The following is a 288,358-nucleotide window of genomic DNA, read 5'->3' on the forward strand; positions in this document are numbered from 1 at the left end:
GCCAAATTCGCAGTTTGTCTGGAAATTTCTTCATACTCATTCAGACCATTTTCCACTGAGTTCAAAGAATGAATCCATTTACATTCTCTTAGATTCAAGGCCCTTGTTAGATCACCTCCACGGGAGTTATAGTTAACTTTCTCGATCACCGTCCATCACAAAGAGTCAATGGAATGGTCCAGTGCAGTAAAATGTTCACCTAGCGGTGCACCCTATGTTCTGCACCTAATACGACTGTAATGTTGCAAAACCCATACCTTCACCTTCTGTTTTGTCTGTCCCACATATAACAAATCGCAAGGACATTTAATGATGTAAATTACATTGCTACTTTTGCAATTCGTATGCTCTTTCAAAGTCACAGAAACATTTCGATAGTTAAACATTTTCATCTCCATACATTGTGAACACGACTTACAAAATCCACATTTGAAAAGACCCCCAATCCTTGGTAAATTTAACATGGATACCAGAGAGGGTTTTGTGGGTTCTGTTAACAGAGAACTAACCACCCAGTCCTTGATATTTTTACACCTCTTAAATGCATACATAGGTAAATCATCGGTTTCAAGAGCATCCAAAATCATATTCCAGTGCTGATTAATGATCTTTTAATTTTTGAACTTCTTGTACAAAAAGTAGTAACACAAATCAGCATATTAGTCTCATTCTCAGCCTTCTGTCTAGGAAACAAAAGGTTTTCTCGATGACAAAACCATGCTCTTTTTCTTGCTTTTCTACATAGACTCTTTGGGTATCCACGTGTTATCAAACGATTTATCAAATCATCCGACTCCAAATAATAATCCTGCTTACGGGAACAATTCCTCAGAATACAGAGGAATTGACAGTAAGGTAAATTATCACGCAAATTTTGTGGGTGGTGATATTAATATTTATTGATTGGTTTGTGTTTGGTGAATTTTAGATTGCATGGAATTAATGAGTGACTCGCTATATGATGAGATATTGAGAAATAGAAATTGGTAAGTAGGTTACTTTACGGGTATGCTTTGTAGTCTGAAGGATATGAATATGATAGATTGGGTTGATGTGTGATGTTTAATATGGTTTTAAGCGGTTGATTGTTGCAGATTCAATCTCCTGACAAGTAGACAAGTAAAAAAGTGACGGCGTCAGATGATGGAATAAGGTACGTTTGATTAAGGACGGTAGATAGCACAGGTGTTTAGGGTATAAGTTATGGTTTTTTGATTGAATCTTTTGGTGATGTTTTAGGGACTCCCATCAGCTAGTCCTGAAGAAGACCCACTATGGAGCAGTGACTGGGCCCAAGATATTGAGGGGTCGAAACGTCGACGTACATGTTATAGTTCGGATTGGTTTCTGCATAGGATTTTTATGGAGGACTTAAAGGAAGAGATTTAGACTTTTTTGAGGATCTGGAATGGAGTCAGTGCAGTAAAAAAAGAACCAACCGACTGTTTTTAATATTCTTTGTATAGGTTCTATTTGAATATTTATTATTGTTTTTTCTGTCATTTAACACGAGCACTCTTTTCTACACGATCTGTCCTTCGTTTTTTTTGTTTATTAGATGGGATGTTTCTATAGGACGAATATATAAAGATGGTTTTTAGATGTATTTGTAGATGAATTAATATATTTATATGAATAAATAGTTTCTTTATTTTCACCTATGTTGTTCTATGATGTATAAATAATTGCTTGGTTTTCCCCTTTGGGCATTGTTGTATTTAATGATTAGTCTTCACCCAGCCCTCTGGGTTTTTGGGTTACCCTCAGTGGTTTATAAGTAACTATAAACAAGTAAACAAGTCTGCCATCTTAGAAGAGTTAAATAATTAAATAGGCTAAGACAGAGCAAGCTGAGTAGGTTAAAAGTCACTCGGTGACGGGGGCACGAGACTGCGAGACAGAGGCTAAGCTAACTCCTGTTATCCCATTAAAATAGACTAGGATTCACTACAGTGGTGATGGTGGTGGTGGCTGTTGATGCAGTGCATGCAGGTGTGAGAGCGGATGTGACTGTGAGGGAGGAGGAGGGGGGAGACAGTGGAGGCAGTGGATGTTGTTGTGTGTGCAACTGTCTGTTGTTTGTGTCTGTGCTCATGGCCTGAAGTGTGCTGCCTGTGTTTGTCTGTGCCACTCTTGTGTAATGTTTTGTGTGCATGCTTGTCTGTATGCGTGCATGGGATGGGTTGGGGTGGAGGAGACTGGGACTGGGAAGTGTTAGTTGGAGGGGTGACGGTAGGAACAGGGATGATGGCTGCCATCAGAGAGGAGGCCAGAGCCTGAAACGATCTCTGTTGGGCCGCCAATCCACCGTGGATGCCCTCCAGGAATGCACTGCATTGCTGCATCTTGGATGCCAGGCCCCTGGATGACATTCACAATGGTTGACTGCCCTACAGAGATGGATCTCAGGATGTCAATAGCCTCCTCACTGAGGGCAGCAGGGCTGACTTGGGCAGGGCCTGAGGTGCCTGGGGAGAAGGAGATGCCCACCCTCCTGGGTGAGCGGGCAACTCGGTGAGGGGCTACTGGGATGACAGTGCTGAGACGCAGGGTGGCAGCTGTACCTGTAGCTGGGGTGGTCCCAGAGGTGTCCGCCACCACTAGGGAGCTTCCATTGGAAAAGGAATCAGAGTCAGTGTTGTCACCTCCTGTCTCCGCCGTGGTGCTCCCCTCGCCCTCCGTCCCACTGGTTCCCTCAACGTCGGTGGACTCTGTCCCTGGATCCTGTGGGATGCCGCTCCTTCTGTCACCGGTGCCCCTGCTCCTTCGCCAGATGGTGCTAATGCACACATGGACAGGATGACAGAAAACAAAGGGGAGGGAAAGAGAAAGGGAGCACGGGGTCAATTACAGCACCAACACCACAAATGGCATACACATTACTGTCACACACAGGGATCAGGGTTGAGTACCATGCATCACACTGGCATTCCACTGGCTAGGTACCACAGCAAGATGAGAGCCAAACACCGCCAACTGCACCCCTCCTGGGACCCCCTAAGCACTGTCTGACATGGAATGCACCCTAGCTAGGTTACCAGATTTTGCAATACACCTATTACCCTTGAGCTGGATCATGCTGCAATGTCTGATCTAAGGGGCACCCACTAACTGACACCCACCACCAGAAACCTTTGCCACCTACCAATTATAGTTGTAACGCTCACTGTACTCAACTCCTTGTGGCTGCTGTGATGCCCTCAAGCGCCCATCCAGCTCTGGGTAGGCCACTGCCAGTATGCAGGCCATCAGGGGGGATCAGGTTCCGACAGGCACCCAGCCCTCGCTGGGAGGCCCTCCCCAACTGGGCCTCTGCGGACTTCGGGACCCGGCATCTCAGATCCTCCTACCTTTACCTACAGTGGGTGCTCTGTCTGCTGTAGACCCCCAGGGTCCGCACATCCTTAGCGATCTGATGAGTGCTGACCTGCAGAGGTAATACAGACAGGAGGACACCATTACACATACAATCAAGCCTGTCAAACATTTGGCCCACAATTCCTATTTCCATCTCCATTGGCACACACATCACCCGTCGCCCACCATGTATACTACCACCAGACATACCGCACCCCCAAATGACACTATGCTTGCACACTCATCTCCATGTAACCTTGTCACATGCATCGTGCCCATGGTGTACTCACCTGTTGGTCTCGAGGCCCATACAGCTGTCCATACTGGGTTAGGACCGCATCCACCAAGCGATCGAACTCCTCAGAAGTGAAGGCAGGGGCCCTTTCCCTGGTCACATGGGCAATGGCAGGATCCAGACACAGATCACAGCAGAACACGCAGTGTAGGTGTTGTCCTGTGGAAAATCAGGAATCAAGTGAGGTCATAGATAGAAAATGGCGGTCACGTTCGAAGCGATGTACACCGTAACTGCTGTCGGTGATCCTCATTGGCCACTGTACTCCATAGAGCCTCATATTAGCCAATGAGGAATAGCACGGCGGTGCAAGACCGCCTTCGGCCATGACGCCCAACATCGGCGGAGTTACCTCACTTCCACCTGTCCCTACATACGGGACAGGCGTTCGCCATTTTATGGTGGTGGATAACATTCAGATAAACAAGAACTGCGTCATTGCTATGATTTGCACATACATTGCCATTCTCATAGTGCCAACACATTAATGCACAATGTACACTTTGGTGGGGGTTCCATTGTTCAAATTGTGACACCCTACTCACTCTTGTGTCCCTTAGATACCTACCACTGCGGATGAATAGGAGGAGGAGACAAGACCCCGTGTACAGACCCCTTGTGGACTTGGCTACACTGGAGGACAGGCACATAATACTGACCTATAGACTGGACAGTGCCACAATCACAGAGCTGTGTGCACAATTGGACCCTGATCTGATATCAGCTATCCGTCATCCCACTGGGATCCCCCTTATCTGTGCTCCATTTCCTGGCAACTAGTTCTTACCAAGTGACAGTGGGCTTGGCAGCAGGAATGTCACAGCCAATGTTGTCAATCATGCTGACAAGGGTTTTGTCTGCCTTGGTCAGACACATGTGCAGCTATATTTCTTTCCCCCAGGTCGAAGATTTGGCCACTGTGAAGGTAGGATTCTATGCAATGGGACATATACCTAATATTATTGGGGCGACTGATGGAACACATATAGCGTTTGTCCCCCCCCACCCCCGCCACAACAAGCAAGTGTTCAGGAATCAGAAGAGTTTTCACTCACTCAGTGTGCAAATGGTGTGCCTGGCTGGCCAGTACATCTCCCACGTAACAGCCAAATTTCCTGGGTCAGTGGATGACGCCCTCATCCTGAGGAACAGCAGCATCCCAAATGTGATGGCACAACTACAGAGGCACAGGGTGTGGCTAATAGGTGAGCCTGAGTCCCCACCCAATGTATGTCACTGTACGCCTTCAGGAGTTAACCCCATACCATTGTGTAAGGCTAATGTTTGTCCCTCAGTACTTGCAGATGATTCTGGCTACCCAAACCTATTGCGGCTCCTGACCCCTGTGAGCAATAGCAGGACAGGGGCTGAGAATCGGTATAATGATACACATGGGCAAACCAGAAGAATTATTCAAAGGACCTTCGGTCTCCTGAAGGCCAGGCTCAGATGCCTCCATCTGACAGGTGGATCCCTGTGCTACTCACTCGAGAAGGTCTGCCAGATAGTAGTAGCATGCTGCATGTTGCACAACCTGGCCCTCAGACGACATGTGCCTTATTTGCAGGAGAAGGAGATTGGAAATGCCCCTGTAGCAGCAGTGGACCCTGAGGACAGTGAGGATGAGGAGGCAGAGGATGAGGATGTGGACAACAGAACATCAGTTATAGGTCAATACTTCCAATGACACACAGTTGAGACAGTGTAAATGACCATTCCTCTGACTATTGATGTTTTCTGTGTGGCTGTAGCAGGACGGCATTCACTTCCTTTGCATCTCAACTGACTGTTACCTATTCTAATTTTGCAGATGTTGGTGTTATTACCACTGTGTACTTATGTGATGACTACAGACCTCTACAGGTCTTCATTTGTATGCTATCACAGTGTTCAGATCATTTGCACTAGATGTGACTGTTTCCATAATTGCACATTTTCATAACATAAAACACTATCACTCATGTTGTGTTCAAGGGTGTTTATTGTAGTGCAAATTATAGACGGTAAGGTGCAATGGAATGGGGTGATGGTAGAGGTAAGTCCAGGGCATTGGTCCAGTCTGTTTGTAGCACAGGTCCAGTGTCCAAGGGGCCATAGGAAGGGGAGCAAAAGGAGTTCAGAGTGGACAAGGTGACAGAGTGAGACACAAGGGGGACTAATTTCCTGGCGGTGGTCTTGGTATTGGCAAGTGTCTCTGCCTTCTGTCTGGGTCGCAGGGAACGTTTGCAGGGTAGTTCACCTTCTGCAGGGGGTGGGGTGCTGGTGTCCTATGGGTCATGTGGCAGGGCCTCCTGTCCACTAGCTGCAGCAGAAGTGGGGGGCTGGTCAGTAGACTGGCTAGTGGTAGGGGCCCGCTGTTGTGCAGTCCATTCCCTCATGATGTTGGCCATATCTGCCAGCACCCCTGCTATGGAGACCATGATGGTGTTGAGGGCCTGCAAATCTTCCCTGATCTCCTGACGGAGTACCTTCTGCAGCCGCTTGTTCTCCTTCATGTTGGTAAGGATCTGACCCATCTTGCCCTGGGATTGTTGGTAAGCCCCCAGGACATTAGTGAGTGTCTCCAGGAAAGCCGGTTCCCCGGGCCTGTCCTTCCCCTGGCGCACAGCTGTCCTCCCAGTGTCGCTGTCCCCCTGTGCCTGTGTCCCCTAAACGGTGTGCCCACTGCCACTGACCCCAGGACCCTGATTGTCTTGGCTGTGAGGTGTGAACTGAGGTCCCTGTACAGGTGGGTACACTGCTAATTGACATGTCCTGGGGACAGAGGTGTGGGGATATTGGGTGGATGCTGTGGTGTTGGATACTGAGGGGGGAGGCTCTGTGGTGGACTGGGAGTGGGCTCGGGTGGCCGACTGACCAGTGGTCCCTGATGGGCCAGGAAGTTCATACTAATCCAGATGTCCAGAGTTACTGTCTTTACTGGGGGCATCTTCTATTGGGGGACTGGATAGCCGTGGCACCTCCTCGCCGCTGGGATTGGCTGGGACACCTGCGGGTTGTAAGTGTTGTATTATGCTTTATGTCGTGACATATTCTACATCCCTAGCTTCTAAAATATCTTTGCTGTTGCCATGCCACCTTTGTTGATGTATGGTGATGTATTGTGTGATTGTTAGTTCTCCATGCTGTGCATGCATTGGTGGTGGGTGTACATGCAGGGCTGGGAGGGCTGTACATGCAGTGGTTTTGGCATGCAGGGCTTGGAAATGGGGTTAGTCAAATGTGTAGGTGCACTGTGTGGGATGGAGTGGGGTGATGGGAGTCAGGGTGAGGAGGTGAGATGGCATGCAGGTATGGGGGGGGGGGTAATAGGTGGTAAATATTGACCCACCAGTGTCCAGTCCTCTGCTACTCCAGTGAGTCCCTCAGGATTCAGTATTGCCAAGACTTGCTCCTCCTATGCTGTCAGCTGTGGGGGAGAAGGTGAGGGTCCACCGCCAGTCCTCTGGATAGTGAGCTGGTGCCTTGCTGCCATGGAATGTACCTTCCCCTGTAGGTCGTTCCACCTCTTCCTGATGTCGTTCCTTGTTCTTGGGTGCTGTCCCACGGCGTTCACCTGGTCCACAATTCTCCGCCATAGATCCAGATTCCTTGCAATGGATATTTGCTGTACCTGTGCTCCAAACAGCTGTGGCTCTACCCAGACTATTTCCTCCACCATGACCCGCAACTCCTCATCTGTGAAACAGGGGTGCCTTTGTGGGGACATGGGTGTCGTTGTGTGTGTTGTGGAGAGAGTATTGAATAATGTGGTGGGGTGTGGGGTGACGGATGGATGGGTGTTGTGTCTGTGATTTGCATGTCTATCGCATGGCTATTTGTCATGTTCATAAAGGGTTGTGGGTAATGTGGGTGTGTGTTTTATAGTGCTGTGGGTGGGTGTATTAGTGTCAGGTGTGTGTTTTTGGTATTGGCCAATGTTGTATTGTATTGTATTTGGGTGGCCATGCTGACCCTGCCAGTGTATACCCCAATGGTTTACCTCCGTTGAATGTCCGCCATGGTGATTCGTCATATGGTGGAGGGTGTTTTGTTGGCGTGACGGTATGGGTGTTCCTACTGACACTTTACGACTTACCTTTGGTCTGGCGGATATGTGTTTGTGGCAGTATTCTGTCGGTTTAGTGTGTGATAATATGGCGAACAGATGTTCGCCTCAGTGACAGTATGTTGGCGGCCGTCACCGCGGTGGCAAGCAGGATTTATCGCCAGTGTCATAATGAGGACCTATATTTGATTATTGCTTTGCTCACAAATAAAGGGACTTAAAGAAGACAGTGGTATCTTAAAGCCACTTTGCATTTTTGTTTTTTGTTTTTGATTTTTGAATTTGGATTTTTTGTCTGGAATCATGGAGTTGAATAGAAATAGAGGTAGTAACTGCAAATACATATGCATAGGTTTAGTATTAGTGACAAAATATGATTACATTAATGCTCATTGGATTGAGTTTACCCATAGCAAATGATTCAGAGAAAGTTACACCCGCAAGTGCCCTGAAATTAGCATATTCCATTGCAAATCAGAATCCCCTGCATAAAGATGAGAAATATTTACACATTGATGGTTCTAGAGGTGATCTATCTGCAGATGCGTATTAGAGACTTCTTTATGAGTACGTAGACACCATGGAAGCTAGAGATTACTACATTTGTGCACAGTTGCCTTCATCAGTAAGGGAAGGAAACACATATTATAGTTCACCCCAGCCTATGGAATTTCTTGAAGTTTTTTATTTACTTTGTTATATCAGCAGGATTATTATCAATACTTCTATTCAAATTAAGACATAGGGGGTCATTCCGACCCCGGCGGGCGGCGGCCGCCGCCCGCCGGGCAGAGACCACCAGAAGACCGCACCGCGGTCAAATGACCGCGGCGGTCATTCTGACTTTCCCGCTGGGCGGGCGGGCGGGCGACCGCCAAAAGGCCGCCCAGCGGGAAAGCCCCAGCAACGATGAAGCGGGCTCCGAATGGAGCCGGCGGAGTTGCTGGTGTGCGACGGGTGCAGTGGCACCCGTCGCGATTTTCAGTGTCTTCTAGGCAGACACTGAAAATCATTATGGGGCCCTGTTAGGGGGCCCCTGCACTGCCCATGCCTGTGGCATGGGCAGTGCAGGGGCCCCCAGGGGCCCCACGACACCCGTTCCCGCCATCCTGTTCCTGGCGGTTTTTACCGCCAGGACCAGGATGGTGGGAAGGGGGTCGGAATCCCCATGGCGGTGCTGCGAGCAGCGCCGCCATGGAGGATTCTTTGGGGAAGGGGTAAACCGGCGGGAAACCGCCGGTTGCCCTTTTCTGACCGCGGCTTTACCGCTGCGGTCAGAATTGCCCATGAAGCACCGCCAGCCTGTTGGCGGTGCTTCCGCGGCACTCTGCCCTGTGGCGGTTTTCAACCGCCAGGGTCAGAATGACCGCCCTAGTGTTTTCAGTTTTCCCCATCATGAAGCATTTGTGCAATATTGCAAAGATGAAAAACATTGACACAGTGGGAGGTTTCTTTGAACCGACGTTCACATTTGGAACAGTTTATGCTCATAATAACATTTTGACTACATTCTTAGCCCAGTAGAAAAGGAGTTTATTGGACAAGTTGAGGACAGGAGAATAGCTATGAAATCTAAAATAGGAAAGGGAATAGTTTTACAAAATTGGAAAAAGGACAAACACATTTAGTGGCTGGAAATCAAGGATTCCTGGCCTTAGATTGGCAACATATAGGGAACTTAGGTGTATATAGACGTAGATCAAAGACTGGCACACGTTTTGTAGGAACTAATTGATGTAAACGTGTTTTTGTTTAAGAGTGTTTGGACCTTCACGCTAAATGGACAGGATCCCGCCATTTCAGCTGTTGATATTATGTGTGGAAAAAAACACCTATTACAAGCTGCTGAAAGGCCGGTATGGTACCTGGGAGTAGTTTTTCCAAAGGTACAACATGTGAACCATGTTAATGATTCATTCTGGGGTGAGACATCAAACTCCAGAGACAAAAGAGGAGCTAATGCTTCAGAGATTGTAGGTGCCATTTTGGTGCAATAATTCCATCAGTTGGTGTGATCTTGAATGACATCAAGATTAGAAAGCTGTCAACAATAGTAGATAAGTTATCTACTGACACCGCAGGTGCCATTTTGTTAATGGACACAGAAATGGTTGCTATGAGATCAATGGTTTTGCAAAATCACCTACCTTGTGTTACACAAATGCCTCACAAAAGAAGGCAGAGTTTGCAAAATGTTACATGTGCAACAATGTAGCAGTTACATACCTGACAACCGTAAAGAGATAAGAAAATACATTGCAGACATGACTGACCTGAAAAAGGCCCAGAAAGAGTTAATAGCAAAAAGTGCTTATGAAGCCATTGGTAATGTTTTTTCAGCCATTGGAAAGTGTTTTGGAAATTTGGGAGGAGGAATTTGGGAACCATTTTGAGATCCATGTTGATAATAGCTTTGTGGGCCGTTGTTGCATTTGGTCTGTGCAAAATGCTGAAAGAAAAGAGAGCAAAGAATAGACAGGGAAGGGCGGAGATTGAAATGGAGACTAGGAGAAGTATATATTAGTGTAACCTTAAGCGGTTAGAGGACTATAGAAGGCCTTATCCGAATAAGCCTCTGAAATTTTGAGCTGTCTCATTAAAATGTGAGTTGGAATCTTTTGTGATGGCCAGATTCACCATCAAAGGGAGGACTGATATATTGATAATTTAGTGATGTCCCTCATGCCACAGAAGTCATCCATATGTGACACTAAATAGCCATAGCGGGATATACTGGCCATTAAAGGCCTGCTCCAGCGTTAAAGAACCAAGCCGAAGGCTAGGGCCTTTAACAAGGAAGTGCAGCTTTAATTGCTGTAATAGCCCAGTTACGAAGGGCTGTAAGGCCATTAGACCATTCCCCTACTAGAAGGTAGCATGTTCTAATAATTAAAACAAAGGCTTCATGGAGCCCAATGGAATTGAAATCCCCGCGGGCTCTCTGAGGCCTTGGTTCACAGCTGTTGCTGTGAGCAAAGAACATTGGAATTCCAAGGCTCGGGGCTTCTACCAGCCATTAGAATCCCAGAGCACTCCATTGTATCCAATGGAGCGCCCAACATTCCAATGTTCCAGTGTCCCTGTTCCCCTGTGCCTGTGTCCCCTGAACGGTGTGCCTACTGCCACTGACCCCAGGTCCCTGATCGTCTTGGGGGTGAGGTGTGGACTGAGGTCCCTGTACAGGTGGGCACACTGCTGATTGACATGTCCTAGGGACAGAGGTGTGGGGACGTTTAGTAGGTGTTGGTGTGTTGGATACTGATGGGGGAGGCTCTGTGGTGGACTGTGAGTGGGCTGGGGTGGCCGACTTACAAGTGGTCCCTGATGTGCCACGTAGTTCATACAGATCCTGAAGTCCAGAGTTACTGTCATCACTGGGGGGGTCTTCTGTTGGGGGACTGGATAGTCGTGGCACCTCCTTTCCGCTGACATTGGCTGGGATACCTTTGGGGATGTAAGTGATGTATTATGTTTCATGCCTGTAACATATTGTACATCCCTAGCTTCCCCTCTATCATTGCTGTTGCCTTGCCACCTTTGTTTGTGTATGGTGATGTATTGTGTGATTGTTAGTTCGCCATGCTGTGCATGCTTTTGTGATGGGTGTACATGCAGGGCTGGGGGGGCTGTACATGCATTGGTATGGCATGCAGGGGTTGGCATTGGGGTTAGTCATATGTGTAGGTGCACTGTGTGGGATGTAGTGGAGTGATGGGAGTCAGGGTGAGGCGGTGAAATGGCATGCAGGTACGGGGCGTGATAAGTAGTAAATATTGACTCACCAGTGTCCAGTCCTCCGGCTACTCCAGTGAGTCCATCAGGATGCAGGATTGCCAAGACTTGTTCCTCCCATGCTGTGAGCTGTGGGCGAGGAGGTGGGGGTCCACTGCCAGTCAACTGAATGGCGAGCTGGTGCCTTGCTGCCACGGAACGTACCTTCACTGGTAAGTCATTCCACCTCTTCCTGATGTCGTCCCTTGTTCTTCTATGCTGTCGCACGGCGTTCACCCTATCCACGATCCTCCACCATAGCTCCATGTTCCTGGCAATGGATATTTGCTGTACCAGTCTCCAAACAGCTGTGGCTCTGCCCTATTTCCTCCACCATGACCTGCAACTGCTCATCGGTAAAACGGGTGGGGAAATGGGTGTTGTGTGGTATGTGTTGTGCAGAGGGTGTTGAGTAATGTGGTGGGGTGTGGGATGTGGGATGCGTGACGGATGAACAGGTGTTTGTGGTGTGTGTGTGTGTAGTTGTCTCAGTGATTTTTGTGTCTGTCTTGTGGCAATTTTTGGTGTTCATAAAGGGTTTTGGGTAATGTGGGTGAGTATTTTATAGTGCTGTGGGTGGGTGTGTGTTGTGTGTGTATGAATGTCAGGTGTGTGATTTTCGTTTTGGCCAATGTTGTGTTGTTTTGTATTTGGGTGGCCATTCTGAGCGTGCTGATGTGTACTGCCAATGGTTTACCGCCATTGAATGTCCGCGGTGGTGATTTGTGGGTCATAATGTGGTGGGCGTTGTTTTGTTGCCGTAATGGTATGGGTGTTTGTACCTGTTGAGTTACCCTCAGGTTCCAGCTCCTCCTGGACTGTCAGAGTTTCAGGAGTAGGTTTCCCATGCCCCATGCTTTCTAGGCTCGAGGCCCTCTTGACTTCCTTCTCGGGCTGCTATTGACTTTGTTGTCAGGGACACACACTAAGGCATGAATGTGCTCTAGATAGTGTGCCCAATATTATTACTGGACAGAAAATCCATGGGCATGGCTGAACTCACAGCTATCCATAACAAACCTGAGATCCCCCCCATTCAAAGGGAGCCAGAGTGATGGGATAGTGGTTCTGTGGTTGTCTGCTACTACAAGTTGGTGGAATACAATAGGGATTACCTGCCAAAGAACACCAGATGACACCTAACATTAGTCATTCTGGCTCTTCTGTCTCTTAGAGCCTACACCCGCTGTCCACTGATGGTGACCCACTGCCTATACACTGAAGTATTGTCAGGCATGGGGACCTTTGGCACCATCTCTTTGTCACCCAGTGATCCTGGGGTAACCTTTGCATTACCCCCAAAGTTAAGGAGACAATGTCCTTCCCATCCGCCTCACTAGCCAACCCCGGTGTCTGGCTATCAGTGGGGGGCTCTGCCCACTTAAAACATTTGGCATTGCCTTTGATCAGCCTATACCTGTAGCAGTCACCGCATTTGGAGGAGAATTTCCCTGAGGATTTCTTTGCACGAAAACCACTCTCCTCTAGTCAGGTTGGGACTTCACCCTGAAAACTGGTTTGAGGACCAATGCAAAAATGTCTTGGTTTTTATTTTTGGCCCCCCTCTATTTCTTCTAGTGGGGACCTGGTCAAATCTTTTCGTGATCCTGCCCCAGATACCTTCTTGTGAACCCAGGTGCTGGGCCAGCAGTCCCCCTCCTTGGCAAGCTCCCTGAGGATAGTGAGCTCGCTATCTATTAGGTGTTGGTGCAGCTCTGGAAAAGAACTGCTGAACACATACGTTCTGACAACCAAACTGTACAGCCCACTCACATAACTGCCCCTCACCCAACCATCCAGTGCCTTTCAGAAGTAATCCACATAATTTACCCTGGGCTGAAGTGTCAGCTTCTGGCTGTCCCTGAACTTCAGCCTATATTTCTCAGGGGGTGAGGCCTTACTTCCTTTAAGTACTTCCTTCATGAGGGGATACCTGATCATGTCCGTGTTAGACCTGGCACCCTTGGCGTGGTTTCCTCCAGACTTTTTGCCTCTGTCTCCTGTATTTTTGACTGTGTGCTGGATATAGTTTTTGTTGGTTTCAGTACTCTGAGCACTTTACCACTGCTGATCAGTGCTACAGTGCATGTGCTGCCTGTGTAAATTGTGATTATGATTGGTTATCCCTGATTGGCATATCTGATCTACTAGTAAGTCCATAGTATAGTGCACTATGTGTGCCCTGGGTATGTAACTCAAATGCTACTAGTGGGCCTGCAGCACTGATTGTGCCAACCAAATGAGTAGCCCTGTAAACATGTCTCAGACCTGCCATTGCAGTGTCTGTGTGTGCAGTTTTAAACTGCCATGTTGACCTGGCAAGTGCACCCACTTGCCAGGCCCAAACCTTCCCTTTTAGTACCTGTGAGGCACCCCTAAGGTAGGCCTAAGGTAGCCCTATGGGCAGGGTACAGTGTAGTTCAAAGGTAGGACATGTACTAGTGTGTTTTACATGTCCTGATAGTAAAATACTGCCAAATTTGTTTTTCACTATTGCAAGGCCTATCCTTCACATAGGTTAACGTGGAGATTGCCTTGAAATAGCTCTTAAGTGTAATTTCCCACTGGGAGCCAATAGACATATGGAGTTTGGGGTCTCTGAACACACAATTTAAAAATACATCTTTTAGTGAAGGTGCTTTTTAAATTGCATGTTTGAAAATGCCACTTTTAGACAGTGGGCATTTTTTTGCTTAACCATTCAGAGCCTGTCTGGCTCTGAAATGCACGTCTGGGTCAGGATGACAATTGGGCTGGTTGTGAATTCACTCTAGTCAGTCACACAAAGGGAGCGGAGGTGTGCCCTGCATATCTACATGGGTCTTCATGGGCTAAACTGGTGGGAGGAGCTGACGCCTGCACCTGAAAAGGGCTGTGCCTATCCTTACACAATGAGGTCTCCAACCCCTTAGAGTGTGTCTGGGACCAAGGCAAGAAAGGCAGTGTCATGTGCACTACAAAGACTTTCCTTTGAAGTTTGCCTACTTCAAAGCCAGGAATGAGTATAAATATTGGACCCAAAACCCCCGATTTTTAGAACACTTCTGGTTCAAGAGGAGACTTTGCCACGGAGAAGAACTGAAGAGCTGTGAGGAAGAGTACTGTCCCTTTGCTGTGTGTGCTTTGCTGGGTTGGCCTGCAGTTGCTACTTCTGCTTTGGAGAGGACTGAGTCTGGACTTTGCTGTGCATCCTATTTGTGAAGTTTCTCCAAGGGTTTGGACTGAGCTTGCCTCTTGTTAAGAAGTCTCAGGGACAGCAAAGACTTCACCTACCAGCCTCTTTGTTCTCATGCTGAAGACCCTGACTCGCCAGGTGGTGCCAAATCCAGTTCTTGGGCCATTGAGAGTGAAAGCTGGCATAAAACCAAGAAGAACCAGGCATATCGACTCCGGAAGACTCCAGAACTTGTGCTGCTACCCGACTCCACACCTCTGCCTGCACCCGAAGCCATGGTCCTTGCTGAAGAGTGCAACAACCGCAACCGAAGCTGCAGTCCAGGCACCGCAGGCCCGACAACTCCACAGTGCCTCTGAAGTCATGTGACATTGTGAGTCCTGAGTGCCATGTCACTGACACCGTGACCCCCGACTCCGCAGTGGTGCCTGTGGGCCCGTGGTGTGACCGTGGCCGAGTGAAGTTGCCTCATCGCAGCTTGAGCTACTGGACTCTGCCTCACCTTATGACGCTGTGATAGCACCAGTTGGAGCTGTTGTGTTTCTGAGTGCCTTTATTGGGATTTAATCTTTTAAAAATGCATTTCTTTGCTTGTGTATGGTGGATTTTTGTCGTTTTGGTCTTGTTTTACTTAGATAAATATTGGCTATGTTTCTAAACTGGTGTGGTGTTTCTCTGTAATGTTTTCACTGTGTTACTGTGTGTGTGCATAACAAACACTTTACACATTGCCTCTGAGATAAGGCTGACTGCCCGTGCCAAACTACCAAGGGGGTGAGCAGGTGTCATTTATATTTGGAAGCTAGACCCGTCTAGCGACAAAATATTGGAGTTCCCATTCTGAACACAAAGCTAACCCCCTAGTGCCATATTTACCTCCTGGCGCAGAAACGACGTGCAAGGCCGCTTAGCACCATTATTTAACACCTGGGTCAGACCAGGCATTAGCGTGTAGGTAGGCCCATTTCCAAAGCTAAACACCATGGAGTAGGCACAAAGATGCCCACCCCAAGCCCCAGCAACACCACCACCCACATCACATGGACACTAGAGGAGGAGGGAGCCCATTCCAGATAAGTTGCAGGTAAGTGTTTGTGTATGTGTGTGTTGTGCCATTGAGGGTCCCTTACATGGGGCCCCCTGCCTGGCATTGGGTATTTTGGGCTTGCCCAGGGGACACACGTCCCCTGTGGTGGGCACTGAGGTAGTGGGCATGACTCCTGTCTAAACTTACACAGGAGTAATTTTTTTGCTGCTTGTGAGTCAGAAAATGACGCTAGGCTGATTAGCGGCAGAATTTTTTCTGCTAACCAGCCTAACGTCATTTCTGACCCACTAGCACTATTCCCTCTAACGCCATCCCCCCACGGCTAGCATTTTTTTTTTTCACGCTAGCCATTCCTTAGCGCCATAGTGTGCCAATAGTTAAATATGGCAAATGGCTGGCGTTATGGAATAGCGTTAGCTCGCGCTAAATAAAATGACGCACAACTGCGTTAGCGCAGTTGTGCACCATTTTACATAAATATGACCCTTGGTTCCATAAAATGGTGCCAGACAGTAGTCTGCAGTCTGGTCTCAATACACCTCCTTCCTCATCTTCTTTCCTTATTTTATCCCAGACATCAACCTAAAAAAGGGCTTGAATTTCCACTCTGCTTCCTCAGCTTTCCAGATAAAGCATCACTTAGCACGCCAGGCATTGTTTAGGTTGAAGGAGTACAGGTTGTAGCCGCTAACAGCCTCAAGCAGCAGAAATCCCTCTTGGTCCAGAGAATTATGGATCACTGGCATCAGCCTGGGCTCTGCTAACCGCTTGGCCACTAGTTGCGCCTCATGGTTTCTGCTACCACCTAATAGCCTCAATTCTTCATTATGGCAGATGGCATTTGTCTTAGAGGGTAAGTAACTCGCAGAGAAGCTTGGATGGCACATTTGAGCATCACCCTGACATTAGCAGACAATATGCAGCACTCCGCTTCAACGCATCTGGGTCTGACTCGAAGCCTTTAACTATACATTCTCTGTGCTGTTGCCAGAGGGTTTTTGTGTCCCCAGCGTTCCAGCGAATTAGAGGTTTCTCTTCTGCAGGGAGCTTGCCAGCGTTTGTCTCTCGTGCTTCTTTATTCCTTGTATCAGGGCTCTGTTCAGTGCTTACGAGACATGCATCTGTGATCTACTGGAGCAAAAATGCTGCCTGCACATCTACTCGCAAATATTATTAACTCCCTGTGATATATATACTGGAATTAGGCAGTTGTGTTGAAGTGCGTTTTTTGTAGCGATTGCCATCAAAGAATCTTCAGAGAATGAAAAAAAAGTGTTAAACAATACTTTACAATAATTGAAAGCATGAAATGGCAGATTTGAGTATTATCTGAATTACAAAGCGAACACAAGACGAATAAAGAGATTCTGATGATAAAAGACTGAGTTAAAGAAAGAAAAGGACAGCCACCCTTGACCTTCAAGCGAATAAAAGACAAGGTTAAAGAAATAAAAAAAGACACTCACCCTTGATCTTCAAGTTTTAAAATACTATTTCGCAGCACGGATTTGTGTCACACTGCTGATTCACCTGAGCGTTCGGGTCACCCAGAGGTCAAGATGGATCTAAGCTGTCCCGGAGAAGAGTCAGGTGGCTAGCTTCATGTGATCCTCCTTATGTTTTCCCATCAGTGGCCATTTCACTTTTACTCTGTGATTGAAATTAAGCCACCTCACTTTGCCAATCACCGTTCTAAACATTGGTACAGGAGCCTAGGCCTTTTCAATAAACTGCTTCTTATTTTATGGCTTGCTGGACTCCTGGTGTTCTTACTGCGTCTAAGCAAGACAACTGTGCTTCCCCTTACAGAAGGCCTTAAGTTAGAGCAGCATATCTAGTAAGTTCAACAGAGATGGCCTCAGAACACCTGCTGGGCTTGCTTTCGGTGAGCTGATATGGACACGAACACACTGAGAACAATATTTACTCCAAACCTCGCTTCTTTTTAAAACGTCTCAAATACTTTGTGGCTTACCTATAGATTAATCCCAGAAAGCCAAGAATCCGTGAGTGATTTTCGACACTCTCCATACGCGTTATCTTCAAATTAATGCAAGGTCTGTGGCATCAATATGCAACTCTTCATGCCCTGCAAACCACCCCGCTTCTGAAAACTACCAAAACAGGTGAATCTCACCTGATGTTTTATATAGGATGCCTAGCCCTTTGCAAAGTTACCTTCACCAGCCTGCCATGGGAACTCTACAAACTATACAAACGTTGACATCAGGCTGCCAGGATGTGCTTAAAAACGTGGAGTCGCAAGTGTGTCAAACCAGCCCTGAAAAAGCTTCATTGGCTTCAGGAAGAGTGAGGTCAGTTCAAGGCACTATGGCCCAGGCACAAAACCAGCCCAATTGTAAGTTCACTTTTCAGGAGCAAATCCCTCTGACTGTCTCAAAAGGTCAACAAACACCAATGAGCTTTAGTTATTGCCATTCGATGGTGGCCTGGTCCACGTGGGGAAAATCCAGCATGGAGAGTTCTGTCCTGGGTCTGGATACCATGGAAAGTGTAGAAACACCCGCAAGCTCAAGATTTCGTGGGTATTCACAAATGTTTCAATGGCTTCCCCCTGCCCTCGAAATTGTCTGTGATTTACTCCTGCCAAGGGTAGGAATATATTCCTCGTACATGGTGAGAATGGGAAGGGAACATATCTAAAATATGTGGATGTGTGAGGAAAGGGTTTTCTCCACGGGTAAAACTTTTTACTGAGAGAAAAAAGAAGTGCAATTACATGTATGTAATACCATATGCAAATGTACAATTGTCCTCTACAAACAATTACATATGCAGATAGCGGTTGTGTGATCATAATTTGCAGCACATAAAACAAGACTAAACTTGGAAACTTGCACATTTTGTAGGTTTCCTGGAGAACTTTTGTGCACATTTGAGAATTTCTGGTATTGTCAATGGGCACTTTTACAAGGTATTAAACCCAGACATGCAAATTTACAGATATCTTTGAGAATCAGACCCTCCGTCTTTTTCATATGGGCCAAAGTACTAAGGCTTCGCGTTCCTACAGAAGTTGGCATTCTATTACAGGTGTTTTTGGGTCCATGTGTGTTTTTGCACGCGTGAATGTGTGTGAGCGCATTCATCCGTGCAAGCGTGGTTGGGTGTAGTTTGTTGGAAGTTGCTGTTATGTAGGTAAGGCAAGTCATTTATAACGAGGTTGGAGTTAGCTCTGGCTAAGCAGGCTTAGAGCATAATTATGATATCTACACTTGCCATAGAAATTAGTTTAAAAATAAGAAGAAAAGCAAAAACTGAGTCACGTTTAACAGCCTGTAGCAAATTCTACAATTGAAAGTAAACTTCCTGCGCTCTGTGTTTTGAGCACCTGGTCAGGGGGATTTCGATTGAATACAAAGGGATAGAATCAAAAAGGTTTAACATCCCTGTCAGAATGTGTCAGAGGTAAAGTGGGATGATAGCTGTCTTGTAAATCCTTGATTTCTGCACCTGCAGCCGCTGGCAGATAGCACACAGCATGCCAATTACACCAATCAATCGCACAAGTGGCCTCAGAAGCTCCTTCAGCTGTGTGGCTCACACAACAAAGTCATGGCTCTAAGCCCCTGATTATGAATTGTGGTTTCTCAATTCTACCCTGTGTGGCAACCTTTTATTCAGGGCCTAAGAAAGATGCTGCGCCAATAAGTATTGATACTCCTCCACACAGGTGTATGAGACGGGTTCACTTTGAACTTCAAGCCACTTGCTCATGCGGTCCATCCTGGTTCTTCTCATTCATCTGCATCACACAGAGCAGACAGTGAGAGTTAAATACCCATGTGGGCTGATCAAAACGTGATGGACTGCTACCCAAGTCAATGGCTGAAGGTTTTGGAGTAAAACAATCCAAGGGCTGAAGAAGGCCATTAGAGCAGTATGGTATACAACATGGTCGCCATGAATGTTGTAAGAGCTATACACGTCAAACCTATAAATTGTGCATCTAGACTGTAAGATCCGGGCATTTAACAGCAGAGTGTTTTCCAAAACATCGACAAAGGCACAGAATGGTCAGGCATGCACACTTTACTGTTGGATCGCGAACAGCGAAGTGTGGGCATTATTTAAATCTCTCCAAATGAGGCAAAGCACATTTCTACCAATCCCAGTGAGAGGGATAAGCAACTGCTCACTTTTGTCCTACCTTTTGAAATTCAGTGACCAAGAAATTGACAGACTCCCTTAAAAAGAAAAAAACTTAAATCGCTCTTAGAGAACCAGTGATACTAACGACATTAATGTAACATTAGATAATTCATTTTCCAGTTTCCTTGATTGCTTGTTTTTTTTATCATGGGGTGGATTATTGCAGGAACAGGCCTATATACACCTACCCACCACCAGCAAGGCTGAGACCACTTTACCCATAATTAAATAGACAGGCCTAGTGATTAATTTGTAAACAAAAAAATAAAATGGGATGCAGATGTCCAAACAGTCCAGCCCCTCCAGTGAGATAAAGACACAGAAAGTGTAGGGGTGTGTAAGAAAAAGGAATGAGCTGGGATCAAGGCTAGGATTCCGTCCACAGCACTGATAGTGGACTCCAAGAAAAACTTTGGCCCCCTAAGCTTATTTGAACTCTATATAAATTCCATGGTTACATTTCCCAGGCACAAAAGAACCTATCATAAATATTCGTTCAATTATTTCTTTTATTAACCTTAGTTTCATTAGTCTAACGTTTGTAATCAAAGCATAGAAGAAAGCAACAAATTATCGCCATGCAGCAAATTGATTTCAATTTGTAAAATGCAAATTACTGTACTAAATTAGATTTCGTTTTTTAATCAGTTCTAAAATTACCTTCGGATGTGGAAATTTGTGTGCATAATCTTATCGAAGAAGATGACAGGGAAACAAATATATGTACTGGGGTAGGGCGAAATAGTCACTGACATTGAGACGAAGAAGAACAAAAATGTACTGTAAGGCTGGAGGACAAAGACATTGGAATAATGGAATAAAGAGGGATGGGGAGCGTGACAGGATAATGTAAGCAAAGCTTCTGCGATGGGGAGACCTCAACACACGGGCACAGGAGCACAAGGACACTGGCACAGCAACAGACATAAAAGAACTGTGGGCAGATACACTACACACAGAATATGCTGCAAACAAGAAGCTGTGAGGAGTTTCTCACTTCCAGTATTTCTGCCTTGAAGGTAAGGAAAATAGGGTCACCTGCACATGGCGGAACCTAAAACTAGTGACCATGCCCACAGCTTGCAATGATTAGCCATACGCTTTGCACTCTGTGTACTGTGAGCATGAATACGCACAAGACGTGGTCAAAACTATGCATGACCTGTGCTCAGTAGCACCTGGCATGGCTGCAGATCAAGCCTTTTGAATTCTATGTGCATGGACCCTGGGAATTGGGTATGGACAAGGATCACACCATTCTGTTTAAATTCTGTAAGGCTCCAACACATGCCATGTCCTGCGGCTTTGCAGATATAGGCACTGGGCACAGAACATGGCAGCAGGCCATGCTTTGTGAGATCTGGGGGCATGGTCTACAAGTATTGCCAGATTATGCCATATGCACTAGATGCAAAGCTTTACTGCAGACCTTTCGGATGGGGAAAGGTGCTTACAATGGATTTGAGGAGGTAAAAAGTGTCATGCACAATGGGTTGTGATACCAGAATAAAAGGACATCTGTGGAAATTACTTTAGAAGGGTCACCCTATGGTCACCCTATATTGTGACTGCACTCTGTCACCATTTCATGTGAGGTTAGGTCAGCAAACGGGTTCCCGATTGCAGAACCGGATGTGGCTCTGCCACTGAGAAGACCTCCACAGCACTCTCAATAAGTTAAGATGGCAAGAGACGGTAAAGAGAGGAGGTGGAACACTCAAGATTTTATGACAATTCTCTGTTTATCTCCCAACAACAAATAGAGCTGAATGTTGTCCTCAACCTGGGTGCCCGAGATATGTTTGCACGTAGAACAGAAGGCTCCTTAAAACGGCTCTGGGAAAAGGAGTCGAACACTATTAGGATTCAACTAGCAGTATACTTTGTTCCTCCCACTTTGCCCCTCATCACCCACTCTTTCACCATCTCTCCTTTTTGCACAGTGATGAGTCAGGGCAAGACATCAACTGACCCTCCTCCAGCCTGCGCTGCCTCAGACACCTCCCATCGCATGCTGATTGGCCAAAACAAGGCATTCTTGTACATCCAGGCAGCATGGGTGCAAGTCACAGCTTTTTTTTAGTAAGAAAAAAAATACACTTGTACTCTCAGCAGTTGATTGTTATTTTCTTCTATTTCAATATGTCCTCATGCCCTACACTTTCATACCATATTTTCCTTTCATGTGTGCGCAAGGGTACTTGGCATCCACTTATATTATTATAATCTTTAAAAAGTTTTTTATCTTAACCATTTTGTTTTGATAATGACTGCTATTGTTTAATTCATTAGTTTGTTGCATTACACTTGTTTTCCGTCCTTCTTACCCTACACTGTCTTTTAATAGGTGTTCTCCATTATAGCAATAAATCAGAGTGAGGTCCTCCCCGCTCACCAATCTCCTTCAGATTACTCTTCATGCCACCTGGCCATACCCAAACACAGCTCTGCCTAGCAGGTAAGAACCATGGCCATCTGGGCCAGTTTGGGACGGACTGGACCCTGGGCACAGTGTCACTTCTTGTCATGGATACTGTTTCCAGTTCTGGGCTTTCATGTAACAACCTAATATATTCCTGGGATCAGTAGTCTTGGTTTGTTTTCACTGAGCAAATAGACCAACGCATCTGATCACTATGATTTGCAAGATAGAAGTCCAGACTGGAAACAGTGCTCAAGAATGCATGGAGGAAGGTGGTCACCCAAACCCAGCGTTCAGACCAGCAAGTCAAATTTTGAATTTCAGCAGCTCTACCCTTGGTCAGGTTTGCTTCAAGATCCAGTGTCCAAAATGTACCTGACCAACGTCTGTGCATTTGGCGTCATGACTTCAGGAATGAAGAGGCTATCTTATTATGCTACTTATCCCCTTGTTACTGCTGTTGGGGAACACAAGGCAGCAGGCAACATACATGCACATTCAATAATGGAGCATGGTTTTGAAATTTCTGAACAATTTTAAGTACTTTGGTCAAAGGAGGAGGTGGCTAAATATAAAATGGACAAGGATGTTGGTGGCGGTGACAATAGAATAAGTGTTTAGATCCTGGAGAAGACATTCTCTGACACATGACACAATGAGGGTCGCCAACAGAACAGAGGAGAGCATTTACTGATTGGGTTATGGAAATACACAATATCAGGTGAAAAGAGGAGGGCAAAGGGGCTTTTGAGGTGGAACGGATAAAGAATTTAAGAGCAGTATGAAATCCCTGTGGCACATTTGGGACCTGAATGAATGGATTTGCACAACCTATATTGAAAAACTGATAGAAAGTGAGTCTAATGGAAGTTCTTGAAGACCCATGCTGATTAGGCAATCATTTGGTTTTTGTTGGGCCTTAAAGTTAACCTACACATGTGTAGGGGAAAAGGAGTCATTCCAGTTTCTCCCATGCCTACTGGGTTTGGAGTCAAATCATTCCACCTTTATTCTAATGGATAAGCTATTTACTCTTTCCATTACGACTAATGCTGAAGGAACAGCCTATACACAAAGCACTGAACTACTGATCGGGCAAGGCTTGTACATTCATAGCACCTAACCATTACTTTTACAATACCCGTACATTCAAAGCACTGAACCACAACACGTGCATGTCTCTCATCAGGGATGGCCCGGTCAGCTCACTTGTTGTTCTGGCCAGACCAGATGCACATTGGGTGCAAATTTACTACTTGTTAGAATTTCCAAACATTTGCAGCAGCAGGCTTGGAAAGCTGCATCAGTCTTAGGATTCTAGGCATACTACTCGCAATCAAAAATCCGAAAGGTGATAGGGCTAATTCTTAAAAATATTCTAACCACTGGCAATCACTTGGGGCAATATTCCAAACCACCTCTTTTGGCCCACTGTGCCACCCTAGACCAAGGCCCACCTAATGAAAATGAATACTGACCGTTTTCCTCATGAAACAGTACATCATAAGTTTTGGTGATCTCACATCCCCCCACCCTGCAGTCCATTGTTTTTTTATTTGCAAAATTTGAGATTCACAACGCCCTCCCATGAATCTCACTTACTTATGGTAACAGCTTCACAGCACAAGACCTCAACCAATTGACACCCCCAGGCGGCGGAAGTCCGGCATTACTTCACTTAACTCTATCAGCAGTCATTCTAGCTCTGACACCTCAGTCAATTAACTCTCATCCTTCATATGTTGCTTTATTCTCTCACAGATGCTCCATAATATTGTGGAAGTGTCCAACACATTTCCTCATGTGCCAGCTTGCCTATCTTCTAACTCTGAGCTGTATTTCAACATTTCTCTTTTAAGGTGTATTTTATTGAGTGTAAATAAGACCAAGCGTGACGCTATTTAAATATGTAATTACAAGATATTTCAAATGTCAGCACACATTCTCATCCAGATACGTGGAACAAAAGGTTAATGAAAGTAGTGCCTCCTTTATTCATTGCTTGTCCAAGGCACTATAAAGGAGAACATTTGCAAGCAAGAACAAAAAGAAAATAAAAAATGGGGAAGGAGGTCAGGATATCAAATATAAAAGGATGCCCAGCAAGGAGGAAAGCTCGGCAATTATCTCATCGTTTTAATGGTGTGCTGCCAGAAAGTTCATTAAGTCACCTCAATGGTGCACTGGAGGAGAACATCTAAAGTCTTGCTGACTAGGGGTCACTTGTCCTTTTCTAGATAGAGAGATGGTTGTAAAGGTGGTTTTGTGTAATTTTCATACTTCCGTCTGCCTACATCCGTGTGATCATTCACTAATTTTAGCTGAATGGCTTGTATTTATGTGTGCGTCTGTTTTTGAAGTACAGAAAGGCATAAATCGAAAAATATATTCCTCCAAAATAATCCACAGGTTAAGTGTTTTTCCTTTCTGTTGTAAAAGAGCAGAGATAATTGCGCTGATTCCACTCCACAGAGGGCATCTTTCTGGTCTCCTAGTGTATGCTTTCCAGACGGTGATGATTACAGAAAGGTCTATCTGTCCTGGAATTTGGGTGGCATAGTAACCTGGGTGGTATCAGTTCCATTTGTCCCATCTCCTTTACGCTCTCTTTGTATTGAGTACTCATGGAGACAGCTTTAAATTTCCAGAGGTAAGTTATAGATTTATTTGTGATACCCACTAATATTGTTAAGATATACTTCTCCTTGTGCGTGGCAGTACCCTTTTTCCTGATCCTGAACACCAATAGGAATGGTTCTTTGAGAGATTCAAGCCAATGATAATTGAAGTTAAACAAAGCAAGAAACTATGGTGTTCTTCACCCATTAACCTTAAGAATAACTTTATTTTTAAGACATCTTGCAGCAAACAAGAAAAAAGTATGATAAAGACTCTTTGAGATTAAAAAAGTGTATTTAATTAACATGCAGGACTGTTTCACCTTAGCAAATAAGAGTATATCAATACTCTGAGAAGTTTTTTTTTTTTAAGTGATAGTTTCCATACATTAATTTAGAAGCATTCAGGCTTCCCACCACGCTGGCAGCAATACCAATAATAAACTAAGAAGCAAGTCAGTTGATGTTCACTCCTTTGGGTGGCCAGGTCTGATTTTATACATGACCAATATTATAGTTTATTAAATCGAACACAGGAAAGGGTTTTGTGCAGCACACATTCTTAAGTCATATAGTTTGAGGTCACCTCATGAGTGATAATGAAGAAAAAGGAGGGAACGTGAAAGAAAACAATTGCCTAGGTCAAGTTTGGAAGCCAGGATTGATTCCAGGTTTTCCGATTTAACATTGTGGAATTCAGCAACTAGACGCACATGCTTCGCTTCCCATACATCCATCTTACATCCCTCTACCCTCAGCCAACCCCTCCCCTTGACCACCACTCTCCTGGCATCAATGCAGCCCTAGGTCACAACACAGCCCAAACTCTGTCCCCCTGGGAAAATGTTTGCGAGTACCCTTGATCTATACGGTCCGATTTCTCTGCGAGCAGTGCTTGAAATGGAAAAATTAAAGTGCAGGTACTCTGTTCCAGCGTACCTGCTTATTTTTCGAGAAGTGCCGGTACTCTCCAATTAAAAGTATTACGTTTTTCTTGAGATGTGCCGGTACTCTCCCTCTCAAAATAAAAAAGTGGCGGTACTCAGCACCGGACAGTACCGGCCCATTTAAAGCACTGTCTGCTAGTCCATAAATTATGACTATGCGTGCCATGTTGTCTGCAATCTTTCCAATAACGGCTTCTGTATTTACCAATTTGAAATAAATAATAAGTGCATGGGCCCACTTTTTTTATGAGACCACAGAGGGTTCGGACAGCTGCTGAATGCAGAGTTGTTGAAAACTAAGGTTGCCTTGATGCCAGCTCGAGCCTCTTACATACAGCAGGATACCATACTCTACTTTCTCTTTATCTAACTCTTAAAGTGCTTTTTCATTTCTGCTTTCTACCCTTGTCACGGTTTTAATATCTCTCTCTTGCTCTCGCAAAAAAATTAATGATTTAAAATAAGTTCTGGTCCCCAAAAGCCACTGCCGGTGTTCACCAACTGCAAAAAACAGTACTGCCCTTCCGGGTTGATTAGTCTTTCCTTTTACACACAATTAAACCAGCTTAACGGGTGTAAAGCCTTAAAAAATACGTTATTTTTTAATGTTCAATTAAACACACCACGATAAAGTACTTCTGCATTCAGTTAGCACTTTCTTATGCCTGACAGCGCTACACGCAGCTCAAACCAGACAGTGGCCATGTACCTGAACCCACGCACGTTGAAAACAATTTTCCGCGCGCAACCTTCCGGGTGACGCATGGAGAGTTTTGGGCAAGAGGCCTTGTCTGGCACGCGCACAGGTCCTCGGGAGCCGGGTGAAGAGGGCCGCCTACTTCAGCGCTGTTTACTTCCTCCGGCTTCAGCGATAGCGCCGAGTCCCACGAGGTCTGTCAGGCAATTTATGGAGAACGGCACTTATTGACTAAAAATAAATTGAAATTCAAATCCGGCCTCTCCGAGGCCACAGACAATGGACGAAATCCTGATTTTGCCGTTTACAAGCCAAGTTTCTGGCCCCCACTCTGTACTCGTCGCATCCATTGCCTTAATCAGAAAAGCAGGCTCCATTTTCATTACATTCCCTTAGCGCTCCATGCCGCGCACGGATGCTTCATGCAGAAGCGCAAATTGCAGAATAGGAAGGTGTTGATAACAGTATTTCAGCTCGACTGGATGCGGCCATGTAAAATTGCCTATATAATAACAGCAGGGTTTCTGCCGGGGGGTTCCAAATGTCACCATAGAACGCAGGAGTAATGCTTAATGTCACTCATACGCCTGTGATGGAAAATATCCCTTTGTGGAAACCGATATACAACTTTACATTATACATAGTGATGCAGATTTTCTTCCGTAGACTCCCAACCATTCCCCAATGACAGGGAAGTTAAGCGATGAAGAGGTGGTATGCAGCAGCGCCAAACAATATTACCTTGCAGGTGCCCCCACACATACACAATACACCTGGCAACCTGGCACCATCGACCACCTGCCTCAGGGAGAATGTCCCACCTCTCTCCACATATAAAAAACATACCTCACCCTCCTGCTACCATCCCTCTTCCTCAAGTGCTTGCTGCTCTCACTTTGTCCAAAATCAGAACTAAGCACAGCCACCCCCAACAGTGTAACCACTCTGAGTGCGCGCGTGCTTCTCCTGCTTTCTTCAGGGCTCTAAAGTCCCTGGGGAGGTGACGGGAGGTCACGTGGTGTTTCATCTCCTTCATTTTTGATGTATGCAGACGGAGGTGTAGCAGGTGCTTAGAAGTGGGTGGCACTGTTGCAGCACCCCGTTACTCAGTTCTGAGGAGACCAAGTGGAGGATGGAGTACATTGTGGCAGCCACTGCTGTCGTCACCTACTTCCATTTGGTCTGAGGACACTCATGGACTTTTGGAGCCTGCTGAAGTACCCGTGACCTCACAGCATGTTGTGTGTTTTTATCATAAGTTGCACATTTCAGTGGCTTGTTGCAATTGGGCCAGAACCATAACACAGTGTATTTCATTGTTTTTTTATGAAGTACTTTCTTTCCGATCCGAGTGTCATGACTAAATCACATCAACTCTTCTGTAAGACTGAAAAAGGGTGAACATTTTAGAAAACAATGAGTTAGAAACTGAGTACTGCAGTAGCAAGAGCACACAACACAGTTGCCCTACATATCCTCACTTCCTGAATCATGTGAGGACTTCCAGGTCATTATTGGTAACACTAGTATTTAGATGAGGCATCTCCAACCTCATCAGTAGTCAGATCTACTTCTGACCAGTGAAAAACATTGTCAACTACTGAAGGCCAAGCAACTCATATGTTGTTACTAGATACCTCCACGGCCAGCCTCATTGAGTTTAGGCCTAAAAAAACATAGCGCCACATACCTATGATTTAAACAAAATACTTGGACTTTGGGCACTATGACAGGAGTGCCATGATTGTCAGTGACAGCATGGTCTGTGGGGATGTATGAACATGTGTGTGCATGGATGGAATATATGTGTCTGGGTGACTGATAGAAATTGTTTAAATAAAATCAGAATGAGGGCAACCTGATGCAGCTTTTGAGACCTCACCAGAGAGGTCCTTGAAAAGTGAAAAAAATACTCTCTGTTCTTCTGGATGGTAGATATGGGACACCCAGAGATATTGAGCAGGTCAAGGATAGCGAAAACTCATTAAAAATGCAGTCCTTCATGGAATCACTGCAGCTATTCAACCTTGAGATACCTCCTGATATCTCTGTGTTATTCTGTTCACCTGGGTTACAAAAGGTCATTGTGGCTTCTTAGCATCCAATCTCCATGACAACTTCCAAGGCAAGTTTTCACTCAGGTGTAACGTGTACTGTTCTTTATCTTCATCAAGGGCACAGTTTCGTGTTCTGTGTACAATTCAGTGACTTCAAATTACACCTAGGCAATGTGGTGCCCTCTGAGGAAAGAGTTTGTCTCCAAACAAGCTCCTCTAAAGGAACTCTCTAAATTGGTGCAGCAGAGTCAGAGTCTTATCCTGTGTCATGCACACACCTGGTCCCAACCACGGAGACAGCCTGGAGCTGATGCTGGACTTCCACTCCCTCTCAGGAAGACACAATATCCATAGAAGATACATCTAAATCTCTTAGCTTCCAGAGGGGAAGGGGGTGAAGAGACAAAATAAGAAAAATAAACTTGCAGTACTGTATCTGCTCGGCGATGGTACTACTCTACTTAACAGGATGTGTTGCTCCTGGGACCTTCTGGATATGAAAAGGTGTACGTTTATGGGACCAGCATCTTTAATTTTGTGAGACGCAATACACTGGGAATAACAAGAAGAGGCAATTAACATCAATACCCTTAGCATGCCCCTACATAATTTACGATGCCATGCTCAATAACCAACACTTACAGATTTCTTCAAAATCATAAGAGCAGAATAATCAGATTCTTGGATGAGAATCTTCTAAGACCCTTGAGGAAGAATTTGAAATATTGATTGTAGACTCAGAAACTCCTGGGGTTAAGTTGGAACAAAGACTGGAGTTACTGGCACTCCCAGTGTTACACTCAATACATGGAATGGCGTTAGGGCCACTCCCAAGGCATACTAGAAACAAGGTTACACTTGGAAAATAGGTTGACGTTTAAGGTATGCTAGAAACGAGGTTATAATCAGAACAAGATTACACTCAAAACAAGATATGGTGTTACTGACATTCCCAAGGTATGCTAAAAACAAGATTACACTTGGTACTTGAGTATGGAGATACTGGCACTCCCAAGGTACATAGGTTGGAGTTACAGACACTCCCTTGGTATGATAGAAACAAGGTTAGACTAGGTACATAGGTTTAGATTTACTAACACTCCCAAGGTATGATAGAAACAAGCAGTCGTGGCTCGCCATGGTTACAGGGGGTGGGGCGGCATGCAGGGGCGTAAAGGGGGGTTGAATATTAATAAACTTCAAAACATACATACAAAGAAAACTTACCTCCACTCTGCTCTGTGCCGCCACTCCTCCGTCTGCTCAGCAGACAGGCCGAGGCTCCCAGCCTGCCTTGCGGTCAATCCTGACGCTGCACAGAGCAGAGTTCGGATTGCATGGAAGCATCCAGCCAGGGCGCTCCAAGGCAGCCTGGGAGCTTGTGCCTGCTCTCTCCAGCCTGGCAACACAGTGCCGGGCTGGAGAGAGCACAGCATGCCTGAGACAGCCAGCCAAACATACATGTGCACTGAGGGGAGTGCTCTGTGCCCTCCCCTCCATGGTTGTCATACCTAATGCCCCACCCCTTTTTATTATTGTTTTGTAGTAAAAGGTTTGCAGCTGCTGCTGCCGGCGGGGGGAGCCGCCACACACTTGGTACATAGATTTGGAGTTACTGACACTCCCAAGTTTACACTCGGTATATAGGTTGAGGTTTCAAGGTTCATACAGAATTCAGTCTCTAATCCATGAGTAACACAGTTCAAGTGCCAGAAGGCAGGGTTCACAGGAAGAACAGGCAAGGAGAGCTGAAGGAAAATTACAGAGAAGGAACAAGAGACGAGCCTAAAGTCTTTGAGAATCTGGCCTGCTTTTACTTCCATCAAACGATTAGTGCACACTTACCTGAAGGGAAGGTACTTAGCCTTGACTAATACTTTACTGGAATCCAAAAACAGCAGGAGGCTTGGTGCAAGACGATCAAAAGGAGGCAGATCGCAATTCCTGGAGGAAGACACTAAAAGTATTGCTGAAGCCGGGATCATGGAATTATCAGTAAGGCTGGGAAGACTGGAGCACTGGGAGTTCCAGGTGACTCAGAAGATGAGTGCAGGTATGAAGCTTGTGCCGGACTGGAGCGCTGAAAGATCGGGGCGACCCAGGAGATGAGTGCAGGGACGAACCTTGCACTGGGCAGGAAAGCAGGAAGATCCAGGCGACTCAGGAGGTGAATGCAGGGATGTTGTTTACGCAGGACGGATACAAGGCCAAGCCTGGATGTAAGTTCTGAGGGGTTATTTATACAGGAAGCCAAGAGTGTTCCAGAAAGGCACGTGCCCCACGTGGATGCGTGGAATATTCAAATGCACCTGGGGAAGATCACATGTTACATACAACAGATATGAGCACTTGCACATGGCAGGTGCAAACGGTACAATAGAACCCCAAGTGCATGATGGTACAATTCAATGGTTCACAGTGGAAATGTAACTCTCCTAACTAGAAACATGATATCTGCATGTGCACAATAGACCAAACTTGCATCGCAACAGCACAGGAAGGTCACATTGTTCAGGCTTCCTGGGGGGGTGGGAAGTCATGGAGTACTCAAGACGGAAAGGCACCATGAGGGAAAGAATGAAGTGAGCCCGGTGAGTAATATCCATCGCACATAGGGCACAAGATGGAGTCGTGACATCCTAAAGTACAGATGAATGTAGGTCCCTTGGTCCAGAGGACCAGTAATTATTAAACACCACAACAAACTGACTTACAGCTAAAAAAAATCATATCTCTGGTTCCCTTATCGGATTGTGACAGTTTTTGTGCCGTTGGTCAGACGCCTACGAATGGACTGCCCCTCCCACTAAGCGTCGGGCATCATCGCACGCAAGGCTTTGTCATCAGTTTTAGCACACTACATAGGACGATAGGAGTGAACAATGCTTTCCGAATTGTGCAAATCTCTCTTTCTGAGCTACTGAAACCCTCCCTAGCACTCTGAGGCCACTAAATATGATGTTTAGCAGCATTTACAAAAGCCCTAAGTAAAAGTCAAAACAAATAACCTTTTCTAATGTTTGCTAAATAGGTTTGTGAATTATTTTAATATTTAGTTCTTCATTTTAGATTTGGTGTCATGCTGCTTAAGCAATTAACACACATTTCTCTGGGTGAAAACCTGCTGCTTTATATGCTTGATACCAGGGGTTAGGCGCAGGTTTTCTAATTGAAACAGCGTATTGGCCTAGCAAGAAACTGGATTACTATCTTGGTTAGAACCTTGCCACAAATTAACATTCGAGAATCTCATACCACCCATTTCTAAATGAGGACCTGGTGTCATGAATGTGATCAGACCTGAGCTCCCGAGTTCACCACAATGTGTGATCTTATGCAAATCAAATTACTTCCCTGCACTGTGGTTTCCTATCATTAGCCTGATTGCACTGATGATATCACAGAACACAGACAACTTTCAAACTAAAGAAGTACAAATTTTAAACATATTGAAGCAAAGCAAAAAAACTGCACCGTATTGCATGTATGAGTTGAAGAAATTGCCTCCACGATGAAAACATCGGTGTGACAGCAGCAGCCCTTCCATGTACAGTCATTGTTTACCAGGGTGAAAAGAAAACCATTTTCTTTTCTTTACCCTGGATTTATTAGCTATGGCCTCCTGACACCAGCATCAATAATCTCCATCTTCCTCAAGCGTTCAGCGATTGTCTTCTAGCTTAAGTATTAAATAGGGGCATCTATACTCTTCTGCCTACGGTTCTAATTTTATATTCACAAATGCGTCCATTACTTCCCGTTAATGGCATTCCTCCTCGTCCTACTCCCTCGCCTTCTTTAACAACCAATGAGGCTCGCTTGCCTCACCCAGACCCCTTCCCTCTCTTTTTAAAAGAGCCCCCCGCCTCCACCGACTCCTGTACAGAAACAAGCCAACAGAAACTCAGTTGTCCTGTACCGGGAGGGAGGGAGGGAACTATGAGGAAGGTGAGGGAGTAGGACTAGGAGTAATGCCATTAACGGTAAGTAATGGATGCATTACCTCCCGTCCCACCCTTGCCTTCTTTAACAACCAATGAGATATAGCAAGAGAAACAGGAGACAGACAACTGAGTTGCAATGTACAAAAAACCATATTTCATCACAACCAGGTCATACACAGAGAAACCTCTATTCCGTCATAGAGGACAAAACCCAGTGCCCTAAAACTGCGTCAAAACACCCCAATTCAGCAATATGGTAGTGTTTCACAAAAGTGGACGGAGACGCCCAAGTAGCGGCTCTACAAATCACCACCGAAGTGCCCTGCAACTCAGCCACAGTTGCAGCCCTACCCCACGTAGAACGTCCTTGAATCCCAGCAGGAGGCACCAACCCTTTCAAATCATAGGCCAATAGTACCATCGACCGGATCCAGCGACTCAGGGAAGCCGGAGGGAGGCTTCTCTCCTCTCCTAGCAGGACCAAAATTCACAAAGAAAGAATCCCCTCTACGGAATGCAGTGGCAGCCTTCAAATAACACAACGAGGCCCGTCGCACATCCAAAGCATGTAATCTGATCTCCTCTTCTGAGGAAGGATCAGGACAAAAAGCAGGAAGAATCATCTCTTGTCTACCATGAAAAGCCAAATTAACCTTAGGTACAAAAGAGGGAACAGTAACCAGCACAACACGGTCAGGAAAAAAGAAAAAGGAAAAGAGCAGGATAATGCATCCAACTCCCCCAAACACCCGGCCGAAGTAATAGCCACCAAAAAACAAGTTTTTAGCGTCAAATGTTTTAAATCAATGTCCCACAAAGGTTTGAAAGGAGGGTCCATCAAGACATCTAACACCAACTGCAGATTCCAGCCAGGGAAAGAACGCACCGGTCTTGGAAATAAATTCACCAGACCCTGAAAAAATTTGGGCATCAAATGACCATCATCTTCCAGATTCCGCCAGGGTCCCCGAAAAGCTTGGATCGCCACCCATTGAACACGTAGCGTAGCTACCAACAATCCCATATGTGCCCTATCCTGCAAAAACTGCATGATCACAACAGAGAAGCAACCGTAGGGTCAATATGCTGTCGCAAACACCACAAGGAAAAAACCTTCTGCTGACGTCCATAGGAAAGCAACATGGATTTACGCCTAGCAGCCTGCAAAGTCACAGCCAAAGGACCAGGAACTCCCAGTCCAGTCCAACCCTGACGTTCAACCTCCAAGCCGTCAAGAGCAGTCTCTGCAAGGATCCCCGGGAGAGACAAGGAAACACCAGCGGAGAGGGATGGAGAGGAAGAACCCACTCCTTCCTGAAGGACAACCACTGAAGCAGAGGAAACCAATTTGCATGCGGCCACCGGGGAGCGATCAAATTCACCTGAGCCCCCACCTGCTGTACCCTGACAAAGGATCGGATCAACTGAAAAGGAGGAAACGCATAAAGAAGACCCTGTGGCCACGGACACGTCAGACCGTCCACTGCCCATGGCTGAGGACACCAATACTGGGAGCAGAACATCCCCACCTTCGTATTTTCCAGAGATGCAAACAAGTCCACAACCGGACAACCCCATTTCCACACCAGATAACGGAATAGAGACCCCGAGGGAGAACTCCCGGGAGGAAGGAATGACCCTGCTCAATTGATCTGCCAGAACATTGTCCGACCCCTGAATGTACGTGGCCCGAAGAAACAGAACCGAATGCTGGGCCCACAAAAAAATCGTCCCAGCAATTAGATTCAGACAGCGGGATCTGGTCCTTTCCTGCCTGTTGATATAAGAGTTGGCCACCAAGTTATCCGTCTGTACCAACACCGCCTCCCCTTGCAAGAGCGCTTGAAAATGCGCTAGCCGGACCGCAGTCAACTTCCTCCAATTCGAGGACCTCTTTGATTCTCTCAGAGACCAAAACCCCTGAACCTGCCCCAACCCCAGCCACGCCCCCCACCCCGAGAGACTGGCATCGGTTGTTAACACCACAGGCATTGGAGGAGACAAAGGAACTCCAATCTGTAGAGAAGCCGGCACCATCCACCAACCCAACTCCTGGCGAATGAAATCCGACACAGGAATGCGAGTCCGCAGAGTGCACGGATCTGGAGACCATCGGGATAGTAACCAATTTACCAGACAAGGAAGATGAAACCTCGCCCAAGGAACCAAGAAGATCACTGAAGCCAAGTGACCCTGTAGCCGTAACCCCTGAAGCGCCCTGGGAGCCACTTGAGACAGCACAGCTGTCACCTGAGCCTGAAGACCCTTCCATCTCCTGTCTGACACAGTCACCAACCACTGCAGAGTCAGAAATCAAGCTCGATAAACACCAGGTCCTGGGAAGGCACCAAATCTGATTCCCCCCAATTGATTAAGAAACCGTGACCCTGTAGTACCCCCAAGACCCTTTCTACATGAAACCTCATGAAATCTGAATCTGGAGCCTGAATCAATAGATCGTCCAGGTAAGGATGTACAAACACCCCTTCCCCATGCAGAAGTGTCACAAGAGGAGCCAGCACTTTCGTGAAGACCCTGGGAGCTCACTTCAGGCCAAAGGGAAGAACACAAAACTGAAAATGGTCCAGACCTATTGCAAAGCACAGAAACCTTTGAGAAGACACTGTGACAGGCACGTGGAGGTAAGCATCCTGAAGATCCAGAGACCCCAAAAAATCCCCTGGCAATATGAGAGGAAGAATATCCTGAATGGACAACATCCGGAAGTGCACACTCTTGATCCAAGAAAACACCCATTTGAGATTCAAGACAGTACGGAAACCCCCTGTCAGTTTTGGAACAAGGAACAGAACAGAATAAGTCTCCTTTCCCCATTACTCCACTGGAACCCTGCAAATGGCCCCTTTTGACAGCAAAGATTTGACTCCCTCCACCAAAGCCTCCCGCCTGCCTTCTTCCACAGGTAAAGGAGTCGGACGAACCCCAGTGTCTGGAGGAACAAGATCGAACTCTATGGAGTATCCATTTTCTACAGTGTTCAGGACCCACTGATCGATGACATCCTTTCTCCAATCGGACAGAAAATGTCTAAGCCTTCCTCCCACTGGCCATTCTCCAAAACCTTGATTGTCAGGAACCCTCACCAAAGGAACTGACCTCTTAGGAGAAAACCTAGGCTGAAACTGACAGTTCCTGGAAGAAGAGGACCGAGGAACAAACTTTTGGAAGGACCTGGAGTGCGACTTCCACCCTTTGCCAGATGTGGAGCTTCCTTTATAAGGTAACGCATGCTTGCGGTCATTAAAGGCTTTAGAAATCATTGCAGGCAATTGATCCCCAAACAGAGCCTGACCCTCAAAAGGAAGTCTTAGGAGCGCTGCTTTATCCCCAAGAGACCTGTGTGCCCCAATCACGGCCCCAGAAGCCATAGCTGAAGAGCAGATGATATCCGAAGATAAATCTGTTCCTGCTGTTCCTAAGGTAGGCCCTAGGTAGCCCTATGGGCAGGGTGCTGTGTAGGTAAAAGGTAGGACATGTGCCTTCATTGTATGGCATGTCCTCGAAGTGCAAACGGCCTATTTGGTTTCACACTGCTGTGAGTGTTGCTCCTCTCATAGGTTTGCATTAGGAATTCCATTATATGTGTCTAAATGGTAATTTCTGATCTGTGAGGAGTAGCGTGGGCATGTTTGGTATTGGAATGGTAGTGAGAAATCCTGCTTATTGGTGGGGGTTAATTTGTTATTACTAGTGTGGAAATGTAACTTTCAGATTGTAGGCATTTCACTGTGCTTATGCCTCTTGTGCTTTGCAGCCTGACTCCAATCCATGTCTAGGGTAGAGTGACAGCTGGGCTTTGTGCATACTTTCCAGAAAGCCATCACACAGGTAGGGTGGCGGTGTAACAGGATTACATCTGTATACTGCATGGTCTTCCTGGGAAGGTAGAGAGGGAGACGGGCACACTTACATTTCTTCAAAGGCTGTGTCCTGTCCTCACACAAAGGGCTTGTTTAGCCCTACTGATGTCTGCAGCAAGGGCTGGGTTTGGAAGTGGGGGGTGAGGTGCAGTTGTCAGGTTCTTTTGAAGTGACCAAAGACATTTTGAGTATAAGTAAAGAGGTTGTACTCCATGTTTTTAGACACTGCGTGGACTTGTAATCAGATGCTGCTGGTTCTGCACACTGCCGGAAAGAACTGTGATGTTGTTGGGAGGAACACTCACTGGACTGACTTGTTGTTGTGCTGACCTGTGGCCTTCTGAGCCGCAAGAAGGACTCCCATTTTGGCCTACAAGGACCCTGATGTGCTGGTCTGCTGCTTGTCCTCTAACCTTGTGTTCCCTAGTTGTCTCCAGAGGCCAGGTGGTGATCCCCCCCCCACCCTCTGTTCCTTGCTTCTAGCACAGAGTAAAGCACTTTGCAGGGCTGGAGATTGCCTAGTGTGGTGCAGGCTAGATGCTCCCCCCTGAGGGCTTACCAGTGCGTGCTTTGTTTCCCTCCTCGTCCCGGCCGGTGCGAGGTCAGGAGTCCAGGAAGCAAGTGGTGAGTCGCTCCTGTTTCTCCCTTGGGGCCGCATGCCCTTCCACTAGTAAATCGTTCACCCACTGGGAGTGGCCAGGGAGGAAGAAGTACAGTGCACCGCTGGCAGCGACCACCAAGCGTGAGCTTGCTCTCTTCAGTGCCCCCGTGATACAAGCAGGCACCTCCATAGGTGTTGGCAGCCCTGGATTTCGTGCACCTTGTCGGGTGTGGATGACGTGGGGAGGTGGGTCTGGGAAGCGAGGGAGCTCTCCAGTGTAATGGAGTCCCCCGTGTTGGTCTTTCTGAGCACAGAGTGCAGGAAGGAACTCCATGCACATGTTTGTGCGCTAGCAGGCAGAAGAGCCACACCCTTGAGGACCAGCCTCTCATGGCTTGCCGGGCTTGTCTTAAGACTGTTCCCTCAGTTGAGGACCACCCAGGATCCCAAGCTGCCTCAGGAAGCAGGAGAGAGTGGCTGCAGGGTTGTGCATCCAGACCGAGGGAGGCCTCCCTTGACAACTTGAAGCCGCCCCAGTGGGTTCCTTTACTTATTCGCCCGAGGACCTAATGAGTTCTCCCCACCTATGAGGGAGGTGCGGTTGCCCTTCTCCCCCCATGTTGGTAGAGTGATGATGTATCCTTGACGTGGCTCGCAGGATGGGAGGGAATCTGGAATGAAGGCCCGTTCCTGATGAGCCCTACTCAGTACCGCAATTTTGGTGATAGGAGCACAGGAGCTCCTGACCCCAATTTAATGGGCTATGATCCACCACGCTGTGATCTTTGATTAGGAGGTATTTCTAGGGGTGATTGCCTTAGGTTCTGCAGTCTCCTGTGGTGTTTTATACCCTCAGTACTTATGCTGTATTTTATGCTCTGATGGATTATATCGTTTTGCCTTGCTATGATAACAAATGTATTTCAGGATTTGCCTGGTTGGCAAAGTAATTACGGATTTATGTCATTTTGGTCAATGGTTTATATGCAATACAGTTTATTTTTATAGAATCTGGTGTAAAGTCTCTTTTGTTGTGTATTTGTTGTGTCATTAGTGTGTGTGGGTGATGCAAACACTTTACACATTGCCTCTGGGATAAGCCTGATTGCTCTGGCCAAATGTCTTATCCAGGTGACTGGTTGACACCTGTTCGGTATAAGTCAATAAGGACGCTCAATGAAGGACAACACGCCAATTATAAATACAATTTAGCTTTACTAGAATTGCAGGTAAATGTAGGCATTAAGCACATTAACAATAGTAGAATAAGAATAGCAATGAAAAGCATCTATTTGTATATAAGTACACTACAAAGAGCATCTATGCATATATATATAAGCAAAGAGTTAATTGACAGTTATAAGTTTTGATTAACTGTATACCAAATGCATCACACTACGATGTTCAGGAAGCAAAATATAAGTGAGATGGATACTTCTGATAAGCTTTGATTTACTGCACACCAAAATGCATGTTTCAATTACTGCAGCAGGCTCTCACTACGATGTTCAGGAGGCAAAATATAAACGAACTGAATACTTCAGATAAGCTTTGATTTACTGCATACCAAAATGCATGTTTCAGTTACTGTAGCACATGGGTACTCGCAAACATTTCTCCAGGGGCCACAAAATACTGTCTGTGGCATACCCGAGGGCCAGACTGATGCCAGCAGGCTGAGAGTCGGGTGATGAAAGCTGGGCATAGGAAGTGGGTGGGGGGCGAAGCAGATACATGGTATGAATAACAAACTGTGAGAGAAAAGGAGATACTCATCTGGTAGCTGAATTGCAAAATGTGATACTAGAAAACTAGGCATCAGTCCCTGCTTCCTCATTTGACCAAACTGTGTGATCCTAGGCAATTGGTTGATGTCATTTGCCTCCTTTGACTTCAATACCATGTGAGAGCCCCTTGAAATGCACAGGCTTAGGATGTGTGCTAAACAAAAAATGATCTTGTGTTTTATTTAATAAACTATGATGTTGTTCCAATTCTATAACAACCAAGGATACACACAAGGTGCACCTGACAAATTACTTGCCTCTGGGTTCACTGATGGCATTGTTTTCAGAATGGGGAGGGTCTGGATGTTTCCAAGATCGTGTCTGAAAATATTACTTCTATTAAATGCCTCTCAATGCAGTGCTATAATCTGAGCTAGTAAGGTAAAATGCTCCTGTATTTTAATAAAATGCACTTTTTTGAAGTTTGCAGACAGTTTATCACATTTTTACTTTTAGTGCAAGATACTAAACTGCAAAAAGTACAAAACTAAACGTGTTCCTACAAATAAGTTGTCTAGGCCACTTAATGTGTAAATAAAGTATGCCCGTTTCTGAATTTGTCTGCTTTGTCAAGTGAACCGCAGGCAAGTGCTGCTGTTCACCAGGGGGCCACAATTAGAGGCCAGGAGGGCTGCATGCGGCCCCAGGGCCGTACTTTGAGTATCCATGCTGTAGCAGGTTCACACTACGAGGTTTAGAAAGCAAAATTTAAACGAGCTGAATACTTCAGGTTATAAACACAGTGCAAGCATAATAATCAGTCATAATAATAGAGCAGAGAAACAAAGGCCTTTCATCCTTGTGTGGAACTTAACTTAGTCCACGAAATGCTGGGAAGCCCTCTACCGCCTGCTTGGACCTCTCTCTCCCTCAAGCATCACGGTCAGCAAAACAGGGAGGCAGCGCTGGGCCATGGCAGCTTTCACAACTCCATCTGCGAGCTTCAAATCCCTCACCCACACTTCAGTGCTTAAATAACTCGAAACTTGGATTCTATCTCATTCTGGCATTTTCTAGCTATGTTATCAGTACTTGGCTGCTCTGCCCTTCTCCAACCTTTGTTTTCATTCCATCTTCTCCCTGTACTCTTGTTCTCAAGGTTGAGACGGAGTCTTCTACACAAACAAGCTTGAAAATAATATCATGAACTTTTCCACGTTGTTTGGGGGGGGGGGGTTTCAACAGGCATCACACTCATCTACACTGCTCAAGCTAATTAACCCTTCGCGTCACAATGTCTTCCGCACCTTTCCCTATACTGATCACCAAAGTTACCAAGGGGGCGAGCAGGGGTTATCTTAGGTGTGTAGCTCCCTTACCCTGACCAATGTGATGGTTCCTGCCTGGCTTAGGTGCCTACCCTAGCCAACCAAGAACCCCGTTTCTAACACACTAGAAATAGGAATGCGACGGCCAGATTCTGATTCACCGGATGCTGGTATGTGTGGGATACCACAGGAATAGTGAGTCCCAAACATCGCAGAGTCCAAATTTGATGGCCTAAATAATAACAACAAAGATATTTCATTTGTAGGTATATCGGTAAGGATTTAATAATCTTAACTCCACCTCTATATACTTTGAAGATATTTACTTCTTTAGGGTATGTCAATGTAGAAGTATGAGTACTAAGAGCCAGATGTAGCTATTTTCTTGTCGCAAGCAGCCCGATTCGGAGAATCAGCCCGTTTGAAACAAGAAAAAAGCATTTTGGTATCTACAAACCCAATTTTGTGATTCTGTGAACTATTTGCCGAATCGCAAAATAGGTTTGTGAGTCACTATTAAGAAAGGGTGTGCTAAGGGCGTCCATTCCTAATAGTGAGTTGCTATGGAAGGTATGATTGTTTTAATATTGTGAATGAGGTCGCAAAACAATCACAGTTACCACCAATTTCAAATTGATGGTAACCCATTCACAAAGGGGAAGGCCCCTTCCCCTTTGTGAATGTGGGCACCAACATTTGTTCAAAGCAGGCCTACTCTGAAAAAATGGAAAGGAAACTTTCAATTTTTTTTAAAAAATGCATCGAAAATGGGCTGCATTTAAATTAAAAGTTGCTTTAATTTAAGCCTCAGCAGGCCATCATCTCTGTGAGTGCAGCCATTCCCAAATGGGTTGCAAAGTGCGACCTGCCTCCTGAATATTATTGAGGCAGGTCCCTTGCAATCCATTCAGGAGTCACAAACAGTGTCTGAGACACTGTTGTACATCAGGTTTTACGCCTCGCAAATTGCAAGTCGCTAAATCTCGAAATTTGCGAGTCATAAAACCTAATCCACGTAATCTGACCCTTAAGTTTATACTTACCTATATGCACCTTCATATTTAGGTCACAGTATATTAGCACCTCTACCCTCTGCACCTCAAGTCCTCCCAGGCCCCTGTCATGGTGGTGCTCAGCCTACACAGGGTAGTGGAAACAGACAGCTGCAGCCCACAGCTCCCTTTCACCTGAGCCCTAAGAAGTCCAAGCAACAGGTGGTGGGTAACCAAGACCTGCAGTTTCATCATGGCTGGAACCAGCAGCTCGTCTTATCTCCAGTTTTGGCCTGCATGAACTTCTTTCATTAATTGCGACTAAAGCACACTGTCCTGCTGGTACTGCCACCATGAAAAATCTAAGCCAGAAGGAAAGGATGCATTAGGTAAGAAATCACCACTGTGGTGCATCAACTATGTTGGGAAGGTACGAACAAAGTGAGGTAAGGGCAGTGATATTAATGGTTTGCGCGAATGGGTCCTGAGGGTATGGGTATGAGTGTGCAATACAGACTCAGTATACTGTGCTATGCCAATGTCCACTGCAGCAAAATTCACAGCAGAAGAGCCCAGCTTATGAATAGATTGCTAATGTGAGGTTTCTTGTAACATCCTTCTACATGACAGTTCCTTCTATCGCAAAAGCAGTACCTTTCCTGTTGTGATTCTAATGTGCCACTGCGCTAAAATAATTAGAGACACTATGGGGTCTAAGGCAAATAAATTCCTCAGGGAACATTGACCTCAGAGACGTATTTCTATATTTTACATATATTTCATATTGCAATAAACCATGATGTGATTATATTGGTAATAAAATATAATCAATGAAGTTCTGCTGTTTGATGGCAATGTTGCTGGAGATCATATGTAACCTCCGTAAATCCTTTTCCTAACAAACTAGAAATCTGGAGATCGTTTTCAATTCAGACCTCAACTCAACCACAGAAATCAACACAGTTATCAAGTAAAGTAACTATTGTAGTGTTCTACCCAGCCCAGGTACTCGTAAATGAAACTTCACACATGGAGCTATGTCTTACACATCTTTATTCCTCCGCGTGTAGCTGTGACCTCAACATTTTAAACATGAAATCTATTCACCACACCGAACACTTACTTCACAGTTCTACGGAGTCCATCGGGAACCAACAAGGTTCCATCATTGCTAACTCACAAGACAAAACATCTCCCCCTTATTAAGTAAAAAGATCCATATTTTCTGTTTTACATATACACATTATAACTCCTATGAGTCTTTGTGAAGCTTTAAGGAAATGCTCAGATCATGTCTTTTAAGACTTTGGGGAACAAAGAGTAGCGCCCATGACTGGCACTGATGATGTGGGAACAGAAACAGTCAAAGGGCTCTCTTTAGGTTCACCCAAACCAGCCTCATCTCTGATAACAGAAACTGATGAATGACAAGGCAAATGCTTGAACTGCAAAGAGGTTTGTGCAGTAGACATTCTAGGATGGTGGGCAGTCACCATATGCCCCTTTCTGGTCACAACCTCAAATGGTTTTGCATCAAAAGGAGTATCAGATTTCCGTTTCATCTGTTGTCACACCACTAATCGATCTCCTTTGTGGAAAACAATATTTTTGGCTCGTTTACGCTTGTCAGCATACATCTTCACCTTTACCTTGCACCACAAGTCTTTTTGATGACGTTCACTATGTGTTACAGATCGCTGGTTGTTCCATTGGGGTATCTTCCTCGCCATGGCTCTTCCAAACATCAAGGTGGCAGGACCTTTACCTGTTGTAAGGCGTAGATCAGGGATCTTGAAGAGCAGCATGTAGAACGGATTTCAGGCTGAGTTTCTACAACTTAGCTCACTGGACAGTATTTTTAAGTGTGCTCATAAAAGTTTGACAATGCTGTTTGCTTGGGGTCAAGAGGGTGTGCTCTTCTAATGCTTCACATTTAGATTATTAAGAAAATCTCAAAATTCTCTACTGTTGAAAGGTGGATCATTGTCAAGACCTTAAAATTGATGGAACTCCCCACACTTTTTTCTAAATAATTGATGAGAGATCTCCTACTAAAGGAAAACAGACGTATTCTTCAATAATCACCATCATGTGATATCCATTGTCAAGTGCACCAAATAAATCAACAGCTATTCTTTCCCAGACATGTTTAAGTACATCTGACATATTCAAGGTATGTTGGGTGGTTTTAGAAGATAAGCAATTGCAGAAATGACATGCTTTTAATTCTTTTTTGTCAAGATGAGGAAACTAAACTTGATCTTGAAGAGCTTATTTATTGGCAGCAATTCCACAGTGTCCTTCATGACCTATTTCAATTATTGTTGTCACAAACTCTGTGCTATGACAGTTCTCAAACCTCATAAAACAATACCTTCTTGAGTCATGGACAGTTCATCGCTGATATTTTTTAATTTCTGATACAAAAGAGGTATGTGTGAGAGGTTGAGGTTGCTGTTCCAGGATAGATGTGCAATAATGCCTTTCAATATCAACAGGTCACTGTCTTTGCTTGTTGCAGTAATAATTTGTTCCAAAGAAATAGCGGCAATAGTATTAGACTTTACAATGAAATTAATGTAGGCTTCATCCACTTTGGAACGGGTACCTTGACACTGAAGTGGCACTCGTGAAAAGTAGTCAGCAAGGTTTTGTTCTGTCCCTGGTCGGTGCACAATAGTATAGTCATATTCCTATAGTTGCAAATCCCAACATTCAATTCTAGGAGACATCTTGGCCTTTAATTTGTCAAAGACGATGAGCAATGCTTAGTGATCCATTACTAGAATCAAAGGCTTTCATGCAAGAAAACATGGAAATGTTCACGAGCCCAAACCACTGCTAAGCTTTAATTCTCAGGTTGCGAATAAGTTGTTTGGTTGTGACACTCTTCTGCTGGCATAGGCTAAAATATGCCTTCGAGCACTTGGGTGTCAATTATGTTGAGCAAGAATGGCCCTAACCCAACTGCCTGCCATCAACAACAACCTCTATATGCAACTTCGGATCAAAGGAGGCCATTTCAGTTGTGTTCTCAAAGCATGCTTGATTTTCTTAAAACTTTGTTTGCATTCAAGTGACCAGTGAAATAAAGCATTATTCTACGCTACGTCTCTCAAGGGAACGCTGACTGTGGCAAAGTCACGAATATATCGGGAACAGTAACTGGCCATGCCAAGAAATAACCGTAACATGGTAGTATCTTGTATTGGCTTGGCATTTGACAAAGTTTGTACTTTAGCTTGATCTGGAGTCATTCCTCCATCAAAGAAAATATGTCCAAAAAATGTAAGCTTTGTTTTGTGGAACTCACACTTCTCCACATTCAAGGTTAAACCTGCATCAGCAAGTGATCTACAAACACGTGTCAGAGCTTTATCATGTTCTTTTTGTGTAGCCTCAAAGATTAATACATCCTCACTGTAATTGGAAAGCATTTGTTGCAGGCTGTGTTATGCGTCAAATGACATCTTGGAAAATTTCTGCAGCTGACGATACACCAAAACTTAATTTTTTATACCCAAACACCCCAATGTGAGTAAAAAAGCTAGTAATGTACCTGCAATCTTCTTCAAGTTCCAATCAATTAAACCCTTTGTATCAGGACAAGAGAATAATTTGGCACCATTTACCTGGGTGATCATGTCAGCGTGTGTGGACCTGGATGTTATTCTCTTTCATTTGTCTTGTTAGGTTGGCACATATCAACGCAAATACGTACAGCTCTTTCACTGCCCTATTGCGTACTACCACTGTGGGCGAAAACCATGGAGTTGGACCAGTGGATCGCTCAATTATATCATACTTTAGTAATGTTTCAAGCTCTTTCTCAACAGCTTCTTGTAGATGAAATGTGATTCATCTATATCTTTAAACAACAGGATGGACACCCTCATAATATGCAGTTTCATAGTCTTGTTTTCTTAATCCATGAAACAACAATGGGAATTGATTTACTATTTCATGATGACATTCATATTAGAGTTCACAGGTATCAGTCCCATATCAGTAGCAGTATTGAAACTGAGTAAACAGTCACTAGAGGCAGTAATTTAAGTTCATGAATAGGTGCTTGGGCCTTAGTCTTCTTGTGTCTCAGGGTTGCTGCAAATGAACCTTGAGTCTTTAATGGCATCAATGCAGCCCAGATGTATACTTTAGTTCTGGACTGTGTGAGACAGGGTAATGAAGATAGCTCATTGTATTTCTCCTCATGCATAATGTTTATCGATGCACCACTGTCAATATTAAAAGGTATTGATCAACCGCTTTCATTTGAATCATATTCTTTTTTGCATGCGGCCAGATTGACATGTGCACATTTTCCTGAGGTAAACATTGTCATCGTACATTCGTCTTTCTCAGTGTCACATGACAAGAAAATTGAAGCACTCTTGGAAAAATATTTAGATGATGATCTACTTCGTTAGTGTTGATTTGCCTCAGCTGATATTACTGCTTGGCCTTGTGGTCATGACTAGAATATCGCTTCTGGAACGTTTAGTTGGCAATTTTGTTTTCTCAGCGTGCCACACTTAGGGGAATATTTATGGCATTTTGACACAAGACAGCACAGCAAGTCACCTTGCTGCACTGCCCCGTGCCAAAGAGAAAGGACAGGAATGCGCCGTAACTAAGCAATACAGTGTATTCCTCTCTTTTCCCTCTGAGCTGGCGCCCGTTTGAAAGCCTAGCGCCAAAACAGGCACCCTTGCACCATGTTATAAGTGTGTCTGCATTGCATGCAGGGTTGTTTTGTGCAGGAATGGGCACCTTCCTGCACAAAAACAATCCTCAGAGGCTTTTTCCTCTTTCTATGTGTGGTGCAGAATGCAGTGCACATAGAAAGAGTAAATAAAGAGGAGAAATAAAGTTACTTATCCTCGTTGCACCTTTGCTGGAGAGGCATAAGGTTTTGGTGCATCAAGGGTTTACAAGTTCTTGTAAAATTGGGAACACCCAAGCAACACCCATGGAAATGCCATCCCGGCACAGATTAATGTAATGCAGCGATTTGGGCTGCGTTACATTGCACAAGATTTATGAAGCCACGCAGGGACGCGCAAGGCAGCCTTGCGTGGCTTCATAAATCTCATTTGAGGTTTGCGGACCTCTTGCCCACGTTGCATCATGCAAGAGCGATGCAAACCAGGCCACAAATATGGCCCTTTTTTTAGCTTTGCCTTGCAGACTGTTACAAAATAGTTGTCTTTCACCCCAGCCTTTGCATACTTGTCCAATGGCAGGAAATTTACTTTGGTGTGAAAATGGAAGCCCGCATCTGAAGCACAACTTCTTTTTCTTTGGAGCCATCACTTTGCATTCTTTGTATCCTTGAATTTCTGCTTGCTTTCCATGTTCATGATTGACTCCCTTTTGGCACTTTCAGCCTCCGTGTCTGCAGCTTGTCATTCAGCACATTCCTCTGCTCTGGCAGCCATGAGTACTTGCTCCAAAATAAGGTTTTCTCTCAGCATTCGTCCTCTGAAGGAATCTGACAAACATCTGTTGATAACTCAGAGACGTATAGCTTCTTCATCATTGAATATATTGAACTTACAGTGTTTGATGAGTGTATCAAGTCTCTCAACAAATGTGTTAATTGTTTTCACAGACTTCTGTCTTTCCTGACTGAAAATAAATATTTTGTAATCAACATTAGGCATTGAATTGTACTTGAGATTTAAAGCTTCTTTGATTTGTTGGTATGTAACGTCATCAATTCACTGCAATTTCACCGGTAAGATTTTTGAGGGTTTTGACAATCTTTTTTTCATCTGTTTCTTCTAGGATATCAATGAAATCATCAAAAGTTCCTATCCAGGCAGTCCAGCTACCGCCAATATTTTGCTTTTTAGTGGTATCAAAAGGAGGAGGTGGTTTTAAAAAGGAAGCAGCATTATACCATTTGTGGAAATTACTGATGTTGAGAACAGAGTTCTTGCAGTACCATTTGCAGTGAGCTAGGTTCTGCTTCATCTGACCCATCTCTAATGCCCTGTGACATGCCGGCATCAGGGTGGTCACTACCACTCTCTGGCTGTGTGGCACCTTCTTCTTTTCTCATGGCCAGGGCGGCTTTTCAACTTCTTGATGACTTCTTGCATTTTCTCTTTCTATTCCTTGATAAATTCTGCCCTAAGGGTGTCATTGATATGTTTCTTTCTGAAATGTTTAGTAGGGAAGGCTTTCCCAAGTCCCTGCTTACAGATAATGGAGTACAATTCATGTCCAAGAAAATAATGTCATTTTTGAAGGAGAAAGGTGTAATTCATAGAAGATTTACATTATGCCACCCAGAGTCAAATATTATGGTGGAGGTCTTGTGCCATGCCTGGGCACAGGAAGTGAGGGGGGGATTGTCTTTGGTTTAGTCTGAGGGACGATCTGGCAGAGTAGCTGTGGGTTTTGTCTCTCCGGTAAAACGTTTGAAGAATTATGGAGGTGAGTTTGGATGGGTTGATGCCTATTTATTTGGCATGTGTGTTGTTGGATTTGTGCTGCTGACGGACTGACCATGGTCGACATATATATGTCGTCCTATATAAAGTCTACAATAAAAATGCCCGTAGGTGTTAAAAATAGGTAAGCTACACTCAATGGACAATATTTATGTCAGACAATATTTCTGTATATGAAACTCTGAACTACAGCCATCCATTGTATTAAAAGCTTGCCGTCCTGCCCTGAGTGATCCCAGCTGTAGGGTATCGAGCATCCTGATATTTTGTACCCAGCACACATAACAATCATGTGTGCATGATGACGTCTATGACTTCACCATGGTTCTGGACCAAGAGGTGAGCTCTGTGGTCTTGATGAGAATACCACAAATGCACTCTAGTAAACATGGGACTATTGTCCATGTCATAGGTCGTATGCATTAAATGGTGTTGCAATGTGTCATTTTATTCTTTGATAAAACCAACCAAAGCTTTTTTTTGGTTTAGGGATAACTGTGGTGCATGTAGGCTGTACGCATGTAAAGATCCAATTAAATGCAACTTTGAGACCTAAACTGACTTCTCAGCATGCATGGTGGGTGGGTGTGATATTTGTGACTTGTAGCAGGACTCCATACTACTAGTAAGTTTGTGGCTGCAGAGACTAGTTTCATTTTGGAAACCCTTGGTCAATCTTAGTGATAGTGGCTGAGGTATAGCCTCTGCAGACACTGGAGGTGTATAAAAGATTGTGTTACTGGCGGAACCCTTCTCAATCAGCAACCATAATTCTTCTCAGGGTGAAGTCACACGCAACCCTAAATTAACCTGTGCTCACCCCGCAGGTAGGTAGCATGGTACAAATCAGTCTGGGTTAACTCAGAAGCAATGTGTAAAGTGTTTGTGCAACGCTACAAACAGCAACACAGAGAAAACACACCACAAAAGGAGACAACCCCTGATTTAGAAAAATTGAGTATTTTTGAATAAATAAAACACAAAAAACAACACAAACCCAGTCAGAAGGACCAGTGGTATGCAGGTTTAAATATTTTAGTAAAAATCACAAAGCGTCAACTGTGGATATCTGGTTGCGCCGGACATGCACAAAGTGACAAGTTCAAGCCAACAGTGTTGGAGCGCGGCCAGCTACGGAGACCAAGTTAGGTCCGCTTAACAGAGTACCTTAAATCCTGGTTTGCTCAGCTTTGCAAGAGTCCATGTTGAAGATGCATAGTGCAGCTGAAGCAGTGCATTAGTTCCAAGATGCGGCAAGGCTGCGATGCGGGAGACTACATCACTGTTTAGGATACCATAGATGGCGCTTGCAATGTGAATTCCAGCGTCGTGGACGCATCATGCATTGGAGTGTTGCAACAGTTCAGAGGAGCTGTGAGACTGCGATGTGGACTCCAGCACCATAGTTGCCTTCAGTGAGGGATGTGAGGGTGTGTGCTGAGGATGCGTCACGGAGCGGTGATTCTGATGAGGTGACAGGCTGCGATTCGGGTCTGTATAGCAGTTCCAACCCAATGCAGTAACGGTAATGCATCGGTTTGCTCTGGGTTGCGCCATGCAGCAGAAAATATGTGTCAGTTCCGCTGGATGCACAGTCACTGGAAGAACACCTTAGGCCCAATTCCAAGGGCCATGAACTGGGATGGTACCACTTGACAGACTAGACTCACAGGTGGCAGAGTCCAGGTCCTGGGTTCAGGATTGTTGGAACCTTCTGCCCCTGTGGCTCCAGTCAGGAGGCCAGCCAACTAGCCCTTGGATTAACTTTGGGGTCCTAGATTCAACAGATGCAGGTTCAGTCCTTCTCACCCCGGGCAGGAGGGCAGAAAGTCAGCACAGCAAAACAGCAGTCCTTCAGAGCAACGGCCCAGCAAAGAGGCAGTTCTTGGAACAGCACAGCAATCCTTCTTCTTGGCAGAGTATCCACATGTCCAGACGTGAACTGAAGAGGTGGTGTCTGAGGTCCAAAATGTATAAATGGTTTCCTTCCTCAGGAAGATGGGAGAAACTTCTAGAATTCCCTTTGAAGTCCACTGGCATCGAGCTTTCCCTGTCCTGGCTCTAGACTGTGTGGAGGCAGGACACAGCCTATTCAAGTGTAAGTAGGGCTGTGCCCAGCTCCGCTCTCTCATCCTGCCAGTGATGGCCCATACAGACACACCTAAGTTCTCTATTGTGTTCAGCTGTCTAAGAGGAATACACAAAGCCCAAATGTCAGCTACAGCCAGGAATTTGACCAAGGTACAGGCTACAGATGTTAAATGGCCAATTTAGGATTTTTAATTACAATTCCAAAGGCACCGAACATGAACTGGTTACTTGTTCCCATTTGGAAATTACAGCTAATTAAATGTAATAAGGTAGCTCTAATGTTATACTATGAGAGAGGTAGGCCTTGCAGTAGTGAAAAACAAATAAAGAGTTTTTCACTACCGGGAACTGTAAAACCTAAGGTTAAATGTCCTATTTTTTAAATACATTGGACACTACCCTGTGGGCTGTTTAGTGCCTATCCTTGTGGTGACTTATATGTATTAAAAAATCTAAGTTTAAGCCTGGCAAAAGCTTTAATTTTTCAGGTTGAAATGGCAGTTTAAAACTGCACACACATGCTGCAATAGCAAGACTGGGCCATGCTTAAAGGGCTACTTAAATGAGTGGCATACTTTTCCACTGCTTCAGGCCCACTTGTAGAATTTAATATACAGGCCCTTGGTCCAGTTAGTACTACTTTACTTGTGACTTAGAAGTAAAGTAAATGCGCCAGACGGGGATAAGCCAATGTCAACATGTTTTAAGGAGTGGGCACATGCTCTTTAGCACTGGTAAGCAGTGGAAAAATGTAGAGTCCTAAGGCCAGCAAAAAACGAGGTGAGCAAAAATGGAGGGTCAGGCAGTGAGTTTTGGGGAACACCACCCTAAGGCTGACAGGTTCAACAAGGTGTATTGCTTATACTAAAGATCTTGAGTCTTTAGCATCAGACCACGAACTGTGGAAAAATGAAGACTGCTTAGTTATTCAGTAGTGACCTCCTAGCAAGGTTCTGATGATTATCTCTTCCTGAGCATCGCCCTTTGGGATGAAAATGGGAAAGGAAATTGGAGGAGATTCACCAAAGGCTGTTATGGGGACTGAATCTTCTATACAGGGCCAATTGTGATCTGTTAAGAAAGGAGTGAGGATTACCTCTTCCGATCAATACCCTTTGGGTTGATAGTGGACTAGGGGATGTGAGGAAAGTCACCAGATTATGCTGTACCCAGTTTGTGGCCAGTCCAGAAAATGCAAACACTTCAAAAGTGTAAGTGGTGTTGACACAAGTCTGGATAGGGTCTCTTGGCCTCCTACGAATTTTTCCAAACATGCCAAGTGAGTTGAAAAATCTTACCATTCTAGTGTCAGACTGCGCAGCCCCAACATGCCTGTGGTCTGCCAGAGGCCAAAGACCCGGTGTTGACTTTGCTATGACATTGGCCACTCTTTCCGCACTGTTGGGAAGGTTCTTATCACCAATGCACCTTCAGGTGCTGCCGGACCATCCTGCCCCCACCCAAATCCCGCATACACACCAATGCCAACAGTCAGAGGACGAGGAGGGGACCCCTAGTCTGCAGTATTGGGAGTCGGATCAGGACTGCTTACCCATGCTTTGGATACCAGCCATGACACACTTGTGTATTTCAAGAGCCAGATCCACCAGGTGACATAAGGTGCATGGTCTTGAACATTAACTATGTCTCCCTTTGCTAAAACTTCAGAGGGTTAATTAACCAAGTGGGATTGACTCATGATAAAGAACCATAGCAATGAAAAGTACATGGGTTATCCTATGGGTCACAGGACTAGAAAGTTGCTTGCCCTATTTTACAGTGAACTCACCCTGTGCCAGATTGATGCCTGGATGTTTCTGTGTGTTTAGAAACCAATAGCACCTGCCTTAGAACTATATCGTGTGTTAATGTTTCCTGTGTGTAGCATTACATTTCGGTGTGTGACTAAAGCCCTTCTCATTTTAAAATAGAAACCACTGGGCTGGACAGTAGTTATTGCATCTGCTGATTGACTGCTTGAGATCTGAGTCTCTAACCCCCACACTACCTCCCTGAGTAGCTCTGGACTCCTCACACCCGCAACCCTGAAAGTCAAGTGCAGAAAGAGTGTACTTTGCACCCAGTTTGCAAAGTCATAGTATGTGAGGCTCTGGAGTATCAGAGGTAAAAGGTCTCAAGGCCCAAGCTTGAACTCCAGGTACCCCATGGCCTCTGAATGGGTCCTGATAATCCCTGAACCTAGAATACTCTCAGTGCTCACCACGTAGCCATCCTTATCTCTGGTCATGTTGACAACAGGAATTCCCATGTTGTCTTCCCTGGCCCTCACACCTCTTTGTAGTTGTTTCATACATGTGCATGCAGTAGAAAGAGCATGGGAGTCCACAGGAATCCCCACCCATCAGGGGACGCTCCTAGATTCCCCCTGCCTGTCTGCATGCTTGGTAGGCGGAAGGTACTAGGGAACGATCCCCAGGAATTTTCTGTGACCACATGTGGAAAAGCTATGGTTATCATGGGTTCTGAGTTGGCGAAACATCCGCCAGCAAACAAGATTTTGGCAAAGGAATGCCAGGAATTCCGCTTTCATCATAGATGCTGGCTCAACCCAGGGAAGGTAATCCATGCTATTACCATTATGTCTGCCAGTCTTAAGACTTGTAAAATCATGGAAAGCTGTAGCTAGAATAGAAAAGAACAATAGGGTCCCAATTACAAAAATGTGGACTTCCATGCTGGGATTAGGGATATCGGCCAGAATCATCGCATGGAAATTCGGCAATTTCAAGTTTGCCCCATAGAATGAAGAGTAACTGTGCAGACCAGGGGTTTCCAGATATTTCACCCTTGATTCCCTGTTTCATAGGGTTTAATGAAGACAATTACCACCTGTTTTGCGCAGGTGGTAAATATCTGTGAGGGCTCCTGCGTGGGGTGGGTGAGGGATCGAAGAGGGCAGAAGGGGAGGGAGTGTGGCGGGGTCCATTTTGCTTGGCAGTTTTGAGCACTGCATCCCCCCCTGATCCGTGGCGGAGGGAGATGGGTTCGCCCTGCAGTGCAGGCCCATTGCAAAGCAATTGTACTATTCAGAATTTCTGGCCTGTAAGATAGAGTCCACTATTTATGGACCTGTGAATTCTGCCCTGCACGCGATACTCATATGTAAGGGGGGGCATATAGGGCCCCTGCACACAGGATTCCAAGGGGATGATAATATTAATAATAATTATTATAAATCGCTTCGCTTCTGGGGTATATGTAAGCGCTATATATGTTATTGACCAAATCAATGGGGCTGCAAGGGTCACTCGCACGCACGCTCACTCAATCTTCAAAACTGTATAGCCGAGGGTGGAAGCTAGTGCAACGAAATATTGTTCGAATTACTGCATCCGTCCGCTGCAGACTCGGAGAGGCGATTAGGGGGGCAATTCGGGGATGAAAGTTAGTGTCCCTAGGGCGGCAGCTCAGCGCCTCGAGATCCTCGGTTTCTAAGGCACATCGAACTTGCTGCCGAGGATCTCACACCGCACCGCTTTCTTTGAGGCGGGGTGGAAGGATCTTACACGGTCTGGTAGGGCGGCATCTGTACTCGGATGAGGGATACTTTGCATTCTTTCAGGTGGTACCTAGCTAGTGGTGTTCAGAAGCTGCAGAGAACGGGGCCAGGGCACCCACGCCTGCTCTCCACACCTCATATCAGACTGGCACTGCGTGGATGCACACAGAAGCGTGGGGCATCCTTCCTGCGCCGGTGCTCGGAGGCACCCTGCTGTTGCAGTGGGTGGTATCCATCTACGGCCGGGGGAGGAGGGGAGACAAGGAGCGAGAGGAGGAGGAGGACGTGTGGGCTGGCTCTGTGTACCTCTGCTGCACTCAGATGCAGAAGGGTCTCTGGTGCAGCTGACTGGTCGCCTCCGGAAGAGGACACGGGCTGCAGGGAGCGGGGTATGAGATGGGAGATGCAGGGGTGGTCCAGGGTGCCCGGGTGAGGAGGAGGAGGAGGCCGCAGAGGGATCTCTGGCCCTGAACTCCTCATCCTGCCAGAGGGGCTGCTTCCAGCAGCCAAGAGGTAAGAGGGGAGAAACCTGTTGGCAACGAAGATGGGGGCGGGGGGGCGCGATGGGGGCTCTTTGTCTCTTTCATACAGTTATGCGGATACCAAAGAAGGGGGGGATGTACAAATATAAACTCGAGAAAAAAAGGAATATGAAGTCAGAAAGGATCATAAATGGAATAAAGGAATTAAATTGCATCTTGGTGTTGAAAAATGGCAACGCTGGCAGCAGCGTTCTCACGGAAAGCACGTCAATCAACAACCACAAACTGACACTGAATATGCAAGAAAAACAATTAGAAAGAATGTGTTTATTCATAATTGTCGAAAAAAGACTTGTGAAATTGTAACTCTATGCACTTTGACATGCCAGACCCCGAAGAGGAGGAAGCGTGACTTGGTGATGCCAAGGTTTGCCTTTTCATAACCGAGATTTAGCCGACGTGGGTTTCCATTTATATCCATATTCTTTCTTAATTATTGTGCACATGTAATTAGAGAAGAGCTTTCGCTTCAGGTTTATATTGTGTCTCTGGCGCCACCTCCTGGTAGTCTCACTATATAACACCGGCGCACTGTTCGACGTCAGTTGTTTGGAATTATCGAATTTACAACTAGCGGGACATTATCAAAATAAGGATTGACAAAGCCAATACATCAGGCTTTAAAGCATCCACAAACGTACACATACTAGTTATCCCTGCGTCGCTATCCAACGTGAGTCTTTCTGTGCTTTTTGTGTCCATCCACTACTTTTTTTTCAAGCTTGCACTGCTGTAAGACAAGGTTAGGAAATGAAGAACAGCGTACTAGGCTTGATTAATAGAAAACTCTGGTATTTGTCACTGATTAAGGTTTCCGGATTGGGCTCAATGATTTTAGGGTTTGCGGGTATTTCTGGTGATGCATACATCCTTGAGTCTGTTCTGATAAGAAGCTCTTTTTTAATTTTTTTGGACATAATAGGATCAAGTAGAAAATATGTCCGATTTTGATACTGAGAAGCAAATTCAATATGGGAGAGTTGCAATGTGTAGCTGTTGGGTATCAGTGCAGGATAACATGTGGTACTAAGATGTGACATAAGGTGTAAAATGTCTGCATCAGCATAACCTGCCATTTAGTTGATGGCACTCTGAGGTGCAAAATCACCCTTGGTGTACCATCAGCATGAGTGGGGAAAATCTCTCAGATGCTTTGCAGAATTTGCAGGCAGTGCGCATTACGAGAGGGCTGGACGGGCCCCTCTGTAGCACTCTGCTCCCTTGAAGGAACCAAGTGCTATATAATAACATGCTTTCCGCCAGACTGTCTGGCGGGAACATTGTAGTACGCTTGGGTTGGGGGTGGGTGGGGGGGTTCCACAGACATGTTGGTGGCATCCTCCCTGCACGTTTGGCTGTCCCGTGGAGGGGCCACCAAACTCGTAATGAGGGGCTAAATCTATTTTAATAGACCCAGTGAATATATGTCCAATTGTTTTCCTATATAAGGTCATTTCAACATAGAGTCTATGAAACAGTAATCTATGATTTCTAAACTGGGCTGAGAATTTTCCAGGCTAAGGGCCTGAACACCATATGAGGATTTCTGTTGAAGAAACAGGCCATTAGATGCGTAGATAAGAAAATATTGGCGTTCAGCTGTGATGCAGAAGATATATGTTGCAGGCTCATCTCTAACTGCCTTATTCTAATGGCTCCACTAGAGTGAAACACATGCTAAGGGAAGGCATTATGAATATGGTGACAATAACAGTAGATGCTTTGTAAGAATAGGAGCAATCAAAGCTTATCTTTCTGAAGAAACTAACTTTGTATAGAACGTTGACCTCCCAGTGTCAAACATTTCTTCTATGAACATTTGAAAAGACACTTGAAATGAATGCATTTGCAAGAGATTGCTTGGTTTAGTGTACAGTGAAGAATACATATATATTTTACTTGCAAGACTGCCGAAGCTGTTAGCATTATACGATGCATGCTGAAATGTATATGAAGAGAATATTTTAAGCCTTGCAGCATCAAAACAGGAGAGTATGTTATGATGTGAGCATTAATGGAGGAACCTGCTTAAAATGATACTATACTATACTATATATCTATATACATATCTATATATCCATAAGTATACCTATCTGTCTATCTACAACAGTGAAAACAGACTTGAATACACATAGAATGTCATAGGGGGTCATTTTGACCTCAGCGGTCTTTTTGGAAGACCGCCGAGGGAACGCCGTGCGGAAGACCGCCAGTGGTGGCGGTTTTCCGCTCGGCCTATTATGACCGTTGGCAGCTCTCCGTCCTTTTACGGACAGAGAGCCGCCAACAGCCATACTGGCGGGAGGCGGGGAAGTGGAGGTTGCTCCACCTCCACCGCCACGCCAACAGAACACCGCCCAGCGAATCACGTCCTGTGATTCGCCGTGGCAGTGTTCTGTTGGCGGTGTGGTGTCGGCGGAGCTGCCCCCATGGCTCCCGTCCCCTCCCGGAGGATCGTCGGGCCAGGTAAGTCGATCGTCCGTGAGGGGGGGGGTGTTGTGTGGGTGCATGGGGGTGTGCGTATGTAGAGGGGGTGTGTGAGTGTGTGTATGCTTGCGGGGGTGTTGTGTGTATGGGAATGAGTGCGTGTATGTCTGTGGGTATGTCCGTATGGATGTGTGCGTGTATGTTTGAATGTGGGTGTGCGTGCCTGACTGTGTGTGTGGATGTAGGCATGTATGTCGGCGTGTGTGCGTGTAAGTGTGTAGGTGGTGCCTGCGTGCGTGTCGTGTGGGTATGGGTGATGTGATGTTGGGGGTCGGGAGGGGGGCCCTGCCACCTTTGGGGGGTGGCAGGGGTGGTGGGGGTGTAGGGGAGGGAGTCGGGGTGGGGGAGACCCCTATCAGTGCCAGGGAAGGAATTCCCTGGCACTGATAGTGCTTACCGCCATGGATTTCATGGCGGGTCAAACCGCTGGAAATCCACGGCAGTAAGCCGGGTCCAAATACCGCCGGCGGTCTAATGACGCCGCCGGGCTGGAGACCCAGGTCTCCAGCCCAGCGGTCGTCTCCGCCCTGGCGGGCGGAACGGAGAACCGGCGGATGACCATGGCGGTAATCGCCATGGTCATAATTACACAACGTAAGACCACCAGGGTTGTAATGACCCCCATAGTCTTTTCTTCTCACATCGATCCATACTATTTACAAGCATATGATCCCTATGTGATATTAGTCAAAGATAGAGGACTAAATGCATGTATATAAAATATCGTTTAAAGAAAATTGGACACAATATTAATAAATACATTCAGGTTAAACATCCAAGTTAGTGGTTGTCCTCTGTGTTTGTTACTATCACAGCCCATAAGTCATCATAAGTAACAAGAGGAGTATGATCCTTTGTGTTCCGAAACAAAACTGCATATAGGGTAGGTGCTGGTCATTAATGTTTATTGGTATTATCATGGCAATCACATAATGAATGCATAAGACAATCACAATTTACTATTATCCTATATGCGTTTTCTTCGGATGTGTGCATGTGTGGTTCTTAAAACTATTCAATATTAAAATTACTCTTATCCCAGGACACTGATATGATACAAATCTAACAATAGTGTACCTGGAGTGTGGGCTTTTTCTTGCTGAAGGATTGTGTATATTTATGAGTGAAACATGTTGCATTCATATTTGACACATAAATACAGAGATGAAGATGGCCTCTGCCTCCTGATGTTGCTGGACCTCTAACTGCCTGTGACACAGCCTACTCTCCCTCACTCACATGCACCCTCGAGTCGTGAATGAGATTCAATGGCGATGTCCTTCTCTGATTCTTTTCCTACCTTTCCAACCAGCACCAATATGTTCACATGGGCATCTCCAGAACTGGTATTCAAGCCCTGGTACTCTTGTGTCTTGATAGTAGTAATGGCATACTTCATGGCCCCTAGACTCCTTATTGGCACTTCTTGGGGTATCCTATACATTGCAAGAAATATGATCACGTCATCAACATCCTAATAGAGCTCCATTGGCCCCCCCTTGCCGATCCACACCATCTTCAAAGCCATCACAACCAGCATCCACCATTTATCTAGCAGAGACGATCACCACCTCTGATGGTTCTCAGACCGGCCCACCCACAGCGAGGACACCATCAGATTGCAGATGTTGAATAAAAGAAAACAAGATAAAATAACTTTTCATCTATGCACCCATAATCAGGAACAACAACCCACTATCCATCAGGTTCACCACAACACTGCTCTAATGCAGGAAAGAGTTGAAAATCTCTTTAAAGAACATTACATCACAATGTATTAACCATCCACAACTCAGCTTACTTTCCTATTAAATGCTGACTTTAAACTTGCCTGCGACCGTATACAGCCCTCCACTGCCTTTTGGCTAGACTATAGAAATTTCGTGTGTGCGTGTGTGTATATATATATATATATATATATATATATATATATATATATATATATACTTTCACTGAAAAAACAAAAGGTTCAAGTAAAGTTATATTTAGGTGAATATGTCAGCGACAACATTAATGTTTTGAACTAAAGAAACAAAGAAATTAATCAGTTATAGTTAGCAGAGCTTGCACCCCTGCCATGCACTGCCTATGACCACACTTAATACATCACTCATGACATTTTTATGGAATCATATATGACATCACTGATGACATCACTGATGACGTGGCCCCCGCTTGACAGATCAACCCAAAACTTTTCATGCACAAACTAGTCAAAAAGTAGCACATTTTTGGAAAGTGTTGTGGATATTTGTCAAATGGTGCCAAAGTTGTTAGCAATTCTATGGAACAGCTGGCCAAGCAATAACTACCCAGTGGCGACCACCACTGGGTAATATACTAGCACAGTGGTGGTTGCCACTGTGTACTTATATTATAGGTAGGTTAGAGTTTCCATAGGAAGGGCATTTTTTGTTTCACTAATAACTTTAGTGCAGTTTGACAGATCTTCTGGAAACTTTCCAAACAAAAAAATTCACCCACCTTAGCTCCTTCCGAAAGAGTTTTCGTGTGATCCTTTGAGCAGGGACCAAGAAAAGAGGGGGAGGTAGGAGGAAAATGTTAGAACGTTACTCCGAAATTTTGCTTTTCATTATTTGTTGTAAATCTATTCAGCTGTTGTTGTAACCCATTCAGCTGTTTTTGAGAAATTCATGTTTAAAGAGTGCTCTGGGTAGTCATGAAGGTGTTAAGAAGACAGTGACATATGAACTGCGCTCGGTGTCCAGATGTGCTCTGACTGACCATTTTACGAGGGGCTAGTCAATCCTGATTGGCTGGCCACAACCTGAATATTATGCTGTGGCGGGCATTACTGAACTCATGGGCAAGGTGCCTGCATCCCCAAAATGAACCCATGGTGATTATGGAGTGGGGGAACCAAAAGGAACCCCACTTACCTGCTGGCCACAACATGGGTAGAGGATGTGGTGTAACGGCCAGAGCTGCAGACTTTTGAGCTGGGGAACAACATGGACAACATATTGTGGCAGAAAGTACAGGATTCTGGAACATGGTTCCCACTGAAATGCATTGTAGTGAATGCCAGGTTTTGAGGATCACAAAAAGAATACATATAAAGTGTGCTAACAGATTTTAGCCACAATGTAAATCATTTGTTTGTGGTACCATTCTAATTTTATGAAATGTGGTGTGTTCTGACCCTCTGCTGGGATTTGATGGACTATGATTGGAAGGAAACAGTTTTCTTTAATGACTTTCTCAAAGAGGTTATGGAAGGTGCTCCCAATGCTAACATTTGAGCACATTTGATATAAGTTTACACTATCTCCATCCATCATGTGAGAACAAAGTCTGATATTCTAAGTAAAACATGTACTTTCAATAGGAACAGCAGTCTGTCAATGAATTCCCTAATGCTGTACTGCAGCTTCCCACAGTGTTCCAATGAATGAGAGTGTTAACATTCCGTATTCATGATAAAACTGTTGCATACTTGAAGCAATTTTTAGGGAATCAAAGTTTAAAACTTAAAGCATTCCAATGAGAAATTAACAAAAAGAGGTTGGTTGTTTTGGTATAGAAATGATGGTTAGCTCTCCAGAAAGTTAAAATGAGGACAATTCATATTTCTCAACTATGTTTCTTATCTATGTCAGTAAAACATTCTGACATGCATACTGAAAAAACATACCCCAGATATGCCAGATATGCCAGAAGTAGCCTGTCAGTAAATTCCCATGTGATCAACTGGATCAACTGCTGCTTTAATACAAAGTTCAAATGAGCAACTAGACTGCTAACAATTTGTATTTATGACAGAAGAGTGGCACATCTGAATTCCATCTTGATGGAATCAAAGCTGTAATACTAAAAGCATTTCTTGCAGATTATAATTCGGTAAATGAAAAAAACTGAAGGGTTTTCTTTTTATCATAGAAATTATATAGTTAGTGCTTTAAAAAACTAAAATTAGGTCACAGTGTTGATGAGTTCTCAATAGTTTCCTCACCTATTTCAGTAAATCATTCTGGCACTCGCAGTCTGTAGAAAACAAATTAGTGAGGAATCTGTGGAGACTACCCAGCATCTTTGCGAGTTTTAGCAGCCACATGCTCTTTTGAGAACATTGTAGATATATACACACAATTCATTTGTGTTTCATTGTTTTTCTAAAAAATACAAGAGTGATTGCTTAGCTGCAGAAATCCAGTGCTCTTAGAAGTAATATAATTAGCATGTAGCATATGTTGTTCTCTGCTTGGGATGAAAGCAACAGCAGATGATCTAAGCCATTCATACCTCAGCAGCTGCCATCCTCTTGCATCCTGTTTATCCCTAGCTTCCACTTTTCATTTTCCCTCCACTCCCTCCTGCATCTTCCTATGACTAATCTCTCCTCTATCTTTCTATTCTGTTACCTTTGAGCTTTTTCCACATACTTTTCAAATCTATTCCCACTTCCTCTCCTCTTTCCCTTGTACTTTTTATTCTCCCTATTTCTCCTCTCTCCTCTTCCTTACTGCATGTATCTCTCAATCCTTTAATTTGCTCTTTCCTGTATCTCTCCTCTCGTCCCTTTACCTTGTAATGTATCACTTTCTCTTGTGCATCTCTTCACTCCCTTCATTCTGCTATCATGTGAATTTGTCCATCCTCCCCTGGATACTTCTACAATGTCCCGTATCTCTACATTACCTCAATCCTTCTATGTATCTCTCCAAACGCTTTTCCTTATCTCCCGCATCTCTCCTGCCATTCATTAACAGCCCAATCCCCAGAATCTTTCCACCCCCTCATTATTTCTTCATTATTTCCTCTATCTCTTTTCTCCCTTGTATCTCCAACTTTCCTCTTGTTTTACAGCTGTATCTCTCCAGCCAAATTAATAAACTCTCCAGTCTTCCTTGCATCTCTCTTTTGTACATTGCAATCTCTCCATTGCCCCCTGCATCTCAGCAGTGGCCGCGGCAAATCTCAAGAGGAAGGGCAGGGGCGGAGGGACGGAGACAGGGGGAATATATATATATTTTTTTTAATGTACCTGTTGCCGTCACTGACGCCTGCCACGTATCTTCTCTGCTCTTCTTCTGGTTTCCCAGCATTCACTGGGACACCAGCACAGGCATCTAGCAATCCTGGTGCTGCTCTCAGGCTAAACCTAGCATGAGAGCAGTGTTAGGATTGGTCTGAGCAGCTTGGACTGCTGCTCAGACCCTGCCCTGGGGTCTGTGCAGTTTCTCCAGCTCGGCTGTGTAGCCCAGCCGGGTTGGAGAAACCTAACTGCGCATGTGAGTTTGGCCAACATGAGACACCTGGCCAAACACACATGCACACTTAGTGCACAGATTCTACTCCTCCCTCTCTTGGCCTAGCCCCAACCCTCCCTGCACCTGCACCTGCTGATGGCTGAGCCAGCAGCTGAAAGATAAAATGATAATAAAATATTGTTTTATCTTTCAGCTCAGGCTTAGCCATGGAGGTGACGCTCCTTCACCATTGCGAAGGAGCCGCCCCTGCTGCATCTTTCCCCGCTCCCCGCTCCCTGCACCTATCGCCTTTCCTTCATTTCCACTTCGCTCTCAATGACTGATGTTTCTGAAACTGGGTCTCAGAATTACAAAATAAAAGGTTGCATGAGGGCAGCAGATGTTTTATTTGAATCTGTGACAGCTCACAAGTATTAGAACTCATAAATTGCTCATTGAGCTTCACAGTGACCCACCTTAGGACACAGACAAAGTAAAAATAATGTCAGAGCCCTCAGGTTTCCCAGGTCCTCAAGTGGCCCATCGGTCCAGGTTTTTGCTTTGCATTTGGGATTTGTCATCCAGTTTACCCCATTATCAGATCAGGGCTATAAGTTCCAGAATTCAAAGCTCAGAACCTTGACTGGATGAGACAGTCAAGCGAGTTTCCCTTTCTCATAATACTAGTGGCCCAAGCTTCCCTCTTACTCAATGTCCCTGTCTCCATGTCACTAGGGCAAAGGTTCCATCTTACAGCTGCGCCAGCACTGAGCTTCCCATTCCCTGACAGCCACGCTACGAACCAGCTTCCCATTCCCTGACAGCCACGCTACGAACCAGCTTCCCATCCCCTGACAGCCACACTATAAACCAGCTTCCCATCCCCTGACAGCCACACTATAAACCAGCTTCCCATCCCCTGACAGCCACGCTACGAACCAGCTTCCCATCCCCTGACAGCCACGCTATAAACCAGCTTCCCATCCCCTGACAGCCACGCTACGAACCAGCTTCCCATTCCCTGACAGCCACACTATAAACCAGCTTCCCATCCTCTGACAGCCACACAATAAACCAGCTTCCCATCCCCTGACAGCCATGCTATAAACCAGCTTCCCATCCCCTGACAACCACGCTATAAACCAGCTTCCCATCCCCTGACAGCCATGCTATAAACCAGCTTCCCATCCCCTGACAGCGACACTATAAACCAGGTTCCCATCCCCTGACAGCCGCACTACGAACCATCCCCTGACAGCCACAATATGAACCAGCTTCCCATCCCCTGACAGCCATACTATCAACCAGCTTCCCATTCCCTGACAGCCACGCTACGAACCAGCTTCCCATTCCCTGACAGCCACGCTACGAACCAGCTTCCCATCCCCTGACAGCCACACTATAAACCAGCTTCCCATCCCCTGACAGCCACGCTATAAACCAGCTTCCCATCCCCTGACAGCCACACTACGAACCATCCCCTGACAGCCACAATATGAACCAGCTTCCCATCCCCTGACAGCCATACTATCAACCAGCTTCCCATCCCCTGACAGCCACGCTATAAACCAGCTTCCCATCCCCTGACAGCCACGCTATAAACCAGCTTCCCATCCCCTGACAGCCACGCTATAAACCAGGTTCCCATCCCCTGACAGCCACGCTATAAACTAGCTTCCCATCCCCTGACAGCCACACTACGAACCATCCCCTGACAGCCACAATATGAACCAGCTTCCCATCCCCTGACAGCCACGCTATAAACCAGCTTCCCATCCCCTGACAGCCACGCTATAAACCAGGTTCCCATCCCCTGACAGCCACGCTATAAACCAGCCTCCCATCCCCTGACAGCCACGCTATAAACCAGCTTCCCATCCCCTGACAGCCACGCTATAAACCAGCTTCCCATCCCCTGACAGCCACGCTATAAACCAGCTTCCCATCCCCTGACAGCCACGCTATAAACCAGCTTCCCATCCCCTGACAGCCACGCTACGAACCATCCCCTGACAGCCACAATATGAACCAGGTTCCCATCCCGACAGCCACGCTATAAACCAGGTTCCCATCCCCTGACAGCAACACTACGAACCATCCCGACAGCCACAATACGAACCAGCTTCCCATCCCCTGACAGCAACACTACAAATCAGCCTCCCATCCCCTGACAGCCACGCTATAAACCAGCTTCATATCCCCTGACAGCCACACTATAAACCAGCTTCTGATCCCCTGACAGCCTCAACCAGCCTCCCATCCCCTGACAGCCACACTATCAACCAGCTTCCCATCCCCTGACAGCCTCAAGCAGCCTCCTATTCCCCGACAGACTGCTATAAACCAGCTTCTCATCCCCTGACAGCCACGTTCTAAACCAGCTTCCCATCCCCTGACAGCCATATTATCAACCAGCTTCCCATCCCCTGACAGCCTCAACCAGCCTCCCATCCCCTGACAGCCACGCTGTAAACCAGCTTCCCATCCCCTGACAGCCACACTACGAACCATCCCCTGACTGCCACACTATAAACCAGCTTCCCATCCCCTGACAACCACACTACGAACCATCCCCTGACAGCCACACTACGAACCAGCCTCCCATCCCCTGACAGCCACACCAAGTCTGAGTGACACCACCTCCGAGATTTATGTTTCCACAGTGACACCACCACCGCTATTCCTCATCTTTTGTCATCAAAACAAGAGCCGGTCTGCACGCTCATAAGCTACTGTTTAAGGCCGAGACTGCGGTCCCCACAGATGTGGGGTAGACTGGGAGAAGGGGAGGGGCCGGGGAAGCTGGGCAGCGAGAGGTGACAGAGAACGGACAGACAGCACGTGGTCAGGGACAGTGAAATGAAGGGCTCGAGACAGAGCCGGCCAAGGACAGAGAAAGGGGCTTGGATTGTACAGCGCAGAGAGTGGGCCAGAGATACAGGTGGGGGCAGATAGCTATAGACTGGTAGATTGGAGAGATAGGTATAGATAGAGGCAAACTGATAGAAGGGTATAGCAGGATTGATACACAGACTTATATAGAGATACGTAGGCAAACATAGAGGCAGATAGGAATATCACGGTATAAACAGAACATAGACAGGTGTAAGCAGATACACATTTATAGGAATAGATAGAAATAGATAGGTAAAAAGGTTTCGCCTAGTAGGAAGTTATAGGGAGGTGAAGAGAGACAGAAAGATGCGAAAGGCAGGCGTAGATAGATAGCTACAGTGTAGATGAATAGGTTTAAATACAAATGCATAAATATGTAAGGATAGATATGTATAGATTGATAGGTATGTATACACAGATATAAAGAGATTGTTTACATGTGAACTGAAAAACGTCACTCACTGTGCTATGTTTCTAGCTATTATTAGGTCTGGCGTCAGCCAAGACTTTTTGATTTTACTAAAATGATATGCATAATATAATTACTTACAGAGACTCTCAACCAGCCGTATTCATCCATTGGTCTGTTGCTGTGTCACACATTTTCTCCCCCCCTCTTCAACTTACAGCATGGGTCAGTGGCTCATATATTTGTGTTTTTAGGCCATGCTTTATCATATGCTCTCAAGGATCCCGGCAATAACATTTTACAAAATCTACTGACAAAGCAAAATAAGAATTGACACAGTCGAAAAGTTGGTAGTCCATGTCAGATATTTTGGCCTTACCAATGCTTGTTTTCATGTGGTTTCTATGATCTGGACGCTCCTTGGGTCGCCTTGTTGTTTTAACTGCCCGCTTGCCCCCTACCGCCAGACTCCCCTGCCCAGAGTAAACACAAATCAGCCAGGTCCCAAGCACTCTCAAAACAATTTGTGAAAAAGGCCTGATAAGTATACCGCAGCCCTGCATGAAAGTATGGGATCCCTATCCCTTTGGGCCCTGGTGCAACAGCACCGGTTGCACCACTGATATTAACGCCTCTAAGAAGATGTGCCATTAGTTTTTGTAATAGTACCACCTGTTGCTTACAATATTTTAAACTGCGAAAACTGCAGCAAAGATAAGATATTATTTCGCTGACAGGCTTTTTGAGCCATGGCCCTACACGACAGGCTCTGTAGATTTGTGCCACAGTATCTGTGAGTGGAACACACTTTCTGAACATTGGACTTGTCCAGATCAGGCCCGTAGCCAGAAGTATGTGTTTGGGGGCCTGGCCTCGAGTAATGACCCAACGTTAAAGCTGTGCACTCAAGGTGCATTCTTACCCAAATATTTGTAGAATAAATGCTAAAGTATGGAACGCTTTAAAGCACACAATTATTTGAGGTTCCCTTTTCATTATCGGTGTGATCTAATTGAAGGAAAATTTGGATTTTTTGTTCTAAAGATGTATGTATTAAAGTACATTGATTCTGCTTTCCACAACCCAACATTACATTTGATTTGATTAAAAGTACAGGGGTGTAAAGTTGTACTGTATAGTTAGATGACTTGCACCTTTGTGGATTTTCTAAACTGTTCAAACACTGGGAAATGCATTGCTTTCCAAGCTTAAAAAACATAAAATGAGCTGCCATCTGCTCTGGGCCCTTCCTCCCATGTTTCTTTCTTGAGGTGGTGGATGTTCAGCCTCCACACTCAACACTTTTCTGCTATAGGAAACACTACCTGGGACATTCTGCATCAGGGAATCATCATTCCTGCAAGGCCCTTAGGGCTAAACTTTGGGAAAAGCTAGAAAACGTTATCATTCTTTGTAAATGGTACATTTTCTTAACTTAACCCTAACTTGGGTAACCCCAATTGGGCAAAAATAGGAAACGTCATCTGTTTTGTAAACAGTGAAGTTTCCTAATTTTGCCCAACATTGTCAGTAAAGTATTATTTTTACTCATCACTAATTTAAAATAAATTAACTGGTAGCTTGAACCATATTCATCATGGATTGATTGTTTGGAAAATTAGTGATAAACGGAGTGTTTAACCATTTTAGGGCTTAAACAATTGGTACAACTAAATTGATTATAAATGAATATTACAGGGGAAGCTGGGAAGGTCCGACAATGAAGTTCACTATTAAATGTGACAAAAGGTTGATAGTTCAATAAGATTTGGCCTAAACTACGACGAGATAAAGCTGCATGTTTATTAAGCAGGTTCAGACATTGACATGCACTCAGTGCTTAATTTGTGCTTGTTGTTTCCGGTGCTGAGCACCGGTGCTGAGCACTGGCACTTATTTGTGAGGGCCAGGGCTTATTCTTATGCCTCAAGCATTTGCTGCGAGCAAGAGACACATAAGGGAAAAACGGAAGAAGGAAAATCTAAAAAGCGTCATAAAGGGAGAAAGTAGAAAGTTGCAGGATGAGCTGAAGGGGTAGGGGTGCACGTAAATGGATTGAAGAGGCCCGAGATAGCTTCAGGATTGCTGCCTCTGTATTCAGTGCTGGCAGACTTAATTACAGCAGCCGCGTGTTTAAGAGAAGGGCTTTGAGCACCGGCACCTATTTATTAACAAATTAAGCACTGCATGCACTCCTCTTAGCTACAGGTAGTTTGTGAGAAAGGTGGTGTGCAAAACGTCATCCAGATCATCATAATTAGACTATTATCATTAGGCAAACAGAGTCACCTCTTAAGGATTAAGGAATTACATCTCAAACTAAATGCACACTCATTTCTACATCATAATTCACCTCGGATGCTTTGTCTCTAGGGATATGGTATACCAAACGCCATGGTTTGGCTTCCCTGTCCTCTTCACTTACTCCCAATCTCACACTCTCAGAGCCTCATTTATAAGGCCCATGGTGCAGGGTGGTGCTGCAAGTGTCTTGCTGTGCTACCTGAGCCACCAGGAAAGGGCAGACATGCGCCATATCTACAAGATACTGCGCATTTCTTGCTTCTCCCCCTGCGCTGGTACACAAATTGCACCAATGCAGGCACCACAATGCAAGGGAGCCCTGTGTTTTGGGAATGATTGTTTTTGTGCAGGAAGGGACACCTTCCTGCACAAAAACAATCACAAGAAGTGTTTTCCTCTTTCTACGTGTGCTGCAAAATGCAGCACACGTAGAAAGAAGAAACATTGGGGAGAAATAAAGATATTTCTCCCCATTGCATCACTCTTACGCCACCCCTGAGGTGGCGCAGGAATCTGACACATTCCCAGACTTGTAAATCTGAGAATGCGTCAGATTCCTTTGGGTTCCATGGGTGTTGCATGGGAACACCCCAAGCAACACCCATGGAACGCCCCTTTCACACAGTGTTATGCATGAAGGAGGTCCGTATTTACAAGGCCATTAAAAGCCACGCATGGTGGCTTTGTGTGGCATTGTAAGTATGGGCTGGCACACTGCGCCACCGGAGAGTATAAAAAGGTGATGCACCTGCTGTGCAGTGTGATGCTATGGCATCATAAATTAGGCCCTCAGTGCCATAAAATCTGACTAGTTCAGCCTAATTAACATGCTGTTGGTGAATACCTCTTGCCACACGGTGTGTGAACTCACTGTTTTTTATTGCCATCTTACGCTGTAAAATGCAGCCTTTTATTACTGAAATAGTGGTACCTATATTTTTAATCTTACCAGGGCATTCACTCGCATACTACATGTAATCGTTCGTACTGAAATAGTCAGGCTGGGCTTTGCTTTAACAAATAATGTCTACTTGAAGCAGATGTAAAGTTGGAGAAATGTTTTCGAGTCTCAAAGCATTCCATACATTGCCCTGTACCTCATGCAGCCAATGTGTGGAATAGCACGGACATTGCCTAGGCGTAGGATTTTGTTCTGGGCGGGCACACTTCCAGTACAAACCTGTGCTAGCATCACACACATACCTTTTCATCATGGTGCATACATTGTCTGTGGTGTTAGGCAGCCTGCTTGCACACTAGAGAAGGGGATGAGGGCAGCAGGAGGCGGCTTTAGTAAATATGTCTCTGTGCTGTCTTCCTACCCTGGTGCAACGCAGCACAGCAGCTCTGGCTGCTGCACTGCCCTAAAAGTTAGTAAATCTGCCCACAGACTCCTAGTTTGGGTTCAAAACTGGCTGCAACGGGAAATATATTTTCTTTTCAGTACTGATTATTTTAGCTTTTTTGGCTGCAAGTGTAGAACGGTTAAGTTAGCTGTGTTGAATTATAAGAATGCATTTTAAATTAAAACCAGTGTTAAGCAACCAGAATAAAATCGAAGAGAGGTGTATGATCACAATATCAAAGACTGGCTCTTCTATCATGATAAAGTCCGCAAAGTATGGCATACATGGCCCCTCAACCTTTCCGGCTGGAAAGGGCCCAGCTTAACAACCATTATCCCTGACCAATAGAATTTTAATCTCATTTCACACTCAAATATGATCAGTGGGGTAGCCTGTGGATTATTGGCTCTAGTGTAAGCAATGAAAGTAAGACCACCAAGCCGATAGTCAAATACCACCATAAAAATTACTATTATAATTTACATGTTTTTAAGTTCCTCATTCAACTCACTTCCCTCCTTATCCCCGCCCGCACTCCTCTCATCTCCTTCATCCATGTAATGCTCTGCCCTTTATCCCCTTCCTCTGTCTCTCTCTTCCCCCTCTTCTGTCTCTCATCCTCATCTCCTTCCTCCATTCTTTCCTTATTCCAGGTACCTTTCTCTTCATTTTCCCTTGCCCACTTATCTCCTTTCTCACTCAACCTTAATTCCTTCCCCCATACTGTCACCTTTTCCTGCCCTCCTGGCATGCACTGTGTCTAAAACAATGAGTCAGCTGGTGCAGGTCAGAGTGACCCCCTCCGACCCCTGGGCTCCTGGTGCATTGCACCGGCTGCACCAATGGTAGGTATGTCCCTGAATATAACCCTTTAACCAGGCACTGTTCAACCCCAGAAAAGTTGTTGCTACCACTTAGTTAATCTGGATCCGCTAAAAGTCCGTCATCAGCCACCACAAACTATTGGGACCTCCCTATGGCCTGACCAAAAAGTCCACTCATGGTTAACTAATACTAAAGTGTAAATTAACTTTTCTCACTTATGTCTATTAAGATGACTACATGTGTCACACAAAAAACAAAATTCCTAAAAGAAGAGCCTGCCGGCACAGGCATGGTAAAAACTAGCATTGGACAGAAAGGCAAAGATCACTGCTTTATGATGAACTGTCAACTGTTCAAAACTTTTTGTACCTTGTAAGCTTCCCACTCAAGCCAAATTCTCATGTTCTTGCTGGCTAGGCTGCCTTGGCATGGTCAAAAAAACACCTCATTAAAAAAATCCTTTGGAAAAGGATGGGTGGAAAAACCCCTTAGGTTTCCTTAAGAAGCCTGGCTGTGGCTTGTTTCTGAACTTGCAACTCTTTAAGTGGACAATCTCTTCTGGAGAAGGTACATAAGGCACTTGAAACACGATACCACTAGCTGTCAATGTTCATCCCAGCATCCCTGGGTTTACAAACTCCTTGCACCTACAGCTGCACTTAGAAGGGTGCATCAATTCCACAGCCCTTCATTGCACAGCTGCATGCTTAAGGTGACCAAAGGTCAAGTAGCAGCAATGCGGTGTTACTTTTTGACCTAACCAGGCAAGCTAATCATCTAATGTGACTTTATATCAAAATAGGTCATTCCAAATAAAAGCCCTTCAAAATAAAGGAAGAACAATATTAAGGCAATACTTTTTTTAATTTTAACTAGTGCCTGTATTTCTCTTCATTCTTTCCTTTCCTTGGTGACTGGTGACATCTGAGCCCAACATTATTGGAGCTTTGACAATGATTTTAGCTGCTTCAAGAAGACTTAACAGAAACATTAAGTGACGACGATCAGGTCATGTGCTTCTTTTGGTTTACGTGCTTGCGTTTAAAGGCAAATTAAGGCCCATATTTATAATTTTTTAGCTCCGCATTTGCGCCACTTCTTGACGCAAAAGCGGCGCAAACGTACAAAACAATTGTATTTCGCAAGTTTGCGCCACTTTTGCGTCAAAAAATGACGCAAATGTGGGCCTAAAAAAATATAAATATGGGCCTAAGTTTGTTTAAGTAAACGCATTTCTCACAAAATGCTCTCCCAGCTGCCTCGGTCATTTTTTTTGGGGGGGGGAGGCAAATATTAATATGGACTGGCCCGGCCCTCAAATGCCCCCCTACGGCTACGGCCCTGGTCCAGATTCAAGCTGGTCACTGATGAGAGCGAATGACAAGAGGGGACTTTCTATGTCCCTTTCCTTGGGACACTGAGGGACTTTATATGCGGTGCTTTCCTGTCCAGAGATATCTCAGTTAGGGTGAGTCCGGGTTAGTTTCGCTTCCTTAATAAGTACCAGTGAAAGCCTTGCCTTGTTTACTTGCATCGATTAGCCTCGTAAATCTTTGTAAGTATTCAAGAATCTGATTGAAGAATGTCGTTTAACCTCCTCGGCTTTTCCTGTTAATCTTAAAGTGCCATTTATCCCCAGCCCATGTGACGGTTCTTTAACGGGGTTCATCAAGCCAAAAATAAAACCTCCTGGCAAGCACCCTAACATTACATTCCTCCTTTAGACCGACTACTTCTCCTCTGCCATATTTTTACATATCCTTTGCCCTCCTTGTAAGACTAAAAAAATCCGAACTGTTTATTTAATGAGCCTATCTTAATAACACCTTCTAGTCCGTGCATTTCAGGGGAGAGGAAGGCCACAAAGTGTTCTTCCAAAATATCTCAGGAGATCAATCCTGTGAGTGCATCAGAGATGTCCCTGCTCGGTTTGGCTGGACCCTCTGTGTGTAATAAGCACTTGATAGCATGGCTAGATCCGCTGTAACTTCAATGCACCCGGTGCTTGAATAATAAGGCTGGGCTTGCTGCTAATTCTTTGTACTCACTGGTGCTGGGCCCTCTGTAGGTGTACTACAGTCAGCGTCCGGCCTGTATGTTTGGACCATCTGTTGGTGTGTTTGACCAGGGTCTTTGGATCAGCCTGAGCCCACGGGTGTATAGTAGTTGGTTTCAGTGTGTCCTGTTTGCACTCTATCACAGTGTATTCATCAGAGATTATCCTTGCTGCCAGAGGAGATCACATTAAAGTCTGTGCTTGCATCGTATGTTTGGAATCTTACTTGGTGTAACAGAGCAATCGTCGTTTTATTGAGGAAGCACCCACCTTTAGTGTATCTTTGGAGTCAATAGTGTGATTGCTTTGTTGGGAAATGTTGGCTGAGTATTAAAGGCAGTTTCTCTCTAATGAGAATAGGTCAACTTTTTCAAGCCTATTTTTAGAGTGGTATGTTTTGTTGGTGCCACTTTGTGCAGTCATTGATATTGTGACCAGAATATCAAATTTAAAATGTGGTTGTCGCAGAGTCAATAATAGGAAAGCTACACTTAGCTTTAAAATATTTCAGAATTGATATCCTGGTCATGGTGGGAGCATAAATCGATTTTTAGCCACAATAAAGTGACCTACGAAGATCTAGTGGCTTTTCTTGGTGAAGGAACTGTGACTATCAACCTAACCCACATAAGCGGAAAAAAAATTATTTTATTTTGGTGAGCACATGCATGTCATTGTGTATTCTCTGTCTAATCATCACTATAATGCATGTACCAGTGTTGTCATTTTCCCGAATTGGTGCAAATGACAACTACGGCAAATAAGTTGGTTCAGAAAGTTCAGATTTGGAGATGGTTGCAATTGACCAACCTTATTATTATTCATGAGGTAGGTTGCAAACTGCGAATCACCTTAGATGGAGAACATCACAGTCACAGTGGCCTCCTGGATGTAGCAGAGCACTGTATCTGTGATTGCCTTTCAATAAAGCACACTTTTTGAAATGCAGACTATTTCCTTGAAGGAAACGAGACTGCCTTTAAAAGAAAAAGTTTACTTTTTAAACAGTTTGTTTGAGAGTTGGTCGTGGTCCCATGCACCACTACCTAATACATTCACCAAGGGAAAGGGGTTCAAAAGGTACTCTGTCCTTTTTGCGAATATAATACCCCAAATATTGGGGTCAGTAACCTTTCAATGGTTTACAACTCCTATTTCGGTGCTAAACCACTGATAAATATGGAAAGGAATCACTATAGAAAGGGACACCTACAGAATACCCCTTTCACATAAGCAATGGCTTATGTATTTCGAAAAATATTTTAAGGGTTGGAAAACAGTCACTGACTCCTAAAATGGGTTTAGTACATTGCAAAAAGTTTTTTTTCTGTCTCGAACTCGGAATCAGAGCATTTGCGACTGAAAAGCTGCTTTGTAATTTGGGCCCTATATATCTGATTGATGGAATATCACAGACAGAGCAATATCATTTCCCTATTGTTTGCAAGTCATAGAGCTGAATTCAAGTAAAAAGTTTGTACTTACGTCAACAACTCTATCAGATTGCATAGGTGTAGACGTTTCGGAGTTCATGGAACTGTTTTATTTGCTTCTGGAAAAGTTTAGGGAATTCTTTTTTCTGAAGTGAAAAAAAGGAAGCATATTTTTGCATTAGAAAAGCAAGTGCAAATGAATTTGCTAACTTCCTTTCTTTCACACTGAGAAAATAGTTTTCCTTATGAAAAAACGTTCCAAATGACTGGATTAAGCAAGGGTGGGACCAGATGCAACTATCTTCGCTTGTGACCCCACTCCATCTGGACAGATTCACGCACTCCCATCCTCCAATGGTGCCCCTCGTCTCACATGTATTTCTTTTATGGCACTTTTCATACCAAGCATGTCGAAGCACTTTGCATCTCACACACACATATAATACATAGACTATAAATCATGCAAGTGTTTAAATCAATCTTTGTTAAATGTTATGTAAGAAATCAAGGGACACTAGGGGCCAGATGTAGGAAGCCGTTTGCATGGTGCAAACTGCGAAAATCGCAGTTTGCGCCATGCAAACGGCCTAACGCGATGCACATTCACAAATTGCGAGTCGGTACCGACTCGCAATTTGTGAATGCGACTCGTAAATAGGAAGGGGTGTTCCCTTCCTATTTGCGACTCGCATCGCAATTCAGAATTGCTTTGTGACCGTGAATGCGGTCGCAAAGCAACTCGCAGTTACCACCAGTGTCACACTGGTGGTAACTCATTCACAAAAGGGAAGTGGTCCCCATGGGACCCCTTCCCCTTTGTGAATGTTGCCCAGAATGTTTTTTCAGAGCAGGCAGTGGTCCAATCGACCACTGCCTACACTGAAAAAACGAAACCAAATGGTTTTGGTATTTTTTTCATTTTGCAACTCGTTTTCCTTTAAGGAAAACGGGCTGCAAAATGAAAAAAAAAACTGCTTTATTGAAAAAGCAGTCACAGACATGGAGGTCTGCTGACTTCAGCAGGCCACCATCCCTGTGAGTGCAGGGACTCGCTATGGGGTCGCAAAATGCGACCCACCTCATTAATATTGAGGATGTGGGTCTTTGCGACCCCATAGCGAGTCGCAGACGGTGTCTGAGACACCGTTCTGCATCTGAGATTGCGACTCGGAAATTGCGAGTCGGACAGACTCGCAATTTCCGAGTCGCAATCTCGGAGTTTGCTACATGTGGCCCTAAGCCCCTTATTCCGCCACCCGCCAATGTCTTCCTGCCAACAGGCCACACAGTTGGCCTGAACCCCGCTGGCCCTATTTTGAAATCCCCGCTGGGCTGGCTGTTTCCGTCTGCTGGCCCAGTGGGGAACAGGGCCTTAATATTGCAGCCGGCTCCCAATGGAGCCGGCTGCAATGTGGCGGTGCAGCAGCACCCATCACGCATTCCACTGCCCGTAATTCGGGCAGTGGAATGCGCAATGGGGCTGTGCATGGGGGCCCCTGCACTGACCATGCCAAGTGCATGGGCAGTGCAGGGCCCCCAGGGGCCCCAGAGTCCCCCATTCAGCCAGCTTTACACCTCCTGGTAGATGGGGACTCGCTGCCCTGGCAGATTACAACCGCCGGGACCGCCAGGCTTAATGTAGTCACACATCCGACCGCACCTGTGACCCAGGTGGTCTCATGACCGCCAGGGTCATAATGACTCCCTAGGTGTTGGAGCCCATACTTGTAGGTGTTATGTGTTAAGAGTGCTTGGCCTAGAGAAATGCAAAATATAACAGTGGATATGATCATGTATACTAAGAAGAATGTATCACTACCGAAAAGAAACATTTTTAGCAACCGTAGAAAGATTGAAAAAAGATAATAAGAATCTGAACCCATGCTTTGCAGTTTACATGCAGCTCTTTGATGCGGTTCATAGCTTATTGTGTTATATTAGAAGGACTGTAGCCTCTGAACAGCAAGTAGGAAAACGATCTCTGTGGAAGAGAAAGCTGCAACTCACTGAGTATCTTAAAAAATACAAATCTCTGATAGGTATGTTACAAATTATGTTTTGCTGTGGGCAAATTAACCCTCAATGCTACCGTAAGAAGAGTGAAAGCTGTGACACAGATCTCTTCAGCAAGTACGTGGATCGCCAGAGTTATCTTACCTTTATAGCAGCAGGTGCCTTTGACCCGTAAGATATTTTAAAATCTTTTCCTCAAAATCTGGATCTCTATGCAGGGGCGGCTCCTTCGCAATGGCGAAGGAGCATTGCCACCCTGGCTAAGCCAGACGTTAAAGATAAAACAATATTTCTTTATCATTTTATCTTTCAGCTGCTGGCTCAGCCAGCAGCATGTGAAGGGAGGGCTGGGGCTGTGCCCGGGGAGGGGGTTAGGGGAGGGGGAGGAGGAGAGAGTGCACCTAAGTGCGCATGTGTGTCTGACTGGCCGTCTTAGCCCAGCCAAACACACATGCACACTTAGGTTTCTCCAGCCCAGCTGTGTTACATAGCCGGGCTGGAGAAGCTGCACAGACTCCCATGCAGTGCCCGAGCAGCAGTCCAAGCCTCTCAGGCCAATCCTGACACTGCTTTCATGCTAGGTTTAGCATGAAAGCAGCACCAGGATTGCTGCGGATTCTGTGCTGGTGTCCCAGTGAATGCTGGGACACCAGAGGAAGAGCAGAGGAGCATTGCGGCAGGAGGCGGCGATGGGGAAAGGTGAGTTTTTTAAAATTATTTTTTATCCCCCCCCCTTTCCATCCATCCCTCCCCCGCCCGCCCCTCCTCTCTTTGTGACCCCGTTAAGGAAAGCCAGCAAACACATTGCCTAATAAAGTTTTCTGCCTCAACTAGCATTGGCATACCAATGACCCGTTGGCACTGGGGCATAGTAGTGCAGCTAATTGTGTGTTGGCCTGTTTCAGGGTGTATGTGTTGACCACTGAATTCACTGGTGGTGTTGGGTGGCGAGTTGTCATGTGTGTGACACCATAATCCAGTCTTGCATTTCAAGCTTTGATCCTTCTAAGGTTAATAAAATGAAGGTGTTTATTTTTATTATTAATATTATTATTACTACTACTATTATTATTAACTGTCAAGTTAACTATCCCACAGTGTTCTTCAGTTTCCCAAGCCATGAAGGATGTGGAATCTTCGATATTCCCTGCTCAGGCACTAGAATAGCAGAAAAAAGACGCTGAAAACTACAAGTGTAGACTTAATAGCCTTATGTAATGGCCATGATCAATATACTCCGTGCTTATTCAAAAGGATAATTATTATTTGGTCTGGCTTGACAGCACAACAGTTGACAGACCTGATGTGATCATACTAAAAAAGAGCTTTCAAAGTTATTACAGAAAGGGGCTTTGGTTCATCCCATATGTTGGTGGAAAGGAGTACACTTTTTGAAGTTGTGTGGTTTCTTAAAAAAAAGTGTTTCCCCTCCATGTAGCTGTGATTATTTTGTTTGTTTATCCTGCTCCCTGAGCAAGTAGTAGTATGCCAGCCTAGAAAAGTCTCACTAACTTGGATAAAGTGTCAAGCTTACATTTGGATAGACCTAGAGCTTTCGGGGAACACACGGGACTATAATGATAGATGCATAGATAATTTAAGGTGCTTGTTTTTCACTGGCAGCAGTACAGATGGGAGGCAGTCAGGCATGAGAAATGTACTGTTGTTCTCCAGCACCCACCCCTAGAATCATTACCTTTAGACTTCAGGGTTCCGTTTTTTTGTTTGAGAGCAATATGAGATACCCAGGTCTAAACTAATTGGCTTGGATTTTCAGGTCTGGGCTGACAGCTCAGTTTTCGCCTACTTATTTGATCAACAGAAAAGAGCTTTCAGTGTACTAATGAGAAAGGTGCTTGAGCTCCAGCCACATGTTACCCACCCTGAGTACAGGATTTGATTGGGCTGAATTTGTGTACTTCCACTAAAATGACTGTGTATTGCACTTTTAAACTGTTGCAAAGCTTATATTCAATAAAACAGGACTGAGTTGGTTATGGGGCATATCATGATCATGACTACAGCCCTGATGTTATTATTAAATATTACTAAACAGGCACCTAGGCCTCACTAACTTATTGTTAAAACTATATGTGAAAGTCAATAGGAGCTCAAGGGTCGTTTGTTATTACTCTGTATTAAAGCATACAGGCAGGAATTTTGGTACATGGAATCTCAAAGATTACCTTAGCAGGAAAGGGTTTTGGTGTTGGTTACCCCCTGTGAGAATCCTTGTTAGGCCCTCTTATGAGAAACAGTATTTCACTTAGACAGTTAATTTTCCATACTTTTCTAATTCTATGACTGTGTGACTGAGGGCTGGCTTGTGGAAAAGCTTATGCTCAAACAGTAGGCCCGAGTTGGTTATGGTGCCAACCTATAGGAATAATTAGTGCATTGAGAAACATCATGTCCAGTGCCATAGGCCTGCTCAGCTTATCATAAATATTATGACATAAGCAGATGGTTTGGCTTATATAATGTGAATACCTTTTCTTACAGCCAGTGAGCCTTCAACAGTTGGTTGTTACAGGCTATAGACAAGTATTTTGTTACATGTATGTCACAGGTTGCCGTAGTAGGCAGGGGTTTTGGTGTTGGTTACCTACATGAGCAAACCATGGGGAGAGAATATTTGCAATATGGTAATCCTTAAAGGGGTCTATTAGCTGGGACTTTTAATGGTGAGACAACTGTAATCTTGCACATACTTGTAATATTACTACCTGGTACCTAATGGTTCTCTTGTGGCAAAGCTTGTGTCCAACACAGTAGGTCTAGTTTGATTATGGAGACAATCCACTGATAAAAACATTTGCCCTACTTGTTTGTCATGAAACATCAGCATAAAGGGAGTATGCCTGTCATGTTGATTATGAAAAGTTTGTTAAATTCAATAAGCATTTGAGGGTGGATTATTACTATGATTTAAAGCCTACATATATGCTTTTTTGTTACACAGAACCTCACAGATTACCTTAGTAACCAAGTGTGTTGGTGTTGGTTATTCCCTCTGCACTATGAGAATCATTATTAGGCCATCTTAGGAGAGAGACAGTATTTTGCTTTACAACTGCAATGTTGTATACTGGGTAGTTTTATGACTGTATGCCTGATGACTGCCTTGTGGGAAAGCTTAAGGCCAATAAAGGAGGTCTGAGTGGACTATGGTGGCAAGCCAGTGATAATAAGTAGAGGCCTGTTTGGATCACTAGGAAAAGCTATTTCAGGTGCCATAAGACTGATCTGTTTATTATGCACAGTTACTATAAAGACGGTAGGCTTAGCATATTGATTGTGAAAAGTATATGTGAAGGTCAATAGGCATTTAAGGGTGGATTGATATTTGTCTGTATTAAAGCCTATAGATAGGCCTTTTGTTACATGAAATATCACAGATAACCTTGGTAGGGAAAGATATTGGTGTTGGTTGCAACCTCTGACAAACCCTATAGGTAGAAGATTGGCACTGTCGTAATTCTTGCTAAAATCACTTCTTAGCTATCTGCCAAGATCTTGTAATAAAGAAATAATTAAATAAAACATACATTAATATATATGTATAAATATCTATCTGTATTGGTAAACAGAGAGTCTTTGGGTCAGCTCTGTTCTGCCATTGGTCTATCTGAGTGTCATTTACACTCTGCTTCGATTCATGACAGCGTGCATGGTTTAATCACTATTAGTCACTATCTCTCTTGACTGTGAATTATGGCATTTTTGATCACTTGTGCACACCAACCTGAAAAATGAGTGTGCTTCAGGGTCAGAGTTGATTCCCCTTTCACATTCATTTCTTTGATTTTTTACTTTCTATTTTCATTGTTCTTATGAGGTTACCAGAGATTGGCAGGCAGTGCCTGCTACTCATTTTTTATCTGCAGTGACCAGCATTCCATTTGGCCACTTACGCTAAACCATAAAACTATTATGGAATGCTGTTGTTCATAGGGTATCATTGTTTTACTAATCCAAGATGGCCAGCATGTTGGATCTAAATGTGTCTGCAAAGCTGGAACTTCAAAACAACAAAAGAGCATGTAGATTACCTATGCAAGACGGACATCTGCTGACATAGTTTCATTATTGAATACATATTCCGCTATATTTACATAGTGGTATTTTTTCTTTTTTTCTACTTATATTTTTTTTAATTATCTTTCATTTCTAGTCGCATTTTTTTTTTTTTTTTTGTGGTTGTGTCTAAGATAGAGTGTAAGAATGAGTCACTGCGTGAATGAGTGGGTGCATAAGTGCAAAGATGAGTGACAGAGTGCTTGTATGATGAGTTACTGACTGCCTAAACCCATCAATGACCTAAAAAGCACTTTCATCCATAAGCAAGACCTGTTGGTATTGCCCAGGCTTTTTATTTTACTGAAATGCCAAAACAAATGCCCATAGTGCACTTCTGGTGCAAATGTATGTAAACTTTGCATATGTGCAAAAAATAGAATGATTTCCTTATGTGATATTTTGCTACCTCTGTGATAGAGCTTTCATCAAACAAGGTTTGATATTAACCCCTTGGCAGCCAAGGACGTAACGGTCATGTCCTTGGCTGCAGCGCTCAGGCACCAAGGACGTAACCGTTACGTCCTTGGACCGGCTCATGGGGAGCACTAGCGCTCCCCCCATGAGAGTCACCTCGGTGCCCCCAGTGCAGAGATGGAAGGGGAATCGCTTCCCCTTCCAACCCTGCCCGCCCCGTGGCGTCTGATGACGTCAGCACGCAATCGCGCGCTGACCTCATCAGAAACCTACCTGAAGCATTTCTTCTCCGATCACATGAAGGGGCAGAGAGTGGCATCAAAGGAAAGGAAAGGCCTTTCCTTTCCTTTGATGTCTTTCTCAGCATTTCGGGCATCAGAAATGCCCACTAGACTAATTTAATGAGGGGAGCGGCCCCTTTGGCAAGGGCCACTCCGAAGGGGTGCAATTTATTTTTAGGACATTTGTGCCCGCCTATTATAATTAGGCCAATCTGCCCCAGGGGGGCAGAAACCACTAGACACCAGGAATTATGTTTTTTTTGTTTATTTTATTTTTATTATATGTGGGGAGCGACCCCTTAGGCAAGGGTTGCTCCTCTGGGGGCAAAATTACTTTTAGGCCATTTCTGCCCCCTTTGGGGGGCACATCAGCCTATTTTTATTAGGCCAATCTGCCCTCAAAGGGGGCAGAAACCATTAGACACCAGGAAATTTTTAAAATTTATTTTTACACAAAAGAGGAGCGGCCCTTGGGCAAGGGCCGCTCCCCAGGGGGGGGAATATTTTTATGCCTTTTCTGCCCTCCCTGGGGGAAAATTGGCCTATTATATATAATTAGGCCGGTCTGCCCCCGGGGGGCAGAAACCCCTAGACACCAGGGATATATATATATTTTTGTTTACTTTTTTTTTTTTAATATATGGGGAGCGACCCCTTAGGCAAGAGTCACTCCCCTGGGGGGCAAATCATATTTAGGCCATCTCTAACCCCCTTGGGGACAGATCGGCCTATTTTTCTTAGGCCAATCAGCCCCCAAAAGGGGCAAGAAACCACTAGACACCAGGGATTTTTTATTTTTTGCATCAATTTCACGCAAGGAGAGCGACCCCTTAGGCAAGGGTCATTCCCCTTGGGGGCAAATTCATTTTAGGCCATTTCTGCCCCACTTGGGAAAGATCGGGCAATTTTGATTAGGCCGATCTGCCCCCAAGGGGAGCAGAAACCACTTGCCACCAGGGATTTTTTTTTGCGCCAATTTCACGCAAGGGGAGCAACCCCTTAGGCAAGGGCCGCTCCCGTGGGGGGCAAATTTATTTTAGGCCATTTCTGCTCCCCTTGGGGGCTGATCAGCCTATTTCCATTAGGCTGATCTGCCCCCGGGGGGCAGAAACCACTTAGGCACCAGGGATTGATAGGTGTGTATGTGTGTGTTTTGTTCCGGGGGACAGCCCCTTGGGCAAGGGTCTCTCCCCATGGGGAGATCGGTCTAGTTTTGGAAGGCCCATCTGCCCCAAGGGGGACAGAAAGCCCATCCAGAGAAGATTGTTTTTTTTTCAAAATAAGAGGGTGGGAGCATGGCCATACCCCACCCTAAATAAATGGGGCCAAAGTTGTTCTGCGCACCATTGATCAGATGGGGCAATTACCCCTGATCCACACCCGGGGGGGGGGGGCAGAAAGTCTACTAGATGCCAGGGAATTTAAAAAAAATAGTGTGGGCGTGGCTACCAACCAGTATGGGAATGGTTATGCCCCACCCCAACTGAAGGTGGTAACAGTGTTTCAGCTCTCCCCCGCACACTAAAACTTCTTATCCCATGGCAAGCAAGAGGACATTTGATTATTTTGGGTTTTGGTTTTACATTTGGGTCATGAGAGCTTGGCTAACTCTCAAAATTGTCTCACTTGGAATATTGAGGGTTGCACTTTTTGGACTTTGGGACACTGTCATGTAGAAAACTCCACAAGACCTAGACACATCTGAAAACTAAACATCTGGGTGAGTCCAGGGTGGTGTGCTTCACATGCACCCCGCACCATTTTCTTATCCACAATGCCCTGCAAACCTCCAACTGTGCTGGAAATCACACATTTTTCTACATTTTTGTGATGCAACCTTCCGGAATCTACAGGAATCCACAAAATTCCTACCAACCAGCATTGTCTCATCTATACCGATTAAAATTCTGCCCCACTTGTTAGCCTAAAAATGTTTTTTTTCAAGCTGCCCTTTTGGACCCGCTTTGTTTCCCCCTCAATTTCGACCAGTTTTTTGCTCTTCCCTGTCACAGGCACTTGGCCACCTACACAAGTGAGGTATCATTTTTACCAGGAGACTGAGGGTAACGTTGGGTGGTAGGTGCGGTGATCCCACACAGAAATGTGGGAAAAATAAGATTTTTTTAGCTAACTTGAGGTTTGCTAAGGATTCTGGGGGATCCACGCAAGTCACACCTCCCTGGACTCCCTCGGGTGTCTAGTTTTCAGAAATGTCTGGGTTTGGTAGGCTTACCTAGATGGCTGCTGAGCCCAGGACCAAAAATACAGGTGTCCTCTCCCCCGCAAAACAAGTAGTTTTGTATTTGATCATTTTGATGTGTCCGTGTTGTGTTTTGGGGCATTTCCTGTCGTGGGCGCTAGGCCTACCCACACAAGTGAGGTACCATTTTTATTGGGAGACTTGGGGGAATGCTGTGTGGAAGGAAATTTGTGGCTCCTCTCAGATTCAAGAACTTTCTTTCACCGAAATGTGAGGAAAAAGTATTTTTTGGGCCACATTTTGAGGTTTGCAAAGGATTCTGGGTAACAGAACCTGGTGAGAGCCCCACAAGTCACCCCATCTTGGGTTCCCCTAGGTGTCTAGTTTTCATAAATGCACAGGTCTGGTAGGTTTCCCTAGGTGCCGGCTGAGCTAGAGGCCAAAATCTACAGCTAGGCACTTTGCAAAAACTCAACAGAATTCAATGTAAAAATGTGATGTGTCCATGTTGCATTTCCTGTCGCGAGCATTAGGCCTACCCACACAAGTGAGGTACCATTTTCATTGGGAGACTTAGGGGAACACGGAATAGCAAACCAAGTGTTATTGCCCCTTGTCTTTCTCTACATTTTTTCCTTCCAAATGTAAGACAGTGTGTAAAAAAGATGTCTAAATGCTCTGTAATTCACATGCTAGTATGGGCACCCAGAAATTCAGAGATGTGCAAATAACCACTGCTTCTCAACACCTTATCTTGTGCCCATTTTGGAAATACAAAGGTTTTCTTGATACCTATTTTTCACTCTTTATATTTCAGCAAATGAATTGCTGTATACACGGTATAGAATGAAAACCCATTGCAAGGTGCAGCTCATTTATTGACTCTGGGTACCTACGGTTCTTGATGAACCTACAAGCCCTATATATTCCCGCAACCAGAAGAGTCCAGCAGACGTAATGGTGAATTGCTTTAAAAAATCTGACGTTGCAGGAAAATGTTACAGAATAAAACATGGAGAAAAATTGCTGGTTTTTTTACCTAAATTTCAATATTTTTTTCATTTAAGCTGGTATTTTCTGTAGGAAAACCTTGTAGGATCTACACAAATTACCCCTTGCTGCATTCAGAATGTTGTCTACTTTTCAGAAATGTTTAGCTTTCTGGGATCCAGCATTGGTTTCACACCCATTTCTGTCACTATCTGGAAGGAGACTGAAAGTACAAAAAAAAAGTAAAAATGGGGTATGTCCCAGTAAAATGCCATAATTGTGTTGAAAAATTGGGTTTTCTGATTCAAGTCTGCCTGTTCCTGGAAGCTGGGAAGATGGTGATTTTAGCACCGCAAACCTTTTGTTGATACCATTTTCAGGGGAAAACACAGAAGCCTTCTTCTGCAGCCCTTTTTCCCATTTTTTGAAAAAAATGAAATTTTTGCTGTATTTTGGCTAATTTCTTGGTCTCCTTCAGGGGAACCCACAAACTCTGGGTACCTCTAGAATCCCTAGGATGTTGTTAGAAAAAGGACGCAAATTTGGCCTGGGTAGCTAATGTAGACAAAAGTTATGAGGGGCTAAGCTCGAATTGCCCCAAATAGCAAAAAAAGGCTTGGCACCTGAGGGGGAAAAGGCCTAGCGGCGAAGGTTAAGATCTTTAAACCTGTTACAAGAATATGGAGCAAATGTGTTTTTCCCACTTTGTTCACTGTGCTTAAATAACTAAAAAAACATCAAAAGCATTGTCTCCACTTTTGACATAACAAAGATATGACTAATGAAAAATAACTTTCCTTAGTTTTTTCAATGTGAAAGCATAGATAGTGCAAAACTCACCAAACATTTAAAAACAACAGTACCATAGATAGCTACAACGTTATTGCGCTAAAAAATCAATAAATATATCATTTAGTTTCCAGTGGCTACAAAATCTTTGTCCTACTTTATATCCTGTTGCAAAAGTCTTTATCATCTAATGGAGGAACAAGAATAATGCCAATTAGAATAGTTCAAAATTAAAATTTTAACTAGGGCAACATTTTAGAGACAGACATTTATAGCTAATTCTGCTTATTATGGTGTCTGATTGCGCCCATGGGATGGAAAGGAAGCACAGTGGTGAGTGTGTGCAGGGGATGGGGGGGGCTGAAGGAGATGGGAGACAGACAGTTGTGGAGTGTTGTGGGTAAACGTGATGTCATCTAAGTATAACACTGTTAAAACATTTTACATCTGTCCGTGCTTTGAGGTATCTGTATGTTTTACAAAAAAGATAGCTCACTCGCCCTCGGCTGTAATGGAGTTGCACGTGGAAATCTGTGTTTATGCGCACAATTAGAATTCACAAACGTTTCCTAACAGTGCACCATGAAACCAGTGACTGGCGCAGATTTCCAGGTGTAACCTGGAAACCGTTTTTGAATTCTGAAAATGAGGAACTCTATGTCCATGTGAGAATGTAAATCACTAATTGTCTGTGCATCAGACCCAATATGAGGAGCGGGTGGTGAACAGCTTCACATCTGGAATATTCGGTATTTTTGGATGGTATTACCATGTGTTAAGTTTCGTCGAAACTTTTCAACACTGTCTTTCCAACTGGGGATCCTTGGACCCAACTTCCACGCAGACGATGCATTTATTAGGGGGTATAACACCTCAAGCATCCCACCCACCTCTTCGCCTCAGCTACATCCATAAAGGACTTCTGAAAAATTGTGAGCTTCAAGTGGGAAGGATGGTAGACAGGCACATCGTCGGGAGTATGTGCAGTGTCACTCCACACACATATAAACATAAATGAAAGTTGAGACTGATTAGGAGGGCATTTGTAAACATAGACAGGGATTTAAGCAGAATGAATAATGTAAGGATTCTCTCAAAATGGGTGTATCCTAAGAAGTGTAACTATGATTCCTCTCAAAGAGTGTGGCCTCTGCAATTAGGGGAGTGGCTTAAAGATGAAAACTAAAAGCCTGTGAAGTGCTTCCACAGCATGCCACCCGAATTGTATTTTAGTGTCTCTCTGTGAGAATTTCTGGTAATGTATTCAAATGTATAACACAACAACTGATATACAACGAAACTAAGCCAGAATTACTGGCTTTGCCAGTGGCTGTTGGCTGATTATGATAACTAAGTAAACACAATTCCCTTTACACCACTTTCCCCTGCAGTCTATGTTAGACACTTTCATCCTTTTTCTCCCCACATCTTTCTGAAATCCTCCCTCTGCATATTTTACACTTCATCGCTTTCTATTCAGCACCCTGTTTACACTTGCATGCATGTACTTCCTGGCGTTTTCTTTACTTCACCACCCACAAGAACAAAATACACCCACTCACTTTCAAGCACTTCTACTTTCACCTTCTCAATATTTTGACAACTGTGTTCCTCCTTCAGCAACATTTGCATAGAAGGATCACAATTACAACTGTACACTTGATCATTGCTCTGTGAGCTCCGCAGAGAAGCCAAGGATTTGAAGACCATGTACTCTGAACACCTTTCTGATACACTGGCATGTAATGTGAGAAACTTGCACTGTCTTCTGCTCAATTCCAGAGCTCTCAATCGTAGCCAGTTATAAATAACTAAAGCGTCTCAGTTCACAGAATACACCATACAAGAATAATATACTGCAAGCACAACACCCTAGATAAAGCCAACACATCTAGAGAATGCAGGATTAAATAAAACATGTGAAATGTAAACAGGCACTATATCTCCGTAACAAATTATTCTAACATTTTTACAGTCAGTTTTTAGAAATCTATCAGTGGCTTTGCAAATAAAGTTACAGACACAAATATACGACCCAATAGGGATCCATTTCAATGTCAGTTTTTAGGTCAAAGTCTACCAGACAGAGCAGCTGTCTGGTTGCGAAAATACTTCTTTTGAGAATTCTGAAAGCTTCCTGAGAAAGTTGTCTGCCCTTTGCTTACCATTGACATTGTAGCTCACATTTTCTGGATTGCATTTTGCTGGCTTTATTTGTTTTATGCTAGCCAACATTTCTTCATCCCTGCCGTGGTGCAAAGCTTGTTCACCATTGCTCCTTGTATTCTTCCAAGAGTCCACTCTTCTGTGAAAAGCCCTTTAAATTTTGTTCTTATCATGTCACATTTGCTGTGCGTTCAAACACAGAGGTCAAACGTTAGGTTCTGTCGTCCAAGGGAGGGTCGTGTTTACTTTTCATTCTCTGACTTCAAAGTGAGAGGATATATGTGACAATTTTGCCGGGTCTGTAAAGGAAAACATTTTTATTCTAGCACACAGCAAAATTTAAATGTCTGTAAATGAACTGTTCAAATATTTCTGAATATATCAGAATTAGGAAAGCACAAATGAAACACAGTACACTAGGTGATGCCATTTCCACACATTATTGTTTGTGTGCTGTATAATTTTGTCAGTAAAACTGTATGTGCAAATGTAATGGTCATTTCAATTGACAATGTATTGTCTTAATGCTAGAATGCTACCACACCATGCATGGTGTCACTCCACTCCACTCTGACACTCCACGCTACTACATTTTACTCCACTCTACGCCCCTCCACTCTATGCCCCTCCACTTTGACACTCCACTTTACTCCACTCTACATAACTCTATGCCACTCCACTCTTTCACACTCTACTCCACAAAACTCCACTCCACTCTACAACACTCTACTCCATTCTGTGCCACTACATGCCTCTCTATCCTAAGCCACTTCACTCCACTCTATGCAACTCTGTTCCACTCTACGACTACTCCACTCTACGCGACCACTCTATGACTCAAATTCTCTGTATGCCACTCCACTCTGTGACTCTACGCCACTCTATTCTATGTCACTTTACTCTACATCACTGTACTCTATGCCGCTCTACTCTTTGCAACTCTATGACACTCCACTCTACGGCACGTTATTCCACTCTTTGGCACTGTACTCTACGCCTCTCCACTCTACGCCTCTCGATTCTATGCCCCTCCATTCTACATCCCCACTACGACACTCCAGTCCATGACACTGCACTCCATTCTTCAATACTCTCCTCCACTCTTCACCACTCTACTCCACTCTTTGCCACTCTACTCTTTGGCACTCTGCTCCATTCTTCACCAATCTACTCCTATCTACAACACTCCACTCTATGCCACTCTCTTCTACACCGCCAACTTTTAACTGTGCTGAACAGCAGCCACATTGGTGTACAGCATGGCTAAACACATTTGCAAAGGCAACAGCTCTGTCACAGGCGAGACCTTTTGGGTTTGTCAATGCTTGTTAATTACTGAAGGGTCCAAGACTCAGAGTCCTGTGCATGAGTATACAGCTAGTCATAATGTGTTAGTCAAACATGTGGGGATTAAGTTACAACTTCAGAGCAAATTGTACGTACTGGGATTAATGCAGTGCAGCAATGTAGGCCTCACATACGAATGAGAACTTCCTAAAGAGGCACCAGTAATGTTATAGCACATTGCATGACCACCGCACCAACATTCCATTGTGTTGGCACACTGAAAGCTTGAACAGTGCACAATGCACTCTCATACATGAATCTAGGCAGCTGCAGTCCCCAGCTGATTGCAAATCACTCAAATTCACCCATGAAAAAGAACTGACCTCTAAAGAGCATGTAACTAGGAACACAAGAACACAAAGGCCACTTGTTTGTAGAAACATACTTCAGAATAACAATGCAAGCTTTGCCTTCTAGACATATGTAACTTTCTGCTACCCAGCCAAGCCAGCACCATGCTGGCTCCCATTGAAGGCACTGCAACACATCAAGTACCTATGGCAATTCAACTATATCACTCTGAAAATGAAAGAACGTCATTAATTTACACCCCAGGCCCACATCATCTTCAAGACAAGCTGTATTCCTCACAAAGCCACCAGAAACAAATCCTGTCTCACTTAGCTAGGAAATCCTTAGCAGACAGTGCTATTATTCAAGACATTGAGAAAACAGACAAAATGTGAGAGAAGGAGAACGCTAGAAGGCATGCCTTCTTCGTCTATAATCCCAAAGTATTGAGAAGCCTTCCCGCTAACATTATACCTTCTCCAATGCTGGTGCAGTTCAGAAAGAAGTTGCAGATTCACCTCTCTGTAACATCCTTGAATTGCATCCAGGGGCATCCTCCCTTTTGTTCTGGGCTCCAGTGCTTCCTAGTGAGGTTTGCACCATACACCTATCTAGACATGTCATCATTTATACATGATGACAGATGTGGTACCCACTTTCTTCTTCTTTTGTGAATGTGGTATTTTTTCATATTACCTGTCACAGCATGAAGAGTGACTCTTTTGTCAATGGGAATAGGGTATCACGTACTCAATTATCCAAGACCTATTAGGAAACTTTTTGTGTTATGTGTCTCCATGGTATTTTGACTGCAGCTCCTCATTGGATTCTTTAAGTATTCTGTGGAACCCAAGGAAATGTGAGACAGTAATGTGTGGAGTTCAGATATGCTCTGCACACATGTGTGTTGCTTCTCATGTCATCAACTAGAATAAAGTGTTTCTGCCTTTCCACGTGCATCCAAACACCTTCACCTGTCATTTGTGTGTGGCGTTGGACATTCTGGACCTTCAGTGCAGAGTACAGTGATCATCTATAATCAGTGCATATATGGAAGTGTCCTTCAGGATGTGTGTGAGAGTTGATCATGTGTGATTTGTTTCACCTTAGTATATCTTGTAGTCAGGTGTATCTCGTTCAAGTCTGATTGGCACTGCGCAACAGATGTGCATGAAGGTGCCACCATTTTATTGCAAAAGGGAAGGTGGGTATTTATTTTATTGTGTTATATCTTTGTTTTACTGTACTTTGCTGAATTGTGGCTTGTTTGATGTATTCAGGGCTCTTATTTAGCTGGCTCCAGTTTAGCACTTGCTTCAAGGTGGTGAATGAACTCAGGGTTACATGCCCCTGCTTTTCCGCATGCTATTTTTCCGTATGGAGTAAATGTGCAGACAGTGGTTTCCAAAGATATCTTGGGGCATTCAGAAAGCTTACCTGGGAATGTCTTCTGCCCGTTGCTTACTTTGTGGTTTGTAACTCACATTTTCTGGGTTCCTATTTGCCAGCTTTATTTGCTTTAGGCTGTCCAGCTCGAGTTTGTCCCTCCCATTGCCCAAACCTAGTTTACCGTATTCTTCCACAAACTCACTTTCTGGAAACAGGTGTTTAAATTTTGTTCTTGTCACATTTGCTGCGCATTCAACGAAAGAGGTCAAATGTCAAGCTCTCTCTTCCAAGGGAGCTTGGTGTGAATTTATGTGACAATACTGCTGAGTATTTATCTAAGAGGAGAGGGTGTAAGATTTGTTTTTATAGTTTCAGAATATATCTGAATTAGTACAAATAAAGCACATTTTTTGTATTTCTGAAGTCTGTTTCAAAACACATCAATACACTAGGTGGTGACATTTGCACATATTAAATTTGTGTGCAGTTAAACTGTATTTTGGTGCAAATCTACTCAACTCCTCTCCTCTATAATCTACCCCACTCCACTCCAATCTACCCCACTCCACAACAATGAACCCCACTCCAATATACCTCAATCTACCCCACTCCACTCTACCCAAATCTACCCCACTCCACATCACTCCAATCAAGCCCAGTCCAGTCTACCACACTCCACTCAAATCTACCCCACTCCATTCCAGTCTAACACACTCAACCCCTCTCTAATATACCCCATTCCACCCCAATCTACCCTATTTCAATCTACCCTATCACAATCTACCCAACTCCAATCTGCTCCACACCACTCCAATCTACCCCACTGCACCTCATCCCACTGATATATATACCACCACACTCAACCACAATCTACCCCACTCTAATCTACCCCACTCCACTCTACCACACTGCAGTCTACTCTACCCAAATGTACCCCACTCCACTTCACTCCAATCTACCCCACTACAATCTCCCCCCTACACTCAAATCTACCCCACACCACTCCAATCTAACCCACCCCATCCCATTTCAGCCCACACCACTCCACCTCAAGCTACCTTACTCCAATCTACCCTCCCCGATTTATCCCATGCCAATATAGCACACTCCAATTTATGCCTATCTACGCCACTCCAATCTTCCACAATCCTCCCCACTCCATTCCAATGTACCCTACTCAAATCCACCCAATCTACCCTACTCCATTTCACTCTAATCTACCTCACTCCACTCTTTCTCAATCTAGCTCACTCCACTCCAATCCCGTCTCCACTCCAATCTATCCAACTTCTCTCAATCTCACTCCACACCAATCTATCCCAATGTACCCCACTCCAATCTACCCACTCCAATCTTCCCAATCTACCCCAGTCCACTCTACCCCAATCTACCACACTCCATTCCACTCTACCACAAACCCACCCAAACTTACACCACTCCAGTCCAATTTAACCCAAACTACCCCACTCAATCCCACTCCAATCTACCCTACCCCATTTTTCCCCAAACTACCCTGATCCAATCTTCCCCATCCATTCCACTGCACTCCAATCTACCCCCAACCTACTCCCATCCAATCTACTCCACTCCACTTCTATCCACCCCACTCTACCCCAATCTATCCAACTCCAGCCAACTCCAGTCTACCCCACCCCATCCTAATCTAACCCACACCACTACAATCTACCCAACTCCCCCAATCTACCCCAGTCCAAACTACCCCAATATACCCCACTGAATTTCATTCTACCCTACTATAATCCGCCCAATCTACCACATTCCAATGCGCCCCACTCCACTTTAATCTACCCAACTCGATTCCAGTCTACACTACTCCATTCCAAACTGCCCCAGTCAACGGAATTCCAGTCTTCCCTAATCTACCCCTCTCCACTTCAATCTACACAACAAATCCAACTCCATTCTACCCTGATCTACAATACTTCTATGAGTCCCAATCTACCCCACTTGACCCCAATCTATCCCAGTTCAACCTTTTCCACTCCAATCTACCACGCTATTCTACCCAACCCCAATCTGCCCCAATCGTACCCACTTCACCCCACACCAATCTACTGCAATCCACCCCACTTCATTCTCAAATCTATGCCCACTCTACCTCCACTCAACTCTATGCCAATCTACCCCACTCCACTCCACCCCATGCTACCTCATTCCACTCTACCCCACTCCAATCTACCCCACCCTACTCCATTCCACTAACTTTAGCCATGCTGAACAGCAGCCACATTGATGTACATAACGGCTAAAACACATTGCTAAAGCCAGTAGCCCTCGCGTAGGCGAGACCTTTTTGATTTGCCAAAGCTTGTTTATGACATGCAGTAAATATCAAAATCCATATTTTTCGCTTATGATTTTTATTTCATATAATTAATATTTCATGAAAATGTTACCACCTAATCAAATGGAGTCCGCAGAAGTGCACTATTTTGTGAGTCAAGCAGTAATTACATTACCCCTTGACTCTTAATCGCTGTCTAACTGTTCCCAATAGGACAAACCTGCACCTCAGTCTCGGGAATAAATCCAATGAAAATCAAATTTGTATTGCATGGTACGCATTATGATATCATCTCAAAACACACCAAGAATGGTTGAGGGACTTCCAATAAAATCCTACTTCCTGGCACCTTATAGGGTTTTTGATGATTTGTGGAACATTGTGACTTGGGCACCTCTATCCATCACCATTGACGTCAGTATAGGTTGGTTGATACAGCAAAAGAAAATGAGTCAAATTCTGGTTTAAACTTGATGGAGACCAAGGACTGGGCCTAATTAGGCTATTGAGAAAGAACCTTAGTTTATCCTCTGCCTAAATTATACGTTTACCTGCTGAGGCCCCAGTGGTGAAAGGGGTGGAGGATGAGGGAGTTCGAACAGTGCTGCCTGTCTAAGCTTTTGGCCAAACTCAGACATCAAGGTTGAGTGAGAACCTTCTGTGGGTTGACGGGTGCAAGCCATGGCACTCTGTGACCTCAAAGTGCCCTGACCTAGGTGACTAGCACTCTTGGATGGCCCCATATTTAGTGCCAGAGTCAGTATGTGTTAAGTGTGTTTAGATTCTTTGTAGGTGTCTAATGTATATATAAGGAGAGGCAATGCGTTTAGTTAAAACATAGTTTGTACATATAAAATGGCAGGTTTAGTTATGACTGCAGGATTGAACAGGATTAAGAAGGCATCCGATACACATTAAGGAGGGGACACCTTGTGAAGCATAGTCTACCCTTTATAAACCATTGCCCACTAAAAGTGTTTATGAGCTAGTATATGCTTACTATTTTTTGTCCTTTGTGGGAATAGCAACCTCGTCTTCTGGCTGATAGACTGGTACTGGAAATGTATCCCTCCCAGCAGGTGACTGGTACGGCTGGAAAGATCTGGTCATTTTCTAAGGCAGTAACCCTGCATGTTAGCCTGGTCTGTGTGGGTGTGTGGGAGTCAACACCTGCTTGACCTCAGTGATTCAACTGCAGGTGTTTTCTCGAAGTACCTGCTGGTTAGGTTGACCCAAGTCCAATGGCCAGGATGTAAATTTAAGTGTGGGCGATCAACAGAATGTTAAATATTTAAAACTACGCCATGCCAAAAGCGACCGGAGTGAGGGGGGAGGAGGGCGTCATGCATTATCCGCAGGAGGCCACCCAATCCTTGGACGTAGAGCACAAGTAACAGATTTCCGATGAGCAAGGACCTGGATTCGCTGTGAGATACTTTACCTATGTTGCCCTTCTCTTCGCAGACTGGCCACGCTCTGTCCCAGACAGTAAACAACACACTGTAAATGTTCTTAGAATCATATTCTTCTTCCTCTTTCTGTGGTTTGATTGGAAAATTGCCCCCGGGTACGCAATGTATGCCACTAAAAGCAATCTACCATTAAGCAGTCGTGTTTTAAACAGGGAAAGGCTAGTGAGCGTTGCTCGCAGCGTGGCTTCGACAATCCTTCTTCCCCCAGTTGGATGCTGTCCAGCGGAGCCGCTGGAGCGGCCAGCTTGTTTTCTGAGAGACAGCATAATGTTGTGGTGTTGCGCATTTCTTTATCGCTACGAGCGGGAAAACAGTGTCTGGCCGATTGGCATCAACACAAGTACAAGGAGAAAGTAATTGAACACAGCAACATGAGACAAGTTACAGGAGGAGCCCGACAAGATGGCGAGATACTGAGAAATGGCAAAATGGCTGAAGTTAGCTACAGGAATACAGACGGGGAAATCCTGATCTACTGTGACTTAAAAGATGCTACTCGAGTGAGATGTCCTCTGATCCTCAACAGTTTCTCTCAGACATTATTAACACACGTGTAAGGCATCCAAGGTCACGAGTACTAACCACTCCTTTCTCCATGTTTTGCTAAAGCGATCATTTACACAGCTGTGGCATACTAAACGAGGTATGTTATATTGCGGTGACGAGGTTATAGTCTAATTATACACATATGTTTCTAAATTGCAGTTGGTTACAGTGCCGAAACGAAGCTATGTTTTTGCCCCTCTAGATTGTTTAATTTCAGGTCTCTGCTATTTGCCAGCTTCTCACTTCCTCTCACGAGCCACCACTCGCTGCAGGATTGGTGTTTGTCACTATCAGCAGGGCCGTCCGTCTCCTTCTGTCCTTCCTATTTCCTTCTGATGATGAACATTCATCTCTCTTTGCAACACCTACTCCCAGGGTGGCCAGTGTAGGAGTCCAAGCAAGGGCAGTGAGATTGAGGGATGTCTTCATATGCTTATTCGCTGTATAGGTTGTTCTGGCCAGGAAAGGGATTTGGCCAGGAACCTCTGTTCCCGCCCCTCTCAGCCTGATCCTCTTCTATGCAATCACTCTATGGGCAAATTTATGAGAAAGTGGAGGATAAGTCCCGATGCACAACTTCTCCTCGTCACCCTTGCCCCACCTAACGACACCAAAGCTGTTCTGTATTTAAAATGGGGCAAACCATGGCGGTCGTTACCGTAACAGCGTCAGAATGTTTTGATGCTGTTGTGGAACTTTGCTGCCCTAGCACCAAAAAATGTTGATGCTTGTGCACTAAAGCATAGGGAGGCCCATTGATGTTAATGGGTATGCCATATTAATGCCTGCCTTGAGAAGGCATTAAAAATGATGGAAAAAATGGTGCCGTTAAATATAGTAAATTTCATTGCGCCATTTTTTCGAGCCTCCCTAATTCGAAACGCCCCCCTTGCATAGATTATGCCTGGTGCGGGCATAATGTGGCGCAAGGGGATGCAAAGTGGGCCAATGCATGCATTGCGTTACCTTGTAAATCTGGCGCGGGGGAAAGGCCACCTAAGTGCCGACGTAGGCTAAAAAAATGGCATTATGGCAGCGATAAGGCAGTGCAAGCGGCTTGTAAACATGCCCCTAACTTCCTAAACCAACCTTATTTCCCACAATGATTTATTAACTAATGCTGACTACCATCTCCATTCAACACTGCTTTCTTGGTAAGGATGGCCGCCTCCCCCACAGAGGACACACACAATTCACCTAGTCTTTACTGTTGTCAGTAAATTTACTGTTACCACTGCCTTGTAGACTCCAGAGATATGTAATGAACAAAAAATACCCTGTTGGCTACAGCTCCAGGATTTCGGTCTTCAGTCGGGTTTACTCAGTTGTGATGATATTCGCTAGCTGCTTATCAGGCTTCCGGGGACTGACCTTTTGTTGCTCCTGAGTGGCTCCATACAGAATTTACACTGGCTGCTTACAATGCTTGAACAATTTCTAAACAGTCCTACCCAGCACCGGTGTCTGTCACTCCTGGTTCACTCCATGTAGCATATTTACTAGATACTTAGAAGTGCTTCCAGGGATGGGCTTTGGTGCACATACCTGAACTCTTTATGGTACTCCCTAAAATCTTAAGCTCCAACGAGTCACCCTCTATTGCTCCTGAGTAATTATATATTGTTTTTCCTCTGGTTACAGAACAGTGGTTTAGGTATTTACTCTACTATTGCTCCTGGGTCTCTCCTTTAATTTTATGGGCTGGTTAGCAAGACTTCATTGGTTGCTTAACGGTGCAGTGTAGTGTGACATTGGCTTCAATCCCGCTTGGATTGCTCCATATAGTATATTCTATAGCTTGCTTCACAGGGTGTTCTAGTATTTGTCTTCTGTCACTGATAGTTGACTCCATCTGTATAGTCTAAGAGTCTCCAACCTTTTCTTTAATAGGAGCTAGCTATGTTCACTGAAAATAACCCTGCGCTACAAATATTATTAGCGGTAAAATAGTGACCACATCAAACAAGATCACATTAGTGACCACCATATAAAAGATTACCTGATCGCCTAAGGGCATCTGGCAAGGGTGCCAGCAGTGATGTAAGAAAGGTTACGTCAAATGGGTAATACATAACATATGTTGCAGCAACGCTACTGTCACCAAATTATTAATATTAGTAATGTCTCCCCAGTGCTGCATGATTTATCACCCAAATATTAACTTTAACTATAATTTTGGAAATTCACCCATTGTCCTCCAAACATCAGCCTATGTGTTGGGAAAACAAACACAGTTTTATCTTGAATACACGCTTTACATTTTGGTATACATTATACATTCTAGCAACAGATCCTAAGTTAGAAGACTGGGACTGCAAACAGGAGAGCTACTTTCAGGTAGCAGGAGAGCTTGAGTAGCTCACGAGCTACTTGTTGCAGAGACCTGGTGCTGTGACTAGTTGCTTCAGGTAATGTGCAGAGTGATTTCTTACACTGTATTCGCTGTTGCTTAACAGTGGTTACGGTTGTCGGGCTTTGTCAACACTTGTGTGACACCTTTTAATATATTAACTTGTTGCTCAGTGCTCTTAAATATCCACATGCACCACTTAATTTATTCTAACACTCTGTTCAACAAGTCATACTTATGCACCGCAACGTTGCTGCACCATGTTTAGAGCATGTGTCAAAAGCTCATTCATCATACCCAGCACCTACATATATAGGATAAACTACGTCCAAACCAAGTTTTATCCATGTACTCCGAATGGCGCCCACAAACCTAATGCAAAGGGTAGCACTTCTTGATCTTGTCAGTGGTCTGAAGAGCTATACAAACTTTATATGCAACTGAGCTATATATGCTCCTAGTTGGTTTGGTGCAATGGCTTTTGTCACTATGAATGAAATGACATTTTAACCAATCTTGCCTAGATCTAGCCGAATTTCAGATGAAGGCATCAGAACTATTAGTAAACTGTCACTTGGACACATTTCCCCAGAATATCCCTTTTAGACTTTAACTCTATTATGTTTGCCCAACTTGAAGGGTTATCAATATGAGTGTCTGCTCTCCCCACTCTTTTATTACCAAACCTCAAAAACACAAGAATTCTGTTTGGCCCTGAATTTATTGTCTTCAGTTTTTAATCAAGAAGGTTGTTTATTCTCAAAACATTTTTAATACAATGCTTAATATGTACCAGTGGTGGGACCAGCACTCATTTACACCATCATACTTTGAACCAGAACAGGAAAAAGAACAATAGAAAAGGGGGAAAATAAGGATCAATGTGAGAATATGCTCCTTTTTGAGTGGTCACCCCATTCCCTTCTGAATTTTATTGCTGGTCTTTAGACTCAGCACACTGGGACACTGCTGCCCAGTGCCTAGTGTAAGTGCTCTGATCCTTAAAACATGTATAAATTGGCTTATTCTTGATTGATGTTTTCAACCATTCTTTAAGACCATAGTATATTGTGTGAAAACTATACTCATTCCATGGAAAGCTAAATGTAACCTATGCACTGTGATATATTGTGCCATCCAGTAGTGTGACAAGGAAAACATGTAATCAAGCCTACCATTGTAGCCATTTAAAACTTATTTTCAAACATTAGTAAGTAACTCCCAAGTAGGTCTGTATCCCTCAAAGCAGGGTGCATGATTTGCTGTCCTACGTCGAAAATCAAATTACATATTAAATTCCTAATAATGTATCTCAGTAATGGGACCAGCTAAAAAGTAAATAGAACAACAATTTTAAATAAAAGTTACAATCCAATCCTATTGTGAAGTCAGTTTTTAGTAAATACTAAGGAAAGGTAACTTTTAGAAAATTTTCTGATTGAAACTTAGAAACTTTTTTGAACTTTCCTTCTTTCAGACCATAGCAGAGTCTATTTACTTTGTGTTTCCAACCCACGATCCATTGTGGTTGGTCTTATATTACACCAAGGTACTGGCCTACTGCAACCACTGACCACAATAAGCTCTCTCTGAGCTTCTGGGTGGTATTTTGTCTTAAATCTTCAAAAAAATGACATCTCTGTTTCCAATTGTTGGAATTTTGTTGTTTTGGTGTCATTTTGCTTACTAATTTTGTATCTAATTTTAAAAATTGGAGAAGGATTTTTACTTTGATGTGTCTGTGACTTTTAACTGGTTTGGTACATATAAATGCTTTACGCATTTTCTTTAAACCAAGTCTGTCTGCTCTTTGCTATAGCTGCCAGAGGTTGGGCTCAAGTTTAACTTACAGCAACCTTCAATTGCACCTAACAAGATATTGACTTTGGGGCTCATTACGAGTTTGGTGGTCAGACAAGCTGACCACCAACCTCGCGGGGATGAGGCAGCCACCATCCTGGCTGCCTCAACCTGGCCGTATTACAATGTTCCTACCGGGCTGAACGGCGGGAACATCATATCACGACCTTTCCACTAGTCAGCCTGGTGGAAACAGTGCTATGATATTGGTCTCATTTCCCTTAAGGTAGCTGAGGCCAATACCGTAGCACAACAGCACTCTCGGAATGTGCACTGTCTACAAAGTCCCTGTTGCCCCAGCACTTGCTTTACACTAGCCTTTTCATGGCAGTTAAGTTGTTATGAAAAGGCTGGTGGAAAGGGGACTTGTGATCAACACGGCAGTGCCATAAGCCCTTTGGGAACCATGTTTGTGGTGGGGACAGCGGTCCCCTAGCGATTCGACAGCCAGGGTCATAATGTGGTGGTCAGACCGCCTGGAATGCAGTGGTCTGACTGCCACAGCGAGGCTGGTGGCCTCAAGACCGCCAGCCTCGTAATAAGGTCCTTTATTACTTGTAGTGGACACCAACCCACCCTAATTAATAAATCACTTTCTCTCAAAGAGAAAAACAGGGAAAGATTGACAAAGGGAAATACAAGGATGAAAAAGAACCTTCAAGGGTGAGATTAGCAGACTTCAAGTTGGTGGAAGAAAGGGGCATGGGGTGGAACAAGACTAGGCAGCCTTATTTGGCAACAGGGCTTCCAAGGAAATGTTTTGGTTTGCTCTTTTTTTTAATAAACGGAAACCTCCTTGTACCTAATTAGCACTGTTAGGGCTATCTTGGCAGCAGGATACCAGCATATATTATATTAGCATGGCAGAACTGTTTTGCTCTAGGAATGCTAGTTATTTATCATGCTTGCACTGTTGACGATCCCAGGAACCACACAAACCTTATTGATGGCACACCTAAGAGCTATGGCAGTCAGCACCTTTTACAATTTATTTATTAATTAGTGGTAGTTGATTATTTATTTAATTGTTATTTTTTTGTTCACATTATTAAAGACCTTTTAATTTTGGGCTGTGTGGTTTTATGGATGATTTGGTGGATGATTTTTAAATAAAATATATTTACGTTGACAATATTTGATCAATACATGAATTGTGCTTATTTTTATATTTTTTATTATGTAGATGTTCATATATTTATGAATAATACCAGTGTTTCATAAAAGTTTTTATAAATTATTATTTTATGTACTTTTGGATGGTGTTTTTTGGAATTTGGGCTATATTAGGGGGACTGAGCCATTTTAAAAAATAGTTGCAGTACCATAAAATAAAAAATAAATTTTAACATAACTTAATTTATTACTCTCCTTTTATGTTTATGTATTGTATTTGTGTGGCCTTTGACTCCCATCTCCCAATGTAACCACTTTTTCCAAAAAATGTGAGGCTGGAGTTATAGTAAACTATTACACCCCTCTGCACCTTTGTATGCATTCTGCCCATTACTGTAGAATTTTAGGTCCTATAGTGTATTTGTAGTGTTTTTATTTGTTTATTTATTTGTAATAATTTCATAATTTTTTATTTGAGTTAGATCAACGAATATTACTTTATTCCAAGCGTGTCTCAGGTATCTGAGGATAGTTAATTTAAAATTAAACATTGTTTAAAGTTTAAAAAAAAATGTTATTGCGTTTTTTTTATTTGTATGTGATGTTTTTAATTGTGTTAGTATTTTTAAAATACTTGAAAAATATTTTTTGGTATTGTTTATAATGGAGGAACAAAATTAGAACTTGTTTTATTTTGTTTTAGACATGATTAATATATATTTGTGTATGTAGTTATTTCATCTTTCACATAAACTACAATTGAATTATTTTAGGGTATAATACATTTATTCTAAATTAATTTTAAAATGAACTGTAAATAATCAGTAACGTTTTTATAAAATTATAAATTATAGTTTAATTTTAAGTTAAGAATGTAATGTTTGGGGGGTGTGGCCAAGCAAAATGGCTGGCGGGACGTGCTCCTAGTGAGCTCCAGCCACCCTGGCCCCACCCTGGCATAATTCTGGGGTGCCTGGGATGACAGGTGCCCCCCCTCAGCAAAGGAAGGCACCCTGATTGCATCAGAATGCCATAACCCCGTCTTGGGGCTCTAGATCCCTGCATTTTGGACCGCACCGATGGGCCGGGGAGGAGGTGGTGGCCCAGCTGCCGCATCAGACTTCCTGCACTTTCGCTGATGGGTGCTGGCGGTCGGACGGCTCCTTATAGTGGAGTTATGGGCCAGTCAGCTCCTGGATGTGCACAGCTCTGCCGCTTGGGTCTGAGGCGGCATGCCGGGGAGCTCAAGGAGGGACCTGGCTAGTGCAGTAGCACGCTGTCAGACGCTCCGGGCCGGACCCAGGGCCGGTCCAGAAAGACGGTAAAAAGAAGGGGCCCGGGCAGCAGGCTGAGGACAAGTCTAGTGGGGACCATTAGGAGCAGCCAGAGAGCAGCAGAGTGGATGAGGTATGCCCAGAGGGGGAAGGCTGCGGGTCCCCACGCGGAGAGCTGGTTTGCTGGTGCATGGTCCGGGGCCTGGTCGCGGGCCCTTCAAGTGAAGAAGCACTGGGCTTGTTGTGTGGAGCTTTCTGGGGGCGCCCGGATCCCCTGAGCCCGGGCTGCCTGTGAGGTGGGGGGAGCATGACGGCGGAGTCGGGGGGAGCATGATGGCAGAGTCGGTTGTCCGACCTCGTCTGCCCGACTGGTGCTGTAACTTTGAGGTACTTTTACTCCTTCACTAGGTCACTCGAGGCGATGATACCGCTTGGTTTCTGGCTGGCTACGAGATGGGGTGACACCGGCAGACGGCGACGTCACAGGGGAACACTGCAGAACAATACACTACGCCAGCGCCTCTGCCACAGCGCCAGACTCGATTAGGGGGGCCCGAAGATGTCCTGAGCATGCCTGGGACTGCTAAGGAGCCATCGCGAGCTGAGATTCTAGCAGCTATACAGGGTTCCAGGGTGGCCCTCGAAGGGAAGATAGAAACAGCGGCAGTGGAGGTCAACCTCCTTCGGGCGGACCTGAGGAAGGTCTCTGATAAGGACAAGGTGGCAGAGGGCTCCATTTTGGAGCTGCAGACGGAGGTGGGGGCTCTGTGTAAACAGATGGTACAAGTCAATTCCACGGTCGGAAGGTTGGAGGACGCAGAGGGCAGGTCCCGATGGAATAATATTCATCTGCTTGGGTTCCTGGAACATGCGGAGGGGTCCACGGTGGAAAGCTTTGTGGAGAGTTAGATTAAGGACGTTCTGCAGCCGGTCAGGCTGTTCGCGGTGTTTGTGGTGGAGCGTGCTCACAGGGCTCTGATGGCGCATCCCTGGCTCAGTGCACCGCTGAGGTCTATTATTGCCCGTCTTGAATTATAAAGACAGAGACTGTATCCTGCGGGCGGCCCATGAATTTGACAGGGCTGTCTTCGAGAACTGTAAAATTTCCATCCATCCTGACTATACGAACAAGGTTCAGACCTCTATAAAGGCGTTTCTGGAGGTGAAAGCCAAGCTCCGTGCTATGAACATCAGATATATGTTGTTGTATCCGGCACGCCTGAAGATGCTCTCCGGGGGCAAGTCCCACTTTTTTGAATGTCTGGAGGAGGTTTGGAGATGTCTGGAGATGTGGGACAAAGACACTTCTGGCGTGGTGGTTCATCGTGTTACTGGTGTGGACAGTCCGGACTGGAGGACTCGTGGGGACAGCAAGGTGGAGGGCAGCGCAGGTGGTAGCTATTGATACTGATCATAGAATCGAGATTCAACAAGATGGGACAATGGTGGTGGTGACTCCTTGATTGGCAGATGGATCGAGTGGGGAGCTGGAAAAGAGGGCGGAGAGGATCCCTGCGGATGTTTGACTCTGTTGCTTGTATATCTGGAGACAGTTGCCGCACCCTCTTTTTGAGGGACCTGTGTCTATGTGAGAGGTGCCTTTGCTGCACGGTAGGGGGCCTCGGGATGAAGGTCAAGTTTCCGATGTGGCTCTATTTGAAATTGGACTGTGTATTGTACATGGGGGAGGGGGTCAACAAGATCACTGATTTATGTTGGGTTGGTATTCAGGCACAAGTATATTGAATCTGGGGTGGGGGTGGTTACTCCACAGTTGTGGTAGGACCTAGTAGCTGGGGAGTTGGGGATTAGGCTGTTGTCCTGGCAGCATCTACAATATGGATCTACAGTATGGTTTGATGTGTTTGTTCTACTGTTCATCCGGGGTGGGCAATGGGGAGCTGGGTTATTTGGTGCTTAAGGTTTGCCAATGTTTGAAGTTCACAACAGCAATGCATGTATGTATGGGATAGGTGAAATGGGTACTCACCTTGCCTTCTCACCTTGGAAGGTAGGTGAGGGGTGGAGGATTAGCGGGACGGACAGTAACAAAGCTTTGGTATGGGCCAACAGATTAACATGCTGACATGGAATGTCAGGGAGTTGAAGGGGTACACCACGTGTTAAAGGGTACAATCCTTTCTTAGGAGACATAAGGTTCATATAGCCTGTCTCCAGAAAACACACATGACTGAGAAGGAAATGCAAAAACTAGCCAAGAAATGGCGGGGTCAGATGTTCTCCTCCTTCTCCTCTTACGCAAGGGGTGTGACAATGTGGATGGCCCGAGGGATCCCATTGACCCATGTTTACAGTGAAGTGGATGTGGAGGGGAGACATGTACTCGTACAGGGCAACTTGGATGGGACACCCATCACTATTGTCAACACTTATGCGCCCAATATAGATGATCACTCCTTCTATGATAGTATACCTGAGATTTTTGGGGATGGCGTGGACGCGCCTATTGTATGGGGTGGCGATTACAACTGTATATTGGATGGTGAAAAGGATCGTCTCCTGCCTAGGTTGGGGACTAAACCATTGATAGAGAGATCTCTCGCAGAGGTTATGCGCAATTTAGGGTTATGGGACAGATGGAGGGAACTACACATGGAGGGTAGAGAGTACACCTGTCATTCTAAGACACACAACACGCATAGTCAGCTAGATCGGTTTCTTCTGGGTGGACTGAACTGCTTACAGGTGCTGGATATCAAGCATCTGGGTAGGTTTCTATCTGATCATGCACCAGTGTTGATTCAGCTGCAATGGGGAGCCAGTAATACTAGGTTAACACATATTTACTCATGCCTACGGATTTTCTGACTGATGCGGGGTGTCGTGATAAGGTGGCAGTTGCTATTAAAGGTTATATGGACTTGAATTGGAACACGACGAATTCTGGGACACGGAATGGGAGGCCCTGAAGTGAGATGGGTCTGCATAGGCACCGCTTGTGGGGTACGTAAGCAAATGGAACAATAACTTATGGATGGGAGGATAAGTTCGCGGTTCTGCAGCATCAGACACCAACAACAAGGGAGGCTGAAAGAGAGCAACTTCGGTTGTATAAGACAGCTAACAGCTGCTGGGACACGCTGAACAAGGTAACACTTAGAGCATATAGGCAGTGCTTGCACAGGGAGGGGGATAAATCTGGTAAATTATTGGCGTGGATCCTAAAACGGGAGGTGGAGATGCCCCCCATCTTGCATATTAGGAATGTCAAAGGTGAGACGATTACAACTCGTAAGGATATCCTTCAGGTGTTGATGGAACATCTGCAGAGAGTATCGATGGCTGGTGCCCCAGTCCCAGATGAAGATTTAGGGGAGTTCCTGCAGCGGATGCAGCTTCCGCAGTTGGAACCAGAGAGTATGCAGACTCTGGAGGCTGCGATAACGGTAGAGGAAATGAGTGAAGCGGTGGAAGCATTGACAAAATCTAGGTCTTCGGGGGGTGACAGGTTCCTGGTCAAGATGTACCAAACTTTTTCCCTCCTTCTGCGAGAGAAGTTGTTGGTGGTATTTGAGGAGGCCCAGCAGTGGGGTATATTTCCAGAAACCATAAAACAAGGCATTGTGTGTTTGATGCTTAAGCCTGGGGGGGATCCAGGTGATCCTTCCTCCTATCGCCCACTTACTATGCTGAACAGCGATGTAAAAATCCTGTGCAAGATATTGGCTACTTGGCTTCATGGGGTGATCTAGAGCTTGGTGCATGATGATCAATGCAGTTTTATCCCTGGTCGTAGCACGACCTATAACTTACATCCCTTGGCACATGTGCTGCATGAAACTGAGGGCGAGGAGGAGGAACTGGTGCTAGTGTCATTGGACCTGGAGAAGGCTTTTGAGACAGTGGAGTGGGGCTACATTCAGGCGGAGCTGCGGGCATGGGGTTTGGCCCACACTTTTGTGTGTGGGTGAGACTGCTGTGTACTGCACCCTCCATGTGTGTCCGGGTGGGAGGAGAGCTCTCGGAATCCTGGGAGATTGGCAGGGGAACCAGGCAGGGTTGTCCACTTTCGCCGCTCCTTTTCGCCTTAGCTGTGGAACCACTGGCGATCTGGCTCTGAGAGGAATTGGAACCTCAGGGTATTCTGGTGGGGCAGACTACACACATTGTTTCCCTATATGCAGATGATACGTTGGTGTATCTTCGAGAGCCCAGTGTTTTGGTGCCTTTGTTGCTGCGGCTGTTGGAAGCTTTTGGGGTTGTGCCTGGTCTCCAGTTAAATAGGAAAAAGTAACTTCTGTTTAATTTGGGTTCCCTCTGTGTTGCGCCTCAGGAGGATTTACCGAGGGTGGGGCGCAGGTGGGAGCTTGAAAGCTTCCGGTATCTAGGTATTTGGGTCACTCACACCATGGCGGCGCACGAAAAACACAATGTAGAACGAGTGGTGACTGGCCTTGAACGCTCAGTGTCGTTCTGGAATAGACTACCTCTTTCAGTGATGGGGAGGGCGGCTGTGGCTAAGATGGTGTTCCTGCCACTGTGTCTTTACCTGGTCCAGAACTCTCTGTTTCTGCTATCCGCTCGGCTCTTCAATCGTCTATATAGCTTGTTGATTTCATTGGTGTGGGCTGCACAACGTAGTAGGGTGGCATTATCCGTGCTGCAGAGGAATATGGAAGAGGGAGGATTGGCGATTCCTAATATTAGACTTTATTATTATGCGGCGCACTTACAACATGCCGCTAAGTGGATGACTGAATCTGAAAATTGGGAGAAGAGATTGTTTGCTGGAATGCTGGGTGGGAGGGTGCTGGCGCATTTGAGTCAGCTGTCTCCTACCTGGTCAGAACCTCTGCCTGGATCTGGGAGCAAGCCATTAAGAATGTGCTTTTGCGTGCCCCGTTCGAATGAGAATTGAAGATTTGGGACTTAGCACCCTTTAGGGACATGTGTAATCTAATGTCTATGGAAGGTTGGAGGCTGAAAGGATGTGAATTGGTGGGAGATTTATACTCATCTGTGAGTTTATCTCCTTCCCTGATGCTCAGGACACATTCGGTCTGGGCCCCGCTCAGTTCTTGCAATATATGAAAATGGTGAGTGTGGCCCGGGAGATCTGGTGTGGTTTACTGGTGGCCCCTCCGGCATCGACGTGTTGAGTGGGCTGATTAATTGGGGCGAGAGGACTCATTTGATCACTCGGTTCTATAAAACCCTTCGGGACGATCAGCCAGGTGCAATAAGTGTGGTGCGTAGGGCTTGGAAGCAATGGCGTTGTCGCTGGTGCACACGGTATCATGCAACAGTAGGTTTAAACTATTACACTTCAATTTTGTGCATAGGACATACTTCACACCTGACCGTCTTAATAAGATTGATCGAAGACGAGGAGCTGAGTGTCCCAGGTGTGGTGCTTTCAATGCTTTCTTTCTACACTTAGCTTGGTCCTGCAGGATGGTGCCCCATGTTTTGCGGGAGGTGGTTGGGAGAGTAGAGGAGGTAACAGGACTGGGACTAGAAGAAGCGCCATTGACATGCCTTTTAGGTGTAGTGCAGAGACCGTGGGCAGGAGTATCCATATAAGCTCACACAACTCGCTCTTCTATTAGCCAAGCGCAGGGTGGCCATTGGCTGGATGAGTGCCGGGAACCCTTCCATCCCTTACTGGATTCGAGATTTAATGGAATGGGGTGCGGCTGAAGAACAATATATGCAGATAACGTGCAGGGAGCGGGGGGCACTGACGGATGTGATTGCCTGGGGGGCACTATTGGAATGGTTCACTGGGGTGGAGGGCTTAAGTTCAGAAGGAAGCACTGATGATGATGGCTGATTAAGTAAACTTTGAGTCAATCTGAAAGGTGACGACCAACTGTGGTGAGGTTACGTCCCTGTTATGAATGATAAGTGTAAGGACTGGTTTCGTGTGGATCCTCCCGTGGGGGGGAACAAGTGGGGGGGTTGAGGGAAATTACTGTTGCAGTGGGTGCTATTTATCCCTGTCTTGGATTGTATGTTTACTCTGTCCTCCAGAAATATGACAAAACGATACTCTGATATCTCGCATTGTTTTTAAATAACAGTAATGTTAAATAGAATTAACTGTATGTACTAAAAGTCAATATTTTTTAGCATGGTATTTTGATCACAATTATTTTGTGCTTTACAACAGTAGAATGTATAGTTGATATTTTTTAAGCAACATTTTACCATAATATTTTTATAGTACAATATTTTTGTGGTTGATATTTTTTCATGCATCCATCGTTTACGTGCCTTTGCCAATGAGATAAACAGTTATTCCTAATTTTCTAGTCTTTTGTGTTCAAAAACTCCAAATGTCACCCAGTCATTCACAACAGAATGACGCCTCAACCAAACTGGTGTTTGAGAACCTACAAACTGAGCTTAGTGTATGAAACAATGGACCCATGGCTTTACAATCTGGGATATTTAAAGTTACAAATTATCTTTAGGATGAAAGCATGCAGACCTCCCAGTTGAGGTGTCATATCTTGATTATCCCTGATTTGCTGCATTCCTCAGTGCTACACCACTGCCATGTATACATCCAACCTGTGCATATAGAAAAATTATGGGGGTTATTCTAACTTTGGAGGAGGTGTTAATCCGTCCCAAAAGTGACGGAAAAGTGACGGATTTACCACCAGCCGTATTACGAGTCCATTATATCCTATGGAACTCGTAATACGGCTGGTGGTATATCCGTCACTTTACCGTCACTTTTGGGCCGGATTAACACTCCTCCAAAGTTAGAATAACCCCCTATATGTACTATTTTTTGTCTTGCTATTTTATGCTTTGTTATAGTGTTCAAGGCTAATCTCTGATTAATATTACACAGGTTGAACAGACCTTTAATTGGACTGTTCCAGGGCAAATGAGTCACAAATGCAGCCTCCAGAGACAATCAGATTTCCCAAGTTTGGTGATGTTCTAGACAGTGACCTTGAGCTGGCCTCATTATTACATAATTTTAATATAACACTTAATGTTCACTTTTCCAGAAGACGTGTTTTCTTGGAACTACATGCTGGATATTAGTGAGAGACAGAGAGAGAGAGAGAGACATCTACTTGTCTTAAAGATAACATACTTTTAGAGATTTGTGATACTTGGGTTGGTTTTGTTCTGACCTCAGAGTAGCTGAAAATATTTTAAATAATTTGACTGCTTCGAGTATGAAAACGTCTTCTGCCCATTTTGGCTTCCTGATACTATAGGCTCAGAAGATATGGGCTGTCGTCTGATCACAGAACCCACATAGACTACTAGAACTTCATGAGGAATAATAATGGGCTTGGTCTCTCGTAGTTATTCCTGATGCTTTCACAAGGCTAAGATGCAGATTATTTTTATTACTGAGATGACATCTTCATATAAGTTGGATCTATTGGTTCCAGACAGCATTCTAATTAAACATATTGATAGGCCTCGTGAAACATAGGATTGTGTTGTAATCTGTTATCACAAACCTTTGCACTCTTATCTGTGTGGTATTACACTATCCTCTAGATTTATATAACATTCTGTCTGTTTATTGCTTTCCAATAATCAATATAAGCTTATTTCCCCTTCTCTACTACCACCTGATGTACATATATAATATTGTTGGATTTAAACAATATATATATTAACAGTATTCTAATTCCAAAAAGTCCACAGATACTGCCAACTACTTCCATACTACTTCTGCTTCAGCTTCTACTACTACTAATATTATTAATATGATTATTATTACTATTATTATTATTATCAATAATAATAATAATATCAACAACTTTAACCCTAGTTATCTTTCTGTTGATTTTAATGACAAAAATACCATTATACAAAGCACTGTAAGTAACAAGTTTTACTCTTACGTAACTTTATGACACTCAATCGGAACATGCGTCTAATGTCCAGGTGGTTGATTTTGTTTTTCAAAATGTTTCCATATATAAATATAGTATAATTCCTTAATAATTTCGGATTGATTTCCATATTTCGGGCATCATTATGAGTTGGGCCGTCGGACCGCCTGCACTCCAATACGGTGGTGGGGAGGAGGCCGTCAAGCCAGTGGCGTCACCATCACCGCACTACAATGTTTCTGCCGGGCTGGCCAGCGGAAACAGTGCGACGGCACACTGCACACTCGGAATGTGCAATGTCACTGCACAAAGCACACTCAGAATTCACATTGTCTGCCCTGGCAGACAGTGTGCATTCCAAGTGTGCTCGCAGGGGGGCCTGCACTGGCCGCAACATGGTTGTGTGCAGTGCAGGGGCCCCCGGTGTCTCCAACTCTGCCTTCCTGCCAGTCTTTTCATGGCTGGGACCCCGCCACGAAAAGGCTGGCAGAAAGGAAAGTCGTGATCAGTACAGCAGTGCTGAACTCGGCACCACCGTTGCTGACCACGTCTTTCACTGTCGCCAACCCATCAGGATCTTATAAGCTGGCAATGGTCTCCTGGTGGTCCAAACGCCAGGATCCGAATCTGGCGGGCAGACCACAAGGTATGCGGTGGTAAGACCATCACAGTCCATACTTGTAATCAGGCCCTTAGTCTGCCAGAAATATTGCCCCTAAATTGTACAGCTACAGGTACTTTTTAAAACAATTTGATGAAACATTTTAAACTCACAAAAAATATAACTTTCTTGGGAGATTTATCTCTCAATAAAGGGATTTTAGAAATTCCAATAATGGTTAATTGCCATGATGTTTTTTGAATATTTTTTTCCATGAACTATTCATGACCTCAATAAGAATTACCTCCGACCAACTGACACACTTTCTTCTCTTCTAGACTGCAAAGGAAAGTGTGACAACCAAGCACAGGAAATAAAGAGCCCCGGATGCTGGGAGAAAACTTCAGGAATATTTGTCAGAGATTTCCAAATATCGCAGTCTGCAGTCTGCCTGGCCAGTGGAGTAAATTCTCCCGCTGTCATAGCAGAATGGGTTACAGGCCATCTATGCCCAAATAAGGCCTGTAGAATGGAAAGTGGTACTACAGACCCTGACTGAATCAATTAATGAATGGCATTTATAGAGTGCTTTGATATCATCAAATAGGCTTCCTATCACTAAAAGCATCAGACAGCAAGGACAGTAGAAGAGTTAAGAAGACTGGCTAAGCTGAATTTTGAGCTGTTTTTTAAAGAAGAGGGGGGAAATGATGTTTCTCATGGCAGCCAGCAGAATTTCATAATTTGGATGCCAAATAAAAGACAGCACGGCGGCCAATGAGATTGCATTTGATGATGGGAGGGTGAAGGAAGTTAGCAGTAGGGTAGCAAAAAAATGAGCCAGACATAGAGGAAGAATCTCTTTCAAAGGTAAATAGCTACAAAGTAATGGTAGTCTCAAGTTGTCAAGTACAGCACCAGCCTAGGAAGCCGGTGCAGATGTTTGGAAGCTGCCTCACAAGTTCACTGTGAAGAAGATTTAAGATCAAGAGGAGAGCAGCATTCTGCATAACCTGAAGCCTATTAAAAAAGATAGTTTGGGAGGCATAGGTAAGGAGAATTGTTATAATCAAGGCTGGAAGTTATGATGGTCTCAATGATAATTTTGCAGGAGAGAATAGGAAGATGCGCAATAATCTTAGAAAGAGGAATATGAGTTGGAATTGAAGAGAATGCCCAAGTTCTTGGTGAAGGTAATAGGAGTCAGAGGTAAGGAAAGCTGGGAGGGCCTCCATGTGTATGATCAGCTGATGGTAGAGTAACAAATAACACAACCTACATTTTGTGACATTTTGTTGTTCATCCACGCTGCAGCTTCTGACATGCAAGCTGAGAAATGAACTAACTTGGTTGCAGAAGGTGTTACCTGAGATAGTAACCACCATCAGGATTTCATATGTGTAGTGCATGATATCTAATCCAAAAGATTTGATCAGTGCTGAGAAGTGGGAGATGTAAGTGTTAAATAGAGTAGAGGTTCATGAGGACCCCAAGGGGCAACCCATGTGACTTTGTAGAGTGAGACTGGGAAGGATGAAGTGGGATGCAATGAGTTCTGTCAGAGGGTTTGAGCCATATGAGGGCAGAATTACAGATTCCAAAATCAAAGAGTTATTTGAATAAGAATAGGATGGGAGAATGAGTGAACAGTTACAAAGATGTCTAATAGCCCCCTTGGTCCAGGATGGTTCTGAGGATACCAGTTATGCCAAACAAAAACACAATTTCAGTGCAACGTAAGGCCTGAAAATCAGACTAAGTATCATCCAATAAATTCTTAGCTTCCAGAGAATTAGCTGAGAGTTAATGTGTCAATTTAGCATTAAAGGGTAAACGAGAAATTGAATGGTAGTTAACCAACATTCAGGTGTCGTTGGAAAACATTTTTAATAAAGGAAGCACAATAGCCTATTGAGTTGGATCATGAAGATTTCTTCCCTGCAAGAACAAAGCTAAATTGTTACCTAATTTCTGCAATGTGTAATATTATTGCTAGATGCAACAGTTGTCGTAAGGCTCCTAACAAACATAAATGATTATTTGGTGGAGCTTTTTGCTCCTTTAATTCTAGAGTAGCAGTCTGCCCTGGTGGAGAGCATTGAGGGCACATTATGGCCATTCTTTATATCTTTTTCAGTGCTGGGCTGTAGGATTTTCTCAACAGTCACTCTAGAATTTTGCCTTGGCGCTTACTTCTTTCATGTCATCAGTACACAATGGGCTAAGGAGGCTTTCTTGTAAGGGGTGTGGGTTCTGAGGGATCCAAAGGCATCTAAGACTGATAAAATCCAACCATTATACAAGATAGTTGCATTCTCTGTGTCTCTTGGTGGGTTGGGTGGAATAGCTAGTGAAGCCTTGATGCAATTACTTTGGTTAATTTTAGCCCAAGAGCCCTAATAGGTTTATTACTATGTTTTGTAGTATTTGAAATAGAAGACACTTGTCTACTGCAACGAGAAGGGGACTCCAAAATGGTCGGTCCCAGTTGGGGAAAAGGGCTTTGCCCACTACTGAATTACGATTAGTATTTAGGAAGTTAATGGTATTACCAGCCAAATAGGTAAGGGAGGTGACTCTCTGTCAATGACCTAAAGTATTAAGTGAAATGAGCAGTGATGCTGAATTTGGGTCATGAAGATTTTAAACATGATAACTGAGTTCTCCAAGGACAATGAAGCTGCTCACTTTCAATATGGAAGGAAAATATGAAACTGCAAAAATAGAGACAAAACAGGTTTGGAGCCTCATAAGGAATAACTAAGGGTATCAGTGAAGGGGGAGCGTTGGGCTAATTTTATTTAAGAAGAGTAGGTACACTCCATTCAAGGTTTGGGTGTAATTCAGTAATGAACAGGAAATCACATTTGAAAACAATGGAGATTTCCCCACCTGGCAGTGGTGGCAGCCTTCGCAAGTAATGGACTATTGCAGAAATATTGTGGCTGCTATTTCAGAAACAGAATGTGCACTTGATAATTAGAAAGGGACAAAACATTAAGCAGAAAGCAGTACAAGGCATGAAGAGAGCGATGAATGTCATGCCTGGGAGAAAGTGAAGTGTCAAGCCTATTGATTGGGGGACTGGGTAAGTAGGTAGAAAATCTACAGAACTAACAAGATATGGGTTAAAAGATAAGCTGTGTGGGTGCACAGGGATAAAAATACTGCTTACCTGATTTTTTATTTGTTAGCTGTTCATCGTCTGTATAACATTTAGAAGTCAAAGGGCCAGGTATTGAGACGCTGGTCGCGGATGATCACAGACAAGCTTGCATTTGATTTGCCTTTAGTACACCACCGGTGCATGTTGGTTACCCGGACGCACCATTGTGTTCCAGAAATACCACAAGAGGTTGGGCATGGCTAAGTGCAGCTGAGAAAACTCTAGACCCCTAAACTTGAACATTTAAAAAAACAATCAAAAGAGCAAAGGAAAATCCAAACTGGAGCCCAGATGCTAACGTTCATTAAATGAATAGTGAGAAAGAAAAGAAACATAAAATTAAACTAAGCCCATAATTCCAAAGTAATCAGTGATGTCTGCAGGGCTAGAGGGATGGCAGATGACAAGTGGTTGAGATTAATAAACTATCTTTACCAGGAATCTTTACCAACATACGGTTGCCCAGCAGAACTAGCAAGGGAAAAACTATGAGGAAGCAAGAGAAACTATGGTGGAAAGTTCTTCCGATATTAAGAATCACAACCGGAGTAGCTAATGAATTAATGAATGAGGCTAATATTAATATGAACTGCTAGGGGACTTAAATTAAAGATCTTTCCAAAACTCTGAAAGGTTGCAATAATAATGGTCATCAGCTGGGATCAGGAGGATATTGACAAGAGGGATACTGAAAAGTTATAGCCTTTGTGCAGTTTCAATCAGCAACCCATCGGCTTGAGGATATTGTCTGCCTGTGCCAGATAGGCAGAGAGCCTGTCTGCCTGAGCTGCAAGATCTGTCAGTGGTTTTTCACATGGTGCACTATTGTGCATTTTGGCCTCCTAAGTGAATTGGAGTGGAGTTGTTTTGTTTTGAAATGGTTTGTCTAATTTTTGCCTAGAAGTTCTCAGTTTCGATCCACATCATGCTGATTGGATGCAGAATTCCCAGGGCTCAATCCAAGTCTTATGGTTACACTATGTTTATGGAGCCACTGAGCGATCTAGTGGCTGGATGGTGTATCTGATGAGGAGGAACTTACATAATTGGCAGGTTTCTTGTTGCTACAACAGAGTCACATCCCCACTTAAATAATTTCAGCAGATGTTTAAGACCCTGACAAATGCTAGATAGTTAATGATGATTTGGACATTCAATTGGAGAACATTCCACAAACATCCGACAAGGAAGTCCACAGTATGCTACATCCGAATCAATCCTTTTTGCAACAAGGGACTATCACCAGAGTCTGGGCATGCATTGAAATCTTCTGCAGAAAAAGAGACCAGTACATTATGTTGCTTGAAGAGTAACATAATCTTCAAGCAACATAGAACACCTCGAAATGAATCCTAAAAAGAAGGATGCCACTGCGTGGGGAATCCAGGACTCCATATTCCAGCTACAGACTATGTTCCACTCCTGAGTGAATCAGGAAAACCACCTGAGAGTCAAGACAGTTGTTGCTGTCCATGATCATGGCATCTGCTTTTTTCTTCATTCTTCTTTATTGAGCTATTAGGCATCAAAAATGTAACTCTGAGAAAGCTGTCTCAAACGCACAGAGGCTATGCCTGAGTCCCGATTGAACCTGCTCATAAAGTGGGTGCCATCAGAGCAGAAAACTCTTAGGGCCAGTGTATTATCAGTGACAACTCTCCTTGAGAAGGTGATTTAATAGTTGCATTCTTGGTTGATTTGTTTAGAATATTACATTGAGTAACAGTAACATCTCTGTTTTCCACAGAAGACCTGTTTGGGGTATTCCCACTTGCCAATGTTATAGCAAATTAACACTTTTATGACCTCACCTTTTTCATCCCCCCACCAACGGATCTGCATGAATTGAAAGCGAATTCGAAATGGGCTACGTCTCTGCCAATTTTGTGCTGATCCATCAAACTGTGAAAAAGTTACTAGTAAATCAAAAATATATTTGATCCCTCTGTTCCCTTTAACTTTCCTCCTCAAATAGATCTTCATGAAACCTAAAAATCCTGCTTTGAATATAGCTTGCTAACTGCCTGCCACATTTGATGCACACTCATCAAACAGCACACAGGTTGTAAGCCAGTGAAAAATTTTATTGACCACCATCTTTTAACTCTCCCCATCTGATGGAAACTTGGTAATCAGTAAATTCAGTCAGCTACGCTTTGGCATGACAAACCTAAAGATATGTCTAAGGGGCAAAACGTTATAGGTGAGAAAAAAACATTGTGATTTCCCATTCTATTTACCATAAGAAATGTAGATCTCACCTACAGCGTTAATGGCTGAACAGATTCACATCAAACTTGGTACGAAAGTAGATCTTTATCCAGAAAGGGAGGTAATACTGTTATGGTGTAAGTGTGTTCTCTAGCTTTTAAGATGTTAGTTTTAAAAGATGCAGAGTGGGCCTTAAAGGCTTAATACGTTTGCATATTTGTATTGTTTCAACATGCAAGTCAATCTTGTCAATCACATTTTCAAATTTTAAGACAATGTTATTGGAAGGATTAGGACTGAAATGGTATTTCTGAAACTAGCAAGTTACCATGAGAGGTTGTTGCTGTGCAAAAAAAAATGTTCACAGCCATGGGAAGCCAACCCAAAGGTGACCAACCCCAAGTTACTGGTGAATAGGACCCAGACTATGAAAAATCAAAGGCAATCCTTGGGAAAAGTGCTGTTTTCAGAGCACTACTCTCAGAGAGGGCACTATAGGTAGCCAGCATTCACTTTAAGTGCTGGAATCAATGGCCATTTTATGCCTAACTGACGAGTCGCTTCCAACTCCTGAGTTTCAGGAACTGTAAAAAAGAAAAGCATGAGCAAAGCCAAACACTGAAATAAGTTTATGTTTTTGATTTGAAGACGGGGCTATGCCCAAAAGTCATGCGCACTCTGGCAATAACTGGTGGTTGCACTGGCTTTCCAACTTGCTTACCAGTTTAGAGTTCTGCGCTCTTGTTATTTTGTCCCCTCTTGGATCCTTTGTATACCCTTCCTTTGTTCCCTTGTTGGTTCTTAGTATTTGTCTTTTTACTTTGTCTCTGGAGTGTGACCATCTGCTGTTCGTCGGTAGTCCCCATAGCTGGTCATCCTAAGGAACATTGCCTGTATCCTAATCACTGACCGCTCTCATCTCCATTCCTCCAGCTTAAGATTCAGGTAGGCAGGCTCTATTGCAGGACTGAATTCTACTTGAAAAGCACATCTATGCAATATATTGCTTTGTTGACCTATATCCATTTAATGCTCTGCTTCGGTTCAATATGCAGCACTCTCCAGAGCCAGTTAGAGTCCTTCCAGCACTCTGGGTCATTTCTGATACTGCTTGCAAGAGCAAGCACTCCCATGTTTTCTCTCACCCTTCCCAATTTTTCTCTTCTTTATCTTGTGGGATATTTCATTATTCCATGGCCCCGGAGAGAGTTGGGACAGAAGGGACTCTCGGTGGCTTCACGTCATTGACAACGGCTTGATAGCATGAAAGTAGAACTTTGCTCAGAAAGCATGCTTTAATTGGTTTGATGTAATTCTGTCAATAGTTTTCAAGATGTAACCCCTTTAAAAAGTGGCCAGAATTGAAAGGGTTAACACTTTTGTACATCTCTGCCATTTAAAATTGAGAGTAAAAAAATTGTAACTCCTGTCAATCACACTTGAATTTATTTTACCGAATGCGATTAGCAGGAGAAAGGCAAAGAAATGCTTTTTTTGGCTATCTTGGAATTTACTTTTTTTGTTTTTTTAAATGTTAGTTTCATTCTATGGAAAAAAAGTTCCAGAACCATTGACAGGCACTGTGAGATGCGCTCAATGCAACAGGATTGCTGGTGGGCACACACAGGTGTGGAAAATGCATCCAAATCAGGTTTAAGCTATGAAAAGCACAATGCACGGCCCACCATGTTGCCATTTTGTGGTAATGAAAAAGGTGCCAATTGTGAACTGAAAACTATTATTTTCAGTACAATCTGGGGGTTTCACCACAAATAAAAATAAAAGAGGCAAAAATGTGAAACAAAGTTTCCCATTTAAAAGATAAAAGACTGAGCAGCCAATAAAGATTAAGCGCAGGCTCTTCTAGCACTATGGCCAACATCCATAGTCAAAATCCTATGCAATGCGGGTTGGGAGCATACAGATATTGAGATACCGTACACATATGACTGAGGAACCAATAGTACTAACATATGGGACACGGAAGGTACCGTGAGGTTATAAAATTAGAAGTTTTTATTACAACACATCATGGGGGTCATTCTGACCCTGGCGGCCGGTGACCGCCAGGGTCACCGACCACGGGAGCACCGCCAACAGGCTGGCGGTGCTCCCAAGGGCATTCTGACCGCGGCGGTTCAGCCGCGGTCAGAAAGGATAAACCGGCGGTCTCCCGCCGGTTTACCGCTGCCCCATTGAATCCTCCATGGCGGCGGAGCGCGCTCTGCCGCCATGGGGATTCAGACACCCTCTACCGCCATCCTGTTCATGGCGGGAAACCCGCCATGAACAGGATGGCGGTAGGGGGTGCCGCGGGGCCCCTGGGGGCCCCTGCAGTGCCCATGCCAATGCAATGGCATGGGCACTGCAGGGGCCCCCGTAAGAGGGCCCCACAAAGTATTTCAGTGTCTGCTTTGCAGACACTGAAATACGCGACGGGTGCAACTGCATCCGTCGCACCCCTGCAACTACGCCGGCTCAATTCTGAGCCGGCGTCCACGTTGCAGGGGCATTTCCGCTGGGCCGGCGGGCGCTCTTTTGGAGAGCGCCCGCCGGCCCAGCGGAAATGTTTGAATGGCCACCGCGGTCTTTTGACCGCGGTGCGGTCATTTGTCGGCGGTACCTTGGCGGACGGCCTCTGCCGTCCGACAAGGTCTGAATGACCCCCCATATGTCTAGGAAGTAGGAAACTGAGCCTTGAAAAATGAGGGATAGGTCTAGCGAAACAGGCTTTGGCTGTTATTCTGTACAATATACAAGTGGAAACCATATTATGTTTCGAATACAGATTGACATATACCATCGAAGGATGTCCGAAGATTGTTTTATTTTTTACATATGACTTTGTGCCAGTGATTCTCTACAGTACACAAGTGGAAAACATAAGATGTTTTGAAAATGCTTTTTTTCATTTTTGTCATAGGTATCTTAGAACAAAGCTGTTACTGGTAATATACAATACTATTGCAACACAAAAGGATGATGGACAGAGTGCTGAAACTTTTCAAACACTCACCTCCAGTCACGGATCTGGGTTAAATCCTTGTTCTTTTGCTCACCAGGCCACCCCAGTTTGGACCCAGCCATAAGCAAATCAGTCTTTACCCTGCTTCCCTTGGTAACAGTCCAGTTCGAACAGACAGGCCACGTCCTCCCTGGACCAGAAACAAGCGCACTGGGACTGGTTTCGGGGTATCACCCTTCATCAGGCAGGCTAGCTGGACTGTTCCCATGGGGAGCAGGGTCAAGACTGATTTTCATATGGCTGGGACCAAACTGGGGTGACGTGGCGAGCAAAATAACTATGGATTAAACCCAGATCTGTGACTTTGGGTGAGTGTTTGAAAAGTTACAGCACTCCGTCCATCATGTTTTTGTGATATTAATATATAATACTATCTCTAGTGTTATACATTTGCTTAGTGGAGAATTAGAGATGTTTGCAAATTTCAACATTCTGAATTAATATTTATTTGGCAGGTCATTCTGCGAGCCCCTGTGACTGGACGCTTTGTGATGCAATTTATTAGTACATAGGTCGAATTATCAAATTAAAGACTGGTCGCAAAACTGCGGTGCGCGATTCAGAACCATTTTTTGCAATCAGTCTTTTCATACATGATGCCCCTAGACACATATGCTGCAAATTTTCAGTGTGTTAGCAACAGTTAGGGAAGGAAATCAGGATCTGTATATCCAAATCAAGAAGTTATATTTATATGTTAGCCATATTAAGGCGGTGGACAATATCTTTTAGGCATCTCAGCCCTTAATAATGGGAAACTGCAGGGATATAGTGGCACAGCTGAAAGAAGTTAAAATAGATTTGATACTTCGTGCTAAAATGTATTTATTAATTAATCCGTGCATTTGTATGTAAATCTAGTCACTTATTACCATGTGGTAACGCTATCTTTTTTTCTGTCCAAGTTTGAGGGCACAGTCATTAAAAACCCTTTGTACTATAAATATCTAGAGTAGGGACATGCTATCAGCCCACAGATAACTGTGCAGAAAGATTAATTATTTAAAGGATTTGATACAGGCATATTATATTAATAATGCTTGGTTCCCCAGGGAACACAATGCTATCAGAAATCGTCCCTCAGACACTCTATAATTTATGGCATTTAAAATCTGTATTTTCTGTACAATTATAAAGAAGTGTGTTCCTGTACCTAGTCATTTTCCATGTCTCAGACAAGTAGCACCAGCAAAAGAACTTCATAGCTTGTCCAAAATAAAAGGTGATTGCACACTATGAAACTTTGACATGTTTTGAGCCCATTCTGTACAGCTCTCCAATCTATATACCTAATTATGAGTCTGGCAGTCTCATGACTGCCAGACTCGCAGTGACGGTTGGACTGCTGCACGCCAGGTGGTCTAACCGCCACATTACGACCCTGGTGGTCCGACCGCCAGGGGACCGCCGCCACCACCAGGAACAAGGTTCCCTACCGTGTGGCAGTGGTCGGAGTCGTGGTCCAGTTTTCGCCAGCCTTGTGATGGCAGGGACCCACCATGAAAAAGCTGATGGAAAGGCAGGGAGGGGGCCACAAGGGGGCCCCTGCACTGGCATGCCTATGGCATGGCAGTGAAGGGCCCCCCCATGCCCAGCACCCTCGGAATGCTAATTCTCTGCTACGGCAGAGGGGAGTACCTTCTATGCGACAGCCTTGGCCTCGGCTCCATTAGAAGCCGATCCCAAGGCCTCCACACAGTTTCCACTGGGCTGACTGGCAGAAACCTTGCAATGAGGCTGGGGGGAGAGAGGAATGGCAGCTCCACTGCGGTCTCCTGTCCACAGGAGACATAGGGCCTCATTACAAGGCTGATGGGCCGACTGCCAGCCAGCCAGCCTCAAAATGAGGCCCTAAGCTTGCGTTGTTAGGAGTTACAGGGCTTGTAAATGTCTGGCAGACCTAAAGATGGGATTGGCCATTTTAAAGGGGCAATCCATTGAATGGTGCCATAATAGTGTCTGCATTCCAACCAGCTAACAAAGGGACACCCAAGACCTTTATTAGTAGTGATAATACAATATAATGTAAAAAAAAAAACTAGATTTGTTTTCTTTTCACTTAATGGCTCCTTAAAGTGGTCTTGAGTAGTGCTACAGAATCGTTTAACAAGTTCGGGGGCCATAATATGTTTATGCAAAAGTGTCCACTGATGTAGGGTCTGATCACCAGTCAGGCAAAGTGACTTCCCTCTGTGGGATACCCCTCCGCAGTTGCGGCTCACAGCAATTAGATGGGGTGAGGCGGGGCGGCACAAGGGTGGTGGTGGGGGGAATTAAAATAAAATTAAAAAACATTTTTGAAAAACACTTACCTCCATCACCACCGCACAGCTCCATCCGCTACTCTGCAGACTGCAAGCAAAGACTCCCAGCCTGCTCTGCGGCCAATCCTGATGCTGTTCAAAGCAGCATCAGGATTGGCTGGGAGCGCCCAGCCTGGGTGCTCCCAGGCAGACTGGGAGCCTGTCAGGCTCTCTTCAGCTCAGCAACCATGTTGCTGGGCTGGAGAGAGCCTACTGCGCCTGTGTGTTTGGCTGGCCCGAGACGGCCGACCAAACATACATGCGCAGTGCTCGTCATAGTCTGTGACCCCGCCCCTTTTACCAAAAAACGATAATAACACTGTTTATTATAGTTTTTTGGTAAAAGCTTTGCAGCTGCCACTGCTGGCGGGAGGGGGAGACAAAGCTCCTCCACCCTTATGGAGGAGCCGCCCCTGACTTTCCGCCAGATCAGAAATGTCCTTGTGTTTATGCACCTTGTTTCCCAGGGTACAGGGACACTGGACCCCATTTTATTTGACTAAAATTCCAACTAGTAAATTCACATGACGTTTTGACTGCAACAACAGGAAAGCCTCATCGCCAGACCAATGCCAAGATATTTTTTTGGGCCTGGTCAAAACATTTCTTCCTTTCATTCCTAGCCCCATTTCCCCACCCCTACCCTGCTAAGATGCCTCTACTTCTATTTACAAACTGCGGAGATACTGGCTAGTAAACGTAATTCAAGCCACAGAGAATCTCAACAGGGAATTCGACCAAACTCATATACAGGGCCATAGAAGGGACGTTTGCACACTTTTTTAGAGGAATAACACCGTCTGCAGGACATACATTTTTTACGGAGGGCAGCTTGGACACAGAGGTAGACCGGGGCTAATTGTCTATTTTTTATCTGATGCTCCTGTGTTTGAACACAGACCACTTCTGGAAAAAATTGGCATCCAACTCTATGCTTGCCAACTAGACTGATATAGGTGGTAGGCTGGCACATTTTTTAGCAGTCCTAATGACTATTTTTTTTTTTCGTCTTTCTCTATCGCTTTTTATACGGCTTAGAACCACGTGTGCATTTAAAAATACAAATAAACTAAGCCTAAACTATCACTCGCCCTATACCGTGGCATTCGATAGATTAGGCAAATCCCACAAGAATATTTCCCCGGCTCTAGTCACTTTCCAGTGTATACTGGGAAAGGCAACTGGCAATCTGGATTTTTTCTGCTAGTGAGTGCGGGGGAACTCTTAAACACTGCAAAATCAGTCTTTGAAAATGGTTAGTCGAACTGAAAGTGTTTGGATTCATGGGCATTAAGATGAATGCCAGGTCTCCCCCCCCCCCCACACACTGAGTGCAACACATCTGTTAAACTGTGCCTTAAATCTTGGATTTGAAGATCGCCAGCAGATTGAAGCCCCGAAGTGAGTCAGTGGTGGCCCTTCCATAGCACAGTATCGTCCATTATCTGTAGTCTCTTTGTGAAGTGGGGCCCGAGAATCACCTTAAGAGCCTGACACACTGCAAGTCAAAGCCTGGATCAGTGATCATCGTTTCATTCTTTATGAAAGGGCGTGGGATAGACATTACAAGATTGCATCAGCATCGTGTGGTGACAACAAAGCACCTACTACAAAAGTTTCATTCGTGGTTGTGTGCTCCTGCTGTCTCTCTTCAGGTGCTCCTTGCATTCATGGCTTCTGTCTGGTGGTTATCCACAAGTGAAATTCCAACAGAGTGCAGACCGTGAACTTCCCACCAATTGGAGCAGATTTGAGGATACTAGGGATGCACGCCGGACCACTGGTTGGGCATTTGAATAAGGTGTGTTTCTCTACCTGTTCTTTGATGTTACTCTTACTGATGTGGTGTGGATTGAGTTGAGATAGTCTGTCATTCCACACTGCCTTCAGCTGTGTACTTTGTAGTGGCTTTACTGTAGGAGCTATGGAGGTTTTAAGGTCTACACCTATCTGGAGTTGGAAACTGAATCTGATGCTGCCAATTCTTTTTTTTCATTTTAGGTTAGCAGCAATGGGCTCTGTGAGAGGAGATCGTTACAAGGAGTTCAGTCCAGCTGTAACCCCAGAAGGCAATGTGGTGATGAGCTTTAGCTTTGACAGCTACCAGCTGGAGGAGGAGGAGCTTCAGACAAAAGGGAACCAGACAAAGGGCGTCCTCACCTTCATGGAGCCGGGAGAGAGCTTAGCATCTGACTCCCTCAAGAGGGCCGCAGGAGACCCCCCAGAAACCCGTAAGTGAAGTCCTTGAGAATGGTTAAAATATTTAACAAACAATGGATGCACTAAATTAATGTCAGCATACCACACTGTGTTTAATGGAGGCATCAGTGTGAAGTCAGTTCTAATGATGTAACCAATCAGAATGCAGCGTTCAGTTCAGCTCAGTGCACCTTCATTGATTAAGTTTTAAGTGTCGCTCTTGAAGATTGGATATTTTTTTTAATGTACACCCTTTACTAATTTAGCAATTTCCCATCTGCACCCAATTTCGTTTATGGAAGAGGTTCACTTCAAAGTCAATAAAGATGTTGGGGTGAATTCTGTTAAACTTGTTTTTATGTTGCATGTTTATCCAGAAACCCCATTTTTACCAGACTCTTCATCCAAATATATTTTTAAAAAATATTTCACTATTTCATAAAGTCCATTAAGATTTCAAAATGTTTATAAAAGAAAACATCAGTAAATGTGGTGGAGGAGGGAAAACAGCTGCAACTATACACATAAAGCTATGAAGCACACTAATTCTGGTATCTTGTTTTTTGAGCTTTTGCCAAAGGGCCAGGTTCACTAAAGGACTGCCATTTGAGCTTGCCATTACCTTTGACCCGAGGCCATTTTTATGTCATTAGTAGGAATCTGGCACCCACCTGTGGTCATTTATGGAAGTGCTGGAAGGCAGCTAACAATAGCAGTCTTGTACAAGCAGTCCTGCAAATGGCACCCCAAATCGATTGAAAAATCAAATAAGTGCATACGTTTCCGAGTCAGACGTAGGCTATCCATTCTCATGATACCAATATGGACAATAACAAAGAGATGACACAGGAGACTTGTGTTGGAATCAACTTTATGGTGTCCTATCGTGTTCATTTCCTGTACATATATCTCTGCCTCCATTGTACTGTTTATTTTGTTTTTTTGTCTTGCCACCGAAGAGTTGATTATTGTGAATGTGATGCTATTGGTCTTAAAACCAAGAACTCCAAAGATACTTGAATCAGTGCAAATAGTTTGAAGGAGAATTTGGGCCAGTTTTCTGAGAGGTCTATGACTGTGAAGCATATAGTTAGAGTTTTAGTGACGCAGAAGTCAGAAAATGGTTTGAAATCTGCGAATACAGTACAAGCAGTAAGAAAGCATTAAGCAGTAACAAAATATGTTTTTATTCTACACCAAGCTATTGAGTCATCTTGAATCTCTAAAGATGGGATCTAAAGGTCTGTCACAGAACCCAGAAGCATTTATTCCTTTATTCCATTTTCCCTGATGCACCACAGATCATGATTGTAATCTCGTTTCAGTAAAATGTAAACATGATTCAAACACTTTATGCAGACAAGGCAGATAACTGTGACCCACTGAAAAAATATTCCCTATAAATCCTACACCTGGACACTTAAATATAGCACTCGGAGGCACCATGGTCCATCATCATGAGTGCGAAGTTAACAAACCATCAACAATCCCATAAATATATAACAATTGAATTTGCTGTTATTATATGTCACAGGACTCCCATTATATGCCAGGGTACTTTCGATATACATGTAGAGAAAATGATTATCCAGTGTGCATACTGTACGGCAAGGTTCAGGCAGATCCTTCAAGCAGGTTTCCTATTCCAAGAAGAATTTCCACTCTCCACTACAGAAAAACAGCTGAACGGAATTACATCAAACTTTGCAGGAAAAGAGATCTTTAGATAATTAAGTGCCCTTGCCTGACTTGATGTAAGATGTTCAGTAATTTTCAAGAAGGTAATATTACAAAATGTATTTTAGTAGACCTCCAATTGAGTCATTTTGTCAATTATGCCAGAGCGTTAATCCGCAAATGCTCTATGAGTTAGGGGTCGTGGATCATCCGTAGTCCCAAATTAAAGTAAAAACTAAAATATCGGATTGGTCAAGGTAGCTTTTTATCTCATAATCAGTCTTGGGTACTCAAAAACAACCCCAGGGCCACAGACCCGAAGACTGGTGATTATCAGGCAATGACTTGAAGAAAAATGTTTTGGCACATTACAGGATGTCAATACCCTGATGCCACATACTGAAAAAATAAAATAAAGAACCCATGAAGGGCCTGGGGGAGAATCTCCGGACACCTTGGCTGAGGTGGAGGACATGGGGGCCCTTCCTGGTTGTGAAATTAAAAAAACAATACTAACATTGCTGTGGAGTTTGTGGATCCTGAGTTCGGGTTTACAGTCCCCAGCGGGGGCCAAGATTGGTTATAACTAATCCTAACCATAACTTCACTTTAACCTTGTTTCATACATATCAGCTTAGTATTGGCAAATTATCAATTTCAATGGCAAAACCTTGCTTGAAGACGTCATTTAAGAAAGAACAAAAATGAATCTTTTGCTGCATCTCAATTTGTTGTCAAACTTCTTTCTTAGATTTTTAAATTCAGTAATTTCTTAACTCGTCCTGTCCTTAAAATGAGAAACAGCCATCTCTTTGATCAAAACCTGCTGCAGCCCGACAGCTAAACTCAGTTTTAATCATCAAATCAAAATACTGTTTGAAGAAATTCAAAAGGGACTTTTCGCTTCTACTTATTCTCTACTTAGATAAAGCGTCAGCAGTTTTGCTCTTTTAAAGTGTGTATGCTTGTTTAAAGTAACCACCCACTCTCTGTTTGCTACTTTTATTTACTGCTGTCCTGAATCCCACTAGAATGTCAACCAAGCCGAGAACATCATGTTCTACCTCTGGGTAGTCATCGCAGCTGCATGTGAGTTTTTCAACCTGAGTGCTACACGAATTCTTCAACAGTACGCCTCTTCTTGATGTTTGGTGTAGGGTCCTCGGCAGGTCAATGAAGATGTCTCCCTTTGCTTGCAAAGCATGAGAGCTGCTACCTCCAATGGAAAGCATGGTTTGATGGGGTGTAACAACCATTATCAGGTTGTGGAGACAGAAGCTGTGATACAGGCCATCAGAATAGAGACTTCCAAACTGGGTTTCCTTAGGCTGACCTACTTCTCTCACATCTCCTGAGGGACATCTGATAATTGTAATGCCAATAAAAAACAAAAAGATTATGGGGGTCATTCTGACCCTGGCCGGCGGCGGTAGCCGCCGGCCTGGCTGGGACCGCCAGAAGACCGTCCCGCGGTCAAAAGACCGCGGCGGTCATTCTGTGTTTCCCACTGGGCTGGTGGGTGACTGCCAAAAGGCCGCCCGCCAGCCCAGTGGGAAACACCCTTCCACAAGGAAGCCGGCTCCGAATGGAGCCGGCGGAGTGGAAGGTGTGCGACGGGTGCAGTAGCACCCGTCGCGAATTTCAGTGTCTGCTAAGCAGACACTGAAATTCAAAGTGGGGCCCTCTTACGGGGGCCCCTGCAGTGCCCATGCCATTGGCATGGGCACTGCAGGGGCCCCCAGGGGCCCCACGACACCCCTCACCGCCATCCTGTTCCTGGCGGTCGAAACCGCAAGGAACAGGATGGCGGTGAGGGGGTCGGAATCCCCCATGGCGGCGCAGCAAGCTGCGCCGCCATGGGGGATTCCTCAGGGCAGCGGAAAACCGGCGGGACACCGCCGGTTTTCCGGTTCTGACCGCGGCCATACCGCCGCGGTCAAAATGCCCTCAGGAGCACCGCCAGCCTGTTGGCGGTGCTCCCGCCGACCCCGGCCCCGGCGGTCAAGGACCGCCGGGGTCGGAATGACCCCCTATATGCCTCTAGTGAACAAGAATAAAGGCTGTTTTGGGAGTGTATGGCACTGTGGACCACTGTACAAAGGACCCATTCATCCTCATTAGAGAAACTTGTCTACCTGTGATAACTTGGGTCTCTTTTGAAACGTACATTATTTAAGAGGTGTTTTTATGTACTCCTCATCTTTTATCTCTCTCTCTCTCTTTCTAGCCCTCCCTTTCTCTCTCACACTCTAAGGGGCAGATTTATGAAAAGTGGGGTTGCACCTGGTGCAGCGCCAATTTTCTAGCGCCTCCCCCCCCCCCAACGCCACAATGTGTGCGCCGTATTTAATATATGGTGCACCATGACGGTAGTTAGGAAAGTAGCAACATCATTTTTTATACTAGTTTGGCTCTTTGCAGGATTAGCATAAAAATTGTTGACGCTAATCCTGCAAAGCCCATTGAGGCCCATTGCAAACAATGGTGTGCCTCCTTTTAACGCCAACGCTGAGCAGGCATTAAAAGTGCTGAAAAAATGATGCAAGGAAATCTCCTAGACCTCCCCCTTTGCCTACATTATTCCTGGAACCTGCATAATGAAGCACAAAGGGTTTACAAAGTGGTGCAATGATTTGCACCGCTTTGTAAATTTGGCACAGCGATTTTCGCCTCGTTGGGCCACATTAGAGTAAACAAAATCATGCTAATGTGGTGCAAGGAGGCACCAGGAGCTCTTAAATCTGCCAGTAAGTGTGGGGAGGGAGCATTACTTTAGAGTTAATCATGATGCCCCTGCCCTCATTAACAAGTATTAAGTCCCAAATTACTGGAGGTGGGTTTTATAAGTCTTCAATATCATGATGTTGTCTCGTGTGTTTAAGTAATACACATAGGTATTAAAGCGCAACTAAATAAAAGTAGGTAATATATGTCCAGTGAAATAATATATGTTCAGTACAATAAACTCTCAGAATAAGGGTAAGAAAAGTAGATCTCTGCTGATCTTTGGGTTTTTATTCCTATCTGGCCATCCTAGCACTACCTGCAGAAAAAGCTTAGCACCCCTGATTGTTTGACCAAGTTCTGAACAGTTAATTATGCTCCTTTTTTATAGTGCTGAAATCATATTTGTATTAAGCAAAATCTAGGATGTTACCTTATTATGTTCCCTTGAGCAGTATTTATAGTTCCCTTATCTTTTTGAGGTTTATTTGAGTTTGTCCTCTCCTCTTTTGTATGCTTGAAGTACATATTTATTTTTCAAATAGAATGTCCTCCTAATATATCTGCTGAGATTGCTTTCAGAATATGGCCTTTTCAACACACAAAAGCTGCTTTCATTCTTCATTTAACAAAATTAACCTTTCCAACTTCCACTCCTTTTTCTCAGTAATATGTTATGTTTGAATAAAATACATCTTTTGATAATATTCCTTGTCATAGATGCTATGTCCCTCATTACAGGAGTCTCTGTGTTATCAGAAGGTAAGATCACCAAAGAAAGCACCAATAGCTTGAGGTTTGGTTTTTCCCCAGTACAGTATTACCACCCCATTGTGATTTCTGCAGGTCAGAATAGAGGAAAGTGCAGTAATACTCCATATTTTCCACCGTTGTGAGTTGCAAAACTCAGAATAATTTAACTCTTCTATAATCAAATATCTCCAGGTTTTCCTTGACAAAATTTTAGTTGTGGAAACTGCCATGCCAGTGCCACATTTGGGCACAAGCTGAGATCCCAGTTAAGGTTTTAACTCTTTTTAGTGTCCTTTGGGATTCCCTTTGCCCTTATGATGAGAGTCTATGCATTTTATCTCTGGCCCATATGCTTTTGCTTGATTTCCCTTGCTGCATTAAAGGGACATCTTGTGGCTCATGTAATGGTTGCAATTACTTGCACACAGGCTTTAGCACTGGTGGCATCGGTACGTCAATCTTTTTTGGCTGGGGAATAACATAAGGGTCTAACCCTATGCCTTGCAGCTTACATGCAGCTCACTGATACCAGTTCACCGGTCACTTAGCTGTATTAGGATAGTATCTTATGAACTGCGCGTAACTAAAGGATCTCTATGACATATGCAGAAACCCACTCAGCTATCCACATAAAATATACTTCTGTGATCTGCATATGCACGTTCTTAGAAGCGGGCATATTAACCCTCTGCGCTACCTTAGGATGAGTCGGAATTACCAAGAGACAAAACTTGTCTCTCTCTAGCAGGACCATTGACATTTATTTTGTTGCCTGATAAATGCGTGACACACCAGGAACTCTGTAGTGTGTGCTTTCGAACTAAGGTATTTCTAAACCCAGCGCCCCCCCACCCCCAACGAGTCTGCGCCAGGTGCAGTTGCACCAGTCGCACCGCCCTAGAGACGGCCTTGCTTGCATATTTCAAGACTGCTTGAGATCCTCTGCGTGTTCATTTCCATTGATGTTATAATTGATTTATTTTATTTCACCGAAAATGTGTGCTACAGTTACACACACAAGGTCCACACTGATCCCTTTATCGCACGTCTCCGTTATTTAGTAGTAAGTACCCAGTTTTAGACTATTGTCTAGTCATAGTCATAAGGGAGCTTCAGGTGCATCCAGACAAGTGTCCTGAGACTTGATACTCAATTGAATCCACTTCAATATCTGGTTACATTCATCGAGTCAAATCTGTGAAACCTATTCCAGTCGGGCTCGGAGATGCTTATCCACATTACTGTAGCTACTGTTTCTCATAAGTGCTCTTGTTCTCTTGTTATTCATATTCGTTGACCTTTGTCATGTATTTTTTTAAATTGACTCAGATTCCTGCAAATTTTTGACACAAGCTCATTGAATCATTTATTCAATGATTTTGATATCAGTTTTTTGATTATGAGTCCACTCTCATAAAGGCACCTCCTACAGGGGCAGGCTCACAGGAAGTCAGCAGGGCAAAAGCGATGGGAGAGGGAGCTGGGGAGAACTGTGGCTACCAGGGAGAAGAGCACAGTATTTTAGAGAGCAAAATCCACAGCAGCTAGTGCAGCTGTTAAAATATCACTAATAAAACTGTTCTCCTAAGGGTACTATACTACAAGAAGGAGATTATACACCTGGAATAACACTAAGGGTCTGATTACGAGTTTGGCAGTCTTGAGACTCCAAAACTCGCGGCAGTGGTCAGACTGCTGCACCCCTGGCAGTCCGTCACCCTCAGATTACCATCCTGGCAGTCAGACTGGTCAAAGTTGTGGTCAGCCATGGCAGCGCCGAGTTCGGCACCACGATGCTGATCATGACTTCCCTTTCCATCAGCCTTTTCATGACGAGGTCCCCCTGCCAGCACCCTTGGAATGCGCAATGTCTGTTCCAACAGGCATTTAGAGGGTGCTGTTTGCGACGACCCTGGCCGCCAATGCTGCCGCACTGTTTCTCCTGGGCTGACCGGCAAAAACGTCGTAATATGACATTTCCACCAGTCAGCCCGGTAATCGTAATATGATAGGGAAGGCCGCTGGCTTGACGGCGGCCTCCTCCCCGCAGCTTTGGCGGTCTGACCGTCAAACCGCCAAAGTTGTAATCGGCCCTAAGGGCCTGATTTAGATCCTGGCAGAGGAGTTACTCCATGACAAATGTGACGGATATCTCGTCTGCTGTAATACAATCTCCATAGGCAATAACGGGATCATAATACAGCGGATGGTATATCCGTTACATTTGTGATGGAATATTCCTCTCAGCCTGAATCTAAATCAGGCCCTAAATCTCAGTACTGCTGGTGTGGATCTGGGAGGGACAGGCTTCTTTTTGCTGTAGCCCAGGCACAGTGCTGAATGACATTTTTGCGATGTACAACTGATACTGGTGAGACTCCCAGCTTATATAATTTTCGAGGTCCATGGCAAGTTCACATACCTTCCCAAGGCTGCCAGAGGAAGGATGGTAACAAATCTTTTACTTGGGACAATACCAGTGTTCCTGAGGGAATGGGGAACTTATTGGATTCCTGATCACAAGCAGTGGCTGGATAAGATGTGGGCAGTAATAGGCAAGAAAAAGATCTCCTTGACATTGCGATAAAGAGAAAAAGATTTTGAAGAGTGCTGGGACCCATACCTGGCACTTTTGGCAAACAAATTCAATTAATTTACATACCTCAAATAACTTAAGGAGCAGCGATTGACAGTCCAGCGAGCAAAAGGTTGAACCGGCTGACAAAAATGATAAATCCATGCATGCAAATTCCTAGAGAATGATATATATGGACTCAGTCCGGTCTGAGAGTGGCCTGTGAGAGGGGAGAGAAAGGGTGGGAGGGACTTTTGTGAGCTGTTTTAATTTTTAATATATTTTTTTATTTCCCTGCTGGCAACTAGGATGTAGGTAGGTTTTCTTTTCAGTCCAAATAAAAATAATTGATTTAGAAAGATTGAAACTTAATGCAATTTGAATTGTTTTCTTTCTTCTTCAGAAGTATGCATATGCGGCCACTTGCAATCAAACAATAATAGAGAGACCATAAGTAAATTATGAGACTTTACTACTGATTAATCTTGTACATGATTCAAAGCAGTGACACTTGAGTTCGTACAATCTTAACAAATCCATTTCATTTGTTGCACAGTGGCCATTCTCATCATTCAAAAAGACTATCATTCAATACTGTAAGTAATGTCTGTGAACCTCAGCCTCATTAATCAATATTTCCTGCACGTACTATGTGCTTCCTTTGATTTTTTTTCTTCTCAGTTCTTATTTTGGTCATTTCAATTATAGCACAATGACCCGTGTCATCATTCAAAGGGGCAACATTCATTATTGTCGGTGAGTTGTATATACTGTGGCTCAATCAATGTTTCAAGCTCATATAAAGCACATCACTTAACTTTTTGTTCTCAGTTTCATTTTGATTTCCTCCCATTTGTGTGCCATGTCATTAATTACTTCTTACCGTTAGTTCACTTTCTAGCATTTGTTAACTGCAGAACAGCTGATTGGATTCCATGGAGTCAGGATTTGGCACCCAGGTGCGACTCCTCCGCTATGGCGGAGGAGCGTCGCTCCCCCCTCACCAGCGGCAGCAGCTGCAAACCTTTAACAACAAAAGATAATAAACTATGTTTATTATCGTTTTATTGTTAAAGGGGTGGAGCCATTGGGTGTGACAGGGACAGAGGGGGAGTGCATAGCACTCCCCTCAGTGCACATGTGTGTTTGGCTAGCTGTCACGGGCCGGCCAAATACACGTGCACTGGGCTTTCTCCAACCTGGCACTGTGTTGCCCGGTGGGAGAGAGCAGGCAGAGGCTCCCAGTCTGCCTTGGAGCACCAAGTCAGGGCGCTCTGGCCAGTCCGAACGCTGCTTTCATGCTGCCAGCTGCATGAGAGCAGCGTTCGGATTGGCCGTAGGGCAGGCTCATAGCCAGTGCCTGCAGTGGAGGTTGACAGCGGCGTGGCGGGGAATCAGGTAAGTGTTTTTTTTAAAAACAATCTCTTTTACCCCATCTCCCAAGCCATGAGCCACCACACCCCTTTTCTGAGCCGCGAGCCGCTCCTATTGTTACCTGTTCTCGCTGCTAGTCTTTGAAGCACCACACAGCTTTTCCATGTGATCTCATGGTGTTGGGTTCCGTTTGGTGTTTTTTCATCTAAAATCGTGTGTTTCCCGAGCACCACTCTGGTTTGGTATGGTACAAGCCACTGCTGTGTCTTCCATTGTTACACACCGTGTGTGCAACATTTCAGACATCATTCTTGGAAACTGAAGAAATTATGTTATAACGACCATCGGGGAAGGAGCGGAATTATCAGATTAGATCACAGAAGATCTCTGTAGACGATGGTGTCCAACTGTTAAAAGTAAAGAGACCTCTTGTGAACCTGTTGAAGGAATCTCAACTGTTTAAGGATTGTGTCCCTCTGCCATCCATAGGTGGCATGATTCATTATAGGGCTGCTGCTCACACTTATGGAAAAAACCAGCATTGTGGGCCAGCGCGAGACTGGGAACCCAAAGCAGCCCGGGCACATTTTGTCAGACCAGCCACCATAGGGTGCATAGCGAGTAGGCCTGACCACTACAATGGGGCTTGGGGCAGTGTTCTCCCCCCCAAGAAAATATTGGAAAAATGGCAAAAACTGTGCATTCTGCCACACATTTTTAATTATATGTTAATCTGTATTAGTTTTTAAAGAAACAGTAAATGATGACCCTATAGTGCACCAGGATACAGCAATCTTGATTGGGATCTTCAATGATTCCTTCACCATCACTCTTTAACAATGCCTCTCATCTCTCCAGCCCTCTCTCACATTTATTTCATTTGTTTTATTGCGCCTCACTTACCAGTGTAGGGTGTTGGAAGACTTTACATCACACACATGCAGAGAATGAATTATACGTGTGTACATCAGTGTATATAAAATGTTACAAAAGACAAAGGGGACTACAAGGTGTAGGATTCACATGTCATCCATAATGGCAGGCATTTCTTAAGAGTTCTTGTTATAGGGAAGCATAAACTCTGGATTCAGAAGGTAACACAGTGGTTATGGTTGACTTCACTAATAACAATTTATTTCTGTGCAAACAAACCATTTTTAGCAAAATTCGGATAATCAAAGACTAGGAAAAAACATAACTTTCTAACCTGTACCATGCAATTTGCATGCAGCTGCTTGGTGGCAGCTCATAGCTCACTGTGCTAGATTATGATTGTAACTGATGAACTGCACAGTAACAAAAGGGTCTCTGTGACAAAAGCAGTATCCCACTGAGCATTGCACATAAAATGCTTTTCTGTGATCTGCATGGTATCAAAACTGCGACTGATAAAACTCAGATCTCTCTCCAGCAGGTACATTAATCACCAGGGATATCTTGGCACTTTTTATTGTTGACTGGAAAATGCTGGATATACAAGGAATTCTACAGTGCCTTTAAAATTGCTGCACTGCTACAAAACTAGCCATTCCAGTAACAAAAGCAGCCCCCACCCTTGCAGCTTCCCAGAGAAATGCCTGATGTGGCCTTTCCGCGCTTGATGTGGGCTTCTACCCTGACCACGCAGTAGACCTTTTAGGGGTGGAAAATATTTCCACTCAAGTGGATGGGAACCTCAAGGATCTAGGATAGATGTAATGTGTAAATAATGTAGAGTGAAAGAACTGTTAAAGATGCCTCCTGGTGGACCAGAACATTTTATTAAGGTTCCAAGTGGGTAGGATTTAAACAATGTTAAGGGAATAGTTCAAACCTTATTATGAAGGTTGAGATGTTTCTGTCCTACTGATTGCCCTAAATTAAGTGCCTTAGGATTTCTTCATGACCAACTCTCTCTATTAAATTGCCTCTGTGGATGTATCCTTTATTTTAAAAGAGACATACAACTCTTAACCTAAGGCTCCATATGTCGTATTATGATTTTCAGTGATGTCGGGACCCTAGTTGAAAAATGATGATGCCTTTACACTTGGTATAAGATTGGGATGAGCCTTCTATGTTTCTCTTCCTTCATTTCTGCTAATCTATGGCGTGATCGTTTACACCCAACTGAGGAAGGGCCCTATGAAGAAGCATGCCGCCACTGAGTGGATGAGGGTTGTGTTCTGAAATTATTGCCATCCCTTCAACAGGATCACATGTGCTCCAATTAGTTTTAACCATCCTGGTACTATTGTCTAGAAAATAATTTTATTGACATATTTTTGTGCTGCGTCCGTTAACTCTGTTTTTCACATTATAATCATTTCTGCGTTTGTTCAGGAGGATGGAAGACACATTATGTCCATCTTCTTTAATTTTCACACTGTTCACAGGTAGCTGTTTCATTAGTTTTAAGACACAAAAGTTGTATCTAATACATTATTATGTAATAATATCATAATGTAGTTATGTATTCAGTTTTAGAATGTTTTCTCATGGTGTCATTATTGCTTTCGTAACACCCCTATCTGATTTTATTGTTGGTGTCTCACAACTATTCATGTCTCAAATGTTCACACCATAGGAGGTTTCTTCTGCTTTCTGGTAGCTATGACTGTACGACCATTCCTCCGTGTTATTATTATAAATCCTTATTACTTTTCAAATGCTCACATGTTGTATTAAAACTGTTCAATGTCTGTTGATGTTGAAAATAACTTTTAAGAGATTTAAAAGAAATATGTCATGCTCACTTTGTCGTTAAGACCTTTTGGTCATGCACCCAAAGTATTCCCAACAGGACAGTAATCTTATCCCTGCTTCCCCCTGTGGTTCAACTGTTTCTAGGGCTTAGAGCCTTGTTTAATTAAGATAATGTTTCTATTTGATCCAACGTGGACCTACTTGTGTTTTAATGTTGCTCATCAGTATATTGGGTTTATCTTCAGCAAACCATATTTCATCTTTTCCGGAGGTTTTCCCAGAAAGTTTCTCAATATATCCCATTATATTGCATGTAGCATACTTTTTCAGACATATTATTTCTTCTCCAATAGGCTGTTGGACAGGAGGTCCCTTGATTACATTACCTTAGAGTTTACAATTTAAACACAAGGATGCTACTCTCCGTTGGTTCCTTGTTAAAGTATGTAGCTTTTTTAAAGGATTTGTGACCATTTTGTGATAATGCCTTTGATTGTTTTTTTATGTCTACATGCCATAATCTATTTCTGTGAAAACCATGCACTAAGATCAGGGTCTTTTTCAATCACATTGCAATATATTTTTTATGATTGAGGTATTTTTTTCCTTTGTTTAGACTACTGACTGACATAACTAGGCATTCTACTACTTTTCTGGGTATTTTGGTTTTAAGGAGAAAGTTATAGGAGTTGTGGTTGGCTCTTTCAGTCGATAATATTAGATCTGTGTATACGTTTTGGCAAAATTTACTTAGACATTTTTGTTCTTTTAGAATTGATTTCATACAATTCTGGAAAATCTTCTTATTCTCAGTAATTGTGGTATTAAATGATTTTTTTTTAAACGCTGAGAATGAAAACTTGTAAAATGTAAAATACTTTTTCTATCAGTTTCCTTGAGCTGTATTGTTGTGGACAATCTTTTGTCCTTTAATGTAACCTGGACATCCAAAAAATGTAAAGATTCTTTCCTGATTGCATAGATGATTGTTTCATGTGTGCAACTGAGAGTTTCAGCTCTTTCAGTTACCTGTCATTGTTGATACAAAGTAGGCCCAAGTGTGGTGTAATGATGTATTCAGTGACAACACATCCAATGGACATATCCATGTACTATCCATAGTCTCCACCTCTATCGCCTGTTGCTTGTTCAAAAAAGGTGTGGTATATTCAACATATGCATGGCTTGTTGAGCTCTTTTTTTTAAAGGATCCTACAGTTGAAATAATAGGTCTGTTTTGTTGCTTTCTTGCATATTTACTTTTGGTAACATATATACATCTCAAATTAAAGGTGCTGCGTGTGTTAAAATATGTTTTGGTGTTTTCCGTGATCCAATTTATGGATGAGGCCTTCTCTCTATGATTTTCTGTAGTACAGCTGTAAACTTTTTGGTTGGATCCTTATACGGAGTAAAACGTATGTGATATTATGTACATGAGTTTTGATTAGGTTTTTATAAAAATCTATATCTATTAGAACTACCGGCCCACCTTCTTCCGGCTATTTTTGATAATTGTGTGGCACTTCTTAGCTAGCTTGGGCAAACATGTCAACACTTTATTTGTCAAATTATTGTGTCTCCTTTGTACATTCAAAGACAACTCCCTTAGGTCCTTCCTTATAAAATTCTAAAATGAATCCATCACTTTTTATGTCGTAACAGCTTTAAAGGTGGAACTTGGGGCCAGATGTAGCTAGCCTTGTGCGCCTCGCAAATGGCGAAAAACGCAGTTTGCGAGGCGCAAAAGGCTTGTCGCGATGCACAACCTCAAAGTGCGAGTCGGTACCTCGCAATTTGAGGCTGCGACTCGCAAATAGGAAGGGGTGTTCCCTTCCTATTTGCGACCGCATCGCCATGCTGAGTTGGTTTGTGACTGCGAATGCGGTCGCAAACCAACTCGCAGTTACCATCCACTTGAAGTGGATGGTAACACATTCACAAAAGGGAAGGGGTCCCCCTGGGACCCCTTCCCCTTTGTGAATGCCACAAAAAAAACATTTCAGAGCAGGCAGTGGTCCTATGGACCACTGCCTACTCTGAAATAACCAAAACCAAATGGTTTCGGAATTTTTCTTTTTGCAGCTCGTTTTCCTTTAAGGAAAACAGGCTGCAAAAAGAAAAAAAAAACTGCTTTATTCAAAAAGCAGTCACAGACATGGTGGTCTGCTGTCTCCAGCAGGCCACCATCCCCGCGAGTGCCTAGACTCGCTATGGGGTCGCAAACTGCGACCCACCTCATTAATATTCATGAGGTGGGTCTTTGCGACCCCACAGCGAGTCGCAGAAGGTGTCTGAGACACCTTTCTGCATTACATTTTGCGAGTTGCAAATTGCCAGTCGCTAGTACTCGCAATTTGCAACTCACAAAAATGTATTCTTGCTACATCTGGCCCTTGGTTCCTTATTTGTTGGTGGCAAAAAATAGTAGTGTAAATATTAATTTCTGTAACCAGTAATGTGTCTTTCACTAGCACAAAATAAGTACCATTTTGTAAGGTGTGTTCTCCTTGGACAGTCGTTGTACGTTTGGATAAATTTATTATAAAATGATCATCTTAGATATTAGCTGTCTTCCCTTTTTCTTATCTGGTGGGTCTCTTGAGTTTCTAGTTTGGATTATAAAAATAATGATATTGTTGCTTTACTTGTCCTCTGTTGGTCTGGCTGTTTACCAATGCCGTCCCTTTTTTGTTGACTTAGCTCACCCCTTTCTTTTTCATTTCTTATGAATTTGCTACGATGTCCTATTCGCAACTTGTCACACTTATTATTACTGATGGTTCTCTCCTTGAACTGCTTTCAACACTGCTTGTGATTGTTTGGTTAATATTTATGGGTGTTTTTTCTAATACCATACAATTCTTGTCATGCGTATAAGGTATCTAATTTATAATCTATGATGTGTCTTTAACATTTTTCTAATTTTAAGTGTTTCAATATTTTTTTCTATACCCGTCAATTCTGGTGTTAATAGATTCCTCAATTATTTTTCCAGTGTTCTTTCTTTGGACATAATTGAAATGATCAAAATGATAACTGAAAACAAAAAGGTCAAAAGATGTGCAGAATATAGTTTGGGACATAAAATAACTATGGTATACAGAAACCATTATCAGTAATGAAAGATACTCTTTTTGAATGATGATACTGACCATTATGCAACAACTGAAATGTATCTGTATCTTGCATGATCTCAGTTATCACTGCTTTGAATCATGTGCAACAATAATCAGTAATTAAGCCTAACAATTAAATGAATGAACACTATGGGCCTCTTAATGAGTTCAGCGGACGGTTTAGCCCGTCCGCCGAACTTCCGATGGGGAGGTTACCGGCATAGTGCCTAACTCCCCACCAAGCCCATTAATAGTTTTCCGCTAGCGGGAAACAACCTACAGCAATGTCTCCTACTCATAATCAAGCCGGCGACAATTCTGTAGGATGCGCAGTGCACCTGCACCCTTGCAATGTTCACAGTGAACATTGCGAGGGTGCTGGCCAGTGGGGCCCCTGCACTGCCCATGCCAAGTGCATGGGCAGTACAGGGCCCCCCCTGGGGTCCCCTGCACCTGTTCTCCAGCAGCCATTTCATGGTGGTGCTACCACCATGAAATGGCTGGCGGAGAACAAGGTTGTAATCTCCAGGGCAGCGCTGCTTGTAGAGCTGCCATGGTGGATTAGGGTTGACACCTACTCCCAGACCACAGGGATCCCTGATTGTGGCAGAGCTGGCAGTCCCACAGCAGCCCAACTGCCATGGTTAAAATATGGTGCTGGGACCACCGCATTGGCGGTGCTCCAACTGCCATCCGCAAGTCTGATGGTCTAGTCACCGCCAGACTCATAATGGGGCCCTACGTACTGTTCAATAGTAACAGACCACATATACAAACTACCAATGAAGCACCAAAAAGGTGCAAAACGCATTGAGTTTAAAACTGTATGTGGGAGTGTGTTAATAAGAGGAGAATTCATATCAAAATTCCAGAATAAATGCAATGAGAAACTCAATAATTAGCTTGAAAATGAGTCAATTAGAAAAGCATATAAAAGGTCTATGAATAATGGGTTTACAAGAGAACTATATGAGAATCAATAAGTAGTTTATATGGATGATGTCACCAGATATTCAAGTGGACTAAAGTTACTACAACAGCAATAGACTGCACGTCTGGTTTGGCCTGTGAAGCTACCTCCTTTGTGGTGAGATTGTGGTTCTTTAATTGCCTCCAAAAAGTGTGTTTTTAAAATTAACATTTTAGTGATTTATAGTGTTTCATGTGTGTGGCTGAATAGCTTACCAAATCAAGTGGGTGCAACTTGAGTTTTTTTATATGCAACGTTGCTATGCATGCAGTATATAAGTGAGGTAACTGAGGTAGTGGGTGCTGTGGCGGCTCACAAATAGCCATTCAATGACCTATCAAAATGTGTTGGATTTGTGCTAGGAGGTCTGTCTAATGTTTTATGCATGTAGTTTATGTGTGTTCTATCAAGAAATATAGTAATTTACTCATTTATAATGTATTAACAATATTATCAAGTTTCCATGTAATTGTAGCAGAATCAAGGAACTCATGCATACCATCATTTCTTGGGCACCATGACAAATTAGATAAATAAAGATGCTCTGTGGATGTTCTGTACACATGTTGATGGGGTAAGAGTCATACAGGCAGCAGTACGGGGCAGGGCTTGCGATTACTAAGGGTGTCTTCTGACCAAACTTTTAATTTGTACAAGAGAAGGGTTCAGTCCTTCCTTTTCAGGACTCTGAAACATTAAAGAGTGTCATATATAACAGCAGTTATTTTATGCATACAATTATTTGTATTTCTTTATTATCATTTATTTGTTGTACTCTTCAGTGTAAACCAATGGTCTGGGGGTGTCAGAGCACTGTAGGTAAGTCAATATGTCATAGAAGGTAAATGCAGTAGAAGAAAGAAACACATACAACAAATTTACATTTGTAAATTATACAGATAGACAATACACAGTAGGATCAAACAGAACGCAGTGGACACTGGAAAATGAAAAAGAAACCTCATTGTCCGAATCTAATGAGGTTAATGCATTTTAAGAGAGAGAAGAGAAATGTAACAACATACAGGGTATAAATTCATATCTTCTCTCTCTAAACATGTATTCCTCCAAAATGTAGAATGAAATATGAATTTGCAAGCAAATCTTTTTTAAACCAGTGGGTTTTCTTCTTGTTTTATATTCCAGCTTCAGAAGACCCTTTACCGCAGGATCGGTACCATGGAATATATTTTGCGATGCTTCTAGCTGGAGTGGGATTTCTCCTTCCTTATAACAGCTTTATTACAGATGTAGATTACTTGCATCAGAAGTACCCAGGTAGGTCTCTGTTGAGGAACACACCTTAATCTCCCTGGTGTTAAACTTGATATATTGGGCTCATTTTAACAAAGCATTTCCTGTTGTTTAATGTGTCTTTCTCTTATCTCAGGTGTGACTTACTAATGATTTTACATATTTGATTCACTAAGTATGTTATGTAAGTTGTGCCTGTTCCAGACGTAAGTGTGACTTACGCAATAATATTAAGAGTTAGTTATGCTTACTCACAGCAATAACTCACAAAGGTTATTGTCCATGATTAATCATGTCTTACTTTTATAAATTCCTGACCAAGGCACCTAAATTAGGAGTAAATCAATGCTTCTCATTTTCAGATTAGAGATTCAGAAATAATCACATTCAACCAGGTGTAAGACACAACTACTCATAGAAAAAGCATTGTGGATCAAGTCCATAATTTCCTAGCGTGGCATTCACAACAACCCAGTATACCCAAGCTTCCTTTCTGACAGCACCCAGTCCTTATTTAAAAGTCTAGAGTACAATTAAGTGCTGGGAACATATTTGATTTCTAAAGTAAAACGTTGCCACTCACATATTACATCCTGGCATTTTCTTGTGTCCAGCTGGTAATTCCAAGTCATACAATGGCACTAGTATGCTGACTGACACTCTCTTATTTCAACTTACTTTTACATAACTTGGTACTTCTTTCTCATTGTTTGACATTCCTGTGTCAAAATGTAGAAGGCATGTATATTGGCTCACTATTCCTTTCTCAAAGATTGGTATTCATACACCCTGGTATTAGTATATCACAGCTTGACCGCCGCTTGTCATTCCTTTTTCAGTATCGTACCTAGACTGGTGGTGCCAGGTCACAAATTGACATTTCTTTGCCATAGCATGACCTCCTCTTATTTCATGTTGCTACTCCCACATAACCATTTATTAAATGACTCAACCTGATGTCTTCTTTTCCCACTTTGATGTTGCCTTTGCACAACTTATTTCTTTTTTCAAAGCTGGCTTGCCTACAATAAAAGCTTTGGGCATCCGCACTTTAAGCTTTATTGTTATTTTTGACAGGCCCTTTTCCCAAGTTGTCATCCCTTTGTCTGTGCCTGACCATTCCTTGGTTGTTACATTTTGAAGCTTGACAATCACCTCCCTCAGTGTCACAACTTAGCATTCCTTTGTATGTTCAGTCTCAAATTGTCATCCTTCCACCTTCTCTATTTTCACTTTAATTCCACACTAACTTAGTAAATGCTGTTTCTGCTTTGATATGCCACCTTCATTATGCAATATTACTCATTATCCAGTTGTTTTGAAGCCCTTTCATACTCTACAATCTGTTGGAAATCTGGGAATTCTAGATATATGCCTATGATTTGCATACTGTTTCTTGATATTCACAAAAATCCAAAGGACACACATGAAAGTCCATGCGATGCATAGAGTTGCATGCATACTCCTTATCCTCTGCATACCCACAAGAAAGGGAACATCTTGATGATAAAAATCCATATAGCCAATAATTAAGACAAGACCTATTAACATCTTATTGAGATTGGAGAAAGTTATTAGCTTTGAATATGATTGAACCTAAGAAGAAAGAATTTGCTGAAGATCTATGATAACTTTCAGAAAAAGGTAGCTAGGAAGGAAATGTTCACTAATGAGGACAATGATAAACTGCCTTAGTCCTAAAGTTTCTCCAAATATGTAATTGTCAGGCATCGACTTCAGACAGTTTTCGTTTTTCATATGTATATGTTTGATACAAGAATGAAATCCTATCCATCTCCTCTGTTCGTCTGTCTTTCAGACCATCTTCGACCGTGTGAGCCATCCTTGGTTGGACCTGTTCATTTCAGTAAGCCTCTCTCCCCCATTATGTTACTCCATCAGGTTCTTCAGAAACTCCAGGAAGACAGGGATGTCATGGTGACTTCATTCTAACTTTACTGATTTTGGTTCACCTTCCTATGTAACCTTTCCATTTGGCCTACCTGTATGCTCTCGGCTACTTCTTTTCCATTGCAGTTTCAAACAACTTTTTGAGTAGTCACTGCTTGGCTGCTGCCTGGGAGTAGGGAGTTTGAGCCAAAAAACCTTTAAACCCTGCTTTGTCCCCAAAAGGCGATCCTTTGAATTCAACATTTTAGACCAGGTTTGTAATAAATACATATGTTCTGGGCTGTTCTTTGGTTCCGTAATCACTTTGTTTGTTTCCTTTTATCAATGGAAAACTCTCCTTGTAATATGGAACCTCATTTTTTCAATGGTAGATGGAGAAATACCCTGGCAGGATTATGTTGGTGGTGTATTGCTAAAGCTTCTGCAATAAAGTGCTCCACTGAAACTTGGATTTTTGACCCACTATTGATCAGCTACCACATTACACACCAGCCACATGATCCTAGAGGTGTGCTGTACTGCTTACAGGACAGAACCTCTGGCCTAGTTGTCTCCTTTTTTCATAGTCAGTAGAGGGTATGCTTGCATTTTGAGGCTCTGTTCTCCAGTGGGTTAAACTTCTCCTGCTTCCAGGGGTCATTCCCGTTTTCACTCATGGAATTTGCCTCTGGAGTTGCAGGGCTGCCTCTTTTAAATCTTTGGACAGGATAGATCTTACGTTTCTTACCCCTACCTAGTTTTTGGTTACTATCTCCTTATGCCACAGAATGAGTAAGAATGGTGCATTGTGCAAAGAATCTTTCATCCAATTTTCTTTCAAGTTCTCTGTTTTTCCTTGTAGGCGGGATCCCATCCTTACGATTTTTCTCATGAACCCATCTTGCCTGAGAATGTCTATGTGAAATGGGGTCTCTAGTTGGCAGTAGTTTGACCCTGTCCAAGTAGGTACCATCACTCTTGTCAGGTTAAGGGAGTCATTCAGCTAAGATAAACCCATCTCACCCCCTCGGTAGCTTGGCTTAAGCAGTCAGGCTTATCTCAGAGGCAATGTGTAACGTATTTGTACACACACACACACACACACACTAACACAGTGAAAACACATCAAAAGACCTCCATGGCAGTTTAGAAAAATAGCCAATATTTATCTCAGTAAAACAATAAAACAAGATCAAACATTCGAAAGTAAAGATACACATTTTTAATAGATGAACTGTAGTATAGCGCTCAGAAACAATAGCTCCAACTGGGGCTATTATGACATCTTGAAGAAGTTGTCTCCAACAGTCCAACACCACTCGTGAGTGGGTGCGGGCCAGTCACAGAGTCGCAAGGACCCCAGGTATAGTACCTTTTGAAAATGATGAGCAAACAAAGACTTGGCACGGAGTCCGGGAGGTGAGGTGTCGCTGGAGTTGGTGCTGCGTTGGTTCCTTACTGCTACCGGGAAGGTGAGGTGCTGGTTCCTTACTGCTAGGCAGGAGTGGTGAGACATCAATTCCTTACTGTTGCAGGGGAGGTGATGTGGCATTGGCCATGAGGCATCAGTTCCTTACGACAAGGCGGGGTCGATGGATCCAGTAAGGCAAGATAAGAGGCATTGACTTTGCAGTGTCGTAATCACACCGCGGGGACACAGGTACTGCACGCAGTCGGAGCCTTGTGCTATGGATGTCGGTCACACGGCACTCTGGACTCATTCTGTGGCGTGACTTTGGTGGTGCTGCAGCAGTGTTGGGCCTGTGGCATCAGTCACGGTCGTTGCACTCAGCAGGGACCACGGCTCCGGTGCAGGCAGTGGTGCGGAGTCAGACCGCAGCGCCGGTTCGTTCGGAAGTTGCTCTGAAATCTATGTGCTCGGTTCCTGCTTGGTTGCACCAAAACACACTCCCAAGGGCCTAGAAACCGGATCTGGCACCACTTGAGAAGTCAGGATTCTCAGCAAGAGAGCCCAGGTGCTATCATATGAAGTCTTTGATGTCCCTGAGACTTCTGTACAGGAGGCAAGCTCAGTCCAAGGCCTTGGAGAACCTTTGGAAGCAGGATGTAGAAAGCAAAGCCCATCTCTTTCACTCCCAGTTTACGAGCAGCAGGCCAGCACAGCAAAGCAGCAGGCAGAGTAGCAGTCCCTCAAACAGCATCCAGCTCTTCTTCCCGGCAGGATGTCCTCCGTCCAGAAGATTCTAACTTTGTGGTATCAGAGGTCCAGTACTTATACCCATTTCTGTCTTTAAAGTAGGCAAGTATCAAAGAGAAGTCTCTGTAGCGCCTAAGACCCTGCCTTTCCCTGCCCTGGCCTCAGACACACTCCAGGGGGTTTGAGACTGCTTTGTGCGAGGACAGGCACAACCCTGTTCAGGTGCAAGTGTCAGTTTCTCCCACCTCTCTATCCCAGGAACACCCATCACGGAATGAAGGGTACACCTCAGCTCCTTTTGTGTGACTGTCTAGGGTGAATTCACAAACAGCCCAACTGTATCCCTGACCCAGACTTGTATCCCACAGACAGTCAGAGGCACAGGATGGTTAAGCAAGAAAATGCCCATTTTCTAAATGTGGCATTTTCAAACCTACAACTCAAAAACTAAGTTCACCAAAAGATGTATTTTTAAATTTTGAGTTCTGAGACCCCAAACACCAGATCTCTATCTGCTCCCAATGTTAAATTACACTTAAAAGCTATTTCAAGGCAACCCCTGTGTTACCCTATGGGTGAGACAGGTCTTGCAATACTGAAAATGGAATTTAGCTGTATTTCACTACCAGGACAAGTAAAACACAAAATTAGGTGTCCTACCTTTTAAATACACTGCACCCTGCCCATGGGGCTGCCTGGGGCCTAACTTAGGAGTGACTTACGCGTAGTAGAAGAGAAGGATTGGGTCTGGCAATTGGGTGCACTTGCCAAGTTGAAATGGCAGTTTAAAACTGCCCACACAGACACTGCAGTGGCAGGTCTGAGTCACGTTTGCAGGGCTACTCTTTTGGGTGGCAGAATCAGTGCTGCAGGCCCATTAGTAGCATTTGATTTATAGGCCCTTGGCACACAAAGTGCACTTTACTAGGGACGTACTAGTAAATCAAATATGCCAATCATGGATAAACCAATCACCAATACATTTTAGACAGGGTGCACTTGCACTGTAGCACTGATCAGCAGTGCAAAGTGCCCATAGTCCTAAAGCCAGGAAAAGCGAAATGCAGCACTCAGTCAAAAACAGAAGGTCAGAAGCAAAACGTTTGAGGATACCCCTGCAAAAGGGCCATTTCCAACAATGCCCCACTCCATCCCATAGACATCTAATGTGCTGTCTCCAATTTCTTTTTCTCAAAGTTTAGTCTCTTTTGTCACCTTTCTTCTTTCTGGGCAAGGAAAGAAGGCTTCTGCTTCCATAGTGAGTCATTGGCTTGTCAATCTTGTTACTATTTCAGCTCCAGCCAAGGGACGCTCCATCCATGTATGTCCACCTCTTAGTAGGCATTCAGAGGGGCCTTTGTGATTTATATCTGTAAACCGGCCACCTGGGTGTCTCTGCACACTTTCATATTCCATTTAAGATAGAGGATGTATGGTGATCTCTCAGCTGAGTTTGGATCTCAGGTTTTGACTTCTGTTAGCCATTAATTGCATTTCTGTTTTATTAAAGTCACTGGGTACTGTACTTTTTCCCTGCCTGTGGTCATTGATTTCTTGGTTTGAAACATCCTTGTTAAGTATGGACTGGGATGGGGCAGACAAGAGAGGACATAATGCTAGGTTATTTTCTGGTAATCTTCATTATTTTAAGTTCAAATTTTACATATCACAATCCTGGGTGCCCTCTCTTCCGCACCCTACTTTTTGGGTCGACCACAGAGAGGGCTGGGTCCCTGGTATTCAGGAATATTTGTAGGTGTGGTCCCTATTTAAAGCTCTCAGGAAGAAATGAGGCCTATGTAGGTACTACAGTTAAATGTTTAGTTTTGTTTTGGGTAAAATGGGTAAAACCTGTTTGATGAATGAGGCAAATGTAGGTTCTGATGTAGTATGCTCTCCTTCACAGGATATTTACTAGGACAAGGTCTATGGATCTTTTCGCCCAAAATGTAAGGGTGTGGAGACACCCCATTAAGTCACACAAATGAAACTCCAACCTGAAACAAAGTTCAAGGGGCTTTAGTGCAAATTAATCCTCAGAGTAACATACATGAATCTCAAAACAAGACTATAAAGATACAGAATTATTATAGGCTGCCTAAAACTCTTAAAGAAGTTCAGACAAACAAACATTAAAAACACAAAACACTCAATCATGACAACAAATAAGAACAATACAAAAGTCTGAAAAGAATGAAACGTGAGCTGCCTAGTTCTGTTAGTCACTTAGCTTGTCTAAGCCTACATTCTTTAATTACCTGGACAAGGGGAAAACCTACAAATTAGCAAGTCCATTTTAGCATGTGCTGGGACAAGCATGTGTGGGCAAACGACAAAACCACAAAAAGGGTAAAAAAAGGTGTCAGCATGTCAGAAGCTTGTTCAAGAGCCTTCGTCTTGGGTCAAGGGAAAAATCTTTGTAAGTCTCAGCTGCCATTACCAAGGGGCAAATGGTAGAAAGAAATATACCTCTCAGAGTCCAAGGGGTTCAGCAAGTGATGAAAAGCGAGGAAGATCTCAAGGGAGAATCTGCTCGAAGTTCAGTTGGGTAACATTGTATTAAAGTTCATAGGGCAAGCTGATTCGTCCATTCATCTCTCCATATGACACAAATGGTTAATTGTCCAATGGCAAACAGTCATACGATTGAGACTGCAACATTAGTGAGAATTCTCAGGATCTTCATGTGAACGGTTTCCATCTGTCCTCTTGAATGTGAATTTGTTACAATGGTATACATATGTATTACACAGTTCCAGAATGTTTGATACTCAAGGTTTAGCTAATATGCCTACTATGCATAAACACAATAAAATATCTATTTCCAAGCTAGCTTTTTCATGAGACTGATATCGGAAAGAAAGTTCACGTTAGCAAGAATGACTAAACATTTTCTACGCTGTCATGAAGCAGGGCCTTGCAGGCCTCACATTGGGCCACATTATGAACATGGCTGTCCATACCACCACTGGCACGGTGGTCTGGACCGCCATATTATAAACACAGGGGGGATCGCCACAGGTGGCCCTCCGTCACTGCCAGGCTACAGCCACCAGACAGCCTGACGATGGCGGAGTTCTCTAACTGACAGGGCAGCGCTGTAATTAGCGCTACTCTCCGGATAAAGAACCTGTGTTCCGCCAGCCATTCCCTGGCAGTTTCACCTGCCAGGGAAAGGCTGGCAGAAGGGGTGCTCCAAGGCCCCGATGGGGGTCCCTGCACTGCCTGTGCACTTAGCATAGGCAGTGCAGGGGCCCCTGTGCACAGCCCCGTCGCGCAGGTCGCGCGACGGGTTCTGCTGCACCCGCAGCACTGTGGCTTTGACGACGGCTCCATGTGGAGCCGTCGGCAATGTCCAGGCCCAGCATTCCATTGGGCCGGCGGGCAGAAACACTGTTCCCACCCGCCTGCCCTGCGGAATGTTCTTTATTGGGCCGGCGGGGTCCTCAACAGGCTGGCGGTCTGTGTTCAGACTGCCAGCATGAACACGGCGGGGATTCTCGCCGTGTTCATAATGAGGCCCATAGTCTGATGCAAGTGAATTAAAACAGCACATTCCTTTATGCATTTAATATACATTTAACATCTCTATACCATAAATTCATTAAAAATAAGCTATTAGGCTTGCTCATGTTACAGCAAATTCAAAACGACAAGATTCTGTTAACCCTTTCATGTAACTATAACATATTACTGCATTCTCTACATTTGCATGTTACTTTTAAAACATTTTCTACATGAAATCAAATATTGTTTTAATACAAACTGTTGGTTTACATCACAAACTATAACACAATGACGAATTAATTCTTTGAACATGAAATTTCAACACTATACTACATGGGTTTCTACTGCTGACCTACAGTGAATGCACGTTAATATGGCTTTTCAGTGCACCATGTTACAACTAAACTATTAGGGCCTCATTTACAAGGTTTTAGCGCAGGGCAGCACCGCAAGTAATCTTGCAGCGCTGCCCTGCATCAAAAGAAAAGGGCAGGAATTTGCTGTATCTATGAGAAATGGTGCATTCCTTTCCCCCTGCACTGGAGCACAATGGGCTGCCATGCGCCAATGCAGGCACCAATGCACTATATTGCAAGGGTTTTTTCAAATGTAGGGATGATTGTTTTTTGTGCAGGAAGGTAAACCTTACTGCACAAAAACAATCAATGGAGGCTTTTTCCTCTTTCTATGTGTGCTGCAAAATGCAGCACACATAAAAAGAGGAAAGAATGAGGAGAAATATGCGTCCCTCGGAGGAGTCCCTTGGAAGCGGCGTAGACTTTTGATGCATTCCCATGTTTATGCAATCTCATAAAACGGGAAATGTGTCAAATGCCACAGGTGTTACAGGGGACACCCACATTAACGCCCATGGCACACCTCCCTATCGCAGTGTGAGGTATGGCAGCGACTTGTTCTGCATTGTCTCACTCCCTACCTACAAGGCCATGTAAACTCACGCTGGGTGGCTTTACTTGGCCTTGTATATATGGATCTGCAGTGTTCGCCTACGGATTGTCATAAAAGTGACATTCCAGCAGCGTAGAGGGGCTTGTAAATAAGCCACTCCGTACTTTAATTGACATAATGCAGAAACTGTCCCACATAGATGATCACTGTGACATAAGGTCCAATACTAAAAATTTATTCTATATCACTGAGTAATCACTGTTTCGAAGAAGAACAGAACTGGGAGTAATTAGTTAGTGAATTAAGCATTTATGACTTTTTCTGCTAATAATTCTTGGAGTTCTCGTTTGACTGGCGTCTGGTTGACAGCTGGTTGTCTTAAGTAAGTCTGCAGCTTCTAAATAGCTTCAAATGGTTGCTCAATCTTTCTCCTTGTTATTTTGGTTGAGGGTAAATAGGTAAGCCTTTGCTGCGTTCCGTGTTTTGTCGTATATTAAGATGAACCAATTAAAAGGAAGTTCCAATGGTTTGCTCAATATGTAAATTATAGTCCACTACGTATATGAGATAGTCTACACGTAGTGTGTCATTAGTTTGTGGGTGGTATGCATGCAAATAACTAGAAATCACTCTGCAGGTGTCTTTTTGAGGCAGGGTATCCTACTTTCTGGAGAAATGAAATGAAGAGTGGTTTGTGGCCAGTTATAATGGATTATACATTGTAAATAACCACCCAAGAACCACTTTAATGCTCATCTTATTTAATGTTCATCTTCAACATCTCCATTCTTCAGAAATGGGTAGACCTTTCTTATATCTTACACATGCTTGATCACAGCTCGAGATTAAAAAAAACTCTTTAGAACTCCATAGGATCGAACCCATGGCCTCCTTCATCCTCCCACTGAGGCAAAGGTTGTTTCCTGGAGCTCTCTTTTCTCATATATCCCTACTCTTCAGTCTTCTAACTTCTTTCTTATACTATTAGACTTTCGGCTGAAACTAACTTCCCACACAGAAGAACTGTATTGCTTTGTTCTATTACTGATTTTATTGAGGTTTCTTCCCCTGACAGGGCACCATCCTGACTTTCACGTATATGGCAAGTACTAAATATTTACTAAATATTTACAGTCACAACGTTTGGCTGAGCAGTCATGCTTGCCAAGTCACTTAAGCTGGTAGGAACTCCAGGTGGGCCACACTCCTAGACATATAATAACCATTAGGAATCATCAGGGATTGCTCGTGTTATTCAGGTCTTAGTGAAGTTAGTCTTTGAACATAATCTTTTGAGTGAATAGCCTTCCCGAGTAAATGTTTGCAAAACACATATAATACACTTCTTTTGTGCAATCATGTACATTTGAATAGTCACTTTGATAACAGTAGCTAAGCAAATGGATAATTATATTTTGGCATTCAGTTCTTTCACACTTCACCCATGCAATCTCAAAACCATTGCAAGTGAAGCATGTTGTCTGGCATTTCATCTCGACAGGAGTGGAGGCTAGAGATTTGGCTCTTTTTATGCTTTATCTGACAGGCCTACCGAAAATATTCTGCTTAAAGTGAGTATTATGGTCTGAAACATAGGCAATCATTTTGCACACTACAAATGGAGTCTACCTTTAAGTTATACCTACAATGCCTAGATTGGCATAGAACTATTTCTCTTTAGGTTTGTACTAATTTCCAAGTCATTTCACCTCAATACTAGACGATCTTAGCTGTCGAGCTCGTCCATCTATCCCTGGCCCCTTCAACTTGTCCTAAAACCCCTGGGCGCTCACATGTGCGTATTCCCAATTCAATCAATTACTGTCTGGATAATGTCACAGGGACATCTTAAAGGACCCTTTATGTTTACCATTGACTTCTGCAAAAGCTGCCCTCAAGAACTGCCTTCTCCAGTCAGGAGGCACTTACAGCTACCACCCTCACATTGTCACCATCCTAGAGCAACTGTAATACAGTCATCCTTCGAATAATGAATCTTTTGTGTCTATCTGTACTAATGTGTAACTCTCCTTCGTAACTTCCTTTGACTATCATAGCTGGTTATTATATTCATGTTACTGTTTTATTTTACTGCAATATGATCTGGATACAAAATGGAATAACATATTTAAGACCATTTTCAAAACACCAGTTCTGTTTGTATACATCTCTTCAAGTTACCTTAAATTTAAAAGATTTAATTGTGCTTTGTATTTTTCACATGGGCTACATCAATTTATCCTCCCAGGCACTTCCATCGTCTTTGACATGAGCCTGACCTACATCCTAGTAGCTTTGGTTGCTGTCATTCTGAACAATGCCTTGATGGAGATGCTGAGTCTGCACACTCGAATCACTGTGGGTGAGTTTATGCTTTAGGGTTACTCTTGGACTCACCAGTTTTCTATCTTCACATTGTATCTTTTTTCTTGGGTGTTGAACCCACAAACAGCAAATGTAAGGAGCACCATTTTAGATAGTTCACATTTTGAAAGTTTGGAAATGGAATACCTCTAAATGGTGTAAAACTATAAATGATGTCTCTCAGTTTTTCTGTAATATAACGTTTACTAATTAATTGAATTAAAAGCACATTTTTACAATATGTTCTCTGAAATGAATTTCTAACTTAAAACAAAACCCGGATCAAGCCTTAGGCCTAGATTAGTGTAAATGCCTAATCATTATTGCAAATCTGTACTTTTATATGTGTATGCATTATTCTAATTATGTGTTGTTTAATTCCAGACGCAAAGTAATATGTTATTATGTAACACAAATTGTAATTAATCTATGTTACTTGTTTACTTTCTTTTTAGTTGTTTCACTGACTTTTGCAACTGGTATTGTATCACTGTTCTAAATAAAATGTTTATAAGCTAGATGGTCCATCTCATGTTTGCCATGCTTTAGTCCTTTCTGACCTAGAGATGTCTGGAATAGCACAGTGTAAGGATTAATCAGAAAGTTTCTACCAGCTAACACGGTGAAGGCAAGAAAACCTTTATACTTAAATGTGTTGATAGAAATGCTCATCAATGCTAAATGTGGTCAGTTTGTAGTAAATCGCATATACTGGTGAAGCAGGTAGGCGTTTACAACACACAAAACCGGTTTCCCTCACAACAGTTAGATTACTTGCAAAGCCATAATATCTACCAGAATGGGTCTCTCTTTGAAAGTCAGAATACAGCATTCACTCTTATTTTAATATTCCACCAGCCTTCACACCAAAGGGACCAGGAGTCTATTTTATCTTCACTGACAGTTCTAAAAGTGAATAAGCAATTACTATTCAACACTCATGTGCAGTTGTCCTAGAAGGGGAAGCTTGAGGGATTGCGTTTTATGTGCTTTCAACTGATACAAGAAAGAAAATGTACAGAATTCAATGGGATGTGGATAATTATAAAAGGGGTGTTCAAGGATAAGTGACATGCTCAAAGAGAAAGAACTATTTAAATGTAAATCAGATATACAAAGGAATGTGTGCACTAGCATAACTCACTTAAGAGAATTATATACTTCTGAATTGGGATTATGACTTAAGAACGAATCCCTTGTGGAGAATACTTACGAATGTTCTCCCACAATGAAAAATCAAAGAAAAAGAAAGGTAAGCCAATACAATACATTATTATTTTTGCCTTTGACAGGAATGTGTAATTTGTTTTTGTTTTTTAAGTTTTAAATTTTAGGTTCTGATCACGGTTACTGTTTGGGAAATTGTTAGAATTATGGTTAGAAATACAGTTTTGTGTGGGTTACAATAGTCATAGGGGTAATGTGAGGGTTAGTGAAATGGGAGCGTGAAGGGTATGATAAAGGGTTAGGTTTTGGGGCTTGTAGGGGAAATTATGATTGAGTAGGTGTTTTGTTAGGTCAGGGGGTTGGAAACTGGAGCCTCATTTAGATCAGGATGTTAATGGGACAGCTACCGACAACTGGCAAATTCCACATCCACCTTGCCATTGCCACCCCCAACAACAATAACAAGTGGGAAAGGGGTTGTGTTTCTGATGGCAGAGCAACAGCCTTCTCTGCCATCAGAAACAACCTCACATGCTTTCCTCTGACTGCTAATTTGGCTTCCGAAGGTTTGATCTATGTAGGGTGTGTCTTCCAACAACGTGTTAGGTATTTTCTCTTATCAAGACCCACCATGCAGGACACAGGAGTCCGGGGCATAACAAAAAGGGTAATATCCCCATGTGCTGATAGCAAATTCCCAGCATGTCAGTTTGAGATTGGTACACATTTTCCAACTTTGGAGATTTGGCTTTGGAAGTGGAAAAAATGCCAGCCAATCTACCATACCATACCGCACTGACATGGCAGATCAGGTGACATTGCTTCTTTTTTCTGATACTACTCTTGCCATAACCGCAAGGCCAGTCTGACAAAATAAAAATGCGGACATAGCACGATACTTAAAATATGACTGGCTGGTTGGCAATGAGCTGACAGAGGCAGTGGATCCATTACCACATTTGTTTGGTTACCGACCAACCTGTGCCTAAATGAGGTCCATAGGGTTAATAATTGGGATAAGAATTATGATAGGGTAAGCTTCAGAGTCAAGATCAGGGAGAGGGTCATGCATAGGATAATGGATAGTGTTCAATCAATCAATCAATCAAAGAGACTGATAGAGCGCGCTACTCACCCGTGAGGGTCTCAAGGCGTTAGTGTGAATTAGGTTGGGAACATGTGTTGCAAAACAACATTTCTTTGGAAGAGGACAATGTAGCAGCTGGTTTCTTGTTGGCAATGGAATGCAAGTTAGTAAAGTCATTTTAGGTCTTTCATTTTAAGGAATTCTCTAACATGTTAATTCGTTGCCATGTGTGTTTTAGTCATGATGTAGATCTTGTGGGATCTGTGTAGCACAAATGTAGCTAAGAAACATGGGCGAATTGTGTAATATTTGAGTGTCATGACACTTGTTTGCTGAGGAAAAGACTGAGGAGTGGGTTTTCACACAGCAACTTTCTCTACAATCCCTGTGTTTACCTTCGCTGAACTAGCTCTGGTTGTGGCCTCACCTGATTTTTTTTGATTTTGCATGTGTATTGAGTCTGAGTGAGAATTCAGTGACCATAAACAATTTAAAATCATGACTTGGTAACCGAGCAAGTAACTGTTCTAAGACTATATTGAAATTAACCTGATGAGCTTGACATTGTGCAATTCCTACTCTTCACTCCCCTTCAAATTGATCCTTTGCAGGTTACCTCTTTGCCCTGGGTCCTCTCCTTTTCGTCAGTATCTGTGATGTCTGGTTGGAGCTGTTTTCCAAAAATCAAGCCTATGCCATAAACCTTGTGGCAGTAGGAGTAGTTGCCTTCGGATGCACAGGTAAGTGGAACCCTCCAGTGAAGCAGATCAGAAGAAGAGATGGTGATATTAAGCAGCCGGGAGCTATTATGAGATTAGTGATTGACTTCCATTTTTTGAACACGCTCTGCATGAAACGTCTCACAGAGCATGACTTTGGAAGAGCTGGAAGGGCTGAGACATTTATGTTTCTTGCCATTTGGCTTAACATTCGTATTTTCCTTATTTCATGCAATCATTAACTCCCTGCTTCTTGCTGCCTTCTAGTGATGGTTCAAACCCTTGAGGGCAAAAAGTTGGTCTTGATGGCACAAGAAGGCAGGGTGTTGATGGCAGCAGACGTGGGCCAAAATAACTGGTGTGTCTGCTGCATTTAACACAGTGTCCTTTTTCCTGACTCTCAATCTCTTTTTGATTTTTTTCCTGAGGTGACGTTTTTTAAAACCCTGCTGAATAAACACAGGAATGGCACATATATTTTTTGGGACAAAATTGTTGGCTCACCAGCCTGTCACATCCACAGAGGTCTTTTCCTCTATTCTCCGGAGTGTTTACTTTATTTCGCGATCCCTGCCTACGTACTAGTATTTTTGGCATTCTTTTTAATATCTCAAACTCCCAAAGCAAACATTTGTTTCAGGAAAAACAAACACCCAATATCTCCGACACTCAGGGAGCATTGGACCAATGTTTGTTTTCTCTGCCTGGGTATTCAGTCTGCTGCTACTGGGATTTTGCTTGACTGCAGATTAAGGGATTCTGGTGGCACTGTTGGAGACCTAGCAGTCCCCCCACCTACTCATGGATCGGGTGAATTCCCACAAGGACACATATTTCTGGTAAGAAATCTTGCATAAGAGCTTCTGTGCAGAAACCCTGATTCTCACAGTTATTCATTTTAAGCTGCCAAGGTGGAGTAATTCCACACACAGAAATTACAGAGCGGTGCAGTATCTCAGTTACTGATGCGGTATTTCTGCATCCAGGGTCAGAAGTTGTAACAGTGGCCATGGTTAGAGGTGAGTGATGAGATGCACCATCTAGTCTGTCTTCCTCATCACAGTTGTTAGTAATGCAGATTGGCAGTAAGTAATTTTGATCACCCAGGGCTGGTGAATTGTCTCAATGTCTCTTTTTCCATAAGCAAATAACCCTTTTAAAATGCCACATCTAATTAAGCGTGAAGTTCCAAAATCCTTAATCCTGTGCTATCATTTAATAACTCCTTTCCAATGAGATGTGTTGAGCCTGGATTAGTGTCAAAACAGTATTAAGGGATTAAACAGCTAAGGCGAGCGAATATACTTTTGTTTCCTCTCAGTTGTTGCGGGAAAGTGGGAAAAAGAGGATGGAACACAGAATACATCTATTTAAATGCATTGGGTGGAAGGTGCTTGTGAGACCTTTACAGACTTTCAGCTCTGGTTTGAAACATTTGAATGGACCACAGGCAATTTTCCAACACTTACAGAGATGCACTAGAAGGAAGCCATTTAGCATATCAACTAAGGAGACCTTATTGGGAAGGAAAGAGAGGAGTGTCTACAATAATTAGAAAAAGACCAAAGTTTTGAGGATTAAGAGCTAGATGTACAAACCTATTTTCCGGCCGCAAAGCCTGTGATTGTCAGAATGACAGTCATTGCAATGGCACACTCAGGGCCTGCAAGATATGAAAGGTACCTTGCTAGCAGCTCTCAAAAGGCCTTTGTGAGTCGTTCTAAATTGCAAAGTGGAATTATGTGAAAAGGGCACAGCCTGCCTCTTTGCAAGCCAGAATAACATCAGCCTGATTCACAAAGGTAAACTTACACTTGTGCAGGTTTACTCTTTTTCGGTATTCACCAACTACCATTTAATAGTAACCAGGGTCGGACTGGGACAAGAAAATAGGGCTGGGCACCAAAATAAAAGTTCCCCCCATTGGCAAAGCTTAAAACAAAAATGGTAATATCAAGGAAGACAACAGCAAAAAACAGCCACCCTGACCATAAAAATGACCACAATTGCTAAAAAAAAACCGACCTACACACTAATCAGTCAAACCAGCCCATCGGGCACTGCCTGATTGCCCTATAGGCCAGTTCGACCCTGATATTAACTTTACAGCTGAGGAGACTCCGCAGACGGGGTAGAGAACTCTGCACATAAAAAGGATAGGCCTGTCCTATTTTTTAATGTGCTGAGTTCTCCACCCCAACTGCGGAGTCTCGGCCCTCATAAAGTTACTATTAAATTGTAGTTTGTGAATACTGAAAAAGAATAAACTTACACCAAAGTGTATGTTTACTTTTGTAACTCAGGCTCAAAGTGTCAATTATTTGCTACCAAAATTGTGGCTGCAAGCCAATGAACAGATCCAACAATGTGTGGTGGTCTCTAGTTTACAAAGTTGAAGCTGTCCCATGGGCTCCAGGGAACCATTGCCTGCTCTCCAATGTCATTCCCTGATCATGAGCTATATTTTCTGAAGTGTGCTTGTCCCTCTAAGATAGATGGGACACATATTCACATGTTAGGAATGCAAATGAAGGGATGAATGTCAACTGTCCGAGGCAGGTCTACATTCCTTCCTACGAAGACATTTGCAAGGAGTCGTAAAATGCATAATACCCTAAAATAGTAATGAGTCAGGATGTTTTGCAACATCCTATGAATGTGCTTATTGTAATGTAACTGATCAGTAGATAAGTCATATCACAAAATTAAATCCAGGTAGCAAACGACTCATTGTGCTAAAAACACTGTTTGGTTTGCGACCTGTATTTATTACATCAGGCCCTACGTCCTTTTACTGGATGAAACTATTCAAGGAAACTAAGGGGTATCAATGCCTTGTTTCAATTAATTTGACAATCAAGGGTTTAAATGTGATAGTTGTAATTAACTTTCATCAGTTTTAGATGTTTCTTTTTGTACCTGTTATTGATCATTGTTTATGACTAGGCTTCAGCATTAAGATTAAATGAAAATTTATTTTGGAAATACTAAGACAACATTTTGGTCAAAGGCCATGTGATGTCAAGTGTTGTGCTATCATTCATGTGTCAGTGGAATGTCAAATGAATGCAGCAGGGCAGAGGTTACATTGTGTGCTTGACTAAGGGTCTGATTAAGACTTCAGCGGATGGGATACCCTGTTACATTTGTGAAGGAGTATCCAATCTGCCAAAGTCTAAATCAGACCCTAAAGGCCTCATTACAAGTGTGGCGGTTCTGAGACCACAACACTTGCGTTGATGGTCCCACTGCCGCATTCTGGGCGGTCCCACTGACCAATTCCAACCCTAGCAGTGGACCCACCTGGAGACCGCCGTCCCCGACGGGAACATGGTTCCCGACCTGGTGATGGAGGTCTGAGTTGTACTCAGCCAGGGTGGCGATGAACTCAGCGCCACCTGGCTGATTACAACTCCAGGTGTGCTGGGGGCCACAGGGGGGCCCCTGCACTGCTCATGCCTATGTGCACCCCTGTCAGCTTTGCAGACAGTGCGCATTCTGAGGGTGCTGGTCGGCCCCCCGTGCTAGAGATAGCGCTCAGCTCCTTTATGGGAGCAGAGTGCTATCTCATAGCACTGTTTCTGCCGGTCAGACTGGAGGGAACGTTGTAATATGGCGGGGGTGCCATGGCGGTGGCATCCTCCCCGCGAGTTTGGCGGTCCACCGTTAGGACCGCCAAACTCGTAAGCCTCAGTTGGCTTTAATGTCAGAAAGAATTAACTGGCAGCCAGTTTAGCACAGTTTTGCCTGCTATTAGTCCGCTTTCATAAGTGTTTTATCATGCCTCCTGACGGGCAGGGAAAACCAGAAAAAGCCCTGGGACTTTGGGGTTTGTTTCTCAAAACCACAAATAATACACAGCTGCTACTGTGGCACAGCAGACCACCTAGCAATACATTGTTGCCAAAAGTGCTCTGGCCACATTGGTGGAATCACTTCTATCAGTAATGTCATGCCAAAAAGATGAGGGAATCAAAACATGGTGGCAGGCTTCTTCCGAACTGTCTGAGATGGGGCCGGTCATCCAACTTAAGAAGAGGCCTTTTGTTTTGAAACAAAGGGGGTCATTCCGACCCTGGTGGTAAAAACCGCCAGGGCCGGGGTCCGCGGGAGCACCGCCAACAGGCTGGCGGTGCTCCTTTGGGCATTCTGACCGCGGCGGTACAGCCGCGGCCAGAAACGGAAAGTCGGCAGTGTACCGCCGACTTTCCGCTGCCCATGGGAATCCTCCATGGCGGCGCAGCTTGCTGCGCCGCCATGGGGATTCCGACCCCCTCACCGCCATCCTGTTCCTGGGACCGCCAGGAACAGGATGGTGGTGAGGGGTGTCGTGGGGCCCCTGCACTGGAGGGGCCCCATTAAGAGGGCCCCACTTTGAATTTCAGTGTCTGCTCAGCAGACACTGAAATTCGCGACGGGTGCTACTGCACCCGTCGCACACCTTCCACTCCGCCGGCTCCATTCGGAGCCGGCTTCATTGTGGAAGGGTGTTTCCCACTGGGCTGGCGGGCAGCCTTTTGGCGGTCGCCCGCCAGCCCAGTGGGAAACCCAGAATGACCGCCGCGGTCTTTTGACCGCGGTACGGTCTTCTGGCGGTCCCAGCCAGGCCGGCGGCTACCGCCGCCGGCCGGGGTCAGAATGACCCCCATAGTCCTAGAGCTAGTCAATGCCTAGACTTAGGGGTTTGTTATAAACAATGGTGGGGCTGCTGAAACATATATAAAATGCCAATAACTCAGTGTTCTGCTACAGCTTATTGAGCGCACAAGTACTGTGTCTAACATCAGCAAAGAAAGTAACGATTTCTCCATGTTCTTTCTTTTTTCTGTATCCCTGTCTCTTTAAGTGCAGCAATCCAGTTTCTATGGTTACACCGGGATGCTGCCCAAACGATATACCCAAGGGGTGATGACCGGGGAAAGTAAGTATCACCTCAGTTCCAAAATGCATAGGCGCTGGAAGTAGTTGGCCTGTGGGGGGGGTCACTGCAGCTGCCCCAAAATCACCATGCTGGAGTTCAGAAGGCAAATTAGCAGTAAAGATGCCTATAATTTTGGGTTTTATTGTTAACTGTTTTTATTTGTGTTTATACACATACCATCATCTCCAGCCAACGTTGAGCACATTGGTAGCCATGCAGTACATATTTTATAACAAAAAATATCCCTTCCCTCCCTTCCCTTCCACCCCTAATCAGTCATTATTAAATCAAGGCTTTTTCTCAGTGTAACAGCCAACATAATATATCCCTCCCTATTGGATTGTCCTGGAGCACCAGTACAGGGGCTGCATTAAGCTTAGGTCTTTTGAGTTGGGAGAACTCTAGAGATTTCTGACATGAGACAAATGGCCCTCAGGTGTTTGGGGCATAGGAGTTCCCTATCTTCAGGTGTAAGGATTTGTATGTAGGGGTTCCAGCTGGCCCCTTTGGACTTATGGGTGTTCTCCACTGCCGGAGATATCTTTTCCATAGCTTATATATCTAATGGCTTTCTGTGCCACACCACAAAGTCAGGTGTTGCATTTGTTTACCACATGGACAGCTGAGCCTGTAGTGTCATCTCTACAACCAAAGCCAGATGTTTACCTCCAAGATATTTTGGTGATTTGGAGGACAGAAAGGGTATCCCCTAAAAATGTATTTTGGGGATTTGACTCTCAAAGGTTCTGTTAAAATCAGTGATGACAGCTCCCAAAATATGGATGCTTGTAGAGCATTGTTATTAATGCCCTATCGGCCAGTTCACCATTAAGCCACTTCTCAAGGGTTGTGACTGGGTACAATATGGCTTCTTTCATTGTAGGGTTAAGGCCCAATGGTGGAGTTGCATGTATGTAAATCACTCATTTTCTGGTATCCTGAATTTGTCATTTAGTTCTTCAAAAGAGAGTATTTTTTGGTTTTGGGAGAAGGAGTCCACCAAGAGACCCTTCCTTTCCCTCCAAAAATGGATCCTCAGTCAGGGCAAAGTCCAACTTTATACAAAATTTGTGTCTAGGGAGATGGATATGTTGTAAACGTGGACTCTGTGCCACCTCATCCCATTCCGCCTTGGTTAATCTAGTAGTGGGGAGGAGTAACGGCCCCATCTTCTCTTTGACCTCCGAAGCTAGGGGACCTGCTGAAGATGGGTCGAGGTGATTAATAAGTATACAAAGCACCACTGTTTGGCTGGTTCTTTTTTCCCTCACTCCATAATATATCTGAGCCAGGAGGCCTGAAAATATTACAACGTCCTGTTTTGTTGCCTTTCTGCAATTGCTCACCCACCCTCACTTTTCTCTCTGTCTCACTTCACCTATATTCTAATACTCCAGTTATTTGTCACCATTGACCTCCACTACATTTTTTGCACTTGTCCTTTGCTCCTTCCTACTCCATCAGCACTGTAGTGCTTTGTAACCTGCCAACACCCACCTATACCCTACATACACCTTAATTTCTGTACACCTAGGGATCTAAGTGATCCTGGAAAAATAAAGTGAGCTAGAATGTTCTTCCACATTTAAGACCTTCACCAGAGTGAATATGACATCCTGGGAGTGACATTCTTTTGAAAAAAATGGAAGAAATGATTTGGTGGAAATCAAAGTGCTAGAACATTTTTTCTTAAATGGATTTATCTCCATGTTCACATCCAATTGTCAGTATATTTAATGGCTCAACCCTATGTTGCTTGGTATATTTTATCAATGAATACATTTTGAGTTCTCAGGGAGAAGTGCGAGGGGGACCCGAGCAGGCTGGAGAATGACGACTGGGGGGAAGCTTGCAGACACCCCGGCTTTCAGTTGAAGCTATTTCACAGGGCCTATTGCGCCTGGTTGAGCCTGTTACGAAAGGTGAAGACAAACTCAGACAGCTGCACAAGAGGCTGTTGACAGACAGGCATCCTACTCCACACTGTATGGGATTGTCCATTCCTCCGGGGCTTCTGGGGAGGGGTGAGGAGGCGGCTCAGAGGTCCTAGACTGCACGACTGAACTGATTCCCCCCCAGTTGATAACTCTGGACACATGGAGTGACCAGTCCTAAGACAGATATGCCTTACTCTTCTGTAATACAGCTCTAATGGTTGCTTAGCAGGACATCCTTAGAATGTGAGGGAGCAGAGAGGTCCAGAAACAGAGAAACTGGGAGGCCAAGGTAGATTGTTGCATACGCTATGAAAAAATGGTGTATAAGGAATGTGGATGTCCTAAAAAAATTGATAAATTGTGGGGGTTTTGGAGACAAGCCATGGGGGACACATTCTGAAGAGGAGGAATGACCAGAGACATAGGGGGTGCCTGGGGAATACTTCAGTGGCATTGTTACCACCTTGTTTTTGTGATTTCCAGAGCAGCTACTTCTTGACCAATGGTTTCTTAGTGACTAGAGTGGTCCCATGTGGGAGAAAAACTGTAATCAGCGATGTAATAATGACTCAAGTTTAAAGCTGTACAGTTGCGGTAGGGTGGCCACTTTTCACCCAATTGTAAGAAAATCAATAAAAAGATGTTCAAAAAACAATTAGCGACCTACCCCATTAATGCTCATGAGGAAGGGCAAATTGCAACTCACTACAAATAAGAGTTTTGCGAACTGACTTTTTAGTACAGAGGTTTGTTTTCAAAAATCGAATGGACGTCCCAAAAAGTTGGTCCGCAGTTTGTGACCACTTTTACCAAATCAATTCAGAGTACATCTGGCCCCACAAACTTTGGTTATTAGTGTTTGCCAAGATTAAAAAATAGACCAACGGGGGCATGGCCAACCGCTGAACAAGATGGCGGCTCATTGGCCCTATCCCCTACCATCCATTAATATATCTGTGCCCATGGCAGGGAAACAAGACTACTGCATTCCGCTGACGGCAGACAAGCGGGGCGCCATTTATAGAGATCTAACACACCGCTATGACTCAGCTGCACGGTGGGGCCTACTGTGGAGATGCAAGCTGGGGCCCTCGTTGCCAGCGGCAAGGCCGACTTCAACCTGGCTATGGGTGGTGAAAAGTTCTGTGGCAGGTTTCAGCCCGACAAGCATCAAGACCTGGTCCCTCGCCTGAGTGGCCTCCTCCGGTGGAGCTGCAGGGCCTTGGCACAGATCCTGATTTTGTCACCCAAGGCAGACCGCAGTGAGGCCCTGCGATGCCCTCATTTCCAGCTCTGGGAACCCAGACGGCCTTGGCAAAATAAGGGGTGCTAAAGGCCTGCACACAATAGCTGCACCCCCCGACACTGTGTACTATCTGTGTGGGATAGGCCATGGTAGGAGAGGCACCGCAAGCCTACAATGCTCTGTATTAGCTATGCAAAGATAGGGCCCTCACTCATTGCCTGGTCAGTGGTAAGTAGCAGCTTCATGGACTGCAAGCCTGGAGGCGTCATCGCAGCAGGTGAGTGAGGATCTGCAGCACGATGGAGGGAGGCTCAACCTTAGATGCAGGAACTGTGAGCACTGGGCCCGTCGCTGGAGCAATATAACAGACGATCTGCTTGCCCATGCCTCCCCCTCTACCATACACATGCCAGCACAGCACCTGCCAGCCGTGCAGAGGCAACCAAAAAGACTGCACCCTATATGACCAGCTGGATGGTAGTGTGGGCAAACACCTTTGTTATGAAGGTAGCAACAGAAAGCTCCACATTTAAAAGTGCTACAGTAGACTTCCAATACACATAATTCTCCCACTTTGCGCTGCTTCTGCCTGTCACTGTGCCTTACCATGATCCTTTTTGAGGCCCACTGTGCAAAACACAATAGTCAGCAGTTTGAGATCCTCCCTCTCTCCCCCTTCCCCACTCCACTGACAGGTGGCAATTACCACATTGGTGTTCCCTCTGTCACATCTCTTTGCTCTGACCTCACCTTGTGGTGGTCACCTGTTGAGACCACCGCCACTAACCACCCTGCAGCATAACGGAGGTAGGGGAGCACGTGGTGGTCACCAAACTAAGTTGGACAAATTCATGCAGTCGAAAGACTTCACTGGGGCTCCTGGGACAGAAGAGATGCAACCACCAACAACACCAACTCAACAGGAGGGCGATAATGTGACCCTGAAGGATACCCTGGTGGTGCTGCAAAGAGTTTGGGGGCCCTTGAGACCAAGACTGATTCACTCTCGATGGAGGTTGTGCTAATAAGGGCAGATTTCCAAAACTTAGGGGCCTGAGTGACAGACGCGGAAAAATCCCTCATGACCATCACTGACGATACAACACACTTAAAGAAACAAGTCAAGGCACTTCAGGTACAGCGGAACAGCTGTGAGCAAAACTTGAAGATTCTGAGGGCCACTCCTGCAGAAATAATATACTGTACGCACAGTAGGTGGGTCAGAGAAATCGGAGGGGCTAGCGGTCGTTCTGCTTGTAGAAGATCTTGTTGTGAAACTGCTACAGACGTGAGGACTCTCAAACTACTTCTCAGTAGTCCTGGGCACCAGTCCTAAACAGGGCACCCCTCCACTCCCCATCATAACCTGCATATTCAACTACAGAGACAGTGATGTGATTTTACAAACAGCACGCAGTACCCCACCGGTCAAATTTGAAAATGCCACCATTACCTATTTCCTTGTCTTTACACTTTGTGTGAAGTGAACGTGCTGCAACTTCCTTGATGTCAAGAAGGACCTCAGAGACCTTGAGATTAAATATTCAATGATACATCCAACACAGCTGAGGGTTGTGGCTAATGGGAAAAACACTTCTTTGCCAGTCCGGAGTCTGGATGGGACTGGTTGGACGGTTGGCAGAAGTTGGGAGTGAATCTTCACAACCGATCTCGACGATGCTGGTGGGCAGATCACACCTGCAGAGGGTATTGGGTAATCCACGCGAGAGACATCCCTCACCTCACTGCCAGAAGCCCTCAACTGTACATCAAGATCCACATCCTGGTTCACAAACAGACTGGTTTTACATCAAGATCCACATCCTGGTTCACAAACAGACTGGTTTGAGACCACAGAGTGAAAAGCTGACCTGGTGAATTGTAATGCTTGAAATGAGACTTTTAGTGCATACAATGACCACCAGCTCCTGAAAATTATTGGCTGACCTCAAGCTCCCAACTCTCACTGCTGATGATAGGGAACTCCTAGAAAAAGACATCTCCGAAGAAGGAGTAGTGGGGGCAAAAAGGGAGTAGAGGCCAGGTAAAGCACTGGGTCCTAATGGCATCCCTATGAAGCTATATAAGATCATGGCCTCTAAGCGAGCTCCACACCGGAAAAGAACAAAGACTGGCGTTCATAGTGGTCATACCCAATGAGGGCAAACCAGCGTAAGACTGTGCTTCATGCAGGCCTATCTCCCTTCTCAGTGCTGAAATTTCTTTTTTAGCCAAAGTACTGGTCACGTGACTTATCCCAGTCATTACTACATTGATACACCGCCCAATCTGGTTTTATGTAGGGCCGCAGCACATCGATTAACTTGCAAAGACTCCACAAAGTACTTGGTCAAGCTGGACACAAAACTGAAGGACAATATAGTCCTCTCCCTTGACACCCATGTGACCTCCCTCAACATTTGACATGTGACCTAGCTTGAGGTTCTGAAGCGATTGGGCTTCGGACCTAAATATTTGGTATGGATAGGACTCCTATATACCTCTCTCTTAGCCAAAGTGGTAGTCAATGGAGCAACCTCCAGGATGTTTGATTTCCAGTGTGGCACCTTAAAGTGTGTCCATTCTCCCTGCTATTTTTTGCTCCAGTGTTGGAACTCCTTGAGGCCTGGATCAGAATGGATCCACTGGTCTGAGGCCTACATTGGACTGAGAGTTGGGAGAATAGAATATCGCTCTATGCTTAATATCTCTAACAAACCCACTCCGGACCCTTGATAGAATTATGCAAATTCGGTCTCAGTTTGGACAATACTCCAATTATGCCATTAACTGGACAAACTCTGTGGTCTGTGTCATTAGTAGGAAAACACCAGGGCTGCCTTCGGGATGTGAAACTTGGCTATGTCAGGATAGTTTCTGTTATCTGGGAATCCACATCACCACCCACCTCCCACTTCTATTCCCATAATTTACTTCCTTTCCCAATATGGTTAAAAAAAGATGTTCATCAATGTAGGACCCTGCCGCTGTTGCCTCTGAACAGGGCGTCTCTCTTTAAGTTGATGGCTTTGCCCGTTTTCTTGATGGCCTGCATAATACACCCTTCCCCACACCAGCGACTTACTTCAAAGCGATAAACTTGGAACTCAGGACCCTGTGCTATGGGAGAGCGGGCTGGTGAGATTGCAGTTGTCAAATTGACTAGTGGATGGTGCGACAGGGGTATCGCCCTGGCCTACATCTGAAAATATTATTGAGCAGCCCAATTTACAACCATCATTGCCTGGGTCCTCTCTCTTCCCAAGACGAGCCAGCCTATTGTATAGATAAGATAATCATGCGGAAGGGTGGCTATCCCAGAGCTCTCTATACTAACCCCAGATGCACCAACCTTAGTGGTCCGACGTCAGTTATGGTCAGCTTCTGCCATGCAATGCATCAAGTGCTAGGATGGGATGGGAAGATAATGCAGACCACCCTCCTATGGGAACTGGAGAAACTAAGTATGCTGGGGAACCAACATGGCTCTACCGAGTGGGACATTGTTGGATTTTATAGGATGGGGATTCTTTGGTCACAGGGGAAGGTCCTTCCCTTTGAGGAGTTGCAAAGAGAATTCAGTCTAGTGCTCACTGAAAGCTACCACTACCTTCAAGTGCACCATGCACTTCAGACAGTGCTTCCAAGAGAGACTGACCTTCCAGAGTCCTTACCCCGGAGAATGGGTTACTGGAGGAATACATGCATTGCAAAGCGACATCCCTCACTTACAGGAAATTAGTCATCAATTCTCCAGACCCACTACAAGCCTTAAGGGAACACTGGGAGTGGGATGTGGGGGACATTAAGGATGATTAATGGCTCAAGGTTTTGGCTTCCCCGCGAGAAGTAGCAATTCGATCTGAGTTCCACCTGGTGCAACTGAAAATAGTTCACAGATGCTATCTTACTTGTGTAGTTAAGAGAAAAAATGGGCAGGGCTATTGAAACTAGCTAGCTAAGGCGTATTAGCCAAGAGGGCTCTTTCATGCATATAATATGGGACTGTCCAGAAATACAGAGAAATTGGGTCTCAGTGGTTTCCTGTATTAACAAGGTGGGTGGGAGCAAGAGGGGAGCCTCAGCAAAATGGTGTTTGCTGAACATATGAGATTAAACTGACCTAGGTAGAATGGAAAATATCTGGATGACCTTGGGCCTGGCTGTTGCCAAGCATAACATAGCACTGCTAAGGGGGTATTACAAGAACCGCAACTGAAAGACTGGAAGAATGATATGGACTGGCATATGATGGTAGAGAAGGTCACCTATGGGAGCCGGGGCTGCCTGCAAAAATGGGTCAAAATATGAGGAAGAGGGAATAGTATCAGGTGGAATCTCTGTGCCTGCATCAATCTAAACCCTGCTACAGCGTTGGACCCTGACCAATATGATCTGATTGTGTTAACAGATGGGAGAGGTATGGTGGATGAGTGTTCTCTGCCTGATATGTGATGCTGAGAATACTCGATTGCCACTTGATTTTTCACCGATGGTATGTACTTTCAGTGTGCTGTGTGCACTTGCCTTGTTTTCAATAAAAAGATATAAAAAAAAGAAATAGACCAATGACTCATGAAGAAAACATACATATACACCTCCTTCCATAGGACATTCAGAGTTCTGGAAGTGTAGGGTGCAAAGCACCACATATGTCCTGAAGTCTTTTTGTTATCAAGTTTTCTTTACATCTTAAATGCAGTATAGAGATGTGAAAAGTGAATACGTTAGCTGCAATTTATTGTTTCATATAGTAAATGCTCAAAGATCCCTCATCACATACATCAGACACAATAAAAACTCACCACAATAACTAAAGACAATGAAAGAACAAAAAATATTCAGGAGGAAAACCTCAGATGACCAGGAATCATATGAATACATCCAGACCGCAGAAATACAGTCAAGAAATGCTGATACCATACTATAACCTAAAAAGTAATTTTGTTGGATTGACACACCAACATATACAGTGTATGATACTTTACAGGAAGGGGCATTTAATTATTGGAAACCAACTCTGGTCTATAGTACGAGTAGAATAAAATCATATTCAAGTTGTGGTAAGCTAAAGAGGATGTAGAAAATACTGGAATTATATTGATTACACATTGGCTAAATTACAGATCAGGTAGGGGTGATATATTCTGCTCAATTAGCAAAAATCCTCCACATTCTTAGCCATGTAATCATCAACCCCAAATCAGCAGTCGTTCCCTTTCTTCAATGGTGCTTCAGATACCACTGAGTGTCTGGCCACTGACACTTGTTAAATGGATTTGTTTTCTAGGCACTGCCGGGGTGATCATCTCTCTCAGTCGCATATTCACCAAAATGCTCTTACCTGATGAAAAGGCCAACACCATCATCTTCTTCTTCATCTCTATTGGCATCGAGCTCAAGTGCTTCATCCTCCACCTGCTAGTGAGGCGTACACACTTTGTTCGCTATTACACTGCTCGTGCCCGAGAGGGTGCTCCAGAACCCAGAGGTGCTTCTCGCCATGGAAATGGCTACAGAGTTCATCACGACGCCATTACAGAGGAAGTAAGATTTGTAAGTTTCTATTTTTCTGGGATACAGACATTATGTGCACTTAGGATGTATTAGCCTTTTCTAGCAATGGGCATGCCATCACTGAATACATACTTTAACCACAAGTAGACATTCTGACATGGCAGGTGTGGGAAGCTTACAGGTCAACGTAAATGGGTTCTGCAAAATGCACTATTCATTGGTCATAAGGAACCAAAACTAAAATTACAGAAGATGGATCTTACAGATCATCGTTGGATACTATTCTCTAAATGAGAGACTTGTTTTATTTACCATTTCCAAACAAATCAGTGATTATAAGCAACATTTCTTAATAAGAAATACATATAATTGCGTCATGCTTCACCAAAATATTGAGTTTTCCCTCTTGACCTGTGCCTACAGAGATTGAACAATATCAACTACTCACTTATTGCTAAGGTAAATAGACATGGAGTTTGTTTCGAATACCTAATCTGTACTACCCATTGTAGGCCTACCTTGAAGAAATGTCGGTATGTTGACATTTTGGAGTCAAAATAAGTGCTGATTGATATTATTAACGTTAATGGTCTGACATACAACCACTTGCATTTGTAGTAGCAGAGAAAGGTGACTTTTCACTACAATAAACTTTATGTACAGTTAACACAATTGAATGTTCCAGTCATGCAAACTTGAGACTGGCTAAAGAAGGCTTGATTAGCTGGATTTCTGAAGCAGATGAAGAAAGACTTTGAAATGGAGATACGGCTGTAGATTACGCAGAAATTAAATTAAACAAAGCCAAATTATTGTACTTCAAAGAACCTTAACTCAGTTCCACTACCAAGAAAGTATCGTCAAAGCTTCTAACTAGTATTACGCTAGTCCTAACCCTGATCGAGAAAGAATGTAGAAGAGGACATGTTCATCTTGGACATGCAGAAAAGTTATACACTAGCTGAATTAAAAATGTACAGCGTGTTCCAGAATTCTCTGCTCTAGACCTGGGACCAGCAGGAATATGGACATGATTAACCTACAATCGTACTCATTACTTAAACATGAGCTCTATGATGTCAGTCACAAGGCGTACTACCTACTTTTTATTTCAGGAACAGTTTGTGGTCAGACGTTCTTCAGAACGGCATGCGTGTGCTACCTTCATTTGTGATCCAGTACTCTAATATGTAGTAAAAGACAATGTAGGAGCTCAAAGTTTGTTATGTCAAGAAAGCAATGATGCTGGTCCTCATTTGTCATTTGGTACAATTTTTTATTAGTTTACAGCCAAAATTTGCACACACCTTTCTCTTGTTTAGTTTACATGGGAGATTAAACTAACCATGTCAATGCTCAAATTGGAAAGACATAGGGCCTAATTACGAGTAGGGTGGACCTAAGACCGGAGTATTTGCAGTGGCGGTCTGACAGCCACCATCTTGGCAGGCTGAACACCAGATTACAATACTGGTGGTCAGACCGCCAGTAGACCGCCGCCACTGCTAGGGTCATAGATCCCAACGGGTTGGTGGCAGTGCAAGTCATGGTCAAGCATGGCAGTGCCGATATCGGCACCGCCATGCTGATCACAACTTGCCTTTCCACCAGCCTTTTCATGACAGGGTCACAGTCATAACGAGGCTGGGGTAAAGGCAGGAATGGAGCCACAGGGGGGACCCTGTTCTGCCCAAGACCATGTTGTGGACAGTGCAGGCGTCCACCTGTCAGCACACTCAGAATGCACACTGTCTGCCATGGCAGACAGTGCATATTCAGAGAGTTCTGTCAGTGGAGTGAGAGTCTAAGCCAATGTCACCACACTGTCTGCACCTAACACCTGCGGGGAGTTCATAATACAGGGGCGGGGAGGACGCGAGCTTGGCTGCCGCTTATCTGAGCCCCCCAGGCCATCGTACTGGTGGTGTGGCAGTTGGACCGACGGCCCAGGTCATAAAGAGGCCCTTAATCTCTACACAAATGCCAACACAAGTTTCAAGATTCCCACAGCATTCATGTTTTCTTAAACATCCATAAAGATTAATCAATGAAAAGAAAAAATACAAATTAAAGAGAGAAACATGAAAAAACATCAATGTATTCAGTTGATTGTCATAGTGGCCGCCACCATGTAAAGTAGTGTCCCCACAAAGTGCATTTGAGACTATTTCTCTAGGTACCTGTAACCACGTGAAGTTGACATCCCCTCAAGAACTCTATTTTTAAGAGTAACCAGCTCATAGTAAGTAGTAAGTTAATCTGCAATGAGCTATGAGTATGAGTAGTATGGAAACCATATCCCTAAACAACAAAATATCCATTCAACCTAAGCACTAAATAGTACAATTACTGGGCAACTGGTAAAAATAATTAGTATATCTCTAGATCTACAATCACAAGCATAGAATGACACTTCCAGGTCCATATTGTTAAGATGTATTCCAATTCATTTACATGAATAATTCATCTATATTGAGAACCCTTATATTCATGGGTCTTTAAGATAGAGCTTGCCATGTACATAGGCAGTGACGTACATGCTGTAACTTGTTTCCAGTTCATGAAACGCCTAATCTCATTTTCCTTCAAAGTTCACAACAGTGACTTGTTTACTTTGTGCATAATCAAAGCAAACACAGTTTCCGCATTTAAATAAATCTTTTGGTTTATATGGGAATCAAAGCTGAATCATTTTATCCTTTTCATATAGTCAATTTTCTCATTAGGACTAGGCATACTTTTGTTGCCAAATTTTTCCTGCAGAGTAACTGTGGGTTGGAGCCAATACAAACATTCATCTGAGGGTCAGGTTTAAGTAGGTGCCAATGCCCCACCAATATTTTATAAGAAAGGTCATGAAGAAGTGATGTTTGGAAATGCAAAACTATTATTAGCATTTGTGTTGAGATTAAGCCTTACCAATATAAACATGGATATTGTTGGCGGACTCTACTCGATAAATTAACAGACAGAATAAAGTGTACATAATATGGATATAAACTAATAGAAATTCAAACCAAATAATAAATTGTGAGCAGCATCACTTCATGATTGAAACTGATAGGATGAAGTTAGTTGTGCTATTATCTTTTTTTTGCTCTATAGAGCATTAACCATCCCAGAAGCATAACACTCTGAAGATACACAACCTTAGCAAGAAATGTGTTATGGTTTGAGTTATTCCTTCTGGATGGTCATTGGAACTTGGTATTTATATATGATGGAGTTCTTGAACCTTGAGATGTGGCAGCTGTGAGATGTTTCCCAGCCTCTTAACGGTAGTTTCTGCTGTGTGCCAATAAACACAAGTGCCTTGTGCTGTAGAGTTGTCTTCATTTAAGTGAAGGGGCAACAAACAGCAAAACCCAGTACCAAATGAGATGATCAAACCACAGGCTTTTTGACACAATCCCCCAGGATCTGTAGGCTTACAAAAAAGACCAGCTGTAGTAAAGACTTTTCTTGTCACCCATGATTTATTCAGGTCAATATGGCAAAAATATAAGCTTGACACATTTTGGAGACTTATTCTTCTGGGTCAGAAAATGTATACACCCTATGTAGTTTTAAATCCACCATAGTGCTAAAAAAGCATAAACAATGAAGATGGACTGTGGATGATATACATTGTCATAAGCAGTGCTTAATTTGTGCTTGTTGTTTCCGGTGCTGAGCATCGGCACTTATTTTTGAGGGCCGGGGCTTATTCTTCTGCCTCAAGCATTTGCTGCGAGCAAAAGAGACATATGGGAAAAATGTAGGAAGGGAAAAACAAAAAAGCGTCACAAAGGGAGAGAGCGGAAAGCTGCAGGAATGAGCTGAAGGGGCAGGGAGTGGCTTTATATGGATTGAAGAGGCCCGAGGTGGCTTCAGGATAACGCTGCCTCAGTATTCCATGCTCGCAGATTTAATTGCAGTAGGCGCGTGTTTAGAAGGGGGGCTTTGGGCACTGGCACGTTTTTATTTACAAATTAAGCACTGGTCTTAAGTAAAAGGAAAGATTCAGATCAAGTTGTGGGCCATGAAATAAGCAAATGTGCTTACTATAATCCATGGGAAATGTACAAAACACTATTAAAATATTGGGAGCATTGAATAATTTTTTACCATTAAATTAATTTGTCAATATCAATATAATTCACCAACAAAAAGGGTCTTCTGTTTTCCAATCTAGAAGTGAAGCAATCATTACACAAATTTGATACAGCTCCAGTATCCCACAGAAACACAGTTCCTAAGTAATCAGGTAGAGCTCAACGAACCATGTGAGGTTCCTATATATGGCAAAGTGGGACATCTCATGGTGTATAATTTTTAAAAAGGCACAGTTAAAATGTGCTTATTAAAAGTGAAATATTTCAGGTGAACATGGTGACAACAAAACAGTCAGGCACCAAGTGGGCGAGTACCAGCCTTGCTCAAACAGAAACATCTTCCCCACAGGAAGACCCCATTAATGCTTAAATGCTGAATCATGAAATATTTAGCAGGTGACAAAACCTGAAATTGTTACAACACAAATTATGTAAAACATTAACAAACATAGTCAATCAAGCCCTAGTGGGCAAATTCTTACTTTGCTTCTATTTAATCAAAAGCAACAGTCAACAAAAATCAGAGAACCCACCAAAACAAACTCAAAGGATACAATAGCTCTTTTGCTCTGCTCCATCTGAACTTCACCCCCCCCGAAATCCGAAACAAATTTCAACTTGTTTCACATTCGAAATCCCATAATCCATCCACAGTAAGTAAATACCTATATGAATATACAAAAAAGAAACATTGCTAAAAACAATTAAAAAACAATGGTAACATTATACTCTCTCAGTAAAGGGATCCAGAGACAATGGTCCTCCTGTCACACATTAATGACAGTAAGTCAACAATGACACAATTTTGTGTATAACCTACTTACAGGTACAACCCAGAACCCACCCACCCTGACAGGTCTATCAACCCAGATGTATTTATAACTCCTCATCTAAGTTAAGACCAACTGGATGCTGAATGCCAAAGTCAATGATAAATTAGAATTCTAATCTTCTGAGTTCCTGTGCCCAGTTGCCACCTTTTAGTAGTATTCTGTCAAATGTGTCTAATTTAAGGAGATTTACATTTTTATAATGGTAATGTTTAAAATGACGAACAACAAGGTTCAAGGTATTGCTTATCCTCATTAACTCTGGCCTGCTTATGTTCCATACCTATTTTCTTAGCTTTATGTATCATGCTGCCTATATAGCATTTATTACACGGGCAGCACAGTGCATAAATGCAGAAATCTGAGTTGCATGTAAGGTGTTTCCTTATCTGAAAGGTTCTAGGAACTGATGGAAAATAATAAATTTTTTTGTCTATGTGTCTACAGACCATACAATTGCCCCAAGTAAAAAAGCCATGAATTTTGGAATTAGCTCTCGTGTGTGTCACTAAACTGAGGCTTGAGAGAATCCTGTTATGAGGCGCTTCTCCTAAATGTAAACTTGGGGTGTTCCTCAAGATGTCATGCTAAAATATCATCTGTCTGGAGAACATGCCAATATTTGGAAAAAATATGGTTGAGTTCCTTCGTACTATTATAATATGTTTTAATAAATCTGAGGGACTGTGAATCTGTTTCAGACTTCTTCTTAGGTACTAACAGATCGTTCCTTTTCACTTGGCCTACCCTCACCAGGGCTTTCTCAATAGAGGTTTCACAATATCTTAATTCCAAAAAAATCTACTGGACATAATTTCCACTTACTCTGAAAAGACAGTTCTGAACTACAAATCCTCTTGGCTCTCAGTAGCTCATCAAATTGTGGATACGATTCTGGGAATGATTGTTGCTAGCATGCAGCAGGCTATTCCATGCTATCTTCTTTCTAAACAGACTACTCTCCAATTTGTTTTCATGTACACACAGCTGTAAACCTAAAAACTCAATTCTAGCAGTATCAAGGGGCTAGTGAATCTCAGATTTAATATGTTGTCATTAAGAATGTCCACAAACTCTTGAGCCAATTCCTTGATGCCCTTCCAAATACAAAAATATCATCAAGGTACCGGACACAGAGGACAATGTAGTCATCAAACTGACGGATGTTACTGACTACCTGTTCCTCCCACCAGGCTATGTGTAAGCCCACGTAGCTGGGGGTGAAACAAGTGCCCATTACAGTCCTCTGGGTCTGACGGTAAATCTGTCAAAAATAAAGTATTTGTCAAATACACCCATGTCATGTCTAACAAATTCTATGTGTAAAGAAGGTAGTTAGTCTCCAAATCATGTTGTATGCGTGTGTAAAGAAAACTGACATCTAAACTCATGAGCTGAAAGCAATTCTCCCATGTGATATCATCATAAGGCATAATAAGTCACCAGTGACCTCTCTCTAGCAAGAACATTAATCACACAAGTTATCTTGACATTTTTATTGCTTTCTGAAGCTGGACTCAAAAGGAACCTTTTAGCAGGTGCTTTTAAATCACACATTTCGTAATCTTATTGTTAAACACAGTGCCTCACTGAGGTCAGTGCCACCCCAACACCCAGGTCAGCACCCGGTGCGGCAGCATTGGTCACACCGCCCTAAAGCCCGCCCTGTATATAAATCATAACTATATGTTTATTCATAGTTATATTAAACATTTAAAACAGTATAGATTACATGGCAATCTCCATTTCCTAATGGGCTCTTTAGTTAAACAAGTTATTCTATTTTTTTTTTCTAGTTTTCATTTCTGCAATTACCTAATATAGTAAGGGACCAATAATTCTAGTCATGTAATTTATACGTCGGCACTGAATTGCAGGGGATTAACTGATAATTTCTAATGTGAACCATGTGTGTACATTGAAAATAATAAAGTACACAGCATATTGTCACTGAATGGTTAAATGTTTAGGCAGACTCTCCCAGGGTGGGCATCAAGAAGATGCAGATGATTTTGTGCTAATGTCAAGGACAGGAGTTGGCCTTCAAAAGCTGCTAAACAAATTAGTTTCCTTCACAGATGATGTGGGTTTAGAGAAAAATTCGGGCAAGTCCCATGTGATGGTCCGATTGGATTTGAGGCCATATCATATACATGATGAAAAACTTTCAGGGGTCCAGACTTTCACGTATCTAGGTCTTCGCTTTGACTGTAAAAGTAATTGGTCTCATCTCATTAACGTTAGATGTTTACAATTCATACAAATCATTGAGGCCATTTTTAGATTTTCTGGGAAGCTAGGTTCTAAGCGTCTGGACACTCTGATCGCCATTTATGAGGCATGCTGTTGCTAAACTGTCATTTATGGGGCTGGTGTGTGGGGCTATGGGGATGCCTCAAATTTACAATTAAAAGCAATTTTTTTAGAAGGCTTCTCTCCGTCCCCAATAGTCTTCCAGGTGATCTGTGTCAGAAGGAGCTGGGATTATGTCCTCTGTAAATTTGTTTTAGATTGGCTCCTATTAAGCTATGCTATGGCATGGTGGATGATCTAAACAAGAGACCTCTCTCAATGGCGAGATAATTCATGACTGATTGTTATTAGATCATGCTCGAAGAATTCCATGGCTTAGTGTTTTGAAGGAACATCTTATCACACTGGGCAGACTAGATTGCTTTGGTTGCCCCCAAAAACTTGGTTTCGTTTTCTAGACAACAGCTGAAACAGGATCTACTTGGCCTATTTGCATCGGGTAGAGAGATTGTCATGAATGGGATGGGTATCACCCCCTAGTAACCACAGATGCCATTGAACCATATTTGCAGTACCTAATAGAGCTCCATCAATGGTTTTATCTTCTGAGATTTAGGTTTGGCATTGCTCATTTTTCAGTAGCCTACACAAGCAATGCATACTCTGAGTCAGCACTTGAACTGTGCCCTTGCGCTTCTTGCACTGCTAAGTCCATGCTACATTTTGTATTTTGTGCACTCTATACATGAAACCCAGAAGGAAGTTTTTTAATCAGTTGTTAAAAAGCTGAAGACTGAATATGTGTGCTTGATGGCTTCTAAATTAATTTCTGCTGTTAAACGTAGAGGCTTGGTAGAGAAATAATTGTGGTCGCTTTGTGCATTCTTGCACATGACATGTACTCCTCTTGTCTGCTGTTTTAATGTTTTTAATATATATTCACATATTTTGCACATCTTTGTATGACATTGCACCGATTGTTTTTATTACTATCTTTTTAATGTTGCACTGCATTTATGGTTTTTATACCGAATAAAGATGATTGAACTGAACTGAACTAAAGGTGTAGGCTTGCAGCCTGAATTACTCTTGCTAAGTCTGCTGGGTTGATTCTTACAGCTCTAATAAAAAAGGCGATTTGAATACTGCTCTGCTCGTACAGCTAACAGCTGAATTGAGTTAACACACTGATAGATGTTTTGTTATAGTCTCCAAGGTTATTGAAAGTCCACCCTTAAAAAATAAGGTGGTAAATCAAAACATTTATTTGGCATTTTATTGGCATCTTGGCAGCAACAGAAGCAATTGATCCACGGCAAGGCCGTGGATATTCACGGAATTACCTACTAGCACTGTGGTATCCAACCAAGTGCTGACCTTGTGTGCTAGATGCAGCGTTCAGGGTAGTTTGAAGTTATAGCTGTATAAACGTGTCATGATTGTATTAAGCTTATTTGAAGTGGGTTAATATGTGAAAGGCAGATTAGAAAATATATGATAGAAACAGTCCAGCCCAAACTGCCAGGCTCGTCCCTCATTAATCCAAAACACAAGCTAGCCAAGGCCGGTTCGCCAATGGCACGCTGTGAATTTCCTCCATCACTTTTTATATGCTTCTGTGCAACACCCTAATTGACAAGCATATGCTCAGATGTGAGTCCTGTGCAGACTATGCCACTGCAACAAAACTATAGCCAACGGATGAGTACTAATAAGGGTGAACCCGGTCTTGGGTTGCTTCTGTCTTGGTTCAGGGAGGACTTGGGCTGGCAGGTTAGCTGGACTGTTCCTATTGGAGCAGGGTCAAGACTGATTTGCATATGGCTGGATCCAAACTCAGGTGGCATCGTGTGGGAAACAGGTACTTTGTTGCAGTACCCCCCCTCCCCACTTTTGCCTGGTTTCTAGATGCAACTTGGATTGGAGTGCACTGGGATCCTGCTAACCCGGTTCCCAGTGCCAGTGTTCTTTCCCTAAAAAGTGAAAGGTAATTGGCAACACATTTAGCTGCCACTAGAAGTCCCTAGTAAATTATACTTACCTAGGGCATGGGGTACTAAAAGTAGGCTCCTGAGGGCAGCAGCACTGATTGTGCCACCGTCTAAGGCCATGCATCCAGATGCACCCAGCTCTTCATTGCAGGCTGTGTGACCTGGTGAAATCCTAAAATGCAATCTCGACATGAGACACTGCCTGTGTTCCCTGCCCACTACACATTGCATACAACATAGATAAGTCAACCCTCTAGCAGGCCTTCCAGCCCTAAGACAGAGTGCACTATACTGTATGTGAGGGCATAGCTACAGGAGCAATAAGCCCCCACTGTGTCCTTGCCAAACCTGGGACATAGTGAGTGAACTGAGCAGCCATTTTAAAATGCATGTGTTGGACACTGATCAGTACAAGATTCACAGCAACATGAAGGCCACTCTGAATCTTGGGTTGTTTGGTGTCAAACTACTCAGAATGATAAATCCCCACCGGTGCCAGTAGTGTATTTAATATACAACGTACCCAGGGGTCACCTTAGAGATGCCCGCTGCAAAAGCTAACTACCATGGCATGGTTGTTGACTGGTTCTATCCAGCCTGCTACCACCAGACATCCAATCTACAACCTTGGGGGAAAGATCCATCTCTCTGGATTGTAGAACAATGCCCTTCCTGGGTGGAGGTGCTAACACCCCCTCCCTTAGGCACATGCACTGCCCTAGCAGCGAGCTTCACAGGACTTACTGCCTTTGAAACTCTACCCTCAGGCCTGCTGCTAGCAGCAGATGGACGCTCCCGTTGCAAACTCCAACTTTTAGCGGGAACAACAGCAGTAAAATACACAAAGGGCAGGAGAAGTGGCCCCACCTGTCATGCACCACCTCTAAAGGTATTGCTTGCGAGGTGGACACTCCAGTTTATTTTCCTCCATCTTGGATGGGAGGAAAAAAGCCAGTCAGTTGTAGGGATGTGACCTCTGCCCACCGAAAGTGGTCACTTAGTGGGTGTAGCCACCCTAAGGTAGATGACCCATTGGTCACTACCAGGTTCCCCCTAAGAAGCCCCCTAAATGTATTATTTAGAGGGCATACCTAGACCAGAAAATCAGATTCGAAGGACAAAAAGGAGACCAGCACAAGCAGATCCGAAGCACGAGAACTGTGGACCTGCTGCATTAAAGTAAAGTTGCCAACCTCTGACTGCTGCACACAGGAGCCACCAATCACAGCTGAGGAGCTGCTGGACACCTGGACAACTCTACAGAAACCCCAGAGGACCTTCAGGCTTTGCAAATCACCAGAGAACTCACTCCAGAGTGGAGCTACAACCCAAGGGATCCAACAAGGCAGTGAGGGTCACTTCACTGACCAGCAGCTAGCTCCCGAACTGAACTCTGCAGCTGGACCACTCTGCATCCTGATGACAGTGAGGACAAACCCTGCCAGTGTGCCAAGTTTGGTGGCACTGTGACCTCCAGCGGCCAAACTGTGCCAATACCGGAGGTATTGGTCAGCCCATGTCGGACACAAGAAAAACAGCCCGCCTGGGGCTGAAAAAGAAACAGGAGGAAGCCCCAGTCGCCAGACGGCAGAAGCAACCTGGACCTCCCACTAGAGTGCCCCAATTGTCTTGTGAACGACCCTTGAACCAGCTTACCTCCTGCTCCTGAGGGCATCCTTGCGCACAGCTCCTGGCTCACTGATTCGCTCTGCACCCGGCTGCCCTGCTGTGCCCAAAGGGTCCTCCACCCCTTGAGACCTCAACAATCCAAGGGGTCCTCAAGGATTCACCTTTGAACCTACCCTTCAGTGCTGTTTCCAAGTGGTCCCTCGCAGTGTCCCTGCATCAGATCCAGAGACTGTTTCTTTTGGTCACCCCCTCCAGTTCTAGTTTTGGACACTCTAGTTCTCACCCAGTAATCAGCCTTCCTCCCAAACTCTTGGGGGGAGACTGGCCCCAAATCTACTAGGTACTGGTGCATTCTGTCATGGACACAATTACTCAAAAGGTGTTCTTTCATCATTATATTGTACAGCCCTTCATAATCATGTACCTTGTTGCTTTCTAATCAAGCACCTAGCATTTTTACTGAGAAGGCCATAAATTCTACCTGGGACTGACTGGGAGTTTTGAGTCCCTCTGAACTTTATGCGGTATTCCTCAGTGGTAGATCCAAAGCCCTCAATCAGGGTACCCTTCATGAGGAAAAAGGATTTGAATGCTAAAGTTGCCCTAAGTGGGAAGGTTATGCCCAGGCGTGGGTCCCTTGCTCACTGTGCCACTGGATTCAAGCTAGCCTGGCTGATAAAGGGTGATACCCTGAAACGGTCCCAGGATGTTTGTTTCTGGTCCAGGGAGGACCTGGCTTGGCAGTTCAGGGTGGATTGTTCCCATGTGGAACAGGGTCAAGACTGATTTGCATATGGCTGGGTCCAAACTGGGGTGGCATGGTGAGCAAAAGAACGATGGATTAAACCCAGATCTGTGACTGGGGGTGAGTGTTTGCATTGTTCAGCACTCCGTCCATCATCTTTTTTTGTTGGTAATAGGATTTAACATCTGTTTCACTCACTGTCAGGAGCCTATCCCTGCACTTTCCTGAGAACAATTCCCATCCCATAACAGAGTGCTCCAGTGCTTCTTTTGGACATCTCTCCCAATGATTTATGTCTTTATGAGCCAGGCACCTTGTTATCCTGTTGCCTGGTTGCCAAGACATGTAATACACTCCCACAGAGTGATGATCTTCAGGGTATCAGAATGAGTGTTACAGTTCGTACAGTACTACTAACAGCGTCTTCTCTCTCTCCCTCTCTTACTCACCAACCCCGTGGTCCTTCTACATTTACTACTAAGTAGTAAACTTACATATGTGGGGATCTTTAAATGCAAACGATAGGAGAAGTGGAAATGGAGATTTCCACTCGTTTATTTGTAAAATATACTTTGCAGTAAGCAGGTAGCACTACTGCAGTACTACAAAATGCAGTTTGCAAATCAGGCCCATTTCTTCGCAAAACTGTGCATGAAACACATCATGTGAACACAATTCTTGTTAATTTGTTTATGACCTAATGCTAATATTAAAGTATAATTACCACAGAATACATAGGAACTTATGGGAGCATAAAAGAACTCACAGGGGTAAAACACAAAAGCATTTTCTGTGAATAGGTGTGTCTTACTTCAGTTTTAATAAGTTGTGACTTCAGTCTTAAGTAAGTCATATGTGAGAAGTTTCACGAGTAATATGTGCTTTCTCATGGCAAAATATTTCATAATTGAGAAGTAACTTATTTGAAAGTTTTGTGAGGGATCTTCTCTTTGTCAATCAGGCTAAAGCATTTTTGAACTCGGGCGACAATGTGTTAACAGAACGACCTCAAGATGGTGTCTGCTGGTCATTGATTTGTAAGCATTAACTTAGTTTAAGCTTGGTTTAAGTTTCTTTCCAAAACTACTGTTTATTGCTACATCAGTAGGACTCTTGGGAACAAATATTATAGCAATATTTGTAATTCTTCCTTTTTTGTTGAGTGTTAAAACGTAGTTGTCTTAACAACACATTGATCATCATGCTTAGTTCCGATTAAAACACTGTCTAAGCGTCCCAGCATCACGTTGGTCCGCATAGAACAAGGATGTTAAAATGCACGTGTCTCATTAGCACTTTGACCTGAATGTGAAATGTACAGCATCTCCTCTACAACATAGTTGCCGACTGACGGATAGTAAATGCAAAGCATACACTGGAGTATAGCTTAAGAAAGAAAGACACGTACTGAGGCTCTATTGACTACTTACTTCTGGAAGGGCTCCATGGCCGAGGTGGAATTAGTCACATCACAGCAGTGTCTCTGAAAGATTGAAAGGTCAGGTGATCACATGAAAGGAGCATCATTGGTCATGATGTAAGCTAGAGTTCCTGAAATGACAAAAGGGCAATCGTTCAGCATCCACAAATAGCTGGTTGAGGTAGGTAGAGACAATTTTATGAGGAGACCACCTCTAGAAGGCTGGAATGAATGGGGCAACAGTTAATCTTAGTTAAGACCTGTGCCTTTTGCAGGGAGGTTGGCATGTGGCATACTCAATCCAATATTAAATTAGTCAGTCAGAAAGGCCAGTGGCACTGGTAAGAAACAGTCACATTTTGGGGTGCAAAGTGTGGCAAGGATCCAGTTAGTTAAAGGACAGTGCCTCTAGAGGCGCAGAACAAACAGGATGCAGCCAGTCACAAATTGAGCAAGGAATGCCAAAAATGTGCCTGATTGGGCCAGAAAAAAGTAAAGTTTTTCGGCGAATGTACTTGTGAGTTGGGAAGGCAGTGGCACAGTCAGTCACGTGCCATGCCTTTAATTATTGACAGGGCTGAAGTGGGCCAGTCATGTATTTAAAAACACAGCATCTTTGAAAGAGAGGCCCGTCAGTGCAGATGGTTCTTGCCAGAGATGGGGTACATTCAGTTGCATATTAAGTTAGTGCTTCTGGAAGGCATGAAAGGTGAAGTCAGTCACATAATAGATCAGTGTCACTAGACTGCGAAGCTGTGGCACAGACAGATGTTGACTATGTGCCTTGGAGACAAGGGTGAAAGATGAGTTTCATGCCAGAATGTTAGACCTCTGCATGGTTCTGCACTGAAGGGAGGGGTTGGACCTTTAACAGAGGGGCTGCTGACTCATGAAGCTGCAGTTCTTGAATATCGTGCTACTGGCCGAAAAGTGCTTTAGCCCTCATCAGGGATAGTAGGCACTCTATAAATACAATTACAATTCTTCATCTTGCAGATCCACTGGATCATGTTATCTTGTCACCCCAGTTACACCAAAAATACAGATGCTCCGTTAGCAATATACTTGTTTGTAACAGGCACAAAGATGTTTGTCTTTGCCACCTTTTGGGATCATAAACATATTTGAAGTTCTCTTTTGATTTCCAAACATTTTCTTCAAAAGGCTAGTGTCTAAGGAGTCTCCTAAAGTATGTCAGTATTTGAATGTCTGGGAAAATGTTACCAGTAAAATTATCTGCACTTTTAAGTGTCTTGATGACCAAGTTTCTTAGGAACTTTCTTACTTTCCACAAATATTTTGGTAGTTTAACAGAGACTGGAAAGAATGTGATTCATCAAGGATGAATTTGTTGGGGTTTATTTAGCTATTTGTAAAATTTCTAGAATAAATACCGCAGACGTTTTGGAACAGTGTATATGTGTGTTACTGTATGCGCTCTTCCGGTTTGTAATCCAAATATTCTCTACAAGTGTTTCTCCACATTTCCAGTAACTTTGTTGTAATCTAAAAAGTGTGTACACTGGCAGTGTGTCCAGCGAAGCCACCCTTTATGAGGAGCTGAATGTTGTTTTCCTGACGAGCGTACACAGCAGTGGTGGCTGCCGAAAAACTAAAGTTATGGTGGGGGGACGGTGGGGGGTGTTTGGGGGGGATAACAACAAAAAGTTTTTTAAAAACCTACCTGCTGCTCCCGCTGCCAGCTGCCTCAGTGCTCCTCCCACCTGGCAGTCACTGGGGCACAAAGCACAGGCTCCCAATCCAGATGCTGCTGTCATACTATACCAAGCATGAGAGCAGCGCCGGTATTGGCCTAAGTTGGCTGATCTGATGCTCGCTCAGGCACAGGGGACCTCTGCCAATTCTCCACCCGCTTGATCAACACAGCTGGGTTGGAGAAATGTAACTGTGCATGTCGGTTTGGCTGTCCTAAGATGGCCGGCCAAACCAGCATGTGTACTTTACAGTGTCCACCACTCCTCCTCCCTGCCACGGCCTTGCCCTGTCCCGCTCTAGATTCCATGGCTGTCAGCCAGTGATAATAAAATGATAATAAAATTGTTTTATTTTCACTTTATTTTTCACTGCCAGACTCTGAGAAGGGGGTAAAAGTAAAAGTGTTGAGACCTCTGAGGGGAAGGATACCATTGTGGACGTTATTATAGTATCTTATAAGAAGTACACATTTGTAAATGAAGGGAAAGGATGACTTTTTTGTCAATTTCCACTTTTAAAGATGAGGAATATGTCATATTTTCCCTCAGGCATTCTAGAGTGAACTTTTGAAATGGGGAAATACCCTGTTTCGTGGAAAAATAGCAAAATACTTTTTATCACTTTTTTGGCAATGCTAGATTCCTTCTGCAATGCTTGATGTTGAGTTGGTGGGAAATGCTCTTACTTTAGCAGGTTCGTGCTGTTGTGGAACATTTAGATTACATCTAATTTACTCTTAAAACAGAAGGAATGTATAGAAGTAAGAGTAGCGAACACCAAATTAAGTTAGTCAACTATTCTCAAAACCTTGTGAATCGACTTCATACAGTTCTCAGTGGAACATAAAGCACTCTTAGTTGCTGTACATTGGGCCTCAAAGAGACTGCAATACCCAGAGTGCATGCATTCAGTATTAAAGAGCATCTAATGCACTCTGGGTGAGATGTATGTTTGTCAGGGATCAAGCATTGCCACTCGGTGCATTTCAGGGAACTTTCAATGCATGTTTCAGATCTGACGGCATCTCAGGCGTTGTATTTCAAAATATGGGAAAGCAAAATATTGTGCTGCCGAAATATTGTTTCTAATATATCCAAAATAAATATATTCATCACACAAGTATCAGGAGAGTAAGTGTAAATAGGTAAGAATAGATTCATAAATCCTAGCTCTAAATATAAGTTTCTTGTAGATATACATTCCCAAATTTCCATCCACCCATTCCCAACTCACTTGCTCTCTATTCTTCACCTAAGCCAACATCTTACTCTGTTTTCTCCTGTGCTCATTAACTCTCAACCTACATCTTCAAGCATTGCTAAAGTCAAACTTATGATCACTCTATCTCCCTTCCTCTAATCTTTCTTGGTTCCTTTTCCCAGCATAATTACTCATCATCTCTAACCCTCTCCTCACTTCCACTCAATCTCATGCACATCTCTCTGCACCATCTCATCTGTCAATTGCATATCCCTCTCCCTTCCCTTTAAGTCCAGTAACGTTTTTAATAGGCCCACTAGAGCAACTGAAAGAATGGTGTGATAGAACGTATTCATAGCGTCTGCTACCACACTGGACAGAGCTGCAACATGAGCTTCAGCATGAACTCTAACACAAATAACAACATGATCTCCACTATAAATTATAACACAGGGTAATGAAAGCTAAAACACCCGCCCCTCTCCTCCTAATGGGGTACCAGCTCCCACACCAAAACCACAGATGTATCCTCAATGGACATAGCTATAGGAATGACTACAAAATAACTTGTAAAACGTCTTTGGAAGAAAACATACAACATCAATTATAGAAAGTGAGTCCAAATTACCCTAAGCAATGCAGCCCTGCCTCCTCAGGGCGGTTGAATTCTTGGCAAGTGTGTGCCCACTAATACCAAACAAACTGTGTCGATCAACAATAATGGGGTTACTGCTCTACAAAGACTTGACCTGTCATCAGCTTTTAACACAGTAGTTTACCAATTGTTAGTTCAAAGACTATATGAACTGGGATAACAGCACACTATTCAGTTGGATAAAATGCTTCCTTAGGAACAGGCCCCAAATTACCTCCATGTCACCAATCAATTCTTTATCCCAGTGATTCTTAACCTTTAGACTTCTTTAGACCCCTACTTAATCATTACTGGAACCCAGGTACCCGCTCTGAATCACTACTGGAACCCAGGGACACCCACTGAGTAATTACTGGATGCCCATGACCCCAACATTTTTAATATCTGAACTGCAAAACATGTAATATATGTAAAATACCGAAACAAGTATTCATCAAACAAATATGCAATAATTAAATAGTTTATTTAATTTGCAAATATAAAATAAATCTAAATTTGAATGGAAATGTCGGAGCTCTTCTAAATTCAATTGAAGTCATGCATCGGTCATAATATATCCTGTTTGATGCACTTGCACTGCTCCCATGAATCAATCTTAGGATACTCCTTTAATATTTAGATTCCAATTTCAAATTCCTTCACATTTACAGAAGAGTTTACATTTTTCAACTGTACATTTTGCCTCTTTATTTATATACACCTTATCAATTTGTTAATATTATTTAATTTTCTAAGCAGTCCAGGGCTGCCGAAGTATCCTTTGTGACCTCCAGGGGTCCCCGGACCACAGGTTAAGATCCACTTCTTTATGCTCCTCAAATTCAGGTTGTGTCCCACAAGACTCAACTATAACACTTTTACTCTTCAACATTTATATAGCTCATTTATGACTGTCAGATAATATGACAACTCAAACAACCCTCTTATGTCAACTTTTCAAGAGTCAGAGAATGCATAGAAAGGCATGGAACAATGGAAGCTGGAGAATAACCTCAAACTCAACTCTTTAAAAAAGGCAAGCTCACCATTGTACCATGGCAAACCTATAACCCCATAACCTCTTGGGCCCCAGAAAAATGGGCAGCCACCTATCACGTCAACTGAAGTGAAAAATCTTGTAGTGATTATGTACTCCAACTTCTCTCCAATCCCAAGCCAACATAGAGATTAGAGGCTCATACTATACAATAAGAATACTTCAATGTGTTTACTCGTACCTTTGACTCAGGATTCCGGTATCTCTGGCTCTAATAATATTAAAGCTGGGCTACGTAAATAGATTCTACATTCGGCTGACTAAAAATAAATTGCCAAGCTACAATAAATACAGAATACTGCTGCCAGACAAGTCCTACACCTAAACAGATAGGACCATATCACCCCTACCCTCAAAGCACTACCCTGTTCCCCAGTTTCCAGACAGATATTCTTCATTGGCGTCTGTGTGGCACATCGGGTGATCTACAAGCTGTGGCCTAGCTTCTTACAACTGAAACTTAGACTATATATTTTAGGAAGAAACCTCAGATAAAGACAGCCCTATTCCTGATAATTCCTACATTCCATAAATCATGCTGAAAAAATAGCGACTTCTTGGTACAGCTGTAAAAATGAAGGAACAAACAGCTAAAGAAAATCAGATCTATCAAAGTTCAGGGGCAATCGAGTTCTGCCCCGCAGAACCCAAGCACTGAAGCCTAGTATGCAAAGTGCTTCAGGACTACAACAAGAGGTATGGAAGCGCAATAGAAATTAAATAATAAAATGCATTGCAGGATAAATAGATGTAGAGTTAAGATCAGTAAATCTATACATACCTACACATACTTATCTGCATGATACGGTGGTAGTTGATATTCGTACACAATATTTTGGCAAGGCAATATGAATTACTCAATAGTCTGGTAGAATACAAATATGAGATTGTTCTCACAATGCTCATAGCTCTTGCATCGTGCAGTATTATTTAACTATCTATTTCCAACATGAAAACATATTTTTATTTCCTTTCACAGGAAAATGGAGGGCATGGAGAATCTCCTATGGGCAGCCTAGGGAACGGTATTGACTTAGCAGGTGGTGGAACGTATGTGAGGTTTGACGTTCCAATACCCCAAATTAAAAAGAACTGGCCTAGCTTCAGAGGTAAGATTTTCTATCTCTCCACTGGTGATATGTCATTTTCAACCTTTGGCATCTCTCCATGCTCTCCCTCTTCCAGCTCACAGGGGGAGACTGGAGCATGTTCTGTGACATAGCAAATGTGCCATTTCTGTGGACTTTATTCACCTCACCTTAGAGGGTATGCTCATACTTGTGTCCAATAATTAAAATGTTTCAGAAAAACGAAGACCTTCAAAACTACTTAGTCAGAATCATGGACCAGGAAAAAAAGATGTTTAGTGGTACCTGTTTTACAAACTGTTTTGCATGAAGAATGTATTCATGATAGATTCGTTCTGGCAAGTGTCTCAAGTGAACCTCTGACACATGAAAGTAGTGTGCTATAGAATGCCTCGAGTACAGCATGGAACCATGAATGCAATGTAGAGTAGAGTGCCTCACGTTGCCAAGGAATACGTCGCCTCCAGGAGGGGCCTGGCCCATGTAAGTGGCATGAAGTGCCTCAAGTGGCTGCCTAATCTGTGACTGCGATGAGGAATACAGTAGGCACATCGGTAGAGAAACAACTTATCATACGGTGCTTCATGATAGGTGTTCTGTTCACATCAAGGTAGGTAAATACCACCTTGCAGATTCAATCAGTGCTGGAAGTACTTAGATAAATTAGTAGTGGATTATAGTGGGGATTCAGATGCATCTGAAAAACATCTTAAGGTATATCCAGGGAGTATCCTTTACTTGTTGGGTACCTTAGATATGTTTAATAATAACACGATTCAGGTGTCAGATGAATATCAAGGATTCATCTATCCTGAAAACCTTGATGTGGACAGATTGCCTGTGAGGAAGCATGTCATAATGCTGTTGAAGTAATGCATCCAAAATCGTTTGAATCCCTGCTGGTTTTGCTAAACACTTTTCAGTAAAAAACCCTAGGCATTGCTTGTGTACAGATCTGGTTTACACATCCTCAAAAAGGGACCTAACTAGTAATAGTTGTGTGGTATTCAGTGACTTAAACCGAAGTACACCCTTTGACAGTGGTCTGGTTGGAGTGCCCGAGTGGTGGTCTGACCAAGTGGTATTGTATGGTCACCTGGAGACAAAACACGAACCCCATGGGACAAACGGAATACGGTGTTTAAAGTGGTGGATTGACCAAGAGATTGGTGTGGTTTACTTTGCCTTGGGTGGCTTCCTGACCTAGGAAAATGGCATGTATATAGTGCCTCAGGAAAAGCACAGACCATGTCTGTGGTGTGGTATGAGTGTTTCGAGTGGTGGCCTGACACAGCAAAAAGAGGAGGTTTACAATACCTTGAGTGAACTGATCATCCATGAGAGGGCTCTAATGTGGAGTTAATTTATATATATATTTTGAGGCAGTTCCTTATAAAGTAATTACTAGCCCAGCCTCCTTTTTCAGTACGCATGTACTGTACATTTCTGTACCTCTGCATTTTCCTCGATAATAACCATGGTGCATGCCATTCTAAATCAACATTCTATTTCTCTGCAACTCTACTTATCCTGAAATCGTATTCTAACTTTCATCAAACGGCCAAACCAAATTAGCAAAAATGAAACATCGAGGAAAGTAAATAAGGAAAGACAGAGAAATAAAAAGTGCATGAACAAACAAAGCTTGAGCAGTGGTGAAACAAAAAAATAAGTACAAGCATTGTCCAAGCCAATTGCTCTGGGTTTAATTTGATAAAGCATCAAGCGTAAGCACATTAAAGATAGATAAAATAGAGAAAAGAATGTCTCTATTCAATGTCCCTTACCTTCAACTCAATCCTGCTTTTGTTCCTATGATAAATAGAGGTTAGGTGGCAAAGAAGTTTTCATTCTTCTTTAGAAAGAAAAGAATGGCTATACCTGCCTTGACACCTGACCTTATTTTGCCAGAGAAGTAAATGGAGGACAATATTTTTGGGAAGGGGACCTTCACCTTGGATAGCCATTTAATTCTAGGAAATTAAAACAAGAGAAAAACTTGTCCTGGCAGTACCAATGAGAAGCCACACTGGTAGTTAGACGAGTAGGTGGCCGGTAGAGGAATGAGGTGCACATAAGGGAAAGGGGCGTGGAGGACCAGAAGCAATTGGCAAATAGGACAACAAAGACACACTGGCAAAGGGGAGAGGCTGTAGAGTGCCAGTGGGGATTGGTAGATAGGCCTGTAGTTTTAAAAGAGTACCGCATGTAGATGAATTCAGATACTGCATTAGAGCCAGAATGACATACTTTAACAGCCAATAACAACAGGTGAGAGAGAAATTCTTCTCTTGGATGAACCAAGATGTGATTGGTAAAGATTCAAGCCAAAGAGGACTGAAATAATGAAAGACAAGAGAGAGAGGCAGAGACAGAGCGACAAAGACAGCAGAAGACCTTTAGTATTCCAATCCAAACAAGGTCAAATATACTCCAGCCACCCTCATGGGTATGGCAAGCGAGCCACACGGAACCACTTTGCTGCCCTATTCTTGTATACATTCATCATAAAAGGGTGTCCACAGAAAGATAGATTTTTTATAGATCTATATATATATACATATATATATGTTCGGTGGCATGTGTAGCTGCAGATACACATGCTGTGCACATCCCGCCATCTGGTGTTGGGCTCGGAGTGTTACAAGTTGTTTTTCTTCGAAGAAGTCTTTTCGAGTCACGAGATCGAGGGACTCCTCCCATTTCGGCTCCATTGCGCATGGGCGTCGACTCCATCTTAGATTGTTTTTTTTCCACCATCGGGTTCGGACGTGTTCCTTTTCGCTCCGTGTTTCGGGTCGGAAAGTTAGTTAGAATCTCGGAAAAATTGTCGGTATTGTTTACGTTCGGTATCGGGTTAGTTATAACAGATTGACACCGACTTTTGAAGAGCTCCGGTGGCCCTTCGGGGTTTTTTCGATCCCCCCGTCGGGGCCTGGTCGGCCCGGCCACGTGTCTCTTCAAGGCTGATGGAACGGACCCCATTCCGCTTCTGCCCAAAATGCCATAGCAAGTATCCATATACAGATCAGCATCTGGTCTGTAACTTGTGTCTGTCACCAGAGCACAAGGAGGATACCTGTGAAGCCTGTCGAGCGTTTCGGTCGAGGAAGACATTAAGAGACCGAAGAGCAAGAAGACTGCAGATGGCGTCGGCGCCGACAGGACAAGGGCATTTCCAGGAGGAAGAAGAAAGCTTTTCCATCCATGAATCGGACTCGGACAAGCTCGATCCCGAAGAAACGCCGAAAACCGTGAGTAAGACGTCGAAACATAAAACTCACGAGAAGACAACAAAAGGCCAGGGGACGCCACCGCCAACAGGCCATGGCTTAACCCGAAAAATAGGTGACTGATCATCGGCACCGAAAAAGGGCACGCTGGTGGCGAAGTCATCCGACTCCGGTCGAGATACCGCCACACAGCAATCTCGGGCTCGAGATAGTGGCTCCGAGCAGGTTCGGCACGAGACAGCGGCACCGAAATGAGTCGGCACCGAGAGACCACGACGCCGAAAAAAAAAAAGGTTTCGTCGGAACCGAACAAAGTAGCCGAAAAGGTTTCGATACAGAAACATCCGGCTTCGGAACCGAAATCAAGTTCCTACACAGAGGAACAAGGACTGTCCTCACAAATGAAAAAACATACATTTGGACAGGAATTAGAGGCAATGGAGCTGGACTACACCCAAAGACGGCTCCACATCCAAAAAGAAACGGGAAAGATCAGCACTCTCCCTCCTATTAGGATGAAACGCAAACTTGCCTTCCAGGAGAAAGACAAGCAGCCACAGGCAAAGGTGGCTAAACAAGTAACCCCGCCACCATCTCCACAATGCTCTCCGCAACCATCACCGGTAGCCACTCCACCTATGATGCAATCCCCGACCCACACAGGGATGAGTCAAGATGACCCTGACGCATGGGACCTTTATGATGCACCAGTGTCAGATAATAGTCCTGACTGTTATCCAGCTAGACCGTCGCCACCAGAAGATAGTACAGCCTACGCACAAGTGGTGTCGAGGGCAGCGGCATTTCATAATGTCAGCCTACATGCAGAGCCCATTGAAGACGACTTCCTATTTAATACACTGTCGTCCATACACAGCCAGTACCAGAGTCTTCCCATGCTACCTGGGATGCTCAAACACGCCAAACAAGTGTTTCAGGAGCCTGTAAAAGGAAGGACCATTACTCCAAGAGTGGAGAAAAAATATAAACCGCCACCAACAGACCCCGTGTACATCACACAACAGCTAACACCGGACTCAGTTGTGGTAGGGGCAGCTCGCAAAAGAGCAAACTCACATACTTCAGGAGATGCACCACCTCCAGATAAAGAAAGTCGCAAATTCGACGCAGCAGGCAAAAGGGTGGCGGCACATGCAGCAAACCAGTGGCGTATTGCAAATTCACAGGCTTTGTTGGCCAGATATGATAGGGCTCATTGGGACGAAATGCAACATTTGCCCAAGGAGTTCCACAAAAGAGCACAGCAAGTAGTTGAAGAAGGACAGAGTATCTCCAACAATCAGATACGGTCAGCTATGGATGCTGCAGACACAGCTGCTAGAACTGTCAACACAGCAGTGACAATAAGGAGACATGCATGGCTGCGTGCATCAGGATTTAAACCAGAAATACAGCAAGCTGTGCTCAATATGCCATTTAACAGACAGCAGTTGTTTGGGCCGGAGGTGGACACTGCTATCGAAAATCTTAAGAAGGACACTGACACGGCCAAAGCCATGGGCGCACTCTACTCCCCACAGAGCAGAGGCACATTTAGAAAAACACAGTTTCGAGGGGGGTTTCGAGGGCAAAGCACAGAACCCACGACCTCACAAACAAGGCCCACTTATCAGAGCCAATATCTGCGTGGAAGTTTTCGGGGACAATATAGAGGGGGACAGTTCCAAAAAAATAGAGGAAAGTTCCAAAGTCCCAAAACTCCTCAAAATAAGCAGTGACTTACAAGTCACACATCCCCAACACATAACACCTGTGGGGGGGAGACTAAGCAAGTTTTACAAACATTGGGAGGAAATAACAACAGATACTTGGGTCCTGGCAATTATCCAGCATGGTTATTGCATAGAATTTCTCAAATTCCCTCCAAACGTCCCACCGAAAACACACAATGGGGGTCATTCTGAGTCTGGCGGGCGGCGGAGGCCGCCCGCCAGACTTCCCCCCTCCAAAATACCGCTCCGCGGTCGAAAGACCGCTGAAGGTATTTTGGCTTTTGCACTGGGCTGGCGGGCGACCGCCAAAAGGCCGCCCACCAGCCCAGTGCAAAAAACCCTTCCCACGAGGACGCCGGCTCAGAATTGAGCCGGCGGAGTGGGAAGGTGCGACGGGTGCAGTTGCACCCGTCGCGAATTTCAGTGTCTGCAAAGCAGACACTGAAATTCTTTTTGGGGCCCTCTAACGGGGGCCCCTGCAGTGCCCATGCCATTGGCATGGGCACTGCAGGGGCCCCCAGGGGCCCCGCGACACCCCATACCGCCATCCTGTTCCTGGCGGGAGAACCGCCAGGAACAGGATGGCGGTATGGGGTGTCAGAATCCCCATGGCGGCGCAGCAAGCTGCGCCGCCATGGAGGTTTCAATAGGGCAGCGGAAAACCGGCGGGAGACCGCCGGTTTTCCCTTTCTGACCGCAGCCAAACCGCCGCGGTCAGAATGCCCTGCGGGGCACCGCCAGCCTGTTGGCGGTGCTCCCGCCGACCGGACCGCCGGGGTCAGAATCACCCCCAATATGTCAAAACAACCTATAGATCTTCTAGGACTAGAAGTTCAGGCGTTGCTACAAAAAGAAGCAATAGAATTAGTACCAAACCAACAGAAAGGAACAGGAGTTTACTCTCTGTACTTTCTCATACCCAAAAAAGACAAGAGTCTGAGACCTATATTAGATCTCAGAACATTAAATACCTACATCAAATCAGATCACTTTCACATGGTGACATTACAAAACGTAATCCCACTGCTCAAACAACAAGACTACATGATAACACTAGACCTAAAGGATGCATATTTCCATATACTGATACATCCTTCACACAGAAAGTACTTAAGGTTTGTATTCCAAGGAGTACACTACCAATTCAAGGTGTTGCCGTTCGGAATAACAACTGCGCCAAGAGTTTTTACAAAATGCCTAGCAGTCATAGCTGCACATATCAGAAGGCAGCAAATACATGTGTTCCCGTACCTAGACGATTGGTTAATCAAAACAAACACGCTAGAACGGTGTTCACAACACACAAAGTATGTCATACAAACCCTCCACAAACTAGGTTTCTCAATCAACTACACAAAGTCACACCTTCTGCCACGTCAAACACAGCAATACTTAGGAGCGACAATCAACACAGCAAAAGGGATTGCCACGCCAAGCCCACAAAGGGTTCAGGCATTTCACAATGTAATACAGGCCATGTATCCAAATCAAAAAATACAAGTCAAAAAGGTAATGAAACTCCTAGGCATGATGTCCTCATGCATAGCCATTGTCCCAAACGCAAGGTTGCACATGCGGCCCTTACAACAGTGCCTAGCATCACAGTGGTCACAGGCACAGGGTCAAATTCTAGATCTGGTGTTGGTAGACCGCCAAACATACACCTCGCTTCAATGGTGGAACAGTATAAATTTAAACCAGGGGCGGCCTTTCCAAGACCCAGTGCCACAATACGTAATAACAACAGATGCCTCCATGATAGGGTGGGGAGCACACCTCAATCAGTACAGCATCCAAGGACAACGGGACACTCACCAAAAACACTTTCACATAAATCACTTAGAACTATTGGCAGTATTTCTAGCGCTGAAAGCATTTCAACCCATAATAAGCTACAAACACATCCTTGTCAAAACAGACAACATGACAACGATGTATTACCTAAACAAACAGGGAGGCACACACTCAACACAGTTGTGTCTCCTGGCACAGAAAATATGGCATTGGGCGATTCACAACCACATTCGCCTAATAGCACAATTTATTCCAGGAATTCAGAACCAGCTAGCGGACAATCTTTCTCGGGATCACCAACAGATCCACGAATGGGAGATTCACCCCCAAATACTGAATACTTACTTCCAAAGTTGGGGAACACCACAAATAGATCTATTTGCAACAAAGGAAAACGCAAAATGCCAAAACTTCGCATCCAGGTACCCACAAGATCAGTCTCAGGGCAATGCGTTATGGATGAGTTGGTCAGGAATATTTGCTTACGCTTTTCCCCCTCTCCCACTCCTTCCATATCTAGTAAACAAGCTGAGTCAAAACAAACTCAAACTCATACTAATAGCACCAACATGGGCAAGGCAACCTTGGTACACAACACTACTAGACCTCTCAGTAGTGCCTCATGTCAAGCTACCAAACATACCAGATCTGTTAACGCAACACAAACAACAGATCAGGCACCCAAATCCAGCATTGCTGAATCTAGCAATCTGGCTCCTGAAGTCCTAGAGTTCGGACATTTAGACCTTACACAGGAATGTATGGAGGTCATAAAACAAGCTAGGAAACCTACCACTAGATATTGCTATGCAAATAAGTGGAAAAGATTTGTATATTACTGCCACAACAATCAAATTCAACCCTTACACGCATCTGCCAAAGACATCGTAGGATACTTACATTTGCAAAAATCAAAGCTAGCTTTCTCTTCCATTAAAATACATCTTACAGCAATTTCAGCTTACCTGCAAATTACGCACTCAACTTCTCTATTTAGAATACCAGTCATAAAAGCATTTATGGAAGGTCTAAAGAGAATTATACCACCAAGAACACCACCAGTTCCTTCATGGAACCTTAACATTGTCTTAACACGACTCATGGGTCCACCTTTTGAGCCCATGCACTCTTGTGAAATGCAATACTTAACATGGAAAGTTGCATTTTTAATTGCCATCACATCTTTAAGAAGAGTAAGTGAGATTCAAGCATTTACCATACAAGAACCATTTATTCAGATACACAAGCATAAAGTAGTTCTACGAACAAATCCTAAATTTTTACCAAAAGTCATATCACCGTTCCACTTAAATCAAACTGTAGAATTACCAGTGTTCTTCCCACAGCCAGACTCTGTAGCGGAAAGAGCACTACATACATTGGACATCAAAAGAGCGTTAATGTACTACATTGACAGAACAAAACTAATTCGCAAAACAAAACAATTATTTATTGCTTTCCAAAAACCTCATACAGGAAATCCAATTTCTAAGCAAGGCATTGCTAGATGGATAGTTAAGTGCATTCAAACCTGTTATCTTAAAGCTAAAAGAGAACTGCCTATTACACCAAGGGCACACTCAACTAGAAAGAAAGGTGCTACCATGGCCTTTCTAGGAAATATTCCAATGACAGAAATATGTAAGGCAGCTACATGGTCTACGCCGTATACATTTACCAAACACTACTGTGTAGACGTGCTAACAACACAGCAAGCCACAGTAGGCCAAGCAGTACTACGAACATTGTTTCAGACAACTTCAACTCCTACAGGCTGAACCACCGCTTTTGGGGAGATAACTGCTTACTAGTCTATGCACAGCATGTGTATCTGCAGCTACACATGCCACCTAACGGAAAATGTCACTTACCCAGTGTACATCTGTTCGTGGCATTAGTCGCTGCAGATTCACATGCGCCCACCCGCCTCCCCGGGAGCCTGTAGCCGTTTAGAAGTTGATCTTGAACATCTGTATATTTGTAAATATATATATTACTTTAAACTACATTATGTACATACGTATTCACTCCATTGCGTGGGCACTATTACTAGCATATACAACTCCTACCTCACCCTCTGCGGGGGAAAACAATCTAAGATGGAGTCGACGCCCATGCACAATGGAGCCGAAATGGGAGGAGTCCCTCGATCTCGTGACTCGAAAAGACTTCTTCGAAGAAAAACAACTTGTAACACTCCGAGCCCAACACCAGATGGCGGGATGTGCACAGCATGTGAATCTGCAGCGACTAATGCCACGAACAGATGTACACTGGGTAAGTGACATTTTCCATATATGCCGGACCCCTGACTTGTGGAAGCCAGAGTGGCACCCGGCATAAACAATATGTAGAAATCCAAAAGGAGGAAAACATGCACTGTCGGTGTGTCTAAGTTTTATTAGGCATACAAAAAATGTCCAGCCCCTGCAACACGTTTCAGCATAACTGCCTTGCTCACGCAATTTTGTGAAGCAATTGCTTCACAAAATGTTCCCAAAAAATTTGCCAGTCACGTCAGCTGCTGTTTGTAATGTTTCAGGGTGATCTGTCAAGCGGGGGCCGAGAAAAAGGGGGGTTCCCAAAACACTTTTTCCCCATTCATTTTCCCATAGGAATTTGGAACAGCGACAGAGCAGAAACCAGAAATGTGGCAGAAAACTCGGGCCTGGTCCGGAAAGTGACCTTTTTGTGATTTGGTGTAAACCCTTTCAGTAGTTTTAGAGAAATTAATGAAAATCCAAATTTGTATATATAGAGACACGAAGGATTGGCGACCCCTTCCGATCTCGTGCTGAGATCTGATTGGTTGCCAACTCTTCACAAGGAAGTGTTGGCAGCCATGTTAGGAGTCAGCTTCAGCCAAATCCCAGAAAAAAGGTAAAAATGACAAAAAAAGAGGTCCGGGTATGGACACCCTGACCCTTTAGCTCTGGTGGTGGAGTCCTAAAGGGAACCCTAGTGCTAAAAAAGCACTTTTAAAAAAGAATGTTGATGCAAATTTGTGATAGGCTAGCACATTTGCAGCAAAAACCGAAGTACAGGCCCCTGCACTTCTTAATACCTAAGCCCCCGGGTGGGCCAAGTCCCTGAGGCATTGATATTTGTAATGCAGAAGGACCAGGTGCCCCCCCCACAGCTCCAGGGACCACCACCTCCTTGAGGCTAAAAACATAATGGCCCTCATTCTGACCCTGGCGGTTTGAAACCGCCAGGGCAGAGGGCCGCGGAAGCACCGCCAACAGGCTGGCGGTGCTTCATGGGCAATTCTGACCGCGGCGGTAAAGCCGCGGTCAGAAAAGGGCAACCGGCGGTTTCCCGACGGTTTACCCCTGGCCCAGGGAATCCTCAATGGCGGCGCTGCTTGCAGCGCCGCCATTGGGATTCCGACCCCCTTCCCGCCAGCCTGTTCCTGGCGGTTTACACCGCCATTAAGAGGCTGGCGGGAACGGGTGTCGTGGGGCCCCCTAACAGGGCCCCATAATGATTTTCAGTGTCTGCTTTGCAGACACTGAAAATCGCGACGGGTGCAACTGCACCCGTCGCACCCCTGCAAATCCGCCGGCTTCCTCTTTGCAGGGGCTTTCCCGCTGGGCCGGCGAGCGATCTTCTTGAGATCGCCCGCCGGCCCAGCGGGAAAGTTGGAATCACCGCTGCGGTCATTTGACCGCAGTGCGGTGTTTGGCCGGTTTCCGCCCGGGGGGCGGTGCCCGCCGCCCGCCGGGGTCGGAATGACCCCCAATGTGTTTGTGGGCCACCTGTCCCCCTGCAGTCCTTGGGACCGCCACCTTCCCAGGGCACTAAACAAATATGATGCACAGGGGGCTGCCTGCAGCCTCAGGGACCACCACCTCCCTAGGGCTTAAATGTTTTTCATGCGGGGGACACATGATTCCCCCCCGCAGCCCCGGGGGACCGCCAGCTACCCAGGGCTTAAATATAATTTCATGCGGGGCTACGCAGCCCCACACCCGGAGCCCAGGGGACCACCACCTTCCCAGGGCAAAGTGTAAAAAATAGAAAGGTGGGTAAATTTCGGACCCCTAGGCCCTGGGGACCACCATCTCCCTGGGGCTATTTTTCTGGGGGGAGCCACATGATCCCCCTCAAGGAGCCACAAATGGCCCTGGGGACCGCCATCTCCCAGGGCTGGCTCCTGCTATGTCCCGGGGTGCCCACCCCTGGAACATAGCTGTTTGCTGTGGCTTAGCAGCAAGCAAACACTCTACTCCATTGAAGGAAGCAGAGATGCGGTTAGGCACACAGAGGAAACTTCTCTCACAGAGAGGGAGCATCTTTGCTCTGTGACTGCAATGCTAGCTCCCGCAGGAGACAGGAAGCTTGCTGGGATCGTGGAGGCCTTCGAGCTCCCCCCACGGTCCCCAACATTAAGACTGGGAGCCCTCAGGCACATGGCCAGGCCCCAGGTTATGGGGTCCTGTAACCAAGATCGGCCCTTGGGAGGGGGGCCACGCAGCCCCTCTCCACCTACAAAATAAAATAATTGGACCAGGGCCTGAGGATGGGTTCCCCAGGGCAAAGATCAGCCTAGGGAGGGGGGGGGGGGTCCCCTAAGGCAACAAAACGAAATGAAGCCAGGTCTCAGGGAATGGGGTCCCCGGACCTGAGATTTGCGTGTGAAGGGGGGGCCGCCTGGCTCCCCTCCCCACAAAACAATTAAATGTTTAGGTCAGGCCCTAGGGGTTGGGATCCCTGGGGCTGAGATGGGCTGGGGGGTTGGCCATGCAGCCCCCCTCTCCCCAAAAACAATTAAATATTTACACTGGGCCCAGGGGATGGCGTCCCCAGGGCCAATATCAGCCTGAGGAGGGGGGCCATGCAGGGTTAATTTGTTGTAGGGGTTGGCCACAGGGACTGGCTGAAAGCCGTGCACAGGGACAACTGTTTCCATGGGGAGCAGGGTCAAGACTGAGTTTTATAGGGCAAGGTCCAAACTGGGGTGTTGTGGTGGGTAAAAAGAGATGGATTAAACTCAGATCTTTATGACTTGGGGTGAATGTTTGCATTGTTCAGCATTCCGTCCATCATCTGTTCTTTTTGCCTTTGTCTCCCTACGTGCGGAGGGTATGCCTAGACAATGGGCCCCATGCTCACTGCACAACTGGAGTCCTGCTAACCTGGCTGATGAGGGGTGATACCCCAAAACCGGTCCCAGGGTGCTTGTTTCTGATCTAGGGAGGGCCTGGTCTAACAGTTCGGGCTGAACTGTTCCCAAGGGGAGCAGGGTCAAGACTGATTTGCAAATGGCTGGGTCCAAACTAGGATGGCCTGGTGGGCAAAACAGTGATGGATTAAACCCAGATCTTTTTGACTGGGGGTGAATGTTTGCATTGTTCATAATTCTGTCCATCATCTGTTCTTTTTGGCTTTTTCTCTCTACCTGATAAGGGTAGGCCCAGATGTTGGTCCCCAGCTCATTGTGCCACTGGATTCAAGATAACATGGCTGATGAGGGGTCATACTCTGAAACCAGTCCCAGGATGCTTGTTTCCAGTCCAGGGAAGACATAGCCTGGCAGTTTGGGCTGGACTGTTCCCATGGGGAGCAGGGTCAAGACTGATAAGCATATGGCTGGGTCCAAACTGGGGTGGAGTGGTGTGTAAAAAAAACAAAGGATTAAACCCAGGTCTTTATAACTGAGGTGAATGTTTGCATTGTTCAGCATTCCATCCATCTGTTCTTTCTGCCACTTTCTATAAGTGGCACTTCTAAAATAGTAATGATAAATCTGACTTTACCAGTAAAGAGGATTTATTATTACCATTCCAGTTGTACTAAACATGATTCAGCTACTCCTCTCAGATCTGGAATTACAGCTTCAAGATATTATAACTAATTCCCAGTGCTGACCTATGAAAGGGGCAGGTCTCACAATAATAAAAAATGACTTTGGGGAGCTTTCATTACCAGGAAAATTGAACTTAAAAGTATATGCCCTGCCTTTTGCTTGCATAGCACCCTGCTCTCTGGGATACCAAGGGACTACCTTAGGGATGACATTTGAAAGAAAAGGGGAGTTCTGGGCTTGGCAAGAGGGTTTAAATGTCAAGTTAGGGTGGCAGTGGACTGCAAACACAGGCTCTGCAGTTGCAGGCCTGAGATGTTTACAGGGCTACTTGTGTGGGTGGCACAACTAATGCTAGAGGTCCACTAGAAGCATTTAATTTATAGGCCCTGGGTTTATGGTATACCACGTTACACTGGACGTATAGGTACATTAAATATGCCAGTTGTCAATACACCAATGTTACAATGTTTTAGGTGAGAAGCACATGCATTTAAGCACTGTTTAGCAGTGTTAAGGTGCTCGGAGTCCTAAGGCCAACAAAAAGTCACAGCAAGAAAACAGAAAGTAAAGGTAAAAAGTCTATAGTAATACCCTAACAAAGTAAGTTTTTTTAAAGAGCGACTTACAGAGAAAATGGGTGGGGGAGAGGGAGAGGTGGCCCTGAAAGGGGCTCATCTGCAGCAAAACAATGAGTCCCTTTCCCTCCCCCCTAAATCACACTACATCTGATGGGGGTAGCATAATGCACTTTCTGTCATACTAGGAAAGCATTTCACCAGATCATTTTGCATTGGGAAGGGAAGTACCACAATTTTTACACACTCCCAACATCCCACCCTGTCAATGTTAGAAGTTCAAAACATGTGGGAAGGGAGCACATAGCCTGACAAATCAGCACACATTTTGCCCAAATGCACTGTGGTAAATGTCATAAGTTCAGACCAGACCACTTTCATCTTCTGGAGAAGGAGGTACAGGGGCTCTTAGTAGAAGGTGCCATAGAACTCATGTTTGTACTCCAAAGCGGTAAACAAAAAAAAGGTGTACTCCTCTACTTTCTGATTCTCAAAAATGATTGCTCACTCAAGCTGATCCTCGACATCCAACCATTGAACAAGTTCATCTTCTCCTAAAACCTTCACATGGTTACATTACAACAGCAGCAGCAAACAACAATGCCTAGCAGTCATTCAGCTACCAGTGTCTTACTGCACAAACTAGGGTTTACCGTCAATGTGAAAAAGTTGCATATACACCTCTAACAGATTTAGCCCTTCCTAGGATCAGTCCTCAGTGTGGAGCCTGGCAAAGCATACTCAATCAACAGAGGATGATGGAATTCTAACAGTTGCTGCATCTTTTTAAAACATACTGTCCCACCACGCTCCACACTGTAATAAAACTGTAGGGAATGATGGCTTCTTGCACAGTAATTGTCCCACATACTAGGTCACATATGCACCCATTACAAGTGTGCCTGTCAAGCGAGCAGAAGAGGATTAGGAGGATCTAGTGTTGGTAACAACCAGGATCCAGCACAGTCCCTGAGGGTGGAACAGCAATAAGTTGTTGCTCACCAGGGCCTTTCCAGGCACTCATCTGTCGGTCTACATCACTACAGATGCATCTCTTCTTGAGTGGATGGGCACACCTGCACCAAATGGTAATTCAAGGCACTTGGGCTCTGCCGCACCAGAATCATCACATCAACTACCTGAAACTTCTAGCCATCACGTCAGCTCTCAGGGTATTTCTTTCACTCCTCGGGGGAAAGCAGTACTAATAAGAACAAACAACAAGATGCTCATGTTTTACATCCAGACGCATGAGGTTCCACTTCCATCAGCTCTCTCAACTGGCACAGGAGATCTGGTTTTAGGCATTGCTTAATTTGAAAATAAAAAGATGCCGGTGCCCAAAGCCCTTCTCTTAAACACACGGCCGCTGCAATTAAATGTGTGAACATGGAATACTGAGGCAGCTTAATCCTGAAGCCATCTCGCGTCTCTTCGAGCCATATAAGGCCACTCCCTGCCCCTTCTGCTCACTCTTGCAGCTTTCTACTTTCTTCCTTTGTGACTCTTTTTCGTTTTTTCCTTCATCTGTTTTTTCCATTTGTGTCTTTTGCTCACAGCAAAGGCTTGAGGCAGAAGAATAAGCCCCGGCCCTCAAAAAATAAGTGCTGGTGCTCAGCACCGGAAACAACAAGCACAAATTAAGCACTGGTTTTAGGAAACTCACCATATAACTCACCAGTTAGAAGAGAATCTACTGGGGCTGGAGAACAATTTTTCGAACCTGCTCAGTGGGAAGCATCAGCAGGTTCATTACTGGGAGCTCCTCCCACAAGTCCCCCACAAGTACTTCCAACACTGGGGGACTCGGATAATAGATCTGTTTGCTACTCACAGAAATGCAACATGCCCAAAATGCTACCTCAAATCCACAATCCATGGTCAATGCTCTATGGAGGAACTGCTTAGGGTTATTTGCCTATGCTTTGCCACTTCCTCCCCACATCGTATATGTGGTGATAAAGACAAGTGTCCCTGACACTAATCCTAGTTGTACTAACCTGGGAAAGAAAGCCCTGGTATTGTATGCTCCTCTATATGTCATTTAGTACTCATGAGAAACTCCCAATCAGGCATCTGGGTCTCCTCAGACATGCAGATCACAAACAGCTACATTTTGCAATTTGGCACCTGAGTTTTTAGAGTTTGGTTATCTTAACCTCCCACAGGAATACATGGCTGTTTAACAAGAAGTCAGAAAACTCACTACTCATACCTGTTTCTCAGCTAAGTAGAAAAGGGGCCATACACTACTGTATTTCTAATCTGTTGGACTTCTTTACGGTCCCTTTGTAGAAGATTGTTCCCTATCTTCTATTTATTTTACAAGGCAGGCCTAGCTTACATTTCTATATACCTACACCTATCTACAGATGCAGCATATCTCCAAAACAGAGAGTATTCATCTATTTGAGGCTCTTTGTCATTAAAGCTTTCTTAGGTGGTTTAAAGAGGGTAACACCTCTTACAACTGAGCTGAACCTGGTCCTCACATGACGTATAGCTCTTCCTTTTGAGCCTCTCCACTTGCAACCACCCCACTCAAATGTGTTAGGAAGCTTCAACCTTTTATGATACAGGAAGCATTCATAAGGAACATAAAGACAGGGTGGTTCTTTGTATTAACCCTAAACTTCTGCCTAACGCTGTCTTACCATTTCACATCAACAAATTTTTGAGCTATCTATTTTTCCCACAGATAGAGTTAGTAGCTCAAATTCTGTCCCAAGAATTATCCATCCTCACAAGATAAGGCTCCACAGAGGAAGAGGGGTGAATATCTGTAGAGTCTCTTATGGACCGCTTGTCAACCTTATGACACTCCCTCAGCAGCCTAGTCCTATTCATGAAGGCAGTTTTGACCCACAGTAAATCAGCCTTCTGCATCAAAGTGGGATAAGTGAAAAGGGGTGGCCTGCCCAACTTATCTAGTTCAACCGAGACATACCCCAACAACTGAATTCTCATTGCCAAAGGCAATCGATAATAGTCTCCTTATTTAATGCAGCATGAGTGTTGACCCTCATGGAACACCAGAGAGGTAAAGAAGCAAGCTTAATAACATCCGCCACGTACTCCAGCACAAGCTCATGATGGGCAATAAAAGTGGAGCACATGGGAGGAACTCTCAGGAGTCACCTTAGAACGCAATTGTTCTCCACTTGGAGAGCACTGGTTTTTGCATTCCCCCCAAATCCCAGCCCTGTAATTAAAGATGGGAAGACAATACATTTTATATACCTCCGAAAGAGGGGCCAAGAGCTTCTTGCCAATATTCTTAGCCAATTTAAAAACACATCTCACAGCGCTAAATAATTTACTCCTCACCCTGCTGATACATGGCCCCCAGCTGGACCTGGCATCCATAACCACACCCGGATATGAGAACTCAGAGACCTGGGCAACAGGCTGGCCATTCAACACAATACCCTGTATTCTGTTACTCTTTTGGTTGCATACCATAATTAAAGTTTTTGCTTGGTTATTTGCCATACCTAGAGATCCCATAAATGATACAAATTCTTGAAATAGGACATGGAGACCATTGGGAGTCCTGAATAATAAAACTGCATCATCTGCGTATAGTAGGACTAGGACTTGTTTCCTACCACCATGGGGACATCCAGGTTGGCACCAGATAGAACTGCCCCTACACAATTGATATACATAAGAAACAATATACGAGCTAATACACAGCCCTGCGTCACCCTGTGCCTCAACTTCAAACAATGAGTCCTCTCCCCAAATGGGCCGTACCTCAAAGATGTTGACAGATCATAATGCAAAGCTCCTAGGAACTGAACCAGATCAGGCTCCACCCCCAGATCTAAAAGAATCTTCCACAGTTTGAACCTGACAACGCTATCAAAAGTGCATAAAAGGTCCATAAAGGCTAGGCAAACCGAGTCTTGTCTGGCAATCGTATATTTGATGACTAATAATTTGTTGATGTGAAATGGTGAGACAGCCTTAGGCAGAAGTTTAGGGTTAATACAAAGAACCATCCTGTCTTTATGTACCTTATGAATGCTTCCTGTAGGGTGGCGTGGCCTGACCAGCGATAATGGCGGACACGTGAATGTTCTGCTCCGCTCAGGAACAGCACAAATCCTGTTGATCCTGCCCCATTGGGGGTCTGAAAGTGGCACCGATGGCAGGAGAGGACTGGGGACATAACTAGGAGACCCGTGGTGGGGGTTGGAGCTTCGGGAAGTGAACTGCAAGTGAGCCGGGTGACTGGATGCTCCAGCCACGGCTGATGGGGCGGCACCCATGGCCAGCGTGTGCCCAGAGAGGCGGCTAAGCCGCAACGGACTGCTGCGACTCTGAGATCCGGAGGTGCCCCCACGGTCGGGAGGGGGCAGCGGGGGCCAGGCAACGGTGCAGCGCTGGCGGCCCAGGGCCTTGCGACGACGCACTACGAAAGGGAGACAGGCCCCTCGCAGATAGAGGAGGTTGATGAGATGGCACCTGAGGCCAACATGCACCTGGTGAGGCCCCTATGCTGCGACGGACCTGTGCAGCTTGGAGGACCCGGAGGAGCCACCACGGTGAGGAAGGGGCAGCAGGGGGTCCAAGCAACTGGGGCCAAGCAACAGGGCAGCGCTAGAGGCCCAGTGCCCCGCAAAGACGCAGTGAGGAAGTGAGACGGGCCCCCTCGCTGATCAGAGCGGGAAATAACAACAGGCCTGGGGGCGGTAAATACCGGAAGAGGGACAGACTGGGCCACCCTACACTCCTGGTGTACAGTACAGCACCGAGGGGGATGCCTTAGGAGTGCTGGATGAATGGTCACACTGTGGTGGTGCACGTTAGAACACCTGGAGGCATCGTGAGTACAGTGTGCCCTCGGACCAGGACCCCAGGACCCCAGGAGTTTGATAGGGTCCTACTGATGAATACATGCCACCGCTGTGATCCAACCCAGAGACATGTAGCACCCCCGAGAGGCAATAGACAGGGCCACTGGCTTTAGTGGCGATAGGATGCACCTGCATCCCCACATCCTTGGCAGACACATCGGTGAGGGTAAACAGCATACCAGGAAAGGTACTACAGGCGACGACCCGTCCCACAACATTGGGCCCTCCACTGGCCAGCTTCGCATTGAGGGGTGGAAAGGTGACTGAGTGAGAACGCAGAGGCCCTCCCCGGACCTCCTTTGAATTTACCACTTGTCACACCGAATGACAACCAAAAGCTGGAACAGAGCTAAGTCACAGGGGCGGTGTCGCACCACTGACATGACCCAAGCAGACATGGTGAGGCCCGTTCCGCACTTCTTACAGGCCACGCTGGACAGGATCCTGGGAGCCATAGAGGAATCCAAAACAACACTCCAACGGGAAATTGGCCAGGTGTCTACAGAATTAGGCCTGTTGAGAGAAGACCACCAGAAATTAGCGGACAGGGTTCAGTGCACTGAAACCACGCTCACAGAACTGGCCCCAGCGCACCAGGAGATTAATGCTACTGTCTCACAGCTGACTGACTGTATTCAACGCCAGGAACGACGAGCCGAAGATGCTGAAGGCCAGAGCCAAAGGAATAACGTACAAGTTATTGGTCTTCCGGAGCACATTGAGGGCACTGACATAGTGTCCTTTCTGGAGGAGTGGCTGAGGTCGAAGTTTGCCCCGGAGCAACTCACCCCCTTCTTTGCATTGAAAAGGGCACATCGGGTGCCGGTGAGGCCTCTTGCTCCGGGCCGACCCAGTGGTGCAGTGGAGCAGTGGTGGCTAGGCTGGTGAATTACAGGGACAGGGGCGTACTGCTGCAGCAGGCCAGAGAGGCCGGACCATTTTGTGTTGACAGTGGAACAGTAACCCTCTTCCCAGACTTCATGATGGAGGTACAGGCTAAGCGGGCCTCTTATGCGGCAGTAAAGAGAGCACTCAGAGACGAGGGCATTCAGCACTCGCTCCTGTTCCCAGCCAAGCTGAGAGTGATCATGGAGGGACACACTGTCTTCTTCCAAACACTTGAAGAAGCATGGGAGTGGCTGGAATCACATAAAGCGGGGGGAGACCCCCAAGCCAAAATGGGACTGGCAACACAGAGTGGACGCAGGAGAGCAACGAGACAACGATTCAGGGTCCGACCGAGTACTGGTCCGATCCCAGCACAAAAAGCGTTGGACAGAAGAGCTGTCCTAGAGGCAGTAGCGTCGCTGCGGAGTGCGGACCCTGACGGGGACCACAGCAGAGGGGACTCGGACCACCATACCCGCTCCACTGACTCGGACTCGCACCATTTTGATGAGGCTCCAAAGGGGACCCCCCCCAAACAGCAGATCATTTGGGATGATGCTATCCTGGTGTCACCGACCACTCAATGAGGGTTCTTGTTTGACTTTGGGGCAATGACGGCCACGGACACCCCCCCCAGTTTCTTGACCGTTACTATACGACTGGGGAGAACACTACACGATCTAATGTTATTATTAAGTTTGTTTTATATTTGCTGGGCAACCAGTAGTTAGGCTCTTTGTCATTAAAGCTTTCTTGGGTGGTTTAAAGAGGGTATCAGCTCTTACAACTGAGCTGAACCTGGCCCCTGGGGATTAGGGGTTGGGGATTGAAGTTGCATGTTTTTGTTGCACGCAGGAGATTCGACATTGCTGAATCGAGGCTGACATTGGTGACTGGGCACCGAGAGGGAGAGTTGAAGAGTGACTGCCACTGGGAGGGGTGGGTGTTCCCTCCAGATTATGAATCCACCCAATGGTGGACTAAAAACTGGTAACCTGGAACATCCGAGGGATGGGGAATATCATCATGCTCCACAAGATCCTAGCATACTTAAAAAGAAGAAGGGTACATATAGCACTACTCCAAGAAACAAAAAATACTTCTCGAGAAGTGGACAGGCTGCAACGTAGGTGGAGAGGGCAGCTATTTGCTACCACATCCTCGGCATTTGCACAGGGCACACTGATACGGGTGAGGGCCGGGGTCCCATTTGAAGCCATGTTAACAGACATGGACCAGGAAGGCCGATATGTAATAGTGGAGGGCAGATAACAGGGACAGCTTGTAGTGCTGAGCTGTGTGTATGCACCTAACCAGGAGCAAATCCCTTTCTTACAAGCCCTTTCTGGATGACTGGCTAGACCCTTTGAAGGACAGTTACTGATTGGAGGGGACTTAACTGTGTACTAGATACGGTAATGGACTGCTCTCTTCCTCCCTTGTCCGGGGCGACGACAACCAAGAGGACAAAGGGTCTGAATGTGTGGGTAACACACTGGGGGCTTGAGGACGTCAGGCGGGTCCAGCATCCTCGGGACAGAGATTATTCATACTACTCAGGCCTCCATCAACTGCATACTAGAATAGACCGGGTACTGTGCACTGGAACTCTAACTCCTGAGATTGCCCAACCGAATACCTAGGCCGAACCATATCGGACCATAGCCCGTTACTTATTAGCTGGTGCTGCTCCGGAGTTAGGGGCCCCATCCCGACGTGGAGACTTCAGCTGATGGCACTAGAAGACCCGGCATACAGAGAGGCTCTTACGTCCCACCTCCTGGAACATCTTACCATTAATAAGGGGTCCACAGCATCACTCCACATAGAATGGGAAACCCTAAAAGTTACGACACAAGGCTACTGTATGGGAAAATCAGAGGGGATTAGACAAACCGTTGAACTGGAATTAAACTGCCTAGAAAAGGAGATGTCTCGACAGGGACAACGAACAGGGTGAAGAGCAGACGGCATGGCAACGACTCCTTAGTACAAAAAAGACATACAATCACACCCTAGAAAGGCTGCGCTGCCACAATTGCTAGAAACACCTAGCGTCTCTGCATGCTGAGGAGGGTAGATCTGGCAGAATGTTGGCATGGCTGGTTCAGCCCAGTGGGGAGGGTGTCCAGGTCACGAGTATCGGTGGGACGGATGGGGGTCATGTTTACGTGTCATCCGACATAAATGAAGCATTCCAAACATACTACACTTTCCTCTATAGGCAACCTGAGGCAGACCTACCACATTCATTGGGACGGTGCTTACAGTCGCTCACACTGAGGACTTTGTAGCTTGCTGACGGGGATCCCCTGGAGGAACCGATGACTTTAGACAAGGTCAAAACTGCCATTTCACAACTTGCAGCTGGCAAAATACCAGGCAAAGAGGGACTCTCTATGGAGTTCTATAAGACATATGCAGATATCCCCGCCCCTGCAATAGTCGAGCTCTATACAGAAGCATTCGAAATGAGCAAGCTCCCTGGGACTTTGAGGGAGACACTTGTGATCCCCTTACCCAAGACCCAATCATGCGATGCCTCCATGACCGACTTCAGAACCTTATCCATGTTGAACTGTGATTTCAAGATCCTGAGCAAGGCCCTTGCTAACAAGCTGCTCCGGCATGTTCCCCACCTCATACACAAGGATCAGAATGCTTTTATACCTGCGCGTAATACCTCCCTGAATCTTAGGTGACTATTTTCACTTTTACATATGCCACATGACGAACGACACCCCGGAGCTGTACTCCTCTTAGTGGACCCTGACAAGGCATTTGACTCATTAAGATGGGACTACCTAAGGGCAGTAATGATGCGTATGGGCTTGGGAGAAAATTGGGTGCATTGGATGGAACTACTGTATTGCCTCCCAGTGGCAAGGGTCAGAACTGGCAGAACAGTATCAGACGCCAATCCCATATTCTGAGGCACCAGGCGGGGATGCCCTCTCTCTCCCTTGCTGTTCGCCCTAGCTATCGAGCCCCTCACGGCTCAGTTCCGAATGGAGAGGCACGGTCGGGGGATACAGTGGGGTTCTATCGACCATGTCATATCGCTCTATGCTATGACCTACTAATTTACCCGTGGGATGGTACATCAGGGATCCCTTGGGCGCTCCATTTGCTCAAGGACTTCGGTGGTCCATCCGTTCTCAGAGTGAATAGGAAAAAGACATACGTTTTTCCACTGACAGCGTTTATGGTATGTCCCCCTTCCTGTCCTGGTATTTGGGTATACAAGTGTTAAATGATCTGGGAGACCTACGGGATGGCAACTTAGGTAAAACACTTCAGTCTCTGAGGTCATGCGTGGCTTTTTGGCGCTCTCTTAGGCTATCTATGATGGCTCGTGTGTCACTGTCCAAAATGATTATGTTGTCCCGTCTTCTATACTACTTCATTAACCTCCCAGTGAATATACCGGTGGGTTGCTTTAGGGAGCTGAATGCGCTCCTCAGGAAACTCCTCTAGGATGGGGGCTGACAGCGAACATCTCTCTCCACTCTTCGACGCCCCACTGACAGAGGTGGATTGGGCATACCCGATTTTGAATAATACTATTTGTCTTGTCCGCTTCAGTGGGTTGCCAGGTGGCTTGCAGGAGAGAACCAGCTTGACCTGACTACATCTCGAGGGGAGGTCAGAGGTGACCTACTGTTAGCATGGATGCTCAGCTCTCGGATCCATCTCCCGGCATGAAATTTCATGCTGACGGTGGCCTTGTCCTGTTGGAGAAGGTGTCTGAGATGCACAGGTGCAACTGTGACCTACTCCCCTGAAATACAACTGACAGGGATACCCTTGGGGACACCGAACTGCGCCCTATCGAGAAACCAGATGAGGACCTGGACAAAGGCAGGAGTGAAGACCTTAGGAGACTGCTTCCGTGAAGGGGTCTTGCGCCTCTTCACGGCACTGGTGGAGGAGAGTCGAGTCCCGGGTGGGCAGTTTCTTTTATACCAGACATTGACACATGCTATACGGGGACTATGGTCCACGGTGAACGCAGAGCCAGAGATGCACAGAATACTCCAACTTTTATTAACAATAGGGGAGGACACTCACTTGATTGCTAGGCTTTAAGGGCCCGTAACGAGGTTACGCTGGAATCCCTGCAAACACTAAGAGCGAAATGGGAGGGGACAATAGGCAAGGAGCTGACATACACAGAGTGGCAGAAAGTGCTAGCACACCCTCGTAGGGTATCGCGCAATACACATCTCCATTTAATTCAATACAATTATGTACATAGAACATACCTTACCCCTCGCAGACTCAGGGTGATCTACGGAGGTGAATCCAGGGAATGCCCCAGATGCAAAGCTGTGGACCCAGATTTGGACCACATGATATGGGAGTGCCTCGAGATTCAGGGGTGCTGGCGGGGAGCACTGGAGTCCTTGTGGGGTGCCCTTGATACGCAATTGAACCTGGACCCTTCCTTCTGTCTGTTGTGTTTACATGCTAGACCTGCTTCCAAAAGAGTTCTCAGCAGGTTCGTGGACCTGGCTTTGTGTTGCTCAGACGTCGGATTGCTATGACCTGGAAGTCCTCCACAAGTCTGGCCCTGGCGGACTGGAAACGGGATGTGTCAACCTGGGCCCAGGCCGAACTATACGTATTACGCAGGGAGGAGGCTCGGGGGATACGTGTACGTCATAGGTAGATGCGGCCCTCGAGACGGGTGGGGGCACGCCCTGCTGGCGCTGGACTGTGGACCCATACGAGGGGGAGCGGAGACATGACGGAACATATACCTTGCCACCAAGACGACGCGATATCCCAACTGCAGGAGGTGGGAGGGCATTGCTCTAACGCCAACACACATGTACTGTATCCACTTGTACAAAAATAGGATAGGAAACAATCTTCTACAAGGGAACTATACAGAAGTCCAACAGATTAAAAATAAAGTAGTGCATGACCCTTTTTTACTTAGCTGAGAAACAGGTAGGAGCAGTGGGTTTCCTGACTTCTTGTAGAACAGCCATGTATTCCTGTGCGAGGTTAAGATAACCAAACTCTAAAACCTCAGGTGCCCAATTGCAAAATGTGTGAGGTGACTCTGATGCCTGATTGGGAGCTTTTGGATGCTGGCACAGAAAGCAGACATTATGACATCATGACTCAACTATAGTACCTTTTTACAGTGAGTAGCTACTTCATTTTGTTAACACAAGTGACTCTAGATGTCACCCCTCAACTGAAATAAAGCAATCATAGATGGGTTACTATACAGAGATTGCAGGTTCGAATGTATTATAAATTATTATCCATGATTGTTGTAATACATAAACGCTGGCCCTCTCCGTGATCGAGAGTCACATAGCAAACTGAGGTTGTGAATCTGTCTAAAGGCTTGCACCGGCTCATACAGAAAAGATACTTGTACCAGCCAACAGGCACATTTTCCAGCCCTGGCAAAGACACAGCCCTGGCTTTGGGAGCCACCGCATTTATGCCATCCTTCAGCTTCATCTTTGAAGGTACACCTAGGCACTTTAAGCTTTAACATATATGCCATGGCAATGCATCCAACAGGCTGTAACTTCACCCTCACTATTTCAATCAGAAGATGGACTGCGGACAGGAGCCTCATTCACTCAACTCCACCCTGCGGCGAGTTTGGACAAACTATTGAGCAAAAAGGCATTTAGTAGTGCAGGCAGCTGGCTGAAAGCTGGAGCCTGTGCATTGCATCAGCTTTATGTATACACTGCGCAGGATCGGCTTTCAATTTCCTGCTTCAGCACTCGAACTGCAGAGAGCTGTGTTTCTGCTCCAACAGTCCCTGGAGGACCCAGCAGATGAGCTCCTGAAGATATCTACTGCAAGCAGGTGAAGGTAAGTAAAAAAGTCTCAAATATTTGCCTGCGGGTAAGAGTGTAGGTCTGTATATTTTTGTGTGATTATGAGAGCTTGTATATGTGTAAAGCATGTGTTTGAGTGTGTATGAGAGCATGAGTGAGTGAAAGTGAGTGAATAACAGTGAGTGAAAGGAGGATTAAGATGAGTGTGAGTGAATGACAGTGTAGCTGTGAGTCAGAATGGGTGAGTCAGGTTGACTGAAAATAAGTGACACTGAGTGAGAATGAGAGAGTAAAAGAAAGACTAAGAAACAGAGTTAGTGCAAATGAGTATGAGTGAGACTGCTACGTGCTGAAAGTAAGTGAAAATGAACGACTGAGAAAAAGTGTGAGGGATTTGTGATGGAGTTAGAGATAGTGTTAGTGAGTGAGAATGACTGTGAGTGAGCATGAATGGGAATGAGTGTCATTGGGTAAATGTAAGTGAACATGAGCAATTGAGAATGTGTGAGTGTTATGCTGATGAGTCTGGTGCCAGCCAAGGCATACTAAGATAATTCTTAGCTCATGGAGGCACCACCGGCAAAATGCAGGTGCTTGATGTAATTCTTGGAATATGGTCACCCATTTCAAAATATTGCCATGCTTTAGATAATACTTGTCATATAGGGCAGCCATTACAAAATGGCATATTGGAGGCAATTCTTGACATAGGGACCACCCATGGCAAAATACTGGAATGCTGGAAGGAAACCTGCAACAATTATTAGAATTTGAGCCACCCGTGGCAAAATTGTGGTGCTGGCATACTGGAGGAAATTATTGGCTTAAGGGAATTCTTACGCTAAATGCTGGCACTGGGGGTTAGAGAACAGCAGGCAATCATGGCAAAATGTTCACCTGACATACTAAAGGTAACTTTGAATGTATTGGTATTTGACAAAATGATTGACAAAATGATTGCCCTGACATATTAGATGCCATTATCTGTATAATGAGGAACCCATGGTTAAAGAGGGAAGCCCATGATAAGATAGTGATCCTGGAACAGTGGAGTAAATCATTGACATATTATGAAAAAATGGGTCAACTTCATGGCAACTACTTGATCAAGAAAATAGATTGAAATTAAGGGCCAGATGTAGCAAAACGGCAATTTGCGACTTGCAAATTGCGAGTCCCTGCAACTCGCAATTTGCAAGTCGCAAATTGCTATGCAGTACGGTGTCTCAGACACCGACTGCGACTCGCTATGGGGTCGCAATGACCCACCTCATGAATATTCATGAGGTGGGTCGCAAATTGCGGCCCCATAGCGAGTATAGGCACTCGCTAACATGGAGGCATGCTGACGTCAGCAGACCTCCATGTTCGTGACCTGCTTTTAAATAAAGCAGTTTTTTTTTTAAGTGTAGCCCGTTTTCCTTACAGGAAAACGATCTGCACTTAAAAAAAAAACGAAACCTTTAGTTTCGGTATTTTTTCAGGGCAGGGAGTGGTCCCTTGGACCACTCCCTGCCCTGAAAAAATATTTTGGGGTCCAGTCACAAACTGGAAGGGGTCCCATGGGGACCCCTTCCAATTTGCGAGTGGGTTACCATCCACTTGAAGTGGATGGTAACTGCGATGCCATTTGCGACCGCGTACGCAAATGGTATTGCATCCCACTGCGACTCTCAAATAGGAAGGGAACACCCCTTCCTATTTGCGAGTCGGAAATGCATATTGCGAGTCGGTAACGATTCTCAATATGCATTTCTGCATGGCAAACCCACGTTTGCGACTCGCAAACGGCGATTTTCGCCGTTTGCGACTCGCAAATGGTTTGCTACATCTGGCCCTAAATTATTTCATTATTCCTACCATGACACTCATTTGACGAAAATGAAGTGAGGTCTCCTTCGGGTTATGTCGTAAGAGGCCTCACTTCATAAGAGCAGAGGCTGTGTTCTGGCCACCATTGCATATTTTGAGCTTCAGAAAAAAAATTGGAGATAACCTTCTTGTGTTAGGATTTTTACTCCATTTACATATAAAAGGTTTATATGACTGTATTGTTGGACAGACAGTGGTACATTTGTGTTTACATTTAATTGCAGAGGAAAATGGTGATTTGTTGTGCACTGAGGATTGTCTGTGCTCAGGTTTCTGCTATCCATGCCAATTAATGCAAAGTACATATCTGGAAAAAAAATGTGTTCTTGTAGATTTTTCACTTGGGTGTGCCACTGCTTTTCTTTGTTTCAGACATGATGCTGCATCGTTATATTGTCTCTCGTGTCATATGGCCCTTTATGTTATCGATCGCTATGACCTACTTCATTACCCTGTGCCTGTTCCCTGGGCTGGAATCGGAGATCCGCAACTGCACGCTAGGAGAGTGGCTACCAATCCTGATTATGGCAGTATTCAATCTCTCAGATTTTGTGGGCAAGGTATGGTACACCAGTTATGTCAGCACATTATGTATAACAATATGATACTAGAGTTGATAGGCCTGATTTGGGGGGGGCGGGTAATAAGAGATAATTTGCCAAAAAATGTCTCATTTGTCTGTTGCACTGTGGCAGTGTAACCACCCCATTGTTTAGTCCCAAGTGGCAAACATACTGCTGGCAAAATCCCCTCTAGGTATGCCAACAGTACTGCCAAGTTCTAAGGTTAACAGCAAACCACTCTATCAATTGAAGTGGTAGCAGATGTTCAGGAAAAGGGAGACCTAGGGGGTCATTCTCTGCCGCCCGCCAAAGTCCCGCCGTCAGAATACCGCTGCGCGGTCAAAAGACCGCCGCGGTAATTCTGAGTTTCTCGCTGGGATGGCGGGCGACCGCCAGAAGGCCGCCCGCCAGCCCAGCGGGAAACCCCCTTCCATGAGGATGCCGGCTCCGAATGGAGCCGGCGGAGTGGAAGGGGTGCGACGGGTGCAGTTGCACCCGTCGCGATTTTCAGTGTCTGCTTTGCAGACACTGAAAATCTTGGTGGGGCCCTGTTAGGGGGCCCCTGCAGTGCCCATACCATTGGCATGGGCACTGCAGGGGCCCCCAGGGGCCCCACGACACCCGTTACCGCCAGCCATGTTCTGGCGGTCAAAACCGCCAGAGCCAGGCTGGCGGTAAGGGGGTCGGAATCCCCATGGCGGCGCTGCCTGCAGCGCCGCCATGGAGGATTCCCTAGGGCGGCGGGAAACCGGCGGGACACCGCCGGTTTCCCGTTTCTGACCGCGGCTGTACCGGCTCGGTCAGAATGCCCAAGGATGCACCGCCAGCCTGTTGGCGGTGCATCCGCGGTCCTTGGCCCTGGCGGTTTTTACCGCCAGGGTCGGAATGACCCCCCTAGTGTTCCTAACATGTGGTAAAGTACACCATAGCATGCTTAGGAGTCTTATAAGTGTGGGCTTAGGCAAGCTACCCCCCTTTGAGGGTTTATTTCATGAACACATTTCACCAGCAGTAATGGGCAATGGTGTATATTTTACCAGGGTATTTTTCCATCAAAGTGGCTTCTCCCTTACAGAAAGATTCCTTTGTGAAAAAAATCTCTGCCCCACTTGAGTAATGCCCTATATTGTCACAACCTACTCGTTGTCTACGTCTGTGGCCCACTGGAAATGTGGTGAGGTCTCGGTTCCAATAGGTTTTGCCTTGACCCAATTAGGGGTGACCCTTTCTGGTAGCCACGGTGCTGCTGTCGGAGGGAACGCCAAAGGCAGTCCGTGCCCTCCAGAAGGAGTCCCCGAGGGAAAAAACCCAAAAAGGGAAAAAACCTCAAACAGGAACTCCTGGAACAAAAAGTAAAAAGTAAAAAGTAAATCTGAACAAAAGACAAAGATGACAATGAAAAAAGCTGGTAAGCACCTTATATACCCAAAGAACAGGAAGTGACCAGCAGGAAGTAAAAGACACCATATTGGATTGAGAAATAGCATAGAAACCTATAGAAGAAGTCAACATGTTACGTAAGGTTCCAAAGGCATGCAGGGAGAAGGAAGGCATGCTGGGAAGGAGAAAGGATCATGGAAATGAAAGAAAGCATAAATACAGGAAGAAACGAGGAAGGCAGAAAAGAAGAAAGAAAAAAGAAGCAGAATGTAAGTGGGGGTGAACGGAGAGTGGAGGGAGGCAAAAACTAGCAGGGGCGCTGCGCCCTTAACGTGTCGAGGCCCCATGCCCAACTTGGGGCCTCGATAAAAATAGAATATGGCAGTGCCGCCACAGCTGCGCCCCGAGCCAAATGTTCGGCTCGCGCCGCGGCTTGCGGTGCGACATATACTTGATGAATTTCCTGTCACTACCTTGGCAGAGGTTGCATGTCTCTGAACATGATGGAAGGAATATTTACCAAGTGCATTTTAAATCAGGCCACGAATCTCCTGTGTTCATCCATATGTTCCATCAGTTAATTTGTGGGTCCAGAGTATTTCTTCCAAGTTCCATTTTCGCTGTGATGTCTTTACAGCTATGTACAGAAACAGAAAATGTTGATCTGTCAATTGCTACTATTGTTCGCTGTAAAAAGGCTGCAGCTCACTATCATGTCTCCATATCCTTCTCATTGTCAAACATTTCCAATTCCCTTTCCAGTTCCCTTTCTCATGGATGGTTCCTCCGCATTGGAGTCGCTTTATTGAGACCTGGTTTCATCCCAATACCACTACATGTTTTTGCTTATCCCCAACACTCATAGCAGCAAATATGTTCACCAGCTCATTACGTTTCATCAATTTGTAGGTATCTAGGTATGTTCCTACCCACTTTTCCCACTTTCACCATACCAAGTCCACTTTTTGTGTAGCTTGATAAAAAAAGGTGCACAACTGGAGGGGGTGTCTCACTCTCTCAGCTTGTTCCTCTATTCAGTTTCTATTTGTTGTCAATACCAGTGTTTTTTTATTGTTTTCTTGTGCTTTTGAAAATCAGTGGCTTTAAACTTTTTGACCTATAAAGAATGGTAAGGACTTTGCTTTTCTGGTACTTTGTAGAGATTCTTTTATTAGGTTCACTTTCTCCACTGAGAATGAATGATATTAAGCATATATGTGCTTAAAATATGTATATGTTAGGAGTGGTGTATTCTACTGCATCCTATTACACAATGTGTTAAGGTCAAACTCCTAACGTGCATCGTAATGAATAGCATATCCTGACGTGGAATGCTGTACTGAGTGCTGTGATATCCAAACACATAGTACATCAGTGATGTTTTGGATGTGGGGCCAACTTTGTGTGTACTGTATACTGTTGGGGGTTTTGCTAGTGATGTGATTATAGATACATGATGTTGTGAGCACTGTGGTACCCCAATTCTATGCTTTATTGAATGTAGAGTAATAGTGTAACATGTCCTCTTGGTCCAACGTAATTTATGAATTAATTTCACAAACTTCAATAACAAATCGATAATACGATTCACTACAGGGAGGATTTGTGAATATTACTTCTCTAGATTACGTGCTGGGACCAATTGCTTGTCATTATTATAACTTGTTGTTGATATGGCGCTTCCTAACGCATTTCTGCCATTTTAAGCAGTTGCACATAACTGATCTAGTACAGATGAAACTCAGTAATCAGGGGATCTCAAACTGGTGACTTTGGTGAAAGCTATAACACTGCCCACTAAGGGCCCAAGGAATGGAGAAGTAGGCAGTAGCAGGGTCCTGCTGATTGTGGGTTCATCGAAAGCCAGAGGCAAATTATGGAGTGTGGCTGGCTGTACATGAGAAACTTTGAGGTATGCCTAGAACATATTCACGTGTCATAAATTGACTCTGGAGAGTAGGATGATGGCTCTCTCAAATTTTAGCAAAGAACTCTAGAACATGAATATTCCTGTGAATGTTGGTTTTTGAAGCAAAGGTGAAGGTGACACGTCAGAGGAAGACTTTCATTGCATCCATAAAAGCCTGCATTATCCTTACTTGACAAAGTGAAAGACTCTGTACGGTGACTTTGGCTTATAGTGTCTCCTCCTGAGCCCCTCATAATTATTCTTGTTGGGTTGGTTGTGGTTGGCTCTGAACAAGTGTGGCCTTTACCCTGACCTGAGTGTAATTATGGGGACTTGAGGTTTACTGTTTTAGAAATAAGCAATATTTCGTAATTTCTCTAGTTGCTCTAGTCACTGTGTTTCATTTAATTGAGACTTAAACCCAGTTTATTTTGGGTGGTAGGGAATTGTTTCCATAACTGCAGAAGAGAACTAAAATCTATGTAGTGATAAGTGGTCCATGACTGGCTGGATTGCAGAGCTGCGCACAATCATTTTGTGCTGTTTTCTCAATAAAAATTATTAATATTGTTTTTTATATATTCCACTGTCCTTGGGAATTTCTCTCACGAGTTAGAACTTAGACACTGAAATTATTTTTTCATTAAGCTTATTTGAGGAGATGCAGGAGTTCAGTATGTTTCAAATGCAAATGGGAACTTCAAATGTTTGGGGTCAAGGATAAACTTTGCTATGCACTCTATGTGGTTATCTAGATCCACCATCTGGAACATCAAACAATTCAAGGTTTTTGGGACGTCTGAATTTTCTTTTGCTACTATTTTTGTCACTTCTCCAAAGATTCGCTATTGTTTATTGACGCACATCCTGCAATGAAACATATTGCTCCCTGTTTTATTTATTTTTGTTTTTCTAGATCTTGGCTGCATTGCCGTATGATTGGAGAGGCACTCACCTTCTCATCTGCTCTTGTCTGCGCGTCATCTTCATTCCCCTCTTTATAATGTGCATTTACCCAAGTGGAAAACCTGCCTTTGGCCACCCTGCATGGCCCTGTATCTTCTCTCTCCTGATGGGCATCAGCAATGGTTACTTTGGCAGCGTGCCCATGATTTTGGCGGCAGGCAAAGTGAGTCCAGAGCAACGCGAGTTGGCAGGTACGTAGAATATTTCAACATTATTGTTGGCGTTTGTGAATCTATAAATGTGTGTTGATGCTAGAACTCATGTCTTATTCAAGACATAAACAGTTCAGCCAAGGCAATGTTCTATCTGGGAGTAGGTCTCCACCACCAAAACTGTTTGGTGTTTGGTTATATCCAGCTTCACAATTGTTCTCAACGTCACTCCCGTTACTACATGACTGGCCAGTAATTTACTAACTAACGTATTAACTTTATCATATAATGGAATAAGGATAAACTAAAGCAGCCTAAATACATGCAGCAGCATTGTGTGGTTGCAACTTAAAGAATTTCTGAGATGGATTGTCTGCTGCTCAATGCCAAAGTGGATCCACACACCCTATAGACCATACTTTACATTTGTTGCATGAAGAAAAGTTCCATACTTTAGCATGAATCTACTACAATGCATGATGATCTACAGAAAGAGTTAAGATGCAATAAAGCTTTGGATCCAGGAATGGTGTAGCTACATTTAAAATGCAGGAAAATGAACGTGATGGCAGATTTGAATCTATTATAGACTTATGTAGACTTCACATTTACCCTTTGGTTCTACATTTACTAAGGACCAGACCAACCATAGAAGGGAACCAGATAATTCTTCTGACAGCTGGTGCAGAGAGAACCCAGGATAATCCTGGAACAATGATTCATTAATCAACAGATGATCTGCCTAAATTCTGGAGAGTTCCAATGGTGCCTTTCAAGAAGATCATCCAGGCTCTTAAAGTACAGTTGCCAATTGTTCTTTCAATGAAGCCTTCCTCTAAAAGATTATGTTTGGGAATAAGGGATTTCAACAGCTAGGAAAGCTTAGAAGAGCCACATTAGCAGCTTCCCAAGACAAACCTCTGTGGCCATCCCTCTGGGTGAATAGGTGGAAGGCTACAAATGTAGACACAGATGTCTTTTACATCCCTGCCACAGAATATTGTTGCTTAAGAAGGACTTTGAGGCCTGGGTGGCCTATTAGAAAATTACTGTGGGCACCATGAATGTAGAGCCCTGCCCCTCATTAAAGAAAGGTTGTGGAGCAGTCTCCGCATCATCTAAAAATTGATTATAAGGAATCTTGGGTCAGATGTACAAAGGTTTGTGAGGTCGCAAACAACCTGATTCACAGAATTGGGCTGTGTGTGAATGCAGAAAAGCCTTTTTTAATTTACAGAAACCAAAAACTTATCAATTCACAATTTGTATTTGCGATTAGGGTGTCACTTCCAAATACTGATTCGGTATGGTATGCATTAATGTTTTGTGACTGAATTCCAATTGCAAAGCAGTGTTACTTAACTGCTAGTGGTGTTTACCCATACGCAAATCGGAAGGTGTCCCTGCTGTACCCCTTCCCCTTTGACAATGTTTATAAAAATATTTTAAGAGCAGGCAGTGGTCCTACGGACCACAGCCTACACTTAAAAAAAAAACGTAAAAGGTTAATTTTCTGTTTTTTAAACACATCCCATTTTCCTTTAATAAAAATGGGCTTCGTTTTGGTTTTTATTAAAAACATTGCTTTATTAAAAAGCAATCAGAGACATCGAGGTCTGCTGACCTCCAACAAGCCACCATCCCTGTGATGGTGGTGATTTCTCATGCGTAACAAACTGTGACCTACTTCATTAATATCCACAAGGTAGGTTGATTTGCAACCTACTAGGAATAGCTATCTGGGGAAATAAAATAGGTGTACTGATTTCCTAATTTGCGATTCGGGGATAATCCCAATTAGGAAATCACTATTCCTCATGTATGGGCGTCTGGCCCCTTGTCTCCTATTTTTGAGGCCCATAGGTTTGATTTATTCCTCTGATCTGCGTGAAGCGAGTTCCATAGTTGTGTGCTTATGGTTTTGACAGTTCAGCTTCCTTGAGTCTTCCACTTTAGTGGGATTCTGGAGTGAAGTTTGTTTTTCTCTCTCATAGTTTGTGATTGGGGATATAATGCAGTGTCAGCTTTTGTAGGTAGTCTGCTAAAAAAAAGTACCAGAACATTTGTTTCACTCAGTAGCCCTAAATCAAACTCTCTTGGCCTTTCAAAAATCACTAAACCCCAGGTCTTCTAACAAGCCCTACATTGTAGCAAGAGCCAAAACCATAGTAACATAAGAACCAAACTCTTTAGAATTATGTGTCTAAAGTGAAATTGTTCTGAGGGCAAATAATACTTAGGTAGCAATTGGACTATTCGTCTGTGGACATTTTTCAATGATTATGAGGTCGTTTTACTCTTTTTTCCTCAGAATGATACTACAGCAGGGTCAGTGATGTCATAATAGGCATCTTGCATAAGGAGCCAACACATATGGGATCAAGAAAAAGCCAGATAATTACAACTGTCTACAAAATGTAGTGTTAGTTAAAAGGGATCAGGGGTGTGGAATTCATTAAAATATCTACTTGTCCAGGGGACAGGTTGCTTCTCAAATCTACTTGTCCTGTAAAAAGATCTACTTGTCCCTTTGGTGCCATGTAGTGTGGGGTGAAATTATGGCAGCAATCTCATTATGTAAGTGCTCTGATACTAGCCTCTCTGATTATGCCAGGGCTACTACCACAGTGGGGCTTGAATACTTGCAGTTTCAATCCCTACTGTAGCAATTTCCTTATTTTGCCACCTTTCTGCAGATCTGCATACTGGGGCTGGAGGAAGCAGTAAGCAATAGTTCCAGGGCTGGAATGCCTTTGAGTCTGCAAACCTACTAACCTGCATGTTTTAAAGATTTTCACCAGCTTCTCTCTAATATTTTCCCATAATAAGAAAGGTTGGACATTTACTCCAGACAATGGCAGAATTAGAACTTCTTCCAGGGTTGGGAAGAAAGTGGCTGGAGGGAAAATGAACTTGCAAATGCTCAATAGATTTTCACATGAGCAAATCTACACATGCGTATTTACCCATGCTAAAATACAGTTCACAAATATTTTATAGGGGTACGACATATACCATGGGTGCACTTTTGTGACTTTCTTTAAGAATTGGGGCCACATGTAGGTAGGTTCAGATTTGCGACTCGCAATTTGCGAGTCGCAAATCCGAATGTAGGATGGTGTCCCTGATACCATCTGTGATTCGCAAGGGCTTCGCAAATGCCCACCTCATGAATAATCATGAAGTGGGTCGCACAGGGATGGTGGCATGCCGGAGACAGCAGACCACCATGTCTGTGACTGCTTTTCAATAAAGCATTTTTTTTATTTTTTGTAATGCAGCCCGTTTTCCTTAAAGGAAAACGAGATGCATTACAAAAACGAAAAATGAAACGTTTTTGTTTCATTTTTTCAGAGCAGGCAGTGGTCCGCAGGACCACTGCTTGCTCAGAATTTTTTCTTACAGTGACATTCACAATGGGAGGGGGTCCCATTGGGACCCCTTCCCTTTTGTGAAAGTGTTAGCACCCATTTGAAATGGGTGCAAACTGCAATTGGTTTGCGCCCGCGTTCGCAAAACAATCCTACATTGCACTGCGAGTCGCAATTAGGAAGGGAACACCCCTTCCTAATTGCGAGTCGCAAACCCGGCTTGCGATTCGGTAACCAGGTTACCGAATCGCAAAACTGGGTTTGTGCATCGCAATGTGCTTTTTGCGACATGCAAAAAGCTACCTACATGTGGGTCTTGCTCCCTAATTAGGTCTGGTGTTAACAAAGACATTTTGTTTTTATTAAACTTCTATTTCTCTCTCTTTGGGCTGGCTTTACTGTGAGTGATCGCATTCTGCTCTTCCACAAGGAGCATATTGGCACACAAAGTAGTTTTGTTCAGTGTCAGGAACTACAGTGGCAATCAGTGACGTAACGAAACTGGAGGGTGCCCCTTTGCAAAGAACATGGAGGAGCCCCCTCTCCAGACTCACTCAGGGCAGGTGCTGTGCTGAAGGGGCCCCCTGGAGGGCGGCTGCGGGGTCTTTGTTATGCCACTGGTGGCAACGTGTGCTTTTAGAGTTCAAAAACGTTTTGGTTTTTTTTTGCCAGTGTTTGTTACAATGTTGAGGGCCTGGTAGCTCCCACAACAATAAAGTGTTACAAAAGCCATGTCAAAACAAGACACGCATTGATGAAACTAAAAGACTTATAAAAATATGTCAGATCAGTTGGCTTTGTCGGTGTTTGTTTATTTTCATGCTTCCCATAATCGTGTTGAAAATGGTTACACTGATTTTCCATTAGAAATATTTTTGGGAAATACTAGCATGCATCAAAACATTTTACTAAATGACATTTCATTTGCATCTAATCAGAGAGCATTCTGGGAGCATTATACTTGGCCTCATAGCCTAAACTTGTCAAACATGTGTATACACGTTTTCTGTTTTTTTTGTACTGGAACCAACGTCAGTAGTGAAGTGTGACCTTAAAACATTTATTTACAGCACTCACCCTAATAATGAAGGCTTTCAAATAATGAACCATAAATACAAGTTCGAACAGCATTATCTTTTGAAAACACATTACCTCAACTGCAGAGAGTTCCACTCTCTGTAAACAGGCAGCCAAAGGGTTTGTGCTGCAGAGGGTTGGGCCTACTTGTCCCAAGGACAAAGTAAACATAAAAACTTGTTGCCCTTGACCCCAAACAAGATGTGTCGGGCGATAGGAATTCCTCCTGCGGTTCCCACAATCTTTGCCTTGGATCTGAACAGCTTGCCAATATGCTGAGAGTCATAGAATTCTGAATAACCTTATATCCAACTCCACCTCAAGCTCTGAGGTTTCTACTTTAATCACACCAACACATGCCAGCATTTTGTAGAGGTTGCTGCCCCCACTTTTTACAAAAATAGCTTCTTAACATTATGGTGGCCGGATAAAACGTCTACGTAATTTTACATAGTTTATAATAGAAAGCCTTCTCGTCATAACCACAATTCATCTCTGCTGACTCCAAAAGTGTATCTAGATAACCAAAACAACTGTGACTTATGTGTTCGAACATGAATACACTGTCAGGAGCAAAAAAACAAAACAGCTATGACATTATGGGTTGTCAGCGACTCATATGAATGGATGTGTGCATGGGCTAAGTGGCATTGTGATGGAGAACTTTTGCTGTTGCTGCCATTGTTGTGACTAATTGCGTGATACCCATGGATTTCACTGTCTAGTATATTTGATTCACGCCAATTCAGACAGGTAAGCTTTGCCAAATTATTAAAATACAAAAACTAAAGCAAATGCAAGGATAATTGAAAACCTAGGATGCTATTACATTGCGAAGGTAACTGATTTGCAAAATCCTAATGATTGAGAAACCAGTTCAAGTGAAAAAAACTAAACTCCACTTGTGTGTTTTTTTCCAGGCAACACAATGACGGTTTCTTACATGACTGGACTAACTCTTGGCTCTGCTGTTGCCTACTTTGCCTACAGCCTCACGAGTACGTCTCACAGTACATGTTTCCACACTGAAACCTACAACAGCTCTTTCACTACAGGCTACTGAGTCCCGAGCAGGCGATGTGGCTGACAAATGCCAACATAAAGAGGGGAGGGTACAAGGATGGAGCGGGCGTTTCTCCGTTTGGGGACGAGGAGGCCAGAACATCCATGGGTCCATATTTATCCAGTTTTGTGGCTTTGCAAACATCAGATAACTTGACTTTTTTTTCATTGGTTGCACTGACTTTACACTAAGAACTGAAGAACCAGACAGAGGCATGGAGATCTTGAAGCATCAGTGGTCATTTTTTCCATTTCTGGGGTCTAGAGAATGAAGCCCTCTTACTGTCTCTTCCACCTGCCTTCATGAAAATTTGTGCTGATCACAATCCTTTGCCAATATGAGGCTAAGAATAAACCAAAAAGGGGGAAGCAGGAGAGAATCGTAGAGAGGATATGAAAAAGAGATTACAGAAAAAAATTATTGAAGCGGTTTTCATTTATTAAAGTGAGTGGAGGAGAGGGTCAGAGTGAGTAGGGAATGAGGCGGAAAGTTTCTACAGCTTTTCCAGATACCTGTATTGTAATTTGATCTGGACTTTTGCCTTTCTGATTTCCAGAAGAGAGAGAAGCCAAGTGAATTTGTTTTAAGCCTTGGTAAACCTGAATTTATGGAGACAATAACAAAAATCTTAAGTCAACTAATGTAAATTTCAGTTCACCAGTTAGAAATGATCTGTTTGGGATCCAGTGATTCCTGTTTGCATCTTTGAACATCTAATAAACATATAATGAGCTTACAGTAGCAATCATTTAGTGAACATAAGTATCATCAACGCAGGTTATTCGTGCCTAATTATTCATATTTGCTGCAGTTGGTATTTTCACCTTTCGGCTGCAGTTGATGTTTTTATTTAACCAGTAGAATTTTCTGGGACATGGACAGTTGTAAGACGAAAACTCAATAGGTTGCAACTGGATCTAGTGGGAGACATTTGAAATTGGTTAAAGGTAAATTCTACCGAGGTTTGCTCATCACACATCATTTTCATAGCTTCTAAATCGGAGTCAGTACTAATCAAGACTTTGTAAGAAGGTAGGTCTGAAAGTAAGTTATAGAAATTACTTCAAATGTCTTTAGCTGTAAAGGGTTCACTATTAAACCTCGTAGGACTCTACTTCACACAGAGAACACAGAGGATTATTGATACATGAAACCTTAAACAGTCGTAAAAATGATTCAGCTCTCTCTGTGCCACCAAACTCCGAGTTGAAAACACTACTGCACAAAACAACCCTTTGTCTTTTTAAGGTAAATACCATTAAGCTATACTGGCATTAGTACTGAACAGTCATACATTGCACCCCTTACGCTCCAAGTCTCCCTCTTCGCAATTTTGGCTTCTCTGAGCTCAATAACATTTCAACCACATCCTTGAAATCAACATAAATGTGGCTCCAGGCTTAGGGGTTCCTCCTCTCATTATTCAATGTTGCTCCAGTATGTCACGGTGTTCAAGTCAGTGGGGCAAAACACTCCCTGTTCATTTTCTATTGCATGCCCAATGATTAGGCAAAACACACAGCCAGCCTTGATGCCTGCCAACACCAGTGTCTTGCATGGCTACTGTCGCTGTTTTTCAACATAGACTTGGCTGGCATAAGGATAGCTTTTCAAAGGCCACCACAATTGTGACTGCTAAATAGTTATTCTCTCATGTGCACATGCACCTTGGAATTTGGCTTATATGTGATTTTGTTATGTGCAATAAACAAACCGAAATTATTTTCGGGATATTAATCTTGAAATTAATAATATTGGGGTCCTTCTTTCATACCTAGGTTTACATTAATTTTGTTCTTTAATACGTGTTTTACTACGATTTAAATATCTATTTTGCATCATGTATTATATATTTTTTTCATTTTTGGCTAAAACTTTTAACAGCCCCTTCCTCATTACTGTTTCATTAAATTTTATTGTGTTAGTCTTTAAATTATGTATTTCTTAATATGTATGTGTTATCATTATTTAAATGTCGTTTTTTAACTTTGGAGATACCCACGTACCACTTTATCTTTCTTTTAGCAGCTTTCTGTACTCTGGCCCTTCCATTTTCTTTGTCCATTTCTTTACGCCTCAATCATTTTGTTTACTGTTTCTTCCAATTAAATTACATTGCCTGCAAGTTGCTATCTGACTCATAATGATGCATGATATCATAAAGCCAGGGTAGTTGAACGATAACATGATAACATGCACGTACAGGGAGTGGTAAGACTGGAAATTTTATTTTTTCCCAGTGTCCAAAGATGTAATTTTCTTACCACCTTACCAAATCTAATGGCATGTGTGGTCAAACCTGGCTACCATAAAAAAACAAGATAAGCAAGCCAGGAACTATTTCGGAAAGCTGAAATATTACATTTTGCCTGCAAGGTTTTTAAAACTTAATAAAACATTGGTTGCAAGAGACTCTTATAAACTATTTTGGGAACAAATGTTCTCACAGTGTGCTCTTGCAGACGTATTTCTTATAATTTAACCTTCCTAATTTAGAAACAATATTAACTTCCAAATTACAACAGGACATAGGCACGTGGATAGCTTTTTCCATTACCTGATGTAAACTACCTCTGACATTTTCTGCTAATCTAAATTGACTAACCAATTGACGTCTTAATTATTGAGTATTTTGTGAATGGGATTTCCTCTAAAAAGGGACATGTCTAGTTGGACTGTTGCTCCGTCTATAAACAGCAACCAAAACTATTGAGGGTAAAGACGGTTGAGGAGAGACTGCTGTTTTCTAAGTCATTTAACAAGAAGAGCCTAAATAAAAAAAATTGAAGACAAAATCCTAAAATTCCAAACGTAAAATCTTTGGAAGTCAATTTCTATTTTTGAAGTGTGAATAAATCAAAACATACATTTATGGAAGTGAATGACTTCCATAGTAAAAATGAAAATGGATTTAATTAGTTAGATGGTGTGCTAGCAGGAATCTCTGTGCTGATTTTTTCAAGTGAAAGAGAAAAACAGAAGGCAGAGTAGAAATGGGATTCAGAAGCGATGCAATGGAGTGACAGGTAGATGTAAAAGGGAAAAAGGGAATTAAATTAGACAGCAACCAGTTAACAGTGCTTATGATCCACAAAGTTACAAGTAGTATTTTTAGAATACTGCAAACCATAAAATCTTTTGAGTTCCCCCCAATATTTTAGAAGGTTAGTGAGCTTTTCTGGACTTAAAACACCTAAAAAGTGTTTAGATAAAGCGCTCAGAATAATAGGGGTGGTTGAATGTGCAAGCCATTAATCATGTGAACAGTGTTTCTGTGATGCATCCATGTCTGTCCAGCATACACACACTTTCACAGTGGTTCAACTATTTTCATTTCCATTTACAGGGATTTAAGAGCGGTTGGCTGCAGGATGGGGGTGAGCTAGGATTCTGGAAAGTGACCCTGTGGGACGTTTTCTGTTGCCCTTGTCGCCCAGCCCAGCTTGCTCCCTGGCTTCTCATTGCTGTTCTCGGTTTGCACCATAATGTATTTTATTTCGTTGCCTAATAAACTTTTTTCTATATATGACTACACAGGTCTGCCATTTTTGTTCACCAACAGTAAAATAAAAATATGATCAAACGTATGCAAATGGGCAATGTAGATCATGACTGTTGTATTCTCCATCTCCATATTGTCTCAAATGCCTGTTTTCAGTAAATATGCATTTTGCAGTAAGTTTCTTCAATGCTTGGGGCGTGGATTAGCATAGCGGATGAGTCACCAAAATACCAGTGGTATAGCAAGTGACATTATGCACCCTTTAACACTGATGCCATCACAGGGTTAATACCTTGCCAAGCCATACGCCCCTAGTAGGCTTTTGTTTTGTTGTTGAGGAGAGACTGAAAGGGCATGGAGTTGAACCCTAGAAGGTAAATAGGGCTTTTAGTAAGCTGTTAACCTTCTGTTCCTGCTGCTGCCTTTATGGAACACAAGACCATGTGTAACTAGCAAGCGAGTATCCATAAAAAAATAGCCCCCACTTAAACATACATCTGATCAACCTATGCACTTCGAATGAGAAATCACCACTCTCCTTAGAAGAATTCCCTATACTATTTCTTCCTCATTCCATTCTCCCATCCACCCATCTTTTCATCCTTTTAACAATCCATTCATCCGTCCATCCCTTCACATTTCCATCCATCGATTCACCCATTTATATATACATCCATCGTTTTATCCGTGAGCCTATGAATGTATCTATATATTTATATCTCCAAACTTTCACCCATCAATATATTCTTGTATCCATCCTTTCACTCATCCATCCGTTCACTCTTCCCAAACGGTTCGTCTTATGCCTCCCAACCATTCATGCTTTTACTTATCAAGCCTTTCACTCTTTGATCCATCCATTCTTCCTCACTTCCTTCCATTCATTGTTTCACCTTTCAGTCCAGCCTGTCAACTCTTCATTAATTCCATTCACATTTCCCTCTTCCTATCAAAACCTCGCCCAGTGTTTTCTTCCCTCTATTCAACCATCTTTTGTCCCTCGTCCTTTGTTTTTTTCTTACCAATGAGTTTTATACTTACTTTTTCTATTTGACCATTTCTCTGTCTTTACCCCTATTTTCATGTCATAATTCCTCTGTTTAATTGGTTGCGCATGCCAGCCCACCTCCCACATCTTTCTCTCATTGTATTCCCCTAATAGTCTAACTAAAGAGCATTATGTCTGACAGAAAAAGCCCATAGGCAACTAATTAATGTGGTATGGGGACCCAGTTCTCCAGCCCATTGAATCCAGTGGCAGCTCTGCTTAGGCCACTGAAGTGTGGGGGTTCACTAAGCCACTGGTGGGTGGGGTAAGGACAGTACATAGATCAAGCCAGGAGTATGAGCTACTATCTCTGGCTATCACCCATGTACATGCATGCTGAATAGACTGACTGATCAGTTTTATCAAAGCAGGCTCCCATTACGAGTTGGACCGTACTAGCTGGGTGCTCAGTCTACCAGGGATGGTTTCTCCATGGGGGCGAAGCCATTACATCCCACAAATACCTTATTTATCTATCTTCTGGCAGGCAAGGCACACTGTGCTCCTCTGCATTGCCGCAACCAGCTGAGGCTGTGTATCTGAAATGCGCATGCCAGGTTGGCCATTATTTTGCTTGCGGCCAGGCCAGCCTGACATGCGTAGTTTAGGCTTCCCCAGCCATCACTGTAAAGGAGCTGGGAAGCAGAGACACAGCCCTGTCGGTCTTGGATGGAGTGCAGTGTTCACCGGTCCCAGCTGAGACTCGTTCCGCACTTATGCTGTTTACTATTATAAACACGAGAGCAGTGCTTTTGTTGCCCATGATGGTTTAGTTTCTGCATGCTCGGCATGCTCAGTGCAGCCAGGCAGATTGCGTGGTGCATGTAGATTTTGAAGTGTGGGCCCACTAGTAAGCAAAAAGAATTGCTGAGATATATTACTTTATGGGATATAACTAACAAAAATAATGTTAACTGATACTCATGTAAAAAGCATGCTAGGCCGTTGTGTTTGTGAAGGATTGAGTGCAGTAGTGCCCCGAGAGCTCTGTACACCTGTCTCTGTTATGACATGAGACGCCAGATGGGCTAAAATGGTGGTACATTCATATGGTACTTGCTGCAGTATTGTGTTCAGGTTCTAGCCATTCTTGTTAGGAGTCACATTAAGCCAGCTGTGAGCAAGACCTAACCTAACCTCCAAAAGCGTGAGTCTCACTCCATGTTTGAGTGTCACTCGCATTGAGCTAAACTTGAGGTCTCTGTAGGGATGGCTTGAACAGTATTCCTCCTGGCAGAGAATTGATACAAGGATGAAAAACGGAATGTCATCCAGCCACTCTAGCTCGAGGTGGCTGACGCAGGTTTCAGCTGCAGCAAGTAGACTGGCTTGGTGTCAAGGCTTCATTTCCTAGGGATCAGTGGTGAAGATATATCTCATTTCTCTTGGTGTCAGATGGTGTGTTAGAAGCTGCTAAGTGTTGTGCTCAGAGTTTAATCAGATTTAGCCCACTTTTGTCACAAGTTTATATTTACCATCAGAAATCCCATTCACAGGCATACCTTGACTTCCCTCTAGCTTGCCACCTCTCTCGTAAGGATGACAGCTCTCTCGTAAGGAATGAATGACTGGGCCCTAGGCCACGGCATTCCTAGTTGAGCAGTCACTCATCAAAGAGAAGCCTCCCTGTATTGAAGGCACATGATTAAAGGTAGGGTTGTGCAACACCTACATACTGTACAAAGCCCTACACAATAGTGGACCAACATACATTAACAACTTCATACACTTTCACCAGCCGACCAGACAGCTACGCTCCACCTCACTCTTGCTCGCATAAACAGCCCGCATTCACAAAAACAAAGCAGGAGGTTGCTCCTTCTCCTACATCGAAGGCAAAACATGGAACAACCTCCCCCAGCACATTAGGGCCTTCTCACTTCTTGAGTTCCTCAAGAGGCTGAAGACCGGCTAGTCGAACAACACCACTGGAATCATTTGCCTACTGACCTGATCAAAAGCCTTGTTACCATCAAGGGTGATCAATGCACTCTACAAGTCTACCTAACGAAATGTAACATAACATAACATAACAAAGGTGTAGGTAGCCCACTCGGTATCCAGTGCATACCTGTAAGTACTGTAATGCTTTATATGCTCTATTATTATAAGCACAGTCTTTGCAAATCAAAATTTTACACCACTGATTTCATTTGACGGCACCCAACTTATACTCTCCCTCACCAAGGACCCTGCCAGCGCTAAGACCAACCTACAAGACGGCATGAAGGACGTCGCAGATTGGATGAGGCTCAGCCGCCTAAACCTGAACTCGGACAAAACGGAAGTCCTCATCCTCGGCAACACCCCGACCGCATGGGACGATTCCTGGTGGCCCACGGCCCTTGGCACTGCACCGACCCCCTCAGGTCACGCCCGCAACCTCGGCTTCATCTTGGACCCTCTTCTCACCATGACCAAACAAGTCAACGCCGTGTCCTCCGCCTGCTTCCTCACCCTCCGCATGCTCCGCAAGATCTTCCGCTGGATCCCCGCCGACACCAGAAAAACCGTGACCCACGCCCTCGTCACGAGCCGCCTGGACTACGGCAACACCCTCTATGCTGGGCCCACCGCTAAACTCCAAAAACGCCTGCAACGTATTCAAAACGCCTCGGCCCGCCTCATCCTCGACGTACCCCGCAACAGCCACATCTCTGCACACCTGAGACACCTGCATTGGCTCCCAGTCAGCAAAAGGATCACCTTCCGACTTCTCACCCACGCACACAAAGCCCTCCACAACAAGGGACTGCAATACCTCAACCGTCGCCTCAGCTTCTACGCCCCCACCCATCTCCTCCGTTCCTCTGGCCTCGCGCTCGCTGCCGTCCCTCGCATCCGCCGCTCCACGGTGGGTGGGAGGTCCTTCTCCTACCTGGCAGCCAAGACCTGGAACACCCTCCCCACCAGCCTCAGGACCACCCAGGACCACTCCGCATTCCGGAGACTCCTCAAGACCTGGCTTTTCAAGCAGCAGTAACCTCCCCCTCCCCCCTAGCGTCTTGAGACCCGCACGGGTGAGTAGCGCGCTTTATAAATGTTAATGATTTGATTTGTATCAAATCATGTGTGTGCCCATCTAAAAGCTTGGAGCCAAAAGAAAGTTAAAGGATGCAACCTAGATAAATACTGGTAAGAAGTAACTAATATAGCTTGCACTCCTGCTCTCATTGCCTGGAAACTTGGCTCAAGATTGTTATGCACAGCTTTGCATAATGCACATTAGTGCTCACAGCTTCTGCAACCTGCTAATGTGCTGCATGTATTGCAATAGGCATTCCTTGTTTAGGTCTTGCCTAAGACAGTGCAAGTATGCTGTTTCTTACGAGAGATACTGCAAAGAAGGGGCGTGGAGCCCACCCACTGCTTAAATTTGGCTTCATTGTAGTTATTTGCTGCTTCCTAATGGTCCAGCATGTGCCAGCTTCACTTTGTCTTTTTCCATAAGTAGCATTGACCAAGAACTGATTGCTTCATCTTGATTAGTGCCCTTCCTCTGCTCACACTGTGACAAATTTTAGTTTAATTTTGTCGCTGACCACATTATAGCACTTATTTTTACCATCCTATTGCCCATTAACTGGTTGTTCGTGTTGCCTGTCCCCTTCCATCGTCCCTCCCATCCTTTGTGTTGCCACCCCTACCCTAAATAAGAAAAAAAAAGTGCTATGACTCTGCCAGTGCTGCCCATTTTGTGGTGATTTTTTCTAACTTTTAGCCATGCTGCACATCAGATGCGTGGCTCTGCAACATGGCTAAAACACATTGGCAAAACCAATAGCTCTTGCCAGTGATGTAACAACAGCCCTGTGGTGCAAGGGGGGGGGGGGGGGGGGGCACTGAGCTCCAGGGGGCCCCTCAGCACAGCACACCATGCACGGGTAGCAGGCCCCTGAAGAGGTACGGGGGAGCCTCAAGCTTCTTTGCAGTGGGATCCCCTCAAGTTTCATTACTCCAGTGGCGCTTGCATAGGCGAAATCTACTGGCTATGCCAAAGCTGTTCTGTTCATTAGAGAGCAAGATGCTGTTTATGTCTCCGTGGCTGCTATAGCCGCCAACATTTAGTTGGTGTCATGTAAAATACACCTTTTCCAGACTGCCAAAAACTTAGTGTATGAATTTTAGTGGAAAATTATCTGTTTTTATGAAGTGGTTTTACATGTACGTGACTGTAGAGGGCTGTGCTTTACTATGTAAAAGACTACACGCACTCTGTAGTTGGTGATACTGGGGAGAACTGCGTCAGCGCAGCCCCGACTTTATATATAACCTCTGTTCCGCGCTCCGCCCGGACACGCGGAACAGGATACAAAGTATGGGAGAGTCCAGAAGGCTCTCTACATCCCTCCTATGTTTTACTTCACACAGATGAGTAAAGGAATACATACACTAGAACATAACCAACTAAAAGAATCCAATACCGGAGTGCTTGAAACGTAAACAAAAAACAGAAAAGAAGATATGAACACAGAGAGGAGAAAAGGAACAAGTTGAAAAACAGAACAGAGAAAGGTCAATGGACACAGGGTCCTCAGGTATCATGCACCCTGCCAGTTCGTAGTGGCCAATTGGTCACCCTAGACCCTGGAGTACTTCTACAACATCCAACGTGTGATGCTCCGATGTCTGGCAGACAGACAGCTCCACTGAGACATCTCCTTTACTAGCCCAGAGTACAGACAAAATCTCTGAGCTGGCTGTTCGGCACAGGGTTGGGGCGCAGATGATATCTTCCACCTTTGGTGAGTGATCCTTCATGACCAGCGTTTTTGCACAGCGAATCGCGCGCACTGGACACCGCTACCAGAGCACTCTCCGTCCCTCCATCTTCACCTGGAGATGCGGCCACGGGTTTCGTCGATCTCTCCTTCCTCTCCAGATGGGAACGAGCCCCCTGCTCTCCTGAAGTGTGACACATTCTGGGTAATCCTCTGCCTACCTCGGGCTGCCGTTATCATGGCGCCTCAAACGCTGATGATCTTCCATGGTTGAGGCTCAAAAGGTGTTTGGAATTTCCCTCCTGGCCGGCGACTCTTTGCTACCACCATATCTCCTTCCTGAAAGTCTCTAACTCTACTTCGCCGTTTTTCAGTAGCTTTTTGGTTCGTGAGCTCTCAGCGACGCTGGATGGCTTCGATATCTAGTTCTGGCGCCACCCAATGAGGACCAGCCGGGATACAGTCCTGAGGTGGGACTTTGAACATCAATGCAGCAGGTGCATACCCAGTAGTACTGTGGGGTGTCTGGCGATAGGCACTCAGAAATTATTGCAGACATTGTTCACTATCTTCTTGTTGTTCAACACCTATTCTGAGGGCTCGGTTTAGAGTTCGCATAAATCTCTCAACGTCCCCATTAGCCTGAGGCCAGTAGGACATGACTTTGCGATGATGTATGGCCAGTCGATCCAAGCAAGACCAAAACTCTTGTCCATGAAATGGGGGCCCATTGTCTGTCCTGACCTTGTCAGGAAGCCCAAACATGGCGAATGCCTTTTGAAGTACTGGCCTTACATTCTCGAATGACGTGGATGACACGAGGTCGAACACAGGGAATTTTGTGCATGAGTCAATGAGGACGACAGTCAGCCGCCCATCCGGGAAACTCCCAAAATCCATGCTCACTTTTGCCCATGGCCTCTGACTAGCCAGTTCAGTGATGACTGGGCAGCTGGGTGGTTCCCCTGATGTGATGACGCATGAATGACACTTCCCCACCAATTTGTCAACCTGACTTTCCATGCCAGGGAACCACACCTTTGCTCGCAACCTCGCCTTGGTTTTTGCAGCACCTTGATGACCCTGATGTGCTAGCTCCACCACTTGAGCCCACAGACTCTGAGGCAGTACAATTCTCCTGCCCCGAAGAACCAGTCCTTGACTATCCATGGACAGCTCATCTCGCACTCTCCACATCCCCTGCATCGCTGCCTTGTATTCATGGTTGGACACTTTTGTCTTTTCCAGGAAATGCTTCCACTTTCTGTGATCCAACACATCCTTGACCTGGTTCAATACCACATCTGCTTTGGTAGCATTCACAATGTCTATTACACCAAGAGCATTGGGGCATGCCAATTGTACGACCATGTTGACGAACACTTCGGTGCTCTCCTCATCTTGCTCTTGGAAATCATCAGTCGTTATTGGGGATGGGTGACGAGATAAGTAGTCAGCTGGGTTGTTCACCCCTGGTTGATAGACAACGGTAAATCGGTATGGTTGAAGCAGAATAGTCCACCGCTCTATTTGGGGAGGCGCCAGACGCGGGCTTCCGGCAAATAGTGACACTAGAGGCTTATGATCAGTCACTACTTGAAATTCTTGTCCATATAGATATAAATGAAAATGTTTGCACGCCCAAGGAATCGCTAAGGCTTCCCGCTCTATCTGGGCATATCGTGTTTCACCTGAAGACAAAGCCCTGCTGACGTACGCAACCAGAACCCACTCCTGCTGGTTCTCTTCCTGGAGAAGAACGGCACCAAGGCCCACTGGACTTGCGTCAACTACCACCTCGGTATGTCGGTGAGGGTTGAAGTAGGCCATGGTTGACTTATCCAGTAACGCAGTTTTGATGTCATTAAACGCCTTGTCTACCTCTGGGCTCCATTCCCACCGGTGCCCTCCTTTGGTGAGCTGTCTGAGGGGTTCCGCCATTGTGGCAAGTTGCGGGATAAACCTTCCGCAATACGTCGCCATGCCCAGGAAACTTCTCACCTCAGTGGGATTTTTGGGAATCGGTGCTTGACGAATGGCATCAGCTTTACGTGGGTCAACTTGTATACCATCATTGGAGAAGACATAGCCAAAGAACTCCACCGACGTTCGATAAAACGCACACTTCTTCTTGTGGAGTGTTAGCCCGGCCTCTGCTAACCTCTGCAGCGTGGCCCTGAGATGTCTATGATGTTCCTCTCTGGTTTTGGAGTGTATGAGGATGTCATCACTCAAGTTGATCACCCCCGGCAGTCCTGACAGCGTCTCTCTGATTGCATTCTGGAATACCTTCGCTGCAGAGGATACCCCAAAGCTCAGTCTTTTATATCGCCGGAGCCCCACATGCGTTGAGAATGTGGTAATGTTCCTGCTATCGGGATCCAGCTCCAGCTGATGATACCCAGCATTGAGGTCCAATTTCGAGAACCACTGCGCCCCATTCAGGTCTGCTATGATGTCATCCATCGTAGGTGTTATGTGTCTCTCTCTCCAGATGGCCTTGTTGGGTATGCGCATATCAACGCAGAGGCGGATGGCTCCTGGCTGCTTGGGTTTTGGTGCTATCATCAAAGGCGAAACCCACGGTGTTGGTCCCTGCACCGCCTCTATCACTCCCTGGTCTTCAAGCAGCTGCAACTCTTTTTCCACCGTTTGCCGCAAGTGGAACGGCACACGTCGGTGTCTTAGGGGGACTGGAGTGACACCTGGGTCTATGTGCAGTTTGATACTTTTACCTTTGAGTCGTCCCAACCCTTCGAAGAGCTGCGGAAACTCGCTGATGAGATGTTCAACGTGGGAGTCGTATACCTGTTGTGCGAAAAATACCTACTCCAGCTCTTCCGCGGTGTGACACCCCAACAGGGTGCCTCGGTCTCCGGTCACCACGTAAAACTTTGCTTGTGTCGATACTTGTCCACTAGTTACTGCCACTTCCACCGTACCCTTTAGAGGAAGCGGCTCTCTGCCCCCATAATTATATATCCTGGTGGTAGTTCGGGTAAGCAACGGTGTAGGGGTCAACTGTCGAAATAGGGTGTCATCCATTACGTTGACGGATGCTCCGTATCTATGAGCAATGTTGCTGACGTGCCATTGATCTGTATGTTGCTCATGGGTGGTGGTTGCTTCTTCTGTTGTCTCCCACCAGTGAATGAGATTACAAAGATGTCTTCGTCCTCGTCTTCTTCAAAGACTGGAATTCCTTAGGCTGTGGTTTCTCTGGAGTCGTCAATTTCTTTGATTACACTCCTGACCTTGGCGTCCTTCCCTTTCTGGTCTCCTTGCCTGCCTCTCCCTGACTTGCACACTTTCACAAAGTGATTATTTTTGCTGCATCGATTGCATGTTTTTCCTTTCGCCGGGCACCCCATCGTTGTTTTGTGTTCATACCCGCAGCTTCCGCAGGTGCGTTCACCCGGTCTAAAAGAGTTCGGCCTGCGTCCTTGCGATTGTCGGGTTTGAATGGCGTCTATCTGTTCTTCTTTCACCTGGACTGGACGTGTGGTTGAAGCAGCTGCCAACGATTGTCCTCTCACTGCCGCCATAGCGTCCGCCCGGACCACTGACAGTTCGTGTGAACGTGCCAGAACTAGGATGTCGTCGAGGGAGATGCCTTGCTGGCGTAAGATGAGCTTCCTCAATGCATTTGACCAGCACCCTTGAATAATCTGTGCTCTAATCTCCTCTTGTTGATTGAGCCCTACGCACGAGCTTGCTAACTTCCTCAGACGTGCATAAAACATGTCCACTGACTCAACATCCGTTTGTTGAGCCTGGCGGAGTTTGAAGCGTTCATAGTCTGAGTTCAGCTGTGGGGCAAAATTTTTATTTAGGGCTTCAACTGCTGCATTGAAATCCGACTTATCTCCTGTGTCTGGGAGTGAATCAAATAGCTCTTGCAGCTCGTCTCCTCCCATCAGCAGCATGAGGGATCTGCGAACTGCCCCATCTGTTTCTCTTGTGGCGCAGAAATAGTTTTCTAAGCGATTTAACCATAGGCGCCATTTTGGCTTCTGTGGCCGGGTCAATCAGTTGACTAAATGGGGGAAGCGCAGTGATTGAGGAGTGAGCACTGGCGCCCACTTGCACGGGCAGCTGGGGGTTTTCCTGTGGTGGCGCACTCATTGTACCTTGCCTTGTGTGGTCACTTGGCTGCTATGCTGCTGGTTTCCTTCTTGCCGTCCCTTATTTTCCCAATATGGCTTTCACTTTGCTATTTTATGGAAGTACAGTTCACGAGCGGTTTGTGTGCCTTACACAAAAAGAAGTTTGTTTTTTTCTTTCTTTGTGGGGTTGGTTTAACGGCTGTTCCTACGTGTCTTTTCTTCGAAGTGCCTTCTTTCTTTGTGTGCCTTTGTCAATTTTTATTTCATTTTTTCTTGGGAGGCTTATTTGAAAACTGTTCATGTGTGACGTATTTTTTTTTCCCGCCGTTATAATCTATTTATTTTTCCTTCTGGGGCTCCTCCCCGAAGTCTCCGTTCCTTGGTAATCCGGGGCTCCTGCCCCTCTGGCTCCGTGTGCCGCACTCCCTCCTCCAGGGAATGCAGCCTGAGCTCCCCTTTGCTGTTACTAGGCAACCGGGTGTGCGTGTGTGCCTTTGAGCGCACACCTCCCCACGTGGTGTTCCAGGGCCTCCGTACTGAGGACTGCGCTGAATTCAGGCAGCGGCGGGGCACCATGAGGCACGGAGCACCCAACCGGCTCAAGCAAGGCAGCGACTACCCTCGCCGGGCCGCTCTCGTCGAAATGGAGGCGGGGTTCACCTTTCTGGTAAGACGTGCGACGCGCCACCTTCCCGGACCGGCCCAATTCAACTAGGCTGGCTTTATTTCTTCACGCGGTGGTCCGAACAGCGCAGCAAGGGATTACTGTGTCTTTCGTGCCCCTTCTGCTCAGCGCCACTCGCCTGCTCCTGTGCTTATCACGCGACGCAGGAGTTCAGAGGCCCGCTCGTCGCCAATGTAGAGGGCTGTGCTTTACCGTGTAAAAGACTACACACACTCTGTAGTTGGTGATACTGAGGAGAACTGTGTCAGCGCAGCCCCGACTTTATTATATAACCTCTGTTCCGTGCTCCGCCCGGACACGCGGCACAGGATACAAAGTATGGGAGAGTCAGAATGACTCTCTACAGTGACCTCCAAGACAAAACATGTTGTATTACTAGAACATGTTACTCGATAGAAGGTGTTGACGATCACACAACAAAGGAATTCCTGGAGCATAACAAATAATATTGAAAAATCAATTTTTGGACACAGGTTCAATGTTTTATATATTTTAAATTGTTGAAGTAATGGGCATTAATTTGTGGTTTGTTATTATGGTTTCATTATAATTCAGATTTACAAATGGGTTTAGTGTTTTTTGCCACGCCGTGGGGCAAACCCCCTTACCTTTCACAATTCATTTCCCACTCGTCTCTGCCTGGGGCATAGGCAGAGAAGAAGGACGTTCGTCGGTGCGCAGCCTACAGTTATCCAGGGCCTCTGTACACGTTGAGTCATTTCCGGCTGGCGCCACACTAGGTTGAATCTAACCTGTGCTCAATGTGAACGTCGCATATCATCACGCTCTTATCAATAAGCAGTATTCCGTTTAATCAAACTTCCAGCAGCTCGTGCGGGGCCCGACGACATCCCGGCTGCTTGTAAGGCGTAGCTCTGGAGCAATGGCGCTTTGGACGCTGGAGCCGTACTGCGTCACTGCTGGGCCTGGTGAAACCTCAACAGGTCGAACTTCGGAAGCGTTTCTTAGCTAACTTTAAGCTCGAGGGGAGACGAGCACAGTTGGCGCTTCTGGATAGCGAAAACAAAGTGTTCGGGGTAACTTACTGTTTCCCGATTTAATTGCTACTCATGATCTTCTGTCGCACAGCAATAGAGGACGAAATGGTAAGTGTGGATTTGGAGGGGATGTTTGAGGAAAGGTTTAATGGAACGTAGTTAGAAGTTTTCTGACTAGCAAACAGCGACAAAAAGCGGTTAGACTGATAAATACAGAGATTTATTTTGGCCAAGCAGGAAAAAACGTATCCTACCTGCCAAACAGCATCGCCACCGGGACTGGAAACCAAAATGAGCACTGTCAAATACGTTCAAAAACATATTCACAGCAGCCACAAGTACTTTTTTTTAGAATTTGTGCTTTTGCTTGTATGTTTTCTTTCCTTTCTCTGCCTCATATCACTTCTGTGCCAGTTGCAATAACGGGGTGGCAGCCCTGGGCGGTCAAATTTACATGCATAGCTGCCAAGTGTTCAGTTTGCATATGAGTGATATTCCCAAAAGTGTAGTGCGTTTAGGTGTGACATTTCAAGCTTTACCAGTTCAGAATCAGTGTTGAGCCAGGGCCAGCATTCAAGTCCTCTTCTATGGTTCTATAGTAGACAGCTCTTGTACCTAGGCCGCATCTCAGTCCGCCGCCACCTCTGCCTCCTCATCCCTGTGCAGTTCTCCAAATAGGCCCCTCTTTTACTGCAGGTTACACTGACCCAGCTTTTGGCATATATTTAGGCGGTCATTCTGACCCTGGCGGTCAGTGTTAAAGTGGCGGCCAACCCGCCAACAGGCTGGCGGTCCAAAAAATGGAATTCTGACCCTGGTGGGAACCGCCAACACAGGCGGCAGACAATGTACCGCCCACACTATCACAACTCACCAATCTGCCACCTTTTCCGGGGCGGGAGCCCCGCCGATAAAAACACGGCGGAAACAGACTACGAACGGGAAAACGCTCACCTATACACACTCCACGAGGACGGAGAACAGCATGGAACCCGAATTAAACATCCTACCAGCTATTGTCTACCTGCTCATCTACCACGAGTACGAACGCCGGCGCAGACGACAACGGTGAGTACTGCACCTACGACACAGGGGAGGGGGGAGGGGGAGGGGGAGGGGGAGGAGGAAAGCTTACGTGCACACACATATGCGACCCCCCCCCCCCCCCCCAAACTATCTACACACCAATGCAGAGCACCAAGTCACAGTGACACCACCCAAACCCCCCGGAATAATCCAAACACAATTAAAGTGAGAATCAAAATTTATGTATAAAAGAGGGTCATTGAAGTCATGGTAAAATAGCAATATGAATTCCAAAAAATCAAGTAAGAACCTTGCGAAACCGAGAAATAGAGGCAGAAAGTCCCGCACAGTCACAGAAATTGCAAATGTCCGTGGGCCAAAGTGTATCAACACATGGGCAAAGCCCACACAGGAGACCTGAGTTCATTGGAGAGAACACTGCTGGGGCATCAGATGACAAAACTACAGGCACCTCAGGGGGAAGGGAAGGGGGAGCACCTCAGCCACATGAGTCCACGACGCCAGATCCACGAAGGGTCCACCATGCCCACTGTGCCATCCTGGGGAGTGCAAAGCCACAGTCTCACAAGTCTCTACAGTGGGTGGTCTGCCCACTGTGCCATCCTGGAGAGTGCAAAGCCACAGTCTCACAAGTCTCTACAGTGGGTGGTCTGCCCACTCTGCCATCCTGGGGAGTGCAGAGACACAGGCCATCAGGTGGATGACAGACTCCACAGGTAATGGAGGAGGCAGGGTGCCCCGAGTGCAGCGTGAACACTAGCTCGACACAGAACCGGCACTGTCAATGGGCCAGCGGTGCTTGACAGGAAGGGCCCAGCAGAGCGGTGCTTGAGACGGCGAGGCCCAGCGGAGCGGTGCTTGAGACGGCGAGGCCCAGCGGAGCGGTGCTTGAGACGGCGAGGCCCAGCGGAGCGGTGCTTGAGACGGCGAGGCCCAGCGGAGCGGTGCTTGAGACGGCGAGGCCCAGCGGAGCGGTGCTTGAGACGGCGAGGCCCAGCGGAGCAGTGCTTGACAGGAAGGGCCCAGCGGAGCGGTGCTTGAGACGGCGAGGCCCAGCGGAGCGGTGCTTGAGACTGCGAGGCCCAGCGGAGCGGTGCTTGACAGGAAGGGCCCAGCGGAGCGGTGCTTGAGACGGCGAGGCCCAGCGGAGCGGTGCTTGACAGGAAGGGCCCAGCGGAGCGGTGCTTGAGACTGGGAGGCCCAGTGGAGCAGTGCTTGACAGGAAAGGCCCAGTGGAGCGGTGCTTGAGACGGCGGGGCCCTCTTCAGCGGTGCCTTGCTGCCCGGCGGGGCCCTCTTCAGCGGTGCCTTGCTGCCCGGCGGGGCCCTCTTCAGCGGTGCCTTGCTGCCCGGCGGGGCCCTCCAGCGGTGCCTTGCTGCCCGGCGGGGCCCTCCAGCGGTGCCTTGCTGCCCGGCGGGGCCCTCTTCAGCGGTGCCTTGCTGCCCGGCGGGGCCCTCTTCAGCGGTGCCTTGCTGCCCGGCGGGGCCCTCTTCAGCGGTGCCTTGCTGCCCGGCGGGGCCCTCTTCAGCGGTCCTTGTCCAGTCAGTCAAGGGAGCCAGACCTGGCCAGGACTCCCTGCTTAGTCGCCCTCCGACCGTGCAGTTGCTGGACCCTTCGCTGACGGAGTCCTGGGCCCGTGGGTGTCCTCCCTCACACCCGGGATGGGGCTTGTGGGTCCCTCCTGGTCCGCGCCCCTGCTGGCTGTCTTCTCCGCCCTGCTGCCCTTGCCCTCCTTCGATGAGGCTCTCTGGCCCTTGCCTCCCCTGGATGTTGTGGCAGGTGACGGCCCAGGACTTTGCTCCTTGGGGGCAGCCGTGTCAGTCTTCTCGCGGCGGCCCTTGATTTTACGGGTCCTCTTTCCAGGGAGGGGGGGGGCTGGCTGTCCCCTTGCTGCTGGCCGATGTATCAGTGCTGGGAAAGGGTGGACTCCAAAACCCGTGCACAATGCTGACACTTGAAGCAGGGCTGGTGGTGGCTGAGGTGCTCTTGGGACTCTTAGCAGATGGAGGGGGTGGGTCAGGTAGGGCAAAGAGGTTAAGTTTGGAGAGGTAAAGTTTTTTAGGACCAATGTAAAGGGTAGGTGTAGTGGGTATGGGAGTGGAGGAAGAGGATGTGGTTGTAGGAGAGTCAGGTGTGCTGTCTTTGGGTGCAGGTGCTTGTGACGGAGGCTGGCGTGAGGTGGATGGCTGTTGGGTGGGTGGCTGCCTGCGTTTGTGTGTCTTGGAAGAGGGGGTGACAGACACAGTGGGAGAGGACACAGGGGACGTGTAAATGGCAGTGGGGGTGGTGACTGCACGTGTGCGGACTGTACTGGAGGGTGTGCTGGTGATAGAAGTACTGGCTGATGGTGGTGTGCATGCAGGTGTGAGTGGAGACGTCACAGGGAGGGAGGAGGGAGACGAGGAGGAGGGGGACACAGGGGTGGTAGTGACTGTTGGCATGTCTGCATCTGGGTGTTGCTTGGGTGAATGCTTGTGTGATCTGTGGTGCTTATGTCTGGATGAGCTGCCCTTGGGTGTTGAGGTGTGTGCAGGCTGGTCTGATGGTGTGGATGGGATAGGCTGAGGAACAGGAGACAGACAGGGTGGAGGCAGTCAGAAGAGGGAGGCTGGAAACAGGGACAATGGCTGCCGTCAGTGCTGAGGCCAGAGCAGTGAACGATCGTTGATGGGCAGCCTGACCCGAATGAATGCCCTCCAGGTATGCATTGCTCCGATGCACCTCCCTCTCTACCCCCTGGATGGCATTCAAAAGGGTAGACTGCCCAACAATGATGGTCTGTAGGAGGTCAATGACCTCCTCACTGAGGGCAGCAGGGGTAACAGGGGCAGGGCCTGAGGTCCCTGGGGCGAAGGAGATGCCCGCCTTCTTGGGCGAGCGGGCACGGAGCGAAGGATGAGGGGCTGCTGGGAGGGCGGAGCTGGTGCGCTGGGTGGCGGCTGTACCTGTAGAGGTGGGGGGCCCGGATGTTGCCGCCACCGCTAGGGAGCTCCCTTCCGAGGACGTGTCGGGTGTCGCTGGTGTCACCACGGGTCCCCGTTGTGGTGCTCCCCTCACCCTCCGTATCACCGGTGACCTCGGTGTCTGTACCATGGCCCACCGGGGCCTTGTGACTTGCAGCTCCCTCGTGCTCCGATGCCAGTTCTCCTCCGCCTGATGATGCTAATGCACACATGCACAAGAAGATAAAGAAAAAGGGTGGGGGGAGAAATAAAAACAGGTTGAGTGCATGCATTGCCAACACCGTTGGCGGAGAGGACAGACACAGGAGCCTCATGCACTACGCCGCGCAATCGGGGTACACTACTCGGTACTTGTGACTAGGCCAACAGGTCTATGGACAACAAATGCGCACATGGGTGATGCTGGACCATGGATTGCTGTACTTGGCACCCTACAGAGGTGGGGGGCGGGGGCACAGGGCCATGCCTAAAGGAGGGGACTACACTACAGAAAGCGCCCTGGCCTAATGTCACCCACAGCCCTCCTCCCCCACCCAGACGCCTCCACTGCGTGTAAAGATAGCAGAATGTGCTAGTACTCACCCTCTTGTGTCTGCTGTGATGTCCTCACGCGCCCATCCAAATCGGGGTAGGCCACCGCCAGGATCCTGGACATCAGGGGGGTCAAGGTACGACTGGCACCCCTCCTACGTTGGGAGGCCATCCCCAGCAGTGACTCGGCAGTCTTCCTGGTCCCGCGGCGGATGTCCTCCCACCTCTTTCGGCAGTGGGTGCCCCGTCTGTTGTGGACCCCCAGGTCCCGGACTTCCTTGGCGATGGCACGCCAAATGTCGACTTTCTGATGGGCGCTGACCTATTTGACATGTACAGGGTGGGAAAGAAAATTTCAACATTTTCTGCATGTTAGATTTGATTGCCCCCCCCCCCCCCCTCCCCAACCCTGCCATGTGGCACATGCTCTCACCTGTCGTGCCTTGCACTCCTCATTTGCTCCCCACCCCACCATCTTACATCCACCATACACAACCCAGGCATAGCCCATTCAACGTGCACCCAGTGGACTTACCTGTTGGTCTGGAGGACCGTAGAGTAGCGCATACTGGGGCAGGACCCCATCCACAAGTTTCTCCAACTCTTCTGAAGTGAAGGCAGGGGCCCTTTCCCCAGTCGCAGCAGCCATTGTCTCTTCCAGACCGAGGTCACAGCAGCACTTGCAGTATAGGTCCTCTCCTGTGGATGATCAGGTCTCGAGTGATTAATCAGATAGAAAATGGCGGTCACGCCCGCGGCGGTGCGTACCGCGACCGCCGGCGCACATCGTCATTGGCTCCTGAGACCCATAGGGTTCAATGTTAACCAATGCTGCTTTGCGCCGCGGTCTTCGACCGCCTACCGCCACGGTGTGCCACGCCAGCGCAGTGACCTCACATCCCACTGTCACACTTCACAGGTCAGGCAGCCGCCATTTCAAGGGCCCCCATATCTTAATTTCTACTGCGTCACACAGGCCTAGGCCTTGCATTGCCACTCATACAAGCCTTTCAATGCATAGCGATTCGTGTACTGTGCAAGCTGTGTGAACGAACCTTTGGGTTGCTTGACTCTGTGCTCCATGTTGTCCTTCCTAGGCACCGTCCGCTGGGACTTGCGAGGAGAAGGATGAATCCTCCCGTGTACCGACCGCTGGTGGACCTGTCGACAATGGAAGAACGACATATTATACTTCGATACCGACTTGACCGAGCCACTATACATGAACTGTGTGCCCAGCTGGAGCCAGACCTGATGTCCCCCATCCGCCAACCCACAGGGATTCCCCCTCTGGTGCAGGTTCTGTCAGTACTCCATTTTTTGGCAAGTGGGTCTTTTCAGACAACAGTGGCCATGTCATCAGGGATGTCTCAGCCTATGTTTTCTAAGGTTTTGTCTGCCCTGATGAAATACATGCGGAGATACATTGTTTTCCCTGAGGAGGGTGATTTGGCCACTGTGAAGGGTGATTTCTATGCCCTTGGACATATCCCCAACATCATTGGTGCCATTGATGGGACCCATGTGGCTTTAGTACCCCCAAAAGACGATGAGCAGGTGTACAGAAATAGAAAAAATTACCATTCGATGAATGTCCAGGTGGTCTGTTTGGCTGACCAGTACATCTCCCATCTAAATGCAAAGTTCCCGGGGTCAGTGCATGACGCGTATGTCATGCGAAATAGCAGCATCCCTTATGTGATGGAACAGCTACAGAGACACCGTGTGTGGCTAATAGGTGACTCTGGTAACCCCAACCTGCCTTGGCTATTGACCCCAGTGAGGAATCCCCGGACCAGGGCAGAGGAACGGTACAATGAGGCACATGGCCAAACTAGGAGGATTATAGAACGGACCTTCGGGGTCCTGAAGGCCAGGTTTAGGTGCCTCCATATGACTGGTGAATCCCTAATGTACTCACCAAATAAGGTGTGCCAGATCATCGTGGCCTGCTGTATGCTTCACAACCTGGCTTTGCGACGCCAGGTGCCTTTCCTGCAGGAGGATGGTCCAGATGGTGGTGTTGTAGCAGCTGTGGAGCCTGTGGAGAGTGAAGAGGAGGAAGACGACGGGGACGACACGGACAACAGGGACACAGTTATACAACAGTATTTTCAGTAGCACACAGGTAAGAATCACCCACGCCATTTTACATTTACTTCTGGCCTCCTGCATCTCTACTTTCTGTGTTTCCCCCAGTTCCTTTTAACTGATTTTTGACTTTCCCTTCCCTTTTCAGAGCTGTATGACCCACAGCGTGACCTCTGCTTTGTTTGCCCATGGACTAATGCTTATTGACACTGGTATGTTGTCATCACAATGTAAATGAACATTATTGCACCGTTATGTGTAATACATTTGTAAAGAATACAAGCAGACTCCTGACATTTGAAGTGCAATTGGTGATTTATTTAAAGTGCTGCGTATAGGTCCATGATAGTAAAACGGTGATGGGTGGGGGTGGAGTAATGTCCATGGCAGAGTCCAGTTCTCAGTAGCACAGGTGCATTGCCCATATGCCTGTGGAAGGATGGAGCAGGGGCAGTTCAAGGTTGGACAGGGTGACAATGTGGGACAGTGGGATGACATCAGGGGGTATCTTATGCTGGCGGGGGTCTTGGCATCCTACTCTGTCTTCTTGTGTGATCTCAGGTTCCGCTTGCGGGGTGGTTGATCTTCAGCAGGAGGTGGGGTTCTGGTGGCCTGTCGTGGTGTGGGGGCCTCCTGTCCACTAGCGCCGGCGGAGGTGGTAGGCTGTTTGTCGTCCGGGCTGGTGACAGGGGCCCTTTGGGGTGCCACATGGTCCCGCAATGTGGTGACTATCTGGTTGAGGGCCAGGACGATGGTCCCCATTGCGGTACCGATGGTCTTGAGTTCGTCTCTGAACCCCATGTACCGTTCCTCCTGCTGTGCCTGGATCTCCTGGAAACTGGCCAGTACCGTTGCCATCGTCTCCTGGGAGTGGTGGTATGCTCCCATGATGGTGGTGAGGGCCTCTTGGAGAGTGGGCTCCCTGGGCCGGTCAACCCCCCTCTCGCACAGCAGCCCTCCCAGTTGCCCTGTTTCCCCGGGCCTCTGTCCCCTGGACGGTGTGCCCACTACCACTGACCCCAGGTCCCTGTTGTTGTTGGGGTGGTGGGTCAGCCTGGGTGCCCTGTAGTGGCGGACACACCGCTGATTGACGCGTCCGCGAGACAGAGGCATGGGCCCGCTGGGTGGGAGCTGTGCTGGTATTCCCAGAGGGGGTTGGGTCTGCTGTGGCCAGTGTCTGTGTATGGGGAACCGACTGTCCAGAGGTCCCCGATGGTCCGGGCTGGTCATCAGGTTCTAGGTTGACAGAGCTGCTGTCATCACTGGGGGCCTGTTCTGGGGGCAGGATGGACAAATCTGGACCCTCCTGGCCGGTGTGTTGGCGTTCGGGCCCTGCAGGGGTAAAAGAGTATGGTTATTGCTTCTGTGTGTGCCATGGCGTGCGATTTGTGGGTGCCCTTGTCCCCCAGTGCTGGCATTCCCTTGTGGGAGGAGTTGTGAGGGTGGTTTGTGAGGGGGGATGGGTATGTGCAGTGGTCATGCTTAGGTGATGGGTGTCCACGGTTTGTGGTGGCATTCAGGGATTGGGGTTGTGTTGGGTGGGTTGTGCTGGTGAGACATTTGCAGGGAGGATGTGTGCTGGGTGGTTGGGGGTGAGGGCGGGGGTGTGGGTTGGCATGCTGGTGGGTGGGGGGGGTGAAGTAGTTGAGATTAGACTTACCAGAGTCCATTCCTCCGCCTACTCCAGCAAGGCCCTCAGGATGCAGGATGTTCAAGACCTCTTGCTCCCATGCTGTGAATTCAGGTGGAGTGGGTGGGGGTCCGCCGCCAGTCTTCTGCACAGCGATGTTGTGTCTTGACACCATCGACCGCACCTTCCCCCGTAGGTCGTTCCAGCGCTTTCGGATGTCTTCCCGGTTTCTGGGATGCTGTCCCACAGCGTTGACCCTGTCGACGATCCTTTGCCATAGCTCTGCCTTCCTAGCTATTGTGGTGTGCTGCACCTGTGTGCCGAATAGCTGGGGCTCTACCCTTATTATTTCCTCCACCATGACCCTGAGTTCTTGGTCCGAGTACCTGGGGTGTCTTTGGGGTGCCATGGGGTGGTGTGGGGTGGTGTTTGTGGTGATGAGTGTGGTGTGTGTGGTGGTGTGTGGTGTTTTGTGCGTGGATGTAGTGTGGGTGATGTTGTGTTCCTGTGTGTGTTGGGTTTGTCGATAGCTGTGCTCTCTCTCTCTCTCGCCTTCTCTCCGAAATTCTAGTAGTGGGGGTTTGTGGGTGATGTGGGTGTGTGTTTTATAGTTGATTGGATGTGTGGGAGTGGTGTATGTATGTGTATCAGGTGTGTGTATTTGGAATTGTCCAATGTGGCTGTGTTTTGTAAAGGTGTGTGTATTTTGAGAGCGGCGGTGTGCACCGCCAATGGAATACCGCGGTTGAAAGACCGCTGCGTGGATTCGTGGGTCGTAATGGCATGGGCGTGTTTGTGTTGGCGTGACGGTGGAGGTTTGGCCATCTCCACTTTATCGCTGACCGCTGATGAGGCGGCCTTCCGTGGATGTCGGGTTTTTGGCGGTTTGGCAGTTGTGGGTCAGAATGCCCGTGGCGGTTTACCGCGGCCGCGGCAGTAGAATGGCGGACTTCTGACCGGTGGTAAGAGCCTTTTACCACCGAGGTCAGAATGACCCCCTTAGTGTCTATGTTTTGTGTTGGATGTCTACATTGTTTGAGCAGGGAGTGCTTTTGGACATTAATTAGGCCGGTGTGTGGTATTGTGTTTCAGTCTTCAAATCTCTGTAGTTTGGTTGGTCTGGATATGAGTTTCTGTGATAGTGTATTATTCCCATGTTATAAGATATCAAGAATCCTACACCTACTGTCGTACACCAGCACCACCTTGTTGCCATTGGTAAATATTACTCAGAGCTCAGCTTTTGTGTGTCCCAGCAAAGTGAGACACTGGAACTACACGTTTTTATCACACTTAAGAGCATGGTTCTTGTGCATGCCATCTTCGGTATTGCGGGAAAATTGCCATAAGTGCGTTATTTTAACACAAGATACTTGGCTGGGCTGCCCACAAGAAAATGTAAAGGTTAAAAGACCAGACTAGACCTGGTTGCCACATAGATTAATGTTGTTAAGGATCGGTGGGCCAGATTTACAAACCCATTTACATTTGCGAAGAAAATGTATTTTAACAAATGACATGGTTTAGAAGCACACAAAGAGTTAACCTGCATTCATAAATCAGTTTACTTTTACATAATATTACCCCACAAATGTGTAATAAAAGCTTATAGTAGGAAGAAATGCTTTAATTTGAAGAGTTATAGAATATATTAAACTGCCTAGACCAAGATACAGTTGCTTGTGTGATGTAAACATGATCTCTGAGAAATTAGAAACTTGGCCTCCAAATAGGTATTATTATTACATAATTTCTGAGTAACTTGGCAACTTTGTTGTGTTTGATATCTTTCAGAGGAGTTGCTGATGTAAAAGCGTTAGAGGTGAGTAATCGTTTATACAGTGCTGATGCAAGGTTGTTTCAAATTACTCAAGCAAAAAGACAATGTTATTTTATCTGAGTTTTGACGATTGTCTGGCTTTTCCGGCATTGCACCAAGAGACCCTAGCACTTCTAAGACTGGCAGCATGGAGGTTGAAAGGCACGGATAGAAATCTAGGGGACCTTCAGGATTTTGTGCCATGACTGCAGGTTTCTACAAGATCTTACACTTTAAAATCTTATGGCAATCATTGGAGATCTTTTGGTAAATGGTGTGTTGAGAGCAAGTTTGATCCTCACATGTTGGACAGAACCCTCATCCTCTCTTTTCTCCAGGATGGTTTCCACATCAGGCTAAAAGTCGCCACTTTAAAGATCCAATCAGCCATCAGATCCTCGAAGGGTACATGGGGAAACATTTCAGATGATGAACATTTAGTTCAACATCAGATCAAGGGGTTTAATAATATCCACCGTATTTATTCAGTTTTTTACTACTTGGTACCTTTTGTTGGTTTTTGGAGGCCATAAAGAATCCACCATTTGAGCCTTTAAAATCAGTGAACATAAGAACTTTTCTGACAGCACTTCCTTCAGCCACAAGACTGCTGGGGACTAGCTTCCCCATCCTGGAGACATCTTTTTTTTGAGGATAGAATTTTTCTTTTGACAAGTCCATCCTCTGTGCCAAAAGTAAATTCTTCCTTCCAAAAACATCAAGAAGTGATTTTATGTCACTTTTTCCCTTTCCTAATTCAGGGGAAATTAGGCTACACAGGTTAGATGTGAGAAGTGTTCTTGTCATCTAGCTAGTTTCCTCCTTCAGAGTGTCCGATTCTCTGTTTCTCAACTTTGGAGTGGGGGGGGGGAAAGGGCAGAAAAAACATCAAATCCTTCTCTAGTAGTGGAGTTAGATTCCTGGGCTATTTTTGTTTTTTTGGGTTTACAGGTCAGTGGCTCATCAGGTACGTGGGTTATCAGGGTGAGGGATGTTTCTTTCTTTCTTGAATGGATGGATGGATGCAGCCTTCCGTAAGATGTTGACACGATTCTTGGCAGAAGTGTAACTGTATACCCTCTCCTGAATCTCTGGTTTTATCAGGGTGCTACCAAAAAAAAATCAACAAGCTAATAAAATGAGCATAAACTGGAAAAACACGTTCCCAAAGAACGTTCACACACAGAGTAGTCTTTAAGTAACTCAGACTTTGAAAACTACCTCAAGACTTCAGAGAATCACAAATTTATTTTGAACCTTATATTTAGGTTATCCTTGTATCGTAACTGTCAGTGATTCAAATGGAAGCTGTTAACAACAATTGGCAACACATGGCTTCTATGGAAATTAATGAAAAGCACAATTGATCCTCCAAGTACGAGCTAACTTGAATTCGAAAAGTTACAGGTCTGATTTGATGACTTTTCACAAATGTTAACCTTTTACTGGCAATGTGAGGAAACAAGGAATAGAGACAGCCAGATCTTTCTTCCAATAGGATAGAACTTGCACTCGAGCTATCTGCAGTTTAATCCATTCTGCTTTCAGAATCAAAATGGCTAATATTGTAACTGACTCAAATTATCAGTTGTCACTAGAACCTTGAGGAGATAATAGATGAACTCTTGGATGAGATCATTATATACAGATATTGGTGAAACTTTTATGTCACCAAGTTGCATTATTATATTAAATTTTGTGATTTTTAGATAGAAGCACCAGTTACCTTGAGTCACTTTAAAAAAGCACTGCAGATATAGCTCCAAGCTGAGCTATTTGTGCTTGAGCAAACATTTGTTTAAGCTTGTTAAGACTCTCAACTTGATATTAAAAGCAAAAACATTTCTTCATGTTCCTTTTTTTTTAATTACCAAAACAACAGTAGTGTCACTGGTCATCTTAACAAAATTGTTAATGAGTTGACAATACAAATATGTGAGTCCAAGAAACCTTGGGGTTCCTTCATTTAGTAGGCAGTCCAAAATAACAGACACTTTCTTAGAATTCATCGCAAGACCAGAGGCATGCAGTCTAAACACAGGGATCACAACGTCTTCCTTCTCAAATACTCACATCTCTAGTTTGCAAGACATGATGTAGCTGAAGGCTTGGCAATACTAAGCTTACATGTTCTTCAAGCGACTTTGAAAGCACCATATTATAATTCAGATAGAGCAACTAAAATTGATTCAAGACTTGAGAGAACATTGAGTCCAAAAAGTGTTGAAAAATGGCAAGAGCATTTTACATCATAAGGAAAATGTCACTCACCCAGTGTAAGGAAATGCCTCCTTGGCATGGTTGCCCCCTGACTTTTTGCCTTTGCTGATGCTATGTTTACAATTGAAAGTGTGCTGAGGCCTGCTAACCAGGCCCCAGCACCAGTGTTCTTTCCCTAACCTGTACTTTTGTATCCACAATTGGCAGACCCTGGCATCCAGATAAGTCCCTTGTAACTGGTACTTCTAGTACCAAGGGCCCTGATGCCAAGGAAGGTCTCTAAGGGCTGCAGCATGTCTTATGCCACCCTGGAGACCTCTCACTCAGCACAGACACCCTGCTTGCCAGCTTGTGTGTGCTAGTGAGGACAAAACGAGTAAGTCGACATGGCACTCCCCTCAGGGTGCCATGCCAGCCTCTCACTGCCTATGCAGTATAGGTAAGACACCCCTCTAGCAGGCCTTACAGCCCTAAGGCAGGGTGCACTATACCATTGGTGAGGGTACCAGTGCATGAGCATGGTACCCCTACAGTGTCTAAACAAAACCTTAGACATTGTAAGTGCAGGGTAGCCATAAGAGTATATGGTCTGGGAGTCTGTCAAACACGAACTCCACAGCACCATAATGGCTACACTGAAAACTGGGAAGTTTGGTATCAAACTTCTCAGCACAATAAATGTACACTGATGCCAGTGTACATTTTATTGTAAAATACACCACAGAGGGCACCTTAGAGGTGCCCCCTGAAACTTAACCGACTATCTGTGTAGGCTGACTAGTTTTAGCAGCCTGCCACAAACCGAGACATGTTGCTGGCCCCATGGGGAGAGTGCCTTTGTCACTCTGAGGCCAGTAACAAAGCCTGCACTGGGTGGAGATGCTAACACCTCTCCCAGGCAGGAATTGTCACACCTGGCGGTGAGCCTCAAAGGCTCACCTCCTTTGTGCCAACCCAGCAGGACACTCCAGCTAGTGGAGTTGCCCGCCCCCTCCGGCCAGGCCCCACTTTTGGCGGCAAGGCCGGAGAAAATAATGAGAAAAACAAGGAGGAGTCACTGGCCAGTCAGGACAGCCCCTAAGGTGTCCTGAGCTGAGGTGACTCTGACTTTTAGAAATCCTCCATCTTGCAGATGGAGGATTCCCCCAATAGGGTTAGGATTGTGACCCCCTCCCCTTGGGAGGAGGCACAAAGAGGGTGTACCCACCCTCAGGGCTAGTAGCCATTGGCTACTAACCCCCCAGACCTAAACACGCCCTTAAATTTAGTATTTAAGGGCTACCCTGAACCCTAGAAAATTAGATTCCTGCAACTACCAGAAGAAGGACTGCCCAGCTGAAAACCCCTGCAGCGGAAGACCAGAAGACGACAACTGCCTTGGCTCCAGAAACTCACCGGCCTGTCTCCTGCCTTCCAAAGATCCTGCTCCAGCGACGCCTTCCAAAGGGACCAGCGACCTCGACATCCTCTGAGGACTGCCCCTGCTTCGAAAAGACAAGAAACTCCCGAGGACAGCGGACCTGCTCCAAGAAAAGCTGCAACTTTGTTTCCAGCAGCTTTAAAGAACCCTGCAAGCTCCCCGCAAGAAGCGTGAGACTTGCAACACTGCACCCGGCGACCCCGACTCGGCTGGTGGAGATCCGACGCCTCAGGAGGGACCCCAGGACTACTCTGATACTGTGAGTACCAAAACCTGTCCCCCCTGAGCCCCCACAGCGCCGCCTGCAGAGGGAATCCCGAGGCTTCCCCTGACCGCGACTCTTTGAATCCTAAGTCCCGACACCTGGGAGAGACCCTGCACCCGCAGCCCCCAGGACCTGAAGGACCGAACTTTCACTGGAGGAGTGACCCCCAGGAGTCCCTCTCCCTTGACCAAGTGGAGGTTTCCCCGAGGAACCCCCCCCCTTGCCTGCCTGCAGCGCTGAAGAGATCCCGAGATCTCTCATAGACTAACATTGAAAACCCGACGCTTGTCTCTACACTGCACCCGGCCGCCCCCGCGCCGCTGAGGGTGAAATTTCTGTGTGGACTTGTGTCCCCCCCGGTGCCCTACAAAACCCCCCTGGTCTGCCCTCCGAAGACGCGGGTACTTACCTGCAAACAGACCGGAACCGGGGCACCCCCTTCTCTCCATTCTAGCCTATGTGTTTTGGGCACCACTTCGAACTCTGCACCTGACCGGCCCTGAGCTGCTGGTGTGGTGACTTTGGGGTTGCTCTGAACCCCCAACGGTGGGCTACCTTGGACCAAGAACTAAGCCCTGTAAGTGTCTTACTTACCTGGTAAAACAAACAAAAACTTACCTCCCCCAGGAACTGTGAAAATTGCACTAAGTGTCCACTTTTAAAACAGCTATTTGTCAATAACTTGTAAAGCGTACATGCAATTTTTATGATTTGAAGTTCCTAAAGTACTTACCTGCAATACCTTTCGAATGAGATATTACATGTAGAATTTGAACCTGTGGTTCTTAAAATAAACTAAGAAAAGATATTTTTCTATATAAAAACCTATTGGCTGGATTTGTCTCTGAGTGTGTGTACCTCATTTATTGTCTATGTGTATGTACAACAAATGCTTAACACTACTCCTTGGATAAGCCTACTGCTCGATCACACTACCACAAAATAGAGCATTAGTATTATCTATTTTTACCACTATTTTACCTCTAAGGGGAACCCTTGGACTCTGTGCATGCTATTCCTTACTTTGAAATAGCACATACAGAGCCAACTTCCTACATTGGTGGATCAGCGGTGGGGTACAAGACTTTGCATTTGCTGGACTACTCAGCCAATACCTGATCACACGACAAATTCCAAAATTGTCATTAGAAATTGATTTTTGCAATTTGAAAAGTTTTCTAAATTCTTAAAAGACCTGCTAGGGCCTTGTGTTAGATCCTGTTTAGCATTTCTTTTAGAGTTTAAAAGTTTGTAAAAGTTTGAATTAGATTCTAGAACCAGTTGTAGATTCTTAAAAAGTATTCCAACTTTTAGAAGCAAAATGTCTAGCACAGATGTGACTGTGGTGGAACTCGACACCACACCTTACCTCCATCTTAAGATGAGGGAGCTAAGGTCACTCTGTAAAATAAAGAAAATAACAATGGGCCCCAAACCTACCAAAATACAGCTCCAGGAGCTTTTGGCAGAGTTTGAAAAGGCCAACCCCTCTGAGGGCGGCAACTCAGAGGAAGAGGACAGTGACTTGGAGGAAAATTCCCCCCTACCAGTCCTATCTAGGGAGAACAGGGTCCCTCAAACCCTGACTCCTAAAATAATAGTCAGAGATGCTGGTTCCCTCACAGGAGAGACCAACACCTCTGAAATCACTGAGGATAGCCCCAGTGAAGAGGACATCCAGTTAGCCAGGATGGCCAAAAGATTGGCTTTGGAAAGACAGATCCTAGCCATAGAGAGGGAAAGACAAGAGTTGGGCCTAGGACCCATCAATGGTGGCAGCAACATAAATAGGGTCAGAGATTCTCCTGACATGTTGAAAATCCCTAAAGGGATTGTAACTAAATATGAAGATGGTGATGACATCACCAAATGGTTCACAGCTTTTGAGAGGGCTTGTGTAACCAGAAAAGTGAACAGATCTCACTGGGGTGCTCTCCTTTGGGAAATGTTCACAGGAAAGTGTAGGGATAGACTCCTCACACTCTCTGGACAAGATGCAGAATCTTATGACCTCATGAAGGGTACCCTGATTGAGGGCTTTGGATTCTCCACTGAGGAGTATAGGATTAGATTCAGGGGGGCTCAAAAATCCTCGAGCCAGACCTGGGTTGACTTTGTAGACTACTCAGTGAAAACACTAGATGGTTGGATTCAAGGCAGTGGTGTAAGTAATTATGATGGGCTGTACAATTTATTTGTGAAAGAACACCTGTTAAGTAATTGTTTCAATGATAAACTGCATCAGCATCTGGTAGACCTAGGACCAATTTCTCCCCAAGAATTGGGAAAGAAGGCGGACCATTGGGTCAAGACAAGGGTGTCCAAGACTTCAACAGGGGGTGACCAAAAGAAAGGGGTCACAAAGACTCCCCAGGGGAAGGGTGATGAGACAACCAAAACTAAAAATAGTAAAGAGTCTTCTACAGGCCCCCAAAAACCTGCACAGGAGGGTGGGCCCAGAGCCTCTTCACAAAACAATGGGTACAAGGGTAAAAACTTTGATCCCAAAAAGGCCTGGTGTCATAGCTGTAAACAGCATGGACACCAAACTGGAGACAAGGCCTGTCCCAAGAAAGGTTCCACTCCAAACTCCCATCCAGGTAACACTGGTATGGCTAGTCTCCAAGTGGGATCAACAGTGTGCCCAGAGCAAATCAGGGTCCACACTGAAGCTACTCTAGTTTCTGAGGGTGGGGTGGATTTAGCCACACTAGCTGTCTGGCCGCCTAACATGCAAAAATACAGACAGCAACTCTTAATTAATGGGACTAGAATAGAGGGCCTGAGGGATACAGGTGCCAGTGTCACCATGGTGACAGAGAAACTGGTTTCCCCTGGCCAATACCTGACTGGAAAAACTTACACAGTCACCAACGCTGACAATCAGAGAAAAGTACATCCCATGGCAATGGTTACTTTAGAATGGGGAGGGGTCAATGGCCTGAAACAGGTGGTGGTCTCCTCAAATATCCCAGTGGACTGTCTGCTTGGAAATGACCTGGAGTCCTCAGCATGGGCTGAGGTAGAACTAAAAACCCATGCAGCAATGCTGGGTATCCCTGAACTGGTGTGTGTGAAAACAAGAGCACAATGCAAGGCACAGGGTGAAAAAGTAGAGCTGGAGTCTGGAAAAATGGCCCAGCCTACCAAGAGAACAGGAAAGTCAGTTGGGAAACCAACTGCAACACAGCAAAAGAAAGGGAACCTCTCTTCTCAGGAAGAAGTTCTGCCCTCTGAGGGAACTGAGCCTTTGGAGCTTGAACCTTATCAGGTTGAGCTCTTAGGCCCAGGGGGACCCTCAAGGGAGGAGCTGTGTAAGGGACAAGAAACCTGTCCCTCTCTTGAAGGCCTTAGGCAGCAAGCTGCTGAAGAGTCCAAAGGCAAGAAAAATGGAACCCATAGGGTCTATTGGGAAGATGGACTCCTGTACACTGAGGCCAGAGACTCCAAACCTGGTGCCACTAGGAGAGTGGTAGTGCCTCAGCTGTTCAGGAAGTTCATCCTAACATTGGCCCATGACATTCCCCTTGCTGGACATTTGGGACAAACCAAGACGTGGGAGAGGTTAGTCAACCACTTCTACTGGCCCAATATGTCCAACATGGTTAAGGAGTTTTGCCTCTCCTGCCCCACCTGTCAAGCCAGTGGTAAGACAGGTGGGCATCCAAAGGCCCCCCTCATTCCACTTCCAGTGGTGGGGGTGCCCTTTGAAAGAGTGGGTGTGGACATAGTTGGTCCACTAGAACCTCCCACAGCCTCAGGAAATATGTATATCCTGGTAGTAGTGGATCATGCTACCAGGTATCCTGAAGCTATTCCCCTTAGGTCGACTACTGCCCCTGCAGTAGCCAAGGCCCTCATTGGTATCTTTACCAGAGTGGGTTTCCCTAAGGAGGTGGTGTCTGACAGAGGTACCAACTTCATGTCAGCATACCTAAAGCACATGTGGAATGAGTGTGGAGTGACTTATAAATTCACTACACCATACCATCCACAAACTAATGGCTTGGTTGAAAGATTCAACAAGACATTAAAAGGCATGATCATGGGGCTCCCAGAAAAGCTCAAAAGGAGATGGGATGTCCTCTTGCCATGTCTGCTTTTCGCTTACAGAGAGGTGCCACAGAAGGGAGTAGGATTCTCACCCTTCGAACTTCTGTTTGGTCATCCTGTAAGGGGACCACTTGCCCTTGTTAAAGAAGGCTGGGAGAGACCTCTCCATGAGCCTAAACAGGACATAGTGGACTATGTACTTGGCCTTCGCTCTAGAATGGCAGAGTACATGGAAAAGGCAACCAAAAACCTTGAGGCCAGCCAACAGCTCCAGAAGTTTTGGTATGACCAAAAGGCTGCACTGGTTGAGTTCCAACCAGGGCAGAAAGTCTGGGTTCTGGAGCCTGTGGCTCCCAGGGCACTCCAGGACAAATGGAGTGGCCCTTACCCAGTACTAGAAAGGAAGAGTCAGGTCACCTACCTGGTGGACCTGGGCACAAGCAGGAGCCCCAAGAGGGTGATCCATGTGAACCGCCTTAAGCTCTTCCATGACAGGGCTGATGTGAATCTGTTGATGGTAACAGATGAGGATCAGGAAGCAGAGAGTGAACCTCTCCCTGATCTTCTGTCATCAGACCCAAAAGATGGCACAGTAGATGGAGTGATCTACTCAGACACCCTCTCTGGCCAACAGCAAGCTGATTGTAGGAGAGTCCTACAACAGTTTCCTGAACTCTTCTCCTTAACCCCTGGTCAGACACACCTGTGTACCCATGATGTGGACACAGGAGACAGCATGCCTGTCAAAAACAAAATCTTTAGACAGTCTGACCATGTTAAGGAAAGCATCAAGGTGGAAGTCCACAAGATGCTGGAATTGGGAGTAATTGAGCGCTCTGACAGCCCCTGGGCTAGCCCAGTGGTCTTAGTCCCCAAGCCTCACACCAAAGATGGAAAGAAAGAGATGAGGTTTTGTGTGGACTACAGAGGGCTCAATTCTGTCACCAAGACAGATGCCCATCCAATTCCAAGAGCTGATGAGCTCATTGATAAATTAGGTGCTGCCAAATTTCTAAGTACCTTTGACTTGACAGGAGGGTACTGGCAAATAAAAATGGCACCTGGAGCAAAAGAAAAGACAGCATTCTCCACACCTGATGGGCATTATCAGTTTACTGTTATGCCCTTTGGTTTAAAGAATGCCCCTGCCACCTTCCAAAGGTTGGTGAATCAAGTCCTTGCTGGCTTGGAGTCCTGTAGCACAGCTTATCTTGATGATATTGCTGTCTTTAGCTCCACCTGGCAGGATCACCTGGTCCACCTGAGGAAGGTTTTGACGGCTCTGCAATCTGCAGGCCTCTCTATCAAGGCATCCAAATGCCAGATAGGGCAGGGAACTGTGGTTTACTTGGGCCACCTTGTAGGTGGAGGCCAAGTTCAGCCACTCCAACCCAAGATCCAGACTATTCTGGACTGGGTAGCTCCAAAAACCCAGACTCAAGTCAGGGCATTCCTTGGCTTGACTGGGTATTACAGGAGGTTTGTGAAGGGATATGGATCCATTGTGACAGCCCTCACTGAACTCACCTCCAAGAAAATGCCCAAGAAAGTGAACTGGACTGTGGAATGCCAACAGGCCTTTGACACCCTGAAACAGGCAATGTGCTCAGCACCAGTTCTCAAAGCTCCAGATTATTCTAAGCAGTTCATTGTGCAGACTGATGCCTCTGAACATGGGATAGGGGCAGTTTTGTCCCAAACAAATGATGATGGCCTTGACCAGCCTGTTGCTTTCATTAGCAGGAGGTTACTCCCCAGGGAGCAGCGTTGGAGTGCCATTGAGAGGGAGGCCTTTGCTGTGGTTTGGTCCCTGAAGAAGCTGAGACCATACCTCTTTGGGACTCACTTCCTAGTTCAAACTGACCACATACCTCTCAAATGGCTGATGCAAATGAAAGGTGAAAATCCTAAACTGTTGAGGTGGTCCATCTCCCTACAGGGAATGGACTTTATAGTGGAACACAGACCTGGGACTGCCCATGCCAATGCAGATGGCCTTTCCAGGTTCTTCCACTTAGAAAATGAAGACTCTCTTGGGAAAGGTTAGTCTCATCCTCTTTCGTTTGGGGGGGGGGGTTGTGTAAGGAAATGCCTCCTTGGCATGGTTGCCCCCTGACTTTTTGCCTTTGCTGATGCTATGTTTACAATTGAAAGTGTGCTGAGGCCTGCTAACCAGGCCCCAGCACCAGTGTTCTTTCCCTAACCTGTACTTTTGTATCCACAATTGGCAGACCCTGGCATCCAGATAAGTCCCTTGTAACTGGTACTTCTAGTACCAAGGGCCCTGATGCCAAGGAAGGTCTCTAAGGGCTGCAGCATGTCTTATGCCACCCTGGAGACCTCTCACTCAGCACAGACACCCTGCTTGCCAGCTTGTGTGTGCTAGTGAGGACAAAACGAGTAAGTCGACATGGCACTCCCCTCAGGGTGCCATGCCAGCCTCTCACTGCCTATGCAGTATAGGTAAGACACCCCTCTAGCAGGCCTTACAGCCCTAAGGCAGGGTGCACTATACCATGGGTGAGGGTACCAGTGCATGAGCATGGTACCCCTACAGTGTCTAAACAAAACCTTAGACATTGTAAGTGCAGGGTAGCCATAAGAGTATATGGTCTGGGAGTCTGTCAAACACGAACTCCACAGCACCATAATGGCTACACTGAAAACTGGGAAGTTTGGTATCAAACTTCTCAGCACAATAAATGCACACTGATGCCAGTGTACATTTTATTGTAAAATACACCACAGAGGGCACCTTAGAGGTGCCCCCTGAAACTTAACCGACTATCTGTGTAGGCTGACTAGTTTTAGCAGCCTGCCACAAACCGAGACATGTTGCTGGCCCCATGGGGAGAGTGCCTTTGTCACTCTGAGGCCAGTAACAAAGCCTGCACTGGGTGGAGATGCTAACACCTCTCCCAGGCAGGAATTGTCACACCTGGCGGTGAGCCTCAAAGGCTCACCTCCTTTGTGCCAACCCAGCAGGACACTCCAGCTAGTGGAGTTGCCCGCCCCCTCCGGCCAGGCCCCACTTTTGGCGGCAAGGCCGGAGAAAATAATGAGAAAAACAAGGAGGAGTCACTGGCCAGTCAGGACAGCCCCTAAGGTGTCCTGAGCTGAGGTGACTCTGACTTTTAGAAATCCTCCATCTTGCAGATGGAGGATTCCCCCAATAGGGTTAGGATTGTGACCCCCTCCCCTTGGGAGGAGGCACAAAGAGGGTGTACCCACCCTCAGGGCTAGTAGCCATTGGCTACTAACCCCCCAGACCTAAACACGCCCTTAAATTTAGTATTTAAGGGCTACCCTGAACCCTAGAAAATTAGATTCCTGCAACTACCAGAAGAAGGACTGCCCAGCTGAAAACCCCTGCAGCGGAAGACCAGAAGACGACAACTGCCTTGGCTCCAGAAACTCACCGGCCTGTCTCCTGCCTTCCAAAGATCCTGCTCCAGCGACGCCTTCCAAAGGGACCAGCGACCTCGACATCCTCTGAGGACTGCCCCTGCTTCGAAAAGACAAGAAACTCCCGAGGACAGCGGACCTGCTCCAAGAAAAGCTGCAACTTTGTTTCCAGCAGCTTTAAAGAACCCTGCAAGCTCCCCGCAAGAAGCGTGAGACTTGCAACACTGCACCCGGCGACCCCGACTCGGCTGGTGGAGATCCGACGCCTCAGGAGGGACCCCAGGACTACTCTGATACTGTGAGTACCAAAACCTGTCCCCCCTGAGCCCCCACAGCGCCGCCTGCAGAGGGAATCCCGAGGCTTCCCCTGACCGCGACTCTTTGAATCCTAAGTCCCGACACCTGGGAGAGACCCTGCACCCGCAGCCCCCAGGACCTGAAGGACCGAACTTTCACTGGAGGAGTGACCCCCAGGAGTCCCTCTCCCTTGACCAAGTGGAGGTTTCCCCGAGGAACCCCCCCCCTTGCCTGCCTGCAGCGCTGAAGAGATCCCGAGATCTCTCATAGACTAACATTGAAAACCCGACACTTGTCTCTACACTGCACCGCTGAGGGTGAAATTTCTGTGTGGACTTGTGTCCCCCCCGGTGCCCTACAAAACCCCCCTGGTCTGCCCTCCGAAGACGCGGGTACTTACCTGCAAACAGACCGGAACCGGGGCACCCCCTTCTCTCCATTCTAGCCTATGTGTTTTGGGCACCACTTCGAACTCTGCACCTGACCGGCCCTGAGCTGCTGGTGTGGTGACTTTGGGGTTGCTCTGAACCCCCAACGGTGGGCTACCTTGGACCAAGAACTAAGCCCTGTAAGTGTCTTACTTACCTGGTAAAACTAACAAAAACTTACCTCCCCTTACCTCCCCCAGGAACTGTGAAAATTGCACTAAGTGTCCACTTTTAAAACAGCTATTTGTCAATAACTTGTAAAGCGTACATGCAATTTTTATGATTTGAAGTTCCTAAAGTACTTACCTGCAATACCTTTCGAATGAGATATTACATGTAGAATTTGAACCTGTGGTTCTTAAAATAAACTAAGAAAAGATATTTTTCTATATAAAAACCTATTGGCTGGATTTGTCTCTGAGTGTGTGTACCTCATTTATTGTCTATGTGTATGTACAACAAATGCTTAACACTACTCCTTGGATAAGCCTACTGCTCGACCACACTACCACAAAATAGAGCATTAGTATTATCTATTTTTACCACTATTTTACCTCTAAGGGGAACCCTTGGACTCTGTGCATGCTATTCCTTACTTTGAAATAGCACATACAGAGCCAACTTCCTACACCCAGTGTACATCTGTTCGTGGAATGTTGCGCTGCAGATTCATATGCTGTGCACTGTTCCTGCCATCTAGTGTTGGGCTCGGAGTGTTACAAGTTGTTTTTCTTCTAAGAAGTCTTTTCGAGTCACGGGACTGAGTGACTCCTCCCTTTTGGCTCCATTGCGCACAGGCATCAACTCCATCTTAGATTGTTTTCCCCGCATAGGTTGAGGTAGGAGTGGTAGAATGAGGATACTAAAGATGTCCATGCAATAAAATAGATATGTCTGTACATAGTTTGTGTTAAAGGAATGTTTATTTACATATATACAATTTTAATGAACTTAAATGGCTACAGGCTCCCGGGGAGGCGGGAGGGCGCATGTGAATCTGCAGCGCAACATGCCACAAACAGATGTACACTGGGTTATTGACATTTTCCGTTCAATGGCATGTGTAGCTGCAGATACACATGCTGTGCATAGACTAAAAAGCAGTAATCCTCTCCAAAGCGGTGATCAGCCTGTAGGTGTTGTAAGTCGTTTGAAATAATGTTCTTAGTACAGCCTGTCCTACTGTTGCTTGTTGTGTTGCTAACACATCTACACAGTAATGTTTGGTAGACGTATGAGGTGTAGACCAAGTGGCTGCCTTACAAATCTCTGTCATTGGTATGTTACCTAGAAAAGCCATTGTTGCTCCTTTCTTTCTAGTGGAGTGAGCCTTTGGTGCAACGGGTAACTCACTTTTAGCTTTAAGGTAACAGCTTTAAGGTAACAGGTTTGTATGCATTTGACTATCCATCTGGCAATGCCCTGTTTGAATATAGGGTTACCAGTATGGGGCTTTTGGAAAGAAACAAATAATTGCTTAGTTTTTCGAAATGATTTTATCCTGTCTATGTAATACATTAGTGCTCTCTTTATGTCTAATGTATGCAGTGCTCTTTCTGCTACTGAGCCTGGCTGTGGAAAGAAGACTGGGAGCTCTACAGTTTGATTTAGATGAAACAGTGAAATGACTTTTGGCAGAAATTTCGGATTTGTGCGGAGAACCACTTTGTTTGTGTACTTGTATAAATGGTTCTTCGATAGTGAACGTCTGTATTTCGCTAACTCTTCATAGTGAAGCTATTAGAAATGCTACCTTCCAAGTCAAGAACTGGATTTGGCAAGAATGCATGGGTTCAAAAGGTGGGCCCATGAGTCGTGTAAGTACAATATTAAGATTTCACGAGGGTACTGGTGGGGTTCTTGGAGGTAAAATCCTTTTTAGTTCTTCCATGAAGGCTTTAATAACTGGGATTCTAAAAAGTTACTTTGTATGTTTAATCTGCAGGTAACCAGAGATTGCAGTGAGACGAATTTTTATAGAAGAAAAAGCGAGATTTGCTTTTTGTAGGTGTAGTAAGTAACTCACAATGTTTTGTATGGAAGCATCTAACGGTGTGATTTGGTTTGCTTGGCAGTAGAAAACAAACCTTTTCCATTTGTTAGCATAACAATGCCTTGTTGTCGGTTTTCTTGCTTGTTTAATGACTTCCATACACTCATTTGAAATGTGTAGGTAGCCAAATTCTAAGACTTCAGGAGCCAGATTGCTAGGTTGAGCGATGCTGGATTGGGGTGTCTGATCTGTTGTTTGTGTTTTGTTAACAGATCTGGTCTGTTTGGGAGTTTGATGTGAGGTACTACTGAGAAGTCCAACAGTGTGGTGTACCACGGTTGGCGAGCCCACGTTGGTGCTATATGTATTAGTTTGAGTTTGTTTTGACTCAGTTTGTTGACTAGGAAAGGAATGAGTGTGAGAGGGGGGAAAAGCATAAGCAAATATCCCTGACCAATTGATCCATAGAGCATTGCCCTTGGACTGAGGGTGTGGGTACCTGGATGCGAAGTTTTGGCATTTTGCGTTTTGTTTTGTTGCAAACAGATCTATGTCTGGTGTCCCCCAGCGGTAGAAGTGATCCTGTAGAATCTGGGGATGTATTTCCCACTTGTGAGTTTGCTGGTGATCTCGACTGAGATTGTCGGCTAACTGATTGTGAATGCCTGGTATATATTGCGCTATCAGGCTAATGTTGTTGTGAATTGCCCAATGCCAAATCTTTTGTGCTAGGAGGCATAGTTGTGACGAGTGTGTCCCCCCCGTTTGTTTAGATAGTACATTGTTGTCATATTGTCTGTTTTGACAAGAATGTGTTTGTGGACTAGAAGGGGTTGAAAAGCTTTTAGTGCTAGGGAGACCGCTAGTATTTCCCGTAGGCAAGGGTCGCTCCCCAGAGGGGGGGTTAAGGGGTGGGGAGGGCAAATTTATTTGAGGCCATTTCTTCCCCCCCCCCTGGGGCCGGCTGATCTAGAGGCCAAACTCCACAGGTAGGCACTTTGCAAAAAACACCTCTGTTTTCTGTGAAAAAATTTGATGTGTCCACGTTGTGTTTTGGGCCATTTCCTTTCGTGGGCGCTAGGCCTACCCACACACGTGAGGTACCATTTTTATCTGGAGACTTGGGGGAACGCTGGGTGGAAGGAAATTTGTGGCTTCTCTCAGATTCCAGAACTTTCTGTCACCGAAATGAGAGGAAAAAGTGTTTTTTTGGTCAAATTTTGAGGTTTGCAAAGGATTCTGGGTAACAGAACCTGGTCAAATCCCCACAAGTCACCCCATCTTGGATTTCCCTAGGTGTCTAGTTTTCGAAAATGCGCTTGTTTGCTAGGTTTCCCCAGGTGCTGACTGAGCTAGAGGCCAAAATCCACAGGTAGGCACTTTGCAAAAAACACCTCTGTTTTCTGTGAAAAAATGTGATGTGTCCACGTTGTGTTTTGAGCCATTTCCTTTCAAGTGAGGGACCCTTTTTATTGGGAGACTTGGGGGAACACAGAATAGCAAAACAAGTGTTATTGCCTCTTGTCTTGCTCTACATTTTTTCCTTCCAAATGTAAGGCAGTGTGTAAAAAAAGACGTCTATTTGAGAAATGCCCTCTGTAATTCACGTGCTAGTATGGGCACCTCGGAATTCAGAGATGTGCAAATAACCACTGCTTCTCAACACCTTATCTTGTGGCCATTTTGGAAATACAAAGGTTTTCTTGATACCTATTTTTCACTTTTTATATTTCAGCAAATGAATTGCTGTATACCCGGTATAGAATAAAAACCCATTGCAAGGTGCAGCTCATTTATTGGCTCTGGGTACCTAGAGTTCTTGATAAAGCTACAAGCCGTATATATCCCCGCAACCAGAAGAGTCCAGCTGACGTAACGGTATATTGCTTTCAAAAATCTGACATCGCAGGAAAAAGTTACAGAGTAAAACATAGAGAAAAATTGCTGTTTTTCAATATTGTTTATTTCAGCTGATATTTTCTGTAGGAAACCCTTGTAGGATCTACACAAATGACCCCTTGCTGAATTCAGAATTTTGTCTACTTTTCAGAAATGTTTAGCTTTCTGGGATCCAGCATTGGTTTCTCACCCATTTTGGTCACTAACTGGAAGGAGGCTGAAGGCTAAAAAAAATAGTAAAAATGGGGTATGTCCCAGTAAAATGTCAAAATTGTATTGAAAAATTGGGTTTTCCAATTCAAGTCTGCCTGTTCCTGAAAGCTGGGAAGATGGCGATCTTGCCACCACAAACCCTTTGTTGGTGCCATTTTCAGGGGAAAAAACACGAGCTGCCTTCTGCAGCCATTTTTTCCAATTGTTTTGAAAAAAACAAAATTTTCACTGTATTTTTGGCTAATTTCTGGGTCTCCTTCAGGGGAATCCACAAAGTCTGGGTACCTCTAGAATCCCTAGGATGTTGGAAAAAGGACACAAATTTGGCGTGTGTAGCTTATGTGAACAAAAAGTTATGAGGGCCTAAGCGCGAACTGCCCCAAATAGCCAAAAAAAGGATCGGCACAGGAGGGGGAAAAAGGCCTGGCAGCGAAGGGGTTAAATGAGCTGCTACTACAGCGAGGCATTTTGTAAATACTCTGGGCGCTGTTGTTATCCCGAAGGGCAATACCTTGAATTGGTAATGTTTGCCCTGTATGACCAATCTATTTCCTGCGAGATGGATGGATAGGTATATGGAAATACACATCTTTTAAATCCAGTGTTGCCATGTATTCTCCCTGTTTTAGTAAGGGAACTACATCTTGTAGTGTGACCATAGGGAAATGTTCTGATTGGATGAAGAGGTTTAATGTCCTCAGATCTAAAATTGGTCTTAGTGTTTTGTCTTTTTTGGGGATAAGGAAATATAGGGAGTAAACCCCTGTTCCTTTTTGGTGGTGAGGTACTAGTTCTATGGCTTGTTTTGTTAATAGTGCTTGTGCCTCTATTTGTAGCAGGTCTAGATGCTGTGCCGACAGTTTGTGCGCTCTTGGGGGAACATCTGGAGGGAAATGTGTGAACTCCATGCAGTAACCATGTTGGATAATTGATAGGACCCATGTGTCCATGGTTATGTCTGACCAATTTTTGTGGTATTTTGTTAATCTTCCCCCTACCGGTGATGTGTGTTGGGGAAGTGTGACATTGAAGTCACTTTTTGTTACCTGGGGTCTGCTTGGTAGGCTGAAATTTTCCCCTTGCTCTTGGGAATTGTCCCCTGAATGAACCACGAAACCCCCCTCTCTGGTATTGTGACTGGTAGGTGGGTTTTGTTTGAGAGGTGGATGCCTCTGAGGGTTGCAGTGTATACACTCCCCTAAATTGTGGCTTTCTAAATGTCCCCCTATACTGGGAAGAGTAGAGCGCGCCCATGGCTTTGGCCGTGTCAGTGTCCTTTCTCATTTTTTTGATGGCGGTGTCCACCTCCGGCCCAAATAATTGCTGCTGGTTAAACGGCATGTTTAACACCGCCTGCTGTATTTCAGGTTTGAAACCTGAACTTCGTAGCCAGGCATGCCTCCTGATCGTGACTGCCGTGTTTACAGTTCTTGCTGCAGTATCGGCAGAGTCTAGTGCCGAACGGATCTGGTTGTTGGAGATGGCTTGTCCTTCCACAACCACCTGTTGAGCTTGTTTCTGATATACTTTCGGTAGATGCTGAATGATATCATTCATTTCATCCCAGTAGGCTCGGTCGTAACGGGCGAGGAGGGCCTGTGAATTTCCGATACGCCATTGATTGGCAGCTTGCGATGCCACTCTCTTCCCCGCTGCGTCACATTTGCGGCTTTCTTTATCAGGAGGTGGTGCATCCCCTGATGATTGCGAGTTTGCCCGCTTCCTTGCAGCTCCCACTACTACAGAGTCCGGAGGGAGCTGCTGTGTAATGAACACAGGGTCCGACGGGGTGGTTTATATTTTTTCTCCACACGCGGTGTGATGGCCCTTCCCTTGACCGGCTCTTGGAAGACTTGTTGTGCATGTTTAAGCATGCCTGGTAGCATAGGCAAGCTTTGATACGACGCATGCATGGATACCAGGGTATTGAAAAGAAAGTCATCCTCCAATGGTTCCGAGTGCATAGTGACATTATGGAATGTCGCAGCCCTGGCTAATACTTGTGTATAGGAGGTGCTATCCTCTGGAGGAGATGACTTTGAGGGGTAGCACTCAGGGCTGTTGTCTAAAACCGGTGGGTCGTAGAGGTCCCAGGGATCTACATCTTCCTGTGTTTGCACAGTATGTGTGGGTGACTGTGCATTTGGTGTGCCAAATGGCGACCTTGTCCTTTGTGGCGAATGTGGTGGTGATATTTCTGGTGAGAAATGTGGAGTTGGTGACTTTTCTCTAGCCACTTTTGCTCTTGGCTGATCAGTTTCAGTCTCTTCCTGTGTGTAAAAAGCCAATTTCCTTTTAAACTTGAGAGGAGGTATAGTTTGAATTTTTCCAGTATCCTTCTGGATCTGTAATCTTGGTTGACTTTCATCAAACTCCTCCACATCCTACTCCTGTTCAAACCTGTGCCTCTCTTTAAGTTGCTTGGAGAGCCCATGTTCTTCTGTGTAAGAAGTCTTTTTCGGCTCCGAAGCTGGCTTTCTCGGCACCGAAATACCCATTGTCATGGTGAGCCTCTGCTCCGAAAGGCTCTTTCGAGGCTTAGTGGTCTCAACCAGTCTATGTCGACTTTTTTCGATGCCGGTTTCTCGACTTGAGTCGGAAGACTTCGGCACGATTTTGGCCTTTTTCGGTGCCGAAGATGTTGCTTGGTCACCGCTCTTTTTGTGGGTCGAGCCATGGCCTTCAGGCAGTGGCGTCCCCGAGGCCTTTTGCTTTTTTGTCTGACTTTGGGGATGGGTTGGGGCAGGCGTACTCACTTTTTGGCCCGCGGTCGGCGGGCGGTCTCCGTCGGAGTCGTCCGATTCCGATCCCTGGATGGAGATAGCCATCTACTCCTCTTCGATGTCTAGGTGATGTGCCGATTTCGATGCCATCTGTAAGCGCCTTGCCCTCCGATCTCTCAAGGTCTTTTTCGACCGAAAGGCCTTGCAGGCCGGTGCCTGTGCTCCGGTGACAGACACAGATTACAGACCCGATGCTGGACTGTATAAGGATACTTGGTGTGGCACGTCGGACAGAAACGGAAGGGGGTCCGGTTCATGAGGCTTCGACGATGGGTGTGGTCGGGCCGACCAGGCCTCGGCTGGGCGCGGAATCCCCAAAGGGCCGCCAAAGCGGTTGTCTCGTCGGTGCCGATGTGGCTATAGGAAACCGGTCCCGAACGCAGCAATACCAACAGATTTTCGATGATTTTAATACTTTCCCGATTCGAATCACGGAGCGAAGAGGAACAAGTCCGAATCCGATGGTGGAAAGAAAACAATCTAAGATGGAGTCGATGCCCATGCGCAATGGAGCCGAAAGGGAGGAGTCACTCTGTCCCGTGACACGAAAATACTTCTTCGAAGAAAAACAACTTGTAACACTCCGAGCCCAACACTAGATGGCAGAACAGTGCACAGCATGTGTATCTGCAGCTACACATGCCATCGAACATGGCATTACACAATATTCAAAATGCCCAGATGTGTTTGAAACGCTGTTTGCCACACATTGCCTTCCATGATCTTCACTAGATAAGCACCTCGTTAGCCAAGTGTAGTAAAAAAAAAAAAAAGTGCTCCATGGAACAGATTTCAAAATATCCTTGAAATATGAGGCAAATGATATCTATCAATGATTGTGATCTGATTTAAGCCTTAATAATCATTACATGGTCAAAGGTCTTGGCCTTTCCAGAGTACAGAAAACCAAGGTACTACTGAAGGTGACCAAGATGGTACAATTAACCCATTCTGCAAATTCTCTTGTAAATATATCTATAATACTGCCATCTCTTTCCCACTATCCCAAAATGTGGAAATATTAACAATCTTTCTCCAGTCCTCATAATCAGTAGAAAAAACAAATTGTCATAATTATTTATATGAGATCCAATACAAGAAAGCGAGCATACTCCTTTCTTTTGCTGAGACTGTTTGACACATGTCTGAATCATCAATATCTACTTATCAAACACCCAGTGATTTAATCGGTGTTTATACTAACAGAAATACACAAGCCAAGTTTCCTCCCTAAAGAGAGTCCCATCACTGCAGGGATTGACTCAATCTGTTTCCAACTAGGAGAAAACAGATGGGGATTACAACCTTTTATGAAAAATCTACAGACAGGCAAATTGTAGCCTCAAGAAGTGGGATAACAGATTGACAACAAAACTACACATTGGCCATTGTAGACAACGTGAGTTTATATACGCCCATCAAACACCAAGATGGATTAGAAGTAGTAAAGAAAGCACTTGCCAACAAAGTAAATTTTCCTGGAAAGAAATCAGATGATAAAAATGCTTGAGTTCTAACAAGGTCTTAATTTTCAATGAAAACATTTTTTTTTTTTTTTTTACAGAAAGGAAGGACCACCATGGGAGCTAAATTTGCTCCCCCATACGCTTGCCTCCTAATGGGTGAAGTTGAGAAGTATTGGCTCTGGAATGAAGTTTTAAGAACTGAACAGTAAAATAAGTTTTGGGGGCAGATATATTGATGATGTCCTACTTATATGGCGGGGATCACAAATCACTAAACAATTACATCAAGTAACTATCCACCAACAAAAGGGGAATGGCAGTAATGTCAACCTTTTAAAAACAGGAAATAGAATTGTTGGAGTTAAATTATATATGCAGAACATAATCAACTACAAAGCAAAATACACCAGAAGGCCATGGCAGCAAATCCAATCCTACACGCTACCAGGTGTCACTTTAAGATTACCATTTCTAATATTCCAATTGGTGAATACCGTAGAGCAAGAAGAAATTGTAGCATGAAAAGAAGACCTCTAATAAAATCAAATTAAATCACTCAGACTCAGCAAGAGAGGTTATGACATAACTACTCTAAAGAAAACTGAGGGAGATGGAACTGATTGACAAAGGCCAACTCTTACAAGATTCAACAAAACAATTGACTGACAACCAAAAATCCAGTTCATCACACAATACAGCAGTGGACATTCATTAAAATATTAAAACAATCCTACGATACACTGGTCATTATTAACAAACAGTCCACAAATACAAGACATTCACCCTTATCCTTATCTAAGCTTTAAAAGAGCACCAAACCTCAAGAAAAAAATATGACAATTTTTCAAGAATGAAAGAAGAAAAACAGGAACATTTCTGGACAAACCAAAATGATTTTATGAATGCGGAACTTCTCCATCTGCAAACTAGGCAAAAACAAAAGCACAAAAATCACGGTAAACTGTCATCGATACAATATCAGGGATTGGATAAACTGTGGAATCATGTCATATACAGCATTACTTGTCCATGCAGTAAAACAATAAACAGGCAGTGCCATCAGATGGTTAAACCACAGCATCCAAGAAACATTTATAAATCTTACTGAAAACTACAAACATTCACATTCCATGGGATAGAGAAATTGAAGAGACATCACAGGGTAGGAGCGAAAGTACTGTCACTTCAGTAACAAGAAATTATACTGAAATTTGACACAGTGAAATGGGGACTCAACAGGGATGGTGAGCCCCATATCTGGCTCCTATGAAGCATAAAATCTCAATTCTTAACACTGACTGACAACAGTTGTTTATATAGGACTAATAAAACATGGACCTTTGAGTCAGGAAACAGTTAGAAATCTTATTCACCAGGCTGTCATAACAGCACCACGTGAATAAGTGAAATATATAGATCTCTACAACAAACAAAAGTCCATATATATATATATATATATATATATATATATATATACACATTCACATACATACTGCAAAAGTGCTCACTACCGGGCTCCTAGAGGCCCAAGAGGGGTGGTGCGTCACAACCGGCAGAGCACTCCGGTTAATAATTTTAAAAAAATGCAAAAACTTCCACAGTAAGACGTACACTCAGGAATTCACAAAAATTAATAGTGTTTATTAACACAGCGCGTTTCGGCTGTCAAGCAGCCTTGATCACGTGATCAAGGCTGCTTGACAGCCGAAACGCGTTGTGTTAATAAACACTATTAATTTTTGTGAATTCCTGAGTGTGCGTCTTACTGTGGAAGTTTTTGCATTTTTTTAAATATATATATATATACATATATATATATAACGCACACTCAGGACGTCATGAAACGCAAAAACTTGGCAAGTTTGATAGCAAAACACAACACATTTCGGCTTAACTCCACAGCATTGATCACGAGCACGTCTTCCAATCAAAATAGCTCAAATACAGACTTTTCCATTCACATAGAAATGGGACAACAGCATAAAGTAAAAAATAAAAGTAAAATTGGTAGTAGTATCTGCAATTATTGTGCATCGATCTTCATCCATCGATGGTTGTTGGTAGGCTTCACATATTTAATCACTTTAAATATAATGCACCAAAAGTGCGATTACATAATTATAAGGTTTATTAACTTTTGTAGAGAAATTCAAATATCCCTTCCTTCGTGATAATACGATCAAAAAGTGACAGACACCTGCCATTATGAAAACACTCAATAACTAAATCCTTGCGAAGTGCAAAGATATGATCAACCAGTGTCCTCACAACGTTACCAGGAAGTCATGTCTGTGATATCTCCATATACATTTATCGGTAAGACACCAAATTGCCATGCTGATTGAAATGAATGAAAGTGGGACTGCCTGTTACTGCCTTAAACACTCAGCCAGTTCTGTATCTATCTGAAAGTCAGTGGCAGCGTTGTCAGAAGGAAACAAAAACTTGTCTTCTCTGCCAGTTTACACACCACCATTCATAGGCCGTTAGAGCCCAGAAGTGGCATTGTTGTAGTTGTTTTTTGGGGTGTGTATATATATATATATATATATATATATATATATATATATATATATAAATAAATATATGTACTCATCTTCAGCACACAAAAAATTATGTACGCTAAGTTGACAAAGGACAGTTATCTTATGAAAAAGTTAGTAGATTAGTACACTCAAAAATGGATAAATTGTGTTTTATGAATGTGGTCGAAGGTTGCTCGAAATACATGTAAATCCAGCAATTAAATTAACCTGGACGAGTAAGGTTTTTTTAAAATGAGCTTGGAAACAATGAAATAATTAACTTTTATTGCGTGACCACTAATCCAATATTTAAAAAAAAAAAAAACACCATTATGTTTTAGTTTTATATCAAACAAGCAAACACAAACACAATATAATACATAAAACATAACGGGCATATTATGGAAAAGTACATCAATAATAATCATTCCTTACATGATTTCTGAGAGCCCATCCAGAAGACAGACTCCCTCCACATATAGGTAATTCAAGTTGTTCCAAGCCTCTAAGTAGAGTCTTCTTCCCAATCAACATGTGTTCCATCGTCCCCCATGCTTTTGCTATCTGAGGAGGCCGTGGTGGCCGCAGTGTCTAGAAGTGTGTCACAGAGGTCCCTCCAGACTGCAAGGTCCTCTACCACCTTTTCATCTCACCTACTGAGCTTCATTTGAAATTTCTCAGCCAATGCCCCTTCCTGTATATCACTATGCCAGCGATCAAAGACAGGTGCTCTTTGTTCCATCTAGGTGATGGCGATCCTGCGTCTGGCCAGTACTAGCTCCAGTTGCAGAAATTTGTACGCCATCTTCCTTCCCTTTGGACATTTAATGTTGTTAAATAGGTAGCTCTGTTGTGTAAGTTCAAGCTTCAGGTGCATGGCCCTCTTTAAATCTACAACCTCCTCTCACTGCCAAGCTAAAGGCAAAAAGCATGCCCTGTTATCATCACGAGGACAACTGTCCATTCTGGAGGAGGTCATACAGTGTAGGTCTTTTGGTGTAAGGTAGGTCCTGTCCAGGAAATTAAAGTAAGCTTAAAGCGGGCATTACAGGAGACCATGTGAGAAATGGTTATTAACTCGCGTCCAGCAGAACACCCAGGTCAGCATCCCATGCTGCCCGTGACTGCAGAGTGGGCCCCACAGCATCCTTTCACATTGTGTTATATAACAGTGTGATTAAGTTGCGGCTGGAATCACAAGACAAGAGTATGCCAACAGTATGTGTGGGTCCCGGTGTCGCAGGAAAAGTGAGCCAGGTCTCCCTAGCTATGTCTACAAAGTCGTCATGGAGTAAAAACAAAATGCCCAGGGCCAAGGGTGAATATAAGACAGGCTTCCTCAAATGATTTGAAGGTTTCTCGGGGTGGTACAGACCCCAAGGTGAGCAAACCCCACCCATATGCCATGCCTAGAAGATTGGGAAGTCTTGGTGGAGCGGGGCCTGCTTTAGCACTGTTTGGGCGCAAGGTGTTGCCAGATTGTGGCCGAGTCGAACTATGTATAGGATGTCTTGTTAGAGCCCCGCCCCCTCCATCAGGAGCAGTGTAGGTGCTCCACTGTAACCCTTTAAACCAGTAGGTTTCCCCCCCCCCCCCCAATTAAATTAACATCAGGATACAGCTGGCTGCATGTTGTAAGTTAGTGTTGTAGTGGTACAGATCAAGCCGTGGAGCTTCCAGTCCCGTCCTCTTACATCCTCATTTGGGCCACTCTGCTACGTCTAACTGCCTCAGGGGTGATACGAGCAGTGAGTCAAGTTGCTTGAACACCCTTGTTGGAAGTGACCAAAGCCAGTTCTGTAGCACATACAGGCATCTTGGAAGCAGCGCCATCTTGCCGATGGCCAGTCGACCCATCAGTGAAAGGGGCAATGTGTTCCAGAAGAGAACAGAGGACCGTAGTCCCTCAAGGACCCTGTCAAATTAAGCCTGAGCTACAGTGTCCCAGTATGTGCTACTTTGATTCCCAGGTATCTAAACTGAGTTGTGTCTCAACACAGGCACATAAGAGGTAGTTGCGCCAGTGGAATCCCAGCCAGCGAGGCAAGTGGGGAAAAACAAGGACTTGGTACGATTGAGCCGAAGTCCGGAAAGATTCCCGAAATCATCTATCAGCTGAAGTAATATCGGCATGAAAACATGAGGAGAGGACAAGTAAAGGATAGTATCGTCCGTGTAGAGTGAAATAATGTGTCAGACATTCCCCAATTGAATGCTCCTATCCCACAGCTCCCAGAGCATCCATATCTCCAAAGGCTCCATTTTAGGCGCAATCAGGAGCGGCAAAAGTGAGCAACCCTGTTGGGCCTCAACTTCCATGCCTCAAAGTGACTGTGCCCCATCAGCACTATAGCTCTCGGCTCAGTGTAGAGAAGGCAGACCCGCCTGCGAAACTGAGGACCAAAGCCCATGACACTACCTCGAGCAGGTAGCCCAAGTCCACTGCATCAAAGGCCTTCTCCAAGTAGACGGCAACCACCACCATCTCCTCGTCGCAGCCCTGGACCTCATGAAGCTCATGGGACAATTGTCTAAGATTCATCAAAGTGTTACGTCCCGGGACGAAGCAACGCTGGTCTTTAGGAATAATCTAATATTAATACTAAGATATGGCTTTCTCTGGGAAATCTATAGGGTACTAGAGTAACAATTAACATGTAATAGCAATAAAAAAAAGCATTATGCCTTAAGATACTTAATACAAATCACTTCCCCGTATCATCTTTAGTGATTATTAATGTACATTTCAATCTGAAGGGAATAGCAACAGTCACTGAACCTGTACAACTCTCTCCTGCGTAAATATAGAGTTGAAGAACACATGCAGTATTTATCACCGAAGTGCTATGTTCACACAGTGTGACACCTGCCAGAAAAAAGAATTCAAACTAAGTAAAAAAACAGGCGGTTTACCATATCCATATTTTAATATCCCAGTATTGCATCCTTAAGACCCAACTTGCTAGCCACTCAGAGGGTGTAAAACAGGCTGCATGTTAACTGCTGTAAGGCTGCATCCGAAACATTACCAAAAACATCAAGGAAGAACACAATAAGACAGTATATTGGAAACATTACAAGATGAATTCTCATGCATCTGTGAACTGGGTATTATTTTGAGAACACAAATTATTGTATAAGACTCCATATGAGCAACTGTGGGAAATAAATATGTATGACTCACGGCACAATATGTCAGTATCATGTTAAAAAAAAAAAAAAAGTCTAATTCCTTGTAATTGTGCTATCGCAAACCATATCCATATTGGACTTCATTATTGTGTACATATTTTGGGAAGTACTCTCAATACTCTAAAAAAAAAAAAAAAAAAATGTTGATTAGAGGTGGAATTGGCCTAACCCTCACAAGAGTGTAATATTTTCCCTCAACCAGAAAATGTTTGTAACAAAATAAGGGTATCAATGAGCAGTTTACAGTGTGTCGGGCTACAAATTACTTTGTGATTTACTGTGTGATATTATAAATGAGCTTCTAATTTCGCCCATCACCAGTAAATCTTGTTTGCTTGACGTTGCTACCTCTGAAGAGTTAAGTGCCTAAGGAAAAACTAGTAACTGGCCTACCTAGCTGGAGTCTACTCAATATTCCAGGATCATCAGCGTTCCTGGAACATAATGATGGTAACCAGAAACTCTACTACCCAGTAAAGCATAACTACCTCACCACCCCTAGAAGATTCCTTTAAAAAGATGGCATGCATCATGCTCTTCTGCTTCCTTTATGTTGATGAAATGGGCCCTGTGCTCACAAAGTGATTGACAGTGCATGGCCTCCAGTACGACTGATCGCCATGTTGCAGTATAATAATTATGTGGCAGGCCAGTGCTGGTAATCTCCATGCTGTACCTGCCATTGGCTTGCTGGAATACAGAGCAGAATGACTGTGCCCGTAGCAAAGCTAACTGTGGGACATTATTTAAAAGTCCAGCTGTACTGATTCATGCCAGACCCTCAGTGACATGAAAGATCTCTGCTAGCGCTCCACCTAAAGAAACACTGTGGTTGGGGGGGAAGAGGGGGTGGGGGGGGGGGAGGAAGGGGTGTATTGGATGGATGCCACGGGAGCTCAATGGGTGGTCCGGGCCACAGTCAAGCCATTACCATGGTCCTTTCATCAGAGGTTATCATGAGCCAATAATGTGAAGAAACACTTCAACCTTTACTGACTGTTGCAAATACTGTATAAAAATGTCATCATCACTTTCGGGTTGCTGCACCATCTTTGGCAGAGTAGCGCTGTCCTTCGGGTCTGCTATAGCCGCAAAGAAATGTTGCCTACCTGAAGTAACTCTCTGGTGGATGCTCTAACAGTACATCCCTCACCCTTTGAATATTCCCCAGGTGTAAGACTAGATCTGGAATCCAGTGCTCTGCTAGATGGTGACATGCCTTTGTTCCATCCTGGAAGTGAGGGAGCAGTCTCGCCTATAGGCACCACCCTACCTCACCGAAGTCAGTTGCTTGATATACTCCATGTCTACAGAAACGGAGTATTAAACAATTGTCAGTAGTAATGTGCAGATGTCTAATATGGAAACTATGGAGACGGTAAAAAGAGACCACTCAACAGAACAGGGAGGTGGTAGGGCAGGGTGGAATCTGTGGTTACCCACCAGAAAGAGCATTACCAAACACAAGTAACTTGTTTTTCTGATGGATTCTCCCGAAGGGGGCGGGCCTGTAGAGTGGGCTCAGACCAAAACATCTGCAGGACGTAACAGTCAAAATGCCCTTCCTATTGGACCTGCCTGCCAAGGCAGTAGTCCTTTGTGAATGTGTGCATTGATGGCACCATCACAGCCTGGCAGATGTCAATAATAGATATTGAGTGCCAAAGCACAGGTAGCAGACTTTGCTCTCATTGAATGTGCCTTTAGTCCTTCCAGAAGCTACTTTTTGGCCATTGCATAGCAGATGTAGAGGTCTATCCACCTCAACAATTATTTTCTGCACGCCTTACCTTTTTGAGCTTTAGAGGATCCCACAAAAACCTGATCGGCCACCCAATGTTCTTTGAGCGATCGATATGAAACCTCAGGAACTTTTTAGAGGTATTCCGAGGGGTGAGGGAGAGTCAAGAATTTTGGGAGGGTGACGATTTTCTCAGCGTGTAAAAATATAACGCTTTTTAGACAAAAGGCTGTCTTGGTCCCAAAAATCAGTTTTCTTGTAGAACAAAGTGATGTGGGACAACAACAAGCTGAAGTAAGAGCAATGGGGAAGATAGTTTCAAAAGTCAGAAGATCCTGTGAGCAGCTGTACATTGGTACAAAGGGTGTGCACACGAGGATCATTGGGACTAAATTAAGAAGTCCACTAGGGCATCACAAACTGTTGAGAAGGGAGCACGTCAACTCTTTAGTACACCACATAACAACAGGTGATTTAAACAAGGATAGTTGGTCTGCTATACGCAAAAATGCCTAAGTGCCTGACAAACTTTAATGAAGCCCACTGAAATACCTTGCTGGACTAAGGATAAAAAAAAATAACATCCAGCAGTCTGGCTTGTAATGGGTCTGTGTTGCAAATTCCACACCAGGACAGAGTGCCTTGTGTAAATGGATTTTGTAGAGCGATGCATGGCTGCAAAGATGACATTCGCAGTCTCAGGATGTAGATGAAACACTTAACTGACTCTCAAGTATGGAGTTGTAGATTGTGTAGGTCGAGGTGCAGAAACCTGCCCGACTGCTAGAGATCCTCCTGAAGCAATAGGTTAATCACACCACAGCTGTGCAGGCCCATAAGGTTGCACAGATAGCACACTCTTCTAGCAAAATCCTGAACCACAGAGATGACTTGGGCCTGATGGTTTTGGATCTTCAGAAAATAGGACAGGAGAGGCAGTGGCCAAAAAGTGTACAGGAGATGCATGTTCTACTCTAGCCTCAATGAGTGTCAAGAGTGTTTTTGAAAACTACAGTGCACAGACGTTTTGACACTGATCATTCTTGATGATGCTGAAAAGATCCCGCCAGGACTGTTCTCGCTGTCAACCAATATCCTGCCCACCTCGGGATGCATCCTTCATGAGTGATCTGCCAGGCATCACTTGCTAAGGTCATCTGCCCTGGTGTTTAAAGGTCCAGCTTGGAGGTTGATTCGGGAGATGTCCCGACACTAAAGCCAGCTAGAGATGATGCATCTTTTGGCACAGGACCCAAGACCCCACTCTGCCCTACTTACTGCAGTACCACATGGTAGTGGTTGTGTTTGAGAGACCATGCCCCAGCATTCCCTTGATTGATGGCAGGAAGGCTTTTAATGCAGGGCCTGCTCCAACTTAAAGATGGATTTTCAACAGAGGCCTCTGATCTCCACTACTGTAAGTTGAGCGCCGTAGCCCAGCACGGACGAATCAGTCACAGAGTCAGCGTTGTGTGGAAGGGAGTGCAGTCTGCTACTGGTCAGGTTGCAGTCTAGCAGCAGCTAATGCAGATCTTGTTCAGTTTCCTCTGAAAACCAGATGATTTCTAACAAGTTTCCTTAGTGCTGTGGTCACTGAGACTTCAGATCCCACATCTGCCAACTGGCTAAAAAGCCTCAGAGCTGCTCTTACAGAGGTCCGTGACAGAGGCTGATACATCTCGACCATAGCCCGAATTTCCTGGACTCATTGCATGGGAGGAAAGGCCTGAAACTGCACTGTGTCCACAAGAGCTCCTAAACAAAGGAAGCCTCTGCGAAGGAGTAAAGTGGGATTTCAGCTTGTTGGTCTGAAGTTTCACCATTGTATGGAGGAGGTCTACGACTGACCGTGGTGAGGCTGCCTTCGAAAGCCACTTGTTGAGGTAGGGAAACCTTGTATACTCAACCTTTGAAGACATCTGAGAAATGGGAAGGTAGCAGGACCAGACAACATTCCTGCAGAGGCACTGAAGGCAGGCATTGAAACAAAAGTAGAAAATGTCTACTCCATGTTTGGAAGGATCTGGGAAGAGAAAAAGGTGCCATCAGAATGGAAGTAGGGATGTCTCATCAAGATCCCCAAAAAAGGTGACCTGAGTAACTGCGCTGACTTCAGAGGGATACTCTCTACCAGCCTGAGGCAAAGTGTTCAACAGAGAGAGTCACCCTGAACAAAATGAAGGAACAAGTCAGTGTTCAGTTGTGAGACCAGCAAAGCTGGAGTTTACGAAGATAGGTCTTGCACAAACCAGATCGCAGCACTCTGCATCATTGAGCAGTCAATGGAATGGAACTCCCGGCTCAATGTCACCTTCATTGATTCTGAAAAAGCATTCAAAAGCGTGGACAGAGTGACCCTTAGGAAACTCCTTCCCCACTACGATGTGCCAGATATACTCATAAGAATCATTAGGAACTCTTATGAGGGAATGACCTGCAAGTTAGTCCATGGAGGACAACTCACAGGAGCCTTCCAAGTGAGGACTGAATTCTGCCAGGGTTCTTTGCTCTTGTCTTTTCTTTTCCTGCTGGCCACAGAATTGATCATGAAGACATCCATAGCAAGGAGAAGAAATGGGATCCAGTTGGCTCAAAGACCTGGACTTTGCAGATGACCTGGCCCTATTCTACCATACCCATCTAAAGATGCAAGAGACGACTGTAAGGAAATGCCTCCTTGGCATGGTTACCCCCTGACTTTTTGCCTTTGCTGATGCTATGTTTTGATTTGAAAGTGTGCTGAGGCCTGCTAACCAGGCCCCAGCACCAGTGTTCTTTCCCTAACTTGTACTTTTGTTTTACACAATTGGCACACCCTGGCATCCAGGTAAGTCCCTTGTAACTGGTACCCCTGATGCCAGGGAAGGTCTCTAAGGGCTGCAGCATAGCTTATGACACCCTGGGGACCCCTCACTCAGCACAGAGACACTGCTTGCCAGCTTGTGTGTGCTGGTGAGGACAAAACGAGTAAGTCGACATGGCACTCCCCTCAGGGTGCCATGCCAACCTCACACTGCCTATGCAGTATAGATAAGTCACCCCTCTAGCAGGCCTTACAGCCCTAAGGCAGGGTGCACTATACCATAAGGTGAGGGCACCAGTGCATGAGCACTGTGCCCCTACAGTGTCTAAGCAAAACCTTAGACATTGTAAGTGCAGGGTAGCAATAAGAGTATATGGTCTGGGAGTCTGTCAAACACGAACTCCACAGCACCATAATGGCTAAACTGAAAACTGGGAAGTTTGGTATCAAACTTCTCAGCACAATAAATGCACACTGATGCCAGTGTACATTTTATTGTGAAATACACCCCAGAGGGTACCTTAGAGGTGCCCCCTGAAACCTTAACCAACTACCTGTGTAGGCTGACTGGTTTGAGCAGCCTGCAACACTCGAGACATGTTGCTGGCCACATGGGGAGAGTGCCTTTGTCACTCTGTGGCTAGTAACAAAGCCTGCACTGGGTGGAGATGCTATCACCTCCCCCTTGCAGGAGCTGTAACACCTGGCGGTGAGCCTCAAAGGCTCACCCCCTTTGTTCCAGCGCCACAGGGCATTCCAGCTAGTGGAGTTGCCCGCCCCCTCCGACCATGGCCCCACTTTTGGCGGCAAGGCCGGAGGAGATAATGAGAAAAACAAGGAGGAGTCACTGGCCAGTCAGGACAGCCCCTAAGGCAACCTGAGCTGAAGTGACTCTGACTTTTAGGAATCCTCCATCTTGCAGATGGAGGATCCCCCCAATAGGGATAGGAATGTGACCCCCTCCCCTTGGGAGGAGGCACAAAGAGGGTGTAGCCACCCTCAGGGCTAGTAGCCATTGGCTACTGCCCTCCCTGACCTAAACACACCCCTAAATCTTGTATTTAGGGGCTCCCCTGAACCTAAGAATTTAGATTGCTGCAACTTACCGAAGAAGAGGACTGCTGAGCTGAAAACCCCTGCAGAAGAAGAAAGAAGACACCAACTGCTTTGGCCCCAGTCCTACCGGCCTGTCTCCTGCCTTCCAAAGAAAACTGCTCCAGCGACGCTTTCCCTGGGACCAGCGACCTCTGAATCCTCAGAGGACTGCCCTGCTTCCAAGAGACCAAGAAACTCCAGAGAACAGCGGCCCTGTTCAACAAAGACTGCAACTTTGTATCCAGAGGAGCAGATTTAAAGACCCCTGCAATCCCCGCAAGAAGCGTGAGACTTGCAACACTGCACCCGCGGACCCGAAACGACTGGTGGAGAACCAACCCCTCAGGGAGGACCCTCCGGCGACTCCGAGACTGAGTAACCAAAGTTGTCCCCCCTGAGCCCCCACAGCAACGCCTGCAGAGGGAATCCCCAGGCTCCCCCTGACCGCGACTGCCTGACTCTAAAATCCCGACGGCTGGAAAAGACCCTGCACCCGCAGCCCCCAGCACCTGAAGGATCGGAACTCCAGTACAGGAGCGACCCCCAGGAGGCCCTCTCCCTTGCCCAGGTGGTGGCTACCCCGAGGAGCCCCCCCCTTGCCTGCATCGCTGAAGAGACCCCTTGGTCTCTCATTGAAACCTATTGAAAACCCGACGCATGTTTGCACACTGCACCCGGCCGCCCCGGTGCCGCTGAGGGTGTACTTTTTGTGTGAGCTTGGCCCCCCCCACCCACCCCCCCCCCCCCCCGGTGCCCTACAAAACCCCCCTGGTCTACCCTCCGAAGACGCGGGTACTTACCTGCTGGCAGACTGGAACCGGGGCACCCCCTTCTCTCCATTGAAGCCTATGCGTTTTGGGCACCACTTTGAACTCTGCACCTGACCGGCCCTGAGCTGCTGGTGTGGTGACTTTGGGGTTGCTCTGAACCCCCAACGGTGGGCTACCTTTGACCCCAATATGAACCCCGTAGGTGGTTTACTTACCTGCAAGAACTAACATTACTTTACCTCCCCTAGGAACTGTGAAAATTGCACTGTGTCCACTTTTAAAACAGCTAAATGTGTTTTATGTAAAAAGTATATATGCTATTGTGATTATTCAAAGTTCCTAAAGTACTTACCTGCAATACCTTTCGAATGAGATATTACATGTAGAATTTGAACCTGTGGTTCTTAAAATAAACTAAGAAAATATATTTTTCTATAACAAAAACCTATTGGCCTGGAATTGTTTCTGAGTGTGTGTTCCTCATTTATTGCCTGTGTGTATGTACAACAAATGCTTAACACTACTCCTTTGATAAGCATACTGCTCGACCACACTACCACAAAATAGAGCATTAGTATTATCTCTTTTTGCCACTATCTTACCTCTAAGGGGAACCCTTTGACTCTGTGCATACTATTCCTTACTTTGAAATACTGCATACAGAGCCAACTTCCTACATTGGTGGATCAGCGGTGAGGTACAAGACTTTGCATTTGCTGGACTACTCAGCCAATACCTGATCACACGACAAATTCCAAAAATTGTCATTAGAAATTGATTTTTGCAAATTTGAACTATTTCTCTAAATTCTTAAAAGTCCTGCTAGGGCCTTGTGTTAGTCCCTGTTTAGCATTTCCTTTTAGAGTTTAAAAGTTTTGTGAAAGTTTGAATTAGAACCTAGAACTAGTTTTAGATTCTTAAAAAGTATTCCAACTTTTAGAAGCATAATGTCTAGTACAGAGATGAATGTGGTGGAACTCGACACCACCCCTTACCTACATCTTAAGATGAGGGAGCTAAGGTCACTCTGTAAAATAAAGAAAATAACAATGGGCCCCAGACCTTCCAAACTACAGCTCCAGGAGCTTTTGGCAGAGTTTGAAAAGGCCAACCCCTCTGAGGATGGCAACACAGAGGATGAAGATAGTGACTTGGAGGGAAATTCCCCCCTACCAGTCTTAACTAGGGAGAACAGGGCCTCTCAAGCCCGGTCTCCAAATATAGTAGTCAGAGATGCTGCTTCCCTCACAGGAGGGACCAACATCTCTGAAATCACTGAGGATAACTCCAGTGAAGAGGACATCCAGCTAGCCAGGATGGCCAAAAGATTGGCTTTGGAAAGACAGATCCTAGCCATAGAAAGGAAAAGACAAGAGATGGGCCTAGGACCCATCAATGGTGGCAGCAACATAACTAGGGTCAGAGAATCTCCTGACATGTTGAAAATCCCTAAAGGGGTTGTAACTAAATATGAAGATGGTGATGACATCACCAAATGGTTCACAGCTTTTGAGAGGGCTTGTGTAACCAGAAAAGTGAACAAATCTCACTGGGGTGCTCTCCTTTGGGAAATGTTCACTGGAAAGTGTAGGGATAGACTCCTCACACTCTCTGGAAAAGATGCAGAATCTTATGACCTCATGAAGGGAACCCTGATTGAGGGCTTTGGATTCTCCACTGAGGAGTATAGAATTAGATTCAGGGGGGCTCAAAAAACCTCGAGCCAGACCTGGGTTGATTTTGTGGACTACTCAGTGAAAACACTGGATGGTTGGATTCAAGGCAGTGGTGTTAATAATTATGATGGGCCGTACAATTTATTTGTGAAAGAACACCTGTTAAGTAATTGTTCAAATGATAAACTGCATCAGCATCTGGTAGACCTAGGACCAATTTCTCCCCAAGAATTGGGAAAGAAGGCGGACCATTGGGTCAAGACTACGGTGACCAAGACTACCACAGGGGGTGACCAAAAGAAAGGGGTCACAAAACCTCCCCAGGGGAAGAGTGTTGAGACATCCAAAAACAAAAATAGTAAAGAGTCTTCTTCAGGCCCCCAAAAACCTGCACAGGAGGGTGGGCCCAGAGCCTCTTCACAAAACAATTTTGGGTACAAGGGTAAAAACTTTGATCCCAAAAAGGCCTGGTGTCGTAGCTGTAATCAGCCTGGACACCAAACTGGAGACAAGGCCTGTCCCAAGAAAACTACCACTTCTAACTCCACTCCAGCTAACACTGGAATGGCTAGTCTCCAAGTGGGATCAACAGTGTGCCCAGAGCAAATCAGGTGTCACACTGAAGCTACATTAGTCTCGGAGGGTGGGGTGGATTTAGCCACACTGGCTGCCTGGCCTCCTAACATGCAAAAATACAGGCAGCAGCTCTTAATTAATGGGACAAGTGTAGAAGGCCTAAGGGATACAGGTGCCAGTGTCACCATGGTGACAGAGAAACTGGTTTCCCCTGGTCAATACCTGGCTGGACAAACTTATCCAGTCACCAACGCTGACAATCAGACTAAAGTACATCCCATGGCTATGGTAACTTTAGAGTGGGGAGGGGTCAATGGCCTGAAACAGGTGGTGGTCTCCTCAAATATCCCAGTAGACTGTTTGCTTAGAAATGACCTGGAGTCCTAAGCATGGGCTGAGGTAGAACTGAAAACCCATGCAACCATGCTGGGTATCCCTGAACTGGTGTGTGTCAAGACAAGGGCACAGTGCAAGGCTCAGGGTGAAAAAGTAGAGCTGGAGTCTGGAAAAAGGGCCCAGCCTACCAAGAGAAAAGGAAAGCCAGCTGGGAAACCAGCTGCAACACAACAACAAAAAGAGAACCTCTCTTCTCAGGAAGAAGTTCTGCTCTCTGAGGGAACTGAGCCTATGGAGTTAGAACCTTATCAGGTTGAGCTCTTAGGCCCAGGGGGACCCTCAAGGGAGCAGTTGTGTAAGGGGCAAGAAACCTGTCCCTCTCTTGAAGGCCTTAGGCAGCAAGCTGCTGAAGAGTCCAATGGCAAGAAAACTGGAACACATAGGGTCTATTGAGAAGATGGGCTCCTGTACACTGAGGCAAGAGATCCCAAACCTGGTGCCACTAGGAGAGTGGTAGTGCCTCAGGCGTTCAGAGAGTTCATACTGACCTTAGCCCATGATATTCCCCTTGCTGGGCATTTGGGACAAACTAAGACGTGGGAGAGACTAGTCAACCACTTCTACTGGCCCAACATGTCCCAGAAAGTTAAGGAGTTTTGTGTCTCCTGTACCACCTGTCAAGCCAGTGGTAAGACAGGTGGACATCCAAAGGCCCCCCTCATTCCACTTCCAGTGGTGGGGGGTCCCCTTTGAAAGAGTGGGTGTGGACATAGTGGGTCCACTTGAACCTCCCACAGCCTCAGGAAATATGTACATCCTAGTAGTAGTGGATCATGCTACTAGGTATCCTGAAGCTATTCCCCTTAGGTCGACTACTGCCCGTGGAGTAGCCAAGGCCCTCATTGGTATCTTTACCAGAGTGGGCTTCCCTAAGGAGGTGGTGTCTGACAGAGGTACCAACTTCATGTCAGCATACCTGAAACACATGTGGATTGAGTGTGGAGTGACTTATAAATTCACTACACCCTATCATCCACAAACTAATGGCCTTGTTGAGAGATTCAACAAGACATTAAAGGGCATGATCATGGGGCTCCCAGAAAAACTCAAAAGGAGATGGGATGTCCTCTTACCATGTCTGCTTTTCGCTTACAGAGAGGTGCCTCAGAAGGGAGTAGGGTTCTCACCCTTTGAACTTCTGTTTGGCCACCCTGTAAGGGGACCACTAGCTCTTGTGAAAGAAGGCTGGGAGAGACCTCTTCATGAGCCTAAATAAGACATAGTGGACTATGTACTTGGCCTTCGCTCAAGGATGGCAGAGTACATGGAAACGGCAAGTAAAAACCTTGAGGCCAGCCAACAGCTCCAGAAGTTTTGGTATGACCAAAAGGCTGCACTGGTTGAATTTCAACCAGGGCAGAAAGTCTGGGTTCTGGAGCCTGTGGCTCCCAGGGCACTCCAGGACAGATGGAGTGGCCCTTACCCAGTGCTAGAGAAGAAGAGTCAGGTCACCTACCTGGTGGACCTAGGCACTAGCAGGAGCCCCAAGAGGGTGATCCATGTGAACCGCCTTAAGCTCTTCCATGACAGGGCTGATGTGAATCTGTTGATGGTAACAGATGAGGATCAGGAAGCTGAGAGTGAACCTCTCCCTGATCTCCTCTCATCAAACCCTAAAGATGGCTCAGTGGATGGAGTGATCTATTTAGACACCCTCTCTGGCCAACAGCAATCTGACTGTAGGAAGGTCCTGCAGCAGTTTGCTGAGCTCTTTTCCCTAACCCCTGGTCAGACACACCTGTGTACCCATGATGTGGACACAGGAGACAGCATGCCTGTCAAAAACAACATTTTCAGACAGTCTGACCAAGTTAAGGAAAGCATCAAGGTGGAAGTCCACAAGATGCTGGAGTTGGGAGTAATTGAGCACTCTGACAGCCCCTGGGCTAGCCCAGTGGTCTTAGTCCCAAACCTCACACCAAAGATGGAAAGAGAGAGATAAGGTTTTGTGTGGACTACAGAGGACTTAATTCTGTCACCGAGACAGATGCCCATCCCATTCCTAGAGCTGATGAACTGATAGACAAATTAGGTGCTGCCAAATTCTTAAGTACCTTTGACTTAACAGCAGGGTACTGGCAAATCAAAATGGCACCTGGAGCAAAAGAAAAGACAGCATTCTCCACACCTGATGGGCATTATCAGTTTACTGTTATGCCCTTTGGTTTAAAGAATGCCCCTGCCACCTTCCAAAGGTTGGTGAATCAAGTCCTTGCTGGTTTGGAGTCCTTTAGTGCAGCTTATCTTGATGATATTGCTGTCTTTAGCTCCAGCTGTCAGGATCACCTGGTCCACCTGAAGAAGGTTTTGAAGGCTCTGCAATCAGCAGGCCTCTCTATCAAGGCATCCAAATGCCAGATAGGGCAGGGAACTGTGGTTTACTTGGGACACCTTGTAGGTGGAGGCCAAGTTCAGCCACTCCAGCCTAAGATCCAGACTACTCTGGACTGGGCAGCTCCAAAAACCCAGACTCCAGTCAGGGCATTCCTTGGCTTGACTGGGTACTATAGGAGGTTTGTGAAGGGATATGGATCCATAGTGACAGCCCTCACAGAACTCACCTCCAAGAAAATGCCCAAGAAGGTAAACTGGACTGAGAATGCTAACAGGCCTTTGACACCCTGAAACAAGCAATGTGCACAGCACCAGTTCTAAAAGCTCCAAATTACTCCAAGCAGTTCATTGTGCAGACCGATGCCTCTGAACATGGGATAGGGGCAGTTTTGTCCCAAACAAATGATGATGGCCTTGACCAGCCTGTTGCTTTCATTAGCAGGAGGTTACTCCCCAGGGAGCAGCGTTGGAGTGCCATTGAGAGGGAGGCCTTTGCTGTGGTTTGGTCCCTGAAGAAGCTGAGACCATACCTCTTTGGTACTCACTTTGTAGTTCAAACTGACCACAGACCTCTAAGATGGCTGATGCAAATGAAAGGTGAAAATCCAAAACTGTTGAGGTGGTCCATCTCCCTACAGGGAATGGACTTTATAGTGGAACACAGACCTGGGACTGCCCATGCCAATGCAGATGGCCTTTCCAGGTTCTTCCACTTAGAAAATGAAGGCTCTCTTGGGAAAGGTTAGTCTCATCCTCTTTTGTTTTTTTTTGGGGGGGGGGGGGGGGTTGTGTAAGGAAATGCCTCCTTGGCATGGTTACCCCCTGACTTTTTGCCTTTGCTGATGCTATGTTTTGATTTGAAAGTGTGCTGAGGCCTGCTAACCAGGCCCCAGCACCAGTGTTCTTTCTCTAACCTGTACTTTTGTTTTACACAATTGGCACACCCTGGCATCCAGGTAAGTCCCTTGTAACTGGTACCCCTGGTACCAAGGGCCCTGATGCCAGGGAAGGTCTCTAAGGGTTGCAGCATAGCTTATGCCACCCTGGGGACCCCTCACTCAGCACAGACACACTGCTTGCCAGCTTGTGTGTGCTGGTGAGGACAAAACGAGTAAGTCAACATGGCACTCCCCTCAGGGTGCCATGCCAACCTCACACTGCCTATGCAGTATAGATAAGTCACCCCTCTAGCAGGCCTTACAGCCCTAAGGCAGGGTGCACTATACCATAAGGTGAGGGCACCAGTGCATGAGCACTGTGCCCCTACAGTGTCTAAGCAAAACCTTAGACATTGTAAGTGCAGGGTTGCCATAAGAGTATATGGTCTGGGAGTCTGTCAAACACGAACTCCACAGCACCATAATGGCTACACTGAAAACTGGGAAGTTTGGTATCAAACTTCTCAGCAAATAAATTCATTTTATTGTGAAATACACCCCAGAGGGCACCTTAGAGGTGCCCCCTGAAACCTTAACCAACTACCTGTGTAGGCTGACTGGTTTGAGCAGCCTGCCACACTCGAGACATGTTGCTGGCACATGGGGAGAGTGCCTTTGTCACTCTGTGGCTAGTAACAAAGCCTGCACTGGGTGGAGATGCTATCACCTCCCCCTTGCAGGAGGCTCACCCCCTTTGTTCCAGCGCCACAGGGCATTCCAGCTAGTGGAGTTGCCCGCCCCCTACGGCCATGGCCCCACTTTTGGCGGCAAGGCTGGAGGAGATAATGAGAAAAACAAGGAGGAGTCACTGGCCAGTCAGGACAGCCCCTAAGGCAACCTGAGCTGAAGTGACTCTGACTTTTAGGAATCCTCCATCTTGCAGATGGAGGATCCCCCCAATAGGGATAGGAATGTGACCCCCTCCCCTTCGGAGGAGGCACAAAGAGGGTGTAGCCACCCTCAGGGCTAGTAGCCATTGGCTACTGCCCTCCCTGACCTAAACACACCCCTAAATCTTGTATTTAGGGGCTCCCCTGAACCTAAGAATTTAGATTCCTGCAACTTACCGAAGAAGAGGACTGCGGAGCTGAAAACCCCTGCAGAAGAAGAAAGAAGACACCAACTGCTTTGGCCCCAGTCCTACCGGCCTGTCTCCTGCCTTCCAAAGAAAACTGCTCCAGCGACGCTTTCCCTGGGACCAGCGACCTCTGAACCCTCAGAGGACTGCCCAGCTTCCAAGAGACCAAGAAACTCCCGAGAACAGCGGCCCTGTTCAACAAAGACTGCAACTTTGTATCCAGAGGAGCAGATTTAAAGACCCCTGCAATCCCCGCAAGAAGCGTGAGACTTGCAACACTGCACCCGGCGACCCCGACTCGACTGGTGGAGAACCAACCCCTCAGGGAGGACCCTCCGGCGACTCCGAGACTGTGAGTAACCAAAGTTGTCCCCCCTGAGCCCCCACAGCGACGCCTGCAGAGGGAATCCCCAGGCTCCCCCTGACCGCGACTGCCTGACTCTAAAATCCTGACGGCTGGAAAAGACCCTGCACCCGCAGCCCCCAGCACCTGAAGGATCGGAACTCCAGTGCAGGAGTGCCCCCCAGGAGGCCCTCTCCCTTGCCCAGGTGGTGGCTACCCCGAGGAGCCCCCCCCTTGCCTGCATCGCTGAAGAGACCCCTTGGTCTCTCATTGAAACCTATTGGAAACCCGACGCGTGTTTGCACACTGCACCCGGCCGCCCCAGTGCCGCTGAGGGTGTACTTTTTGTGTGAGCTTGTGTCCCCCCCCCGGTGCCCTACAAAACCCCCCTGGTCTGCCCTCCGAAGACGCGGGTACTTACCAGCTGGCAGACTGGAACCGGGGCACCCCCTTCTCTCCATTGAAGCCTATGCGTTTTGGGCACCACTTTGAACTCTGCACCTGACCGGCCCTGAGCTGCTGGTGTGGTGACTTTGTGGTTGCTCTGAACCCCCAACGGTGGGCTACCTTGGACCCCAATTTGAACCCCGTAGGTTGTTTACTTACCTGCAAGAACTAACATTACTTTACCTCCCCTAGGAACTGTGAAAATTGCAGTGTCCACTTTTAAAACAGCTAAATGTGTTTTATGTAAAAAGTATATATGCTATTGTGATTATTCAAAGTTCCTAAAGTACTTACCTGCAATACCTTTCGAATGAGATATTACATGTAGAATTTGAACCTGTGGTTCTTAAAATAAACTAAGAAAATATATTTTTGTATAACAATAACCTATTGGCCTGGAATTGTTTCTGAGTGTGTGTTCCTCATTTATTGCCTGTGTGTATGTACAACAAATGCTTAACACTACTCCTTTGATAAGCCTACTGCTCGACCACACTACCACAAAATAGAGCATTAGTATTATCTCTTTTTGCCACTATCTTACCTCTAAGGGGAACCCTTGGACTCTGTGCATACTATTCCTTACTTTGAAATAGTGAATACAGAGCCAACTTCCTACAACAACAGTCAATGTGTCAGCACAACTTGTCCTCAACATCCACAAAAGGGGGGGGGGGGAGGGGGAGCGGGGAGGGCAAGATCTTGAAGGCTAACATGGGCAACATAACTGAAGTCACTCTTACAGGCAGTGCAATGAGAGAGGTCGAGACCTTCACGTACCTGAGTAGTGTCAGACAAGCAGGGCAGCATAGACACAGACGTCAAGGCAAGAATCGGCATAGCAAGGGCTGCCTTCATTCAGCTAAAGAAAATCAGGAGCTCCAAGGACCTAATGCTGCATACCAAGATCAGGCTTTTCAACACCAACATAAAATCAGTCCTTCTGTATGGAGCAGAAACTTGGGAGGACAACAGGGACCACACCAACAAAGTCCATCCCTTCATCAACACCTGTCTGAAAAGATGATGGGGCTTGATTGGTCACACCCTCTGTAAGCCCACATCAAACACTACTACCAGGCAATCCCTGACCTGGATCCCTCATGGGACAAGAGAACGACAAGAAACAGCTGGCTGAGGCCTTGAGACTGACTGCAAGGATATTGGTTACTCCTAGAGTCAGATTGAAAGAGAATCCCAGGGCAGTGACGGCTGGAGAGTCATGCTTGCTGACCTATACCCCAGGAGAGGTAGCTGGCATAAGTAACCACTGAAGATGTGCTGCAACCGCCACCATTTATTTCATGAACACCCAAGGGGCAATAGGAAGGCTGACGACCTGGGATGCACCTGCACTCTTGAATTGGCATAGAAACCTAAGAAGACTGAACGGCTTTGCCAGCACCACCAAATCTAACTTGTTACTCTAGAAAAGGACAAATATTCTGAATCCTAACTAGAGATGCACAGCCCTGGCAGCGCCTACAATGGGGACAGCTAAAGACTTTCAACTAAAGTGAGTGTTATAATGCACTGCATTTACCACAGTGCATCTGGGTGAATTGTGTGTTCTCCCCTCCTTTTGTGATTGGCTCCATGTTGAGCTGACGAACTATGGTGTGCACCTGCACTCTGGTAGTGGTACAGACACCTGAGAAGACTTGCCAGCACTCTCCAATTTAACTTTTTACTCTCTACTGAAGGA

General features: G+C 45.1%; 1 protein-coding gene across 3 annotated transcripts; it reads left to right on the forward strand.

Annotated features, from left to right (window-relative positions):
- Positions 1-53,229: 53,229 nt before the first annotated feature.
- Positions 53,230-224,682, forward strand: SLC29A4 (solute carrier family 29 member 4). Of its 3 annotated transcripts, XM_069209984.1 has the most exons (12): positions 53,321-53,666; positions 120,686-120,915; positions 137,907-138,038; positions 148,727-148,840; positions 151,708-151,836; positions 156,662-156,736; positions 165,210-165,475; positions 183,985-184,114; positions 211,048-211,235; positions 215,444-215,684; positions 221,014-221,091; positions 224,503-224,682. In XM_069209984.1, exons 2-12 carry the CDS (start codon positions 120,696-120,698, stop codon positions 224,508-224,510), a joined length of 1,581 nt encoding a protein of 526 aa, XP_069066085.1. In that variant the 5' UTR covers positions 53,321-53,666; positions 120,686-120,695; the 3' UTR covers positions 224,511-224,682. The 3 variants fall into 3 exon arrangements, with proteins under 3 accessions (XP_069066083.1, XP_069066084.1, XP_069066085.1); XM_069209982.1 differs by lacking the exon at positions 224,503-224,682 and having other exon boundaries at positions 53,230-53,666; positions 221,014-221,897; XM_069209983.1 differs by lacking the exon at positions 224,503-224,682 and having other exon boundaries at positions 53,254-53,666; positions 165,210-165,466; positions 221,014-222,908.
- The last annotated feature ends 63,676 nt before the right edge of the window (positions 224,683-288,358 follow it).

The sequence above is a fragment of the Pleurodeles waltl genome, chromosome 10, assembly GCF_031143425.1.
Source record: "Pleurodeles waltl isolate 20211129_DDA chromosome 10, aPleWal1.hap1.20221129, whole genome shotgun sequence".
NCBI classification, from domain to species: domain Eukaryota; kingdom Metazoa; phylum Chordata; class Amphibia; order Caudata; family Salamandridae; genus Pleurodeles; species Pleurodeles waltl.

Bases quoted from the DNA above. Each gene is read 5' to 3' on its own strand.
- SLC29A4 (XM_069209982.1), top strand. From the start codon at position 120,696: ATGGGCTCTGTGAGAGGAGATCGTTACAAGGAGTTCAGTCCAGCTGTA. The intron at 120,916-137,906 runs GTAAGTGAAGTC...TTTATATTCCAG, and splicing joins AGGAGACCCCCCAGAAACCC to CTTCAGAAGACCCTTTACCG. The intron at 184,115-211,047 runs GTAAGATTTTCT...TCTTTGTTTCAG, and splicing joins GAACTGGCCTAGCTTCAGAG to ACATGATGCTGCATCGTTAT.